This window comes from Erythrolamprus reginae, chromosome 4, assembly GCF_031021105.1.
Source record: "Erythrolamprus reginae isolate rEryReg1 chromosome 4, rEryReg1.hap1, whole genome shotgun sequence".
In the NCBI taxonomy this organism is placed as follows: Eukaryota; Metazoa; Chordata; class Lepidosauria; order Squamata; family Dipsadidae; genus Erythrolamprus; species Erythrolamprus reginae.
The window spans coordinates 91,892,678-92,129,484 of record NC_091953.1 but is presented as its reverse complement, the minus strand read 5'-3'; the positions used below and the strand labels follow the sequence as shown (position 1 = coordinate 92,129,484).

The window sequence follows — 236,807 nt, the reverse complement described above, 5'->3', positions numbered from 1 at the left end:
TGTAAATCACATAAGGAAGAAGGAAAGATTAAGAAGAAAAAGGAAACTACTGACATGCAAGACCAATGTGAGTTATTTGGTAAATGAGGGGCTTTATGAAGATATACTGTAGTATTTTAATAAGATACTTCAACATAAAAAAGAGTAATGATTCCTTGACTTTATTATATTGATCAGGTAATCATTAAGTGATTTCTTCTATTAGTGAAAACCTGATCACCAGGATTCCTCTTGATCAGGATTACCTCAGTGGTGCAGTGTTTACAGTGCAGTACTGCAAGCTACTTCTGCTGGTCACTGGCTGCCAGCAGTTTGGCAGATCTCACCAGGCTCAAGGTTGACTCAGTCTTCCATCCTTCCAAGGCTGATAAAATGAGGACACAGATTGTTGGGGGCAATATGCTTACTCTCTGTAAACTGCTTAGAGAGGGCTGTAGAGGGCTGTGAAGCGGTATATGTCTAAATGCTATTGTTAAATGCTAATTGTAATTAAACTTCTATTTATGTTTAGGTAAACACAAGTATTCCGCATAGGGAAGTTAACAAAGTTAGAGACAGAATGTAAGGATGCTGAAAATGGAGTTTCATAACATAACTAGTTATAACTAGTTATGTTATGAGTTGCCTCGAGAAGGGCGGCATAGAAATCAAATAAATAAATAAATAGGTAGGTAGGTAGGTAGATTCTGGCAGGAAGGAAATATATCAGTTACAATTAAGGCATCTATTTACATTTGCATTTGCTGCTTAGAGCATAAACCAGGCATTAACTTTCAAACAAGGTTGTAACATTGTCTAAAAACTGTTTGCAAATCCCACTCTCTTCTTGCACTGAAGATGTTACTGAATTGGGTAATGAAACATCTGCAAAAAAACAAAAATCAGAGAGCATCAAAGATCCCACAGTTCAGCTTTGAACTAACAATATTCTGTTTTATTAGAATCCTTCAAATCAAGATATCAAGGCCTCTGTTTTCTTTTTCAGTAATTACTGGAGCTTCTGATGACAGGAAATAATTTTGCTTATCTTTTGAGAAAAATAGTATCTTTACCTGGGTATGAGCCTTGGTGACACAGTTATACTGGAGTCTACTTCTGTTGACTGCCGGCTGTCAGCAGTTTGGCAGTTCAAATCTCACCAGGCTCAAGATTGACTTAGCCTTCCATCCTTCAGAGCAGATCTGGGCAAGGGGCGGCCCATGGGCCGCATCTGGCCCACCCAATGTCTGAGACCGGCCCACCATAGCGGGCCCTCCCGCCTTCACCTCTCACACACCCACACACCGCTTTTTGAGGCAGGAAATGGCTTGGCCCAAAGGGTAACAGCTTCCTCCCTTCACCTAGCCCATCTTTTCTGGGGATTTTTTTTATTTTTGGCCATCGAGAGGTGTTGAGAAGGGAGCCACAATGCTGCGCTGAGGCATCTTCAGTCGGAGGGGGAGATTCAAAGATTTCAGTGGCGTTTGCGGCCCCCTAGCAGCGGGGCAAAGATGAGATAATGCCGGCTGCCATCCAGAAAGTGAGCTGTCAGGCCTAGCCCGGGTGTATAAGTGGGGGGGAAAGGGACCAGATGCTTCGCCCCATGTAGAAGTGAGAGAGTTGGGATTCTGCAGAGGAGGGAGGGAGGAAGTAAGGAAGCGGGTAGCCAATAAGAGAATTGGGTTCGGAATTTCTTTCATTTTTTAAAAATACCCCCTGTCATCTTCCCAGCCAGGATGGATGAGTCCATTTTTACTTTGGGTGGGGGGAAAGAATGGAAGTGCCCTGAGGGATTTTGTGGGGCTTTTACGTGGCTGATCTGAGAAGGCGGATGGGGGGGGAATTTCCAGGAGGAGGGAGGCCTGGAGTGCAGAGTTACAAAGCAGAGCCGGTGGAGCCCTGAGTTCATCCCGATTCTCCCTCCCTGCCGGGTGGGGTGGGAGAAATGGTCTCATCCGGCCCTGGAGTGTTCAAGCTTGGCCGCCTTTAAGACTGGTGGACTTCAACTCTCAGGATTCCCCAGCCGGCCAGGAATGATAGACTTGGAAGAGGCCAGAAAGGTCACCTTAAGTCAGGAGTCAGCTATGCTGGCTGGAGAATTCTGGGAGTTGAAGTCTTACAAGTGGCCAAGCTTGGACAGCCTTGGATTATGTCAGAAGTCCACTTTTAAGACTTGTGTACTTCAACTCCCAGGATTCCCCAGCCAGCCACGAATTGTAGAGTTGGAAGAGGCCAGAAAGGTCAGCTTAAATCAGGAGAACTCTGGGAATTGAAGTCTTATAAATGGTCAAGATTGGACAGTCTTGGCCTAGATCAGGAATTCTCAAACCTGGACAGTTTAAGACTTCAACTCCCAGGATTTCCCAGCCAGCCACGAATGATAAAGTTGGAAGAGGCCAGAAAGGTCATCTTAAGTCAGGAGTCAGCTATGCTATCTGCTTGGTCTAACGCAGGGGTCCCCAAACTTGGAAACTTTAAGACTTGTGGACTTCAACTCCCAGAATTCACCAACTAGCTATGCTGGCTGGAGAATTCTGGGAGTTGAAGTCCACAAGTCTTAAAATTGCTAAGTTTGAAGACCTCTGGTCTAACGTATATACAGTATTGGGTAGAACTGAGGTAATTATATTAGTCCGGCCCTCTAAATCCATCCCAATTTATCATGCGGCCCCATGGCAAAATTAATTGCCACCCCTGCTTTAGAGGTTGGTGGACCCAAATAGTTGGGGGCAATTTGCTGACTCTGTAAACCACTTAGAGAGGGCTGTAAAGCATTGTGAAGCGGTATATAAATCTAAGTCTTATTGTTATGACATAGAAGAATTTTATTTTACTGCAGTTCAAGTTTTTTATTTCAAACAAGAAACTACTTTCAAATTGCAAGGAGGAATTCCCACATTTGATTCCATTCAATTTAACTTACTTTGCTCCAGACTGAGATGAGAAGCAAAGTAACTTCAAATCAGTGCTTAACTATAAAGCCCACTAGTGTGAAGTTTTATCCACTTCACTAAAGGCACCTATACAACACTCCTGGGCCAATTTAATCTCTGCAGTCCCTTAACATTGACTGTGCTCAGTAACTCTGCCAATTTATTTCCAAATCTCTTTAAAATATAATAGTGATACTTCTTTTTGCAATGGTGAAATTCTAGAGAGCTTGAAAGGATTCTCTTCTTTTTCAGTAATCTTCAGTTTCCTTTTACCTAAACTACCTTTGTCCTGGAAAATCCAAAGTTTCTTTTAAGGGGGAAGGAGAGTAATTTTAATTCTGTGTTTTTCCCAGTTTTGGGGTTTGCTTCTCTGTGAGTTTTGCTTACTGTTAAATTGATCAAAGTTTTCAACATATCACAAAGAAAAAGGGCATAAATGTGTATAAAGGGCAGAATCTGTGTATATGTGACAAATAATATATTTTAAGGGCCGGTGCTACATTCACAGCAAATGTATAATAGTTCCTTGGCCAAATTAATTATATCATCAGTCTGGTATCTAATCCCTCACTGAAACAAAGCACAGACTTCTAATAGTTCTAAGTAATCATTCAAGGTTCACATAACAAAAGAAGTAATGTTAAATTCATAAAGATTAAATGTACTTCACAGAGTGAATAGTTATGGAATTTACAACCCAAAGTATATATGCATGGATGAGAGCTTCAATGATTACTCATCAAGATAGCTATTTATAATAGCTAGCTATAGCAGCAATATGAATATAATTTTTGAGGAAATATGGGCGCATCATTATATCTTGTGTGAGAGTCATTCTAAAAACATAATATTTGATTAGATAAGGCTTTGGATCATCCAGCATAGCTCTTATGTTTTCATGTGTTAAATGTTTATTTGGTATAACTCATAAGATAATATTCTAAGATTAAATTCATATAAACAAATTTCATATTACAGTTCTTATAATAGCAATCCAACATAGTTGACTCAGAATACTAGCACTTCAAAAATATTGGTTTGCAGTATATAAGCTCAAATTATCTGAATTTAATTAAATCAATCTTAAATTAAGTTCTTTTGTACTCTATTAATGGCCCCTTGAGGCTTATGAAGTTTTTCTTTTATTTTCTCTTGCTCATTGTATTTTTTTATTTCTTCCTTCTGTACCTAGATAAGATCTGTTCTGCGATGAACCACCGCCATTCATCAGATCTAGCAGTCACAAATAATTAGTTCCTTTTATGAATTGTCCAAGGTTAATTTTAGCCTCCTAAACTGTCTACTGTCAAATCTGATAAGATTCCCCCTTCCACTCTGACTGGTCCCTGATGGGATTTGGGAACAAGGATGGCATTATCAGTGCATTAACCATCACTAGAAGTGGCACCTGTGAGGCTGATTAATATTGATCCCTGGCCCCATTGAGTTATCAGCTGATGCTGAATAAAGTCGATGGCTGATTTGTTCCAATGGAGCTTGTTTTTTAAAGACTGAAAGTATTTTGCTTATGGACAGCCAGAAATTATTAGGTCATTAATGTATTTGCTTGGTCAGGAAGAATATATATAAGATTTCAGTATGTCTCATCCAGAATTCAAAACTGATTAAAACAGCAAACTTGATGTTCCTCTGGGCCTTCCTTCACATTAAATATTAGGATGCAAAGTATGTGACAGAGGTTAAGGGATTGCCTGGGAACACTGACGCTTGAATTTAAGGCAATTTAAAGATGTGGTTATGTTGAAATGAGGTTTAAACATACATTCTTGATTTCCTTGCACAGATGTCACTTATACTTGTAATATGTTCAAGCATGTTAGGCATGAATTCACATGACTCAAATGGTCCTTAAATAAGTCAAACTTGACAATGCTGCAGAATAGCAAGTTGATATATTTTTGCCTGAACATATGAATAAGGCCTAGAGATCATTCTTCCTTGTTCAATCTTACTGCTCAGTCAACAACCTTTATGTCCTCATATGAGTGCTTACACAGCATTTATGTCCATTTTTAAGGCTTTTCATAAAAGTTTTTTTTCTCCACAACAACAAACATACATAACATTACATATACCTTCAATACAAAGCAATGTACATATATTATCACTTAACAACAATAATACAATAACCTAAGTTACATTCCAATTTTAATTTTTATTATTTAATCTATCTCAACCATCCTTCTTTCCACTAGCCTTTTTTATTATAGTATCCTGAAAAACCTTAAGGGATACAACAGCTGGGAAGAACTTTATTAGTCTCATAAACAACAAACCACCTAGTACTGTAACAAAATTATGTAAAAACACCATACTTTTCTGCAACGTCAGCATTTTAGTTTTGTTTACATTTAATTTAATCTTTTTCACCAAAATCCAGCCACTATAGAACCTACAGTATTCAATACCTTAAAATGTTAATTCTTTCATTGAAATGGTGTGGCAAAGCTTTGCAGCATCAGTAGATTGGTAATCTATCATTCCAATTTTCCTAACAATTTAAAATTGCACTTCTTAGATGATTAGACAAATATTTGTCCTCAGATATCTGGCAGCCTTGGTGGATCAGCATGTGGCATGTTGATCGATCTTGTGCCAGGGTTTCCCAGGTGGTGGTTGTTATGTCCAGAAGTTTCTACTAAATTCTGTAACTAGGTAAAGTTTAAAACATGAGTTGTTAAGCAAGATTCACTATGTACAAGAAGGATTGCTTACCTGCCTCTCATTGGCTGCTGCGGTTTGGCGCCAATCTTGGAGAGCTGTCAGGCATTGCTTGTTGCCGGGCGAGAATGTATAAATAGAAGTGCCTCCGGTCTTACGCGGCTTCTGTCAGGCACGCGCCAGAGTGAAAGTGTTTCTGCGGCTTGTTAGTCTCCTATTGAGAATAAACCATTGAAGTTAGAAACCGTGTTTCTCGGTCATTTCAGTGGTGTTGATATTGAGGGACTTCAAGGAGGCTTTCAATGTGTCTTTGTATCGCTTCCTTTGTCTCCTGTGCAATTGCTTTCCTTTAGACAGCTCACCATAGAGGAGCTGTTTAGAGATGTGATGGTCAGGCATCCTAGCAACATGGCCTGCCCAGTGTGTCTGGGCATTCATCAACTGGGTAGGAATTGATGGCAGGCCTGCTCTAGATAGGACTTCTGTGTCAGGCACCTTAGCCAAGGTGGCGCAGCAGGTAGAGTGCAGTATTGCAGGCCACTAAAGTTGACTGTAGATCTGTAGGTCAGTGGTTCAAATCTCATCACCAGTTCAAGGTTGGCTCAGCCTTCCATCCTTCCAAGGTGGGTAAAATGAGGACCCGGATTGTGGGGGCAATATGCTGGCTCTATTAAAAAGTGCTATTGCTAACATGTTGTAAGCCGCCCTGAGTCTAAGGAGGAGGGCGGCATTAAAAAATCAAATAAATAAATCCTGCCAGTGGATCCTCAGAATTCTATGGAGGCAGGTCATGTGGAAGTGCTTCAAATGCCTAGCATGTTTCCTTCATGTATATACCTTGACAAGAAGAACCAAAGTTACTGCAATACATTGCCCTCGAAACCTAGTCCCAATAGGCAGTTTAAAAGGACACGATACATAATGGCATCAAGAGTCTAATAGTCTAAAAGGACTACGTTCCTCTCCATGTTCCTCCATTTCTTCATATAAGTCATGTAATAATAACAACAATGACAATAACAACAAGAGCAACAAAATGGATGTTCTGAAGCTATTTGGAAAAAAATACCATATTTGAAGCATTGCTCTACACTGTCCATTTATGTAGCCAGGATATTACTATGGAATTTGGACTGGACAAATGTGTCATGCTTTCCATCAAATGGGGGAAAATAAAAAAAAAACCCGAAGGACGAGCATGCCCTATGAAAATAACATCAAGAGTCTGGATGAAGGTGATAACTACAAATGATCACCTTCAAGCTGGCAACATCAAGTACATGAAGTCAAGGAAAAAAGGTTACAAATGAATACATCAAGAGAGTGAAAATATCTTAAAGGCCAAACTCAGTGGAGGAAATACTATAAAGGCAATTAATACCTGGGCAGTTCCAGTCATTAGATACTGAGATGAAATAGTGGACTAGACTCCAGCAGAGTCTAGGATAGCAAGACTAGAAAAAAACATCATAATGAATTATGGCCTTCATCCGCAAAGCAACATTAACAGACTCTTACCAAGAAAAATGGTGGTGGTGGTGGTGGTATGTTGCAACTATATAAGATGATTGAAAAACAATATACATATATCTATATATATAAATCTGAAGGACAGTGAAGATGATGCATTGAAAGTAGTCTACCAGGAAGGCTTACTGAATCCTAGAGAGACCAAAATAACCTACAAGAAGGACAGAAGAACAGAAAAGTGGCACAGGAAGATAAAAGTATTACACAGTCAATATAAGAGCCGGGTTGGCGCAGCAGGTAGAGTGCTGTACTGCAGGCCACTGAAGGTGACTTGTAGATCTGAAGGTCAGCGGTTCAAATCTCATCATCGGCTCAAGGTTGACTCAGCCTTCCATCCTTCCGAGGTGGGTAAAATGAGGACCCGGATTGTGGGGGCAATATGCTGGCTCTGTTAAAAAGTGCTATTGCTAACATGTTGTAAGCCACCCTGAGTCTAAGGAGAAGGGCAGCATAAAAATCAAATAAATAGATAGATAGATGATAGATAGATAGATAGATAGATAGATAGATAGATAAATAAATATTTAAAAAATTAACAGGTAAAGCAAATAGCAAGACCTGGTGAGGGCTAAGAACAGGATATAGCAGTAGAAATAACACTTAGACTTATATCCTGCTCCATAATGCTTTATAGCACCCTCTAGTCTAAGCAGTTTACAAAGTCAACATGTTGCCCCCAACAATCTGGGTGTTCATTTTACTGATATTGGAAGGATATAAGGCTGAATAAACCTCCAGTCAATCAGGATCGAATTCCAGACTGTGGGCAGAATTAGTTTGCAATACTGCCTTCTAACTTCCTGCGCCATCAGGAAAATGAAAGAAAAAGGCAGAGGAGATAATTCTGGCTGCACAAGGCCAAGAACAAATGCATACAAATTCAGAATTGAAAAGTCAGCAACTAATAGCAAGTTTCACCTCTGCGAAGAAGAAACCATAGGCATCTAGTTGGCCCTGCAAGAAGATTGCACAGACCAACTGCAAACAACGGCATGACAAAATGACAAGACTGGATGTTGTGTCCTTTTAAAAATAATGCAAGAAATTCAGTGATTGGTTAAGACGCGGCTATTTGGAAAATAGCCACGAAAGTTAAATGACTGTATGTTGGGAAAAGCCCGCCGTTTTTAAGAGTATAAATAGGGCAATGGATTAGCCGTTGCCCTCAGTTCGGAAGATACTTGTTGGTGATTGTTTCCTGTCTTACTGTTACAATAAATGCTTACTGTTTGATCAACCTCCGGAGTCGTGATTTAACAGTGGCAACGAGGAGGTCGAACTCCCGCAAACGTAGCCATGAACTCGGCCATGGCCCCGCCGCCGCCTCTCTTCAATTCCGAGTCAGAATCGTGGACTTCATATATGTCCAAATTCAGACTTTTCCTCAAAGCGAGCAACCTCCACGACGCAGAAGACGAAAGGAAGAAAGCCATATTTTTGAGCTACTGTGGTCCAGATATCTACAGCTTGGCTTCCACTCTCGTCGACCCAGACACGTTGGAAACCGTTGCATGGTCAACCCTCCAAACCAAACTCGCTGCACATTATCAACCCACGACTCCCGTTTGTGTACATCGTTACCAATTCATTCAGATACGGCAAGCGGACAGGGAATCAACCAACGATTTCATCACCCGCCTCCGAGCCCTTCTTCCGAAATGCAGGTATAAGGATCCTGAGGAACAACTGGTTGACCGCCTTATCTTCGGGTTAACCAACGTCACGCTACAGAAAAAATATCTAGTGGACGAAGACGCTTCACTCCAAGACATTCTTAAAGCTGCAAAAGCTTCCGAGATCTCTGAAACTTCTGTAGCTGAAATAAAACGCACAACGCCAACCGTTCATCACATTCCAGATGACTCCGAATGGCACAACTGCCCAAACGAAGACAAACATCTGGAATCCAGCACAGCGGACGACGCCTGTCTCCAAATCCGCAGGCCATCTGACCGCGACACCAAAGAGGCACCCCGCCAGGACAAGTGCGCCGGCTGCAATGGGAATCATCCACGCTACCGCTGCCATTTCAAAGATGCCTACTGTCGCCGTTGCCAGCGTCGTGGCCACATCGCAGAGGTCTGCCGAGCCGTAACTCCCATTCCAGCTAACCCACAAAACCCAAGATTTTTCTCCGCACCGAGAAATAGACGACCACCGTTTTCTCGCAATGTTTCCTGACCAGCCGACGACTCGCACTCTTTCCACCAAAGAGGTAATTGCCCCTCTTCCGTAAACTTCAATTCTCCCGCCGCGGAGAACAAACTAATTGTCTCTCTTTTCCTAAATGGCTTTCCCTGTGAGATGGAGTTGGACACGGGCTCGAGACATTCCATAATGCCTTGGCAAAAACATAAATTGTATTTACCCCGTGTGGAAAGAACCGATTTAGAACCTTGGGATGCGGGTTTGAGTGACTTTCAAGGTCGGAAAATTCCAGTGCTAGGAAGCCTAAATGTACCAATTATGTTTAAAAAATTTCGAGGTCTTTTACCTCTTATTGTGGTCGATGGTCCTAGACACACATTATTGGGACTTAAATGGTTACAACCTTTGGACATCGTAATTTCAGGAGTTAACAATGTATGTGATTCTTTTGACCCAAATGACTTATTAAAAGAATTTCCTGAAGTTTTTTCTAGCGAATTAGGTAGATATACCGGCAGCCCTATTTCTTTTAATTTGGATCCAAACGTTTCGCCTATTCGATTAAAGCCCCGCCGAATTCCCATTCCACTTTTGCCTAAAGTAGATGAACAATTAGATAAATTGATAGCTCAGGGGATTTTGATCCCAATGGATCACGCCAAATGGGAAACACCTATAGTTACCCCTATTAAACCAGACGGCTCGATTAGAATTTGCGCAGACTATAAAGCCACAATCAACAAAGCATTACAACACAATGCTTATCCAATACCAGTTGTGCAACAACTCCTGCACACTTTGGGTAACGGGTCAATCTTTGCGAAGTTGGACCTTGCTCAGGCATACCAGCAACTCCCCGTCGATCAGAACACCGCAGAAGCCCAAACAATTGTTACTCACAGGGGTGCCTTTAAATGCTCCAGACTCCAGTTCGGAGTTTCTACTGCCCCTGGCATCTTCCAAGGCCTCATGGAACGAATTTTAAATAACATTCCTGGGGTCGTCCCATATTTCGATGACGTAGTAATTTCGGCCACATCAAAACCAGAACTTTGGGACAGAATTAGAAGGGTTTTAACGAAATTTAAAGAGACAGGGCTCCATTTGAAGGCAGACAAATGCTCCTGGGCAGTCCCCAATGTTCAATTTTTAGGTTTTAATATAGACAGATTTGTAATCCACCCCACTAACGATAAAGTTGAGGCCATTAAAAATGCCCCAACCCCCTCCAATAGAACGGACTTGCAGGCTTTCCTTGGACTCCTTAACTTTTATTCTGTCTTTCTTAAACAGAAAGCGACGGTGGCAGAACCGCTCCATAATCTCCTAAAGAAGGACTCTGCCTGGACGTGGGGACCGAAAGAACATGCCGCTTTTCTTGAAGTAAAAAATTTACTTTCATCAAACAGTGTCTTGGTTCAATATAATATCGCTATGCCCTTAACATTAACATGCGATGCGTCACCCTTCGGCATAGGAGCCGTTCTTAGTCATAATTTCCCAGACGGCACTGAAGCCCCGATCACCTATTATTCTAAAACCCTTTCTTCAGCAGAGAGAAATTATTCCCAACTTGATAAGGAGGCGTTGGCAGCTGTGGCAGGAGTCAAACGGTTCCATTATTACCTCTGTGGTCGTTCTTTTACTTTAATTACAGACCACAAGCCTCTCCTTGGCATTTTGGCGGGAAACAAACAAACTCCCGCCTTTCTTTCCCCTCGTATGACTAGATGGGCTATTTTTTTAGCCGGCTATAATTATACCTTAATCCACAGGGGGGGGGAGGACATAGGAAACGCTAATGCACTGAGTAGGTGCCCACAAAAAGAATTAGTCATTGACCCTGCTCCAGCCTCTAGTATTTTGTTAATTGAGACAAATAAGCAAGCCCTATTGAGAGCATCAGAGATAGCTGAACAAACACAAATAGACCCAATTTTAAAAAACATTAAACAATGGTTATTGAAAGGTTGGCCAAATGAACAACAAACAGAACAATTTCAGCCATTTAAAAATAGACAACTTGAACTCAATGTATTAAAGGATTGTATATTATGGGGGGACAGAGTGGTAATTCCAAAAGCATTGCAGAAGCAAGCCTTGCAACCCAGGAATAGTCAAAATGAAAACAATAGCCAGAAGTCATCTCTGGTGGCCTGGATTGGACAAGGACATAGAGTTGTGGGTGGGTGGTCGTGTGCCCTGCCAAAAATCAAGACCCAATCCACCAAAAGTCACACCATCAGAGTGGCCAACACCAAGAGGGCCCTGGTCCAGGATACATATTGACTTTGCAGGACCAATCAGGGGCCAATCCTTTTTATTAGTCATAGATGCATATTCTAAATGGTTGGAAATTGAACTCATGGCATCTACTACTACCAGTGCAACTATAAAAGCCTTAAGGAAAATGTTTGCCACACATGGCATTCCGGATATTGTGGTTTCTGATAATGGGCCTCAACTGACAGCCCGACAAATGGAGTTATTTTTTGCAGACCAAGGCATAAAACATGTGCTCACTCCCCCTCATTTTCCTCAAGCTAATGGACAAGTAGAACGAATGGTTAGATCCACAAAGGAAGCATTAAACAAGGCACCACTAGGAGATTGGCAACAACAACTTGATGAATTTCTAACCATTCAACACATCACACCATCAGCTTCAACACACAAGAGCCCAGCGGAATTGTTAATGGGCAGGAACCTTCATTCTAAACTAGACCGAATTCATCCAAATTACCAAAATGAACAAAAAGAACTTAAAATACAAACTGATAGACAATTTAATAACGGGGACTTAATTTACGCTAAAGACTATGATTCAACTGATAAGTGGAAAGAAGGAACAGTAGTAGAAAAAACAGGTTTAAAAACGTATTTAATTTTGTTAACAGATGAGCGTAGTTGACACCGTCATATTGACCAACTACGCAAGCGGATTAAAGCTAACACAAACATTTTACCCACTATAGAAAAATCAACAGAGGACTTACCAGAACCAGTTCAGGACTCCAGCGATGGCTGCCTGTTGCCCCTGGAGGCCGGCGGAGACCCAATTGCAACATCGCAACCAGGCCCATCAGAAACTAGCCTTAGCGGAGCAATACCAGCGCCGGCCATCCAGGCAGCCAGCTCCCAAGAGAATGAACTGCGCAGGTCTCAGAGAGCTGTGAAACCACCAATCCGCTTGCAGGACTACGTGACGTGGATTAACACGTAGTCACAGTCTCTTCTAAAAAGGGAGGGGTGTTGTGTCCTTTTAAAAATAATGCAAGAAATTCAGTGATTGGTTAAGACGCGGCTATTTGGAAAATAGCCGCGAAAGTTAAATGACTGTCTGTTGGGAAAAGCCCGCCGTTTTTAAGAGTATAAATAGGGCAATGGATTAGCCGTTGCCCTCAGTTCGGAAGATACTTGTTGGTGATTGTTTCCTGTCTTACTGTTACAATAAATGCTTACTGTTTGACCAACCTCCGGAGTCGTGATTTAACACTGGAAGATTTCCAAAACTTACCATTTGCCTGCAAACAAGAGCCCGTGGGACCACAAAAGTAATAGAAAATCAAGAATATAAAGTTATCTGGGCCTTTAGAATTTATACAGACAGGCATCTGCTGCAGAGCCCCCAGATTCAGCAATTGTCAATAAGAATGACAAAAAAGTCTGGATAGTGGACATGGTAGTATCTGAAGATATCAGAATAGAAGAGAAAGAACTGGAAAAGATAACTAGTCTACCAGGAGGGCTTACTGAATCCCACTATGACCAAATTAGCCTACAAGAAGGACAGAAGGACAGAAAAGTGGTATGGGAAGATAAAAGTACTACATGGTCAGCAGTGTTCCCTCTAATTTTTTTGGGGGGGGGGTGGGCAGAAAAGTATAGTGTCTGAGCGGCAGTCCCTTCGGGACTGGGCGGCACAGAAATAATGAATGAATGAATGAATGAATGAATGAACGAACGAACGAACGAACAAACAAACAAACAAACAAACAAAGAAACAAACAAACAAACAAATAAAAACCCCACCCTGTTTTGCCTCAGAGAATTTCAAAATAAAATACTGTACTGTGTGTCTATAACAGTGAGCTCATAATAGGGCAACTCTATCAATATCAAAATGCCACTTAAATAGTTGAGCTAGTTTCAAACTAGATTTTGATTTTCTTTCTCTCTTCCTTACTCCCATTCTTTTTCTTTCTCTTTTCCTTCCTCTCTTTTTTCTATCTGTTTCTCTCTCTTCCTCTCTTCCTCTCTCTCTCCTTCCCTCTCACTCTTTCCCTCTTGGCTTCTGGGCAGCTTTGGAAAACTCTGAGTTGATGATGATTTTTAAGTGAGCGATTGCTCACTGCTCAGCTTAGAGGGAACTATGATGGTCAATTCATTAAAAAAAGGTAAAGCCAATAACAAGACCTGGCAAACAAAAATAGAATGATCATGGCAAAAGAAAGGAAAAGTAGTACCAATAGTAATAAGTGCCTTAGATGTAGAAACAACAACTGGAGCACCATTTGAACACAATCAGCATTGACAATCTCACCATCAGTTAATTGCAAAGCAGCTTTACTCGGAATGGCTTACATCTCACTGTTTCTTTATTTGAAGAGACCACCTCGGAATCTGAGGTGATTCCATCTCTTTGTGGAGGCCATCCTGTGACAATGACATTCCCCTGCTTTAGGGTCCTTGCCCAATTCCCTGGACAAATGGAACTTTAATGTGGCTGCGGATTTGGCACAACATCTCCCAGTGTTTCCAGTGGATGCCCTGGTGTTGGCATTATACTCTTCAAACCACATGCTGCATGAATCTGGTGAACTGCTGTGACCAGGCAGCCACCTGGGCAGTGAGGGTGTCTTCCACATACTCCTTTTTCTCTCACACATTGCTGCAATGGCTACGGAAGCTCCAAGAACATCTCCCTGTTTCAGACTTAAGGGTCCATCAAGGCCTCAATAAGTTGCTAGCTGCAGCTTATTAAGTTTTCTGCTGATGTCGCTCTCCAGTCTGCCTGCTTCGCTGCCAGAGTGATGGGGGGCTTCCCTAGTGGCATGGAGGATGCACTGTCTGCGCAGCTGGCCCACAGACACATGCCATAATTGTGCCTAACATCAGAAAACATCAACTTCTGCCTAAGATAGGCAGACAAAAATACCAAACACAGTCTGAACATCTGGCTGTGTGATGAACCATAATAGTAATAACTGGAGAAAATCACAAAATACAAAGACCAGAAAATGGAAGAGACAGAAGAAAGAAATTATAGTATAAGTGGTAATAGGCATTTTGAGGGCCATCCCAAAAACATCTGAAGCACAACATGAACATTATCAGGAATGAAAAAAATAATTACCATCAGTCAATTGCAAAAGGCACTTTTATTAGAAAAGTTTACCTCCTATAACAGTGGCATCTGCCTATCCCAAGTCTTCAGAAGGACTTGGCAGGTGGGCAAAAATGCAAAATCCTATCTAAACCTCTGGCTAACTTTGCAATTAACAGTAATATTTTAAATTTATATGCCACCTGGCTCAGTGAGTGGGTAATCATTTGTCAAAGGGATGCATTTTCAAAATATTAAGACCTCACAGCTGGCCTCTTGAAATATCTGTAATATGTAACTTGTTGAGTCATATTCCTTAACTAAAGGATGAAAAGTAGCCTACAGTCTGATTTTACTTCATAGAGTACTAAAAATATATATTTCTTGGGGCATGACATAGTCTTAATAAGTTTTTGCAGCAGCAAAGATAAAGTCATTGGTTTTTATTCATTCAACCTTTCTGATGGCCCAGCTTTCATGCCCTGATGTTACAAATGGGAAGGCTATGGTTTTTGAAAACATGTACCTTTTGTCAATGTGAATCTCTGTACTTTAATATTTGTTTGTTTGTTTGTTTATTATTTTCCCTAGGTCTGTCATAGTTATTTTCCAAAGAATCAAAAATATATTTATTCATGGTTACAGTATAGTCATCATGAAACCATGGTTTAGCATGATACACAAATTTTGTTAAACATTTATGTTAACTACAAGTCTACGGAGAGGGGCGGCATACAAATCTAATAAATGAATGAATGAATGAATGAATGAATAAATAAATAAATAAATAAACAAACAAACTATTAAACGTTGAGGCTAAAAGATACTATTTTATCAACTCTGGATTATATTCTTTTAATTGACGCTGGAAATAATTTGTAAGGTGACCAGCCAAATGATGAAAATGTAAGAGAACTACCACTTCTGCCAGACATAAAGCTGTTAAGTTTTAAAATTGGGACAGTTTTTTTTTTAATGTTTTCACTTAAATGTCTTATTTCTTATCCCAAGTACTACTATTGTGATTCAATTTAAAAGAAAATTCCTTCTGCATTTTATTCGAATTGTTGATAATAGTTGTGACATTTCTGTGAAATTCTGATTAGGCCAACATTAAATCTGAGCTATTCAAAACACTAGCTGTAGATGTTTTTGAAATCAAATCAGAAAGCCAGATGGAAATGAAAGAAAAGTAAATGTCAAGAAGACGGAGATTTTAGTTTTTTTACACCTAAAATGTAAAAAACCATAGTTAACTGAATTTCTTAATTCCAGGTTTTGTTGTTTTTCCTGAAGTATAACATGTTTTAATTTTGATTATTATAATGTGCAGATTTTAACATATCTCTGAATATATTGGAATATATATATAATTTAACAAAGGTTATATCTGAAACTATTGTTGAGCAAAAATTGTGTTTTTATTGCTGAAAGTTAGAGTAGCTACTTGTAGGAAGCATGTTGGTCTTATATTTCTATAACAGCAGTTAATTTTTTACTTAACTGCTTTTACTGTCTTTATTTAACTCAAATATAGACATCATTTTCTTTTGTGGGTCCTTTATGATTCTCTAAAACTTCTGGTGGACTTTGTAAATTGAGCATAGACAAACTGGCTACATTTTTTTTCCTGTAATTTCAGACCAAAGATACCTTGTCCTGTCTCCCAGCTTCCAAGCATGAATGGATTTGAATTTTTCACTCTTGATCAAAGACACCATGAGATAGATGATAGATAAATGATAGACAGGCAGACATAGGATAATTATACTTTGGAATTTACTATCGTGATATGTGATGCTAGCTAGCAGCTTGGTGACTTCAAGAAATTTTTGACCAGGGTTGGGATTCAGATGGTTTGGACAATTTTGAGTAAACCAAATGCTAACTTTACATCTGGTTCATCAAACCGGTAATTGCGAGGACTGGCTGGCACTGCCCATGCCACCCCTCCCAGGTGTCTCCGTGTGGCCCACTTTGGATGCCAGGTAAGTGCAGGGCCCACGGAGGTTTTGGGAGGGTTAAAAAAGGGCCTCCCAGAAATTCTGTAAGTCTGGAAACAGGCCTTCAAAGACCCCAAGGGAGACTTTTTTTGACTTCCCGGAGGCTCAAAGAAAATTTCCAGAACCTGGGGAGGGTGAAAAACAGGCCTATCGGAAGCTCCAGAAGCCTGGAAATGGGCCCATTTCTAGCCTCCATAAAACTTCCAGAGTCTGTGGGAGGTTGTTTTTGCCCTCCTGGAGGCTCAAACAAAGCCTCTAGAGCCTGGGGAGGGTGAAAATGTCCCCCTGCCAAGGTGCAGGAGGATAAATAGGCCACACCCACCATGGGCACACCCATACAGCAACCATGAAGAGAACCATTTGCTAAAATTTTTGAATCCCACCTCTGGGTTGGACCAACTCATAAAATACCTTAGGATCAATGGTTGTTAGTCTGGATGGCAGTACAGTATACGGCTTCTGAAGGCCATCTGCTGGGAAATTAGCAAGCATCCTTATATGGTTGGTTGACTAGCATGAAAATAAGCTGCTGGAGTAGATGAGCCACAGGTCTATCCAACAGGGCAATGCTTATACTGTATTTGGATAGCTTGGTGCTATTCCTATCTTGTCTTGTGGTTCTATATGAAGTAGCTAATGGTGGAAAACAGTAACTAGCTTCTGTTTAGTGTTCTCACATTGGCCAGGGGCACAAAATACTCATAGAAGGAAAGGTAAAAGAGGAAATAAACAGCAGCACAGACACAAACCTGATGGTGATTGAGGACTCAGTGTTGGCATCTCTATGGAAGGACTCTCAGTGTGCTGTCCCACTCACTCAGACAAACATTATAGTGGTTTAGTGGACTTATTAATACTGCCCAGCAATTCCCATCACAGAAACCTCAGAATTGTCCCAATTAAGTCAAGTCAAAAACAAATTGATGCTAGTCCACAGAGCAATAGCCTATGAGTCTACAAGACACTTGAAAGTTTCCCAAAAGAGATAAACCCACCAGGCAAAGTTAAATCCATAATGCAAGAGGGTTTACAAGGCATGATGCAAGTCGAAGCACAATGTCGATCCAATGACTAGCAAACACACAGCTAGCAAATGAACATGTTCCCAACATCACCCCCATCTGTCTCCTGTGTTAAATAGCCACTTTCTGGTGCAACCCATCAAGGGGGACAGGCTGCCTCCTTGAGAGTAATTGGGCTAACCTTCACTGCTCCTTCTTTTGCCTGCCCTACATATTGTAGGATCTGGTTCAGAAGACAGTTCCTCTTTCTCGTTGCTGACAAGCTGCAGTTGCATACTTCCCCCCCCCCCACCTGAAACCTCAGGGATGTCATGCTGCAGCTGTGCTTGAAGCCATTGACCAATTCCTCTCCTGAAGTCCTTGGGGCTAGTTCATCCTCCTCTAAGCTGACATCTGGAGTGGTATCTGGAGAAACATCTGGGGGAGTCGTCACAGTTAGGGATCTCTGGCTTGTACAACTATAGTTAGTTAAATATCTATTATGCGTAACCACAATTTTATTCTTGATTTAATATCACTAGATAATCTTTATGTTTGAAGATGGCTGAAGTTTAAGGGAAATTCCTACAAATAATATTTTAAGTCATGAGTTTAAAACGCATGAAAGGTGTCTGCAGTTGCTTGTCAAATTTTATTGTCTCCTTTTCTAATCAGAAAGGCTTTGAGATTATTGGGGGGGGGGGGGTTGTCCTTTTCCTTATATATACATGCATCAATTACAGCCTGTGTCTGCCAGCTCCAAAGCTCAAGATTTCTGTACTTTGACAAGTTGACTTGTTTGTAATTCTTTGAAACTCACAAAGCAGCAAATGCTTTTCACAGCAGAAGAACTGCAAAGCTTAGCAGCAATTTAGTGTTCTGTTAGTGCACAATGAAGCTGATATTTATATTGTGGCTGTTAAAAGTTTCTCTTCACTTCTCTCTCTGCTTAACTTTTCCAAAGATTTGTCAATCTAGTTCTAGAACTTCTGACTTTAATAAAACAAGATCTGTTAATGAATTCATGGAGTAGTGATTAAGAATTCCAATCTGGACAGTAATTATTTGAGAGGACCTTAGTCCTCTTTGCTCAAGTTATCATACAGAAGAATATTCCAAGAACAAAGAGAGAGAATAGAAAGAGAATATTCCAAAAATATTCCAAGAGTTCCTAAAAGAAATGACATAGTCTAACAGACTGTTGTAATCACAGTCACATAAAGACAAATGGTTTTATCCATATGTGGTTGGGTATTTTAATAAAGTCCAAAGTCTACATTTTCAGAAGGCTATATATAGACCACTATGTGCATAGAAATTCTTATATTCTGACCTTAACCTTGTGACTTTACAAGGTTGCATGCACCACAATTTTGAGAGCAGGAAAATTAAGAATTGGGACATTGACTGGCAACCAGTAAGTATATCTCTAGGTTGCCTTCATACTTGGGTTTAAGAGATGTGGTGGTTCTGGGATAGATTCTGTCTCTGTTAATTTTCACCATTTCAGTCAGCTGTGGAAGCCATACAGTTCTGCATTCCTCAATTAGCATGTCATGACAAATATTCCAGAGGAGAGGTATTATTAGTAATATGATATTAACAAATGAAGTAATAATGGAAAATAGTATGTTTGTAGATAGTTTTTGTGTGTGCGCGCACACACAAGCACGCTCATGCACAAATGTTTGTATCTATATACCTATATTTCTGTCTATCTATCTATCTATCTATCTATCTATCTATCTATCTAACTATCTATCTATCTACCTACCTACCTACCTATTTATCTATCAGACAGACAGATGATAGATAGATAGATAGATAGATAGATAGATAGATAGATAGATAGATAGGGAGGGAGGGGGAGGGAGGGAGGGAGGCAGAAAGATAGAGAAAGAGAATAGAGAGTTAGGTCTGCTGATCTCTTCTGATCATTATTGCTCTGGATGGTAGATTATTATAGTGGTGATGTAACACAGCACACACAGTGTAAAACATAGCTGAATCTTGTGTCTTTTATATTCTCACATTTATTTTAACTCGCTGAAAATGCTTTCATGTGCTTGCTCCATAACATCCAATATGCTACATTCACATTCCAGTTATAAAGCATAACTGATCAATTATTTGAAAAAATGATTATGATTTGCCTCCATGCTAGAGAAATAAGTTAGAAGCCATGAATCTTTAACAGAAAGCCATAAAATAAATCAGAATATTTTTCAATGAGTGTCAATAATAAGATTTGTTCTTGGCATATAATGGTCATAGAAGAAAAAATATTCATAGCTGTTCTCAGAGGATGATATGCTGGTGAAGAGCCAGTGCTATCAGAAAAAGCATCTCCTGAAACCACCATAGGAGGGAAGAGAAAAAATAAACAGCAACACAATTTTAACCCCTGCATTGTATGGGATTAAACATTGTATGGAGTTTGTATGGGTTTAAACATTGATACATGTTTGAATGACAGAAATTATACAAACATTTGGCCATTTGGCACAGAGAGAGGGGGGAGAGGGAGAGGAAGGGAGGGTGTGGGGAGAGACACACAGAGAGAGAGAGACAGAGTGAGAGAGAGACACACACACACACATACACACACAGAGAGAGAGAGAGAGAGAGAGAGGTGCTGATCAACCATAAAGCAGTATCAAAAATCAACAACTGCTTTCAGTACATGCTACAAGGTGCTAACAGTATGGAAAATTTTGTTCTTGCAACTATTACAGCTATTGTGGACAAATAGGTCATTCCAGGGAATTAATATAGTTTAATAACAAGTACTATTTCTCCATCAAAATATCACAGTGTTCATGAAGAATAATTCAAGGAATGGTCGGTGTCTAGAAACCTTATGAATTTTTTGTGTGCAGAATGTTATTATTTTTCTTTAAATTCTTTAAATTTCTCTTTGGTTCTTTCATTATGAAATTGTAATATGTATCTCTAACCTAATTGTAGGTCCCAATTGCATATATACAGTGATCCCTCGATTATCGCGAGGGTTCCGTTCCAAGACCCCTCGCGATAATCGATTTTTCGCGATGTAGGGTTGCGGAAGTAAAAACACCATCTGCGCATGCGCGCCCCTTTTTTCAATGGCCGCGCATGCGCAGATGGTGGAGGTGGGGAGCGACGAAAGTGCGGAAGCCGACAGATTGCTTTGAATGTCGGCTGCCCCCGCCCCCCAGCACCCGCTCGCCCGCCCTTCGCCGCTCGCCCGCCCTTCGCCGCTCGCCCGCCCTTCGCCCTGCCACCCGCCATTCGCTCGCTGCTCGCCCGGCCACCCGGGTTCGGGGGGGTGCTGGGAAGCCCCCCAGGCTGGCTGCGACCTTTTAAAACAGCCGCGCCGCTTCCCAGCTGAGTCCTGAAGCCAAACGCGGAAGTTCGCCTTTGGCGTTTGGCTTCAGGACTCAGCTGGGAAGCGGCGCGGCTGTTTTAAAGGGTCGCAGCCGGCCTGGGGGGCTTCCCAGCACCCCCCAAACCCAGGTTGGGGGTTTGGGGGGTGCTGGGAAGCCCCCAGGCCAGCTGCGACCTTTTAAAACAGCCGCGCCGCTTCCCAGCTGACTCCCGAAGCCAAACGCGGAAGTGGTTTTTTTTTTAATTAATATTTTTTTAAAAATTGCGATATATTTATTTATTTATTTATTTATTACTTAGATTTGTATGCCGCCCCTCTCCGAAGACTCGGGGCGGCTCACAACATGTAAAAAACAAATCATAAGCAATCAGACAATTTAAAATATTTAAATATTTAAAAAACCCCATATGCTAACAGTCACACACACAGACATACCATGCATAAATTAAACGTGCCCAGGGGAGATGTTTCAGTTCCCCCATGCCTGACGGCAAAGGTGGGTTTTAAGGAGTTTACGGAAGGCAGGAAGAGTAGGGGCAGTTCTAATCTCCGGGGGGAGTTGGTTCCAGAGAGTCGGTGCCGCCACAGAGAAGGCTCTTCCCCTGGGGCCCGCCAACCGACATTGTTTAGTTGACGGGACCCGGAGAAGGCCCACTCTGTGGGACCTAATCGGTCGCTGGGATTCGTGCGGCAGGAGACGGTCTCGGAGATATAGCGTTTTGCGAAGATCGAGATCGCGAAACTCGAGGGATCACTGTATACCCAAACAACCTAGATGACTGTGATACGTATTTTCTTAAATTAGCTTATCCATTCATAGAAACATAAAAGATTGACAGCAGAAAAAGACCTCATGGTCCATCTCGTCTACCCTTATACTATTTCCTGTATTTTATCTTAGGATGGATATATGGTATGTTTAAATTCAGTTACTTTTGATTTACCAACCATGTCTGCTGGAAGTTTGTTCCAAGGATCTACTACTCTTTCAGTAAAATAATATTTTCTCATGTTGCTTTTGATCTTTCCCCCAACTAATTTCAAATTGTGTCCCCTTATTCTTGTGTTCACTTTCCTATTAAAAACACTTCCCTCCTGAACCTTATTTAACCCTTTAACATATTTAAATGTTTTGATCATGTCCCCCCCTTCCCTTCAGTCCTCCAGAGTATACAGATTGAGTTCATTAAGTCTTTCCTGATACGTTTTATGCTTAAGACCTTCCACCATTCTTGTAGCCCATCTTTGGACTCGTTCAATTTTGTCAATATCTTTTTGTAGGTGAGGTCTCCAGAACTGAACACAGTATTCCAAATGTGGTCTCACCAGCGCTCTATATAGCGGGATCACAATCTCCCTCTTCCTGCTTGTTATACCTCTAGCTATGCAGCCAAGCATCCTACTTGCTTTTCCTACCGTCCGACCACACTGCTCACCCATTTTGAGACTGTCAGAAATCACTACTCCCTAAATCCTTCACTTCTGAAGTTTTTGCTAACACAGAACTGCCAATACAATATTCAGATTGAGGATTCCTTTTTCCCAAGTGCATTATTTTATATTTGGAAACATTAAACTGCATTCATAAATCAAATCTACATTTTCACCTCCTTGCATGTATTCATTAATTCCTACACAGTATCACACAACATTTATTTAAAATTAGGAATGTCCACAGGGGATGTTCACAATTTTGGGGACCAGGACACACTAAGTGAAAATGGTGGTGATATCCATGTCATTTAAGCTTTGCCTTGGTTAATGCACACCATGTTACATGTAAAAATGTACTTTTTTGGCTATACCACTCAGCTATCTTGCATCCTTTCCCTTTCTCTTAGTTTAAGGATATCCTGTTTTCCTTTCCTTTCCTTCATTAATTCACATTTTTACCATATTTCATGTTAATGACTATGACTCATTTCAATATGTGCCATGTATGCAATAGGTGCAATCTGGTTTAGAAATTGTATTGGCCATTATAAAATGAAAAAGAGAGCACAAAGAAACACTTTAGGGTAATTAGGCTGTTACAAAAAAAATCTATTAGTTCTGTTGATATTTGTCTTATTCCCAGAGGTCTGCTTTTATCAAAAGGAAAAAAATTAGCCTTTAAGCATCAAAGGCTATAAAACTAACAGATCTTTCATGGAGAACAATTTTGTTTCACATATAATATGTGGAGGAGGCTTTCCACAAAAAATATTGCTCCATTTGGCTAAAGCAGCATTTTCAATATATCAAAATTAATTGTTGAAGTTGTGGAACTCAAAATACATCCCTGGTTGATATCATGTAGACATGTGCAGCAATGAGTCCCATGTGAACAACTTTTACTTATTGTTCCTGGAAGACTCACTAGTTTCTATAGAAGTTCTCTTAAATCCTATATCAGTATTTGAAAATGTACAGAAGGACAAAATAAATGGATATTACATAATTTAATGGTTGCCAAATACGTTCTTCTAACACAGCAAAGATAGAAAGACAAATACACAATGGCCTGAAGATTGTCAGTCTTTTTCTATGTTTCAACTAACATTTGACTGATTGGTGGAGTATTGGCCCTTATTGGTGGAATAATTTGAAATGTAGACTGCTTGTACCAATTTATAGTTGATTATTTTTTCTATTATTAAGCAAATTGATTTAAATGGCTGTAATTAGTGGTATAAGAGTACTAAATATACAGTATATGTAACCAGTATAATTAGTATGCCATAAATTATACTTCATAAATATATAGTTTTTCTTTCTACTTTCTTTTTTCTTGTTCATATCTATAAAAATGGGGGAAAATATGCCTATCTTTCCATTCACACATATTCACTAAAAACAACAGTTTTTCATTGTGATATAATCAGAAAAACAGCACTAATCTCAGGGAAAGGAAAGAAACTTCAGTATTTTATAGGAATTCTAAAGTCCAAAAGGACTCTTCAAAAGAAATATCTTTGAAGAACAAAGCTGTTTTGTTGGAATCGCTTTCCCCAAAGCAATCCCAAGAGAACTAAACACAATCAGTGGGTGCAGAAAGCTGAGCTACTTTGGGGCATGAGAATATAAGAGGGAGAGGAACCGAGAGAGCGAAATCCCAGCCTATGGTAGACTGCACATTCTGTTCCAGGTCTCCTTGGAGCTGATTAATAATACCCATTTGGGAGCCATCAGGTTTAGAATCAACCCAGTGCATATGTTCACTTACTAGGAAATTCTACAGCACATTGAAATAAAATAAAATTTGGAAAATAGAATAAAATAGTATTCTTTTTTGGCCAAGTATGATTGGACACAGAAGGAATTTGTGATTGGTGCATATGCTCTCAGTGTACATAAAAGAAAAGATACATTTGACAAGAATCATGAGGTACAAAAACACAAGGTAAAACTATTAACAGATTGGTTGCTAATGTTTTTTCTCTGGCTACAGATCTTTTTCTACTTTGGCATACATTTTTGTTGAAAACAAAAAGCACATTTACAGGTCAACTGTGTGCTGATGTTTTCTATACCAATATTCTAAAAGGAAAAGAGCAAGTGGTTCTTTTCACATGAGTGAAAGAAGATTTCATCTTTCAACCCCTGCAGTCTGTTTGCCTGTCTTATATATGCGGAATCTCTACCCCAACTTTCCCTGATTCCCTGAATGCATCATTCTCATCAGCAGAGCTCCAAGTAGTTTCCTGCATTGGGGAAGATGGGTAGCAGAGCTGCTGTAGCAGTAAAAAGGAATGAGACTGAAATACAAACACTACGGTATTTGTGCAGCAGGCATTTACTTGTTTTGCTAGCAAAGGATCGCCATGTGTTTTACGAGCTCCCTAAACACCTTGGCAAAAATAACTGAGGTGAAATCCCCCACAGGCTTGAAGAACACACAGAAGTAAAAGGAGAAAGATGAAAAGAAAGAAAAAAATTGCACAGTTTCTCAAAAGGCTCAGCTGCCATTATTCTATGCTTGGCCCATTTCAAGAAGACCTGTCCCTTTCATAAGTCCATTGTTGCTAGGTGAGAATGGCTGCCTTGTGGGATGAATTTTATCTCACAGCAGTTTTTATGTCTGCTCTGCTGTTGAATTCATTTAATGAGATACACTAGAGGTGCAAGCATCTTTAAAAGGACAATTGAAAGAGAGAAAAGGGTTGCATTATTACACTGAGGCTCTGACAGAATAAGAAATACCAAGGGCTCTTCTGATCACTGAGACCAGTGGGCAGCCTTCTCTTTCAAGAGCTGGCAGAATAAAAGGACAGCAGTAGCCATCTTCCAAATGACTGGCCGACTATTCACATCTTTAATCTAAAATTAGAAAGGGTATTAAAAACTATCCAGGTTTATTTCTTTGATGACTGTATTATCCTCTTGTTTTTCTTCTATTCAGCCCTGCCATGAAAAATTCATTTGTCTTCTATTCAACAATAGTAATATGATGCATAGTAATGCTGTACAATATAGTACCCATTTGGAGATCATGCAAATGATATGAACAGTCTTGCTTTCCCAGTAATTTGAAGCCATAGCTAACATTTTCCAGTGTTTGGTAGAAGTGAATGGATTTCTTCATTGCATAGATGCTATACTTTTTAACTGAGTTATGACATAGTAGTGGGATGGAGACATGTCAGTTTAGCCTCTCTTCCAAAAGAACATTGAGCTATGTGAAATGAAATTACAAAGCCATATTACAATCAACTGCCCAATTGAATTTGAAGATACTTTTCATAATGGACTTCAATACTGTTGATAAGTGAGTGGATATATGAAATAGAAGAAACTACTATATATATGGAAAATAAAATCTTTCTTCTTTTAAATTGGAACATTTGTTGGATGCCAGTTTTATGTATCTATATTTCAATTCTATAGACAAGGAAAAGTTCCAGAGGTTTTAACAGCAATAACATTCGTAGGGCAATAGATTAACTTCTGTCTGCTAGAGCAGTGGTCCCCAACGTTTTTTCCACCAGGGACCAGTTTCAGCAAGGCAATTTTTCTATGGCCCGGTGGGGGCGGAAAGGGGTGTGGTTGGGGGCGGGATTAAGCATGGGGGTGCTGGTCCTTCCCGCCCCTCTTTCCCGCCATCGCCCTGTGGCCGGCAGAACCTGCCTCCCAAACCCTCTTGCCCGGCGGCAGGTGAAGCGCTGGAGGGAGGGGGTCAGGCCGGCCCTCCTGCCTCCCCCCCCCAGCCAAAAACGCAAAGGCGTGCCACGGCAGAAGCCAAAAGAGGCTTGAGCCTCCCGCCCCTTCCCGCCCCTCTGTCCCGTCTATCGCCCTGTGGCCGGCAGAACCTGCCTCCCGAGGCCTCTTTCCCAGCGGGAGATGAAGCACTGGAGGGAGGGGGCGGCGGCAGGAGGACTGGCAGCTGCTGACTCCACGGACCGGTGCAACATGCCCCGCGGCCCGGTACTGGTCCACGGCCCGGTGGTTGGGGACCCCTGTGCTAGAGAACTTGGCAAAAATACCAAGAAGGGGAGTAATACAGGGGTTAGATGCCTGGGCAACAAATATGTAGATTATGGGGAACAAACAGGAAAATCCAGAAGTTCCTGTGGGGAATGGGGAGAAATATAACTTGGTATTACTGACATCCAGTGGAATGGAATTCATGAAGATAAATTTGTAGATTACAAGGGAGATGACTTCAATGAATCAAGGTGAAAAGTTGGAAGGAAATCCTGAAAGAACATTTTTTTAATCTATATAAAAAGCATTCTAGCAGAAGACAAATATAGGTAAAAAGCATAAGAAATGGGCAGGAGACTATTTAGCTACTTTGAATGCATTTTTTCTGGAGGTTGACTTATCTATCTATCTATCTATCTATTTGATTGATTGATTGATTGATTGATTGATTGATTTCTATGCCGCCATTTTCGAGGCGACTCTGGGCGGCGTACAACATTATAAATGCAACAATATGTAAAGAAATCGAAATTACTATAAAAGAATTATACAAATTACTAAAAAGTATTGAAAACCCCATATACAGTCATCCAATTGTATTCATTCAATTAAATCATACATAGTATCGGCTGCATAAAATCTCATCACTCACAACCTCCATGCCTGCCAGCCGAGGTAAGTCTTAAGAGCTTTATGAAAGACCATGAGGGAGGGGGCAGTACATATCTCCAGAGGCAGTTCATTCCAGAGGGCCTGGGTCACCACAGAGAAGGCTCTTGCCCTAGGCCCGTCAGCTGACATTGTCTGGCTGATGAGACCTGGAGAAGCTGACTCTGTGGTATCTAACCAGCCACTGGGATATATGAGGCAGAAGACAGTTCTGTATATATACTGTATACAGAATGCAAAATAGACTGGCAGATGTTTATTTACTTATTTATCTATTAAGGTTATATTTATTTTTATTTTATTTATCTACTTATTTATTTTGTCCAATACACAATACATATAGAAGAAATTAGACATGTAGTAATATATATAAAGAAAAGGATAGAAGAAAATATATAAAAATAGAGGCGAAGATACATGAAAGGAAGAAAATATATATGATATATGAGATAAAGGAGAGACAATTGGACAGGGGATGAAAGGCAAACTAGTGCACTTATGTACACCCCTTACTGACCTCTTAGGAACCTGGAGTGGTCAATCGTGGATAGTCTAAGGGAGAAATGTTGGTGGTTAGGGGTTGACACTATGAGTCCGATAATGAGTTCCACGCTTTGACAACTCGATTGCTAAAGTCATATTTTTTACAGTCAAGTTTGGAGCAGTTAATATTAAGTTTGAATCTGTTGCATGCTCTGTGTTGTTGCAGTTGAGGTTGAAGTAGTTATTGACAGGCAGGACGTTGCAGCATATGATCTTGTAAGCAATACTTAAATCGTGTTTTAGGCGTCGTAGTTCTAAGCTTTCTAGACCCAGGATTGTTAGTCTATTTTTGTAGGGTATTCTGTTTCAAGTGGAGGAGTGAAGGGCTCTTCTGTTGAAGTATCTTTGGATGTTTTCAAGGGTGCTGATGTCCGAGATGTGGTTGGGGTTCCAGACAGATGAGCTGTATTCGAGGATGGGTCTGGCAAAAGTTTTGTAGGATCTTGTGAGTAGTGTGAGATTGCCAGAGCAGAAGCTACGTAGGATCAGGTTAACAGCTCTAGAAGCCTTTTTGGCGATATTGTTGCAGTGGGCTTTAGCACTTAGGTCATTTGATATTAGTATTCCAAGGTCTTTTACTGAGTGGGGGTTGGGTGTGAGAATTTGTTTATTCAGTTTATATATGAGGTTTGGATTCTTTTTGCAGATGTGGAGGGTAGAGCATTTGTTGGTTGATATTTGAAGTTGCCAGGTGTTAGACCAATCTGAGACAAAGTCAAGGTCTGTTTGGAGAGTAGATGTGTTGTCCATGGTGTTGAAAAGTTTTACATTGTTGGCAAAAAGAACACAGTTGCTTGTGATATGATCGCAGAGGTCGTTGATGTAGAGAATGAAAAGAGTAGGACCTAGCACGCTGCCCTGGGGAACACCCCTTTTGACAGGGACGGGAGTGGAAATGGCGCTTCCAATTTTGACAACTTGTTGCCTATTTGACAGGAATGCAGTAATCCAGCTGTGGAGGAATCCTGAGATGCCATAGGATTTGGGTTTTAGGAGTAGTTTGTCATGGACCACTGAGTCGAAGGCTTTGCAAAAGTCAATATAAATTGCATCAATGGATTTTCCTTGATCTAGGTAGGTAGTCCAAATGTTTTTGCAGTGAAGTAGTTGTAGGTTGCAGGATAATTTCTTTCTGAATCCAAATTGTTTGTTAGAGAGTAGGTTATTAGATTCTAAGTAAAGGGTGATTGATTGATTTATAATTGATTCCATGATTTTACATGAGATGCAGCATAGTGATATTGGTCTGTAGTTGTCAACGAGAGAAGAGTCTCCTTTTTTGAAGATGGCTATGACTATTGCTTTTGACCATAGCTTGGGGAGTGTGTTGGTCCTGAAGGATATTTGGAAGATAATGCTTAGAGGTTCAGCTATAGCAGAAGAAAGCTTTTTTAGGAAGTATGCACAAAGATCGTCTGGTCCGACTGATAGGGAAGGTTTGAGGTCACGGATTGCTTTTTAAATGCGGTCTACAGTGAAGTCGATTTGGGTTAGGTTCTTGAGAGAGTTTAAGGTGAGATTGGCAAAGATGGGGGATGAGCCATTACTGTTAACAAAGACAGAACCAAAGAAAGAGTTGAAGAGGTTGGCTTTGGATGGATCATCGTGGTATTTTTTGTTGTTGGGTCCTACGAGAGGTGAAATAGGTCTAGATTCATTGAGTTTGTTGTTGACGAAGTTGTAGAAGGCTCGGTTAGATTTGGTGCGAAGGAGGTTTTCCTCTTGTTTGCTGTGATAGTTGAGACATTCTGCTTTTATTTGCTGGCATATGCTTTTGTAACAGCTTTTGAAGTTGGTTACTTGGCCTTTTTTGCTTTTATGCCAGAGAGATCTTTTTTGGGTTTGTAGTTTCTTTATCAAGACAGGTAAGTTACTTTTTCTTTTACCTCTGGATGAAGTGAGTGATACATGTAGTCCGATAAGTCTTTTAATTTGGAGTAAGAACATGTTGTAGAGATCATCAATGGTGTTGCAGTTAGAGAACAAAGATTGCCAGTTAAGATTTGAGAGATTGGCATCAATGAGTTCATAGTTGGCTTTCCTAATATATGGTCACACAACTCACCAAAGAGAATTCTGGTTGAAAATATGGTGTCAAAAGTACTGACATTAATCTTTGAGAGTTCTGGAATTACAGAAAAATACTAGAAGATTGGATGAAAGCTAACAGTCTTTAAACAGTGGGAAGAGATAACCAGCAAACTATAGACCAATCAAGTTGATATAATTTCTTGTGAAAATCCTTAAAATGATAATCAAATAGTGGCTTTGCAATCACTGAGAAAGGAACAAGATGAAGTCTGCATGGAGCCATGATGGTGCAGTGATTAGAATGTATTACCGGCTAATTCACAGATCACTCCAGGAGTTTGATTCTGAGTGACTCAAGGTTGACTCAGATCTCCAACCTTCTGAAGTCAGTAAAATGAAGACCCAGATTGTTGAAGGCAATACAGTATGCTGATTCTTTAAACAACTTATAGGAGGCTGTAAAGTACTACAAAGTGATTTATAAGTCTAAGCATTATTGCTATTGTTAAACGTAGATTATGCCAAACATTTCTTTCTTTTTTTGACTACATGGCTAAGTTAGTGATCAAAGGAAATATGTGGATATAGAGCCCTAGATTTCAGTAAGGTATCTAATAAAATTAACCGTACCTCCTTTCTTGATAAAATGTGTGTGTGTCGGGGGGACGGGGGACTGAAATGAAAGATCAGAATTGATTTACGGTGGCTGAACAACTATATCCAGTCCTTAATGGTTCTACTGTAGATCAGTAAAGATGGATCAGTGCTGTGGGGTAACAAGCCCAGTGCTTTTCAACATAATACCCAAAATACCCCCCCGCGCACCCTTTTCCAGGGGCACATGCTCCCCATCCCCCTGACAGTCCGCGGGGGGCAGGGGCGGGGAGGCCAGCAGTAGAAAGAAAAAAAGGGAGCCGCGGCTGCCCCTGCCTCCCCACGGTGCCTCCGGCCCCCTCTCGGTCCTGCCCCCCGCCCGCCCGATCGGTCCCCTTTCCTCCTCTGCTCTCTCTCTCTCTCTTTGTCACTTACTTTCTTGCCTTGCCTCCTGCCTTGGGGTGCGACTTCTCTCGCGGCCGTGGCTGCGGATTCTCCTCCTCTTCTCTCCGCGTGCTTTGGGAATGCCCGCCCCGCCCCTCCGCAGCCCCTTTGTTGAGAGCGCTTTCGTCCCGGACTTTCAGCAAGGGGGCTGCAGTAGAGGCAGGGCAAGCGTTCCTGAAGTGCTTGGAGAAAGCGCTCTCACAGCCCCCTCGCTGACACAGAGAGAGAGAAAGGGGGGAAAGAGATAGCAAGAGAGAGAAGAGAAAGAAAGTAATAGAGAGAGAGAAAGAAAACAAAAGAGAGAGAGAGAAAGGGGGAAAGAGCTATCAAGAGAGAGGATAAAGAAAGCAAGAGATAGAAAGAAAGAGTGAGAGAGAAAGAAAGAAAGCAATAGAGAGAGAGAAAGAAAACAAGAGAGAGAGAGAGAGAGAGCAAGAGGGGGAGAGAGATAGAAAGAGAGGGACAGAGAAAGTGAGAAAAAGAGAGAGAGAGAGCAAGAGGGGGAGAGAGAAAGAGAGAGAAATGACTCTTGATTTAAAGCATATGGTAAAAAGCACCCAAATAATAACATTAAAAAAACCCCAGCCGTTTGTGTGTGTGGGTGAACTCTTGAACCATTTCCAATAGCTCACCTGTTATTGGAAATGGTTCAAGAGTTCACACACACACACACACACACACACACACAAGGGGGGAGGAGACAGGGATGGAAAAAGAGAAGATAGTAATAATAGTAATAGATTTTGGTTTTGTTTTATTATTAATTTCTTTTAATAAAAAAGAAGGGAATTATTTATTTATTTATTTATTTATTTATTTATTTATTTATTTATTTATTTATTTATTTATTTATTTATTTATTTATACTTCTATGCCGCCCAGTCCCAAAAGGACTGCCGCTCAGACACTATACTTTTCCGCCCACACCGGAAAAAAAATTAGAGGGAACATTGCTTATATTGGTGATATATTGCCTCAGAAGTAGTACTTGTCAAAGATATCTCAGTGTCCTAAGGAGCCACAGATTAAACACAATCTAGTGCATTTGCCAGAATAATAGAAAAGTATATAGCCAATGCAATATAGGGCTGCATCAACAAAAGTATAATGTCAGAATAATAGAAAAGTAAACTTTTATCTATTCCGTTTTGTGCTGGTTGGGCTGATCCTGGAATACTGTGTCTACCTCTGGTTTCCATAATATAAAACAATCAAGAACCAAAAAGAGTGCACAGAGGAAAAAACAAAGATTATGAGGAATTTGCTCCACATCTTATGAAGGTTAAAGGAAGTTGACATATTTAGTCTAAAGATGAGAAGTTTCAGAAAAGACATAATAGCATTATTTCAATATTTAAAAAACTTAAAATAAGGAGGAATTGTCAGCCTCAGTAGGTAGACAAGACAAAAAGTACAGGTAGATTAACTACTTTTACCAAGATGGTATATATCCATATTCTATCTCATCTTCTTCATATTCTCCAGTGAATCAGGGAGACATCTGCCCAAGCCATTTCTGAATGGTATCTTGTTTCTCAGGACTTAGGCAAGGTAATGATTCTGGCATGTCTCCATCCAGGTCATCTTCATTTTTCTCTATAGGAATAGCTTGTTTATGACAGCTATTGAACAATGGAACAATCTGTCTCAAGTGGTTGTAGGTCTTGCACTATTATAGATTTTCAAAGATTGAATAGCCATCTATCTGGGATATTATGAGGATTCCTGCCATGGGCAAGAAGTTAAACTAGAATACATTCAAAAAGACTTCCAGTCATATAATTATATAATAAAGAATTCAAATACTTTTTTACATTTTACCACCTAAAAAAATCGCAATATCAGAAAATGGTTGAAAAATGACATACTTATCATTAATATACACATTCCAGGATTATGTGCATTTATGAGAAAGGTTGCATAGAAACAGTCCCACATGGGTATAGCATTCAGTAAGCTGCTTTGTAATTCTTTGTTAATATTCTAAGATGGTAATATTCTAAGAACATTTTTTTAAAAAATGTTTCCAGCAATCAAAAAAAATTAAAAGAGAGACATTCATTACTCACACTGTATAGCTCAGATATGTGCATGAAAAGAAACCAGGATGCTTGTGGAATCAATGATGAAATCTTTCCTCCCAGGATAAAGAACGATTATATTCTTCAATGCTTTTAAGTTCTCAAAATGGTAAACCCAGGTGGTATGATAAAGATTTATACAATGATTTATTTATATAAAATAAAAGAACAGAGCAAAACTTTCTTCCATCTTCCCTAACATTAAAATTTGATAATTCCCGATAAATTGAATGGAGAGAAAATCAGAACAAATGTGTGACACTATTTTGTATGGTCTTGTATTGTCAACATGTTATTTTTGTACCCTTCCTTTTTTACTTTGAATCCAAAGCAGTAACATCCATACTTCTTAATATGATAAGCCAGCCATGCTGCTTTGGGTTCTCTCTAATGTAAATCAAGAGTGAGTGATGGAAGTAAAGTTCTACAATTATAGTGTGGTTGCACATAAAATTATTGGAAAACATAATAGACTGAATAGTTTGGTGGCAACATAGAGATCATTAAAAGATAAATATTTAGTTCTCATGTGCGGCTCTTCAGCCGCACATGAGAACTAAATATTGTTTAGTTCTCATGTGCGGCTTAGTTCTCATGTTCTTCTGAAATTGTGATGTTTCACATTTTCAGAAGAACTGGTTATACAAATTTGCAGAGGAAAAATATTTCAGTGTCCTCTAGTGTGGCTCCTCTTTCCTTAATTTAGGGGAAAAATTGAGATTATTACCTGAAGAGCCGCACACGAGAACTAAATATTTATCTTTTAATGATCTCTATGTTGCCACCAAACTATTCAGTCTATTATGTTTTCCAATAATTTTATGTGCAACCACACTATAATTGTAGAACTTTACTTCCATCACTCACTCTTGATTCACATTAGAGAGAACCCAAAGCAGCATGGCTGGCTTATCATATTAAGAAGTATGGATGTTACTGCTTTGGATTCAAAGTAAAAAAGGAAGGGTACAAAAATAACATGTTGACAATTCCTTAAACCAGAACCATATTTCATGGGATTGTAGATCAATTACAGGCGGGAGGAAATGCAAACAGGTACTATAGCAGACCTGGGCAAGATGTAGGCCAAGGGCCGGATGGGACCGGCCTGCAGAGATCAGTCCAACTTTTCTAGATAAGAGCTGGTTGTTCAAGATGTAATATATAACTATATATATATTATATATTATAAAGCCCTTCATGGCATTGGACCAGAATATCTCCGGGACCGCCTTCTACCCCACGAATCCGAGCAACCAATTAAGTCCCACAGAGTTGGCCTTCTCCAGGTCCCGTCGACTAAACAATGTCGTTTGGAGGGTCCCAGGGGAAGAAGAGCCTTCTCTGTGGTGGCCCCAACCCTCTGGAACCAGTTCCCCCCTGAGATTAGAACTACCCCCACCCTCCTTGCCTTTCGTAAACTCCTTAAAATCCACCTCTGCCGTCAGGCATGGGGGAACTGAGATAACTTTCCCAGGCCTATATTGTTTATGTATGGTATTTTGTGTGCATGTTTTTTTAAATTATGGGTTTTTAGTTTTAATTATTAGATTTGTATTGTACATTGTTTTTTCTATTACTGTTGTGAGCCGCCCCAAGTCTACGGAGAGGAGCGGCATACAAATTTAATAAATAAAAATAATATACAATATACAATATACAATGTACAATGTACAATGTACAATATACAATATACAATATACAATATACAATATACAATATACAATATACAATATACAATATACAATATACAATATACAATATACAATATACAATATACAATATACAATATACAATATACAATATACAATATACAATATACAATATACAATATACAATATACAATATACAATATACAATATACAATATACAATATACAATAATAATATACAATAATAATATAAAATAATAATATATAATATATAATTTTAATTTCTAATTATGATATAATTAACTCAGTGCTACCCAATAATATACAGTATTGGATAAAACTGAGTTAATTATATTAGTCTGGCCCTCTAAAACCATCCCAATTTCTCATGCAGCCCTATGGCAAAATTAATTGCCCACCCCTGTACTATAGGAACAGCAGAGCCTTATGATAAACCCAGATAATAAAAAGAGAGATTTCCCCTGTCCTGTTGTGTAAGACTTTAGGGGGTGGCAAGCTATTTAACAGAATCATTCATTAACTACAATTTTTCCTCATGACATAGGTTATAAATGGAAAACTCTAACCAGCAGCAGAAGGCTGTAATGTAGAACAAAAAGATTTGAAACCAGCAGTGGTGTTGCCTAGTGGAACCCCGCACTCAAGTCTTTCAATCCAAGGATTTTCCTATGGGATGCAAATAATTGGCTGGGAACTGCAATCCCGCAAAATTGGTGAGGCAAGGCAAGTAAATGAGCAGGATGAAGGGAGAATTATATTTTGCTGAAAAAAATATTACATGTACTTAAACATAGTTAATTCATTCTTCCTGTGCAATTCATTGTTTTCTTTCTGCCAGATCAAAATATAAGAATGGGGCTGCATTCTTAATAAGAGTTCTGGGAGCCCAGCCAAGTCTTTGGGCCTCAGATTGTGGACCTTTGTTTTCCATGTTTATCCTTTCTCAAATCACACACACACAAAGGCATGGGAAGATGATTCAGCTGGGCCTGTGATAGAATGAAGCATTAAAGACTCTTTCTTCCACTGTGGTACATCCTTTCCTGATATGTCACTGATTTATTTAGTTGACATATTTGGCTTGACTCTCACTGTTAGAGTGATGCAAGAGTCATGCATGGTGAATTATCTTACAGTCTTCTGGCACTGAGTGGGTGGTAACAGAAAACAGCAGTTAAAGACCAAGCATTACAGAGGGCGGATCTCTAAGGCTACATTTTGCCTCTGCATGCTTCTTTTAAAATAACCATTTACAGCAGGGTTTAAAGAAAATGAATTCTATTAAAAAACAGGTTTTGCACAAAGTCATTTTCTGAAGCACACATCTCACTGCAGCCAAGCATCATTTGGAATAAATAACATTTGGAGGTGGGGGTGTGGGGAGGAGAAATCCGGAAGAACTATATTTGTTTCTCTGTTGCACAGCCATCCTCCTCTTCTCTACCATATGGTTTTTCCAAATAGTTTTCAAGAAAACTTTTCCATTAGCATAAAGTAATCATAAACTTTTAAAATGTTCTTCATGTGTTGCCAGGCCTTTTTCATTTTCTTTCCATGATTTCTGAGAAGCAGGCACTAATGCAAATGACAAACACTTTCCTCTGCCTACAGAGCCCATATTTTCCTCTGCCAAGCTTTCTAATCACAGTTGTGATCTCACACTCTCTGGTAACCTTTTTTGGCAGCCCTTGACTTTGTTAGCAGGCTGCTATTCTTTTCATTTACAAGCATTATCCACAGAGTAATGGCTGCTTGAAGGCAGGAAGATAATAAATGCTGGATAAAATGAAGAGTTCTTGGGGAGGGGATGATGTCAGAAACAGCTCCTCTAGTATGGCAGTCCCAAGTGAAAAACCACTTTCTTTCTCTGTTGATGATGAACACATTACGACAGAACAGGGGCATCTGTAGAAAAGGGTTCAACAGTGTTAGTATGTCTCAGAGCAGCTAGGCTGCGAGTCCTTTGACATACGCAGAGCAGAGTTTTTTGGTAAGAGTGTGGATGTGTGTAACGACACAGACTTAGTATGCTAAACAAGTATTATTTACATATATGCATATTTACAAGCACAAAGCAGAAATAAACAACAAACCGCACATAGCAGCACGGAGCAGAATATACTCTCCCCACAAGAAAAGGCAAAGAATGAATGAGCTATCCAGCATCATCAACAGGAGAGTGTTGGCACCCTCTTATGGCGAACCAGCCAAAGTCATTAAATGTATATTGCATCTATAAAGGTACAATCTACAATTGGTAGTTTACATACATGGCAACCCCAAATACTGGTGAGTACCATGTACTAACAAACAGCATCAAAATGGCAACATTTGGGCAACAAAAAACCATTAAAAAATGTTCATTGGATGTATCTTATGCAGATGTTTAAAAAGGGGAGGCTTCAGTTGTTCCGGTTGATGCTGTTGAACCCTGCGGATCCTCTGCTGTGAAGTTCCTCCATGCCATTCATTCAAACACTGCAACAGCATTCAACAGAAAGACAGAAACATTCAATCATGTTAGGCACCAATGTTTGCTTATACAGATTTCCAGGACCTGCCACAGTTGCAACCCATTGTGAAAGGCGTATCATTCAACCTTTTTTTTTTTTAAATATAATTTTTTATTGATTTTTAAAAAATTTAACAAAAAACAAAACAGAAAACATAAGTGTACCATCACCATACAGAAAAAAAACCCTTCACCAGGGAGGAATCAATTTTATATCCTTCATATGCTTTGTCTCTGGGTTACATTGTTCATTCTTTATAGAGTGATTGAATTTTATTTCTTACATTTGCATCGCTTACTGATGTTGTTAATATATAATTTTTTAACCTTCTCCCACCGCCTCATTGTTGCTGCTAATTTCCCTTCATTATAATTATGTAGTCTAATTTCCATAATTTCATAGTGAATGTGATCCACCATATATTTGCACCAATTTTTTATCGTCCATTTATTGTCATTTTTCCACCCAAGCACTATAGTTGCTTGGGCACTTTCTATCGCTGCAATTTTAATTTCTTCATATTCTTTTACCTCACTATTTTTTATCAATAATGCTGCTTCCTTAGTTATTTTCCAATTACCATTCGTAATTTTGTTCACTTCCACTTGTATTTGTTTCCAAAATTTTTGAACTTTATTACATTCCCAAAACATATGCATAAATACTCCTTTTTCCTTGCACCCATGCCAACAATTTCCTTTCTTCGTTATTTGAAAACGTGCTAATTGTACTGGTGTATAATACCATTTATGTAATATTTTTCTTCTCATCTCTCTTATTCTTGTATTTTTAATTTTTTTAATATTTTCAATTATACCCTCCATATCCCATTCATCAATTTCTAATTCATCCTGCCAATATCTCGTCAATCCTTTTACTACTTGTTCTTCCACTTGTAATAATTCTCTATATATATTACCTGTTTGTGCTTTTATGTTCTTGCACTTATCCCTTAGTATCTTTTCTAAATTTGTTTCTTGTCTCATAAATATTTCTTTGTTTTCCCTTTTACTTAAATATGTACTTATCGCATTAATTTGTAACCAGTTTTGTTGTCCCAGGCACCTCTCTATTTCATTTTTATTGATTCTTCCGTCCCTTTCATATAACTGTTCTATTCTCTGTAACCCTTTCCTCCTTAATTCCCATATTATCTTTGTGAGGTTACTTTCTTTCTTTGTATTTATCACATGCAGCGTTGCTAATTTAGAGTTTGTCATTTTCAATTTATCTTGCCATTTCATCCAACTCTCTATTATCGCTTTAGTAGGATCTAATAGTCTGTTTATTTCTACCTTATTCCATTTCCTAAATATTAATTCCTGATTCTTAATATCATTAATTTCTTTCTCTAATTCTACCCATGGTTTTTCCTCTAATAATTGTAATTCCATTAGCCTATCAATATGATATGCGTCCCTATAATACTCCAAGTTTGGATTTCCCCAACCACCCTCATCCTCCGTTGCTATCAGCCATTTTTTTTTAATTCTTGGTCTTTTATTACCTTCTATCCACACGTTCAATTTAGTGTCCCATTCTCTTATCTTTCTTATTGGGAAGGTTCCATGCATTACTTGTAAAATATATAGCATTTTTGGGATAATCATCATCTTTAAAGCTCTTACTTTAGCCAATCTTCTCAAATTTTTATTTTCCCAGTTCTTAATTTGTTTCTGAATTTTTTTCCATATTAAATTATAATTAAATTCCACCATTTGTCCCAGGTTCTTTAATAACCATACTCCTAAATATTTCATTTTCTTGCTACCCAGTTTTAAACCCGATACCTTCCGTATTTCAATTTGTTCTTTAGGCCCTGTATTTAAACAAATGATTTCTGATTTTTCCATATTCACTCTTAACCCTGATTGGTTTTTAAACTCCTGAAGTATTATAATTATTCTTTTAATCATATCTATTGGTGTTTCTGTGACTATAATAGCATCATCTGCAAATAAATTTAATTTTAATTCCGTACTTCCTATTTGATATCCCTTCCATTGTGTATCTTTTCTAATTTTGTTTGCCAATGTTTCAATTGCCATTGCAAAAAGCATCGGGGATAGGGGGCATCCCTGCTTAGTCCCATTATTTATTTCTATTTTCTCAGTTCTATTTCCATTCACTCTAACATAGGCTATGTTGTCCTTGTATATTTCTTTTATTATTTGACAAAATCCTTTCCCCATATTCAAACTATTGCATAATTGGAACAAATACTCATGGTTTATTTTATCAAAGGCTTTGTAAACATCTAACTTTAATAATCCCATTTTCCTTTTAATTTTGGTGGCATGGTGGAGCACATTCACTATATTTCTAATTGGTTCATATATTCTTCTTCCTTTTATAAAACCATACTGGTCTTTCCCAATTATCCTTGGCAATATATTTTCCAGCCTATTTGCTAAAATTTTCATGAAAATTTTATAATCTTGATTTAGCAGACTAATTGGGCGGTAGGAACCTGGTTCTTTTAAGTCTCGACCTGGTTTAGGAATTGTTACGATTTCAGACACCTTCCACGTTTGTGGAACATCTAGTGTTATGAGCATATTATTATACAGTTTCTCCAAATGCGGTAATAGAATTTCTATATACGTTTTATAATATTCACCTGTAAATCCATCGGGGCCTGGTGCTTTACCGGGTTTTAGCCCTTTTACCACTGTAATTATTTCATCCCTTGTTATATTTGCATTTAACCTTTGTCTTTCTTCCTCATTCAGCCTTTCTTTAACCTCTATTTCTTGTAACATAACATGTTCTTTTTCATATAATTTTGCATAAAATTCTCTTATTACATTTTCCACTTCTCTGTTACCATATTTCATTACCCCATCCTTATCCTTCAAACCATTTATTATTAATTTTTCTTTTCTTTTTTTAAGGTATTTCGCCATTTGTAATGCTGATTTCTTCCCCCATATTTCAATTCTCTGTTTCATTGCTATTCTCATATTATTCCAATTTTCTTCCTCTATGTCCTTTAATTGTCTTTGTTTAAGTTTTAACAAGTCATTCCATTCTTTATTTCTGGTTATTCTCAAATTTTCTCTTATTGATTCTATTTCCCTTATTCTTTTTTTCCTTTCCATCCCCCAACTTTTTCTAATATAAGACTCCATAGTAATTAGATTGCCCCTAATAACTGCCTTCTTCGTGTCCCAGATAACTGATTGTCTCATTCCATCATTTTGATTTATTTCATAAAATTCCTGAATATCTTTCTGAATTTTTTCCTTATTTTCTTCACTTGCTGAGACAATTGTGTTATATCTCCAAATTCTTTCTCTACCAGTAGGGTCAATCTTTATAACTGCCGTTATAGCTGCATGATCAGATATCCAATTACTTTTGATTTCTGCCTTTTTAACTTGGATATTTCCTGTTTTGTTCATGAATATATAATCAATACAGCTAAACTTATTGTGTCTTGCTGAATAATATGTCCCCCTATTTGAGTTATCAGCGTGTAAATCTATCATATTCAACTTATTCAAATTTAATTGCTTCTTTTCTTTGTTATTAGCTGTTATTTCTACATTGAAATCCCCAGCGAATATCACCATCCCCTCTGAAAATAAATCCAATTTACGTTTTGCATTCATAATAAATTGTTTAGCATTTACATTTGGAGCATATATTACCGCTAACGTTATCATCTTTTGATTCATTTTTCCTTTTACAAATAATAATCTTCCTTCTTTATCCCCTTTTGTTTGTATCACCTGAAAAACATTTCTTTGATTTATTAATATAGCCACTCCTTTACAGTTTGTTTTTCCTCTACTCTCAAAAATATATTTCCATTCTTTACTCTCAATCAATTTGTCCGTTTTTTTCCTTCCCTTATGAGTTTCAGTAAGAAATAAGAAATCCACATAGTTTTCTTTCGCTAATTTCAGTAGTCTATATCTTTTCACTGGCGATGCTAAACCATTTATATTCAGTAACATAATTAGAAACATAGAAACATAGAAACATAGAAGTCTGACGGCAGAAAAAGACCCCATGGTCCATCTAGTCTGCCCTTATACTATTTTCTGTATTTTATCTTAGGATGGATATATGTTTATCCCAGGCATGTTTAAATTCAGTTACTGTGGATTTATCTACCATGTCTGCTGGAAGTTTGTTCCAAGGATCTACTACTCTTTCAGTAAAATAATATTTTCTCATGTTGCTTTTGATCTTTCCCCCAACTAACCTCAGATTGTGTCCCCTTGTTCTTGTGTTCACTTTCCTATTAAAAACACTTCCCTCCTGGACCTTATTTAACCCTTTAATATATTTAAATGTTTCGATCATGTCCCCCCTTTTCCTTCTGTCCTCCAGACTATACAGATTGAGTTCATTAAGTCTTTCCTGATACGTTTTATACTTAAGACCTTCCACCATTCTTGTAGCCCGTCTTTGGACCCGTTCAATTTTGTCAATATCTTTTTGTAGGTGAGGTCTCCAGAACTGAACACAGTATTCCAAATGTGGTCTCACCAGCATTCTATATAGTGGGATCATAATCTCCCTCTTCCTGCTTGTTATACCTCTAGCTATGCAGCCAAGCATCCTACTTGCTTTCCCTACTGCCTGACTGCACTGTTCACCCATTTTGAGACTGTCAGAAATCACTACGCCTAAATCCTTTTCTTTTGAAGTATTTGCTAACACAGAACTGCCAATACAATAGTCAGATTGAGGATTCCTTTTCCCCAAGTGCATTATTTTACATTTGGAAACATTAAACTGCAGTTTCCATTGCTTTGACCATTTATCTAGTAACGCTAAATCATTTACCATATTGCCGACGCCTCCAGGAATATCAACCCTATTGCACACTTTAGAGTCATCGGCAAATTGTTCGATCACCCATAATATTTCCATTTAACCTTTTTCCCTCTTGCAACCCAGAGTTCTATTAATTTTTTCATTTTTATTAAAGATTCCCCCACCCAGGTGCCTCCCCCCAAGAATCTCTCACAAGGAGAGAAGAGCGGAAAAAACATCCGCTGTTTTGGCTAGGCACCTTAAGGGGCATCGTTCTACCGAAGCTAGTGCCCCCCCAAACACCCTTTTAAAGTTGGAAATAAAACCCTACCCTCCCCTCCCCAAGTCTCCCTTAATTTGATTAAAGTTAAAGCGGATATTAAATTGGAACAGACCTCAACTTTTTCCCCTTAATATATAAAACCTTTTAAACAGTTAAAACTGAGATTTTTACAAACATTTCATTTCTTTTTTTGCCTGGTGACTCTTGCTTCCATCTTGGGATCCGGTGCATCTTTTTCCTTCCCCAAAAGAGCTTGCTTGCCAAGGAGTGTTGATTGTAAAAGTTCCATAAAATCTGTACTTCCTCCTCCTCCTACTGCTCCCCCTTCTTCCAGCACCTCTGTTGCTCTTCCTGCCTGTTGCTGTAAATCTGGATTCAAGCCGAGTTTCGCCAGCATTTCTTTTCTCTCTTGGAATGTTTTTGCTCGATACATCCTGCCTTCCTGAAACACGACAATAATGGCGGGATACTGCCAACTGAAACGCATATTTGCCTTGAACAGGGCCTCCGTTATCGGGCGCATTTGACTTCTTGCATGTAGAGTTGACACTGACAGATCTTTTAACACCCGAATCGGAGCTCCTTTAGAAGTAAGGTTGGTGATTTTTCTTAATTCTTTATAAACCTTTTCAGCCGTTTATATATTTTCCCTATCATTTTTGTTGAGTTAGTGGTTATTAAAGTAGTTAAAGGATTCTTACTTTTATTAAAAATGTAAAGAGTTTTATCCTTCTGATATCTAGATCGGATCTGGGCGTAGTGCCACCAATCTATTATTATCCCTTCTTCTTGTAGTTCAATTCTAGATTTAAGCTTCATCTGATCATTTAATAGTTCTTTATATCTATAGGTCATTTTCTTGTCCTTTATAGACTTTGGATGCGTTATTGCTTCTAAAGGAGCTAACCAATCTGGGATGCTTAAGAAATGATTCTTCTTTATGTCTTTCCATACTTCTAATAAGTATTTCCTTAATGTATGCCTTTTAAAATATGAATGGTTTTTGTCCTTATCATACCATAAAAATGCGTGCCATCCAAGCATTAAATCATGTCCTTCTAGGTCAAGTGTTCTTTTATTATCTAAGATTATCCAATCTCTAAGCCATGTTAATGCAGCGGCCTGATAATATAGTTTCCAATTTGGAAGGCCAAATCCTCCTCTTTCTTTTATATCTTCTAAACAATTCATTTTTATCCTTGCTTTTTTACCTTGCCATATAAATTTTTTAACTAAATTTGTTAAAGTTTTTAAAAAGATACCCCCTGGGTTTATTGGTATTGCCTGAAAAAGAAATAAGACCTTGGGTAAAATGTTCATCTTAATTGTTGCAATTCTTCCTAAGAAAGATATTTTCAAATTATTCCACATTGCTAAGTCTTTTTTAATTTCTGCTAGTAATTTCATATAATTATCATTTTTTAATGTTATTGTTTTCGCTGTTAAATTTATTCCTAGATATTTTACCTTTTTTACAGTCTTTATTCCAGAAATACTTTCTAATTTAGTTTCTAGTGTTTTATTCATATTTTTAGTCAAGTAATGTGTTTTGCTTTTGTTTATCTTTAAACATGCTACGTTTCCATATTGTTCAATGGTTTGTAGTAAGGTAGGAACTGTTGTAGTCGGTTCTTCAATTATAAACATTAGATCGTCTGCAAAGGCCTGGAGTTTGTAGGTTTCATCTCCTACGGTTAAACCTTTTATTTTGGGGTCCGCTCTTATTTTAATTAATAGGGTTTCAAGGGTCATAATAAATAACAATGGTGATATAGGGCATCCTTGGCGAACTCCCTTGTTTATGTCAAGTATTGGTAATTGACTGTTATTCAATATTATATTCGTTGTTTGTTTTGAATATATGGTATCTATTAGGTTAACAAATTTTGGGCCAAATCTCATTTTATTTAATTGCATTTTTATAAATATCCAATTAACGTTGTCGAAGGCCTTTTGAGCGTCCAGAAACATTAGAGATGCCGTCTTGTCTGGGTGTTGTTCATAGTACTCTAGTATATTTATTACAGTTCTAATATTATTTTTAATTTGTCTCCCTGGAAGAAACCCATTTTGGTCTTGGTGTATTATTCCATTTATAACTCTTTTGAGTCTCTCTGCGTAAATGGCAATAAAAATCTTATAGTCTACATTTAATAATGATATAGGCCTATAGTTTTTAATTTTTTCTGGTTCTGTACCCTGTTTATGTATTAAAGTTGTCAGTGATTCTGACCAAGATTTGGGGATTTTTCCCTCAAGTCTACATAAATTAAAAGTTTCTAACATATGGTTTCTTATTGTTTCGTTGTCTATCTTGTACCATTCTGCAGGTATGGCATCCGGGCCTGTGGCCTTGTTGCTTTTCTGTTTTTTAATTGTTATTAGGAGTTCCTCCATTGTTATTGGTCCATCCATGGTGGCCTGTTGATCTTCTGTTATTTGTGGTAAATTTGAAGCCTCTAAATAGTTAAAAACTTCATCTTCAATAACATGATCTTTAGCATATAATTCTTTATAAAAATTATACACAATGTCTGCCTTACCTTCTGTATCATATTTTATTTTACCATCTTTATCTTCTAATTTTTGGATTAATTTTGATTGACTCTGTTTTCTAAGTTTATACGCTAGCCATCTGCCAGGTTTGTTTGCATGTTCAAAATATTGTTGCTTTGCTCTTTTGATCTTTTCAGTTAATTGGTTTTGTTCTATAACTCTAATTTTATGTTTAATTACATTTATTTCTGTCTTTAGATCTCTGTTCTTAATGTGTTGCTGCGATAAGGATTCTAATTGTTTTAGTTCGTTTGTTAATTGTAAGTACTCTAATTTCTTTTCCTTATTGTGTTTTGCTGTATAGGATATTGTTAAACCTCTTATATACGCTTTAACTGTATCCCATAAGTTCTGTGGAGTAGTGTCTGATGTTTTATTAATTTCAAAAAATATTTTTAATTCCTTTTCAATCCAATCCTTATATTTCTTATCATTTAATATATACCTATTCATCCGCCAGTTGTTCTGTTTATTATTCATCGTCATATAGACCACTATTGGGTTGTGATCAGCCCATGTATTAACGTCTATCTCGACCTCTCTTATTTGTTCTGCCACCGTTTTTGGTGCCCATAACATGTCAATTCTCGTCCAAATTTTGTGAGGATTGGAATAAAAGGTAAATTGCCTTTTATGAGGGTGTCTTTCCCTCCAAATGTCGCTTAGTAATAATTCCGCTTTCATTTTTTGAAAAGTGCTAGGTAGCAAATTTCTTCTTGTTTTTTTACCTTTTCCCCTTTTTTTATTACCTCCCCCTCCTGAGTGGTCTAATTGTCTATTCGCGATAGCATTGAAGTCACCTATTATCAATACATTATCAATAGCTAAATCTATTATTATTTGGTGTAAATTTTTATAAAATGTCATTTGGTCTTCATTGGGAGCATAAATAGAAACAACCACTAGAGGTCTAGGTTCAATATCTACTTGTACAATCAATATCCTACCCTCTTTATCCTTATATATTTGTTTGGAATTTATAGAATTCTTAACATACATCACTACACCTCTTTTTTTTTGGTCTGCTAATGCAGCATACATTTTTCCAATTTTGGGATTCAACAGTAATTTTTGGTTATCCTTTTTAATATGAACTTCTTGTAGTATTGCAATCTGAACATTTTGGTTTCTAATTTTAGAGAAAATTTGCTTCCTTTTTCTTGGTTCGTTAAGTCCATTAACATTTACGGAAAAGATTTTTAAGTCTTTATTCGTTGTCATTTAATGGGTTTTTTGGTTTCTCGCTGAGGTTGAACTCTTCTAGCACCTTGGTCCTGCTCTATTACTTGAGCAGTTGCCCCCAAGTTTTCTTCTTGCTGAGTTGGTAATTTTTCCCCTGGTTGCTGTTGAGCTAATTGTAGTTGGACCACTTGTTGCTTACTTGCGTAGTCGGAGTGGCCAATACCACTCTGTTCGAGAAAATACATGGCTTGTTCTACGTTTTCCAGTTTGTACCTTGTAGAACGCCATGTCAGAGAAAGTCCTTGTGGAATAAGCCAACGGTAAGTAATGTTTTCTTTGATCAAAATTTTAGTTAGAAAGTGATAATCTCTTCTGTTTTCTCTGACACTTCTTGGAACTTGCTTTAGTATCTTTATTTCTACTCCCTGACGTTGGGGCGGGGAGTTTCTTGAATGATGAAGTATCTCATCTCGCAACGCCTTTCTTGTAAACTTAATATGTATCTCTCTTGGGAGGTTGTGCCGACGGATATAGCTATTCGAGATTCTGTATACTTCATCGATTTCTCTCTGTAAAGCTATGGGGTCCTCTTGGAGTATAGCTCCAATAATTTCCGCCATAGTCGCTTTTAAGTCTTCATCTTTTTCCTCTTTTATATTCTGAAATCGAAGTCCGTACGAAGCTCGTTGCATCTCCAGCTGGATAATAGATTCATCATATCTTCTGTATCTCTCATCGGCTCTCCCTTCAAGATAATCCATTCTTTTCTCATTTTTATCAGATTGTTCTTCAACTTTTTTAACTCGGTCGTCACTTTCTTGAAGTGTTTGTTGGATCTGCTTTATCTGGTCTTTCATCTCGCCCATGTCAGCTTTCATTTGGGCCATCTCCACTTTAAATTCTGCCAAGTCAGCTTTTATGGCTTCTCTTTGTTGTGTTGCCTCCTCCTTTATGGCTTCTCTTTGTTGTGTTGCCTCCTCCTTTATGGCCTCTCTTTGTTGAGTGGCGTCTTCTTGTGATTTGACCATGAAGTCCTTCAAAGTGTTCAAAGTCTCATGTATAGTTGCAAGATTGGACTGCATTATTTTGTCTTTGTCTTTGTCTTTGGTAGACATGGTTAACACTTGATGCGAGGGAGAAGAATGCGGTGACACTTGTGGAGATAGGGTAGTTGGTGTAGTTTGTTTTTTTGTTGTTTTAACAAGGGTTGAAGTATGGGACATTATCAAATTAGAATCCACTATTTCAAATTTTAAGATTAGTTTCAATTTTATATGTAGTGAAAAGGAAAAAAAATTACTATAAATTCCAAATCTGTTCAATATATTTTGTTTCCCTTATAATATAACTATACCAATTCAGTAGCAATTCAATTAATAACAGAATTCAAAAAAAAAGAAGGAAGAAGAAAGAAAAGAAAAAAGAAATATTATTATTTAGTGCCACAGAAAAAAAGAACAGGTATTAGCCTTTCCAAGTAAAAGGAAAACAAAAAATAAAAGAAAGGAAGGAATATCAACTATATGTAGAAAACAAAAGAAAAAGAGTTGGAGGAGAAACTTTAGGAGGAGGGAAGAAAAAGGAGAAGGGAAAAAAATAAAGTAAAAAGAGTTGTTCAAAAAGGAAAAGAAGGAGGGTAATATTTTAGTTCAACTATTTAGAATAGAGCAGGAACCCAAGGTTTATTAACAATGCATATAGTTCAAACCAAACTTCTTCTAGTAATAGAAATGTCCAAGAATAGGGAAGAAAGTCAAAGAAGAATCAGGAAAAAAGACAAATAATTATTCAAAGACACAATAACAGTATTATATACTTAAGTTCTTCTTATAAATCCTGTAGTTTTGCTAGGAAGTAGAGATGAAAATCCAAATCTCAAAGGGTAAAGTTATATTTGATTTCAATTCAAAATTCAAAGAGTAAAACAAATCCAAGGCTTGCTTGTGTTCAAAATGAAGTCAGTTTATTTTCCAAATTCAAGACAGGAACAAAGAAACAGATCCCAAGATGGAGTCAGGTTAATTTCCGTGCAGCAGGCAGATGTTAAACCAAAGAATTCTCAGCAAATAATCCAAAAGGTGTCAGCAAATAATCCAAAAGGCTCAGGAAGTATTCCAAATAGGTTAATCCAACAATAAGTAATCCAAAAAAGAAGTAATTTCAATCTCTTCTAGATTCCATTTAGTTCATAATTATTAAGTTATTTCATGTTGTGAAAAGGAGCAGCAGAAAAAAAAAAAAAAGGCAGCAAGACTGTGTTCCTCCGCTTCAAAAATTAAGTCCAGAACATTATGATTTTAAAAGTCTATTAACAACAAATTCTGATCATCACTAGGAATTTCCTTTAGCAGTTTAAATTTTCTAAATAGTCATGTCAAATTTAAACTATTTTGTTAAACCATAAAGTCAGAAAATTATTTTATAGGTTCCAAAGTTCACGTTCAAGATGGAAAAGTAAAAGTGAAAAAAAGAATTAGGTCCGGCTGTTATTTGCGGATGAGTTTAAACAAGAAAAAACTTTCACTTTCGCCCTGGAGAAAAAAAAAACTTTTACTTAGAACTTTTACGATCTTCTGGCTTTAAACACGAAACACAATGGAATTTTTTACCTTAGGTCCTTTCTCTGCTATATTCTTTTTCAATGTAGATGTAGATATTTATACTTTCACTTCTTTGATTTTTGTTCTTCCCGCTGAGTGAGGGGAGAAAGCGCTGGCCGGTCCTCTTAGACAAAGAGGAGCGGTTCTCCCGTCTCCGAAGCTGCGGGGCGAACCGCTGCCTCCGGAGTCCTGGCGATGGGTCCTCGGGCAGAGGAGAGCCCCCTGTTCATGGATCGGGCCATCCGGGCCCAATCCGATCGCAAATGCGACCTTCGGAGGGGGTAGAAGGGATTCGCCTGGCAGAGCCCTGCCAGACATGTCCCGCCGCGATCTCCACCAAACCGGAAGTTTTTCGATTTGGATCTCTTCTTGCTCCCAAAACCCAATGCGCTCTCTCTATTTCATGATCCAAGACTTCAATTTTATTCTCCTTAAACCATTGCTGAATATTTTGGATCATGTTTCTGCTATCAGCAAAATCAGCTTTAAATCCCCTCAGGCGTAGGTTTGCTCTCCTCAATCTGTCTTCTAACATACTTATGCGTTGACGATCCTGTTCTCTTTCTTCTTCCAATTTGGATACCCTGTTACCTTGGGCTTTTTGCTCTGTTTCACTGTTTGTAAATCAGTTGCGGTCTTAGCAACCACATCTTGCATTTCTTTTAATTGCTGCCCGACCACAACAAAAGTTTTTAGCAAAGCATCCATTCTCTCTGTGAGCTCCTCCCCCACTTTCTCCGCCATCTCTCTTCTTAACTTTATTGCTTTATTGCTTACTCACAGTTCCGAGAGGAAAGCAGATTGTTTCCAAGTTGTTTCTCTCTCCTTCAATAAGCTCAAGGTATCTCCGGGTTCCAAATTTATTGCTTTATTGCTTAGTTCAATTTATTTGAGACTTAGGGTGGTTTGGCAGGGTTTAAATTCCAATGTTTATTTTCTCATTTGAAGAGCGTTCAGCAGAGCGTCTTCAAGCTATGGACGCATGCGTAAACCTCATTCATTCAACCTTGATGTCTTCATCTGCACCTGGTATTTTGTATAGTTTATATTTCATATGGACTTTACCTTCTCAATTTGCTGAATATACTAGTTCATGCAAGCTAGGATAATGGAACTAGTAGTCCAGATGCTAGAAGGAAGGGGAAGGGTGACTCAAAAAACTGAAGCCATCAAATATTGTTTCAAATAGGGAATACTGCAGATGGAGACAGTGATGGGCTGCCAAAATTTTTACTGCCACATTGTGAAAATAAGAACATAAGAAGAGCCATGCTGAATCAATCCAAAGCCCATCAAGTCCAGCATTCTGTGTCACACAGTGGCCCACCAATTGTCCATGGGGATCTTGAGCAGAAAGAGAAGGCAAGACCCTCCCTTTCCCCTAACCCCCCAAAAAAGGTACTCAAGGGAATCCTGCCTGCCTCAACCAACATAGAGGTGGCACATGGACATCCATTTCAATAACCACCGATACACTTGGCATCCATGCATCTGTCTAATCCTGCCTTGAAGCTATCAAGGCTGACAGCTGTCACGACCTCTTCTGGAAGTGAATTCCATAAACCAACGACCCTCTGGGTGAAGAAATATTTCCCTTTATTTGTCCTCACTTTCTTACCTATGAGCTTAGGGAGTGCCCCCTTGTCCTAGTATTGTGTGATAGAGAAAATATTTTTTCTCTATCCACCTTTTCTATCTCATGCATGATTTTATACACTTCGATCAAGTCACCCCTTAAATGCCATTTCTCAAGGCTGAAGAGACCAAGGCGTTGCAACCTGGTATCATAAGGAAGGTGCTCCATTTCCTGTGGGTGTGGCTTATTTTATGGGTATGGATTGATGGTCATGTGACAGGGTAGGAGTGGCTTGACAATCATGTGACCAGTGTGGCATAAAGGTCATGTGACTGGATGGGAGTGGCTTGCCGACCAAGGTAAGTTTTCAAATAGATGCTTGGACTCAGTTGATTAAGTCACATTATTTGAATAGCCGCAAAAAGGACAAATGATAGATAGCATTATTTGTTGAGGAGCACAGTTTTAAGGTTTTGTACTGAACCCACAAGGTTCAGTATGATAACAGATTAGGCATGTAGCTCAATTTTCTTTAATTGCTATAAAAGTTCAGTTCTAGATAATGATTAAAATGATTAAAGCATGTATGGGTAAAAACATACTATTTAATTATTTCCTATTTTAAAATTAATTAAGGATTACACTAAGGTACTAGATAAGGAAGGACAATTAAAAAAACTATTAAGTATTCAACAAATAGTGCATAAATCTACTATCTCCACTGCGTCGTCCCCCCGCCCCTTGTGGGGGCAGCAGCCCATTACTGGATGGAGAAGAGGATTACAAACTCTATGTGGCCTGTCTTTGAAGACTAATTGGAACCTGCAATTGATTCAGAATGAGGCAGCATGAGCAATGGTGGGAAAGCCTTGCTAATGCTATGTAACATCCTGATACACGAGCACCATTGGTTTCCAGTTGGTTTCTGCATGCAGTTCACGATGTTGGTTGTTAATTATAAAGCTAGACATGGCATTGTAGCTAATTATTTGAAGGACCACCTATTTTCTGTAGTATCAGCCTGTCCTTTGCATTTCAACATGTCTAGCTTTGGATAGCATTGATTAAAGTATGTCACCTAACAGCCAGAGGAATCAGGGCATTTCCGTTTCAGTAACTACCTGTTACAGCAATATCTCTCCAGAATTTACATTATTTTCATTTTTCCCAACATTGAGACATTCTTAAAATCTTGTCTTATCCCAGACATATGGTTGGGAGGTTTAGCAGGTCAGTCAGTTGGAAGTGATGTGATTGGAGGTTATGTTGTTCTTTGGACAATGTTTTTTTTTAAATTATATTTCCTTTCACTTGTAAAACCGCCCAGAGTTGTTTTGACATTTGATGGCCTAAAAAAGTAATTAATAACCAACCAAGTATGAAACATGAGATGACTGTATTAATGGGATTTTAAACTGTTTTTATATTTATTTTTATTGTTGTAAGACACCCAGAGTCCTTCAGGAATGGGTGGCATAGAAATTTCATAAATAAAAACAAATTTCATTAATAAGTATTTCCATATTTGATCAGTTCTGGAAATCAACTTGGAGATATCTCTGCCTTTTACAAAACTGCTTCAAATCATTAATGTTTTAGGCTACTTTAAAAAACTTCTATAGAGAATTGGGAACATAATTTGGAGGTAAATAGACAAGAACAATTATGTAAGGAAACATTCCTGAACTCCTGGGAAACATGATAACATAAGGAAGAGCCTCAGGTAGGCCGTCCCTGATTCACTAGGACAGTGTTTCCCAACCTTGGCAACTTGGAGATATTTGGACTTCAACTCCCAGAATCCCCCAGTCAGCGAATTCTGGCTGGGGAATTCTGGGAGTTGAAGTCCAAATATCTTCAATTTGCCAAGGTTGGGAAACCCTGCACTAGGATATAAAAGAAAAGTGAGATAAAGCATAATCAGGCTGCGTCTCTTACAATATATCCTAATAATGGATAATTTGCTGCTGGAGTCTTTTTCCTGATCTACACTATGCCAAAAGGCTCACTAGTCCTTACTTCAAATTCAATGAGCTGTGGTGGCAAAGTGGTTAGAATGCAGTACTGCAGTTTCCTTCTGCTGGCTGCAATTAGCAGTTCAGCAGTTTGATTCTCACCAGCTCAAGATGGACTCTGCCTTCCATCCTTCCAAAATTGGTAAAATGAAGAGCCATTTTGGGGGGGGGGCAATATGCTGACTCTGTATACCATTTAGACAGAACTGAAAAGCACTGTGAAGCTATATATAATTCTAAGTGCTATTGCTGTTATGGCAGAACATTTCAATTGGGTTAATGTCAGGGCCATGATTGGATGATTTCAAAACACATCATTTTAGGTATTCTTTTGCAGAATAAATCAGATGCTTTCCCCCGCCATAATATTATCCTTAGATTCAAGAATGTTGCATCCCTTTTACCCATAGCTCCCTTAACTGGCTATTAGACTGTCATATTATTTCTATGGGGCTGTGGTCTGGCTTTTGACTTGTCCATTACAAAACACTGAACTTAAATTTATGTTTAGATCATTTTCTGGCTTCATGACTCATTTTCATTTCAACTGACAATCTAACATTCTTCTGCAGAGCTTGTAGCAAGAGAAACCACATTTCCTTCAAAGATGATTTGTCAGCCGTAGAAGCCCCCAAAGTCAGCTTGAATTCCTTCTTGTAGAACACAATAAATGTTTGGTTTCAAAGAGTAATACCCATGTAACCAAAATGTTCTACTTGTGATTGCATACAGTATAATATACTCTAGAAATCTAGATGGCAACCCAGGTAATTTTTGGTAAATTTGAGATAAGAATCAAAGTTAATGAGCCATGTCTCTTGTCTTGCTATTGTCCAATGAATAGTATTTCATCTAATGCTTTTTATGGATTCATAATTCAGCCACAGCAATAAAAGACCTCCAGTTTCCTAGATGTTGTTCTCGAATTTTGAACTTTATGAATAATATTACAATGAAAGGAGACAAAATTTGTAAGATGTATTTAGGGCATGGCTTATCTAAATCCATCATCGCTACTTAATGTGGTACTACTGACCCTTTAATTGGATTTATTAAGCAAGAGGATGGGATGATTACATTTTAAAAACTGGTTTATCAATTCTTGGATAATTTAGTTTATGATAAAAAGAATGATGCTATATGTTGAGACACATGAATTTGGACCACATGAAGTAATAATAACATTAGTAAGGCAAATATGAAAACATTAAAAAGGGATTTGTAAAAAAAATAGAATTGTGCACTATTTTGTAGAAAAAATAGTTTTACACAAAGGTAGTCCTTCTTCTCTCACCTTGTATACTTATGGAATCAAACCCCATACCCATTGAGCAAATTTAATGTTTGAATTAAATTTTTATATAATTTCAGTATCAGCATTATTTACAGATTACTTAACACCATTTTTTTTAAAGTATATATATTTACATATAAGTAGACCAAAATAAAGGCTGGATAAAAAAAAGCAATGACTATTTGTGTAGTAAAGTCAGAAACTCTATGGATGTGTTTGTGTGAATCAAGCAATGCTAAATATTAGCTACATTTGTTTTGCTTGCAAAGATTCTGGATAGGAGAAAAATGTGCACTGTAAAAATTGGAACATCCTAAGGAATAATTTCTCATCCTGTTTCTTTAAGAATTAAGCTTTCTTCGCATGTTTCAGGCCTGCAGGGACAGCAGTCAATCACATGAATTTCATCCCTCTTGATTTCAAAGGACTTGCTGTACTTTAGTTTTATTTAAAAGAAAAAAAAGGAAGTAAAAAAAAAAAAGATTTCCAGACTTCAACTTTTGAGGTTGAAAATTCAACAATAGCATAGAAAATATCCAGCTGAAGTCATCCCTCAAGACTGTATTAATTGACTGAAGGGGAGAATGGTAGGATCAGTGATGGGCTCCTACGGAACGGTCAGGAACGCAGTTCTGGTAGCAAAATTTGGAGCTCCACCCCAGAGCAACGAACAAAATGCATAAGCCACGCCCACAGTGTGGTAGTAAAAATTTTGGTAGCCCATCACTGGGTAGGATGCTTCAAAATCTTTGTCTTAAAAAACTCCTATCAATATAATGATAAGAGAATGGTATAGATTCTTTTTATATTTTCATAATCTACAAAATGCATACACACACACATATACACCCCTGCTTTACTCCCCAGGGAGTGAAAGAGGCAATACACAATGGGGAAAGATGCAACAGAAATCACATCGCCATCTGTAAGCATGACTAAGGCAAAAACAATAAAGCCAATTACAAGAGTGAGGAAAGGGTGTGGGCCTATTACACGTGCAATGGCTAAATCCATCAGCATTACATGAAAACAAACATCTCTTCAACGGGGATTTTACACTCTGATGATGTCAGCAGAGGCTGACGAAAGCTTAGTATATTAAAAAAATTTAAACGTTACGGAGATTGTGCTGTCTGTTAATAAAACAATTATTAATATTGATTGTTTCTTCATTGCTTATTTGACCCCATGACAATAATTAAGTGTTGTACCACATGATTCTTGACAAATGTATCTTTTTCTTTTATGTACGCTGAGAGCATATGCACCAAGACAAATTCCTTGTGTGTCCAATCATACTTGGCCAATAAAATTCTATTCTATTCTATTCTATTCTACAGTTTCTTCATCTATAACTATACCTGTAACTTGCATTTTTAGGTCAATTTGTAGTGTTTGTGTGTGTGTCTATTTACATAATGTGGGAAGATGGAACAAGTCATGACTATTTTCATTCTTTTCATTCATTAATACAAGAAGATAAATCCTTAGATACATGTATCTTGCTTGGGTGAAATATTTAGCCTTTGTCCTAAATTTCATTTGTTGAGAGATTGCTGTCCTATGTGGCAGAGATGGACATTGTGGCAAGAAAATACTGTACTTTGTTCCTCACTTACTGTACAAAGTATAATTGAGTTTGAAATATTTTGTAAAATATAGTTCAGTGATGGCATACCTTTTTTGGGTCAGGTGCCAAAAAGGTGTGTATGCATGCAATGGAATGCACGTGGGTTCCCACACCCATAATACAATATCCTCCCCCCCATGCATGTGCACAACCCCTGCACTCCCCCCCCCCCACACACATGTGCACAGGCCTCACTGAAGCCATGGAGCTGCCCTACTAGTTACCTTCAGATACCTTCCATACTGCTGCTCTTTTTCACAGTCTTGAGAAGACCCTGTTCTTTAGGGCTACTATCTACTCTTTTACAAAGCAAATTCTTCTCTGCATGTTTATACAGGGTGCATAGAGTGGAAAAACCTCCTGCGCTGGGCTTTCTTACTGTTTCTGCAAACAGCAGAATGGCCAGGATGCATGGTACATTAAATTCACTGTCTGCCTATGTCAGTAGACCTTCAAATGAGGTACATATCTTTTATTCTGTAGATTAAAGTTAAGAAGCTGAGAAAAAGGAAAGGAAAATATACAGTAATAAATCTCACAGGCTCCAATTCACAGATGTTGTTACTGGCAGACATGAAGAGAGAATAGATTGAACCAACTAAGAATTCAAAAATTATTTTGTAATATAAATAAAAGAAAAAGGATATCAATCAACCTCTTACATGGTCGTTTTCTTCTGACGCTCTAACCTCCTTTCTGATTGGGACATTTTCTACTTTTGAGAAGTCAAACTTAAAAAGTGGTGGCATTTTTTCCTGGGATGAAGAACCAAAGACTCACACCAAAATAAAGTTGTACCTTCTTTATAATACCCCCCCCCCCAAAATGGACATCTTCTGGGTCTTGATTGATCACTCAGAGTTTGAATTTCCCAGGCTCTGCTGGTTTCTGCCCACTATCTGACATATAAGCTTTGATTGATAACTGTTTTTCCTCTGAATCTTTATTATTTTTCTCTTTCTTTCCAAAGAAACAGTATAGAAGACTCAGAGAAAAACAAGGAAAGTCACTGCTAAGAATAGGAGTGGGAATGGAACCAAGTGAACATTATATGAAATTAACAGCCTACATCAGAAATAGAAAAGTTCTAGAAAATTATCTTGCTTGAATACTTGCTAGGATATTGATTACTGTGAAAAATAATGTTGGATAAGAAAAGGGCAAGCAATAACAGGAAATTCATGTTGTTTTTTCTTTTTATAGAATGCATTGCGGGCTTCTTACTAATACAGTACAATACTGCTAGAATATAATTAGAAGTGATATTGAATATGTATTGTACAAAGGATTGTCAAGCAACAATAACACATAAGTATACTGTATACCCTTTTCTAGTAATGCCTGTTATTTTCATTCACAGAGCAACATTTCCTTTAAATTCAGTTTCTTCCACTGTGCAATTTGCTGCCCAAAGCAACAGTCTTTAAAAGTAATGGCTTCTTTATTAACTTGTGCCCAAAGCTGACAAACTCACTACAAATTAGCAAAATACAAGTGAGCATAGACAGAAGTCCAGCAATTTGTGTCTGAACTGTCCTGTCAAATCTCACATATTGAGAGGTAATTATAAATTAGTATCCAGAAAGGTGATGTATAGCATAGAAAAAAAAGATATGAACTAATGACTATCCTAACCATGGTAGTACCATTTTAGAGAGTCATGGTGGTGCAATGGTTAGAATGCAGAATTGCAGGCTAATTGTGCCAATTACCAGCAGTTTGATTGTCCTTGGCTCAAGGCTGACTCAGCTTTCCATCCTTCCGAGGTCAGTAAAATGAGGAGCCAGATTGTTGGGGGGGAAATGTTGACTCTGTAAACAGCATATAGAGGGCTATAAAGCACTATACAAGTCTTAAGTGCTATTGCTAGTACAACTGCACTGTCATATAAGCAAATTAAAATCCAAGTGAAGGGAAGAATTAGTTTGGAAAGGCTGCCCCACTCATACACCCTGAAGCCACACACACATTTGTTCACAATTAGTCTTTATTTGATCAAAAATCCTTTGAATTAGATTTGCAGCTTAGGCACTATTAAACTTCTTTTCTGGTTTGGATGATCTGAGTCCCATAAAATTCTGGACAATTGCCTGCATCAGCTGTTCTGAACAAATACTAAGCAACCAGTTTTCAACTGCATTTAGTAATTAAAAAAAGAGAGAGATTCAATTCACACTATTTTTCCAACTCCGGAACAAATGCTTTGGAATGTGCAAAGAGAAACTGTGTTCAGTAGTTGAAGAATGAGTGGGAGCTGTCAGTGATCCCAGAATAAGATATGTTGCAAAACACAGATCTGCCAAGAGCTCCTGCTTATGAATAGCTGAAAGCAGAATACATATTTTTTTTAACAAACTTTAATCCCAGCAGCTATTTTTTGCCAGACTGGAAAATAAACATATTGTGCTCACAACTTCTCTGAATATTATTATTTCATTTAAAAAATAGCAATAATCACATTTTCCCAAAGAAACGGTGCTAACTTTAAAAAAAAAAAGCTGAAATATGCTTAAATTGTCTACATTTCAATCAAATATTGACTGTTCTTTGATTACTGTTTTGCCATTTCACTCGGTCATTTTTATTTTGGGGAGTCTTAGAAACACTATTAAATGAAAGCATTAAGTACTTAAATCAAGAGGGAACATAAGAATAGCTAGCATTCATTCATTACACATATTCAGCAATTCTTCCATCCTAGTAGGCACTTTACTTTAAATATTCATAAACTGAACTGCTTCTAAAGCAATCATGAAGGTGAGAAATTAGTGCAAGTTTGCTTTTGTACATCATTTCCAGAGATTTGAAGAATTCTCCTGCCACTTTCATATTTATTTGCCAGAAGGTCAACCATCAGTGAATTGCTTTTGTTCACATCTCTACTGCCTTTATGTCCCTATACTGAGTAGACACATGAGAGTTGGGAAAGACCCATTCGCCAAAGCACAAGAGGGCAGGACAAAAAACAATGGGTGGAAGATTGTAAGAGAAAGTTCCAACCTGGAACTAAGGAATTTCTGTATATGTTTCTCTAAGGAGAAATCTCCCGACACTAGAACAATTTATCAATTGAACAGATTACCTCCTGGAGTTATGGGTATTCCATTGCTGGTGGTTTACTATAGAATAGATTGGACAACCATTAGTCTAAAATGAATACTGACTCCTGCCTTGGGCAGTGAGATGGACGAGAAGACTTCCAAGGTCCCTTCAAGCCTTATAATTCTATGATTCTATGTACAGTGTGTTGAACATATTACATTTTGTAGAGTGCTCCAGATTTTATGAAAGTCTTGGTGTAGAAATGTGTCCAGCTATCCTCAGAACACTGATTTTGAGATTCATATTGCATATTTTGGTCTCTGGAAGCTGCTTACAATTTTTTTTCTTTCAGCTTCTGCAAATCGTAAGAACAAGCAGGGGAGAAAAAGCATTATCATATCTAGGAACAGGCAGATAAGTTGTCAGCACAAAATAGAAAAGCTGCAAAAAAGGCATCTTTGGTCTCCAAAGAAACAATGGACCTAGAGATAATATTTTATAATGAGAAACAATTGCTTCAAGGGTAGATGTACTTTAAAAACTCTCTTAAATATTGGTAGAACGTAGACATGTTTTTAAAGGGACTGTGCTCATATTATTATTTTACTGTTGTTGCCAATTTATGAACAATGCTTTCTGTAATTATATGAAATGTATTACAGAACTTGTAAACTAATCAAATTGCAATAAATTAAATTGTATACTTCTTTTCAGGATTTACACTCTGTTTACAGAACAACCAGAAGACCATGAGGACCAAAATGGTAGATAAATTGCTGAAATCAAATAAATCAACAACATAATGTCCAGTTATTCTGCAAATTTAACCCCCCCCCCCCCAATAATACAAAAGATTTCAAAAAATTGCCGACAGTACAAACTTGTGATTATGATAATTTAAGTTTGTAAACTGGCTGCACGATGAATTTAACATTATAACTAAAAGAGATTCTCAGCACTATCAAGCAGACTTCAGTTTACTAGGTTCTTTGAACTGTGAGCAAAATTTGTTGACATCAAACTGGAGTGAATCACTGGAACTGTGATTTCTTAACCACCAATATATAATATTAAAATATAGCTTTGGCAATGTACTAGACAGGTGCCAGTTCTAGCTTCTGTTTTACACATTACAACCTCTACTAATATAGTTGCCTTGCAAATCTCATAAGCATTCACAAACAACTGTAACAATTTGGAAATGAATTGGGATATGCAGACAACAGTAGCAATTAACATGATCATCTTTATAAAAACATTTAGAAATCCCAAACCATCTAGAAAGTCAACTTCAGCCCAGCACAGTTGAAAGAGAATTATATCATCTGACTTAGATTACATTGCAAATGGACACATCTAAAATTTAAAATGTGTTAAAATATGGAATTGTATCTATATAATAAAAAATCTTATAGTGCAGTTTGTAAAAAGCAGTCTAATGTCCAAATCTATGGGAGAGGACTCCAAAGTTAAGTCATATTTTTTCCTATTTGTCTATCCTCGTTTCAAAATGTTTGAAATAAGCAAGGATATTTTAAGATGGGGTAAAGATTTGAGGAAATTATTTAATGTGGAATAAAATCAAATTATTTATATATAAGAAAGTCAAATTAAAGACTCTGGAATTGTGCTTTCATATTTGGATGGCAAGTGCAAAATATTCTATAGGAAAAGCAGATTATTTTTTGGTACATATCAAAACCAATAAAATAAGCTGTAGCACTTTTTGAAGGTTAAATAAATTGTCCCTGCTATCACATTACAATTATAATTTTGTCCTATGTTGAAGAGTTGATAGACATTTGAAATACATCACAGTATAGCATTTTAAGTATGAAAAAAGTTATGTTTATGATCTTTGGCATACTGGTTTTAAGGTGTGTGAAAAAATTAACATCGGATTAGTTTTATATTTTTTGGGAAGAAGCAAAATAGTACTAAAATTAAGGAGTAAAGAAAGCACTCCAGTTTTTTTTAAGTTGCTGAAATTAAATTATCAAATCCTTGGATTTTTTAAGAATGGAGACCACATCATTTTAACCTCTTTGTTTTTATGAAAGAAAACTCTTAATTCTACATAATGTTAAATAATTTGCTTTTAATCACAGACAGAAACATTATGATTACAAAATGGATGGTTAAATTTAAAACCACCACACAGACAATTCTAGTTGGGAATTTTTTTGCCCACAATCATCAATGCCACTACTGCTGGCAGACTGGTAGCTCAACAATGTCCATATTTGGTCATGTGACTGAACAGTGAATTCCTGAAGTATGAGTGATGTTGCACAGCTTGGGTCAGTGAGACAGGTTGAATTCCCATAGCAAACCCATCATTTTCTCCCCATGATGTCTAGGACATTACATCAGGAATCCCAACAAGTCTGCAGCTTTCTGTCCAGAGTCTTTTCTGCAACTCATCATCATAAGAGACATCAGCAGATTTTGTCCTTTTCTCATTGTAAAGGTAGCATCTGCCAACTCCTTCCAATTCTGGTGAAACTGCTGCATAGGTTGATGTAGATGCGCCTTCTTCTGGTGTCTGTGGATTGGAGAAGTTAAACACAATTAAAGATTGAAAACATAAAGAATGTGAAAATTTCAAATGAAAACAGGGACTTCTTTTACATTTTCTGCATATGTAAATAAGTACAGTATTCTTTTTTATATGCCATTCCCTAGCAGCTGAGAGAGAAAATAAATCTGAAGAATGATACTGATCACACCACTTATTTCTAAAGTGAGTAAAAAAGAAGAAGAAACCATAACAAACAATAAGAATTTCAAATGTGTGATTAAAGTGGCATGATCGAAAAAGTTACAAGATTACAGGGCCATTCAAAAACAAGGATGAACAATTCGGATATCATTAATTCCTTCATTTTGAATGCTTTTCTATTTATTAGAAAAGCTTGCAATAACAGCAGGACCTTAAAATTGATTTGCAGTCACTGTAGAACAATATATTTTCAGGTATGATTTTACATGTTTTGAAAATCTAAAACCTTTGCAAATGTCAGCCTCCGCTTTTTGCTTAAATATGCAAGTGGAAATTATTGGAGATCATTGCACATCTGAAGATATACTGAAAAGACAGGCCTCTTTACAACAATGGATTTGGTCCAAGATTTTTCAATCTCTATGAGCAACATTATACACTACTGCAAATCATCCCTTCTTTAGAAACAGAATTAATGCATTTCTGAAAGCAAGCAATGATACTGCAGTCGGTAGTCTAATTAGTCCAAGATGACAGGTTCTGTAATCAGCCATAAACAGATGAAAGTGTAAGTTATATGTATAATGCATTTTGTCTAGTTACAGAGAACATTAAAACAAGAATGCCAGCTAATTGTGGCATTTAATCCAGAGCAGCAAGGTAAAATCAGAGGATTTCATTTTAGTCAAAGAATTAGCACCATATTAGTATGTGTCAGAAGAAAAATCAAATCAGAAGCAATTTTTTTTTAATTGGTATGATATTATTTGCTTCATATTTAAGTTAGTTATTAAAATATTCCTAGTTTATTTTCTTTTTATATCTATTATTGCACTTCTAACTGATGCCAATGGACTGTCATTCATAATTAGACCAAAGCAGGAGTTTTAATTTGCTGACATTAAGAATATAATGGAAACTTATTCTACAAAGTTTACCGAAATGTATAACCTGTAAAGTCCATCCTCTCCTCCAAGAAAGTAAAAACACTTGAAACTTGGCATTTCAAAATGAACTTTTTATTGAACTGGAGCGATAGCAAGATTAAAAAAAAGGGCTCTGGAGTCCCTCAGACAATATACTGTAGTTAGGGTAAAGGAATTTGAAACCCTTCCCAACAGTCCAATGCAGATTGAGAAAATTCACAGGTGTAAAGATGTTATTGTATTGGCCTCTCTGAAAACCCAATAAGGGAATTTTCTCACAGTCCTTCTCTGCTGGCTTTTGAATGATTCAGCTCACATGGTCCTTCCTCCCTTTACATTCCACAAAAGATGTGAAAATCCCAGGGTGCCTAGGCACCAAGCTAAAGGTTATAAATCAATAGGAGACAGGATATAGGATACATAAGGAAAAAAGAAATGAAGGAAATGATGTAACCAAGGGACCCTCCCTTCTCCTGAAGAATTGCAGAATCAGGGATCTGACATAACCATCTGAAACAGTAAGCAAAAACAAAGTTGACTTTTTAAAATGAAAACATCAACAAAATCAGACAGTACATTTAAAATTTGTGGCTTAAAAGACAGAAGTGGAAAAATAAAACCATAGTCTTCAAAAAGCAGTTGTAATAATGAATTTAGCAACACATTTCAGTACCAAAACTATTCAGATATACTTTCTCCAAGACTTTGGGAGAATTTTACACAAAAATCTGCTTCTTCCATTCCATTCTGATTTTCATATATGAGATTTTAAGCAGGCATTTGGCTACTGATGTTAACTAAAGTGATATGTTTTGTAAACTCAGCAAGTACACAATTTTGACAATTTGGTCAATCTGAGTAATGGACCTGGAAGAATTCATATCCCCTACCTATTCTCACAGAGCAATAGATGCCTCATGAACAACAGACCATTCTTCAATATTCTTTCTCTGAATATAGTTTATTCTGTTGTTTCCACCCAATCAAATCCACATCGTAACTAGTAGTCCCACATTTCATGTTTATTTAGAACAAACTGTGGAGAGCCTGGAGATGGCTTTGAAGAAGAAAGCTGTTATGCAAGCAAATAAGGAAACAAGAAGAAACAAACTCTGGAAAAGGACACAGCATTCGCAAGAGGCTTAGGTTGATTCCTCTCTGACTCAATGGGGTATAAGAAAGAGGGAGAAAACACAAAAAAATTGTAAGGTTCTATTCAATATTTCCCATCTCAATAGAATATAATTATTGTATTTCTGTGAAGCTGGTTTCTTGATCTGATCTATCTTAGAATAGAATAGAATAGAATAGAATTTTATTGGCCAAATGTGATTGGACACACAAGGAATTTGTCTTGGTGCATATGCTCTCAGCGTACATAAAATAAAATATACATTTGCCAAGAATCATGTGGTACAACACTTAATGATTGTCATAGGGGTCAAATAAGCAATGAAGAAGCAATATTAATAAAAATCTTAGGATATACGCAACAAGTTACAGTCATACAGTCAACATGGGAGGAAATGGGTGATAGGAATGATGAGAAAAACTAGTAGAATAGAAGTACAGATTTAGTAGAAAGTCTGACAGTGTTGAGGGAATTATTTGTTTAGTAGAGTGATGGCGTTCGGGGAAAAACTGTTCTTGTGTCTAGTTGTCTTGGTGTGCAGTGCTCTGTAGCGACGTTTTGAGGGTAGGAGTTGAAACAATTTGTGTCCAGGATGTGAGGGGTCAGTAAATATTTTACCCGCCCTCTTTTTGACTCGTGCAGTATACAGGTCCTCAATGGAAGGCAGATTGGCAGAGATCTAGAGCACTATGACAAATTTCCTTTCCACAATGGATAGGCACAACTTTAGATAACACTGAATATTGTATATTGTACATTGTATAGCAATTCCTAATAAAGATGTTTGCCTAAGGCTATATGGTGCTTCTCAGGAGTGAGATCACATAGCAAGCAAATAAAGGCAAGCAGAATTTGGTAGAGAAATCATGAGAACCTAAAACAAGAATTCATGACTAGAGAATAATACATTGTGAGGGATTATTGTGTCTTCAAATTGTTTAGCTGAAGATATTATATCTTGAATAATTGCAAGTTGTATGTTCTGAAAAAGGCTGGTTGACAGTGGGATTGCTTCTTGCTGAACAAGCCAAGGCTGTAGAAATTTTTAGAGGAATATAAGACAAATAATTTTCAAAGTGGAAAGTAGGGAAAACGCTTGGATTCAACATGTGAACGTTCACCAATATGGTAAATACCTGAAGTTTAGGATGATGGAAGATATAGCCCTAAGAACCAGCAAATCATTTAGAACAAAAGTACTTATTATCAAAGTCTTGTCCCTATGCAAATTAGTTTCCACCACCACATATCTACCATAATCATCAGCCAATATCATTTCTGGTTATCATTGGGGTTTAAATTCAATTTTCTAAATGCTTACAGAAATAAATTCTGTACGCAAATATTTGCAGATCAAATATTGCATAGACTTTTTCCAAAAAGGCTTTTCTTGAAGTTAGACTATACCTTGATTCATTTAAAAAAATAATGAAACCTTTATCTTCTTTGTTGCGGAGTGTTTGCTCCATTTAGATTTCACTTTAGGCATTTAAAATCCATTTTATGTCACCAATTTAACCTAGTGTGATGGGCTCTTCATAAGCTTCTTGTAGTTGTGTAGAGTCTAGATTGTCAGGCCCCTTTATACAGCCATCTGCATATCTTCCAGTTTCTCTTTAAAATGTTCTAGAAATTAGGTTGCTTTTTGGATTGAATTCAGTATGAACATCTGTTGTTTAAAAGAGAAAATCATTCCTTCCAATTTATCCCATTAAAAGGTATCTTTTTCTGTTTAAGCTTGTCAATCAAAAAGAAGTGCTCTTTTTGTTTGTGCAGAATTCTAATCTAAATATTTTTAAGTACAATCATATTTGTGTTATTAATTTAAGTCTAGGCAAAAAAAAATACCTATTATTTCTGACACAGTATATAACCACCCCAAATAAAATGTTACTCATAATAAAGGCTCATAGAAAAACAAGGAAAAATCAAGCTGCTAACAAAGAACCTGCCTAAAACTCATTCCACATTCCTGCCCAATAGAGATAATGAGATAATTGCTGTATAAAAAGTGGAAGCCTGATGTTTGGCTCCATTCAAACAAACAGATCCCTAGAAAGCCCATTCAAGACAGGATATTTTGTAATTTCCCATGGCGAGATTTGGCAACTAACAAAACACAGTAGAAGAATCAAATAAGCAGTCCCACACTCAGTACCTGACACAGGACGAAAGTCATTTAGCCACAACCTAAAACTTCAAAAACATAGAACCATATAAGAATCCTTCCTTTTATCCGCTGCTGAATGTCACTTCACTTCTGCAATTAAAAATCTCCTTCTCAGCAGTTTCTGAAGGCTTTTCAGTTTAAAGCAGGAGTCTCCAAAGTTTGCAACATTAAGACTTGTAGACTTAAAACCCTTGTGTTCTGTTCGATAAAACTGCCTAATATTATGTTCCCGGGTCTATTTGACCCGGACTGCAAATTGATCATTTTAGGTACTTATATTTGGTCTTTTTGAAAGCTTTTTTCACCTGGAAACATGTTTGAACATTTCTGCACACAATGGAATGAAAATTGAACTGAAAAAAATAATCGTTATTGGTTTATTTTGCACATAAATGTGCCTCCCCCCCCCCGTTTTTGTGAAAGTTTTTTCAATTTATGGATAGTTTTGCTTGCAAAATCCATTCTATTTTACTAAAGTTGGTGTGGGATTGGTAGCTTGAACATTTCTGCACACAATGATATGAAAATTGAACTGAGAAAATTAATCCTTATTGGTTTATTTTGCACATAAATGTGCCTCCCCCCCGTTTCTGTGACATAGTCTTCACTTTATGGATAGTTTTGCTAGCAGAATACATTCAATTTTGCTAAAGTTGGTGTGGGATTTATAGCTTGAACATTTCTGAACATAATGATATGAAAATTGAAGTGGAAAAATTGATGCATATTGGTTTATTTTGCATATAAAGTTATTTCAATTTATATAAAAATTATGCTGTTAATTTCAAACTTACATACTTTTTTTTAGTAAAATGGATTTCTTTCATAAAATTAGTTATCTGGCTACAATGTGGTTGATTTTCAAAAGGATATTCCAAATATTTCTAAACAAATATGTATAAACAGTGACAATAATGGCACACAGCAAGGCCGGGGGGGGGTGTCCCTTTTGTGGCAAAAATAAACCAATAAGAACCATTTTTTTCAGTTCATTCATATTTTTCTTATATTCAGAAATGTTCAATTTAGTATATCAAACCTTTTGGGGGAACATTCCTTAGGGATTTGTAGCCTTAAAAAATAGAAATTGACACGAAATTCAGAAAGGATGGGGGGAGGGGCTTTTTGATCACAATAAAAATATAAGTCTCAATTTTTCCAGTTCAATTTTCATATCATTATGTTCATAAATGTTCAAACTAGTTTTCCAGTTGAAAAAGTTTTCAAAAAGATCAAATTCAAGTACCTAAAAAAAATATTTTTGGTCCGGTCATATACGAACAGAAACAGATTCGAAGTTATGATTTTTTTTTGCCCAGAAAACAATTAGCCACCACCCCAAAAATATTTTTTGATGATCAGCATTGTTAAATTGAGTAAATAGATGCCTAAGATTTTAAAGAATATTTCGGATTTGGAGCATAAAAAAATAAAAAGTGAAAATGATTGCAAGCAGCCGAGGGGGGGGGGGAGCCTTATTTCTGATGTTAAAAAACCAGTAAGAATCATTTTTTTCAGTTCCTTTATATTTTTCTTATATTCAGAAATGTTCAAGCTACCAATTCCACACCAACTCCAGTAAAATAGAATGCATTTTGCAAGCAAAACTATCCATAAATTGAAAAAAACTTTCACAAAAACGGGGGGGAGGCACATTTATGTGCAAAATAAACCAATAAGGATTAATTTTTTCAGTTCAATTTTCATTCCATTGTGTGCAGAAATGTTCAAACATGTTTCCAGGTGAAAAAAGCTTTCAAAAAGACCACATATAAGTACCTAAACTGGTCAGTTTGCAGTCCGGGTCAAATAGACCCGGGAACATAACATTAGGGAGTTTTTTTGCCCAGCAAAAACTAAGCCCCCCACCCCCCCAAAAAAAATTCTCATAGAGAGAACCCCTGAAATGATGAAAAGTCGTGAAATTTCAAGTTTCAGATATGCAGGGAAAATTTTTTACAGAGTCTTAAACTTTGATTTCGGGTCTCACAGACCCGAACAGAACAGCAGGGTTTTTAAACTCCCAGAATTTCTTCTTTGCCAAGTGATCTCCCAGCTGGAAAGCGAGTCCTGATTTTTTCCCCTTCTTTTCCTTTTTCCCAGCTGCAAAGTGAGTCCTCCTTTTTTTCCTTAACATCTTTCTTTCTTTCTTTCTTTTGTATATCAGCTCTGGTTCTGCTTTCGTCCAGGGCTACTCAGTAAGCGCTGGCAATCCAGAATAGATGTATTCATGCTAATAAAATTATGTTGTATCTTAAAAATGATTTGGCTGCTTCTGGTTAGCCACAACAATATGCTCCAAATATAACAAATGTCATATTTAAAGTCAACGGAAAATGGAAGTGGGGAAAAAGACAGCACATAGTTCTCCCCTTTTCTTTTTGTGAATTATGTATTTGGCAAAATATCAATTTTATCAATATACAGTATATGAATTTATTATTCCTTTCTATCTTTCTGAGCTTCTGTCACCTATTTTATTTTCTTTTAAAATTGCCCTGTAAGCCCAGCCCCAAATACCCAGCAAAATCTGATAAATTATGTCTTTTTTTCAAAAAAAAGGAAATAATATTCATGTTGGCCTATGATTATCCAATGTTTTTTGACTTTGGTTTTCATTAAAGAATAACCTTCAAAAAAGGCTACAAGAATGGTGGAAGGTCTGAAGTATAAAACGTATCAGGAAAGACTTAATGAACTCAATCTGTATAGTCTGGAAGACAGAAGGAAAAGGGGGGACATGATCGAAACATTTAAATATGTTAAAGGGTTAAATAGGGTTCAGGAGGGAAGTGTTTTTAACAGGAAAGTGAACACAAGAACAAGGGGACACAATCTGAAGTTAGTTGGGGGAAAGATCAAAGGCAACATGAGAAAGTATTATTTTACTGAAAGAGTAGTAGATCCTTGGAACAAACTTCCAGCAGACGTGGTTGGTAAATCCACAGTAACCGAATTTAAACATGCCTGGGATAAACATATATCCATTGTAAGATAAAATACAGGAAATAGTAAAAGGGCAGACTAGATGGACCATGGGGTCTTTTTCTGCCGTCAGTCTTCTATGTTTCTATGTTTAATAAAATAACAGAAAATAAAAACAGTTAAAATACTTCTCTGCAAATTTTATGACAATACTAATAATGAATACTTCTAAAAATGTAAAAATCTTTGCTAGTCTTTTGCTTAGCCATGCTTCCAATATAGAAAAATGTATAGACTATGTGGTTGGCATGATATACAGAATATATAGACTATACAGACTATAAGTGTGTAATTCAAATACTTATAAAGTCTGTATCTTAACTACTTGTACTCATTGTCTATGTATTGCCCACATTGTTGTATTTTGTAAAATTTAAATTTATTCAGGCAATCTTATATCTGTCTTTAAACTTCACTGGTTATTATATCACCGGTAGCATTATATTAGTAATTAAACTAAAAACAGTTTCAAAAAGTTTCTAGCTGGCCCCCGGCATAACAATGCTGATGGAAGGGCAAAAAGCAAATAAAATAAAACTTTAAAGATATGGACTTATTATGTAACATGTTGATTAGTTTTTCTAGATTTTTATGTCAGTTGGTGACAGTTAATTCTTCCTATACCATTGTCATTCTGGCCCATATATAATATCTTAAAAACTCTTTAGTGAAATGCTAACTAGCTTTAGAATTATGTGTAAATCTTGAAAGGGAATAATAATGGAGAAAGATTAATATCTCCATGTTTTCTTACTATTTTTTCACTCTAGATATTTTCCTTTTCTAAAAAAAAAAAACACCAAAAACCAACACTTTGGATAATGCTCAGTGGAATTTTATATATGTGGAAGTTGGCCCAGAAATCAGTAAACGTGCTGGCAGCCTCTCGTTTATTGCTACTCCAGGCTTCTAAAGGGAGAAGTTGTATTGTCAAACTAAAACAAAATTAAATGCTTAACTAAAGATTTAGACCAATAAATTTACAAAAATCCTAAAAGCATCCAGTGTTAACTGTATAATATAAGATTCCCAACAATCCATGCAAACACCAAACTTTTTGGCTAAAATCTAGAAGACTTATATTTACTGCAGAACTAATAAATAATGCGGAACTATTTCCTCTTCCTTTCCATCTCTAGTAGAGTGTTAAAAATCATACTAATAAGGCAGCACAGCAGGCTATAAAGTACTGCATATTAAAAATGTATTTCAGTTATCTCTTAAAATAAAGGCCTTTGAAGGAAGGACCTGCAACATAATCTTCTGGGAAGAAAGATAAAATTAATTGGGTTTGCATTGCAGTGCAAACATATACTTCTTATAAACTGAGGAGCAGTCAAAGGTTTACCATCAACTTCCAAACTCAAAATACATATACAAAGCAGGGTAAAATGAGAAAAGCATATTTAAAACTGCATATAGTCATGCTAAGGAAAGGTGCAAAACTTGAGATTTCCAACCTCTTTTCTTTGGCCAGGAGGATTCCCTATGTTCTTTCCAGCCCACACATAACACAATCTATCACTGAGGGCTTCCCCTGCTAGTTTCTTTTTTGAGTCTGGGCTAAGAAAATGAGCATTTTCTTTTATCGATGGAGGAGAATATATAATGTCCATTTCATTGATGTGCTGGTAAATGTTTAAGAAACTGGCTCTACTGTCTCCTTTGCTGCCAAAATTGCAGCGCCGGACTTACCCGGCAGCAGGCTTTGCTGGAGGGACCGGGAGACACCGGACCCTCATGGCGGCCGCCATCTTGAATCCCGAGCGAAGTCTCGTGAGATGAGACTGCGCTCGGGAGTTCGGGCCTGTCTGGCCCGGCTGCTGATTGGTCCGGGCGGGGCCTGCTTGCCCTATATAAGGGCGAGCAGGCCCGGGGCTCTTCCTTTTCGCCCGGACAGCAAGCCACGAGCAGACACTTGTCAGTTCTGCTCGCAGCAGCCATTTTGGAGGAGCCTCGTGTGGCGGCCGCCATTTTGTGCAGCCTGTGGTGGGCGAGAAGGCCTCCTTTTGCCTTCAGGCGAAGAGGATTTATTGCGGAGCCAGCAGCAGCTGTGCTCCGCCCTGGTTTGCCCCCCAGTTTCCTGGGTTCGGGGTGTGGGGATGCTCTCCTCCGGGGCCTCCTGGGGTGTACAGGGTCCCTGGGGGGGGTGAGGCCTTGGGAATAAAGGCCCCTATAAAGCGGTGCAGCGAGGCCTTCCTGCAACCGCTGGGGAGGGGGGAGGTTTTCACCTCCAGGGGGTGCATTGGGAGGCCTGCAGCATAAGCAGGCCTTGCCTCGTGGGTGCAGCCTCCTTGGGGGTAGTTCTCTCCCACCCCCTTCTTTATTCTATTTAACATAAAAATAGTTTGAGGCAGGCCCATGGCCCCTAAAAAGAGGCAAGCCCAGGCCCTTCCGGCCCAACCTGTGGTTCGGCCTAGGAGGGCGGCGAGGCCTTCTGCTCGGGCTCGTGCCAGTGCGGAAGGGCCCCCGGGGGTGGTCCCGGCGGCAGGGGGGGTGGGGTTCATGCCCACGGTCCCTCAAACCGAGGTTTCTCCTTCTCTCTCTTGGGCCAGGGTCCTGGAGAGGCTCGATGAGCTGGAGCGGTCTGGGGCAGGCCCGGAGGGGCTTCCCATGACTGCATCCGCAGCATGGGGTAACGACCCCGAAGAGGAACCAGCCCAGGAGGGACAGACGACCCAGACCGGGCAGACGGCCCAGACCGGGCAGATGGCCAAGTCGGGGCAGTGGTCATCGTTCCAGGGCCCGGCGAGGATGGACCCCCCGTGGATGGCTTCCACCCCTTACGGGGCAGGTGAGGTTGCACCACACGCAGGCACTACACCGCTCCTTCCCGTGCAGGGTCCCGGGTTTATCCCGCCTGCATTGGGGAGTGGCAATAGCTTCCTGGGGGCCACTGCGGGCACATGTGGGCAGGTTTGGTCCCCGCCGGCTCCGCCGGTAGGGGCGCCAGGGGTATCTTTTCCACCTGGGACAGGGGTGGGGGGTTGGATCCCTCCTCCGTCGGCCATTATGCCACCGCCCCCTTTGGTGTATCCACCGGGGCTTGGTGTGCTGGGGATGGGGGCCACCACGGTGTGGGACCCGTTCGCCAGCATCAAGCCTGGGGCCATCCCTTGTGGGTTGTCCGCGACACCATTGGGCTATCATCTCCACCCGTCTGTGAAGGAAGCAATCTGGCGGGGGGAATATGTCGACCTTTTCTCCCTTTTAAATAGGGAGGTCCCCAAGCAGGACAAGGAGGTGGTGCATGGGGAGAAGGTTAAAAAAACGAAGGTCACAAAGTGTTTCAGCTCTTGGCTGTACGCTTTTTTGACCTTCGCTTCGGTAGTAATTCAGAGGCAGCCGGTTAGGGCCGCTGCACTGCTGAAATACATAGACCTAATAGCGAGAGCCCACTTTGAGTACGCAGGTACGATCTGGAGGCACTACGATAAGGGGTTTAGGATGCGTATCGCCCATGATCCCTACTTGCCCTGGGATATGGTGGTCCCGGACCTTTGGTTCCAGGCCACGCATATGTCCGGGAAGGAAGGATGTGATAGGACCGACAGCGGTCACTTTATGGAAGAGGAGCCCGTGACGCCCGCACCGGCCAAGGCCGCGGCGGGTGGAGTGGGAAAAGGGGCCTCTCTGGTGTGCCACGAGTTCGCCGCAAAAGGGGCGTGTTTTCGTCCCTTTTGCAGGTTTCGTCATGCATGCGGGACTTGTGGGGGGAACCATTCCGCAGCCGTGTGTCCCCGCCCCAAGAAGGGGGCGGAAAAGAAGGGCGGGGGTCCCCCAAAGCCTCCCCCACCTGTTGGGGTAAAGGGGCCCAGTCCAATCAATTTGCAAGTGCTTGAGGGTTGGTTGGGCGACTACCACCCTCGCTCGAGAGCGGCCGCTCTCTTGCTAGGATTTTCGGAGGGATTTAGGATCCCTTACATGGGTGTTAGGAGGGCCTTCATGTCTGACAACCTTAGGTCGGTTGTTGGTCATGAAGACATTGTTAGGGAGAAGATTCGGAAGGAGGTGGCCGAGGGCAGGGTCCTCGGGCCCTTCCCGGAACCGCCCTTCCCGAATCTTCGTGTGTCTCCCTTGGGTGTGGTCCCCAAAAAGGCGAGTGGTGAATTTAGGTTGATTCACCATTTGTCTTTTCCAAAAGGGGAGTCAGTGAATGACTTCATTCCTGACGAGCTTTGTTCGGTCCGGTATGCATCCTTTGATGCGGCCGTGACTATGGTTAGGAAGTGTGGGACAGGAGCCCTTATGGGTAAATGCGACATTAAGTCGGCATTTCGGCTCCTCCCCATACACCCCGACGACTTTGAGCTGTTGGGCTTCCATTTCGAGGGTGGTTATTACGTGGACAGGGCTTTACCTATGGGTTGCTCTGTCTCGTGCTCTCTGTTCGAGAGTTTTAGCACCTTTTTGGAATGGGCGCTCAGGAGGCAAAGTGGTCTGGGTACTGTCGTTCACTACCTTGATGATTTCTTGTTGGCGGGGCCTGCGCATTCGGAGCAATGCTTTGCTCTAATGCGGGACTTCGAAGCCCTTTGTGCTCACTTGGGGGTGCCTTTAGCCTCTGAGAAGACCGAAGGCCCCGCCACCAGGATTACTTTTCTGGGTATTGAATTGGACTCAGAGGAGCAATCTTCCAGATTGCCCCTAGAGAAGTTGCTCAAAATCCGAAGGAAGCTTGATGAGGTGCTGGACTGCCAGAAGGTTACCCTACGGCAGCTTCAGGAATTGGCGGGCATTCTTAATTTTGCCTGTCGGGTAGTTGTTCCTGGTAGGGCTTTTTCCAGGAGGTTATACGACGCGATGAAGGGGCTCCGCTTGCCCCATCATCGTACCCGCCTCTGCGCTGGGGTCAGGGCTGACCTCGGCGTGTGGCGGGATTTCTTGGTCAGGTTTAATGGTTTGTCTTTCTGGAGGCACGAGCTTCTTTTGGAAGCTGAGTTGCAGCTCTGCTCTGATGCCGTGGGGACTTGTGGTTTCGGGGTAGTGTTAGGTGACCAGTGGTGCTGGTCGGCATGGCCTCCGGAATGGAGTGCCTCTTCGTTGGTTAAGGACCTTACGTTCTTAGAGCTCTTCCCCTTAATAGTGGCCTTAGAGCTTTGGGGGGAGCAGTTTAGGGACAAGACTGTGCACTTTTGGTGTGACAACCTAGCGGTTGTCCATGTGGTGAATGCCCTGTCCTCTAAAAGCGACAGGGTCATGCGGCTTGTCCGCCATTTTGTGCACTGGTCCTTGTCCCTAAACGCATTGTTTTTGGCTAGGCATGTCCCCGGGTTGGATAACGGGGTCGCTGATGCCTTGTCCCGTGGTCAGTTGTCCAGGTTTCGGACCCTGGCCCCGTGGGCCCGAGAGTTGCCAGAAGTGTTCCCCGGCCACCTCTGGAGTCTGGGGGGGATCCAGAGTGGTGGAGAGACGAGGCATCCCGGGCAATCTCCTTGTCTGTAGCGCCCGGCACCCTCAGGGCATACCAGCGTGCAGGTAAGGAGTTTGGGGATTTCAGGCAGGGCAGAGGTTACCAGCTTTGTTGGCCTGTCCCTGTAGAGCACCTGGCCGAGTTTTGCGTCCAGCTTAGGCAGCGTGGCCTGTCAGTTAGGACGATCCGGTCCAGGTTAGCCGGCCTCGCCTTTCTGTCCAAGGCGGGGGGGTTTGTGGATTTTTCGGGTGACTTTCGCATCCGGAAGATGCTGGAAGGCTGGCTGAGGGAGCAAGCGGGGGCCCCTGGTGACACTCGTCGGGCTCTGACGGTGGAGCAGCTGTCTTTAATTAACGGGGTTTTTGACAGTCTGTGTGCCTCATTGTACGAGGCCCGTCTTTTTAGGGCAGCGACTTGTGTCATGTTTTTTGGGGCCCTCAGGGTCAGCGAGGCCATGGCTTCGTCTCAGGCTGACACTTCGCTCCGAGCCTTCCAGAACGCTGATCTGGCCTTTAGACAAGGGGGGGTGTCCCTTGTAGTAAGGCAGTCTAAGACGGATCAGCTACACAGAGGGGTTACCATCCAGCTTAGTGCGGCCGCCGACCAGTCGGTGTGTCCGGTGGCCGCCCTACAGCTTTATTGTAGCTTGCGGGGGTCGGGGCAAGGGTACCTGTTTAGACATTGGGACGGTACCCCTCTGACCCGTTACCAATTTTGGGTACTGGTGTCCAGGGCAATGGCCCGGGTAGGCATGGATCCCGCCGGTTATGGAACGCATTCGTTCCGTATCGGCGCTGCCACTAGCGTGGCACTTTCTGGTTTCCCGAGCCATCGGATTCGGAAGATCGGCCGTTGGCGGTCAGCGGCATATTTGGGTTATGTTAGGCCCACTGAGGATCCTAGGCAGGGCTTAGGCTAGGTAACCTCTCTGTGTGTGTCCTCTTGCAGGTCCCCAGGCTAACATGAAACCGACGGCGCTGCTGTGTGGCCACAGCATGATATTTTGGGCCGGCCGCTCAGCAGCCAGGAGCGCCATCGGGACCCAGCTGTCCCTGGGGCAGTGGGTCAAGGTTGCCTGGATGGGCCGGAGAGGTATGCGGTGGGAGGGTCTCCTACCGGCGTTGCTGGGCGGTCAGCATTCTGTGGCTGCGCCCGGCAGTATGGTGGGGGCGGCTCCTCGGGGTCATGCCCAGGTGGGTTTGGGTGGGCAGCGTCCTGTGGCCGCACCCAGGTGGCTGGTATTGCACTTAGGAGGCAATGACCTGTGCATGCTGGGAGGCCTGGCGCTGATCATCCAGGCACGCGAAGACCTGCGAAGGCTTCGTGAGGTGTGGCCCACCACGCAAGTGGTGTGGTCAGAGATCCTACCTAGGATCGTGTGGAGGGACGCCTCTTCCCTTAGGGCCATTCACCGGGCGAGACGTAGAGTGAATAGGGCCCTGGGCAAAACAGTTAGGGAACTAGGTGGGGTTGTAGTGGCCCATCCCCTCATCACAATAGACCGGCCATGGCTTTACCGGGCCGACAGCGTTCACCTGTCAGAACAGGGGAACGCCATTTTCTTACAGGACCTGCAGCGGTCTTTGCGTGAGCTGGCGCAGCTAGAGGGGGGAGTTGGGGGGCCAAGATAGAGATCTGATCCCCGCTCCGTGGCAGGTTAGGGGCGGAAAACTGGGGTGGTTTAGCAACCGCGCGTTCTCCCTTGGGCATCTTTGGGGATGATTGACAGGTTCTCCGCAAGCTCATGGAGGGAGTGCCTGCCTGAGCAGCTGGGGGGAACCTGTCTTTGGGTCCTGCACCTTTAATTCCCGGATTCGGGGTAGCCGGTGGGACCCCCCTCATGCAAAGCATGGCAGGGTCGCAGGTGATGGACTCGTCCCTCACCTGGACTTGCATCGAGATACGCCCATGAGTTGCCCAGGAAGTTTTTTGTCATAACGTCATTTCTGCCCCGGAAGTATTTGTTTGACCCTGCAGGTCCATTTCCGGGTCATAGTTGATTATGCTAATTTATGCAAATTTAATGAATAAATTATGCAAATTTATGTTAATAAAAATGACCCAGTTTAAATCCAGCTCTTGTGTCCGTGTCGTTACTCCGTCTCTCCAGCAATGTTGCACCCTTAGATCCAGAGCAGCTGATTGGTACTATAGGAGTTGTGACAGTCTGCTCTCAACGGACTCTCAAAATTGACTCTCAAAATACATATATATACACATATAATTCATGCAATACATATACTTACATGCACAAATACACAAATACACACATGTATATATATATATGATGGGTTACTGCCGGTAGTGGGAATTTTCCTCTGCTTGCCAAACCAGCAGCGATGGCCGGCTGGACATGCCCCTGTACCAGTCCTCTGGCTTGAAATCCCTCCATCGGCACCAAATGTAAGCAAAAATAGCCCTTTGCACACGTGTAAAGCCTCCTGTGTATACGCAGATGAGTTTAACCCGTGAGCAACGGGGGCAAAGTGAGCACTTCCAGTGCAACCCTGAACCGGATTTTGTTGTAGCAGAAAGAGATGAGTTGAGGTTGCTTTCCTGGGTGGGCTGCCAGTGAGTAGAGGATATAGTTGTCATCACCACCCTAAATTAACAGTCAGTTGTATGTACTCACACTGGGGCAACCTGGTTGTGTACATCAGCTGTATTATTTCATTGCACATTAGAATCAAGTTAAAGATAGCAGATCTCTTGTGCTTTTATTCACTTCCTGAAGGAAAATATTTTCAGCAAGGCAAAGTCAGCAAGTTGAAGGAGGAATAGAGGAAAACATGGCTGACATCAAGCAAATAGTATTTGACTTGGACCTATGGAATAAGTCAGCCAAATAATCACATCGCTGTTACATTGCTTTCACTGCTATTCCCAACTCACTGCCTAGGAGTGCCTCAACATAGAAAGATGAGTTTTGACATATTATCTTCATAGTAATAGATGGGAGATGTAAGAACATCTGTTTTCAAGAACATCATGGCACTGGTTTGGATTTTTTGCACATATCCTTCTGACCTACTCAGTCATATATGACTATGTCTTAATCTGGTAATTAATCTTAATCTCGAAACTGTTTATTCTGAAGTTCTGCTATTACTGAGAAATCAGTCCAATGCAGAAGTAGGCAAGATTGACTCTTCTATGATTTTTTGCATTTCAACTCCCAGAATTCCTGAGCCAATCATGCTAGATCAGGAATTCTGGGAGTTAAAGTCCACATGTTATAGAAGAGACAACTTTGCTTACCCCTGGTCTAATGCAATCAACCCAAAAGCTAAAAAATCCTCATTATTACAATGACAATAGCAAATGATGTAAATGATTTTTATCCAGTGTTAGTTAATCTGTGTCCATCAGATCCATGTTGCATTCCTATACTATATGTATTTATGTTTACACATTGCCCCTTTGCATGTCTTCCTTAGTCTTTTAATTCATCAATAGTAGCTTTTTTGTGATTCATCATCACATATAAAGTAAAATTTATCTTTATTTATTTTATTTTATTGGATTTCTAGGCCATCCTTCTCCAACAGACTCAGGGAGGCTTACATGATAAAATCAATACAAGATGCAAAATATAATGTAAAACCAATGTAAAATGTAATCTATTATTATTATTATTATTATTATTATTAATATTATTATTATTATTATTTTATTTATTTGTTTTTAATTTATTTATTAGATTTGTATGCCACCCCTCTCCGAATACTCGGGGTGGCTCACAACAACAACAATACAATATACAGAGTACAAATCCAATAAAAATTAAAAATGAAATTTAAAACCCATAGATATTAAAAACAATCATTACTGCACAATCACACCATTCTCATGTATTACAGTCAGGAAAAAAGGTAGTGGTGGTGGGAAGAGATATTCCCCCCATGCCTGGCGACATACATAGGTCCTCAACATCTTGCGGAAGGCGGGAAAAGTAGGGGCAATTCGAATCTAAACCCCCCTAAATAATTAAAACCATTTAACTAAAATCCAATCATAATCATTCACTCATACTGTCAGCCAGAACAAGAAGGCATTGCTTACCAGCCCCAAGTCTGCTGGCAAATATGTGTTTTTAGAGCCTTACGAAAGGCCAGGAGGATTGAGGAGGCACCAATCTCTGGAGTCACTTGATGCCAAAGCTGCCACAGAGAAGACCGTTTCCCTGGGACCTGCCAAGTGACATTGCTTGGCTGACGGGACCCGGAGAAGGCTGACTTTGTGGGTTCTAACCGGCAGCTGGGATACATGAGGCAGTCCCGTAAGTAGTGTGATCCTAAGCCATGTAGGGCTTTATGGGACTTTTTAATAAATGGAATCTCCTTATCACTACAACTTGAAAACATTGAAAATATCTGAAATTTACTTTTAGAATAATCTACTTCTCGAGTCGATGGGTGATATTAAACAATAGATTTGTTCTTAATTCGTCTCTTCAATTATTTTAACCAGAGGGTCTTTACAGAATTGCTAAAATAACTCATTTGGATATCTGAGCAGACGTGGCTATTTTCAACATCTCCTCTGCATTTCTGTGGCTTCTATTCTTTTTGAAAGAATTGTATTGTTCAGTAGCTACATGTAATGAGTCATCCCTCCAGGTGTCCATAACTCTTATTAAATCACATCTCCTTTCTACTACAAGGTGTTCAAGCTGATTTTGTTTATTTCTCATACTCTGAGAATTACTGTAATGACCCAAAGGCACAATATAAGAAGAAAAAAGTTGAGACAAACAGTTGAAGAATATAATATAAGATTCAATAGATTCAATAGGATTCACCATAAAAGCAAGCTGGGTATTGCTTCAGTATGGTTGCAGAGAGGTCAGGGAAAGAATCTGTTGTAACTTCAGGCACAGGTCATAACTCTCTTAGATCAACACCACCATAATTTTGAATGGTTGTTAAATGAACAATTGTTAAGTGATGACAGCCTGTAACAATAATTTATCCAAAGACAAGATCAATTTGTGCCCTTAAGTTAATTTTATATTTAATCCTTTGGCTTAATTTAGTAAGAGTTCAGTACAAATCTTAAGAGCTATCTGTCCCTTTCCGACCCAACTGCTTGGAAATAATTACAGGAATAGAAAGAAAATCATGGAAAAAGAGATTGTCGGAGAAAGAGAAACTAAGTGTCTCTCATGAATATTTGTTACTGATGTCATCCGCTACTGGCTTCAACATCATTTGCTATATTACCACTGATGGAAAAAATAGCTGCGTGTTCTGATTTACAATATGGTGATAGGTTACACAGGGAGATAAGAAACAGCATGACAGAAAGCAATCATGCATCTAAAAAGTGTTGGCAGCCAATCTCCAGCATTTCTGACAGAATCTTTCCCAATTCTACCTACAACCTCTTCTACGCACACCAAACATATCCTCAGTCTCTAATAAAAATGTGATTAGAATTGCATTAAAGTGGAGAAAAATACTTGAGAGCCAGCTATGAAGTAGCCTTGACCTTTTGCTGAATGAGAACAAAATGCATGCGAGCGTACTTTCAGGAAATGGTCAGAAGAAATGAAATAAAATGAAAACATAGAAGGCCTAGCACTCTGGTAATCTCTACTGTGAGTCTTTGTGATGGGTAAGATAAAGGAATACAACGGTAAAAACCAACTGAAGTATTGTCATGTATATGAACAAATGCTGAACCTCATCCTCACCAATATCTACTTCACTGTTATGAAAGAAGCCAATGATATACTGTATATTTTTTTCATCCAACAGAATAAACATTATTACTATTATTATTATTATTTATTAGATTTGTATGCCGCCCCTCTCCAAAGGCTCGTGATATAACATCTATCTTTATTATCCTTTTTATGTTCCACTGCAAGGCGCAATAAAGGTTTTAAGAAAGCTGAGATAGAATCAGTAGACTACAATTTAAAAATAACTAATATCCTTAATGAATTGATTGTTTTAAATCTTAATATCTTAAACTGTGTTCATTTAAAGGATTAGTCATTAGTAAATTTTGCAAAAGCCTTAGTTCTGGAACATAGATGGAGAAGAAAGCAAAGTTAATTTTTATTCAAACAAACCATCTCACGTCATTCTGCATGATAAATTACTTTAATTACTTTCATTTTGCTAAACTTATGTTCCTATAATTTTAATAATAAATTGTCTGTTATTTTAAACAGTTTATACAGCTTTGAGAACAAAGTATAACAAGGAAACAAATATTTAAAATGGGATGTGAATGATATATTTCTGCAACACTTTTGAAACACACAGCACTGCAGGCTAATAATTAGGGTGTTTTTTTATCTCTGATTTTGTAGATAATTAAATTAGCTGTATGTATTTATTTCAATGTCAGGATATTTTTACATTGTTCTAATGGATTACTTGAGCTTAATCAAAAGAGAAATATCAGGCTGTTATAAAATTGGAACAAACAGATTTTGCTTTGCAAGACATATTCAAGCAGACGGCTCTTGGCATGGCAGTGTAATCTGGAAAGTAACTTTGCAGGTTAATTATCACACACATTTTCCTAGGCTTTTTAACTGGACAGCAATATCAATATTTCATTTTTAAAAATTTGCTATTTGAGGGACATAATGGCTCAGCGGCTAAAGATGCTGAACTTGTCAGTTGGTGAGCTAACAGCAGAGGTTCAAGACCTACTGTATTTTTTGGTGTATAAGACGTACCGGTGAATAAGACACATCTAGATTTTAGAGGAGGAAAACAAGGAAAAAAGTATTCTGAACCAAATGGTTCATGACTGGTGGAGGAATTCTGGGAATTGAAGTCCGCAAGTCTTGAAGCTGTCAAGTTTGAAGTTTGTAAAAAGTGTACAGTGGTACCTCATCTTACGAACGCCTCCTCTAACGAACTTCTCGAGATACGAACCCGGTGGGTTTTTTTGCCTCTTCTTCTGAACTATTTTCACCTTACGAACCCAAGCTGCTGCTGCTGGGATGAAGGAGTTTCTTTTTTCCCGCTTTTTTGAAGAAAGAAAAGGGAGGAGCGGCTTGGAGGGGGAAAGAGTTTGCATTTAAAAAAGTAGGAGAACAGCGTGCTTGCACAGGCACTGAAAGGGTGTCCTTTCTTCCTTCCCACTCACCCTTTAGCCTAGCCTTGCTTCTTCCACCCGCCACCTTTAGCTGCTCCTCCCTGCCCTCTGTTCGCCTCCCTTCTAAAGTTTGGGATTTTCCTGAAGGATTTGCACGCATTATTTGCTTTTACATTGATTCCTATGGGAAACATTGTTTCGTCTTACGAACTTTTCACCTTACGAACCTCCTCCTGGAACCAATTAAGTTCGTATCATGAGGTGCCACTGTACATGGTTTTAAAAAGTATACATGGTTGTAAAAAGTATTCTGCTACACTGGTATTTTATTAAACAATATAATACTACTGCCAGGCCCAAAGTCATTGTGTGAAGTTAGAAGTTGTGCCTGACACAGTTATATTGTTTAATAAAATACTAGTGTAGCAGAATACTTTTTACAACCATGTACACTTTTTACAAACTTCAAACTTGACAGACCCTTGCACCCCTAATCCGTAACCCAGGGGTCTTCAAACTTGACAGATTCAAGACTTGTGGACTTCAATTCCCAGAAATCCTCTTCAACTCACAATGAGAGTTGAAGTCCACAAGCCTTAAACTTCCCAGGTTTGAAGAGCCTTGCATTCCTAACCTCTAACCCACAGGTCTTCAAAGGGTTGTGGACTTCAACTCCCATTCCAATGCCCATTCCTATTCAGCCTGTTCTAAACCTAAGCAACTTTAAGATGTGTGGACCAGTGTTCCCTCTAATTTTTTTTTGGGGGGGGCGGGCGGAAAAGTATAGTGTCTGAGCGGCAGTCCCTTTGGGACTGGGCGGCACAGAAATAATAAATAAATAAACAAACAAACAAACAAACAAATAAAAAATCCACCCTGTTTTGCCTCAGAGAATTTCAAAATAAAATACTGTACTGTGTGTCTATAACAGTGAGCTCGTAATAGGGCAACTCTATCAATATCAAAATGCCACTTAAATAGTTGAGCTAGTTTCAAACTAGATTTTTATTTTCTTTCTCTCTTCCTTACTCCCATTCTTTTTCTTTCTCTTTTCCTTCCTCTCTTTTTTCTATCTGTTTCTCTCTCTTCCTCTCTTCCTCTCTCTCTCCTTCCCTCTCACTCTTTCCCTCTCGGCTTCTGGGCAGGTTTGGAAAACTCTGAGTTGATGATGATTTTTAAGTGAGCGATTGCTCACTGCTCAGCTTAGAGGGAACTATGGTGTGGACTTCAACTTCCAGAATTTCTCAGTCACCATCTACTCTGGGGAATTCTGGGAGTTGAAGTCCACAAGCCTTAAAGTTGCCAAGGTTGTGAGATCCCTGTTCTAAATCTAAGCAACTTTAAGATGTATGGACTTCAACTCCCAAAATTCCTCAGCCACCGTCCAGTCTGGGGAATTCTGGCAGTTGATGGCCATAGGTCTTTAAAATAATACTTCTTTTCAAGTCCCTAAGTTCCCTGAAAGGAAGGGAAAAACTATCTTGACTTTCCCCACTTGACTTTTCCTTCTGACATGTCTGACTACAATTTCATCATCAGCACCCACCCACAAAACAAGCCGGAGGTGGTTCAACCACCACTTGTAACTGCTGACCCTTCTGGGGGTAGAGAACAGGCTCTGCCGCTCTTTTCCTTTGGATGGCAGGGGAAGCAGGATCCCATCCTCCCACATTTCACAAAAGCATCTCTTTCTCTCTCGATCTCCCCTCCCCCCAAAAAACCTTTCCTCAAATTCTCTCAGCTTAAGCTATCAGATTCCCTCCTAGCCAGAGCAAATGTTTATTTTGTTAAACCTGGAGGAGGAAATCTTTCTTTTTGATGGAGAAGGGCAAGGAATCACAAGCCCAGTTGGGAGATCCCTTCAGGATTTAGAATTATTTTTAAGAGTTGGAAGGGACCTTGAAGGTTGCAAGCGTTGGGGGTTCTCACAAGCTCTATTGGCAAGCTGTTGCACTGGTTGATTGCTCTCACACATACACCTGATCTCCCCCCATCTGAAACTCTGGAGATCACACGACAGAAAGACCACCTGTTTTTTTCAATCTGCAGCAGAGGGAAGGGAGATCTGGGTGAATCCGAGCAGGAAAAAAGAGAGATGGGGAGGGGGGGGTGCCCGGTGTCCCCTCTTTGGCTTCCCCCCACCCCACGATTCTTCTGCTTCTGCCTTCCCAAACGTTAAGGAAGATCGCCAAGGGAAAAAAAGGGGGGGAAAGAAGAATCATCAAAAGCCACAAGATGCAATGTGACGCCACCCTGCGAAGGAAAAAAAAGCCTGTCATTCCCCTTCGGCTTGAAAAGCAGAAGCCCCGTCTGTTTTTTGCCTAACAACTCCTCTGCCTCAGTTTGTGCTTGGACCTAACAAGCGGTGGCAGCGGCAAAAAAGGTGACTCTAGTTAGGGCGAGGAGGTGGTGGCGGCGGCAGATGCCTGAGAATCTCCCCTCCTCGTCTTTTGCCTGGGCGATGAATGCTGGAGGCACCTGTGGCCACCCTGTGCGGAGCTTGAAGGCAGCGCTTGTGGCTCTGTTCTCCCTGACACAGTGGCTTTTAAGCAAAGGATGGAGGGAATTCCGCTATCCCCCCTTGCACCCGGGGCTGGTATGTATGTACAGCGGCAGGATGGCCTCGGATGGCAGCGGCAGTTGGCAAAGGGTGGTCCAAGCGAAGCTGCCTCAGCCGGGGAGAAGAGGCACCTGCCACAGCATCTTGCTCAAGCTGCTTTTCGGCCTGCCAGGAGAGCTCCTCAGGCAACGCCTGCCGGTCCCCCGTGGGAAGGGAAGCAGCCTAGGGCTGCCGGGTGGCCTGGGGACAGCTGCCACCGATGCAGGGGAGTTGCTGACCACCACCCAACTCCTCCCCATGTAACATTTGATTTATAAGACTTGCCCAGTTTTTGAGGCACTTTTTTGAAGTAAAAAGGTGCATCTTATACACCAGAAAATACGGTAGGTTGCTGCAGTACTGCTCCCAGTACTTGCCCCAGTATCTACCAACCTCGCAGTTTGAAATCATGCAAATGGGAATAAATAAGTACAAATACAGTCATAAGGTAACAATGTTCTGTTTGCCTTGGTGAATAGTCACGTTGGCCACATGACCATGACAGTGTGTTCAAACAATGCAGGCTCCCTTGGCTAAGAAAAAAAGATGAACACCAGCCCTTAGAGCTGGACAGGGCTGGACAAGGGAAACCTTTACCTTTTAGCTTATTTGGTTTTAGTTATAGTGATCCCTCATTTAATGTGGGTGTTCCGTTCCAGGACCACCCATGATAAACGAAAATCCACAAAGTAGGTATGCTATATTTGCAACATAAATATAACATTAAAAAATGCCACCCGCCCCTCGCCCAGTGCTCCTTTTTACCTGTGTCTTAAACCAGGAGAGAAGGGGAGGAGACAGGTGTTGGTGGTGATAGAGAGACATGCCAGAGGGAGGGGTCCACTTCAGAGCAGGTGAGGGGAGCGCAAAACATGCAAGGAAAGCAGGGCAGCCCAGCAAAGGAGGAAGGAGGGAAGAAGGCTCAGTGCAATTGCTGTCTTACCAGGGCCTCCCACCATGCCCCGCCCATCTGCTGCGACCAGAATGGCAACGGAACGGCTCTGACAAAGCTTCACCTCCAAGCGGAGTCAGGGAAAAAAGAGGTGGGGAGCCTGTCTGAGGAAAACTGCTATTGTATTTTTAAAAAATATTTTATAAAACTCGCATTGCACTGAAGCCGTGAAAGATGAACCATGAAGTGGTGAGGGATCACTGTATGTGTATCTATTTTACTGGTCAGCAGCTGAAATAAGATGTTTTTTCCTCTAAATTAGGAGTTACACTTAATTGTCTAAATCAGCAATTCTCAAAATGGATCATACTCTTCCCCAGGAGGCCCTGCCATATTTCTAGGGGGTTCTGAGTGGCACACCCAATCTTAACTGCCAAAGGCATGGTCAATTTGCTACATTCCTCACATCTCTGATAATTTTAGCACTATTAAATTAATAAACAGTGGAAATCGTGTATTTATAGTACCTTTTCCCCAGCTAACAACGGAGGGAGGGTCACAGAGGTAAATATAGCTCAGAATGGGGTCATGAGTAAATAAATGTTGAGAACCATTAGTCTACATGACCTCTTCCAACTTTAAGATTTTAATAGTTTGTGTATATATGCCATACAAAGAATCAACATAGATTATAAAGAACATTTCTTATTTAGAAAATAATCCCCTGTTTGGAGGTTCCATTTCCATTTCAGTTTAGAGGTCTAACATTTCCTTATTGGAGGCAATATTGAGGAAATTTGCTAACTCTGTAAACTGCTTAGTGAGAACTGAAAAGCACTGTGAAGTGCTATGTAAGTCTTATTGCTCTTGCTATATTTTGTGCTACCGATTTTACACTTGCTCAAATGAAACAAGTAAATGCTCTGGGTGTCATTTGATCTTAAGAAATAAGCATACGAGAGAACAAAATACAGTGATCTCTCGATTATCGCGAGGGTTCCGTTCCAAGACCCCTCGCGATAATCGATTTTTCGTGATATAGCGGTGCGGAAGTAAAAACACCATCTGCGCATGCACGCCCTTTTTTTTCCATGGCTGCGCATGCGCAGATGGTGGAGCCGGGGAGCGATGAAAGTTCGGAAGCCGACAGGTTGCTTTCAATGTCGGCTGCCCCCGCCCCCCCCAGCACCCGCTCACCCGCCGTTCGCAGCTCGCCCGCCTGCCCATCCGGCCGCTCACTCACTTGCCGCTCTCCCGTTCGCTCGGCCGGCCGCTGCCCGGCTGGGGAGCTGGATTCGCCGCCCCCACCAGCCCGATCTCTCTCCGGTGGCTGGGGAGGTGGATTCACCACCCCCACCAGCCCGATCTCTCTCCGGTGGCTGGGGAGGTGGATTCGCCGCCCCCACCAGCCCGATCTCTCTCCGGTGGCTGGGGAGGTGGATTCGCCGCCCCCCACCAGCCCAATCTCTCTCCGATGGCTGGGGAGGTGGATTCACCATCCCCACCAGCCCGATATCTCTCCGGTGGCTGGGGAGGTGGATTTGCCGCCCCCACCAGCCCTATCTCCCTCCGGTGGCTGCCGCCCCCACCAGCCCGATCTGGGGAGGTGGATTCGCCGCTCCTCGCCACCTTCGCCTCGCTTTGCCTCAGGTGCTGCCCGCTGCCTTCATCTTCTCCCCAAACTCCTCCTTCCCTGCCAAAGCAGCCACCGCAGTCGAGCGCGTGAGTGATGCAGGGCAGCCCAATGCCGCCGGGAGGGGAATCCAAGCCGGTGGCTGGGGACGCGTATCCACTGCCCTCGCAGCCCGATCTCCCTCTGTGTGTGGGGGGGGCGACGAACCGACGATCGGGGGCTGTCCGTCCCTGTTGGGTGGTGCAGGGCAGGCACAGGGAGGGAGGGAGAGAAAGGAAAGAGAGAGAAAGGGAGGGAGAGAAAATTGAATGAAGAAGGGAGAGAAAGAAAGAGTAAGAGGTAGAAAGGATAGATAAAAAGGAAGAGAAAGGGAGAGAGAAGTGACTCTTGGTGATGACGTATGACATCATCAGATGGGGGAAACCGTGGAGCATTTTTTAATTATTATTTTTGAAAAATCGCGATATAGCGTTTCGCGAAGATCGAGATCGCGAAGATCGAGGGATCACTGTATACAGAAACGGAAAGAGAGAAGATAAGCCAAACAAATTTCAAGGGTTTGAATTGGAATTTATTTTGGCTGTAAACAGAGAAATAAATATATTAGAAAAAGGTGACAGCCGGGCGGCGGCGCCCAGCGGAGCGCCATTTTGCGATCTGCGGTGGGTTCGTAAGCCGAAAAAAGTTCGTAAGAAGAGGCAAAAAATTTCCGAACCCCGCGTTCGTATCACGAGGGGTTCGTATCACAAAGGGTTTGTATCACGAGGTACCACTGTATATGTTTTAAAAAGTTAGTGGACTTAATCCTATTAATAGTGCTGGCTACCAGCTTTAAAAAATTACAATGGGCATGACAAAATAGCAATGTAAGACAAAATATTAAATGTAAAAGAACACAGACTAGCTGATTTCCAGTATAAAATTATTCTTTATATATTGGATATGTAATTTTCAGCGAACAAAAAACCAGAAACACTCCACCTGCATAAAAATTCTATCTAGTGCAATTACCCATATTCCATTCAAGTTCTCCAGACTTCTAATATTATCAAAATAAAGACCCATAATGTTTGTCTATAAAATATGCTTAAAATCTGATGCAATTCCATTAATTGTCCTTGTCTTTCACTCAAATCCTAATCATTTAACAAATAAGAAATTATCTATCAGCATTGTCACTATCAGTCAATTGCAAAAAGGCAGCTTAAAACAGCTTACATCCTGTGACAATACTTTTAATACTATCAAATAGCGGAGAAGAGTGGCACAAAAATCCAAACAAACAAACAAATAAACAAACAAATGCTATCTCAGATCCTTGGGAAGATTCAATAGATGAATAACAATGCCAATCCAGTTTAAACATCTGGCTGATTGCAACAAACCATAACAGCACCAAAATTTCAAGCCCATCTCTAAAGTAATCATTCATACTTTTTTGCCTATTTGAAGACATCCTTCTGCTAAACAGTGGCTACAAGTATACAAGTAGCAACTGTAATATATGTTTGATGGCAAGTACACTGAACTGAAAAATTGGAATATATCTTCATATATATATATATATAAAGGTTGCAACTTCAAGTCCCAGTGGGTATGGCTAGCTGATGAGGCCAAAATAAGGCCGAAATAGATCTATCCTAGTCTCCCTTAATTTTCAAATTCAGCTTAAACATGTGACATATATATATACATATATATATATATATATATGTATTAATATGTTAAGAAAATCATATGTTAATGATTCCTAACTATGATGAATGCCAAAACCAGAATATTGAATAGCACAACAAAGAACTGTGGTGAATCAGACCAAAATTCTATCTAGTTCAAGGAGATGCCAAGAAAAAAATCCCCAAGGACAACAGCAGCCTTTCATTTGTATTCTCCTGCAATTGATACCACTGTTCCACCACATGTGGCATTTCTGCCAATTCAGGACTGGAATTACACCTGTGTTCTCATAAAGTCACAGATTTTTAGCAATTCAGCTAATTCATTTCTGGCTTCACTCCAACACAGAGGAAATGCTGCAAACATTACATTGCTGCATTAATGAAGGAGCCACAAGCCCACTGAAGCAACGTCTGGCCTGTTTTCCAGGCCCTGGCTCCTCAGCTACCCCACAGCATTTTTGAAGTTAAGGCACTACAACAATTCATAAATTTTGCCTTCTAAAGAACATCATGATAATGTTGATCTTCTGAAATAGGTTGTTCTCTGAACACCTTTGTTGCCTGGCATTCCTTCCTGACTTCCCGAAGCTTGTATCAGATGCTATGGGATTTGAAGGAAGGCTCTGGAAATGTTTGCAATTATAAATTACATTAACGAGTCAAAATATCAATGATGTTCAATATTTTCCAAGCTAAACTCTAAGTCACTGCACAAGCTAAGCTAAGGGTTGCAAAACAACATCTGCACTCATTATAGCAAACATAACTTCATTGATAGAATCTGCTAAACACATCTGTATATGAATCTGCTAAACACATCTGTATATTAAATACTTTAGTTGTAAACTACCCAATGTCGCTTTGAAAAGTGAGGAAGGAAATGTAAGTTCAATCAATCAATCAATCAATCAATCAATCAATCAATACTGTATAAAGTCTTGTGGTATTATTACATTATGGACCCACAGGTTAGGATTAGTTATGCTAATTGTTCAAGCTATTCTGGAATGTTGAAAATGATAAAAGCTTGGACTGAGTGTTAAAAACAATTTAATTGTATTTGGAGTGTGTGTGTGGGGGGCAATTGAAGATAAGCATATGAAAAGAGAAACAAAACAAATTAATAAATAAAAGTGATAAAGTTAACTGAAGAGGCAGGAAATATAATTAAATTCACTTGTTTTTTTAAAATAAATTAAGTTTGAGGTAACCTAATCAATATTTATATTTCAACCTCAGATATAACTCAATTCTTGCAATAAATTAACACAACATAAACAGAGTAACATATATTTGTAATCTGACAAGGGCCCACATTAAAACATGGATATACAACAGCCTCAATAGAGATGCTATCTTGTTTGTTTGTTTGTTTGTTTGTTTGTTTACTTACTTACTTACTTACTTACTTACTTACTTACTTACTTACTTACTTACTTACTTACTTACTTACTTACTTACTTACTTATTCGATTTTTATGCCGCCCTTCTCCCTAGACTCAGGGCGGCTTACAACATGTTAGCAATAGCACTTTTTAACAGAGCTAGGCTATTGTCCCAACATCCAATTTCAGAGCCATTTAAGAGACTTATGTTCCTGACCAGCAATATATTTATTTCATGTAAGTTGAAATGTGTACTAGCATCCAATATACTTGTCACCTTTACATATCAGCTTAAATGTATACAAAAGAGCAAATGTGCAATTATAACTGTGACAGATATTTTGTCATTAATTCTTAGTATTAATAGAGTAATATAGTGTAGTAGTTTAAAGTACCAGGCTGGAAACCAGAAGATTGCAAATTCTAGTCCCACATTAGGTGTGAAACCAGCTGGGTGAACTTGGGTCAGTCCCTTTCTTTCAGTCCTAGGAAGTAGGCAGGGGGAAAACGCTTCCAAAAATATTGTGAAGAACATTGCATGGATTTTTCAAGTGGCTTAAAGGCAAAAACAACAATAATGCAGATCTAATCTATACAATGCTTTTCAGAGAGAATAAATAAGAAGAGAAGCTGCTGACTTAAAAAACATATACTATGTGTTGAAAAATGCATTGTTTGCCAATCTGAAAGGAAAGTGTTAAATCTGGAAATATCATGCACAAACATGGTTACAAGAATTTAGGTTTGATATCTGTAAATGTGAGACAAAAACTCTTTGTAAAAGTAAGTTCTGAAGAGATAGTAGAAGAACTGTATGATTGAATAGACAGTGTTTGAATATATTAATAGAGATGCAACAGTGTGAATTTCAAAATATTCAATATACTTCAAAGATTATACTAATTTTTTAATAAGATATTTTACTGTTAGATAATAACTCCAGCAAACATGTTTTTTTTAAAAAAAAATACATGATAGCAGTGTTGCAAAAACCAGAAAATGATGTTATCCAGAATATAACAAATTCTTCAATCTAATTGCAACCCACAGTATTCATACTAAATTTTATTAACCCATGTATCCTTTCAAACTATATTAACTTATCATTATATATGTTAATGATTTCAAGTATTTTGTATGGCTTTTATTGGAAATGATTTCTGATTTCCTCTACGGAAGAACAGCAAACCAAATCTGGGAGAATACCTTGATGTCTATAAACATGTATTGAAGAAGTAAAATTGACATATAATTTAATCTAGTTAATAACCTCAACTAGGTTATCAACTAGAATTAAATTCTTGGACTACAATCTTATGCATGGAATCGTGCCATGTCCAAAATTTGGGTTATGCAGTTTCATATTGGTATAATATATTATTTACTCACTAGTTTTTCAATGACTTCAGTTGTGTTATCTAAGTGGGGTCATTGATCAGAAAATGTATATGAAACATCTTATAATATCACAAACTTCCAATGGTTTATCTCAGCATCTACTGTTGTCCTACTATCGCAGCACCATTGAGAGTGCCCTGACATACGACCAGGGCCGCCGATAGGCCGGTACTACTGGGACCCGGCCAAATTGAAAAATGGGGGGGGGGCGCCCGCCAAAAACTCTCCAACCCCAATTGCGATGGGGAAAAGCGAGCCAAGGCGAGTGAAAGGACCAGAGACACCTCGCCAAACTCCGCCTCTGCGGAGCTTCTCCAACTGCGGCCCGCACCTTCATCCCATCCCCGCGAGGAAAGAAGGCAGGGAGGCCGGCAGACAGGCAGGGAGCCCAGATGGCAGCAGCGGAAGGAGGAGTCACCGCGGGGGTGGCTCGGCCCTCTGGAAGCCAAGCCGTGCTGCTGGGGAAGCGCCAGCCTCGTGTCCCCCCGAGGATTGCGAGGAAAGAGAGAGCCACGCCTTTCGGCCTTTGGAGGTGCTGGGCGGGCGGTTCGGGGGGGCCGTGAACACCGCCCGCCGCCCAGAGCCAATGGCTTCTTTTTGGCATGTGCCGGCTTACTCGCTCGCCTTCCTGCTGCTGGCGCTGGGAACAGGTAAGCGCGCCGGCGGCTGGGTGGGAAGGGCGAGGCGCGAGGGGGAGGCAAGTGGAGATCCCGGTCCCTCTTTTCATGTATCCGCTCAGTGAGCCTTTCTTTGGAGTTGCCTTTCTTTCTTTCTTTCTTTCCTTCTTTCTTTCTCTCTTTCTTTCTTTCTCTTTCTTCCTCTCCTTCCTTCCTTCCCTCCTTCAATTTCTTTCATTCCCCCCCTCTCTTTTTATTTCTCTTTCATTCTCCTTCTTTCTTTCTTTCTTGCTCTTTTTCTTTCTCTCTTTTATCTTCCCTTCCTCTATTTCTTCTTTTCTTTCTCCTTCCTACCTTCTTCCCTCCCTCCCTTCCTTCAGTCCTTCCTCTCTTACTCTCCCCTTTCATAAGTTTCCTTGCTTCCTTCCTCTGTTCCTGTCCCTTCCCCCTTTCTTTCTTTCTTTCTTTCCTTCCCTCCCTCCATTTCTTGCTTTCCTTCTCCTCCTCCCTTCTTTCCTCCCTCACTCCCTTCTTTCACTCCTTCCTCTCTTACTCTCCCCTTTCACACCTTTCCTTGCTTCCTTTGCACCCTTCCCCTGTTCCTGTCCCTTCCCTCTTTCCTTCCTTCCTTCCTTCCCACCCTCCGTCCATTCATTCACCCATTCCTCTCTTGATTGCCCCTTTTACAATTCCTTCCTTCCTTCTGATCCGGGCCCGTGCCGGCAGAGTAGTTTGCTTTTGCACCCCGTCTCGAGCTCTGTTGGTGCCAACCCGGCCGTCCCCACTTCAGAGAGAGGGGGGGAGAAAGAGAGAGAGAGAAAGAGAGAGATAAAAAGAGAAAGAGAGAGGGAGGAAGAGAAAGAGATAGAAAGAGACAGAGAGGGGGAGAGAAAGAGAGAGAGAAAAAGAGAGAAAGGGAGATAAAAAGAGAAAAGAGAGAAAGAGAGATAAAAAGAGGGAGAGAAAGAGAGAGGGGGAGGGAGAGAAAGAGAGAGAAAGAGAGAAGGGGAGAGAGGGAGAGAAAGAGATAGAGAAAGTGAAAGAGAGGGAGGGAGAGAAAGAGAGAAAGAGATATAAAGAGAAAGAGAGAGAGAAAGGGAGACAAAAAGAGAAAGAGAGGGAGAGAAAGAGAAAAAGAGAAAGAGAGAGAAAGGGAGAGAAAGGGAGAGAAAAAGAGAAAAAGAAAGAGAAAAGGAGAGAGAGAGAAAGAGAGATAAAAAGAGAAAGAGAGAGAGAGAGAAAGAGAGAGAGAGATAGAAAAGCAGGTGGGGGGGCACACCTTTTTTGCCAGCCCTCGGATGGGCCATAGGGATCCGGTGTATGTGGAGGGAGGGGTCCCCAGCTTCTGTTCTACAGAGGGGAAGCCAAAGGCCCCGCATGGGTTATGCAGAGTGCAGTGTTTGGGGCAAGGTGGGGGGGTGGGGGTCTTCCTTAACCCCCATTTCTTTGGCGGGGCTAAGCGGCCTGCCCACCAGGGCTGATTTGTTGCTGAAGGTCTTGTCGAGGGAGACCAGTGGAGCCCCCCCCCCCGCTCCCATCCCCAGGGAAGGGGATTCTGGCATCACTGCCACTGGCTTTGGAAAGAAGCCCCCGGCCTCTTCAGGGGGTGGAGGGAGGGGTCCGTAGTGCAGGGCTGGACAATGGCTGAAGACAGTTGACTGCAGCTTTCAGAATTCCTCAGCCAGGAATATGGAGAAGACAGTTTGAAAATTTAAAAGGGAGGGACGGAAGGAAGGAAGGAAGGAGGGAGGAAAAGAAAAAGAAGAGAAAAAAGGAAAAAAAGAAAGAGAAAGAAAGAGAAAGAAAGAAAGAGGAAGGAAGGAAGGGGATGGGGAGGGAGGGAGGAAAGAAGGAAGGAAAAGAAAAACAAAAAGAGAAAAAAGAAAGAAAAAGGGAAGGAAGGAAGGGGGGGGCAGACACTTAGGCCCCAAAATTCCTGATGGCGGCCCTGCATACGGCATTCTAGCTTGGTATGGGAGCAGTTCTATAGCGAACAAAAAAGCTCTACAGAGAATTATTAAAACTGCCCAGAACATTATTGGGCTCCAGCTACCCGCCCTGGATGACATCTTCACATCTCGCTGTTCTAGGAAGGTGCATACCATTCTCAAAGACTCTTCTCATCCTGCTTACAATCTTTTTGAACTGTTGCCTTCTGGCAGAAGATACAGAACAACTAGAACTCGGACCACACGTTTCCTGAATAGTTTTTATCCCAGAGCTATACTCGCACTTAACAACGAACTAAAGGGTCACCATCAGTGAACTGTTGGACAATATTACTCAGTTTGTCATGTAGATGGTTGAGTGGTTCAGGGTAGGGAATTTGTAGTGGGTGGGCCATTTTATTCTATTTTTTATTCTATTTTTTATTTTATTTTTAAATTTACCTATTCTGATTTTATGTATGGTGAGACTGGTCTCTGGGTGTCACACGACTTTTGTTACCAATGACAATTCATTGTTTTGACAATGACAATAAATTTATTATTATGATTATTAATTTTATGATATTTCATATTTGTGGCTCATTGTCCTGTATTTCAGGTCTGGAAAGCTATCATAATATTTTAAAAATGTGAAATTGCTAATGATTCAAAACTAGGAGAACAAACCTGGTGAATGTTCAGCAATGGGAAAAGTGACAGTATATACTGTAGATAATTTGATATATAATTTAAGCAGGAATTGACATATTATATATGTCAGGCAGATTCTACATCTGGGACATAGCTTCTAGGAAAAGAATCAAGAGATGAATTAAAAACAATAAATGGAATGACTTAAACAGATACAGTATAAGCAATAAACACCAATGTTTACTATTAAATATAAAAGGTAGCATAAATATTTAAGTAGTGGTTAATGGCTGGGGGGAAAGAAGGAAATGAAGGCAGGATTGTGTCACCAAAATTCCATTCACAATGTTTTCAACTAATGTTTTATTTTACAGTTTAAAAAAAATGCATTTTGTATCTTTATTCTTTGGTACTTTTTAATTTTAAAAAAAATTCTCCACATGAAAAACATACATAATATCACATATACCTTCAATGTGCACATATTATAACTTAAAAACAATAATATAATAACCCAAGTTACATTCCAATTTTAATTTTTATTATTCAATCTATCTCAATCTTTCCTCTCATCACTCCCCTCTTTCCATCTCAGATGGCTATTCCACCTCTAATACCTACTTTCTTACACCTTCTCTCCCCTTTCCTATTATCATCTCCTCCTCCTACCCCCTTCTCTACCTCCCCTGCTACTCTCTCTCCTTCCTACATCCTCTTACACCTTCTCTCCCCTTTCCTACTACCATTTCCTCCTGCTTCCTTCCTGTTTCTCTACCTCTTCTTCTACTCTCTCTGTTTTCTCTCCTTCCTTCCTACTTTTGCTTACACCCTCGAAGTCCTTCCCTGAGTGGATAATTCTAATTACAATTTGTTTTATTATTTTCCCCCCCACTAAAACATACATAGACTATCATAAACTTCAATACAATTTAATAAACATGCATCATCTACCAAATATAATCATGTATACTTCTTAATTTCATATCCATTACTCTTGGTATATATCATTAATCTCATGCTACCTCCTTTATCTAATTTCGTCACCCGGATTACACCAATTATTTCATTTTCCAATTAAATTTTAAAGCTATAGCTTACTTCTCTGCTGGTTATTCCGTCTTGCTTAATAAATCTAAGCCATTGTACTTCATTCATTTCCTTACTTCTTTAGTCATCATTCATTCTTCTTAACCTCTATTTTCTTATAACTAAATGCCCGTAAAAGATCCCATATTTACTTATTTTCAAAAATGAAATATCAATTCATATTATATATTTTATATTTTATATCTGATTAATATCCTTTACAATACAGGTGAAAGCAAGTATCATTCAAATTGAAAACTCAAACACATTAACTTTTTTCATTCATCTTTCATTATACTGTGTCTTCCCTTCTAATGTTACAAGTACCTGTATATTATTTTAAATTTATTTCAACAAATCCAATTTGTACCAATCTATAATATAATTGTAAATTACCAGAAGTATCACTTAATTTTATAATTAACTACTTTTAAATAATTGTATTAGGTTTAAATTTTTAAATAAAAACTTATTCACTAACAATATCAATATTAATTATCATCATCAACTATATTTTCAAATAGATACTAATCATTCAAAACCCCAAATTTCCAAAGATTCATTATGTATAGAAAAGAAAAAAGTAATCAATATAAAATAATAAAATAGTAATCCAATAATCAAATAACAATCAACCATGTTCTTTAAATTTTCATCCTTTAGGTCCCTACTTCCCCTTCTTTTTCTTTCTTGTAACAGTATACCCTCAACTTCTTCCCCTCTCTATTTTTTCTTTTTTGTATTTAATGGTTGTATCAGTTTTCCTTCAGCTTTCCTTAGTCCCTTCCCCCTGCTAGTTCGCCATGTCCAATACCTCTATCCTCACCCTATTCTTATTCTTTTACTGCTAATCCCAGTATAATAATCACATAATTCAGTGTAATCATTGGTCTGTCCATTCTCAAAGTTCTCCTCCCTTTTGTCTTTATCATTCTCTATATATTCTTCTTCTTCCACCTGTTCTTTCTCTTCTTGTTTCATCTCCTCTTTACCATCTTGTTTTTTATTCCTTGTGATTATGTTTTCAAATTACTTGCTGCGCTCAATAGCTTTCTCTATACTTTTTCCAATCAAATAAATAAGTAAATAAATAAATAAAACCAAAATTACCATTCACAAATCTGTAATGTTAGTCCAGCTATCTAGAAATATCTATCCCATAGCCTGATGTGATCATCTTCTTTTGTTGTTAACCAAAGTATATATTTGAGCTTTAAGATTTAGTCTTTAAGCATCAAGTACATAGGAGTCTACGGAGAGGGGCGGCATATAAATCTAATAAATAATAATAATAGGAGTTCATTCAGAGTTCAGTTTTAACAGATAAAACTATCCAGTGTAAATCCAAGTTCAAGCTCAACAGCCGCATAAGCATCCACAAAAATCTTCCACAGTAATAGTTCCTCCAACCAGCAGGTAGCACTCCTCACTGATTCCACAAGTCTCTTTTTCCTCTTAATTAATACACTGATATATATTTAAATCAACTCTGTTAGAACAAATATTTAAATCCAAGTTAATTCCATGCTCAATTTTAAAAGTTTTCAGACATTGGGCTTTAGTTACAACCTTCTTTAAAGTTTTTCCAGTAATAACTTTCAGTGCTAAATAGCTGCTTCGTCTTTGTTCTTTCAATCCTTTTGTTTCCAATTTAAAATTTTTTTAAAGACCCCAAATTTAACTTCAGAAAAATAACTCACTGGCTCAACTTTTGTTCTTCCTCCTCTCTTTTCTTGTGCTTTTCTTTAATTTCCTCTTTCCAGATGACTTCCAACCTTCTAAAAAACAAATCAGTCTGTCCGTTCATGACCATCAAGGCTTGGTCGGCTTTTATAAGCCTTTCTCATGCCACCAATAGAGAGCTCTTTGTTGGGTCTCTGGGGGATTTGCAATCCCCTCCCAGTTGCGTGATGGTGTCTCTCTTCTTCCCCACCCTATAGGGTGGTTCTGACCCAGATCTGATTGAACCGGGTCCCCAGGTGACATGGGTATCGGGATTCCCCAGCGGAGCATGGGCAACTCCATGTCACCACAACACTTGGCCCCTTCCCACCTTATTCTTTGGTACTTCTTAATCTTATGCAGATGATCTGTGTATCGCTTATCTATGCATCAATATAAAAGTGTTTCATGATCTATGTCAGGCCCAAGCCATCATTTTCAGTTATAGACTTTTGCCTGCCACATGTAGAATAGTACTGTGGGAATTGGGAAGGGGTAGTTGCATGAGAAGGAAAGATACTAGTCACAAAAAATTCTTTCCAGAAGATTCAAGATAATTCTTTGTTCAGCACAAGCTGGAAATACATGGGAGGATCCTGGACATTGAGGGAACTGGAGTGGTCCATGTGATGAACTTGTCAGTGTGGTGCCAAGGGGTAAAACTTAACCTGGGTGGAGAACTGTAGGGCAAGTTATTACTGGGATGGCTACAGTTGGTAACCAAAATGGCTCTGTTAATAAATTGGAATTTGGATGAAGGCCAAAGGTTGTATTCCAGTTTATTTCTTAGATGCTTTTTGGAACACTGACATTCTGCATTTTATTTGTTCCATCTGTATTTCACATTTGTTTAAAAATATATAACAACATAGACAGATGAGGAAAAGAAAGAAAAAGAGAAGATTTTCTGACATGAAGAAAACACAGGGTGAGTAGAACTGGTTAACTCAACAGGTGATTTATAAAGTACCTTAATTAAGAAAAAGTTGGAAGAATCCCATAACTGTATTGCCTCTCACCAAAGTACTTCCATTCCAAGACAGCAGCATATTTCCTAAAGTTTTTTCTCTAAAACTTGTGGGACAGATTTCCTACAGCTCCCATTTTCTCAACACAGCACTCATCACAATACGAACATTTATTTCTCGGCACAGACTCTTTTCAATTGATGTGCCTACATGATAAATTATGTCTCTCGTCATGGATTTTTCTGATGGAAGTTCAAGACAGTTCTCAGGGAGTTAAATCAAAGGTTATAAAATTTACTACTGTATTTATGTTTTGTCTCACAGAAGCAATTTTCATGGCAACATGAGCATTTATCTTGCGCCTAGTTATTACATGGAGGACACAGTGCTTAAAATGAACCTGTATGGCAGATTTAATTTAGTTTACTTGCATCCCTATGTTTTATTCTGTCAATATAGCTGGTACTTCACTGGAAATATGAAGAAAGAAAGAGTATAGAAAATAGCATAAACAGCAGCAACTACAGTTTTTAATAAATCGTTTCATCTCCTTTGATGAAATCAATTGCTTATTCTGGCACATAGGTAAAGCAGAATGGCACAAAGAACACTTGAAGCACAATTGCAATCGCTTGATAGGACGTACCAAATCTTTTATATTTCAGAAGAAAAGGAATGTCAGCAGGTAAGGCAAGCTATTTTTTTAAGATTTCCAAATGCAAAATACAGAAAGCAACAGGATTTGGTTTTTTTAAAGAAGATTTCACACACACACACACACACACACACACACAAAATCCATTTCTATTGTATTACTTTTTAAAAACATACAAGCACACACCTGAGAAACAGAGTGATTAGGTGATATTATTAAGCTCTCTGTGTGCTGTTATTTAAATACAGTTCTATTAAAAGGAAAAATATTTATTCTCAAATTTACAGCATTTCCAAGAAGATATATCCTTTATTTGTCAAAATATACCTTATGGACAACTACAGAAGGTGCAACTGACTTATGATTACAACTTCAAAAGGGCCATATTGCAGCTACCCTTTCATTGGTCAAGACAGAAAAGCCATGTTTTTTATTTAAAGAAAGGAGGGGAAAATTATTTGGTCAACTTTGCTATTCATTTTTTACCATGATGAGAAATATTTCATTAAGCTTATTAAATATTATTAGTATTGCATTATATTAAATAATAATAATACAATATAAGATATTATTGCAACTAAACTCTTCACATTAATTATTTAAAGAAAATGATGTACCAATATAAACAGAAAGATTTTATTTATGGATCTACTGATTTTAGACTTCTATTTTAGATTTTACAAAGGATATACTTCTATGCCCTCCCTCCACCACAAGCAACCCTGTGTAGTAGATTAAACAGAGGGTGAATGAGCAGCCCAAAATCATCCAGTGAGTTTTTGATGGTGAGAATGGATTAGAACCTAGGATCTCCTTGAGTTCACCAATAGCTAGCACAGATTTTCTAGGTCATCTCAGTCATCCCACTTGTCTGCCACTCACATGGCAAGGTTGTCCATGTGGGGAAGTATTTTGAAATCCCCTGATATTTCCCTGACATATCCCTGTAACTTGCAATCTAGTTAAGTCACAGCCGTAGATGAAGTCATATCAAATGGCTAAGCCGTGGAGAAATATCGGTAGCTGGGGAAGCAAGTTGTTGCCACAGTTATGTTCATTTTTGCTTGACTCTGCCAGGCAATGCAATCTGTTTTTTAAAAATGATTTTTCCAACTTTTAAACATTTTAATACAATTTGTTTCCCCCCCCTGATTTATTCCTTTTTTTCCCACGAATTCCCTGATAATTCCTGAACTGCTGATTTCCCTGATGATTCCCTGATTTCCCTGTTTTCCAGGTTGGACACCCTTATGACTAAGATGCAGGTCTAATTACAAAAGTTCCTGAAGTTTTTCCTAATTTGAATGAGGGATAGAATATATAATCAAAGGTGAGAGGCAAATGTTAATTGATAGCTACTAGTGTACCAGACAGCCTTTCTAGCACTGAGCCAAAGAAACTGTCTTACTCAGGTATAATGACGTTGACAATCTGTGCTGAGTTTTAGTCACACTTAATTGAAAATCTAAGTAGTCTTTTATAAAAATTTCCTCCGTTAAAGAGAAAGATGCTATAGGAATGTCAGAGTTTCAAAAGGGAAGAGAAAACTAGCTAGCCAAACTCTGTAAGACAAGCCAGGCTGTGCGCAATAACAGAGGCGACACCATGTTATGAGCTAACACATAATGTTTATTAACAACTCAGAACTTAGCAGGCATATTGAAGGGTGTGAAAGTATGTTGAGTCGACATTCCTATCAGCAAGGAATGGTCAGTGGAGACTTTAGCTAGCAATGTCTCAGCACTAATGACCACTCTAATAGTGACCAGCTCTCAATTAGTGACTCATTTCTTTGCCTCAGTTCTAATCTCACCTTTATCGCCACTGCTCTGTAAAATGAGCCAGGCTGGGCACAATAACTGAGGTCACACCATGTTATGAGCTAACACATAATGTTTATTAACAACTTAGAATTTATTGAGGTAACAAGTAAAACTCTCTGAGATAACTGCCAATCAACAGGTCTCTTTTATAGTCAGCTGCCAAACAGAACAGCCAATCATGGTCCTTTTTTGTTCCCACTCCTAGAGCGGCCCCTTGAGGAACACTGGAACAATGCAAACCATGTTAAAACTGCCTTGCATAGTTTGAGCTACTACAGCAGTATGTCAGGAATACCTCTGAGCTGCTGGAGGATGAATGCAATTAATTGGAGACTTGCTGTTATCTGTGCGTCCCTAATAGAGCCTCATTGTTTTGGATTCAACTTCATGCTTGGAACTCACTGCCACTCTGTAGTATCATCACCTATCCCCCCCAAACTTTACTCTAAAACTATCCACTGTTGACCTCTCCCAATTCCTAAGAGATCATTAAGGGGTGGGCATAACTTACAGTGTGCCTTTCGTCCCCTGTCCTTTTACTAGTATTATCTATATAAATATTATTATATCTTTGTATACTACCAATATGTACTTGACAAAACAAACAAATAAACAAACAAACAAACAGATAAATAAAAATGTTCTCACACTGACAGCACAGGAAAACTCCAAGAAAAATAGAGGACTAGTGTAAATAGTACACTAAATTCTAGAGATCAGAGAAAACATACTTAACAATGTACAAAAAGATCAGATTTCAAAGTACCTTGAAGAGGAGCCAGCTTGTCATCCACTTGACCATTTTTGCTGCCCCACAGACATGTTGATAGAGGTCTGTATTCACTACTCCAGGATCTACAACATTAACCGTCACATGGCTCCTTTCTAACGTCAGGAGATGTTGCAGTTGATAGCTGAATAATACGAGGGCAAGTTTGCTTTGAGCATAAGCTCCGTGAGGTGAATACAAGCAACTGCAGGGGGGAAAAGAATCATATAAATAAAATTTCAGAACAAAGCATGGCACAGTTTTCAGATACTTGCTGGTGATAACTTATGAAAGGGAATTATTAATTATGAAAAGGAAATTATGAAAAGCCATACTCAGCAGGAATTCTCTATAATTACTTATTATCTTGCAGAAATCAATGTAGCCTATACTGAGTGATTTATGGAAAATGTTTTAGATAATATAAACCAGAGATGGGCAATTTATGACAGCTAGGGACCTTACCACTGCCTTTTGAGGAGGAGATGGGGTGTTCAAGTGGATTGAACTTTCCTTGGTTTCAAGAAAAGGTCTTTGAAGCCTATTATGACAGTTTTAATTTTTCTTCTGCATGAAAATAGTAAAAAATTATGCTCCATTTTTCACAGTTGTTGTCAAAGGAAAACTCTAGAAGCCGCAGAGAATGATCACATGAACATCTATAATCAAATTGTCTCAAACTAACATTTTAAAAAGGCATTAACTTTTGGGAGTTTATGTCTTTTAATGAAATGTGTTAATATTTAAAGATACATTTTTCTGATTTGTAACTAATATACTGTAGACAATCAAATTTTTCTTCCTATAATATAGATTATAACATCAAAAAACTATTCTTCCTTAGAATATTACAATCAAAATTTCAGAATACCATATATGATTCTGTTTCCTCTGGTTTCCAAAATTCTTTTCTTGCTTCAAATAAAGGCAGTCACATGCTATAGGATTCACAGTCCAGATATGTAGTAATTATCTACTATACGTTAAATAATTTTGTGTGCTTTGAATGAGAACAATTTGGTATGTTTATTTTATTTCTTTATTTTATTAGATTTATAAGCCGCCCAACTACTGACAGACTCTGGGCAGTGTACATAAATAAAACAATTTACTACAATTAAAATCCCAGTTCAAAACATTCATCCTCAAGGCCTGAGCAGAATTCTATGGCTCCATATTTTTAGGATTACAGATACTAGACTAGAAACTAAATACTAGAGAAGAAACAGGAGACTGTGTATTCTAAGTACAAAGCAAGCTGAGTGATGTTGGTCCAGTCATTCCCAAATCTACAGTAGGAAGAAAGCTATGGCAAGCCACTTTGGAACATATTTGTCAAGAAAACAGCAGGAATCTATCTAGGCAATTGTGGAGAGCTAATGCTAACTTGAAGGCACACATTTTAACATGTATTTAAAGCACAGAGCTTTAAAGGCAAGAGAGATCAAAGTAAATATGAGTATAGGATAAAAAGAATTTTCCATAGTGACATAATTTATCTTAAAGAATAAAGGCTATGTAATGTAGAAACAATAAAGTCTATTTTTTTTACATATTCATTTCAAATCACTTTCCTAGAAATGTATAGATTCTGTTCAAAACACTATTGAACAAGCCAGTGTCAAAACCTAAAAGTTTCAATAGGACCATGAAGATCTCCAATCTTCAGCTACAACAAACAAATGTTAATATGAAACTTAATTAAATGTAGTTTTTATTGTACAGGCACATGATTGCTAGTTAGGTCTTATCAATTAGTACATATTAGCTTTGGCTTTTTCCATACAGATTTAATACATGGTTATTGAGCTGGTATAGACACCGGGGGTAAAATGGTCCCAGTTCACTTGAGTCCATCGATCATCAGAGAGCCATTCGTGAAGGCAGAGCGATGCTCCGCCACCCACCCAGATGTTACCATTTGAGTTATTTTACCCTCCGTGCATACGCAAAACATTCTGTGCATGCCAGAGGGTAAAAGAACCCAAATGGCAGCATCCAGGCGGGTGGATAGAGCCTTGCACTACCTCCGCTATTGGCCCTCCAACGACTGTCAGGCACAAGCGAACCGGAAGCATTTCACCCCGTCAAACACACTGTGGTCAGATACACAAATGTCCACACTGAATGCTTCTGATTATGATGTCACAGAAGTGCTGTAACGTTAAGAATTTCTTGAATTTTAACATTGAATATAATTGGCAAATGTTAGTATAAGCCCTCGGAGAAGGGCGGAATACAAGTCTAAATAATAATAATAATAATAATAATAATAATAATAATAATAATAATAATAATAATCATCTTTGTGGTTAGAAAAGCATTCAGGAGATCACAATCAGAGATAAAAATAAAAAATAAAAAATCTCGTATTTAGATTTAATAAACTGTTACCTTTACTACTATGCTTATTTAGTATGAAAATGAATATTTCATATAATTATCTGGAGATGTTGGCCCTTATCTTTTTGCTATTAATAATAGAAGATGGGGAAGCCTAGCAGTCACAACAGACAGACAAATATGCACGGATAGAAGTTGTGGCATTATTGTTGTTGATGTTACTATTTTATTTAAGACAAACCTGGGCATTTTACGGCACCAGGCCACATCTGGCTCTTGGCTGTCCCTGTCTGGACTGTGTAAGGTCAATTGAAAGTTAGAAAATAAAATGTAAATACAGTAAATGCACTTCAGAGGGCGAAAGAGGAAACTGTGTGCACTCTTTTAACTGACTGGTGGGAGAAAGAGCTTTTTCCACCTATGGCAGAAGAGCAGCAACTTAGCTCAGGTGAGGCGAAGCTCTGCGCTCCCTCCCTCTATGCTCCCTTCTCACTCAACACATGTTGGCAGCAGAAGTTCAGCCTATTGATTCAGCCCTCTACAATAGTCCCACTTTATCATGTGGCTCTTTGGGAAAATTAATTGCCACCCAATTTAACGAATATAAATTAACCACACAAATATATTTTTCTCCTGTTTTATTTATTGAATTCATTTTTTATTTTTGCTATTTTGGTTTACTTTTATTTAAACATTTTTCCCATTAACCGCCCTCAGTTACAACATTTGTCAGAAAGAAATAGATGTAACTGCACCATATATCTGATAGAGGATATGAATTAGACACACTTACTTAATTTCAATTTGGATATACAGTACTGATTATAAAATGCAAGATGCTGCGAGATTAAGAATGACTATTTTAATTTTATGCTTAGCTAACTTATTTTTATACTATTTGATATAAATTAATCAACCAAGATGTATCATTATTAGACCTTACTCTTTTATAACAGCAAGGAATACAACCGGCATATTGTATCATTGATATGAATAGCAATAGTACTTAGAGAGGGATTTACAGTCTTCTCTAAGCGGTTTACAGAATCAGCATATTGTCCCCAACAAACACAATAGGGTTTTTGGCATCAAACTTCTAGAAAATCCCAAAAATGCCTTAATTGGGGGTCTGTAGTAAATAGTTAAAAAGAAAAGATGGAGGCCACAATGATGTGACTGAAAGTCTTCCTTATTTTTAGGTGTATCAAAAACACATGAAAACTGAAAAGAAGATATATTACAGATACGCCTTACACTTCTTTTACATCAATTCAGAATCCCTAAAATGCATCAATTTAACAATACACAGTATATCCCAGTGATAGCAAACCTATGACATGTATGGTGGCACATGGAGCCATATCTGAAGGCACGCAAAATTTTGCCCTATTTTAACTCCAGTGCACATGTGCGTGCTGGCCAGCTGATTTTCGGCCTTCTCTTCAGCTATTTTTGCTCTCCCCAGTCTTCAGGAAAGCCCAACGCGAAAAACAGCCCAACAGGCCAACCGGAAGTTCAGCAGTGAAACGGAAGTGGAGCTTCCCTACTACTTACTTCACCGAAGTCTGTGCACATGTGCAGGACGGCAGCGCAGGGAGGTTGCGCATGTGCAGGGGGGAGAGTGTGGGGGTTGTGCATATGCATGGATGGAGGGCATTGCATTATGAGTGTGGGCATGTGCCAACATGAGCCAAAAAAGGTTCGCCATCACTGGCATATCCATTAAATACGTAATGATCACTGGTATATCCATTAAATACATACTGATAAGGACACATTTAAATGACATTTCCTTCTCCCTTTAGGATACATAAAGATGCTGTGACAAAGCATGTGTTCAGATTAATAATGGATATAATTAACATGGTACATACACAAATATTTTAGATCAGTAGTGATTTTCACTTAACATTGCTACCGGTATGGAAATGGGATTACGCAGGTGTGTGCACAATGCTTGCACAGAGCTTTGCAGAAGAGACGGAGTAACGACACGGACACAAGAGCTGGATTTAAACTGGGTCATTTTTATTAACATAAATTAGCATAATTTATTCAACTAAATTAGCATAAATTAACATACCTAACTATGACCCCACAATGGACCTGCAGGGTCAAACAATTGCTTCCGGGGCGGAAAATGACGTCAGATAAACTTCCTGGGCAACTTATGGGCGTAGCTCCATGCTAGTCCAGGTGATGGACCCCTCCCTCACCTGAGACCCTGCCATGCACTTGCATGAGGGGGGTCCCGCCGGCTAACCCCTAACAGGGGACTTAAAGGTGCGGGACCCAAAGACAGGTTCCCCCCAACTGCTCAGGTCGCTTCCACCACAAGCTTGGAGAGAACCTGTCAATCATCCCCAAAGATGCCCAACGGAGAACATGCAGTTGCTAAACCACCACCCAGTTTTCCGCCCCTAACCTGCCACGGAGCGGGGGTCAGATCTCTATCTTGGCCCCCCGACTCCCCCCTCTAACTGCGCCAGCTCCCGCGGAGACCCCTGCAGGTCCTGTAAGAAAAATGGTGTTCCTCTGTTCTGACAGAGGAAGACCAGCAGCCAGGTAAAGCCACAGCTGATCTATGGTGATGAGGGGATGGGCCACTACCACCCCACCCAACTCTCTGACTACCATACCCAGGGCCTTAATGACTCCACATCTAACCCGGTGAAGGGCCCTAAGGGAAATGGCGTCCCACCAGGTGATCCTCGGGAGGATACAGACCACACCACTTGCGTGGTGGGCCCCACAGTGCGAAGCCACCGCAGGTCTTCGCGAGCCTGACGGATCCAAAGGACACCCCCAGGCCCACACAGGTCCTTGCCACCGAGGTGCAAGACCCACGACCTGGGCGCAGCAAAGGGATGCCGCCCTCCCAGGACCATCTGGGCGCAGCAATGGGATGCCGCCCTCCCAGCACCGACTGGGCGCAGCAATGGAATGCTGCCCTCCCAGCACCATCTGGGCGCAGCAATGGGATGCCGCCCTCCCAGTACCATCTGGGCGCAGCAAGGGATGCCGCCCTCCCAGCACTATCTGGGTGCAGCAATGGGATGCCGCCCTCCCAGCACACATCTGGGCGCAGCAATGGGATGCCGCCCCCAACACCCACTGGGTGCAGCAATGGGATACCGCCCCCAGCACCAACTGGGCGCAGCAATGGGATGCCGCCCTCCCAGCACCAACTGGGCGCAGCAATGGGATACCGCCCTCCCAGCACCCACTGGGCGCAGCAATGGAATGCCGCCCTCCCAGCACCATCTGGGCGCAGCAATGGGATGCCGCCCTCCCAGCACTATCTGGGCGCAGCAATGGGATGCCGCCCACCCAGCACCAACTGGGCGCAGCAATGGGATGCCGCCCTCCCAGCACACATCTGGGCGCAGCAATGGGATGCCGCCACCCAACACCAACTGGGCGCAGCAATGGGATGCCGCCCTCCCAGCACCAACTGGGCGCAGCAATGAAATGCCGCCCTCCCAGCCATAGCGGCAGAAACACCTTTCCCACCGCACACCCCTTCTCCCCCAGCCAGACGACAACGACCCATCTGCCGCCGACAGTTGGGTCCCCCCCGGCGGTACTGGTTGCTAAGTGGCCATCCCAAAAACACTCCATGACCCCAGAGCAACACCGTCGGTCTCGTCCTGACCGGGTTGCATAGAAGAGGGCTAAAAGGTAAACCTGGCCTAACACTCACCCCAGACCCTCAGCCGGCCGTTCGTACCCTAAAAACAGGCCGCTGACTGCCAACGGACGGCTTCCCCGAATCCTCTGTATCGAGAAACCATAATTCCGTGCTAGTGGCAGCGCCGATACGGAACGAGCGTTCCATAGCCGGCGGGATCGATTCCGGACTGTCCAAAAAAAACCTGGAAACTAGAACCCAGCTAGACTAAAGGGATGAAATGAAAGGCACGGAGTGACTCGTCAGCCTGCGATACGGCCCTGGCCTTGCTAACCCATAGGGCCCCACCAAACTCGACACAAGCCACTGCCCTAAAAGGACGGGCCTCGTACAGAGAGACACACAGACCGTCCAAAGCCTGATTAATCAGCGACAGCTGCTGCACCATCAGGGCCCGACGGACATCGGAGGAGACTCCTCTCCCAGCCCGCCCACATCTTCCGAATGCGGAAGACACCAGAAAAATTCAGTAAACCCCCCCGCCTTGGACCGAAAGGTGAGGCCGGCTAACCTGGACCTAATAGTCCTAACTGAAAGGCCACGCTGCCTAAGCTGGACGCAGAATATGGCCAGGTATACAACTGGGGCAGGCCAACCATAGGGGTAACCCTTATCCCGCCTGAAATCCCCAAACTCTTTACCTGCCAGCTGCTAAGCCCCCAGAGTGCCAGGCACCCCAGAGAGGGCCATAGCCCAGCAGGCTTCTACTCTCCCAGGAGCCCACCCAGGCTCCAAGGGGGTCGGGAAAAGCCTCAGGCGATGCACGTGCCCCCGGGGCCAGGGTCCAAAACCTGGACAACTGACCACGGTACAGGCAACAGCAATCCCGTTATCCAACCCAGGGACATGTCTAGCCAAAAACAAAGCGTTCAGAGACAAGGCCCTGTGCACAAAATGGCAGACAAGCCGCATGACCCCGTCGCTCTTAGAGGACAGGGCATTCACAACATGGACCACTGCCAAGTTGCCGCACCAAAAGTGCACAGTCTTGTCCCTGAACTGCTCCACCCAAGGCTCTAAGGCCACTACCAAGGGAAAGAGCTCTAAAAGGTCAAGTCCTTACCAGGGGGGAGGCCCTCCGTTCCGGAGGCCAGACAGACCAGCACCACTGGTCACCTAACACAACCCCAAAGCCACAAGTCCCCGCAGCATCCGAACACAACTGCAACTCAGCTTCCAAAACAAGCTCGTGCCTCCAAAATGACAACCCATTAAAACGCTCTAAAAAGTCCCACCAAACGCAGAGGTCAGCCCTGACCCCGGCGCATAAGCGGGTACGATGACGGGGCAAACGTAGCCCCTACATTGCACTATACAACCTCAGGGAAAAAACCCGTCCAGGCACCACGACCCGACAGGCAAAATTCAAAATCCCCGCTAATTCCTGCAGCTGCCTAAGAGTGACCTTCCTGCAGCCCAACACAAGATCAAACGTAGCCCGGATCTTGACTAACTTATCTAGGGGCAATCTAGAAGATTGCTCCTCTAAGTCCAATTCAATACCAAGGGAGGTAATCTTGGTGGCTGGGCCCTCGGCCTTCTCAGGGGCTAGAGGCATCCCCAACTGAGCACAAAGGGCTTTGAAGTCCTGCATCTGAGCAAAACATCGCTCTGAATGCGCAGGCCCCGCCATCAAGACCTCATCACGGTAGTGAACGACCGAACCAAGACCACTGCTCCTCCTGAGCGCCCACTCCAAGAAGGTGCTAAAGCTCTCAAAAGAGAACATGAGACAGAGCAACCCATAGGTAAAGCCCTGTCTACATAGAAACCACCCTCAAAGTGGAAGCCCAAGAGCTCGAAGCCGGAATGCAGACTTAATGTCGCATTTACCCACAAGGGCTCCGACCCCACACTTCCTAACTATGGCCGCGGCCACATCAAAGGATGCGTACCGGACTGAACAAGTTCGTCAGGAATGAAATCATTCACTGACTCCCCTTTGGAAAAGACAAGTGGTGAATCCACAACATTCACCACTCGCCTGTTCGGGTCTCCTTCTTTATTTTACCCCTAACAATGTCTTCATGCCCCACAACCGGCCTAAGGTTGTCAAACACGAAGGCCTTCCTAACCCCCCTGTAAGGGATCCTAAAACCCCTCAGGAAACCTAGCAGAAGAGCGTCCGCTCTCTCGCGAGGGTGGTAGTTTTTTAAACCAACCCTTAAGAACAACAAGATTAATTGTACTGGGGCCCAGTACGCCCAGCAGGCGGGGGCTGCTTCGCCTGACCCCCACCCTTCTTGTCCTTCCCTGTCTTAGGCCTAGGACAAACGAGAGCGGCATGGGAGCCCCAAACTGGGGACGGCCCAAACCGTAAAGGCTCCTAAACTAAACACCCCAGGCCCCGACGGGTAAGCCATCACTGGGGCCAGAGCCATAGCAGCCGAAGCTGGTAGGGTCCAACATCCTGCCCTAGATACCCCGGGCCTCAACGAAAAAGCCGTCGCAGGAGCCCGAGGGAGGGCAGCCGTAGCCGGTGGGGACTACACCTGATTACAGGTGCCCGCCGGAGACCCTAAACCATATCACTCACCCCCGAACCCGGCGGGACAAAGGCCTGCCCGGGCCAAGAAAGGAGTGCAATGGAGGTCGAATGTGTTGCGACCTCAACTGCCCCGAAAGGTGTATAAGGCACCCAGGGTATGCCCAGTCCCACGGGGCCTGGCAAGGCTGCCACCTGCCCGGGCTGGACAACCACTAGGATAGACCTATTTCGACCTTATTTTGGCCTTATCAACTGGCCATACCCGCACTGGGACTTGAACCTGCAACCTCTGCCTTGCAAGGCAGAGAATTAACCTCCAGGCTACAGTATCCAATCCCGATTTGGGGGGGGGGTTGTTTTGTTTTTTATTATTTATGTATGTATGTATGTATGTATGTATGTATGTATGTATGTATGTATGTATGAATGAATTTATTTATTTAATTTCATTTCAGGTGTGTGTCTTTTCTATTTTTGAACCAGGAGCCAAAGCCAAAAAGGCCCCGGCCCCAAAAGAAAATGAAGACCGCTGCCCAGGAAAGCAGGGGAGTAGTAGTAGGGCTGCTACTTATCGAAAAGGAGCCCAAACTGACCCCTGCCGCCCTCCTCGCTCCCCCAAGGGGAAAAAACGATCGCTCCCCCACCGGGAGCCCTAGCCAGGTCCCACAAGGCCGCCGCGCCATGAGGCCGCCCAAAATGGCGACCGCAAGCCGACGTTACGGGCTTATTTGAGCCAAGTCGCCAAGGGGGGAAGCGCGCGACCGATTACCCCACACACACACACACACAAAGCGCCCTCCGCAGCACCTAGCGATCCCCCCGACCCGAGGGGATAAGTTAATAGGGGGGGCCTCACGCCGGACACCAGCTGAAGCACGGTTGCTGCCTGCGAGCTTCGTATGGAACAGAGGCAGACCGCAGGCCTCGGATGGGTGAAGAGGGCTTTCACCAGGTGCTCACAACGAGCCGCTGACCCCCAAGCCTCCGACGAGGCTTCTAAATTGACGGCCGTCACCACGTGGCCGCCGTAAAAGGCTCCAAGAGCAGACAGCCGAGTGTCTGCTCTCCTGACGAAGTCCGGGCGACAGGCTTAGCCCCGGGCCTGCGCGCCCTTAAATAGGGCCGGCAAGCCCCGGCCGGACACGTCAGCAGTCAGGCCACGATTGGCCTGACTCTCGGCCGAAGTCTCGCCTTGCGAGACTTCAGCCGAGATCCAAGATGGCGGCCGCCAGGAGTCCGGTGTCTCTCTGACCCTCCTGCAAACGCCGCCAGCGGGGTGAGTCCGCTGGCGCTATTCTGTGTATGAGCAGAGCATTTTGGATGATGTCTGGGCAGGTGGGCGGATCCTCCCGCCACTGCCACTACTGATTCACCCAATCTGAGGCAAGCCGGTGGCAGCCCACCACTTTTTTCAAACTTGCCAATTTTAAAATATATGGACTTCAGCTCCTAGAATTCCACCATCAACTAAATGAAGAAGCACTGTGCCAAAGAAAGCATTTGAATATTTCATTTCTTAGAAGTTACTGACAATCTATTGAAGCCCTAAAAGACAGCTGTTATCAGAAGTCAGAGGTTCAATGACCTTATCTCCCAAATGGATGAGAGTGACTATTTTAGTATATCTTTGTGTGGTTTTACAATGACTTTACCAGTAGAAGGCACTGAATCACTTGTTTTCTACCTACTGGGATCAGGCAAAACAAAAAAAACCCACAAAATCATTTACATACACAGAATGTATGTATTTTAAAGTAAATATAAAAGAAATCAATTATAAACATGGACTATAATTAGAAAATGATCCTTTGTTGGACAAAGTATAGGGGGATTATGTTAAAGTCTGTATAGTTCCATTAATATTATCTTGTCGACCATGAAAAGCAAGTAGAAGGAATGATGTACTACAACTGTACAGCCAGCATATAACGAGAATAGAGTTTTATTGGAATATGTGGGGACCAATTATCTTAATTTTTAAGTCTGTGGATTGCAATTTATGACAGCAAAGCAAACAAACATTTTAAAAATTGTATTAAAATTATATGCTCCTTAAAATGGGATTACAATCTTACATAGAAAAAAGAATGGATAATAATAGTATTAAGGAAGATGAGTTTGTATCAATGTACAAGGTTATTTTGACCAATGCACTATATGTTATCTTAGAATGGAACTTATTTTGTCTGGTTCAATATCTTGTACTTCAGGCGTTTCTTTTCATATTACACTGAACACAAGATGCAGGATATGATATGAAAAATAATGTAACATACAATCCTAATCTAAATTAGGATTCAATTACTGTTACTTTTGTGCTATGTTCTTTCATTCATTTACCTACTTCTACTTAATATTGCTCATTATTAAGAGGAAACGAATGGATATTGATTGATACAAGTTGGAATAATACATCAAGGACTACTTCATGTCAGTTCTAACTTTCTGGATACTTTTTACCTATCAAGAGTTTTGTTTGAGTTTTCTCTTTAGAGATACTGTTCATAATTGGGCAGAGCTTACAATTAGAGAGCTATAATTAAATTACTGCTGCCAGAAGTCAGGATTTTCTGGCACATTAAAAAATTGGTATATATTTTTATATCAAGGCTCTAAACGTCTGAGTTGCTATTTGGAAAGTAAGAAGGTCACAATTATTTCCAGGTCCATAATGAGTTTTGAGAAAACTCTGTTCTGCCTATGGAAGACTGATAATTTATTTAAATATAAAGCTGGAACAATTGAATATTTAGTACAGGTTATTCGGGTAAGGTAAAAAGCAAAGCATAAGTGACTGTCTATATTATTACCTTTTTATCACTGCACAAAGTATAGAAAAAGTTTTGAGAGTGTTTCCACTTCATTGAGTAGAAGTAAACCGGTATTTAATTTCCTAGAGGTATTTGTCAATGGTCACAGTTTTTGCCACCGTTGCAATTTATGTAATTCTATTTTTGTTGTCAAGAAAACTTCCTATAAATCTACTTGCATATTATACTTGCAGCCATTTTGGAATAGAGTAGCATAATACTAAAATGATTGCTGACAATAGGTATGAAATTCATTTGTCATTTTCTGCACATTACTCATACCTGAATATTTAAATCTATAGCTTTGAAGTGACACAAAAATTTGAAAATTAGTAATTCAAAAGGAGGAATGTTGATCTCTTATTTTTAGTTATTTGAGAATAACATGAAAGACTCATGGCAACTGCGTAAAATTAATTGTTCTTTTAATTAAATGGATGGAGAAAGATCTTCAAGAAAGACCATGGATTTCAGAGACATTCAGAGACATTCATGGACATACACTGGGATGGTAGGCGCATAGGTACATTTATGCACACCCCTAAAGACCTCTTAGAAATGGGGTGAGGTTGACAGTAGACGATCTAAGGGTAAAGTTTTGGGGGTTTGAGGAAGAAAATACAGAATCTGGTAGAGCATTCTAGGAATTTACAACTTTGTTACTGAAGCTGTATTTTCTGCAATCAAATTTCGTGCAGTTTGTATCTATTATGTACTTGAGTATTTTTTGTGGTTGAAGCTGAAGTAGTCATTGACATGTAGGACATTGTAACAGATGTTTATTTATAAATAAGTTTTATAATATGTTTATTTATAAATAAATTCCAGACAGTAAACAAAAGTAAGTATCCATGGGTGTATTTACTGTATGAACATAATGAAAGTACTTCTGCAACAATCCCCAAGCACAGCCAGGTCTTTTCTATTTATCAAGCTGTCTACATACTTCCTTTTAACCAATAAAGCAGAGATGGCTGCTTTTTATGACTTGTAGACTTCAACTCCATAATTCCTGAGCTCGCTTGGCTCAAGAATTCTGGGAGTTGAAGTCCACAAGTCATAAAAGAGTCATAGTTCCCCACTCCTGCAGTAAAGTAAAAATAGCTAAAAAGAGATTTGTTTTCTTTGGAATGAATCCTTCCTAACTTCATACGATATTGAGCCTTCAGGCTATACTGAATTAATTTGACAGAGACCTTCTTGAAAAACAGCATAATCAGGAAAGTACAGTGGTATCTCTACTTAAGAATGCCTCTATTTACGAACTTTCCTAGATAAGAACCGGTGTTCAAGATTTGTTTGTCTCTTCTCAAGAACCATTTTCCACTTACAAACCTGAGCCTCCAAAACTGTAACTGGAAAAGGCAGGGAGAAGCCTCCGTGGGGCCTCTCTAGGAATCCCCTGGGAGGAAACAGGGCCGGAAAAGGCAGGGAGAAGCCTCCGTAGGCGCTTTCTAGGAATCTCCTGGGAGGAAACAGTGCCTCCACCCTCCCTGTGGATTCCCCAATCACACACATTATTTGCTTTTACATTGATTCCTATGGGAAAAATTGCTTCTTCTTACAACATTTCTACTTAAGAACCTGGTCAAGGAATGAATTAAGTTCGTAAGTAGAGGTACCATTGTATGTATATAATTGTGAGTGCTGCTGATTTCTCTAAGATGGGGTGTAGAACTTTGACTTGTGGACTTCTACTCCCAGCATGCTGGCTCAGGAATTCTGGGAGTTCAAGTTAACAAGTCATAAATATCATGGTTTCCCACCTTGTTCTAAGATATTGCTTGTACTCATTTATCAATATTACTTCAGTTACTAAAGAATTGTTTCCTTAAATCACAAGACAGATTATACTGTACGTATGGTTGTTTTTAGTAAATAAACCAGTCACATAATACAGTCGTACCTCGTGATACGAACAACTCGTGATACGAACCCGGGGTTCGTAAATTTTTTGCCTCTTCTTACGAACTTTTTTCGGCTTACGAAACCCACAAAATGGCGCTCCGCTGGCCGCCGCCGCCCGGCTGTCACCTTGTGAAACAGCCGGGGGGCTTCTCGGCGTTCTCCCGAACCCGGAAGTTCGGGTTTGGGTTCCGAAGGCCACCGAGAAGCGCCCGGCTGTTTTAGAAGGTTACAGCCGGGCGGTGCCGCTCGGCGGAGCGCCGTTTTTGCGATCGGCGTCGTCGTTTTCGGCCGATCTAGAGGCTGGAAAGGAGGTGGGGAATCCCAATAGGGAATTCCATGGGCGGAGCTTTGACGTCATGAAGATGTCCGGACGTGCCAAAATGAAAGTGAAACTAAAGTTGCACGGTGACAAATTGCTAGAGGGATCAGACTGTGCTGAAACTGGCTGCAAGGAGGTAAGTCAATAACTACACATGCCTATAGAATATTCAAATTATTAGATTTATTTTTAAAATTATTTTAACTTTATTATTAACTTAACAAAATGAGAATTTTTTAAAACAAATAAATGCTTGATTTGAAAAGGCCCAGTGCTATTGTATCTTCTTTTAAATAGCAGAAAATAGTTCCAGGAAGCCACATGAAGTTTAAAGCCATATTAATTTGTTTGGCAAATTGCTGGGAGGGAGAGGCCTTTTTTTTCTTGTTTTCCTCCCCCAAAACTAAGGTGCATCTTATACTACGGTGTGTCTTATGCTCTGAAAAATATAGTAGATTTTCCCCCCTCATCCTTTGCCTTTACTCCCTCCCTATTTGTCTTTGATCTTGCCTCTAATCCTATTTAAATCCCCATCTTCTACATAAGCTATTTTAAACCCTGCATATTATTTTTCACACTATCATTAACTTCTACAGCTTTGTATTCTTAAAGCTCTATGCATCATTCTCTGTTCTGCTTTCCACTGCTAAGTGCAAACAAACAAAGTTGGCTATTTGTTCTTCCATTTTATTTTCCTTCTTTCTTAACACAACTGCACGTTCTTGCCAGTATGTTTACATAAGTCAATCCTGAACACAGTCTTTTTCAGGTTCATTCTTTAATCTTATCTGAATCATGGTATTTTTAAAGGTACAGGATTATGATAAGCCTATTTGTTTGATGAGTTTTGAAAAATGACTGGATTAAAATCCATCAAATTATAAAAATGAAAAATTGGTCTTGTTTTTCCCCCCAGCTGAAAATTGTTAATCTATGACTCCATATAGCTTCATCAAGGTCATGATGGAAAAAGAGAGATATATAGCAAGAAGCTGCACCGGACCACTTGAGGGTATGGCCAGGCTGATGATTGATACCTCCAGCCTTGGTATTCATCTCTAAACCAGGTCACTAAGACGTTCACCAGACCTGGGCTATGCTATTGAATGCCAGCGTCATAAACAGTAAGACTGTCATCATCCATTATTTGATTGTGGATGAGAAAACAGTCACATGTAACTGAGATCTGGATAAGATGCAGGAAATGGGCCTGGCAGTAGAATAGTATCTCTTTAAAGATCTGTACATCCCCCACAGTGACCTTATTTAAATGTAATTATTTGAATTCAATTGACTTGGGTTTTTTGCCCAATTCTATCCTTAATTTTTGGAGTCTGAGTTCAGAATTATGCATTAATATCAGTAAACACTTCTAAAATGTGTGATTCACATACATTTATTGTGTGGAAGCTACTGGTCTCAATCCAGAGGCACTTAGCAAGAAGCTAGTGGTAGTGTGAAAGTTTGTATTTTGCTTTTTCTGGGTAACAAGCACAGTATACTTTCCCCTTCAGATAAATATTTGGTACTTGAGTTTTCAAAGATTTAAAACTATTAACATTTCAAAGACATAAAAAAAGCTTTTAAAGGCTAAAGAATTTCTGCAGAGACACACTCAGGACATAAATCTTTTTGATGCAAAATCTCCTGTTTCAGAATTTATCATGTTCTTATAGTGAGAGTGCTATAACAAATACTAAGGCACAAGATAGTTTCAGGATATAATTACTAATTAGACCTCAAATCCCTTATGTATGTGGGCAGGAATCATCCTACTATTTGGCAAAATGTAATTTAATCTATGGACAGCATGTTTGGTGCAGTGGTTAAGACAACAGGCTAGAAGCTAGGAGAATGTGAATTCTAGTGCTTCCCTAGACATAAAGTTAAATGGCTGTCCCTGGAATAGTTTTCTCTCAGTGGTAGGAAAGAGACAATGGCAAATCATTTCTGAAATCTTGCCGAGAAATCTGCAGAGATTTGTCCAGCCAGTCTTGAAGAATCAGACACAACTGGGGCAGGGGGGGGGGGGGGATCTCTATCACAGTAAAATGCAAAATTGGAAACAGGTGAGATCAATAATAATTATTTGTATAATAATTTACTGAAATTAAGGATTGTTCTTAGTAAGTGCAGATGCAATGTTTTATTATGTAGTCATAGTGTAAACCATGAGCATGAAATTCAACAGATTTTGCTTTTACAAAAGGAGCTACCTAATTGCTTGCCCATCCTAAAGAATCTGGAGTCAGATTCTAATGAGGCATAATGTTTCTTGTTTTCCTTCTTGAAAGAAAGCACATATTGTAATTTCAAACATACAAAGGATCTGAATGCAAATTACAGTACATCTTTTGAAGTAAATGATGGACTTTTGTAACAGGGCAAAAAGAGCTATCCATTAGAAGAATTTTTACTTTGAAATGAATGAATATAAAAGTACATTATTCCTTTTTATATGCACATGCAGTTTCAAAGATATGCAGTAAAGAAAAAGCTGCACACCTAAATTACATATTAATTTAACTACCATTAAGTTTTGTGCTTACAAAATGAACTGAGGAAACTTTTGAAAGCAAGGAAATATATATTTGCATGAGTTGAAGATTTACAACACAGTACAAAAACTACTCCCACATTCAGGAACAAAATACTTAAAATTGTATGTTTCTTCCATTATTTTTTTGTAAGTCAAGAAAACTAAAATGATAGATACAGAGGAAGAGAAGAAGAATGATTCAGTTCCTCCATTCTGAACAGCAACCCAAAATGAAATCAATTTATTTTGCAATTAAAGGACACTATGTCTAATCTGAGTGTTTTCTGAGTGCTGATTTTAACTTCCAGGATGCTGAGCCATTGCTGCAAAATACAAGAACTGAACTGCATACATTAGGAAAATACCGACTGCAGGATCCTCAGTGAAGCATGCTTGTACACAGCTACTGAAGTTTCAGATGAACTGTGAAGTACCTATTATCAAAACTGGGCTTAGAATAATACTTCCTAGAAAGCCTGAGCTTCTGTAGAGTCGGGTGGGTTTATTCCCACCTGAGTCTACAGAATAAACCTCTTCTGCTGGATCTACAGAAACATTTTAAAGCAGAATGTGATTTTATTGTGATTCAAAGAAAAAAGCAAAAGACCGCTGGAGATGAAGGTGCCCTTGGGTGTGATCTAAAAACAATCTCTATACTTCAGCCAACAGATGGTGTTGACCCTGTCTGAGGACTTTTTGTCCTACAGAAAGAAAAGACATATACTGTAGTTTGAATTGTTGTAGAAGACCCGTTGTACCTACCTGAACGGTCTTCTCGATGCACTGGAAGGAGAGTCCAACATGGGTAATAAACCAATCCTATTGGTAGAGACTGAGTTATAATTAGCATAAAATTAGCTACCGCCCCCTTACTGCTCCCATGAGCCCCAGTTTTAAAAACGAGGAAAAGGTGTAAGAGGATAACCAAATTTTATTAATACAATTAACTGTAACTTCCCATCTCCGACGTCTCTGAACTTCAACTAGTCGGGTGGGTTTGGACTCTCCTTCCAGTGCATCGAGAAGACCGTTCAGGTAGGTACAACGGGTCTTCTCCACTGCATCTGGAAGGAGAGTCCAACATGGGATATACCAAAGATTTACTGCCCATGGGAGGGAGAAGGTCTGGACTGGGACGTTGGAGATGCACACACTTTCTGTAGCACCCGTCTACCAAACGCTGCCTCAGCAGACGCAAATGAGTCCAACTTGTAGTGCTTAATAAATGTCGTAGGTGCCGCCCAGGTAGCAGCTCTGCAAATGTCCTCTATAGAGGCCTGTGTCGTCCAGGCCGCCGATGTGGCTGCACTTCTGGTTGAATGAGCTGTTAAGCCCTGCGGAGGGTCGTGTCCTCCCGCTCTGTAGGCTTCCAGGATGCATTCCTTTAGCCAACGGCTTATCGATTTGGAAGATAGTCCAAGTCCCATCCTGTGTTGAGCAAAGGAAACAAACAAGGTTTCCGACTTCCTGAATTCTGCAGTTCTCCTGATATAAATCTTTATAGCTCGCCGTACATCGACCTTATGCCATCTTAATTCGGATGGATGGTCTCCATGTGCGCAGAAGTCCGGTAATATAAGTTCCTGTTTCCTGTGAAATAGAGTATTCACCTTGGGAACAAACGACGGATCCAAACGGAGCACCACTCTGTCCGGGTAAAATATACATAAGTCCGGTCTCACTGAGAGTGCTGAAATCTCTGACACCCTGCGTGCCGATGTGACCGCTACTAAGAAGGCTGTCTTCAAGGAAAGGAGCCTAAGTGGGATTGATCTCAAAGGCTCAAAAGGTGGTTTTGTCAAGGCCTTGAGTACGAGTGATAGGTCCCAAGAGGGAAATCTTCGTACCGGTGGTGTATGTGAGTTTGAGGCTCCCCGTATAAAGTCTCTTACCCACGCATGGTGAGCTAGCGAACGAGCCTCTGGTATTTGAACCATGGTAGAAAGTGCTGCCACCTGTCTCCTCAACGTGTTAGGGGCTAGACCCCGGTCTATTCCTGCTTGCAGGAATTCCAGCACCGTAATTACCGATGCTCCCGTGGGATTCTTGCCCTCCTTGTCGCAAAAGGTGCAGAAGGCCGCCCATGTGGCCTGGTATATCCTGGAGGTCGAGGGACGTCGAGCAGCCTGAATGGTATCGATGACCTTCTCCGGCAGGTCTTGATGTCTCAACCTGTGCCTTTCAAGTGCCAGACGGTTAGTTGTAGCCACTGAGGATCCGGGTGTAACAGGTTCCCCTGGCTGAGAGTGACGATGTTGTCTGGCATCCTCCACGGTGGTTCTAATGACAGAGCCATCAGGTCGGCAAACCACGGCCGACGTGGCCAGTGTGGCGCCACCATCAGGACCTCTGCCCTTTCCTGGAGAATCTTTTCTATGACCCTTGGTATCAGGTTCACTGGGGGAAATGCGTATAGTAGTCCTGTCGGCCAAGCTGACCGTAGGGCATTGACCCCTTCTGATCTCGGTTCCGGGAAACGTGAATATAACCTTGGGGTCTGCGCATTTCGGTGAGTGGCGAACAGGTCCACAGATGGAGTCCCAAACCTGTGCGATATCTGTTGAAAAAGGGCCGGATCCAGCCTCCACTCCGATGGGTCTAGTGTAGCCCTGCTGAGCCAGTCCGCCTGGGTGTTGGTGGTCCCGGCTATGTGCTCTGCGGACAAGGACGCTAGGTGAAGTTCAGCCCAATTGAAAAGTTTCGCCGTCTCGTCCATGAGGCGGCGCGACCTGGTACCCCCTTGATGGTTCAAGTGGGCTCTGGTCGCCACATTGTCCGTAAGCACTAGTATGTGTTTGTCCTGGACAATAGCTTGGAAGGCTTGGAGCGCCAGGAAGACCGCTCTGAGTTCGAGGAAGTTGATGTTTATAGGTGTCAATTCCTCTACCGACCACTTGCCCTGCGCCATGTGGGGGCCGATGTGAGCTCCCCAACCGTAAAGGCTGGCATCTGTAGTGAGGATCATCTTGTCTTGTGTTTGAAAGGAGGAACCTCTGAGTATTGCGGTTGATGTCCACCATCTCAGGGAAACCCTGACTTGCTGTGGGATACGTGTCTGCCGATGTGAGTGACTCACCTTGGCCCTTTGCGCCGGTAGTAGAAACCACTGTAGGTCTCGGATATGGTGTCTGGCCCAAGGCACAATCCCTATAGTCGAGACTAGGGTTCCCAACACCTTTGACAACAGTGACATGGGAACCCGTCTGCTTTGGTTGAGTTCGGCCATCAACCGTCGTATATTTGCGATTCTTTCTGGGGAGAGTGAGACTGAGCTCGCCAAAGTGTCTATGACCGCTCCCAGATGTAAAAGATTGGTATTGGGGACCAATTGGCTCTTTTCCAGATTGATGGTAAAGCCATGATCCTCCAAAGTCCGTATGGTCCGGTTTAGGTCCTTGGTTGCCTGCGCTGGCGACCTGGACAGTATGATGATATCGTCCAGGTACGCCATCAGTCTGATGGATTGAGATCGCAGGTGTGCCGTCAGGGCGTCCAGGAGCTTGGTAAAAGTCCGTGGGGCTGACGAAAGGCCAAATGGCATGGCTTTGTATTGGAAGTGCATCCCCTCTGAACAAAACCGTAGGTACTTCCGGTGTGCTGTGTGTATGGGGACGTGAAGGTACGCTTCCTTTAAGTCGATAGACGTTAGCAGGTCGTGTGATCTGATGGAGGTCAAAATAGTTTGCAGCGAATGCATGCGAAAACGCCGGTACTTTATGAAGAGGTTGAGTTGTTTTAGGTTGAGAATCAACCTGCAGCCTCCCGAGGCTCTGGGGACAATGAAGATTCTTGAGTAAAATCCTTTCCCCTGCTCTTGTTGTGGAACCGGTTCTATTGCTTGAATCTCCAGCAAATGAGCGATCTCGTTTTGTAGTCGCTGCTTGTCTTGCAGTTTCCTGATTTGTGGGCAGTGTATAAACCGGCTGGGGGGTAAGCCCACAAATTCCAGGCATAGTCCCCCTGCCACCGTGGCCCTGACCCATTGGTCTGTGGTGGTGGCGTACCAAGAGGCGTGGAAGTGCTGGAGCTTCCCGCCGAGAGGAAACTGGGTGGCAGAGTCACTTTGAGCGGCGGAAGCCCCTCTGGTTATTCCCTCGAAAGGGCCTTCTCGAACCTTGGTAGCCTCTGGATCGATCTTGGAATGACCCCCGGTCGCTTCTGAAGGTTTGGTTGGAGTACTGACCCTGTGTGTACGGTCTCTGACTCTGGCCTGCTCCTGCAGTGTTGTCCCAGCGGGGTGTTTGGCGCCTTGAATATGGCGCCGACCTCCGGTCTTGCCGCCTGCCTGCTCTGGGTAGGACCTTCCTCTTGTCCTTGTCCTCAATGAGGACCTTGTCCAGAATATCTCCAAAGAGCATAGATCCCTGAAATGGGGCTGATGCCAGTCTCCATTTGGACTTCAAATCGGCAGGCCAATGACGGAGCCACAGGAGACGGCGGGCCGCAAGTGTGGTGGCCATGCCCCTGCTGGAAAACTTAGCAGCGTGCAACGTGGCATCTGCGGAGAATTCCGCCGCGGCTCGCAGTTTAGCTAGATCCTGGCGTAGTCTGCCGTCCTCTGGTCCCATGCGAGATTGCATCTCTTGTATCCACCGGAGGGAAGCCCTGTTGATAAACGAAGCGGCCGCTGCTGCCCTGAATCCCCATCCCGCCATCTGGTGTCCCTTTTTCAGGAGTATCTCTGCCTTCCGGTCCTCCGGTTTTAGGCTCTCTCCTGTTTCGGAGGGTACCAGGGCGCTGGAGACCAAAGTCACTACCGGTTGGTCGATGGGTGGGAACTCCAGGAGTTTCTCCACTTCCTCGTCGAACGTGTAAAATCGATGTTCCAGATTGGATGGGCCTTGAGCCGCCGCTGGATATTGCCAAGGGCGCTTGGCTCCTTGCAGGAAAATATTTGATGCCGGGAAATGCTCAGACTCAGGCTGGGATTCCTGTAGCAAGGCATCCGGGGTTTTTTCTGAATCCTCCGGTGTCTTGGTTGTACCTGGTAGGTTCATTACCTGTTTAGCCTTAAACAACAGAGTCCTGAACAAGGCTGGCTTAAACAGGCCTACCGGTTGGGGTTGCTCGGGAGTTGTTTCATCCTCAGAGAGCTCATACTCCCTATCACTGTCCTCTCCCATAAGTGGTTCCTCAGATAAGGACCCCAAGCCTGAGGGGGGCGGTGCTGACCAGACCTGTCCTGGTTGAGATGGTTGCTGAGCATATCTGTTGGCCCCGGCTGTTATGCCCTGTGAATAGACGTTTGCAATAAGGTCCTGCAAGTCTGGTGGCATGTCCTGCCAGGTGCTTGCCTGTGCCCTCAGTCCCGCCGCTGTGGGGGTGAATGTGGCTGTTGGGCCCATGGAACTCCTTCCAGTCTGGCTAGCTGACCCTGGTCTGTTCCATGAGGGGCCTGGGGAAGACATGGTGTGAGGCAATCTGGTGACCAGTCCCCTTCAGGTAGGCCAAAGCTGAGCGTGGTGGCTTGTTCTGGTGTTGCCTGCCTCTGGCCCAGTGGTACTGTAGATGGGGAGGCCTGTAAGGCTGCCTCCAGCTTCTTCTCAAGGGCCTTAATGCGTTTTTCGGCCTCCCTTATGGATGAGGCCGAAGCTGAGGCCTGTGAAGTTTTAGACTTCTCTTTAGCCTTCCCCTTGGGCTTTTCTTTGGCCATAGTAGGGGAGGTAGCCCTCTCGGTTCCCACTTGTTCTTCCATGTACTCACAGTAGTAGTAACTGAAGAATCCTTTGGGCCTGCAAGCTCGTGGCACAGTAATTTTGCTGGCTCAGAGTCAAGAAGAAAAATGGCCACCGTCTTTCTGGCCAATTGCTCATGCGCACTGGGCATATAGCCTCTTCGCGCCCACCAGCTGTCGGAGGACTTCCGGTTACCGCTCTTTGGGTTGCGCAAGTAGCAACCAAGATGGCGGCCCCCATGCCTTTCGCGGCTTTTTCTCCCTTCCGGGTGGGCGTGGGGGGGAGCGCTGCGGCTTCCAGCCCCCATTGTGGCCATAGCAGCCGTCCGCTGCTTCTCCGGCGATCTTGGCACCGATCCCGGCCGTCCGAGCGCGCTCTGCTCGCCCTGCGGCTTCCTAGCCGCCGGCGGCGGCTTGTTCGGCGGCCGCCGAACAGCTGAGAGGCGCAGCTCCGCTCTCTGCTGGGAGCCTCGCTACAGCGCCTTCAGGCTACCCAGTGGAGGGGGCGGACCCCTCCACCTTCAGCCGACAGCCCTGGTCTGACCACGGAGGTCAGGGACCCCAGGCTGGGTGCTCCTCTACGGGGTGTTCCCACGGAGGGAATACAAGACCCCTAAGGAGGATCGTTGGGGGTGCTGCCCGCGGAGGGCAGAGACCCCTTCTCCTGTTCATCTGTCTTCTGTGTTCCTTCTTCCTGAAAGACAAAGCACAAGATTAAACAGGTCAACTTCTATCAATTTATTACAATTTCAATGTTACATATATGTAAGAAAATTAATAAAAATAATAAAACTCCTCAGGAGTAAAACTCAGTATGTCTCTACTCTTAGACTGAGTTTTTAAAACTGGGGCTCATGGGAGCAGTAAGGGGGCGGTAGCTAATTTTATGCTAATTATAACTCAGTCTCTACCAATAGGATTGGTTTATTACCCATGTTGGACTCTCCTTCCAGATGCAGTGGAGAATTGAGTGTTGTAAATCATGAAACAAATGTACACACCCCAAGTGTATATTGATATATATCTATACCAAATTGTAAAGCATTCTCATTTCACACTAACACTAGATGTAATCTTTATTACTATTATTATAAGTCTTCTGACATATATGTGAAGAATGATGAAAATATTCTTGCACAGCTAAGGAGTAAAGAACTAAGAGTATATGTAGGATATTTTATAGTCATGCAAAACACATTTAATACACCAATAGCAATAAAGAAGGAATAGCACTTTTTATGCAGAAAATACTATTTTACTTAATTTCCTGCAAATTGATGTGATTTTATATTTGTTTGTTTGTTTGTTTGTTTATTCGTTCATTCATTCAAACAAGTATAGGATTGTAGTTTGTATAAGCATAACATAAGTAGTAAGTAATGATAAAAGAAGATAATAGGACAGTAGGACAGGGACGGTAGGCCCAATGGTTCACTTATGCATTTCCCTTAATAAAAAAAAGTTCAGATAATTGTTGTTATTTGTTTTTGAAATAACAAATTATAGAAATTGGTCAGTTTATGTTTCAAGAGTTGAGATGTGGTGTTATTACCAAATTTAAAGAGGACTTTCTTTCTCCCCACACAATTTTTTTTAAATACTGCACATTTTTCATGTGTACAAATGCAACTAGTCCACATAAGAAGAATGCCAATGAAGATTATTAATCTAATAATTCAAACTCAAAAAAGAAACATAGAGGTATGGAAATGGGAAAATGTCTGGGGATTTCAAAGTTTGGGTAAAAACCTCTGAATTTTACATTTAATACAATTACTATAATTTTATGTACAGAAAAATATTAATTTTTATTTATAAATAGTGATGTTTGCATTCAATTGGCCATATTTTTGTCTGTAATGACTAATATGTTTTATTAAATCACCAATCAATAATTTTAACCCACAGATGTTATGGTGTCTTCTTTTACAGCAATAATATTAACAAGAGCAAGCAAAGATGTAGTAAGATGACAGATGCAAGAGAGAGAGAGAGAACAAATTAACTCCATAATCAAAATGTCGCAAAATGTTGAGCTCTGGGCAGACAGATGAATAGAGAGGTTTATGTGGAACAAATTAAAATTAATACTTGCCAGAATTACTGTCAAATGGCAAATATGTTCAAGAAATCTGGTCTAATGCAAAACATAACTGATGAGAAAATGTTGAGAAGAGGAGAAGTGAAAAATGACATTTCAAAGCTTCTCTCATCCAAATTTTTTTAAAGTCCTATAGGTACACACTGCATGCCTGCAAACAAACATAAAATAAATAAATCTGGACTATTTACCTTATATATAACATTCTAAATATTTTATTTTTTCAGAAACTGGCTTATGTAATCTTTCTTTGATCCTCTTTGCAGCCATCCTCATACAAATCTTCTCTATGCACACTCCAATTTCTTTTTAATATATTTTAATCTGAAGGTAGTTATAGAATGAAAGGACAACTGGCCCACTTAATAAATACTTTACAGTGGGTGGGAGAAATTAATAATATTAGGACAAAAAATTACATACCTGCTTTGTAAATCATGAAGATGTAGTTCACCTACATAATGTGTGGCTGATGAGAGAGTGATAATCCGAGCATTGTGGCTATGTGTTCCTGATTGCTTCAGTGTATCCAAGAGGAGATTTGTCAACAAGAAATGTCCCAAGTAATTAACACCAAGGTGCTGTTCAAACCCATCTTCTGTCTTCTTTTCAGGTACCAGCATCACTGCAGCTGAAGATTTGAACCAAAAAGTGAACTTTGGTGAGTACATCCGATAGCCAAATAAAATGTAAGAAAACCCCTGAATTATTTCCCTATGGCATCCAATATATCTCACAGAAAGTCCATAAACAGTTCATCCATAAAGCAGCAACATCTCCTTTTCAACTATCTCAGTATCAGAATTAAAATAAGGCATATTATGTGACACAAAATTTAAAATATAAAGTAGAAGATTAAAGTATGTACAAATTAAACAGATCTTGCCCAGAAACTAGCAACCATTAATATTTTGTTTATTTGTTTATTTATTTGTTTGTTTATTAGATTTCTATGCCACCCTTCTCGAGGTGACTCAGGGCGGCATGCAACATTAAATATAATAATATATGAGAAATCTAAATAACTATAAAATTATGAAAATTTACTAAAAAATATTTTAAAAGACCCCATGTACACTCACACACATTCATCCAATCCAATCATATCTAGTATCGGCCAGAGACAATCTCATAACTCACAGCCCCCATGCCCACCGGCAGAGGTAGGTTTTTAAGGCTTTACGAAATTGTGTTCTGTCATGCTGCCATTAACTCAAGTTTACACTGATCAGGGCACAAAGAGCAGATATACATATGTCTGCATGTCACCACCATCACAAAGAGCAGAAACAACTAGATAGCTCCAATTGTTCATCTGGATATTGTTGTATTCTGTGCAGTCTATTCAATGATTTCCATACTTTCCCCCTTTTTTCCAGTATAGATTCATCAGGGGTACAAAAAAATAAATTTCTACACCTAGAAAATAACTGACCAAGTCTATCTCCATAGAAAAAAAAAAAAAAAGCAAAAGGAGGAAGGCAATTAAGAATATTTGTCTAAAAAATCATGACTGAATTTGCAGGAGTTTTATTCTTATATGTATATACAGTAATACCTCATAATACGAACTTAATTGGTGCAAGGAGGAGGTTCGTAAGACAAAAGGTTCGTAAGATGAAACATTGTTTCCCATAGGAAACAATGTAAAGTCAATTAATCCGTGCAACCAAAAAAACCCACGCAAAAAAACGGCTTTCGACGACTGCTGGGAAGCCGCGCAGCTGTTTTAAAAGGTGACAGCCAGCCTGGGGGGCTTGCCAGCACCCCCCCGAACCCAGGTTCGGGGTTCGGGGGTGCTGGCAAGGCCCCCAGGCCGGCTGCGACCTTTTAAAACACCCGCGCCGCTTCCCAGGTGTCTCCTGAAGCCGAACGCTAAAGCCGAACTTCCGCGTTCGGCTTCGGGAGACAGCTGGGAAGCGGCGCGGGTGTTTTAAAAGGTCGCAGCCGGCCTGGGAGGCTTGCCAGCACCCCCCCAGAACCCGGGTTTGGGGTTCGGGGGGGTGCTGGCAAGCCCCCCAGGCCGGCTGCGACCTTTTAAAACACCCGCGCCGCTTCCCAGCTGTCTCCCGAAGCCGAACGCGTTCGGCTTCGGGAGACAGCTGGGAAGCGGTGCGGGTGTTTTAAAAGGTCGCAGCCAGCCTGGGGGGCTTCCCAGCAACCTCCCAAACCGAACCCGGGGTTCAGCAAAATTTTGCCTCTTCTTACGAACTTTGTTCGAATTACGAACCGGCGTTCGGGAGGGTTCTGGGAAGCCCCGCCGCCCGGCTGTCACCTTTTAAAACAGCCGCACGGCTTCCCAGCAGTCTCCGAATGCTGGTTCGTAACTCGAAAAAAGTTCGTAAGAAGAGGCAAAAATTTTCTGAACCCCGGGTTTGTATCACGAGTTGTTCGTAAGACGAGGGGTTTGTATCTTGAGGTACCACTGTATTTATTTGTGGTGAGAGAACTGTCAAGATTAGAACTCTAAGGTGACCTAATTATTCTGTTGTGGAAGTAACTCAAATGCTAACACCGAGTACATTTATAAATGAAGCAATTAAAGATTCAAGTGCCAAATATGGAAATTAATTAAAAGATCTAGCAGAAATATTCATTATTTTTATTCTTTGAAAACACAGAAAATTTAGAGAAAGAAACTTAATCGCTACAATGGAATGTGTGGGTGAATGAGAAGAAGACATGCTAGGGCAAGGGTCACCAATCTTTCAGACCTCAAGGATCATTAAATTCATAATTTTAAATTCTGTGGACCACTAATATGACCTGCTTAATGACCAGCTGGGTGGGCATGTCTAGGTAAGCATGTGATTGGGTGGGCATGGCCAACTCAATGTCACTCATGTTGAGAGGCACCTTGCCAGCCTCTACTCGTCCCTCCCATCCCAAACACTCCTCCCCTGACTGCCTGGGCTTCTTAGAGCCCCAAGAGGAAGTAGCTGTTAGAGCTAAGCAGCCACCATGAGAAAGAGTTGGCAAAACAGCTGCCTCAGTTCAAATTGGATCTGGCCAAGAAGTACTTCACTGAGGACTACGAGCATAGGCTTTTCAAGTAGAGGGAAGACCAGAGGGAGTGCAAGGCCAGGTACCAGTGCCTGGAGGCTCAGAGGGCTGAGATGGTCAGTCAGTTCCAGGCCATGAGTCAGTCCCACTGGAACAAGGCCCTCTGGCTCTTTGCCAACAGTGGAGCTTCCCTCCAATCTTCAGCCAAAGCCCCACATTGGGAGGCTGAAGCAGATCCCAATTCGGAATTTCTGCTTCCCTCCAACCCACACAAAAAGACCCCAAAGGGGGATATCTCTGCAGCAATATAAAAGTTCATTGCACATATCCGGCCCAGGGGCCATAGTTTATCCCTTTCTTTCTTTGTTTGTTTGTTTGTTTGATGTTTATGCCACCCAACTCCCTGGGGATTTAGTACAATATAAAAAATTCAAATAATTTTTCTGCAAACCACCAAAATTTTCTTGTGGACCACCAGTAGTCCATAGACCAGCAGCTGGTGACCTCTAGTCTAATGGGACTGCCTCATGTCCAATTAGACCAGAGGCAGCGAATGGGTGACGGCATGTGCACACACCCATAGAATTTTATATCAGTGATTTCTCCCCTCCCCCCTGAACTGCATTGTGCCTTGATAAAAGTGCTTAATAAAGAAATATTATGAGTGTTTTTGTTTTGATTTTTTTTCTGCCAAAGTTTTTCCATAGCAGCTTGGAAAGAGATGCCAAGAACTAAATTTCGGTAATAGCACAAGAAAGCATGTTGCCAGTAAGTGTCAGAACTATGAAACCTGAGGTTGATCAGCCAAAAAAATGCATTGCAGATAATGAAACAAGCATAGTTATTAAGCTTGATGATTCAAAAATAATCGGCTCAGATAAAGTTGTTTATTTATTGTAGTAAAGTTCTATAGCTGAAGATATTTGATCATGTCCTTTAGATCATCAACAACCTGGAGCCAGCTATATAGCATTTTCTCAGGTCTTTAAGGTCTCAGTTCAAAATATTTGGGTTCTTTTAACTATCTTTTTATATGTTTTTACAAGAGAGGGAGTATAAACATTATCTGAAGGTGATTTGGTGCCATTCCTTATCTCTGGTCTGGTCACAATACAGATAGTTGACCTACTGCCAGAGGTATTTTTAAGACATTATCTTGTGTTACAACACATAACCTCCAAAACTATCTTATAACTTTATCTTTTACATAACAAGAAAACCCAGGCAATTGACCCTCTGTCAAAGATAAGCTTACATGGCACATTATTTCCATCATATCCCTATTTTCTTCCCTTCTACAAGTGTCAAATTAGGAAACTGATGTTTTTCTCATTATGTTAATTATTACGAACTAAATATACATAAAAGGCTCAAATTGAAAGTGATTACATATGAATTACAGCAGTTTGTTAATTAACTCTTCTAACTATTTGTATGAGCTCGGGAGGAATTTACAATATAATGCTGCAATTTGCACAGTTTTCTATGTAAAGTCTTAGTATACAGGAATTTTAGTCCAAATTTTTCAAATGAGAACACTATATTGCTTCATCAATTCCTATGCAATGATACTACTGCATAGGGGGGAAATTGTGATTTTTAGTACCACTATTTGATATGACCTGTACAATGTAATTAGAGTGTTGTTTTGTTTCTTGCAACTGCTTTTGTTTTTGTTTTCCAGCATGTTGGTTTAACCTAGGTGAGATAACCTTTTTGAGAAAAAAGCAGATATTAATGATCCCATAAAGCACTGAGAGTTGCTCCACATTTTACAGCGACAAAATAATTACAAACATTTTTATTTATTGAGGGGCACCTGCTGTTTTTAGAGCTGGTAACTGTGTCTGATTGTCTTGGAGGCGACAACCCATGCTGAATTGATTTTAAAAACAGAATTAATGGAGTGAGGGGGAAGATAGAAAAAGTGAATTTCAAAGCTTTTATCTTTTCAAATTCATTTGAATTTAACTGAAAATTTCTCTGACCAAACAACTTGGGTATTTCCACAAGGTTAAAAAGAAAAAAGAATATGTGTAAAAAATGGGGAAATGCCAGGTCAAATTCCATGCAATCTAACACCCGATATGTTAAGATGTTTCAACTGGTGACTTTTTGTTTTATTAACATTGCAAGGAAGTCTGCCGCTTACCCCCTCAGTGCCTTGAACTGGAGATTCTTGGTTAAGACAATTTCTGTAATTAAATGATTCTTCTTTTGTTTAACCTCTTAATCAGCAAGATAACTATGCTAGATCATGTTCTCCATAGGCCTCTTTATCAGACAAAACCCTAAACAAATTCTAGGAATACAGTGATCCCTCGATTTTCGCAATCTCGATCTTCGCGAAACGCTATATCGCGATTTTTCAAAAAATATTAATTAAAAATATTTTCCCACCCGATGACGTCACTCTCTTCCTTTCTCATCTTTCTCTCTCTCTTTCTCTCTCTTGCTTCTTCCTCTCTCACACTCTCTTCCTCCCTCTCTCATCTCTTTCTTTCCTTCTCTCTCTTTCTCTGTCTCTCCCCCTCTTGCTCTTGAGTGGCGCGTGGGCGGCGGGGAAGACCCAGGGAAGGTTCCTTCGGCCGCCCAGCAGCTGATCTGCTCGGCAGCGCCGCAGCAGCGAGGAGCCGAAGATCTGGGTTTCCCCTTTGCGTGGGCGGCGGGGAAACCCCGATCTTCGGCTCCTCGCTGCTGCGGCGCTGCCGAGCAGATCAGCTGCTGGGCGGCCGAAGGAACCTTCCCTAGGTCTTCCCCGCCGCCCACGCAAAGGGGAAACCCCGATCTTCGGCTCCTCGCTGCTGCGGTGCTGCCGAGCAGATCAGCTGCTGGGCGGCGGAAGGAACCTTCCCTGGGTCTTCCCAGGTGCGGAAGTAAAAACACCATCTGCGCATGCGCGGCCATGGAAAAAAGGGCGCGCATGCGCAGATGGTGTTTTTACTTCCGCACCACTATATCGCGAAAAATCGATTATCGTGAGGGGTCTTGGAACGGAACCCTCGCGATAATCGAGGGATCACTGTAGATGGATTTTGAACACAGCAAAGCTTTGACAACCTGACATAATACTGAAATCTTACGTTAAAATATTTTTACCACAGAATCAGTATTCAATCTCACTAGGCTGCATTATAGTTAAAGCGAACCATCATCACAGAGATATTTGTTGGCTCAATTAGAAGTACAGAATGCTTTATTTTGCAACTCAGACACTTCAGATGTAGATTTTTTAAAAACTTCTCTACTTTTTCCAGTTTGATTTAGTGGTATGTTTTGTATTTTTATTTATTTGTCAAGAAAAAATAATTCTTTATCTCTGCCTTTTGCCTTTTTCCCCTTCCTCCACTGTACAAGTCTTAGCTTTAGTATCCAAAGTGAATGTTCAGGATAGCACTATAGCAAGCTAGTTTTTTCCCACCACCTTTGCCATTGTCAGAGCTACTACAGGCAAAGTTGCCTTCAATAAGATGGGGTATATACCTGCATGTATACATACATGTATAAAGCTCCTATATACATGCATATATAAATACATTCCATGTCATATTACAAATGCTGGAAGACAAGAACAGCTTTTCCAAAAGCACCTGAATAGTAGAGGCAGGGTGCCTTTAAAAATGTTTCCCAGATTAACCACCAAGGAAATGTTCTTTCAATTAATTCACCTCATTAAGACACAGCAATTTGCCACACTTCCATCACTCGCAGGTCCTAAAAGAATGAACTTCTACCACAAAAGCTGTTTTTAAAGTAACAATTGTGAAATATTTGTTACCAAATCCAACATTATTATTTTTTCTTGGCAACCGCTAGGTTAGGAATACCACTGCAATAACACTACAGTGGTCCCTCGATCATCGCGAGGGTTCCGTTCCAGGACCCCTTGCGATGATCGATTTTTCGCGAAGTAGCGGTGCGGAAGTAAAAACACCATCTGCGCATGCGCAGATGGTGCTTTTACTTCCACCGCCGCCCGCCCTTCGCCTGCCCACCCCGTTGCTCGTGCCTGGGGTTTCCCCGCGCACGTGCCGCCCGCCCGCCCACGCTGTTGCTGGGGCCGCTTCCCAGCTGGGAAGCGGAGCTGGGGTTTCCCCAAGCGCGCGCGCATCGCCCACCCGCCCACGCCGTTGCTGGGGCCGCTTCCCAGCTGGGAAGCGGAGCTGGGATGTCCCCAAGCGCGCGCGCGTTGCTGGGGCGGCTTCCCAGCTGGGAAGCGGAGCTGGGGTTTCCCCAAGCGCGCGCGCACCACCCGCCGGCCCACGCCATTGCTGGGGCCGCTTCCCAGCTGGGAAGCGGAGCTGGGGTTTCCCCAAGCGCGCGCGCACCGCCCGCCGGCCCACACCGTTGCTGGGGCCGCTTCCCAGCTGGGAAGCGGAGCTGGGGTGTCCCCGCGCGTGCCGCCCGCCCGCCCACGCCGTTGCTCGCGCCGCCGCTGGGGTCTTACTGGGGCAAGAGGGGGAAGACCCAGGGAAGCCGCCCAGCAGCTTATCTGCCCGGCGGGAAACTCCACCATCTACGCATGCGTGGCCATAGAAAAAAAGGCACGCATGCGCAGATGGTGTTGTTTACTTCCGGGTTGAAAACTCACGATATAGCGTTTCGCGAAACTCGAGATCGCGAAACTCGAGGGATCACTGTATTGCTATTTATAAAAAGGATAATTAGAGATAATTAGAATTTTAAATTTTCTAAAGCACAGGTGTCAAACTTACATCATTATGGTGGTGTTATATGACTTAACAGGACTTTTTACCCCTTCACTATACCAGGCATGGGTGTAGCCAATACATGATGCATCTGGCATGTGGGTCGTGAATTTGACAGTTCTATTCTAAAGATGGGCATGTTCTCAGTTTCAAAACGTCTGTTCATTTTTTTTCCTCTAAATAATAGGACAGTATTCAGAAACCATGTTCTTGAAACAAGCACAAACAAGTAAAATTCCAATAGTTTTTGATCCTTCTCTCATCTGGCATACAGTTAAGTGGAGGGGAATTGTGTAGGTTATAGGCCGAAACACTTTGAAGGTGCCATGTTTGAAAATTCAGTTATTCCATTAACAGATTGATTTAGAAGCAGGAATGGCATCATGCAGTATGTGGGTTTTACTTTTGTGTGCGTGTGTGTGTGTCAGTTGTTTTTTTTAATGGGTTTTACTTTTAAAATCCTTATTTTGATAGAACTGCCATTTATGTGCAATTTGCTAATTTAGTTCAGCTAGTTTGATTTCAAAAGACTTTGATTAATCTGACATTAACAGAGAAAGTAAGGCAGCAGCAAGTGTTTATGAATAATATGTATAGTTTACATCAAGACAGAATTTATTTCGACATTATTCTTCTGCCATTAGAGAAGGGGTTGTTTCCCCCCAGTTTAGACGGGTTCATCTGAACTGGTAGCAACTCGCTGGTGATGTCACCGAACTGGAGTGGTTGGCGCCAATCTGTGGACACCATCTTTTTTTTCTTTTCTTTTTTAAAATCTTTTTAAAAGTTTTGAATGGGAATGTTTTCAGTTTCAAAACATCTGTTTGGTTTTTCCCCCCTGCTTCCAAAGACCTTCTGGGTTCTTTACAGGAATGGAAAAAGAGGGAGGGAGGTAGAAAGAGAAAAGATACGATAAAGAGAGAGAGAGAGAGAGAGGAAGAGGAAGAAAAAGGAAGGAAAGGAGCGAGGGATGAGAAAGAGAGAGAGGAAGGGAGGGAGGGAGAAGAGGAAGGAAGCACCATAAACCTTGCCATTAAAAGTGGCTTCAGAAGACAGTTTGAAACAGCACAGCTGTTTAGGGCTGGAAGATATTTCAAAGGTCATCTAGTCCAACCCAGTGCTGCAGCAGGAAAATTTATATTGTCTAGATTATTTTGGTGCTTCTAACAAAGAGCAAAATTGCCAGAAAAGAGAAGGAGTTTACTAGGACAAGGCTGCCATGTAGAAGAATGCAGAGATAGTCCTTGATTTATGAACACACTTGAGCCCAAAATTTTGATTGCTAAGCAAGAGCATTGTTAAGTGAATTTCACCCATTTTACTCAATCCATGACATTCTCTGGCTCTAACAGTCATGTGCAAGCTAGGAAAGTACATATGAAAGCATGTGTAATGTGCTAATGTATAGAAGGTATGGTTAAATGTGTGGCAGACAGTGAAATCTGGGTGTGTTTTTCCACATGCAGTGAGGTTGAATGTGCAGTATTAGAAGAGGTGTGTGTGTGTGTGTACATAGATATACAGTATATATAGTAGATAATGTATGTTTTTGTGTGCCTGTGCAATGTGTATGGACTCATATGGCATATATAGATAGGATTAAATAGTATATATTGGATGTTCAGTAGTAGTAAATAGATGGGGAAATTGTATTTCGTTGAGACCTTTGAGGCGAATCGAGGCCAGGCACCCTAACCCTAATCCTTGAGGTGAGAGGTGTCAAGTTAGCCATGCCCACCTCTCACATGACCAGCCAGCAACATCCCGACCACTCAGTCACATGTCCGCAAAGCTACTCCTACCCAGTCACATGACTGCCAAACCACTCACACCCAGTCACATAATCATAAAGCCATGCCTCCCACCACATGATCATCAACCCACACCTACAAAATAAGCCACGCCCACAGAGTGGTAGTAAAAAAAAATTGGAACCCACCCCTGCATTAGAGTATATTAGAGCTGAAATCAAGTTTCAGAAGCAAATGATATAATTATATGTTTAATTCTAGCAGCCTATAGACTATTGATTAAATTTCTGTATTTTAAATGATTGGTTTATTTATTACATATGTTCTGTAGCATTCAGTCATAATTACCCTAATCGCTGTAGCATATCCTGTAGAAAATAAAATAAATTATAATACTTTGTTTATTTAAATACAGTTAATTCAAATTAAATAGTTTTAAATTAGTTATAATAACAACAGAAGCTATAACACTAAGATTTAGGACATCCCACACTTTTATTTCTGGGGGTTTTTATTTATTTTTATTTATTTATTTATTAATAGAGTTGAAAGGGACCGTTAGGTCATCGAGTCCAACCCCCTGCCTGAGCAGGAAACCCTACAGCACCCCAGCCAAATGGAAGTCCAATCTCCTCTTGAAGGTGTCCAGAGTTGGGGAGTTCACCACCTCCCCTGGCAGGCAGTTCCATTGGTTGATCGCTCTGACCGTCAGGAAGTTCTTCCTTATTTCCAGGTTGAATCTCTCCTTGGTCAGCTTCCAACCATTGTTCCTCGTCCGGCCCTCTGGTGCCCTGGGGAATAAAGAGACCCCCTCCTCACCGTGGCAACCCCTCAAGTATCTGTAAACTGCTATCATGTCCCCTCTAGACCTTCTTTTTTCTAGGCTGTCCATGCCCAGTTCTCTCAATCTCTCTTCGTAAGTCTTGGTTTCGAGTCCCCTAATCATTTTGGTTGCTCTTTTTTGCACCTTCTCCAGAGTTTCGATGTCTTTTTTGTAGTGAGGTGACCAGAATTGGATGCAGTACTCCAGGTGGGGTCTGACCAGGGCATAGTAGAGTGGTATTAGTACTTCCCTGGTCTTGGAGCGTATTCCTCTGTTGATGCAGCTTAGGATTGAGTTGGCTTTTTTGGCTGCTGCTGCACATTGCTGACTCATGTTTAGTTGATTGTCCACCAAGACTCCAAGATCTCTTTCGCAGTCACTACTGCTGAGTGGGGTATCTCCCAGGCTGTATGTATGTCTAGGGTTCTTTTTGCCGAGGTGGAGGACTCTGCATTTGTCGGTGTTGAACCTCATTTTGTTGGTATGGGCCCACTGTGATAGTCTGTCTAGGTCTTCTTGTACTCTGAGCCTGTCCTCAAGGGTGTTGGCTACCCCCGCCAGCTTGGTGTCATCTGCAAATTTTATTAGTTCCCCTTTTATTCCCTCATCCAGGTCGTTGATGAAGATGTTAAAGAGTACAGGACCCAGGACAGAGCCCTGTGGTACTCCACTGTCTAATTTTTTCCATGTGGATTTGGTGCCGTTGAGGACAACTCGTTGGGTGCGGTTGGTCAGCCAACTGTTTATCCATCTACATGTGTAGTAATCTACTCCATTTTTTTCTAGTTTGTGGATTAGGAGATTGTGGTCGACTTTATCGAAAGCCTTACTGAAGTCCAAGTATATGAGGTCCACTAAGTTGCGTTGGTCAACTGACTTGGTTATGGTGTTGAAAAATGATATGAGATTGGTTTGGCATGAATTGGGTTCAGTGAATATTTTTGAAACCACATTGTTGAAAACTTTGTAAGTACTTGGAAGAAAGTGCAGTTCTTCTCTTTGATGAAAAGGCATTCAAAGGGTGGGAGAAGCTGCCTATAGTGCCCATTTTGGAGTCCTCTCTCATTGTACTTTATACATGATAGGGACCCTCAGCAGACATTCTTCTCAAGTACTTCTTGGTAGGCAGATTCTATTTGACTTGACCAGGTATGTCAAACTCACAGTCTGGGGCCAAATGCATCACGTGCTGGCCCCACCCCCTGCCCTGTTTAGAGAAGGAAAGTCCTGATACGTCACGTGACAATGCTATGATGGTGCGCGTTTGACTCCTCTGGACTAGGCAGTCTTGAAGATAATCTAGCCAAAATGCTAGAGGACTTCCCCTAGTGACTTTGTGGAGGTATTTAATAAAATGAGGATGTGCTGAGACTTCTCTTCATACACACTATCTGGACCCACCTAATGTATTTAGGAAAGAATAATCTAAAAAGGGTAACCCAATTCCCAATCCTCATATGTGGTCTAGAAGGATACATGGTTGATCGAACCATAGACTGTTGTAAGATCTAGCACGCCTAGCTATTCTCCCACTGAAGTCCAAAGCAGATAAGGCATTATGGATTTAAGATGCATCTTTAGAGAAAGCAGAGCAAAAAGAAACCTACACTAAATACAGTATCAATAACAGTAAATAATATCCCATTGCCAATGTGTCAAATATTCAGCAATATGTTATCTTAAATCATATAAAAATACGATAGTGCTTTTTTAGAGAAAATAAATTATTGCCTGGCAGAACAGGGGGAAAAAAATCAATTCTCCAAAGGAAAGAGAAATCATATACTGTTCACTAAAAATGCCTAGTTTAAGAATATAGTAGTCAATCCTTATAAAATAGTTATCCTGTAGATATTCTATGAAACTTTCCTGTAATTCTCAGACAATGGGGATTATGAAAGTGAACTAAAGCATTTATTCCTTCTCTCCCCTCACCCTATACACACAAGGAATTACTCTTTATCTCAGAAAAAACACTCCTCCATCTCTTCACAGTCTTAGAAGCAAACTAGATAGATCTTTAAATCTCAAAAACAAGAGATAGAAATTACAATCAATGCATAAGCTAATTCGAAACTAAAAATAGCACTCTACTTAAGTGCTTCTCTAGCTAATATAATTACTGAAGCCAATATAAACCAGGAAGAATACGCTTTTTAATTTGATATTGTGGCTGTATGACTTTAAATCAATTCTATATTCATTTAACTGTATTCAGTTTTACAAACAATACAATAAAGGAACAAAGCAGAGAAACAAAGCTTATTTTTAATAATATAATAATTTCATTAGATTATATAAGTACAAAGACAAGACTAATATAAACTAAGGAAAATATAAAAAGTAAAGAAAAAGAGAAGTGCATAAAGGTACAAAAAAAGAAAGAAAGGCAAGAAAAAAGATCTATAAAAGATGACTTCTCCTTCAAGACAAGTATAAACAATTTCAGTAACTTAACTAGTAATTCAATTTTAAATAAACTTATTTCCAGATCTAATTCCTTATTAATAATGAAATTGTAAAAACTTGTCATTCAAACTCATCAGCAAAAGGCTACTAAAAGTTACCAGAAATAGTAATATGTATTAATCTATCACTTTCACTAAGAAAGAAAGCAAAACAAAAAAAACTTTTCCCCACTTGTAAACAGATCTTTAATGCCTTATAAATTTCTCTTTATCTCCTTTCATGATCAACTTCACTAGTTTTATATATCCATTTTGTATAACCCCTTCATTTTTATATTAGCTGGTCTCAAATGCAAATTCATTGTTACATCATTTTCCACACCACTCTTGTAATCTGGTATTTTTTAAAATCTGTTTTCAAATTCCCACTTAAATCAACCTGAGTCTCTGTTTCATCCAGTAAGATCTATTCTTTTCTATATTGTATGTTAGATTCATTTTTATTTTATTTTTCATTTTGAATCAAACAAAATTTTCAAACAGCCTTAATTTGTTCTATTGTCAAATGAGATATGTCCATTGTATTAATGGGTCTCTTCTCCTTTAATTGTACTCTTTAATTCTTTCTGTTTCCCTCTAGTCATCCTTCAAGGGTCTTTTGTCATATATTTATTTTCCAGTTATCAAAACTTTCCCATGGATGTTTTTGTACAGTTAATTTCAGAATTTCATATATTCTTCCATAAAGGTTTCAGTGCCCTACAGGAAATATTTTTTCAAATCCACCCTTAACATTCTAGAAACAACATTCTAATCCCCCCTTTGCTGTTTTCCAAAAAATAAAGACTACTTTTTTAATCCTTGAAGTCACGTAAAGCTTCTTTCCCCCAAGCCAGAAGGACCTTTTTATGGTAGGATGGAACTTGACTTAATATCCAGAAAATCATTAATAAGCAACTTCAAAATATAATTAAGAGAGGAAGTGGGAGAACCCTGTGCTCAGAGAACAGACCTGTTAATCTGCTCCTTTTCTTGTTGCAATCATTAGCTCTCTATCTTCAGTCCATTGAAATGTGTTGAAACCAAGCTTATTATTTTATGTAATACTTCATAAAAAATAGCCAGTACCATAAATTATAGTAGTATTTGTGATTAAACATAGGAAATTGAATGAATAGATTTAAAGTTAAAAATTTTATTCTTATTCATGGTTTTCTAATATTCATAAATAATTGATAAATTGGTCCAGGTTTTTCCAAGAAGCATAGATCTAAAGCACAACTTACTATCAGAACTAAAACCATGAAATTCATTTGAACAAACTAAAAGCTTAAGTATTAATGTATGTAGATGCAACAAAAGAAGAAAAAATGAAGAAAACAAGTTTTACTGGCAGAAAAGTTGCTTCCAATCAGAACGAATTATATTTCATTCTAGATTAATTATTTACATTATTAGAAAACAAATACTGTATAAAGCAATTAATCTGAGAACTTCAATCAGAGAAAGGGCTATTTTATGACTGATTACATGGCAGATTCAATCTGGGTCGGTCACTGTGACCAGAGGTTGAGTCTTCCAAGCTTTGGGATTTATGTTGGATGGAATGTATCCTCAGCCCATCCTCATTGATGATATGATATAAACATATATTTGTGTCAAAAATTTAATAAACAGAAGAGTAATAATCACTAGCAGCATTAAGAACACACATGAAAGTATATAAATCTAGAAACTTAAATTATGCAGACATAGCAGAGGCCTCATTTACAAGTGTTTGCAGGGTCTTACTTTCACGTGATCCTGATTTTTGCCAGAAACAAGTGTTTAGATCCAGTTTCCAACAAAAAATACACATTAAGCACAATGGATTTGCTTAATAACTGCTATGGTCATTTAGCAACTTGAGGAAAAAAATTAATTCAGGTTCAAATTACAGTTGTTAACTTGAAGGCTACTGTATTGAGGCCAGTCATATTTTGTTAGAATGAATTATTTTTCATGCTACAGTACTAAATATCCATATGCTGAGTAAATCAGAAACAAAAAGATATGGCAATGTAGTCTGAAATATAATCTATATGATATATTCAAATCACCTGCATTATGCTTCCAAAACATTTGATGATTTTAATATTTTATCGCTCTGATGTTTATTTACATGGCCAAACTTGATTTACTACAATTAAATCAATGAATCATGAACTTTTGTCTGGGAGATTCCATAATGCATAATTTAGAATACAAGTTTGAATAAACTGTATGAAATATCTGTGGAGCACACTGCATGAAAAGTAAATGAACTGCAGCGGAAGTGATGTGCCGGTGTCTGGAGGCTGTTGGGGCCTGGATGGGTGTCAACAAATTCAAACTCAACCCAGACAAGACAGAGTGGCTGTGGGTTTTGCCTCCCAAGGACAATTCTTTCTGTCCGTCCATTACCCTGGGGGGGGGGGGGAATTATTGACCCCCTCAGAGAGGGTCCGCAACTTGGGCGTCCTCCTCGATCCACAGCTCACATTAGAGAAACACCTTTCAGCTGTGGCGAAGGGGGCATTTGCCCAGGTTCGCCTGGTGCACTAGTTGCAGCCCTATTTGGACCGGGAGTCATTACTCACAGTCACTCATGCCCTCATCAAGCCGAGGCTCGACTACTGTAACGCTCTCTACATGGGGCTACCTTTGAAAAGTGTTCGGAAACTTCAGATCGTGCAGAATGCAGCTGCAAGAGCAATTATGGGCTTCTCTAAGTATGCCCATATTACTCCAACACTCCGCAGTCTGCATTGGTTGCCGATCAGTTTCCGGTCACAATTTAAAGTGTTGGTTATGACCTATAAAGCCCTTCATGGCACCAGACCAGAATATCTTCGGGACCGCCTTCTGCCACACAAATCCCAGCGACCGGTTAGGTCCCACAGAGTCGGCCTTCTTCAGGTCCCATCGACTAAACAATGTCGTCTGGTGGAACCCAGGGGAAGAGCCTTCTCTGTGGTGGCTCCGACCTTCTGGAACCAGCTCCCCCCGAGATTAGGATTGCCCCCACCCTCCCTGCCTTTCGTAAACTCCTAAAAACCACCTCTGCCGTCAGGCATGGGGGAACTAAAACATCTCCCCCTTGCCCATGTTGTTTTGCCATTTGATTGATTGTGTGCTTGTTTTTTATATATATTGGGATTGTTTTATGAATTTCTTAACTTAAAATTGTAATTGGATTAGTGGGCATTGGATTTTGTAGCTATGTACTGTTTTTTACTATTGTTGTGAGCCGCCCCAAGTCTGCAGAGAGGGGCGGCATATAAATCCAATAAATCTAATCTAATCTAATCTAAATAAATGATTGGAGTTACTATAATACTAATCAATCATAGAGGCCATATTCCAATAATTATACTTTTATGGTTTGGACTGGTAGTTTCTCCCAAGGTAATTTTAGGAGCCATCTGATCATCTTTTTGATTAACCCATTTCAGTAAAAAGCAACAGCTCTTATGATCTGCAGTTCACTTTATCAGAAAACCCTCTCTTCCCAAAATGCTAAGATAATTTTCATGTTCCATTTTGAAATAAATTTAAATTTTCACTTTAGCTTACATTATAGTTACTGGTATTTAGATATCTCAAAAAATAAACAAGCAAACAAACAAAAAAGATTTGCAAAAGCAGTACTGTATATATATATATATTTAAATACAATTGTGAATTTTAGGAAAAACATGAAAGATGTTAATTATATGAAATAACTGATAAACATAACTGATATAATTATGCAAAGATGTTAATTATATGAAATAACTGATATAAGATAACTGATACAATTATTCTTATGTGGGGTTTTTTAAATCTAAAATTTAGAACTCACTTTACGAGGAAATCTAAGAAATGTCAAAAAATAGTGTGGGGAAAGTACCTAATTGTGTAAGAAGGTTCAAAAAAAATAATTATGTTGCTTAGTAGTGACATCATTTTGCAGCTAGGGCTGTAAATGATTTTCATTCAAGATACATTGTGGATTTGAACAGATGAACATCGATGAATGAATGAATGAATGAATGAATGAACGAACAAACAAACAAACAAATAAATAATCATAGTAATAAAAACTCACCATTATTGATCAGGATATGAAGTGGGCAATTCTTTGCCTTAAACTCTTTAACAAATTGATATATGGACTTCATGGAAGCCAACTCACAGTATAAAAATTCCACTGAAGGAGAGAGGAAAACAATTACAGATCATTGACCAGCAAAACAAATTTAGATGTATATATACAATTTATAAAATTATAAATTTTACAATTATAGAATTACAGTGATCCCTCGATTTTCGCGATCTCGAGCTTCGCGAAACGCTATATCGCGATTTTTCCCACCCGATGACGTCACTCTCTTCCTTCCTTTCTCATCTTTCTTTCTCTCTCTCTTTCTCTATCTTGCTTCTTCCTCTCTCACACTCTCTTCCTCCCTCTCTCATCTCTTTCCTTCTCTCTCTTTCTCTATCTCTCCCCCTCTTGCTGGCGGGCGGCGGGCGGGCGAGCGGGGGCATCAGCGAGGAGCCGGGGTTTCCCCTTTGCGTGGGCGGCGGGGAAACCCCGATCTTCGTCTGCTCGCTGCTGCTGCAGCAGCAGCGAGCAGACGAAGATCGGGGTTTCCCCGCCACCCACGCAAAGGGGAAAGCCCGATTCGGCTCCTCGCTGCTGCCGCCGAGCAGATCAGCTGCTGGGCGGCCACAGCAGCAGCGAGCAGACGAAGATCCGTGTTTCCCCGCCGCCCACGCAAACTCCACCATCTGCGCATGCGCGGCCATGGAAAAAGGGCGTGCATGCGCAGGTGGTGTTTTTACTTCCGCAACCCTACATCGCGAAAAATCGATTATCGCGAGGGGTCTTGGAACGGAACCCTCGCGATAATCGAGGGATCACTGTATACAATTTTCAAATTTATTTGTAACCTTCCAATATTTCTGCAGCACGAAATAACCATGATGGTGCAGTGGTTAGAATGCAGTACTGCAGATTACTTCTGTTGACTGTCAGTTCAAGGTTGACTCAGCCTTTCAGTTCCTCCTTCAGTGAGGTCAGAAGCCAGGACCATGGGCAGCTCCAAACACTTCATACCTGAAGGTCTGAATTTGGACCTAACCCGCCCACCCCCATAGAGGGGGCAAAGAGAAGGGGAACCCCAAGGACGATAGAGGGGAATCACATCTCCCTTCCCCAAGTGGCAAATCCCTAGCCGACAGTGAGAAGCTGCGGCAGCAAACCTGGCCGCCCTGAATCTTAGGAGAAGGGCGGCATAGAAATCTAATTAATAATAAACTAATAAATGGCTGCCAGAAAGCTGAAGGAGGACCAAAATTAACAAGACTGAGCAAGAGGAAAAGTGAGTGATTTGTGATCTGGGACAAAAAAGACGAAAAATGAGCGGAAGAAATGAGGAAGCTAAGGATTAGTGGTGGGTCAAGCAAAATCTTTTTAAATAACTTTTTATGGAGTTTTAGTTTAGATAATGTTTTAGTTTTAGATAATGTTTGATTTCTTTTTATTGCTTTTTATCTATTTATATTGTATTTATTGTTGTTGTAAGCCACCCTGAGTCCTTCGGGATTGGGTGGCATAGAAGTCAAATAAATAAATAAATAAATAAATGTTAACACGGGGGGGGGGCAGGGACAGATTACTTTTACATGGTGCTACCAGAGTGCTGCGCACACAGCATGAGGAGCCTTGTGTGTGCGTGCGCATGCAACGCACATGTGCACCCCAGTATGATTTTGCTTCCATGCATGCTCAAGAAGCAAAACATGCCAGAAATATTTTTGGGAACGAAATAAAAATTTAAAGTCATGGGTCATATAGAAATGAAACTGGAAAATGTAATGCAAAAATATCAAATTCAGTTCAGACAAATAAGGAAAAGATGCAGAATTTTGGAAAAGTGAAAAACAGGACAACCAAGAAATAAGCAACAACAGAGAAAATACAGAAAAGAGATAATTGTAATACAGAAGTTGAAAAAGGCAGCAAAGCAGAAGGGGAAGATTTCTGGTATGGAAAGCAATATTAGGCAACAAAAAGGGAAAAAGAGGAGAAAGATAGAGACCATTATAAAAAAAGAGTTAAAGATAGAAGGGGAGGCAAGCAAAATAAGAAAAGAAAAGAGGATTAGAACTTTGGAGCAGGGCAAAGGAGAACGGATAAAGGAAAATTAAAAAGGTATAAATTATTAGTAATATTTTTGAATATAAGTCTGATAATAGAAAAGAAGCTTGAAAATAGGTAACTTTAAAATAAGTTTTGTATGGGGGGAAAAATAAAAGTAATATTTTTGAATATAACTTTCATGATAGATGAGGTTTGATTAATTTAGTGTTACCTAAGTATGATAAATTGTTTATTGAGATAAGGATAAAATATAATTATGAATAATGCAGAAATGGTTATAAAATAATATAAGAAAAGATTGAAAAATAGAAAAATATAAAGATTGAAATATGCAATGTATTTTGAATAAGAAAAGATGAAGATAGAAAAAATAGAAGAAAATATGAAGATTGAAATAAGTAATTTTGATTTATATAAGGAATTAAGCAAAGTAAAAGATATTAATACTAAGTTGGGAAATGACCACATCTTTGTTTATTGGAATTAAAATAGCAAGAAAAACCATAAGAGGGAAAAAGATTAAAGACAGATATTAAGAGGAAAAGAAATGTGAGAGATGCATTGAAAATGAAATGATAATGGATTATAATTTTGTTAAAAAACAAGAAATATTGTTAAAAAATATTTTATGAATATATGAAATGCTCACGATATGAGACATTGAAAGGACAAAAACATAAAATGTAATTTTTAAAAAAGACTGACTCAGCCTTCCATCCTTCCAAGATCAATAAAATGAGGACCCAGATTGTTAGGACAATATGCTGACTTTGTAAACTATTTAGAGAAGGCTGTATAGCGAAGCAGTAAAGTTAAGGGTGAAGGGCTGTAAACTGAAGCGATATACCTGTAAGTCTAAATCTTATTGCTATTGGTTCAGAATGTGTTTCTGTTTTTTCTTTATATTTCATATTTTACATAAATTGTCCAGAATTGTCATGGAATTAGTCGTTCTGAAATCCAATGAAATACATCAATAGTTCCTAAGGTCAAATTTTAAAGATTCAGGGATATGTCTTCCCTTATATGTAGCTTTAAAAGAAATATTTGTCAGTTTGATTACCACAGTAATCAAAATTATATATGTTTTGCTAATCTTGATCCTACTGAAAGAAAAAAATGTGTTTTGGGGAAATCAACACTATAGAAATTGTCTGCTACCGTGTTCTCCCAGGGTGTGTTTTTGACTTTCTTGTCTAACCAATTATATGACCCCGCTAAACTTTTCAAAATCAGCAAAAATCACCTTTGCAAAAACTGTTTTGGGCCTTTTGTAATGTCACAACTTATATTTATTTCAAAATAATATATCCAGATACAAACCTCTCTTGTAGATAACTACAGACCAATTTCACTATGCTGCGTCCCATGCAAAGTCATGGAATCAATTATAAACAAATCAATTACTCTCCATCTAGAAACTAATAATTTGCTCTCTAACAAACAATTTGGTTTCAGAAAAAAACTATCCTGCAACCTGCAGCTCCTTCACTGCAAAAATATATGGACAACTCATCTAGATCAAGGGAAATCTACAGATGCAATTTATATTGATTTCTGCAAAGCCTTTGATTCAGTGGTCCACAACAAACTACTCCTAAAACTCAAATCCTATGGCATCTCAGGATCCCTCCATAGCTGGATTACAGCATTCCTGTCAAACAGACAACAAGTGGTCAAAATAGGAAGCACCATATCCACACCCATCCCAGTTAAAAGCGGGGTTCCCCAAGGTAGTGTACTGGGACCAACGCTCTTCATTCTCTACATCAATGACCTTTGCGATTACATCACAAGCAACTGTGTCCTCTTCGCCGACGATGTAAAACTCTTCAACACCACCGATAACACAACTACTCTCCAAAAAGACCTTGACGCTGTTTCTGAGTGGTCTAACACATGGCAACTCCAAATCTCAACTAGCAAATGCTCTGTCCTACACATTGGGAAGAAGAATCTGAACTCCAAATACGAACTGAATAATCAAATTATCACAGATAATCCCCACTTGGTTAAAGACCTTGGTATACTAATAACAAAAGATTTAAGTGCCAAAGCCCATTGCAACAATATAGGCAAGAAGGCTTCAAGAGTTGTAAACCTAATCCTACCTAGCTTCTGCTCTGGCAATCTCACACTACTTACCAGAGTTTACAAAACTTTTGCCAGACCCATCCTCGAATACAGCTCATCTGTTTGGAACCCATATCGCATCTCAGACATTAACACCCTTGAAAATGTCCAAAGATACTTCACCAGAAGAGCCCTTCACTCCTCCACTCGAAATAGAATGCCCTATGAGACTAGACTTTCAATCCTGGGCCTAGAAAGTTTAGAACTAAGACGCCTTAAACAAGATCTAAGTATTGCCCACAAGATCATATGCTGCAACGTCCTGCCTGTCGGTGACTACTTCAGCTTCAACCACAACAACACAAGAGCACACAACAGATTTAAACTTAATATTAACTGCTCCAAACTTGACTATTAAAAATATGACTTCAGTAACCGAGTTGTTGAAGCGTGGAACTCATTACCGGACTCCATAGTGTCATCCCCAAACCCCCAACACTTTACCCTTAGATTATCTACGGTTGACCTATCCAGATTCCTAAGAGGTCAGTAAGGGGCGAGTACAAGTGTACTAGAGTGCCTTCCGTCCCCTGTCCTATTGCTCTCCTATACCTTTCTTCTATTCCTATATCTCTTCTTCTATTCTTTCATTGATATGTTCTATTACTATATCTTCTTTTCTATTATTTCTTAGATATATTTTACTATGAGTATCTCCTCTATAACCTTCATCATGTATTTTACTATGTGTATATAGATAAAACCCACTAAAACCCTTATTGTGTATTAGACAAATAAAATAAATAAAAAATAAAATAAAACTAGAGATAACAAATGACCATGCCAGCTTTAAAAAAACTGAGGAATACAATACATTACTGCTGGTGTACAATGAATAATTTGGAAACACAAAGCATATAAAAATAAGTTATGTGCATTTTTTTTTATTATAGGAATTTTTTTAATTGTCTATTGGCATATCACTGTCTTTATTTGAAACCTACAAGTTGGGATGCCAATTTGGATAGAACATGAGCAAGCCTGCTGATTTTGATCTATAAATCAATGGTGGGATTCAATTTTTTTAGACTGTGAGTGTGGCTTGGGGGACATGACTTGGCGGATATAGCAGGGAAGGATACTGTTGTGTCTGTGCTACCTGTTGATTGGTTGAGGGTTCTAGTTATCTTAATGGTTGTTCACTGTTAAAGGTTCTTTGAATTCTATTGGCTGTTCCTAGTTAACCTGCTCTATATAAGAAGCTGGCAGTTGTTCTGTTGCTATTTCTGACTTTAACAGATACTATAAAATCTCAATTTCCACCCTACTCCAGGGAAAGGATACTGCAAAATCTCAATTCCCTCACCACTTCAGGAGAAGGTTACTCTCAATCAGCTGCGACTTGGGAGGCAAAGAATATATGTGTGGGGGGCCAGTCAGAGGTGGTATTTACCAGTTTTCTGAACTACTCAAAATTCCTGCTACCAGTTCTCCAAAACTGGTCAGAACCTGCTGAAAACCATCTCTGCTATAAATCCTTGTGCAATTTATCTACTGGATTCTTTAAGAATAAATCTATTGTTTCAGTGCAAGCAAACGTGCTCATCATTCTTACTCTTAAAAGAAATGGTTCCATATAAAGAGCTGATAGATAAATTAGTGAAGATTGGACTTAATCCCTGGATAGTTCAGTGGATTTGCAGCTGGCTGAAGTGTAGATATCAGAGGGTTGCTGTTAATGGCGAGTATTCTGAGCAGAGCCTGGTTGCAAGCGGTGTGCCACAAGGGTCTGTTCTAGGTCCTATTCTTTTTAATATCTTCGTGAGTGACATAGGGGAAGGTTTGGTAGGGAAGGTTTGCCTATTTGCCAATGACTTTAAAGTGTGCAATACAGTTGATATTCCTGGAGTCGTTTGTAATATGGCAAATGATTTAGCTTTACTAGATAAGTGGTCAAAGCAATGCAAACTGCAGTTTAATGTTTCCAAATGTAAAATAATGCACTTGGGCAAAAGGAATCCTCGATCTGAGTATTGTATTGGCAGTTCGGTGCTCTCAAAAACTTCAGAAGAGAAGGATTTAGGGATAGTGATTTCTGACAGTCTCAAAATGGGTGAACAGTTCAGTCAGGCGGTAGGAAAAGCAAGTAGAATGCTTGGCTGCATAGCTAGAGGTACAATAAACAGGAAGAGGGAGATTGTGATCCCGCTGTATAGAGCGCTGGTGAGACCACATTTGGAATACTGTGTTCAGTTCTGGAGACCTCATCTACAAAAAGATATTGATAAAATTGAACGGGTTCAAAGACGGGCTACAAAACTGGTGGAGGTCTTAAGCATAAAACTTATCAGGAAAGACTTAATGAACTCAATCTGTATAGTCTGGAGGACAGAAGGGAAAGGGGGGACATGATCGAAACCTTTAAATATGTTAAAGGGTTAAATAAGTTTCAGGAGAGAAGTGTTTTTAATAGGAAAGCGAACACAAGAACAAGGCAGCACAATCTGAGGTTAGTTGGGGGAAAGATTAGAAGTAACGTGAGAAAATATCATTTTACTGAAAGAGTAGTAGATGCTGGGAACAAACTTCCAGCAGACGTGGTTGGTAAATCCACAGTAACTGAATTTAAACATGCCTGGGATAAACATATATCCATATATCCATCCTAAGATAAAATACAGGAAATAGTGTAAGGGCAGACGGGGGAGAACACTATATAACCAAAGAGACATAAGCAACAAGTCAGTCCTTTGACAGTCCTTTGTCCCTTGGGAGCAGACCGCTATATAAATTCATGTATATAAAATAAATAAATACCATAAGTTCATAGTTTCAAAAGACAATCCATCTACCTTGGCCTAATATACTTCACATTTACTGCTATGATCAAAATGTGCAAATCAGTCAAAACTCCTTTGAAGTAAGACAGCATGCAAAGCAAATAATTAATAAACCTCTTACTTCTTTGTTCCAGCTACCCTCTGTGGGCGAAATTGAACGTCTAGTGATATATCATCATAAATTGCACATTAGAATTAGATTGTAAATCAGCACCTACATTCAGCCAAATCTGAAAATTCTATTCTTCAAAGTAAAGAACAATTGCGACTTTCAGAAGTATCCTATTTATAATTTGTAAAATGCCTACAGTATTATGAAATGCTTTATCAGTTAAAAACAATTCTAAGCAAGATTATTAAGGGAGGTTTTTTGCTAAAGATTGTGGTGGTATGTAATTGCACTCTGCACTTATCCTGTCACTAAAAATCCCAGACAAGCTGTTCTTCTTAACGATAACATGGACTTGGGAGAGAACTGGCAACACACTTTTCTACAAAACAGACGTTCTTTAAGGACAAAGGATGCTATTAGTATGAGTAGAAAAAAAGGAAGACTTTCACCAGACTTTAAAAAGAAAGTTTGAGGAAGAAAAAGCATATAGCTGGTGAGCCAGGATGGATTCTAGGCAGTGTTAGGGCTGATTATTTATTTTTTCTGGGTTGAGATTGAGTAAGACCATGGAGAAAGCATGATCGCTGGTGGCAGAGAGGTCATTCTCAGGGCAGATGTTCTTTCTCAGACAATGGCGGAAGAGCAAACCAAGTCAGCCTGAGAAAGAATGTCAGCCAGAGTAATTAACATTCTTGCTTGGCTCTAATAAGCTAAGGGGTGGTTGAGATGCCATATAAAAATAAATAGTCACAAGATTAAGCTAAAGACTTTGCACACAAACATCAGACTTAAATTTATTGCTGCAAATATCAATAAATAAATGCCACATTCCTACTGCTTTATCACTGAGGAAAAGGGATGAGGAGGAGGAGCAGGGGGAAGAAATCATGCTTAATGGATTATTGCAGGGATGAAATTCAAAATTTTCCTCTACCAGTTCTGTGGGCGTGGCTTGGTGGGCATGTCAGAGGAACAATACTGCAAAATCTCCATTCCTACCCAACTCCAAGGAAAGGATACTGCAAAATTCTCATTCCCTCCCCACTCCTGGAGGAAGGATATTGCAAAATCTCAATTTACACCCCACTCTGGGGCCAGCCAGAGGTAATATTTGCCAGTTCTCCGAAGTACTACTCAAAATTTCTGCTACCGGTTCTCCAAAAAAGCCAGTACCATAAATTATAGTAGAGGCTGCAAACAATCTATTTCCCAAGTTCTGGTGGACCAGTAGGCTCATGTTTTGTTTTGTTTTGTTTTGTTTTGTTTTGTTTTTTAGATTTCTATGCCGCCCCTCTCTGAGGACTCGGAGCGGCTCACAACAAGAAACAGTACAAATCCAATACTTAAAACAAATGAAAACCGTTAATATAAAAACAATCATACATCTCATACAGACCATACATAAAGCGGAAATGGCCCAGGGGAATCAATTTCCCCATGACTGACGACAGAGGTGGTTTTTGAGGAGTTTGAGAAAGGTAAGGAGGGTGGGGGCAGTCCTAATCTCCGGGGGGAGTTGATTCCAGAGGGTCAGGGCCGCCACAGAGAAGGCTCTTCCCCTGGATCCCGCCAGATGACATTGTTTCGTTGACGGGACACAGAGAACACCAACTCTGTGGGACCTAACCAGTCGCTGGGATTCGTGCGGCAGAAGGCGGTCCCAGGGACCACCCTCCCCAGGCTCCAAAGGATTCCTTGTAGCAGGGGGAGAGTAAAAATGCCTTCCCCCATCTTCCGAGAGTCTCTCTGGAAGCCAAAAAAATGCCCTCCAGAGCCTGTGTGTGGGTGAAAAATCTGCTGTCCGGCACACACATGCACGATGGGGCTGAGATAGGCTTGTGTGTCAGCAGATATGGCTCTGGGTGCCATTTGTGACACCCGTGCCATAGGTTTGCCATCACTATCCTATACCTTCTGTTTTATGATGCCGGTCCTGATATCTCCCCACAGACTCCCACTTTGATGATGAGGAACAATTAATGTCCTGGTTATTCTCACCTTCGGGGAGTGAAAAAAATTCAACTCATGTTAGATTTGGATATTTTTTATTTATATGTTTCTACTCATGATGCCTTTGATTTTCAACTGTTAGTTAGGTGGCCTAAAAATTGTATAAACAAACATCAAATAAAAGTTCATTTGTAAAACTTAAATCTCCTCCAGTCATTGATGATATATACAAGATAGTCCTTGAGTTATGGTAGTTATGGTGATTTCCATCACCAAGTAAACCAAGTCATAAAGCTTGATGTCACATGCGTTATATTGCTTAGTGATAGCAATTCTAGAAAATCCTATTATGGTCATTAACTGAATTTCATCTGTTGCTAGTCCAGGACGCACCCCAAATCAAGCTATTCTTTCAGACTGAAGCCTTCCTCCCTCAATCTCCCATGGTAAGAGGCTGCCTCCCTTCATTTCCCCTCAACTATTTCCTTCCATCTCTGTCCTTTGGCAGCTCCCTTGCAGGGCAGCAAGCAGCCCCAGAATGCAAGGCTTTTCAGCTACTTGTCACACTCTAGCTCAGGGTTTCTTGGTATACTGTGGCTTTGGTATTGAAAGAAGCCCCTAAGTAACAGCACAAAATCATAGCCATTTCTGGAAGTCATCCCAACAGCATAGCACAAAATAGCATCTCAGTGTGAAACTTCAGCTACCCAAAAGTAGTCCTAGTCCCTTCGCTACCCTGTGCTCTGAAGACTCTGCTGCCCATGTGCAACCTGGGAAGAAAGCCTCATGCAATCAGCAGCTACCTATCAAAAGCCAGGCCAGGAATGCTTGGTCAGCAGCAGGAGCAAAGGTCAGCTATGTGGAAGGTATGGGGGGAGACTATATAAATGGGGGAGTTGAAGCACCCTGACATTGTAAGTAAGGGTGGGCTGCCAAGTGCTGGAATTTTTATGTCATTGTGGATGCACTGCAATGGTCATATGTTTGGGGTTCAGTCTTAAGTCCCTTCAGCATTTTCATAACTTCAACTAGTATAGGATGAGAATGCTCCATAAATCTATAAAAAGAAAGGAAGCTAGAAAAAGATGGGAAATGCACTCATTCGGGATTCATCCTAATTAAAGCTAAATGTGATACAAGCATTTACACCTGTGTGTAGACACAACAAAAAGTGCTTGTGGTCTAGCATAGATTTTTCCTATTGTTGGGTTTTTGTTGTTGTTGTTATAAAACACTCAAATCTAAAAATGGAAATTCCAGCAATTACATCATGACAATTTATCTTCTGGTCTTCTATAAATTAGTTATTTCGGAATATCATTTTTATCACAGGCACAAATGTTTACTGATATTATTTTTTTTGCTGGTGTATTTTTATATAATCTTTTATGATTATTTTTTGTCATCATTCTACCTAGGACCTGCTTTCATAAAAAGAAGTAGAATTACATCATTGCCAGGTGCCAAGGGTGAGCAAACAAAACGTAGCTTGACAAAAATATTCCCATTCTACCATGCTATGAATATTGCAGCCAACCCATATAGATAAACACAGGGATAGGATTCATTCTTGAGAATGAATTTAGAAGTGTGTTGGATTTTTTTCTGGCTTTTGTTGCCAAAATGTATATTAAGAGAAGGGTCACAGATCATTCTTTTCATGCCAGTGACAACAATTTGGCAAAGAATCAACTACTGGAATATGCTTTTTGCAAGATAACTTTGAGTGGAGACTGCTATATCCCAGTAGTGTCTTGTAGATTATAAAATATAGTCATAACATTTTATACATGCATCAAAGTTAGAGGTAGCCAGATTCACTTAATGACAAGAGGCCCTCAGTTGCAGTGATTAATTTAAAAACTTCGGCAAAAAGTTTATAAAATTGGACATGACTTACGTAATGACTGGATTATTTAGAAACAGAAAGCTAAAGTTTTCTTTGAGGAGAAACACAGAACAGTTGAGATTCAGCTTATTTTCCCACTTCACCTAATGTATTATAATATACACTGATCTTATGTTCTTATCCTGCTTTTTATTCCATGCACACATACATACATTTTATTTGTACTTGGTCAAATCATGTCTCCAAACACATTTAATATTCCCGCCTTCTATTTTTTCAACAACAACTAACATTGTTGGACTGAGAGGTTGTGAGTGGTCCATAGTACCCATATCGCCCTCATGCCTTAGGGAATTCAGTTTCCTGATATTTCTTTAAAAATGGAGAAGGGGAAAGAAACCATATTTTCCATTCATCCTTGCTAATATAGGTCTCTCTAATAAACAAGATCTCATCTAAACAACACTGCTACAGATAGTCCTCAACTTTCAACCACAATTCAGCCAAAAATGTCTATTGCCAAGCAAGACAATTGTTAAATGAGTTGAGCTCTATTGTAAGTGAATTATGCAGTTGTTAAGCAAATCTGGCTTCTCCCTTTGATTTTGCTGGTAAGAAGCCAGCTGGGAAGGTTAAAAATAGTGATCACATGACTCCAGGGCAGTGCAACTGTCATAAATACATGTCAGTTCTCAAGCCAAGTGTCTTAATTTTGATCACATGACCATGAGGATGCTGCAAGGGTCATAAGTATGAAAAACAGTCATGTGTCACCTTTTCAGGGCCGTTGAAACTTCAAATGATCATTAAGCAACTGGCTGTAAGTCAATGACTACCTGTAGTAATGCCATTAAACCAATACATTGTAAGAATACTTGCAACGATTACTGTTATGATGACTTACTGAAGCAAAAAAATAAATAAATACAGAAGATATCCTCAATACAGAACTGATTCAGTTATGGTTTTATTTCTATCCGAAAATCTGTAGGCATTACCACAGTCCATATCACACTATGAAATATAATAAAGAAATAAATAAAGAATATGTGATCTAAATAGTCAACACGTGCATAACTACTTATGAAAATTATACACAAAACACAAAATCATAGTCTCTCCTAATTAATTTGGTTTTATCCAAACAGTATTCACATGAGGTCCTTCAAGAAATTGCTAATTTTCTAACAAAATTAGACACCATTAAAATTGGCATCAGAGAATAGATAAAAACTTTACAGGAAATTACAGGACACTTTAGTATCTGTAAATTGAAACAATATTAACAACAACAAAAACGAAGCTTATAGCATATTTATTTATTTATTTATTTATTTTATGTATTCAAAAAAATTTTATGCCGCACTTCTCTTTAGACTTACAACATGTTAGCAATACCCCTTTTTAATATTCATCAAAGGTATTTCTACTGAGTGAAATTACTATTGGACAGTGCGTATAATACAATAAATTGATGTTTGGGGTTGATATGAAAACGAATTTGGCAACAAATGTCACCGCCTTACAGTATCTACTGCTTGAATTCAACAATAGCTTCAACCACTCATTAGTCACTCTATAGACTCTTGTTTCACAAATTTATACATTTTCTGAGGCAATCTAGTCACATGTTGATAATATTTAGTAATATACAGTATTTTTCAGACTATAAGACACACTTTGCCAGCAAATTTGGAAAACTCAGCAGTGGCCACAGGATTGGAAAAGGTCAGTTTACATTCCAAACTATAGACCAATATCTTTATTGAATGTAGATTATAAAATTTTTATAGCAATATACGCAGATAGATTGAAAAATGTGATAAACAGCAAAATTCACTCAGACCAAAATGGTTTCCTTCCAGGTAGACAAATTAAAAATAATCTTAGGACAATCATTAATGTATTAGAGTATTATGAGCAACATTCAGATAAAACATTATCTTTAATGTTCTTAGACGCGCAAAAAGCTTTTGATAACGTGAATTGGACATTTATAAAGATGCAATTAAATAAAATGAGATTCGGCCCCAAATTTGTTAATTTAATAGACGCTATTTATTCAGAACAAACGACAAAAATTATATTAAACAATGAACAATTAGAAGCGTTTAAAATAAATAAAGGAGTGCGGCAAGGATGTCCCATATCACCTCTTCTTTTCATTATGACTTTAGAAGCACTCTTAATAAAAATAAGATCAGATCCAAAGATAAAAGGTTTAACAGTTAGAAAAGAGATATACAAAGTCCAGGCCTTTGCAGATGATTTGACTTTTATAATGGAAGATCCGTTAGTCACAGCACCAAGATTAATCCAAACAATAGAACAATATGGCAAGGTGGCAGGTTTGAAAATAAATAAAAATAAAACAAAAATTATAACTAAAAACATGAGTAAAATACAAGAAAGCAATTTAGAATGTATTACTGGAATGCAAATAGTTAAAAAAGTAAAATATTTGGGAATATGGCTAACAGCCAAAACAATAACATTAAAAAATGATAATTATATAAAATTAATTAATGAAATTAAAAAGGATCTAGAAATATGGAACAATCTAAAAATATCATTTTTGGGAAGAATTGCTACGATTAAGATGAATATCTTACCTAAGGTATTATTTTTATTTCAAGTGATCCCAATCAATCCAGGGGCTAACTTTTTTAAAAACTTAACAAATGTGGTTAAAAAATTTCTATGGCAAGGGAAAAAGGCAAGAATTAAGATAAATATGTTAGAAGACATAAAAGAGAGGGGGGGTTTTGCGCTCCCAAATTGGAAACTATATTATCAGGCAGCCGCCTTAACATGGATTAAAAACTGGATAACTTTAGAGGACATGAGAACATCAATATTAGAAGGACATGACCTCATGCTTGGTTGGCATGCTTTTGTGTGGTACGATAAAGATAAAAACCATTCTTACTTTAAAAGACACACGCTGAGAAAATATTTATTTGATGTCTGGAAAGACATAAAGAAAAACCACTTTTTAACAATTCCAGATTGGGTTACCCCCCTGGACGCAATAATACATCCAAATTCTATTAATGACTCAAGAAATATAAGATATAAAGATTTGTTAGACAATCAAATGAAATTAAAATCTAGAATTAAACTACAAGATGAAGGGATACAAATTGATTGGTGGCATTACGCACAGATTAGATCCAGATACCAGAAAGATAGTACACTCTATATATTTAACAAAAGTAAAAACCTGTTAAGTGAGTTAATCACTAAAAACCACAACAGAGTAATTGGAAAAATATATAAATATTTGATTACCCACAAGAATATTGAATTAACATTAAAAGATAGTATGATACATTGGTGTAGAAACATAGGTAAAGAAATTGATTTAGATACATGGGAGAAAGTTTGGATGTGCAATTGGAGAATGACTAAATCAGTTTCTTTGAAAGAGAACCAAATAAAAATGTTTTATAGATGGCATCTCCCACCAAGTAGATTAGCAAAAATGTTCCCAAAGACATCACCTTTGTGCTGGAAATGTAAGAAAGAAATAGGATCCTATTATCATCAATGGTGGACATGTAATAAAGCTAAAATGTATTGGAAAATGATAGAAAAAATGACAAAAGAAATTACAAAGCAGAAAATAGATTTCACCCCGGAGTTTTGTTTGCTAGGAATTACTAACCAAAATTATAAAAAAGAAATTTTGTACTTGATTATACATATTTTTACAGCGGCAAGGATTATATACGCGCAAAATTGGAAAGGGGAAGATATCCCCAAAGAAGAGGGAGTTATTGCAAAAATATTAGACTGCGCGGAAATGGACATGATGACAAGACGCTTGAATGAACAGGAAGAAACCAAATTTTACGCAACATGGAACAATGTTTATGAATGGATAGATAAGAATAAAAAAATAAAGAAAGAAGAGTAGTAACAAGTATAGATATTTTAGATGATCTTTTCTTATTAAGATTTATCTTAGATTTAGTTTACATAGATAGAATAGAAATTTGTTTTTTCTAAAGATTTTTTGACTTGAAATTAATTAGAAACTTTTATATGACAGTTAATTTTTTTTTTTTACTAGATATTTTTTGTATTAGTAGCATTGAATTAGATATTCAATTGTGTATTCCTTTTTCTGTATCTGCAATTATACTTTTGAGAAGAGCAGGGATGATACATCCCTACAATGTATGTTAAATGTTTGTAAGTTTGTTTGTCATTTTAAAGAAAATTAATAAAAAGATTTGGAAAAAAAAAAAAAAAAATAGTGATCACATGACTCTAGGGCAGTGCAACTGTCATAAATACATGTCAGTTCTCAAGCCAAGTGTCTTAATTTTGATCACATGACCATGAGGATGCTGCAAGGGTCATAAGTATGAAAAACAGTCATGTGTCACCTTTTCAGGGCCGTTGAAACTTCAAATGATCATTAAGCAACTGGCTGTAAGTCAATGACTACCTGTAGTAATGCCATTAAACCAATACATTGTAAGAATACTTGCAACGATTACTGTTATGATGACTTACTGAAGCAAAAAAATAAATAAATACAGAAGATATCCTCAATACAGAACTGATTCAGTTATGGTTTTATTTCTATCCGAAAATCTGTAGGCATTACCACAGTCCATATCACACTATGAAATATAATAAAGAAATAAATAAAGAATATGTGATCTAAATAGTCAACACGTGCATAACTACTTATGAAAATTATACACAAAACACAAAATCATAGTCTCTCCTAATTAATTTGGTTTTATCCAAACAGTATTCACATGAGGTCCTTCAAGAAATTGCTAATTTTCTAACAAAATTAGACACCATTAAAATTGGCATCAGAGAATAGATAAAAACTTTACAGGAAATTACAGGACACTTTAGTATCTGTAAATTGAAACAATATTAACAACAACAAAAACGAAGCTTATAGCATATTTATTTATTTATTTATTTATTTTATGTATTCAAAAAAATTTTATGCCGCACTTCTCTTTAGACTTACAACATGTTAGCAATACCCCTTTTTAATATTCATCAAAGGTATTTCTACTGAGTGAAATTACTATTGGACAGTGCGTATAATACAATAAATTGATGTTTGGGGTTGATATGAAAACGAATTTGGCAACAAATGTCACCGCCTTACAGTATCTACTGCTTGAATTCAACAATAGCTTCAACCACTCATTAGTCACTCTATAGACTCTTGTTTCACAAATTTATACATTTTCTGAGGCAATCTAGTCACATGTTGATAATATTTAGTAATATACAGTATTTTTCAGACTATAAGACACACTTTGCCAGCAAATTTGGAAAACTCAGCAGTGGCCACAGGATTGGAAAAGGTCAGTTTACATTCCAATTCCAAAGAAGGACAATGCCAAAGAATGTTCAAACTACTTCACTTCACATGCTAGTAAAGGTATGCTACAAACCCTACAAGCTAGGCTCCAGCAGAACGTGGGTCAAGAACTATCAGAAGTACAGGCAGGATTTCAAAAGTCTACTTCTATTCATTGATTATGCTAAAGCCTTTGATTGTGTGGATCACAATAAATTGGGGCAAGTTCTTAAAGAGATGGGAGTGCCAGACCATCTTATTTGTCTCTTGACAAACCTACATGTGGGTCAAGTAGCAATAGTGAGAACTAGATACAGAACCACTGAGTGGTTCAAAATTGGGAGATTTTGGCAAGGCTGTATACTGTTGCCCTGCCTTTTTAACTTATAGGCAGAGCACATCATGAGAAAGGTAGGCTAGATGAATCACAAATTAGAATTAAGATTGCTTGGAGGAATATCAACACCCTCAAATATGCAGATGATAACATTCTAATGGCAGAAAGTGAAGAGAAACTTAAAAGGCTCTTGATGCGGGTAAAGAAGGAGAGTGCAAAAGTTGGCTTGAAACTCAACATTATGAAAATTAAGATCATGGCATCCATCTCTCTCAATTCATGGCAAACAGATGGGGAAGAAATGGAGATAGTGCCAGATTTTATTTTCCTGGGCTCCAAGATCACCGCAGATGGGGACCAGAGCCAAGAAATTAAAAGACGTTTGCTCCTGGGGAGGAAAGGTATGGCAAATCTAGACAGCATACCAAAAAGCAGAGACATCACCCCGCCAACAAAAGAGAATATAGTCATGGCTATGGCTTTCCATATTACAATGAGTGGCTGTGAAAGTTAGACTATAAGAAAGGCTGAGCGCCAAAAAATTGAGGCCTTTGAACTATGGTGCTGGAGAAGACTCCTGCAAGTCCCTTGGACTGCAAAGCAATAAAATCAGTCAGTCCTAGAGGAGATCAACCCTGACTGGTTTTTAAAACTCTTTTACTCTGAAATAATTTGGCTATCTAATGAGAAGGAAGGACTCACTGGAGAAGAACCTAATGCTGGGAAAAATTGAGAGCAAAGAAAGAAGGGGATGCCAAAGAATGAGGTGGCTGGATGGAGTCACTGAAGCAGTCAGCATGAGTTTAAATAGACTCCAGGAGATTGTAGAAGACAAGGTCTGGTGGAACATTATCCATGGGGTTGCAATGGGTCAGACACAACTTTGTAACTAACAACAAGCTTTTGCAGAGGAAAACAAGAAAACAAATCTGCCTCTGTCTCTACCTCTCTGCAATTTGCCTCCTTGCAGCAAACAGCCTATTAGGCTTCAACACAGCCTGATTGGTGATGGATCTACCTCCTGGAATACCGCCTATCATCTGTTCCGGGCAGCGGGGATTGACGCTGTTACCGCCCATCGCCACCGCCTCAGCATGTCCAGTTTTTGGCCTCTGCACGCCCCATTTTTGGCCTCCCTGTGCCTGATTTTTTTTGTCTCCATGTACCCCATTTTATCCCATTCCAGGCAGTAGGGATAGGCTGCAGCAATCCCCACCCTCTGGAACAGGATGAAAATGGGACATGCAGAGGCAAAAAATGGAGCGCATGGAGGCAGTGATGGTGGCAGTGGTGATCTCCACAGCGTGGAACAGCTGGTAAGTGGTATTTCAGGAAGCAGATCCAACTGCCAATCAGCTGCTTGTGCTAAGTCAGGCTGTGCTGAAGCTGACTAGACTGTTTGCAACATTTGCTCTATAAGATTCACAGACATTTCCACCCACTTTTGGGAGAGGGGGCGTCTCATACACCAAAAAATACAGTAATAACAAGATAGCTCTAAAAGTGCCATTGTGGCACGGTGATTAGATTGCAGAATTGCGAGCTAATTCTTCTGACTGCCAGTATTCGATCCTGAAGGGCTCAAGGTTGACTCAGCTTTTTATCCTTTTAAGTCGTAAAATTGGGGACCCAGATTGTTGGGGCAATATGCTGACTCTGTAAACTGCTTAGACAGGGCTGAAAAGCACTATGAAGCGGAATACTGTATAAATCTAACTGCTATTGCCACTGCTATTGTTAATCAATAAGTAGATGGTACCGTCAATATATTTAACTGGAGAACTTTCCAATTTTGCAGCGTATTTTAGTTTGAAAATATAGATGACATTCAGAGTTTTATATTAGAAAAATAGTGCTGGATCACAATACTTTCAGTATTCTTTTCTTTCTTTTATACTATAATTATTATACTCCAGCTACAAAACTGGCTCTGTCTTGATCAAATATTTCAGTACTTTCAAAGACAGCTCAACTGGGACATGAAAATATTTTACAAAAGACACACTGAATACATCCTTTTTATGATGAACATGGTCCCTGTAAACAATATATAACAATTATAGTTCTGAAAGGAAGAATTAATCTATAATGCAGCAGCCTATCTACAAATATAGAGAGAAATCAAAACAAAACATCAAAACAAAATAACTTGATGCATCAGAGAACATTTAAATTCTTGACTCCCACACTGCTTCAGCTTCCACTGAATGGAGCCGTGCTTGGCTCCAACTGACTGCTGCTAAGGGAAATAACAGGTTGTGCAAATCCCCTGAAAAAGAAAAATGTGGGAGTGTGTACAAAGCATTGTTTAGAATCCATTTAGCAACCATTTCCAGGCTCCACAGCTGCTTTGAAAGTTGTTCCTGGCTCTCTGTGCATGTTCTTTCAAAGGATTTGCTAGAAAAAATGGATTAGATAAACTGCTACTGCTGTGCAGCAGTGGACTTCGTTAGTCTAAACACTAGAAGGCTAACAGTACCCCAATAGTTTGTTTCAATTTTAACTATGAAAACAAATTTTCTTTTTCATTTAGATTGTAGTCATATATTCCCATTTAGATAGAAAGATGACTCAAAAATGTCTCAAAAAAGAATTATAATATATAGAAGTAATCTCAAAGCTAATAATAGCTTTCAAGATAAAGAAGTACAGTGGTACCTCTGCTTACGAACTTAATTTGTTCTGTTCTTAAGTAGAAAAGTTTGTAAGCAGCAATTTTTCCCATAGGAATCAATGTAAAAGCAAATAATGCATGCGATTGGGGAAAACACAGGGAGGGTGGAAGCCTTGTTTCCTCCCAGAAGATTCCTAGAGAGGCCCCACTGAGGCTTCTCCCTGCCTTTTCCGGTTACAGTTTTGGAGGCTCAGGTTTGTAAGTGGAAAATGGTTCTTGAGAAGAGGCAAAAAAAATATTGAACACCGGGTTCTTATCTAGAAAAGTTCATAAATGGAGGCGTTTGTAGGTAGTGGCACCACTGTATTAGAGGTAATTAATAAAGATGATTCTTGGGTAGGGAGGTATGATTTAGCTTTAAAATACTTATTTTATATTTAAAAATGATCCATTCACTTGCCCAGAGCGTAATACAAAAAATGGAAGCAGATACAAATTACATTTGGGGAAATTCAACCATCTGGGAACAAAATGAGGAACTTAGTTTTTTATTGCCTTTTTTATTCTTTTTATTTTTTTATTTTTAAGTTTTTTATGAGACCTGTTATAATTTGAATACTTGAAATCTAAAGTAGGAGGTTGTGAGTTCGATCCTAGGTAGAGGAAGATGTAGGGTCTACTGCTTGGGAAGGTGGTTATTACAGATTAACAGAGTTGGATGGGATCTTACAAGTCATCTAGTCCAATCCCCTGCCCAGACAGGAAACCCTACATCGCCCTCTATCTAGGATTGAACTCACAACATTGTGAGGCAAGAGCTCTACCACTAGGCCACAACAGCTTCATATGTATATATATTCATATTTATAAATGTATTTATATATTTATTTATATTCATAGTTGGACTAGATGATTTGCAAGGTCCCTTCCAACTCTGTTTATCTATTATCTTAAGAAGGTGATTACACAAATGTCTAGATCAGTACATTTAGTATCAATCATTTTTGTTCTCTGAAAGTTTGGGCTTTGAATTTACCTTAAAAAGGCACATCCTTGAAAGTGGAATGGAATATGATGGATCCCATGGAGAAAAAATCTGAAGCAATAACTTCTCGATATTCTCACTTTTAAATAGCTTTTGTATAAATCTGTCTCCTAGAATTATGAGTTGAGATGGTTTTCTTCTTCAACCATCTTTTTAATCCAAAGGAAGAGTGTGATTTGAATGGGAAGCCATCCAAATGGCTTTAAAGCTTTCATAATACAAGATAGCAGGCCAAAATTTGTCTTTTGAAAGAATATTTAAATGCTTACCTAATATTAGGTAAGCATTATATAAACTATATAGAAAATCTTTAACACAGATGGCAGAATATTACTTTTATTAGTTTGCCACAGCCTTCTCCTGATTCATTTAACTTGGAAACTAAAATAATATTATTTAACTTATTTAAACATATTTCTATCACATCATTTATTACTGGTACTTTAAGAAAATATGCATTTTCAAAAAAATGATAACAGGTATTAAAATAACATAGCACAAAAACAATATCCTGTTAAAGCTGAAGAAGCTTCTTGAATGAGAATTTAATTTAATTTATTGCATTTATAAGCCGCCCAACTCCTGTCGGACTCTGGGCGGTATACAACAAAATTAGAAGTGAAACATCTTCAAAAGAAAAGGCAAGAAAGTCCAGCTGCCTGCTGAAAAAGCACCTTTAGGATAACCGTGATCTGGATGACTGAGAGTCTCTACAGACGTTTAGCTGTACAATTTGTGACGAACACCCTTTGAATGTTGTGGGAGTAGGAATGCATTATACAAACTTACGAATCAACCCAATCGACCTAACACACATATCTATACAATCAATACAATTTGGCCGTGAAAGATGATAGCATTCATGACTCCCAAGCCTGCCAGCAAAGCCAGGTCTTCCCAGCCCTTCGAAAGGCCAGTAGGGTGGGAGCAGTACAAACATCGGGGGGGATTTGGTTACATAGAGCTGGGGCTGCTACAGAGAAGGCCCTCCCCTGTGGTCCCGCCAACCACATTGTTTAGTCGACGGGACCCGGAGAAGGCCAACTCTGTGCAATCTTATTGGTCTCTGGGAGATATGCGTCAGGAGTCGGTCCCGAAGATAGTCAATTTTGCCCATCATTTAATCGTCTTCAAGCTAGTTGGCTCTTACTGCATTGATTTGGCAGTTTCTCAGTTCTGGTGACAGAGGAGGAAGAAAGGTGCTTTACTGGCTGATAGTGGATTCTTACTGTCTCTGCTGAAATTGTGAATTGTGCTGGGCTCTGCTCCCCCTTTCTGCTCTTGTTTTCCTGAAGTCGAAGCCAGCTCCTGGAACCTCCTCCACCCCTTGTTCACCTCCCTCAGCTGCAAATTTTTCCTCTCTGCTCTCCCATCTAAGAAAAAACATACCAATATATTCAAACTCTGGGGCTACTAGAGTTTTTCCTTTGTATTTAAAAACTAGGGGTAATCTAATGCTCTTCTAACTGCCTTAAAATCTCAGGGGAACAAAAAGAAAGAAAAAGGGGGGGGGGGAGAAGAGTGCCTGCTGGCCCCTGCAAGATTTTCGTTCCATAAAAGACTTGGCAGAATTGTGATTAAAAGAAAATGAGAGATAAGAAGAAACACAATTTGAATAGTAATGCATTGCTTTATGTCAAGCAAAAGATGTACAGACTTTATTTTTTGCTCTTAATCAGGTCATGTACCTGAGAGAGTATATTGCTCATTTGTTTGATTTTAAGAAAGCATATGATGAGCATATATTGGAATTATGGACTACTACAATTCTTCACATCAACACAGAGTTTTTCAAATGCAATGGGAATGGTATACGATGAAAATAAATAGTTAAAATGATTGATGACGAGGTTCAAAGTGGAGCAGAGTATAAAACATGTAATGTGTCCTTGGATGTTTAATATCTTTATGGGTACATGCACAGAGTATGTTGAGCTGAACAGACTATAGTAATCTATTGTCTATTACAATTTATGTCTACACCTTATTTATTATGACAATTGAAGACTATAGGCTCTGTCAGTACCCTGGGAGCTAAAAGGTTCTATTTTCAAAGACTGAATAGAATAGGTTGGAGCTGGGTAGCCATTGAACAGAGGAAGAAAATTAAAATGCAAACATAATTGAAAAAGGAAACAACGAACCATTTCTACACTGCTGACAACAAAATTACATCCCCCTATCCATGAAATCCACAGGAGATTCGAGAGTGTCCATACCATTTTAATTTTCTTATTCTATATTAGCTTCATTTGATCACATAATCATGATCAAAATATCTGATCATTTGAAAAATTATACAACATTGATGGTATGAATAAATTACACAATTTAGGAGGCTAATACGTTCACCAATAACAATGCCAAATAATAGATGCAAACTTTTTGCCATCATTATTTTCTTCCTCTTAAAAATTAGTTCTACCCACACCAATTTTGTCTCCTATATCAGAGGTCACCAACCAGTGGTCCATGGGCCACTGGTGGTCCGTGAGAAAATTTTGATTGTCAACAGAATAAATATTTTGAGACCTTCAGGACAGCCTTCTGCCGCACAAATCCCAGCAACCAATTAGGTCCCACAGAGTTGGCCTTCTCCAGGTCCCAAACAATGCTGTCTGGCTGGACCCAGGGGAAGAGCCTTCTCGGTGACGGCCCCGACCCTCTGGAATCAACTCCCCCCAGAGATTAGGACTGCCCCGACCCTCCTTGCCTTTTGCAAACTTCTAAAAACCCACCTTTGCCGCCGGGCATGGGGAAATTGATTCCCCTCGCCCGCTCCATTTTATGTATGGTTTGTTTGGGTTGTATGACTGTTTTTAAATCAAGGGTTTTTAACTATTTTGCTTTTTAATCATTGGATTTGTATTTTGTATTGCTGTTGTGAGCCACTCTGAGTCTTCGGAGAGGGGGGCATGCAAATCTAATAAATTATTATTATTATTATTATTATTATTATTATTATTATTATTATATTTGCATTTTTATATTGCATTAAATACTATTTATCTTTTTTAAAAAATTCATATTAGTGGTCTGCGGAATTTAAAATTATAAATTTAGTGGTCCCTTCGGTCCGAAAGTTTGGTGATTCTGTTTTATATGAATTGTTCTGTTAGCTTGAAAAATGGCACCTGACTTTTGCTGAAATGCAGACTATGAGAATAACTTTCTACATATACTGTACATGAATACAATTTATTTTGTTTCTTAATCTGTAAAGTAACAGTGTGACACAAATAAATATAACATTAAAAGCTATATGAAAAGTGGGGGCACTGGTCTGATTCTCAGAAATTGCCTGGACTGTGGTTTTCTCAGCAAGTTTTCCAGAAGCTTCCTTCCTAAAGCTAATAAAAAGTGACTGACCCAGAGTCACCCAGCTAGCTTTGTGCCTAAGGTGGGACTAGAACTCACAAACCCCTGGTTTTGAGTCTGATGTCTTAACTAGAACCAAACTGGCTCTCAAATGAAATCAAAATCATCTTGCCTCTGGGCTGATAGCATACTGAGGTGTTTTCACTTGAGAAAACATATTAAAATGAGGCCCACATTGAAAGATTAAGACAAATTATCATTACCAAAAAGTCAGTGACATTTGTAAGTCTAACATGGTTTGAAGCTCCAAGATGACTGTACAATGGTACAATTAACACTGGTAGATGGTTCATAACACTTATTGGATGCTAAGCAGTAGTTTTGGACTCTCGTTTATGCAATTGATAGCCAGTTTGTCTATTCCCTTATCTTGTTTTATTTTACTTTTGGAATCAGTATAGAAAAAAGCACTGTTGTCCTTATCTGTTCAATTTCAATTCAATTCCATTCAAAACAAGCACAAATCAGCTAAGTAATACAATTTCAGCATGGCTAAATCTAATATTTCTGGGCACTTGATTCATATAGCTTCTTACAGCAATAGAAGATAAACAAATTAAGATTACATTTATCATGCCTCTTTATCAATGTAAGTCAATATTCATCATGTTGCTATATAAAATTTTAGGCTATATTGGAAGATTCAAATAAACTCTGAAAAATTAGGTGATCTAGGCCTATCTATCTTGTTTAAGATTCTCCTTACAGGTATCATTTCAATGCTAAGATTGTTTTTTTTGGGAGGGAGGAGGAGGAGGGATATTTTTGATTGGCTTTTTGAAAAAATGTCTGGCTTAAATCTCTTAATGGTGTGTGTCTTATCAACAAGGATTAATCCAATAAAATAGATTCCAGAGTCCAAAAACCGTATAATTTGGATGCACTGTGCAAATGGATATCAAATTTGGCATGAAGAACTCCATATGACCACTTGATGGCAGTAGAGATCTTTATAAGTTTAAAGATATCCATTCTATAACATGCAGAAATGATTATACAATGGTACCTCTACTTACAAACTTAATTCATTCCATGACCAGGTTCTTAAGTAGAAAAGTTTGTAGGAAGCAGCAATTTTTCCCATAGGAATCAATGTAAAAGCAAATCATGCATGTGATTGGGAAAAACCCAGGGAGGGTGGAGGCCCTGTTTCCTCCCAGGAGATTTCTAGAGAGGCCCCACAGAGGTTTCTCCCTGCCTTTTCCAGTTACAATTTCGGAGGCTCGGGTTTGTAGGTAGAAAATGGTTCTTTAGAAGAGGCAAAAAATTCTTGAACACCTGTTTCTTATCTAGAAAAGTTAGGTAGAGGTAGTACTGTACATATGTCTATAACAAATATGATGACAGAGTGAAAGTAATTGATGTCACAATAAAGCTTTCAAGGACTTTGAGCCTGGATTATCAATACATTGTCAATAAATTACATTATCAATTACATTATCAATAAAACAGTTTATGGTGCGAATAGCTGAGGGAGTGCAGCTCTAAGTCAGCCTGGCATGTTTTGATTTGGAACAAATGTCTATGATATGAAGATAAGCTTTTCCCCAAACTGAAGTAATTATAGATAAACACAAAATAAAGGGATTATCCTCTCAATTAACAATTTGAAAACCAAATATTTGGGCACATACTCTTCTCCCGAGTGGACATTTCCTCCTCAAAAGTTCTGATTGTGTGGATTGGTGCTGTTTCCCAAATTAGAGCTATAGCGATAGCTATAACTAGGAACAAAGAGGCACCTTACATTGGAAACCTATTTTCTTTCCCTCTTACCATTAGCCTCCTTGTCAGAGCAATGAAACTGAAAAAGTGGAGTGGAGGTTGCCTAAAATACTGGTAATGCTTCTATAATCGCAGTTGTGAACATGCTGCAGAGGCATTAAATTTTGAGTCAAAGTCCACCTCCAGGCACTGTTTTCTGTAAGCTGCGCACGCGCGTGCCCCAAAATACCCCCCGCGCACCCTTTTCGCTTGCCGCTTGCCCGTTCACCCGCCCGCCCGGCTGCTCGCTTGCCGCTTGCCGCTTGCCCGTTCACCCGCCCGCCCGGCGGCTCACTTGCCACTTGCCGCTTGCCCGTTCACCCGCCCGCCCGGCTGCTCGCTTGCCGCTTGCCACTTGCCCGTTCACCCACTCGCCCGGCTGCTCGCTTGCCGCTTGCCCGTTCACCCGCCCGCCCGGCTGCTCGCTTGCCGCTTGCCACTTGCCACTTGCCCGTTCACCCACCCGCCCGGCTGCTCGCTTGCCGCTTGCCACTTTCCGCTTGCCCGTTCACCCGCCCGCCCGGCTGCTCGCTTGCCGCTTGCCGCTTGCCCGTTCACCCGCCCGCCCGACAGCTCGCTTGCCGCTTGCCCGTTCACCCGCCCACCCGGCTGCTCGCTTGCCGCTCGAGAGCAAGAGGGGGAGAGATAGAGAAAGAGAGAGAAGGAAAGAAAGAGATGAGAGAGGGAGGAAGAGAGTGTGAGAGAGGAAGAAGCAAGATAGAGAAAGAGAGAGAGAAAGAAAGATGAGAAAGGAAAGGAGTGACGTCATCGGGTGGAAAAATCGCGATATAGCGTTTCGCGAAGATTGAGATCGCGAAAATCGAGGGATCGCTGTATTATTAATTTATTTTAATAAAACAGAAGGGAATTTTTATTTATTTATTTATTTATTTATTTATACATACATACATACATACATACATACATACATACATACATACTTCTATGCCGCCCAGTCCCAAAGGGACTGCCATTCAGACACTATACTTTTCCGCCCACACCGAAAAAAAGTTAGAGGGAACATTGCCTCCAGGTCTCCTTTCCTCTCTTAAAAGGACTTCATACACTCCTAACAATGTTTGTTTTTCTGTGTTTGTGTGAAATCCTTTGTCCTATAACATTGATGGCGAACCTCTGGCACGGGTGCCACAGGTGGCACGCGAAGCCATATCTGCTGGCATGCGAGCTGTTGGCTCACATGCATTTGTGTGCCACATGCATTTGTGTGCCAGCTAGCTGATTTTTGGCTCACACAGAGTCTCTGAGAGGGCAGTTTTGGCTTCCAGAGAGCCTCCGGGAGGATGACGGAGGATGTTTTTCCCCTCCCTCGGCTCCAGGGAAGTCTTTGGAGCCTGGGGAGGGCAAAACAGAAGCTTACTGGGCTCACCATAATTTGGGAAATGTGCTGTTTCCGGCCTCCAGGGGGTGCGACAAGCTGTTTTCACCCTCTCCAGGCATTGAATTATGGGCATGGGCACTTGTGCAGCGTGATAGCGCGGACGCACGCTCTTTCAGCAACCAAGGAAAAAAAGGTTCGCCATCACTATCCTATAACCTCAAGGGGAAAAAACCCTTCCACTTAAGATGAAGATGCAGGGCAAGTGCCTGTGTAAGCATCAGCTTCTGTTGCAAACTTTGGGTGGTTCTGTTTAAACTGAAAAATATTTTTTTTAATTGACAAGGGAAAAAGAAAGAAAGAAAACCAAATATACTGCTCAAAAAAATAAAGGGAACACTCAAATAACACATTCTAGATCTGAATGAATGAAATATTCTCATTAAATACTTTGTTCTGTACAAAGTTGAATGTGCACAACAGCATGCAAAATTGATTGTCAGTGTGGCTTCCTAAGTGGACAGTTGATTTCACAGAAGTTTGATTTACTTGGGGCTATATTGTGTTGCTTAAGTGTTCCCTTTTTGATTTGCTTATTTGATTTATGATGATAAACAAAGTGGGAGGAAGGGGGAAAAGAAAAAGGAGGAGAACTATAATAACAGGAGTAGAATTAATATGGGATAATAACTAGCACTAATTATGTTAGGTATCATAAGGAAAGACAGATGAAACAATGAAGAGTTAAAATGAATAGATTAGGGAAGATTATCACAGAGTTTGATAGTGGAAGATATTTAGAATTAGGGATAATATATAGATTAGGGAAATATATAGATTAGGAAAGATTATGGCACTGCATTTAGCAGTGAAAATAATTAGAATAGGGAAGATTATTGCACTGATATGATACAGATTAGGGAAGATAATTACGCTGGGATTGGTAGTGGGGTTTATAGATTAGGGAAGATTATCACACTAAAAACGGCAGTGGAAAATATCTAGATTAGGGAAGAATATTAATACTTTGGTCTTTTTTAATGGAAGATACTTTTCGCACAAAATAATGGAATAATAATGATTTATATTTATTTTGATCTGTTAAAGTAGAAACGATATACTGATATAATAAAAGAAGTGAAATAAATGAATTGAGTAGGAAATGTATTTTAAAATTTCTAACAACAACCATTCCTCCTATGTATAGATTAAGATACAATGTGAATAGTGTTTCTTTTTTCCTTTTTCTTTTCCTTTCTTCTTTTTTCTTTCCTTTTTTCTTTTTTTTTTCTTTCCTTCCTGGGCTTTTAAAGAGACGTAAATTTGGATATTTTCTATTGTTAAGGGCAGCTACGATAAAATGAGGGTTTTTTCAAATGAAAGTAGGAATGTGTTTTCTAAGAACGCTAGAAAGGGACTGAAGCACGATGGCACAGTTAGGAAAAATAGCAAATAGCCAAGAGAAATTTAGATAGCTATAGCACTTTAAATATAAATGAAAGCGAAGAACATTATCTAAAATCCAGATGATAGCATTTGGAAAGAAGGTAGACAGGATGAATGATATATGCCAGAAATAATTGGATAAATGATTAGAGAAATTTGATTAAGAATTTGGCATTTGACATTGTATTGTATTATATTTTAATTTGAGGTATGTAAATTGGAATCTCTGTAAGGTGTGAAAAACAATAAAAAATTTATCCCCCCCCCAAAAAAAATAATGTGTTCCCTTTATTTTTTTGAGCAGTGTATTTAAGCCCCATTCAAATTCACATTTTGGTAATGCAGGTCGATTTATTTTCTCACAGAGTGCGTTCAGTAGATTATTTCCAACAAAAGTATTTCGGTTGAGTATCAGTATAACTTCAGCAATCAGTTCTTAAACAGAGCTGAAGATTGAATGTCCTGTGATCAGTGTGAGTTCACACAGGAAGAGACCAATTTAATAACTGGAAGGTTTGCTGCAATATTTTCAGTATATATGAAAGATACAGCCTCCTTTTAAATTTGAAGACTTGTCAACTTGGCAGCAGGATCCACCATGGTGAATCAACAAAAGCTTTAGTCATGTCTTTAGATGGCCACCATGTGCTTATGAGCACTTCAGAACACAACCTTTGTTAAGGTTCACTTCACATACTGAAAGGTTTTGTAATTGTCTTCTTCCATTGTTTTTTTTTTCAACTTCATAGCTTAGTCTATAGCTGTAGGATTTCCCGGATATGTCAAGTATAAATTCAGTCTCTGTTCAGCTTTTTCAAAATCAACTACAATCAGCTGGATATTGTCATATGCAGCTATTACATAATTTTTCTGATGGCTGAGCATTGCCTTTAACATTTTGGGGGACCTGAAACCAATATGTGAGGAAGGGTTTTATTTGCAGGAATTTGGTGAGTTTCTTTATGTTAACTGTGAATGCCTATTTTAGGATTTAAGATTTTTATAATTTTACAATTCATGATGACAGGAAATTCTGCTGTCAGTTTCCAGAAAATCTGAAGGGACAGCCTGTGGTCTCAGGTGGTCCTAAAATTAGTGCTTGTCAATTCCTGCATTACAAACTTAACATCTGACATTTTTTCTCTAATGTGAGAAGCAGTTTCAAACCATAAGAACATGGCTTCTCAGTTTAAAAATACATTATGTATAGAATGCATGGAGATCTTTTAAGAAACTAAGACTAAAACTATTGCCTGTCTCATGAAGCATTAGTTATCTGCACTCCCAGTTACTTACTAGAGCTGCATCCTTGATACTGAGGGGAATATGACTATGCCGGTTTTCTACAATCTACAATGATCTCCTTTTTTTATTAACATTAGAAGCTGCAGTTTAATGTTTCCAAATGTAAAATAATGCACTTGGGGAAAAGGAATCCTCAATCGGAGTATTGTATTGGAAGTTCTGTGTTAGCAAAAACTTCAGAAGAAAAGGATTTAGGGGTAGTGATTTCTGACAGTCTCAAAATGGGTGAGCAGTGTGGTCAGGTGGTAGGAAAAGCAAGTAGGATGCTTGGCTGCATAGCTAGAGGTATAACAAGCAGGAAGAAGGAGATTTTGATCCCGCTATATAGAGCGCTGGTGAGACCATATTTGGAATATTGTGTTCAGTTCTGGAGACCTCACCTACAAAAAGATATTGACAAAATTGAACGGGTCCAAAGACGGGCTACAAGAATGGTGGAAGGTCTTAAGCATAAAACGTATCAGGAAAGACTTAATGAACTCAATCTGTATAGTCTGGAGGACAGAAGTAAAAGGGGGGACATGATCAAAACATTTAAATATGTTAAAGGGTTAAATAAGGTCCAGGAGGGAAGTGTTTTTAATAGGAAAGTGAACACAAGAACAAGGGGACACAATCTGAAGTTAGTTGGGGGAAAGATCAAAAGCAACATGAGAAAATATTATTTTACTAAAAGAGTAGTAGATCCTTGGAGCAAACTTCCAGCAGACGTGGTTGATAAATCCACAGTAACTGAATTTAAACAAGCCTGGGATAAACATATATCCATCCTAAAATAAAATACAGAAAATAGTATAAGGGCAGAGTAGATGGATCATGAGGTCTTTTTCTGCCGTCAGTCTTCTATGTTTCTATGTTTCTAAAACCAGGTTACTTTTATTGCACAAGTCCACCAGAGCCTTCACCTCTTCCCTATAAGCATCTTCATTATCATCCCAGATAAGACCCACCACTGCTGTGTCATCCGCATATGCTTTGTAGTAGACTTGGCTCATCAGTCATAGGTCATGAAGGTGAACAATAAAGGGTTCAAAACACAGCCCTTTGGGCAACCCGTACTCAAGGAGATGGGAGTTAGAAACTTTTCTTTCACCTCACTTTCAACTCACACAAACTGGAGCCTATTCAATAAGGAAATCAAGTATCTACTAATCCAATTTGTACACCAAATGCTGAAGAATGATTGTGTTGAATGCCGAACTAAAAACAGCATTTGCACATGAGGTTTTTTTTCCAGGTGTGCCAAGCTAAGATGAAGCACACAAGAAAGTGAATCATCTATAGATTTTTTGACAGTACAAGAAATGAGCTATTATTGTACTTATCCTTTTATAAATTAAGTTGTATATGGGTGTAAATTAATTTTTATAGAATACTGCACATTCATGAAATAGATTTTCACTTGCAAACAAATCAACATTAATCTGCCTTATTCAATTATGTTTGTACACCCTGTCCCTTTTCTCCATTCCTTGGATTAAAAGGTATGAATGAAGTAATATAATAAAGTAAAATTTGGGATCTATATCACTGTGCTTTTGCCTGATCTTTACTGCAACCTAAGGAAGCAAGGAACACTTTTTGCTTTTGACTATTAAAGGCCCACCAAGTGTTTAATCACATCAACCAACAACACATCCGCAATGCCACTGCAGCTTTCATTTGTTTCCGTTTGCTGTGGACTTTAATCCTTGCCCCATTCTCCAAATGCCAACACCTTACTGCCACGAGCAGGATGTCTCAACTCTGAGAAAACAAAATGAATTGTTTCCGCTACACATTATTGGTTCACTGTCTCTGATTTGAAGCCAGTATTATCTTTTCTTTTTGTACTGAAACAGCCTGATCCAGGCATGGCTGCTGAAACACATTTTGCCAGCACTTCTTGCCAGACAGTAGCAAGCGACAATTTGCCTGGAGCTCTTCCAAGAACAAACAGACCTAGAGGGAGTTCTTCCGATGAGTGGAAAAACCAACCCCAAAGCATCTCTGACTGCAGGTATATGCAAAAGAAAACATGATTCCTGGGAAGCCTGACAGAATGATCCCTACCAACAAAAATATACCTTCTTTTGCAATTAGTGAGTGAAATGCACCGGGGAACATGACTATATTACAAGTTACAGTCTAATTTAGAATAAAAAAAATATTGCAAACACATCTTCAAAATACCCAGTTTGAAGGAGTGTTTATTGGGGGAACGTGGTGGCCTAGTGGTTAAGTGCTGGGCTTATCAACTGGGTGGTTGCAAGTTCAAGACCCAAGCTGCACATAATAGGGTGAGCTCCCTAGCTCCTATCAACCTAGCAGTTCAAAAGTATGTAAAATCATTTTGGTAGGAAAGTAACAGCATTCCATGTTTGTTCCAATACCATTTTTGGACAACGCTGCGTCCCTCCCCTAGGAAATAGAGATAAGAACTACCCCTAGAGTTGGACAAGACTGGTCAAGATAAGCCTTTACCTTTACTTCAGTTTAAGGTTTAAACCTAGAAAAGTAAGTCAGTCTGCAGTCATTATCAAACACCTTAAAATAGACTAAGTTTACATCATTATATATTTTGTAAATTTTGTACTCATGTGGTTGAATAATAGCTTAGAATAAACGTGAGGTTAAGTCTAGAATTGCCTAACATAATAGGCTGTTTCCAATTATCCAAAATATTTTATTAATATTAATAATACTATTCTATTCTATTCATTAAATATTCATGGTTGGAATTTTTAACATATTCAGGAGGTCCAAAATTTAACTAAACTAACTTAAATTAAATTGATTTTAAGAAAGAAAAACAGTCTTTCTATAACAGCTTGATTGAAATACAATCATATAAATGTTATGCAATTGCCACTTACTTAAATTTATATTAGGTTTATATATGTGATGGCTTGAAAACATGCTGTTGATTTATATTACAGTAAATTAATAGAATTTCAGATACATAGTCCATAATTAAAATTGTAATAATTTATGGACAACAAGTATGAACAACAGTTTGAAGATGATTAATCTCATTACAAACAGATTACTAAGGATCAGATTTACATGACATTTCTTCCGTTGATTTTTAATTAAATATTAGAAAAGTTTGCATATTTTTCCTGGTGACCATTCATATGGATGTAAATCAATTCAATGTTGCTTAAATTCATTAATAGTCAGTCCAGACCTATGCATTACTGTATAGACTTGACATCTCAGCCTATACTATACCTTGTGCTGGAATGTTTTTTTTAATACGCATGATTGCAGCTGAACTATAAAAAGCTAAAGAGATATTCAAACCCCACTGAGAAAAGTAATGTAAGAAAACAAAAATAAACACAAAAAAGACTTTTATGACAAGATGATTTAGAACAGGGGTATCAAATTGGTGCCCCCCCCCCAGGCTGGATGAGTCATGTACAGACCACAACCACTCCAGCTCCCTAAAGGCAAAAAATATCATGATACGTTGCCACATCACGTGACACAATTGAGTTTGATACTCGTAATTTTGTAATACTTGTAATATCACTGGCTGCCAGCAGTTTGGCAGATCGAATCTCACCAGGCTCAAGGTTGACTCAGCCTTCCATCCGTCCAAGGTCGGTAAAATAAGGGCCCAGATTGTTGGGGGCAATATGCTTATTCTCTGTAAACCGCTTAGAGAGGGCTGTAAAGCACTGTGAAGGTGTATATAAGTCTAAATGCTATTGCTATTGCTAATTTAGAAAGAGGTACTATAATATTAATCTATGATCCCTCAATATAATATAGCTAATTTCAAACAGCCCCATAGCCCAAACTGATAACAAATATCAGTTATCACTGATAACAACAAATTAGCATTCCTGAATGGATGACAATCTTAAAAAAATAAAATTGAAGCAATGTATAAAAATGGTTCTTTGTGTTGTTTGTTTGTTTGTTTGTTTATTTGTTTGTTTGTTTATTTATTTGTTTGTTTGTTTATTTATTTTTTATTAGATTTGTATGCTGCCCCTCTCCGTAGACTCGGGGCGGCTCACAGCATACAATGAAACAATTCATAACAAATCTAATAAATTTAAAAAACTTTTTAAAACCCCATTATTAAAACAGACATACACACAAACATACCATACATAAAACTACATAGGCAAGGGGAGATATCTCAATTCACCCATGCCTGACGGCAGAGGTGGGTTTTAAGGAGTTTACGAAAGACAAGGAGGGTAGGGGCAGTTCTAATCTCTGGAGGGAGCTGGTTCCAGAGAGTTGGGGCCGCCACAGAGAAGGCTCTTCCCCTGGGACCCGCCAGACGACATTGTTTAGTCGACGGGACCCAGAGAAGGCCAACTCTGTGGGACCCAATCGGTCACTGGGATTTGTGCGGCAGAAGGCAGTCCCAGAGATATTCTGGTCCGATGCCATGAAGGGCTTTATAGGTCTAAATCTTATAGAACCTTAGTTCTGAAAGGTTTCAAAAGCCACAATGATCCATTTCAATATACTGCCAAGCATTTTGAAACAGCGAAAACTATCATTATTATTATTCAGATATCTGTACTAATTTGAACTAATACATATTGGAGAATCGGACCTCTAGGGACATATGCATTAACCAGGTCAAAAGCAAACATTATGTTTCCATATAGAACAGTTTCACTTGTAGGTCAACTCAACAGCATGAGCAATTGCCCATTCAGTTACTCTGTTAAAAAAAACACATCACCCTTCTAATCACAATGTGTGGCATGTGTTTTTCTTAATCATGGGTCCCACACCAGAAGCCTGGGAGTTTGAGTGTGATGTTCCTAGCACAACACTCTTCCAGACAGAAAGCTCTGAGCCATTTTCCCAGCTTAGAAGATACAACCCAAATGTTCTTATCATCACTGGAACCACCTTAGCCTTTACTTTCCACATTCTCTCCAGTTCCTCCTACAAGTCCTGGTACTTGTCCAGTCTCTCATACTAATTCTTCCTAATGTTACTATCACTTGATACTGTATATCTAACATCACTGTTGGTTCTCTTCTGGTACAACAATATTTGGTTGATTAACTAGTACCTGTCTGTCCATCTGGATTTGGTTCTTAGCCCTGGTATTCTCTATCACCTTCTGTGGAATCATTCATTTAGACTTGGGAGAATCTAGCTAGGCAGAGTTCCTGTACTCAATGCCAGCTATTTGATTGTGTCATTCAGTATATGCTGTTCCTGCCCACATACTACATCCTACCAGTGTTGGACTGTTTCTAGGGCTTCTTTGCATCTCAGGTGCTGTCTAGCGTGATATACCTTTGCTTCAATAGATCTGATTATTAGTGCCTGTTCTTGTGTTGCTATAATCAGTACTTCAATGTTGTCCTTTAGTCCAACTCTTTCCAGCCACTGATAAGATTTCCCAATATCAGCCAATATCAGTGGTATATGTCCATGGTGGTGAACCTATGGCACGCAGAGCCATCTCTCCAGGCACACAGAGCCATCGTCCATTGCTCTTCTTGGTCCCAGGACCGGCACGCCGGCCAGCTGGGCCACACGTATGTGGGAGTGCCAGAAACGAAAAGAGCAGCTGTCCAGTGCGCTTGCATGCACCGGGAAAATGATATTCCAGTTTCCAGCATGTGCATGGGTGCCGGTCCCTTGGTTTTCCAATTTCTAGCATACACACGTGCATGAAGACTATGTGGCATGCTGGAAACCAGAAGACATGCCCGGCGCATACCCGGCGCAGCTGCTCTTTCAGTTTCTGGCACTCCCATGCACGTGAATACCAGTTGGCTAGTGCACCGGAAACCAGAAGAACAAGAGGACCTGCCAGCCAGGACTGGTGGGCCATGACTTCCCTCCCTCCCCACCCACGCGGGCTTCTTGAATGGCTCCAGAGCATCTGGCCAGCTTGCGTGCATAGGGCTGCAGGGCAGGATTTGCTGGCTTGGTGGCTGACTGCCCTGCCCGCTGCTCCTGCTGCTGTGAGGAGGTGATGGTGGTTTGTGTGCTGCCACTTTTGTCCGGGATGCTGGAGAAAAGGAGGAGCTGCCATGTGGGAGGTGAGCTGCCCCAGGAGTGCCGGAGGAGAACACAGCATAGAGATGCCACCTAGGGATAAGAGTTGCGATGGATGGGAAGTGACCAGGAAGGGGTGTGCTTGTTCTCTGTGGTGGGCTAGGGGGAGAGTCACTTCATCCTGCTATTCTGCATGGATGCAGAAATATCCTCATTTAAGAATTATTCAAAACAATCCTAACAAGAGAAATGTAAACTGGGTATATATATAGTTGGATGAATCTAAAGTGTTATTGTTTTAATGTTTTAGATTTTAAATAGTTGTGTTTTATGTTACTTAAAATGTTTTATATGTATTTTATTTGTCTTTTAATTTTTGTTTGGGAACTGTCCAAAGCTTGTGAAAGATGGCTAGCTATATGAATATTTTAACTAAATAAATATATAGAAATTGTGGTTAATAAAACCTTATTTGCTTTTACAAGCACTGTACAATTGCTGGTGTTCTTCCTGCTTCTATAGCAAAAGGCAGAAAAGCAGGTATGAACCAACTATTTTTTTTTTTGTAATGGAAAGCTGTGAGCTGTGCAAACATCCCAAATGAGCCATGCAATTCACCTATTACCACATTATTTCTCTTATTTGCTGCTATATACATTTCTTTTACATCTGTACTATCACTGCCTTGGGCTTCAGGGAACATGCAGATTCACTCCTTCTCAATTTAAAGAGGTACCGAACTATAAAATTCAGAGGTAGAGGAAGGAGAGAATATTCTGTTGCAATTATCCAATTGTGAACAGCTGTAACTGCTATAGTAGCAGTAATAAATATAGCAGGAAGGGGCTGTGCAGAACACAGCAAGAGTGAGTTCCTTCAGCAACAAAGATTGAGTGAAAAATAAGACTCATGCAAACAAAACGGTATAAACAAAGCCCTCAGAATTGTTTTGGAAAAGACACCTTCTCCAAAGGTGCACTTTGTTTCAACTGGTTTAGTCAAGCTCAATTTTATGTCACTTAGAAAAGAATTACTTCTGGTTTGTTTGTTTGTTTGTTTGTTTGTTTGTTTGTTTGTTTGTTTGTTTGTTTGTTTGAACTACAATTCTTATACTGTACAGCAAGTCAATAGTGAGAAATGATGGCTGCTATAATTGTTGTGCTTTACAGCACACTTTGTCATACTGTCAAAAAGCCTAACATCACACAATTAATATTAAGTGGTGTTAGTTCTTTAATTAAACTCTCTCCTATGAGGATATGTTGTAAAGAATTTAATAAGCCTAATAGTAAGTTTAGTATACAGCCACAGATATGGGTTTCCTTTCTACAAATTTCGCAGAAATGACTAGGCTAAGCCTTGTAGGACTGCTAGCATCATAGTTCCCTCTAAGCTGAGCAGTGAGCAATGGCTCACTTAAAAATCATCATCAACTCAGATTTTTTCAAACCTGCCCAGAAGCCGAGAGGGAAAGAGTGAGAGGGAAAGAGTGCCGCCCAGTCCCAAAGGAACTGCCGCTCAGACACTATACTTTTCCGCCCACCCCCCCAAAAAATTAGAGGGAACACTGGCTAGCATGTTAATAAACTATATTAGAAAAAATGAAAATGAAATCCCATTTCATATGTGATGTCCACCCATCATATGTTGCTTAATGTTACAAAAGTCTAAACTTTTACTTTGCTTTAGAAAATTATCAGTATCATTTAATCTAGCACTGGCTTGTTTTTACTGACAAAATACTTTGGTAGTAGTTTCTTTTGCAATCCAAAATGGACAAAGCCTTTAGAAACATAATCAATTGCAGCAAAAGGAAAAGAATCAGGTGCAGTGTTTTAAGCAATGTATATTTTAAAAAATACATAAAAGGTAGACTGCACTTAAAAGAAAAATAAATTGAGAAACGTGTAACATCTATAATCCAGTAGAAAAGGACATATAAATTACCTTTCGCGTTCAGAATTTCTTCTTTGAGTTTCATCACAGATCTTTGGCCTTTCTTTTCATTATTTCCAGCTGTTAGAAAATTCAAAATAGAGAATAATGAATGACTGGCAACTTATTATAAAAACAAACATAATTCAATATAAAATACAGAAAAATTACTTTGTATTAAATGTTTAGGTAAAGAAAACGGAACAATGAACAGTGAAACAGTGCTGGGTTGTTGTTTTTACAGTAAATATAGTGATATATGTAATATTTTCATAATGAAAATGGTCCTATGTCTTCTTTAATTGCCTTATTATTTACTTGCAAATATATACTGCTCAAACAAATAAAGGGAACACTCAAATAACACCTCCTAGATCTGAATGAATGAAATATTCTCATTGAATACTTTGTGCTGACAACATGTGAAATTGATTGTCAATCAGTGTTGCTTCTTAAGTGGATTTACTTGAAGTTATATTCTGTTTTTTAAGTGTTCCCTTTATTTTTTTGAGCAGTGTAGAATCTGATCAGATCACTGTGATCCTTGACAATGACAAAGACACAATTATAATGAATTGAAATATTAATTCAATCTTTATGTGAGTTTTCAAAGAAAGGATGTAGTAACAATTGAAAACAATTTTGCAAAAAAAATGACACAAAAAAGAATGAGTTTTAAATTAAGATAAATTATATAATTATATCAATATAACCTATGAACCACTTTCTATAATAAATAAGTGTACCATAATAAAGTATAACTCAGTTATTGCTGGCCCCATGCCTGGAAGAGGAAAAGAAAAGAAGAACGTTGGGTTTCAGGTTGACAATCTGAGTTGTAAAAAAAAAAAATTGCACCACTACTAAAACAACAGATGCAATTCAATGAGACCTGATCAAAACTGTTGGAGACTAATTGCTGCCCATGGCGTTGTACAAGAGCGAGCCAAAGCATAAGTATTGTGATGTATTATTTGCATAAAAATTAAGGTGCCTAAATAAACATTAGCATAAATATACACAAAATAGACAACATATATTAAAATACTTGCTCAATCTGTATATATATTTTTCAGGAACAGCAGAAAAAAAAACTGACAAAGAAATAGTAATAAAAGTGGGACATCTCCCTGCAAAATTGAAATCTGAAGGCAAAAAATATATATACTTCATGTTCAATGTTTTTCAAAAATGCAAAGGTTTATACTCAGGCAAACAAGCCATTTCAAAAGAGAACTCTAGCTTAACCAGAACCACTTACAGTAAAGGAGAATGTAGAAAGAAATGAATAATAACAATAGCAATTTTTAAAGATATGAAGAACAATACATAATATTCAAAGTAAAAATTTTAACTTAATTTAATCTGCAGGTTTGTCCATTATTTGCAATAGTAATTATAATTAATGATTTATCATTTTAATTCAATTAATTTTATTCCTCCTGTACTTCCTTTGGAAAGAAGACCAATTAAATGATCAGAAATCAATGCAATAATTTATATTACACATATATGGTGCTATTAATATCTACTTGTGTCATAATTAGAATACAGAATACCAATTGGGACAGGATGTAATCATAGCTTTTTTCTATGCAAATATATACTATCCAGAATTCCAGGCCCCCGATGTTGCATAAAAAGTATTTGTCATATATAGCATGAATAAGATATGGTCATGAGTCTGATTTTGTCCAAGAAATTTGCAAGAATCCCTGTTTCCATTTTGTTAGCTACTCATAATAGTCTTATTTTAGCACATATACTTAAGAAGTATCTTTTTCATCCTTACATGTATCCATTTTCAATTAAAACTATTTACTGGTAGATCTCCACTTACACTGCAAATGAACAAAAACAGATATATGGTGCTTTTTTACAACGTTCAATTTGTTTGTTTGTTGTACAGAACAAGAATCCAGTATACTCATAATTAACAGATGCAGATCAAACAAGTCAGCCAGCAAATTGACATTCCCATTCAGTTCTGTTTAAAAAGAGTCATGGATATGAACCAAATCTTTTCAAATAGTATGGTGGATACATGAAAGGAAGGAACATCAATGCAAGATTTTTATCTGATCTTTCTCCTTTTTTATCAGTTGCTATAGAGTGAGTTATTTATTAACGTCCTCTTTAATAAATAAACTGAAATAGTCATTTCAGACTACATAGTGTACATTAATAATTATTACTGATGATTAAAAACTCTTGTGCATTTAATTTCATACTGGTATAGTTTAACTAAATTACTAAAATCACTAGGCTAGAAAGCAGGAGACCATGAAAGCCAGCTGGGTGATCTTGAGGCAGTTACTCTCTCTCTCAATTCAACTCACCTCACATAGTTGTAAATTAAGTATAATATACCTTATTTATTTTCAGGATATTATCCTGCAGATGATGAAGACAACTCACTATTTTGGATTTATTATCACTCCTTTATAGTAATTTCACTTCTTGCCTTGTATGAATATGATTTTTAAAATATATTTTAATTATACATACACAAATATACAATTGGAACATTTCTTTCAATATGTGCTATTTCAACAAAGGTGTTTATGATTTTATCATTACTTACACAAATGTTTGCAAAATGCAAACTATGTTGTTTTTATTTTAAAAACTGAAGGCAGTCTACTAGACATTAGCCCATTACCAGAAAAACTTACATTTTCCCAGCAATTATTTTTCTTTGCTTACTAATAGAACTTTGCACCAGCAAAGCAAGCTGTATGTAACAATTATTTTGTATTTATATTTGTTCTCCGACTGCAATCTTCTTAAACCTGTTCAGTGTCTATAACTTAAATATTTTCCTAATTGTATCAAATATTCTTCTTCAAGTCTCTATGTTACAAAGCAATCTTCTTCTGAGGGAAATTACTAGATTTAAAATGCTATTCAGATATTTCTGGTGGGATTTAATAAACAGGATAAAACATGCAATTAACAGACATTAATACAACATTAATACCTATTATAACGTGCATTCCAAGTCTTGCCAAATTCTTCACAGTATGGTAACCAATTCCTTTAATTCCTCCAGTTACTATGGCAACATTACCATTTTGAAGAGGAAAAACTGCCCAAAAAGACAAAATAAAATAGTTACGAACTATTTTGCAACAAAAAATTGCTCATCAAAACAGAAATATCACTGACCAACATTTCACATGTTAATTACAACTATGCTTGTAGTTGCAACTGTTTCTAAGGGAGATATAAACATACATATACATACACATACATAGTAGATGCTTGGAACAAACTTCTAGCAGACGTGATTGGTAAATCCACAGTAACTGAATTTAAACATGCCTGGGATAAACATATATCCATCCTAAGATAAAATACAGAAAATAGCATAAGGGAAGACTAGATGGACCATGAGGTCTTTTTCTGCCGTCAATCTTCTGTTTCTATGTTTCTATACACATACTCATGTACATATACATATACATGTATAATCAGTACAATGATAAGAAAAATGGTTTTTTTAGTCAATATTATCATTTTTTTTGTTTTTTGAAATGTTTCCCAATCACATTTTAATAAATGCCCCAAAAACTGACTGTAAATAATAATGGAAGCTGTAAATAATAATGGAATATAAATAAATAATAATAAATAAAGCTGTAAATAACAATGGAATAATATAATGTACTATTTAATTCGGTGATTTTAATATACAATGCCACATTAAATAAAACCATTTAACTACACTGAAATGGTATATACTAGGCATCGGTCACTTTCATGAATAAAGGCAAATATACATGTCCCAGGATGATGTCTCAAGATCAAATGTGAGTTGGTCACTGGGACCAGAGGTTTAGTCTTCTAAGATTTCAGATTCATGCTGGAGCTCATCTTGAAGGAACTTCTCTTTGGGCTATTCTGTGAGTTGTATTGATATCTTGGGTCGCTTTGGAGCTTATATTTGAATATGAACTTTGGTAGTCTTTATACAGTGAAAAATTAGTGGAATGTCTAAATACATGGAATTGGGCATTCAGAAGCTTGGATTAGGAAGCATCTTGAGGGACTATAGTGCAATAGCTATAGATCATATGCAGATTACTACCTTAGTTATGAAACAGTCACTTCAACAAATATGTTATATCAATTATTGCAAGTCAAGTGAAGGACAGTGCTTAACATTGAACTTGCAGGATAATATCTCAATTGTCCATATCACAATATCAGGCTTGTAATAAAATTCTTTAGTATTTAAATAATATTTATGTAATGTTGTCAATTCCAAGAGTGGAAAAGAAACCTCTTAAGAATATATTAGTTTCTCAGTTAATGGTAAGTTCAAAACTCATATAGCAAAAATGCAAGAATCCCAATGGATTACTTCATATTCAATGGGGAAGTGGAAAGAATGGTGGCATTGTCCGTACTGAGACACAGGTGTATGGTAAGTACTCCCTTCTTGATAGTCTATTAAAGAATTCAGAAGTTGAATGAACATTGGGCCAGGTTCAGAAGTTTTCCCTTTTGGAAGGATATTGGGTACAGATTATTAGACTAGTATGTTTTCATGCATCTTCTCAATAAACATGAAAATATGCTGGTCAACAAAGGCAGCCAGTTTGTCTCCCATATTGTTTAGAGTTTACCACATGGATTCACAATGGGTTTCAGTGAAATGCTGGAGGACTAGATTAGATTGTGGCATGTTCCTTATTTTGGAATTTTCCTATTGGAAGAATCAGCTTACCAATTTCTCATTTGGGGTTTTGATGATTAGCTGATTTATGATAGTCAACAGATTGGTTAGATGATAATTTGGAGTCATGTTATCTTCAACAAAACAATGATATACTTACTCTGCTGTGTTAGAATCTGAGCCATATTATCAGTGAAGGGCTACCAAAAATTTCACTACCACACTGTGTGTGTGGCTTATGCATTTTCTTTCAACATCTTTCAGTGCAAATTGGGTGCTCTGGAGTGGAGCTCCATTTTCACTACCCCACCCCGTCCGGGCAGTAGCCCACCCCTGCATATGATCTGTATGGGTCAACAGATTTGCTGAGTCTTTATTGTTTCAATTCCCCTTTTTAACTAATTAATTAACTCCACCCAACCATTATATTCTTGGTGCTCACCTTCATCTTCCAATCCACTAATTCTCTGTCCCTTCTCCTACATGTGGAACACTCAATTTCACATGCAGAATCAATCTCTTAGAAACAGTCATTTTGTTTCTTGAAACAAAAATGTCCACAGTATCCCTTGCAACAGACTTATTACTCATTTTCCTACTTTAATTTGAATATTAAATTTTCTGGCAATAATATAGCATATATAATAATATGCAAATATTCATATCTCCACTCAACAGATTTTTGATATTGCCAAATAATTCTCTATGCATTTATTTTTAAATTCATTAAACAACAAAGAAGAAATACTTATCTTACTCCCTAATATTGAATGACTAAACAGTCCACTGATTTTTCATATATGCTTTATTTCTAAAATATACCATATTCATCACACTCACCTTTCTACACTCTAGTTGCATAAAATGTTCCATAATGTATGTCAATGTTCTTTAACATATATTTTTTAAAGAATGACTATAAACTTTCTCCCAGTCATATGTGTCACAATGACTTACTAAAGAGAAAAAGTTTATCTGACACACTCCTTTGCCAGGTTTAAGCTATTAAGAATACATTGTGGAGGCATAAGAAAGGCAGAATTACAGTATCTATTGATGTCATTTAATGCATAATACCTGTTTATTTAAGTAAGTCCTTCACATAAAAATATAGTTACCGGTAAATTAAAAAAGAAAAACATTTTTACATTTATAAATTACAGTATTTAATAAATATCTTTCATGATTAGCTTGGGATTTGCAGAAAATTTATTGATACAAAATATTGATAAATAGGTAAATATACAATTAACATACAAGCAATAGCAGAAAATATGTATAGCTCAGGGTTGATCTATGGAGTGAATATTTGGCAGTTCTATTTAATTTGATAGTGTCACTATGTCACTATGAAAAACAACAAAATGATTACTATAATCACAAGTCACGTAAATTTGCTTCTTTCAATGTGTTTTTTCATTATACCGTGTTTCCCCAAAAATAAGACCGTCTTATATTTTTTGAACCCTGAAATAAGCGCTTGCCCTTATTGCCATGCACTCAAAAGCCCAACTGGCCTTATTATCAAAGGATGGGGGGGGGTTTGAGGGGGAAGGGGGGGAGACAGGGTATGAAGAGAAATAGGTTATAATTTGAAATTAATTTTATAAATTCATAAATGTCCAATATTACCAAGGAGTGGAAATGTTTAATGGATAAACTAAAGAACATACATTGTAGACTGTGAGTGTTGTGACAATCAGGAAAAAATTATTCTTACCCCCTACCGTTATATTATAATTTATTTATTTATTTATTAGATTTGTATGCCACCCCTCTCCGAGGACTCGGAGCGGCTCACAACAAGAAAAAACAGTACAAATCCAATATTTAAAAAACAATTTAAAACCCTTAATATAAAAACAATCATATATCTCATATAGACCATAAAGTGGAAACGGCCCAGGGGAATCAATTTCCCCATGCCTGACGGCAGAGGTGGGTTTTGAAGAGTTTGCGAAAGGCAAGGAAGGTGGAAGCAGTCCTAATCTCCGGGGGGAGTCCAGAGGGTCGGGGCCGCCACAGAGAAGGCTCTTCCCCTGGGTCCCGCCAGATGACATTGTTTCCGGAGAAGCCCAACTCTGCGGGACCTAACCGGTCACTGGGATTCGTGCGGCAGAAGGCAGTCCCGGAGATATTTTGGTCCAATGCCATGAAGGGCTTTATAGGTCATAACCAATACTTTGAGTTGTGACCGGAAACTGATCAGCAACCAATGCAGACTGCGGAGTTGGTGTAACATGGGAAGCCCATGATTGATCTCGCAGCTGCATTCTGCACAATCTGAAGTTTCCAAACACCCTTCAGAGGTACCTCCATGTAGAGAGCATTACAGTAGTCAAACCTCGAGGTGATGAGGGCATGAGTGACTGTGAGTAGTGAGTCCCGGTCCAGATAGGGCCACAACTGATGCACCAGGCGAACCTGGGCAAATGCCCCCCTCGCCACAGCTGAAAGATGGTTCTCTAATGTAAGTTATGGATCGAGGAGGACGCCCAAATTGCGGACCCTTTCTGAGGGGGTCAATAATTTTCCCCCAGGATAGTGGAGGGATAGATGGAGTTGTCCCTGGGAGGCAAAACCCACAGCCACTCCATCTTATCAGGGTTGAGTCTGAGTCTGTTGACACTCATCCAGACCCTAACAGCCTCCAGGCACCGGCACATCACTTCCACTGCTTCGTTGACTGGACATGGGGTGGAGATGTACAGCTGGGTATCATCAGCGTACTGATGATACCTCACCCCATGCCCCACTTAATCGTGGTTGTCATATATAACTGAATGGCTATGTTAGAGAGCAAATTTCTGTGTTTTGCTACCTTTTCTGGGATGGTCCCAGTACTTATTTCCATACATTATTATAATCTCTGTCACTTTTAACTATGTCCGATGTTATAAGAAAAGCATATAATTTATAACTCCAACTTTTTAAACTGCTCAGATATATATATATGTGTGTGTGTGTATGTATGTATTTGCTTAGTTCACAAACCATATTAATTGCCCAATTGATTCCAGGCAAAGTTCAATGTATATCAGAAAAGAAAACTGCAAAACAAATTAACCAATTAAGTGATTGAAATTTTGGAAATTTTGAAAGCATATTTAACCCAAGATTAGAAAGAAAGAAAGAAAGAAAGAAAGAAAGAAAGAAAGAAAGAAAGAAAGAAAGAAAGAACAAATAAATAAGCAGTCCTCACAAGACTGCCTCATATCAATAATAAATGACACTAATTTCATTTTAGAAAGTAAAGAATCTCTTGAGCCCAGTTGATGATTACATGTATAGATGTCATTGGTAATTTCCTTCTTCCTTCATTTTGTTCTTTATTTATCTTTATGTCTAGCATAAAATCCTGAAATTCCCTTCTGGTTTCCCATTCAGAAGCTGCAGAGATAACATAGAACAGATACTGCCACTTTCAGCAGGATAATGATAAGCAGCTTCATACTGTAAACTTCTCCGAGTTGTCTCAAACCATATAGGATGGATGGATGGGTTGGTGGATGGATGAAAAATAGATAGATAAATATCCGTTATTTGTATTCTACTGAGCATTGGAATTGCTCTGATAAAAAAATGTTTCTGAAAGTACATGGAAAAAAATACTAACCCTACTTCAAAAAGTTTTTCTAACAATAGTGCAGATAACAAGGTACATGTGCACTTTTTGTTTAAAAAGAATCTACCCGTACATACAGAAAAAAAGATTATTCAAACTGACATAGCTATTTGTCTTAAAATTATGAACAGTATTGAACACTTGAGAAAAAAATCTGATTTTGCTGAAGAATCAGATGAATTTTACAAAAATCTTTGAAAAGAAGGATGAAACAAGACTAAAAAAACCAAACAGAAGGGAAAGATATTTTTAATATGGAACGAGAGCAACCTCTTCTGTGTTAAAAAAGCAGATGAAATGTACTGTATTACATTGGACGAAAGCAGAAAGGATCTAAAGATCAAGTTACAAGATTGCCAGCATTTTTTACATACAAGGAAAACAAATGAACAAAACACCACAAAGCCTCCCTATAAAGTGCCTTGATGAAAACATTTTAAAAAGCCTAAATTATTGTAGCAATAAGAAAGTCATCTGAATTTTTTAATAGATTGAGTTTGTATATGTGAAACTTCAAATCCCATTTGTGTGAAAATGTTTTGCGTGTGTTTTTGAACATAATAGATCAAGTGATATATTACCATACACCCTTACTTTGAAAATTAATCCCATTTCGCTTATTGTTAAAAGATGAAACACATCAATTCAGTGTGGTCTTAGACAGAATAGAGGCTGTTGAGCCATCTAAAGTCTAATAAATCAGGCAGCATGCAAACATAAATACTGCTGCATTAATGGACTTAGTAAAAATCAAGCTCTATATTCCTGTCTATCTGTTCCAGTGGATAGATGTGCACATGTTGCAGGCAAAAAAGGAAAAATTTGCAAATAACATATTCTCTCCGGTCCTTAACAGCAAGGATATAATCAATACAGAAGTTATCTAAGCAACATATGCCTCTGCAACAATCAGCATAAAATGTATTTGTATACAAGACATGCAGGATTGCTCTGCAGGATTGCAGAGGGTACTCTGAGGTTGAAATGATATTGTATCTACGTATATATGAGAATGCTAAAGAAAGGTGAGGTGAGATGAGGGAAGGGAGGGAAGGAGGGTAAAATGCAGTCTTACCATCCATTTATTTTTCCATATTTGTGGCACAAATCTAAAGATTGTATTTGCCAATATAAAGATCAGCTAGGCAAGGGATAGCCAAAGTTGGTTCTTCTATGAGTTGTGGACTTCAACTCCCAGAATTCCTGAGCCAATAATGCTAGCTCAGGAATTTTGGGAGTTGAAGTCCATATGTCATAGAAGAGCCAACTTTGCCTACCCCTGGGCTAGGCTCACAGATGCAGGTACAGTACAGGCCAGTGTTGTAAAGACATACAAGAGAGATTTCTCGTAATTAAGAACATGTGGCCTAATTTTTAGCCAGTAATCATGGAGTGACATGTTTCTGTAGTTTCATTTCTTATCTGTCAGAGATGATCTAGATCAGTATATAATTTCCAATGTAGATTTTATCACTGCCGATACCAAGTCTAACTCTGAAATACACAATGCAGGAAGGTCCACCAAATATTTGTGCAAGCCTTATTTTACTCTGAGACAAAAAAAAGATGTGATTTTAAGTGGGTAATGTCCACGACCAAGTGAGTACCTCTTAAAATTCCTTTTAAATAACTGAAAAACCAAAAAGCAACGAGCCTTTCAGGTCCATAGATTCATTACGGTTTAAGATTTCATGTACTCAGAACTATCACATATACCATATTTCCCCAAAAAGAAGACCGGGTCTTATTTTCTTTTGACCTCCAAAAAAAGAGTTAGGGCTTCTTTTCGGCGAGGTCTTTTTTTTTTTAGGTACAGGAGGGAACAAGCACAATCACCTCATGGCTGCTGGGCGCATTAAGCGCAGGCCACAAATCAATTGAGCTAGTGAGGGTCGGGAGTGCTGTCTCTCCGGATACCTGGACAGGTTTCCATCAAACTCTTACCAACCCTAGCCCAGCCCATGGCACCAGGCCAGGGTTGGCAACTTTAAACACTCAAAGAGCCATTTGGACCCATTTCCCACAGAAAATAAAACACTGGGAGCAAAAAAAAAACCCTTCCTGTGCCTGAGTATTTCCTGAGGGGCCATAGAACTAAAATATGTTGAATTGAATTAAACATTGTTTTCTTCTGAAACTTTTCTTTGCTTAGATGTATCCATGGTTGGCATACGGGGCTCAAAAAGCTCAATAAATTGCTTGTCAGCAGGTATCATACATTGGCAGTTGTGGCACGTATTTTGAAAGATAGTAGAGGAATGAAAGAGCCACATGTGGCTCCAGAGCTGGGGGTTTCTGACTCTTGCACCAGACAATCTTGCAGCTGAGGGCCCTTCTGTTCCACATCTCACCTTGTGGCTATGGAGCAGGCAGCAATCACAGTTTGCACTGTGCCAGGCCTGGAACTAGGGTGTTGCTCACTTGCTGCTAAAATGAGGCAAAAAGCCATGTAGCCCATCTGAATCGGCTCTCTTTCACTGCCTCTACCTGGCTGCTGCTGCTTGAGAAAGTGAGGGACATGAAGCGCTGTCATGTCCAGTGAAGGGGAGAAGAGATAACAAGAGGAGCCCCATCTTGCTCCACCCACCCCAATGAAAGGCAATATCAGCCTGGGTGTTTCCCTTCCACAACCTCTTTGGCGCAGGAAGTCAACTGAGAGGCACACACCCAGTTTTTCATTCATCCCCCCCCCCCCTTTCGCTGACTGAGATCAGGCCAGAATTTGAGCCAGTTACACTGCCACTGCCCGGAATGGGAAGAACCTGAGAACTGAGCTCCCTCATAGCATCTCTTCTCCTTTTTCTCTTCCTAGGCAGCGGTGTATCTGGATTACCGATTATGGCCTGCTGATCTTGGCCAGCGGCAGCAGCGGCTCTAACCTGATCCCGGGCAGCAACATTGCACGCAAGAACCGGCTACGCCGATCCTGCTTCATAGCCGTGCTGGAGGCCCTGGTAGGCTGGCAGGACTCAAGAGGATTTCACAGGTTTTAAATCTAGGATGATTCAACCAGGTCAGGCAGGAGCAGTCCCGCAGCTCTGATAGGAGGGCAAAGGAGCCAGCAGCAGCATGGACAGCTTCTTGGGCATTTAAAAATTTGCGGATTTTAAATCCCAGAACTTCCCACAGTCCCATCCCCTCCTGCTCCTTTCTGGGTTGGGGTAGCTAGCACACATCAGGTCTGTTGTGGTTGGAAGTTCAATCACACCCCACAAGGGATTCTCCACCTTAGTATACAGTTTTCTGGAAAAGCTGAAGTGTCTAGCCAGATGAAGGGAGGGGAAAGAATTAGAAAGCACGGACCTTTCTCAGCACAAAAAATTACAGAAAGAATCAAACTGTGATGAGGGGGAATTTTCCTGTGAGTACGGTGTTAAAACTGTGTTAAAACTTAACATTTCAGAAATGTTACCTGTGGAGGTCTTCTGGTGCAATGATCTGCTGCAGCTTTAGAGCATACCACCGCCATCCCTACATCCTTGAGGAGCTCTGCACAGAGGCATATCCCAAAAATGGTCTGAAGCCTTCAGCCTTTCAATCCTGTGCAGGGGACGTGGAGGTTTGCTCTGAAGCTGTGGCAGAGTATTGCACTGGGAGGCCTAGGCAGAAAGCCCTTGTTTTGACCAAGGGTCAGACTCCAGGATTGGCCCATGTTCCTCCCCAGCCCCATCACTGTCCAACTCTGCTATCAGCTCCGCAGGCTGCTGGCAGATCATGAAAAATACAATGAAAAGAAGCTCCTGTCCTTTGCTAGCTCAGCTGATCCAAGGGCCGTGATTAAGGCCTCCATAAGGTAACCAGGGAAATGAAGGGCTGCCTCTTGTGTTGGCCACGCCCCCTTCACTGGGGCTTATTTTAGGGGTAGGTCATATTTTCGGCAAAACACAGTATTAAATTTTATCTTGTATTACAAGTTTATAAACTAATCACATCTGTAAACCTTTTCCTGCTTTTTTTGCCTCTTTTCCCTTTAACTGGTAGAAGGAACAGAGTCATCTGAACAGAGGAGGAAAATAAGGAAAAAATATCCAGTATCCAGCATCCATTGGTGTTCTGGTATAAGCTCAACTTTTCCCAGTCAGCTAACTCATCACAGTAAGGTATCATAGATCATTTTATTACAGGCATTCTCACAATAACTCACAGTTATGATGCAATTCTTCTGCAGTATAATCTTTCCCATTGTGCAGGTAAAAAGAGGTTGAATTGACCCCAGCTCTGGGTGTAGCATCTACATGCTGGCTGGCTTAGTGAGTGAAGACAAAAGACCTGCTGGAATGTTCTCTCCAATTACCCCTCATCCCGAGTCAGAGCCAATAGGAATACACAAATGTGGTCACATGTAAAACTACATTACCCAGAGTGCAATTTCACTACATTTCCATTGGAAAGTTGAGGGGTATTTTGAAACTCAAACAGTATTTGCTGTATGAGCAAGGAGATAGAAAGGAGTATGTGCGTGGCTTAGCTCAACTGTTATGTAGTAAAGCTACTTGCTGCTGTGAACGCAAAAGTGAAACTGAAACTCCTCTGCTTCTGTTTTGCATTTGGATCAGATTTCTTTTCAGGTTGGGATGGAGAAGTAGAAATCTTTAGCACCAGAACTTGTTAATAATAATATAAGAAATACTCATGCTCTGGTGGTCATTTTGAAAAATCCTTTCTTATTGATCTTCTAGAAGCCAAGAGCAACATACATGGCATATTTCAAGTTTTTAGGCTTTACAGTTCTGGAGATTTTGTGATTAATGTGTGAGTGGTTTTCACTTTTATATATATAGATATATTCTCTTTCTATTCCTTCTATTAATTGTGAATATAAAGTAATAAGTGTTTTTGTTAAAGAAAAAAAATTAAAATCCTATAGCATTTCCTTAAAAATCCAATGTTAAAATATTTTGTAACTGACTATGAAGGTACAACGACTTTTTGAATCCAGAGATCTGAGTCCCTTCCTGGTCAGGCAGCTATAACACATTCTTAAGAAAACATTTCATGATTTTTACTTCAAAATGTTTATTAAAAATGAAGTATGGTTAAAAAATTACATAATAGAAAGGGAAAGACAGGAATAATAAATATACTTTAGTGCAATTTACTAAATATTACAATTTATATCACAATTAACTAGAAATATAAAGGCTCATAAAATTCAAAAAATACATTTTGTATTGTGACAATTTTTCTTTCATTTTTTTCCAATTCCAATTTTTGAAATGCCATAAACTTTTAAAGACTAGATTTATGAAGAAAATATTGTAATAAAAATCCACATGTAGATTTTAGAATAACCAATTATTGAACAATTGAAAGTTATTTTATTATTTATTTATTATTTATATTTATATGCCGCCCTTCTCCGAGGGCATTACACATTTCATCTGATATGCTACTAGCTACTAATCCTGTGGTTGTATAACTCAAAGATTAAATTCTATTTTATATTATAAAATTTATGAAACACTGAATACAATCTTACATTCTAGAAATGTAGAATGCAAGATAACAAAAATATACTGCAAAGCAATCAGTCATCAGCAACAGCAACAACTAAACAACTTTACGGAAGGTAAAAATTGAACAATTGGTAGAATTAAAACACTGAAGATTTAGCAACTAAAAAACCTGTAACCCAGAAGGTACAGAATGTCATAGTTTCTCAGGAGGCTGTGGCTTTGACAACCATCCCTGATACTGTCCAGGACTATACAAGCTTATAATATTGAATAGGTAATGCTTGTCTGACAACCACATTAGAGTCTAGAATTTCTGTTGCTACACAAGGTGTTGTTAAAGTGAGTCATGGAAGATCTCACAACCTTTTTTTGCCACAATTGTTAATTGAATCAGTGCAACTGTTAAGTGACTATATCTTGCTTGTCAGAAGCAAGCTAGGAAAGTTGCAAGTCGTAAGCAAAGAAACCGGGAATACTACAGCCATTGCAAATAGATGCAGGTTGCCAAGTCACATGACCTAGGGCCGGGGTAGGCAAAGGTGGCTCTTCTATACCATGTGGACTTCAACTCCCAGAATTCCTAAACTAGCATGATTGGCTCAGGAATTCTGGGAGTTGAAGTCCACACATCATAGAAGAGCCAACTTTGCCTATCTCTGACTTAGGGGATGCTGCTATCATTGTAAATGCAAGGAAAGATCATCAGTCACTTTTTTCAGTACGTGTGTAACTTTGAAGAGGTGAGAAATGAAATACCGTATATACTCGAGTATAAGCCGAGTTTTTTAGCCCCAAAAATGGGCTGAAAAACACAGCCTCGGCTTATATTCGGGTCATTGACAAAGTCACCACACGAGGGCGCCATTGCTTGAGCCAGAGCGAGGAGGCACCAGCTTTTGTCCCCTCTGGCACGCCGTAGTTCCTCTCCCTAGCTCAAGCAAAGAAGGCAGCCATTTGCAATGGTGAGTCGGATTAAAAAGGCCCCCTGCTGTCAGATTCTCCTCCCCCTCCTTTGAAAGGATTTAAACTGTTTAAAAAATGGTATTTTGTGGTAGTTGCTGTCCTTGCTTGGATAGGATCTAATAATGTGTTATGAGGCAGAGCTAGACAGGAATTCTTTTTCTATCTGTCTATCTTTCTATCTATCTATTTTTCTATCTATCTATTTTTCTATCTATCTATCTATCTGTATCTATTTCTTTCTATCTATCTATCTATCTATCTATTTTTCTATCTGTCTGTCTATCTTTATATCTATCTATCTATCTATCTATCTATCTATCATCTATCTATCTGTATCTATTTCTATCTATCTATTTTTCTATCTAACTATTTTTCTTTCTATCTATCTATCTATCTATCTATCTGTATCTATTTCTATCTATCTATCTATCTATCTATTTTTCTATCTGTCTGTCTGTCTGTCTATCTATCTTTCTATCTATATCTATCTATCTATCTATCTATTTTTCTATCTGTCTGTCTGTCTATCTTTCTATCTATATCTATCTATCTATCTATTTCTATCTATCTATCTATCTATTTTTCTGTCTGTCTGTCTATCTATCTTTCTATCTATATCTATCTATCTATCTATCTATTTCTATCTATCTATCTATCTATTTTTCTGTCTGTCTGTCTGTCTGTCTATCTTTCTATCTATATCTATCTATCTATCTATCTATCTATCTATCTATCTATCTATTTGGTTTTCTATGCTGATAACCTCACAGCAGCTAATGCTGAAGCTCTTCTTTGGATACACTTATTTGTTTGTTTGTTTGTTTGTTTGTTTGTTTGTTTATTTAATTGGATTTGTATGCAATCCCTCTCCAAGGACTCAGGGTGGCTCACAGCATATATAAAAACAGAACAATAATGTAAATCCAATTAATGATGAGAAGGAATCCAGTTTTGAAGGATTTTAACTCTTAGGTTTTAGCTTTGTTCCTGATCGAGCTACTTTTTTTACTTTTTAATTTATTGTTAATATTGTTAATTTGTTTACCCTCTTTTAAATTTACAGAGCTAGTTTACTGGTTTTCTTTAAAATAAATATTCTAAAACATGTCTCAATTAATGTAATTTTATTGTTTTCCATTTTTATAAGTTACCAGTAGCCACTGCATTTTCTAACCTCGGCTTATACTCGGGTCAATACGTTTTCCCAGTTTTTGTGGCAAAAATTGGTGCCTCGGCTTATACTCGGGTCGGCTTATACTCGAGTATATACGGTAAGTCAAGCACTACATATAACAGGTATATACTTCACTTCAGATCTAAAACTCCAAAGGTGTTCCAGAATAGCCATAGCTATGCAGGTTGCACCTGTCAACACCTCCTTAAAGAAGTTATGTGATGTCCATAGTTGCTGTTGATCCCAAGCAAATAGGTATTTGAGATGAGCCAAACCTATTCAGTGAACTCATGCCCCCTTTGAGCAGGCTGACAAGGCTCCTATATAAAATTGAGCATTCTCCCAATTGTCTGTATGGATAGGTCCCGGAAAACCTGTGTCTTCTTTAAAGAGGCACTGAAAGCACTGAGAAGCAGCCATACATGTCTTCTCCTGTTCCCAAGCATCTTTGTAGCTTCAGATCTATTAGAATATTCATGACTGGGAGAGCTACGTTAACAAGGCTAGCCAATGAATAGGCATAACAACTAAGTCAGCCAATGGGAGCTTGAACACTTCTGAGTCTGTGCAGAGAATCGAAATTGAAACCTAACCTTAAGGCTAGGTGTGGCTACAGTCCTCTCTGCACTCTCTGCCCACTCTGTGCGTGCTCTCTCTAAAGTCTGCTGAAATGAAACTAACTGTTCTTTGTCTGTAACTGCTTGAAGAAGAATTCTGCTAATTGTATTGTAAATTTATCTGTTACTATGTTTATAAAGAAGTTAATGAATCCAACTCAATCAGTTATCTGAGTGTGCTTCTGGTTTTGATTTTGCAACAAACTTTAATAAAATCCAAAGAGGAACAATGCCTGATTACACTGTGTTGAAGTTTCAATCTGATGTTGCATAGACTTAAGACACACCATACTGTTATTTATAATAACTAAATTAATATAAATGTTTCATCATACAGTAATTTTGCATCCTTATTAATTACTTAAAATTGTACCAGCCAAAAGTACAAAAATTTAAAATCAGCTCAGATAAGGTGGTGAAAGTGCTTTATCATACCGTGATCATCTTATAGAAACCAAAGCTCAAAGTGGGCTCCATCGGCTATATCTGAATAAAACAGCAGAAGACTTTTGTCATACATTTCTTACTTATCTAACAACTATTTAGAATAGGAAATTTCACAATTATATCCATGCCTGTTTTTATAGGTTGGGTTTTAATAGGTTGAGTAATTATTGGATCTTTATAAGAGTACAGTATATTCCAGGGCAGAGTTTCTTATATTGGTGACATAAACTGATACACACAAATCTATGTGTCATAACTCAAAACTCTTCTATGCTGATTTTCTAAATAAAGTAGTTAATCATTTATGGAAAAGAGGATAAACATGATAAGCATTCAAGAACTGTTTATGTTGGAAGAATTTTTAACGATAAACGATACCTCAAAAAAAGGGAGGGCGGAAGCATTGGGTTAAAACTAAAAAAAAAAGATTATGGACTAAATACCAAACAAAGAAATTCCAACATCAAAACAGTTATTTTTAAAAAAAATTCTAAGTCTATCCTTCCAAAGCCTGGTAATTCTCAATAATAAAGACTATCACTTCAGCAACACAACCATTGCTGAGAATTTTTGAAGCACTCTACAAATGGCTAAAACATTAATTTTAACCCTTATAAGCAAAAAAATATACTCTGTTTGAGTAACATGAGATGCCATGATGTTGAACAAAAATTTAGTAGTAGGTAAATTTCATGTCAGGTATGACATAATGAGAACTCTTACCATTTGGCACAGGTATTTCCATGCAACAGAAGTTTAAAATTTATGGAATAAATTAGCAAAGCATATATATCAATGTGATACATCAGGTATGGTGCCTAGAAGCATGATGTCACTTTATATAGAGAAGTTTTCTTGAATGTAACAAATGAAAAAAGCACTCTTAAGCTTTGCAAATGATTGCTTGGCAATAGTACAGGATACACAACTAATGACTTGTAACAATATGGTGATATAATTCAACATTATATTCATTTCAACCTCATATTCATTTGCTGATAGAACAACCTTAATATTTTTGCCATTATATTAATTTTGGAAAGGTTACATTTAGTTTATAGAACAGATGACAACATTGCTCTATCATTATTCGTTACCACAAACACGATATAGAGTTCCTGAACAGAATATTAAAATTCAACTATATCTGAAAGTCTATAGGTTCCTAAGGCTGCATTGTAGCATATGCCCAATATATGTGCAAAGATTTCACTATAATATAACCAGATAAAAATAAAAATCCTAACACTTCTATTTTAGGACACTTAACAACAAGGAAATAACAATAACACTTAACAACAAAGACTTGTGTTATTTCTGGTTGTCAGAAATAACATGAGTCTATTAAATATTAGATCGTTTACATAATTAATCTCTGATAATTTGACCTTTTAAAAGCTTTAAATATTTAAATGTGTGAATACTTAAATCAAAACTTTTAAAAATTAAAAACTTTTGCATATTGACCTTAAGTGATGTTTTGCTGAAAATACTGTTTAAAGAGGTTTTATAGCAGGTGACTAACCAATTATTTATAAATTAATATTTCAACATCCTATTTCTAAATCCATAACTGTAGCTTTTCCTGACTTTATACTTATAACTTTTATGCTGGTTTGACTTCTTGAATCACAAATCACAACCATGATCCAGACTCATTCACATATTCTACATACAAAACCTATGTTGAAATTGTCCACTATGTACATTTTTAAAATAGTTTTTTTTGTTTAGTAATTTAAGACCATTAGTTTTTGCCTGAAAGTCTATTGCTTCTACATGAAGCCATTATCACACATATTTAAAAAACCGCTGCTCCCATTTCCTGTGTTACTTGAATTAATCATGTGGTCCTGTTCCAATCCCCACTCTCCTTCATCCTCTTCATCAGGTTCAGCTTCAGATCCACTATGAGTGTTCTCGTACAGAAAAACCTGCTCATCTACATGAGCTGGGGCTAGCCGATTTCTTTTAGCACTAATAACATTGGCTGAAGAACTAAAAAGACGTTCTGGAAAGATCCTTGTAGCTACAGTGCACCAGTATTTCTGAAGCACCTTTGGCAAAACAGGAAACAAAGCAAGTCTATCAGACCACCACTTGAGTGGATCTTCACTAAGCCCAAGTACTTTTTGGGACTTGAAATTACTCAGTTCCTCAATAATCTGAGCATGCCACTCCTCTTGATCTTCAACACTCCCCGTCTGGCAAAAGATTTCTGCAAGCATATTATTGATAGCACTAGTAGGAGGCGGTGTGGAAGCAATTGCCGCTTTTTTCACTGGTGGCTCTTCTGACACTGCAAACAATTTTTCTTCAGGCCTTAAAGTATTGTCTTTTATATTTTCCAGGATATTTTTTGCTTCCTCCAGCACTCTGTTCTCAACCTGTTGTTTTTCAAAAGTTGAAAGAAAGGGCAATTTCTTGTATCTCGGATCTAAGAAAGTTGCAACATTGAGAAACATGTCTATCTCGGGATTATGCTGGTATGTTGCTGATAGTTCCTTGGCAATCACCTCCTTTGCCATGCTTATTTCTTTTAAGTCATTTTCTTTTGTACTTAATGTTGTATTTAACAGCATGTGGATAAGAGGTTTCACCATGCTTATTCTTGGGTACTTGGAAGCAGATATCATCTCAGCTACCTGCTTGAATGGCTGAAGCAAATCCACCAGCCCTTCAATTGTATTCCATTCATTAGTTTCCAGCATCAGGTGGTGATTATTGCTGTCTTCCACAAGTACTGCAGCAATGGCAAACTGTTGTTCTTTAAGACGTTGCAACATGGCAAGTGTGCTGCCCCACCAGGAAACACGATCACTCATAAGCATGCAATGCAAACTATTCTGCTGTTGCTGCTTCTCACTCAACATATACATGGCTACTGCAGACTGCTGAAAATATTCCACCAGTTTTCGACATCTAGATAGGACACTGCTCAATTTAGGAAGCTGAAAAATTTGTTGTATACCCTTATTGAAAGTCTGACCTAAGCATGGCATCTGTACTGAGATGTCCAAAAGAGAGCAAGCTTTCACTACATCTTTCCCATTGTCTGTAGTAGCCCCAAAAACTTTGGTATTAATTTCCCATTCAATGAATATCTCATACAGGACTCTCGTAATTGTCTCTGCAGTATTTTCTTCTGGCACTTCAAATGTTTTTAGGCAACGAGAATTAATAGCCAAGCTGCCAGAAGAACCAGTACTAAGAAAATGAACAGACAATGTTACATAGGATCTATTCTGACTATGACTTTTCCATATATCAGTTGATATGCTACACCATGGAATGTCTGTCAATTCTTTTAACACAATCTCTCTAACAGCCACATATTTTTCAGGAATTCCTTTTGTGCAAAAGTACTTTCTGCAAGGAAGTTCGTATCTGGGGTCAGCCGTTCTTAAGAGACTCTTAAATGTGGGTTCATCAACAATAGATGGAGGATGTAACCCTTCACAGATTAAACTAATCACTGCTGAGGTCAGCTCCTGATGCTTTTTATTCTCGTAATTGTGACTTGGTTTCATAATTAAGTTGTCCTGACCAACCTGCTGAGATGATTCAGGCTTCAGTTTTGAAAACGCAGTTGCAAAAGCCTCTCTCATTTGCTCGGTGTTGCTTTTCACAAATTCACAAAATTCATCTGGGTGATTCTTTTCAAGATGGTAAGAGAGGTTGGATGTGTTTCCTGAATAAGCAATCTGTGCCATGCAAATGCGGCAGTAGATCTTCTTCCATTGTAATATACATCCCTCTGCATTGGTATCAAAGCCAAAGTACTTCCATACTTTACTCTTTGCTCTTGGGTGGGCCACTAACTTTAGGTCTGATGGGGAAGTTTCCAAAGTTTTATTCTCCATTGCTTCTTAGCTACTGTCCCAACCCCTTTTGATTCTTCACTCATTAATGAGCACCTGATAAAGGCAGCAGATAAACATAACATGAGCAAGGACTGGTTTGTTCAACTGTACAAAATTAATGCTTCAATAAATATACTAAACCTACCTTATTAATAACAATATTGGAATGTTCCTCTTTAGAAACTCCTATAAATGCAATACTATTTCTACATATTTTGCAGATTGCATGACAAAACATTGGATCAAACTTAATTGCCCTCTGAACAAGTATATGGGATATAACTTGCTAACAATTTTTTTAAAAAATTATTTATAAAATTTATTGTTGCCCATCTTACCTCAAGTTAATTTTGAGTGGTTTACATGTATAGGTATTGTAAATAGAGTAAATGCAATAGCCTCCATTGTATGTTTAATTTAAATATGCAAAGAGGTCATTACAATACTCTGATGCATGCAAGGGTACAACAAAATATTATCCAATCCCTTTCAACACTAAATAAATGCTCATCTCTGAGCAATCTCTGCATACCAGGAATCCAAGACTGCTCTCCAGGTTTACGTGTCAGAAAGCTTCTATAGATGATAACTTCAGAAATAACTGCCTTTTCCCCTGTACCATGAATAAGAGTGTATTAGGGATTGATCACTGAGATGGGTAACTGCGATGGGTCAACCAGTGATAAGGGATCTCAAAAAATCTAAAAGTAGACTGAATCTGGTTACAGTCAGATGGGGGGAGTACCACAAAATTTAAGAGCTGAAGAGCTACAAGCTAGATTTAATAGTTGAAAAACAAGTTGACGATTATAATTACAAATCGCTTTTATTATTTTCATGAGAACTGCGAGGCATATCCTAAGAAATTGCTAAAAAGTCAAGTTTAGCCTTTTAAATTTAAATTTTAAATTGTACTAAATTAATCTGAAATAAATTGTACACAGGTAGTCCTCAACTTACAACCACAATTGAACCCAGGATTTATGTTGCTAAAGTGAGAAATTTGTTAAATGAATTTCACTCCCATTTTATGACTTTTCTTGTCACTTTTGTTAAATGAACCGTTGTTCATTGAATATGGCTTCCCCATTGACTTTGCTTCTCAGAGAGTCAGAAAAGATGATCGCATAACTCCAGGATATTGCAACTGTCATAAACATGAACCAGTTTTCAAGCATCTGAATGTAAATCACATGACCACAGGAATGTTGCAATAGTCATACATGTGAAAAATAGTCATGTCCCTTTCTTTCTGTGCTTGTTGTAACTTTGGACAATCACAAAATGAACTGTTATAAGTCAAGGACTACCTACAATGCAATGTGCTTAGTTTACAGTGTGGATGTGGTGATCTCATTCCCTAATTAGTTTTGGGTAGCTTATTATCATTTACAAAAACTAGTAACTGTGCATTTGCCATAAATGTTTATATCTCTATCAATAAATAACATACAAAAGCATACACCACAAAAAGGGCAGAGGTGATGCAGTGGTTAGAATGCAGTACTACAGGCTAACTCACTGCTCACTCAGGAGTTTGATTCTAAACGGCTCAGGTTACTGCTCTGAGGTCGGTAAAATGAGGACCCAGATTGTTGGAAGCAACATGCTGACTCTGTAAACCACTTACAGAGGGCTGAAGCGGTATATTCATCTAAGTGCTATTGCTATTCAGTTAAAATCAGTGGGTTGTAGAATTTAAAGTATATGTGTTAGGCAATAAATATGTACGGTATATGTGTAAAGATTGTTTTGTACTCAATCTTTTTTACTAAACATGGAAAATCATTTTGCACAAATACCCAGACTTCTAAAGAATGTAAGTTATTTTATCACTCATTTATCATTGTCCAAAAATATAACTTAAGAGACAGGAAAAACTGCACTACTTAGTCTTTTTACCTCAAGAGATTCACTTTCACTGTCAAGGTATCTTTAAAGACTTCTCTTAAATGACACATTTACAGCTAATAATGAGGCCATTACTATTATCAACATTCCTCCTGGGCACTTGTAATTACTCTGCCCTGATATATGAATCAAAAGAGAAAAACAGATGTTTTAGGGGGGGGGTTTAGAAGTTATAACCAGCATCAGAGCTGCCACTTCATAAACTACTTGATAAATGAACTGATACAGCATTTCCAAACAGTAGCATTTCGTTTGATCAAATTTACCTGACAGGTAACTAATTATTAGAGAAATAATAAATGAGTAGAAGATGCTACTCTTAATAAATGGATATTGTAAAGCTTAAGGACATTAAGGGCACAAATAATCTCCCATTAGATCCTTTGTGACCTACAACATATTCCCTACTGGTTCAATAAGAAAATGAAGGTTGAATGTACAGTATTTTTTACTTTTAAATTAAATTAAAATTATCTCATCTTCCCTAATAAAACCAAAAACCCAAAGTCTTGAAATAATCTTATTTTCAAAGTTGGAAGCTAAGCATTTCCATAAATGCAATAGAGCCATTTTCCTAAATGTAAAAGAGTGATATTATATTTTCTCATAACTTTTAAGCAAGATATAAGAATGGGATGTTGTAAAATAGTTAAGTGTTCTGTAATACAGAATACCTAGCAGGGTTTTCTCTTGGAACAGAGTCCTAAAAGCAAGAAAAAGGAAACAATAAAATACCTGGCAAAATCTGAATTTTGAAGGCAGAATTTAGAGTAAGGTGAGGAACAAATATGTTGAAACTTATATTTATAATTTTAATTCTATCAAATTATAGTCTTTCATCTGTGAAGTTTCAGAAAATAATACTGCACCTTCAGGAAGAAGGGTGAAAGCTGAACATTATCATTTGATTGATTAGTTACCTAAGCAATAAGGGACAATAAGGCACTGTTGGTAGAACTACTGAAAAGGGGCATTTTTATTTGCTATTTTCCCACATCAGGTAAGTCTCTGCCTTCCTCACCTAGGAGACAGGTGCTACTGTTGGTTTTTCCCCCTCAATTGTAAAAGTTCTAGTCCTTTATTAGTAAATCCTTTACTGTTGTCAACAATTTGGAATCAAGAGGAATAATGTTGCCCATCTTAATCCCCAACTTTGAAAAATGGAAAAGCACAAAGTAGTAGAGGTTTCAAAAATTTCTTGGTAAAGAGTAATTAAGCCAGTGTAACCACTTAATACACTGGTGCTTGTCTTTAACAAAATTCTATAGCCTGAATGGATACAATTTTTGCTTTTAGTTTTCAAATCCAGTTAAGAGACATTCAATAATTTCATACACCAGTCCCAGGGATAACAAAACAACCGTATCATAATTTGTTCTCCGTTTATCTTCTCTATGTAAACTAAGATAATTATTATGCATTCTAGATAAAATAAAGATAGATCTTATAAAGATTTTGAAGTTAAATGTTGAAATTAAAATGTTAGACATTACATATTTACAGAATAATATATAAATATTATGTTGCATTTAATACAACATAAATATATTACCAAAATACTTTTTAATAAAAGTTAAATAATATTCAGGTATGGCCTAGAATCCAGAGGTGGCAAAAGTGGCTGCCCGCAGGACGGATAAATCACATGCAAGCCACACCCACTTTGGCTCCACAAAGGCAAAAATCCATCACGATACATCATGTGATATATCACGATCAGGTTTGATACCCATGGTCTAGACCAGTGATGGTGAACGTTTTTTTTGTTGCGTGCCAAAAATGGAAGCACGCGCGTGCCGTTACCCATAATGCAACATGCCACCTGTTCTGGATTCTGGTTAGAACTTTGGTTAAATTGGAAATAACGCTTACTGCATGCAGGATTTTATAAACAAAAACTCCATCTTTATTTCTCCTCTCCTCCGTATTCAAAATGAATTACAGGCAGTCACATTCCTTCCTCTTATCTTTAGCAATTAGAGCACACAAAAACATCCCTCCAGGCCTCCTCCCTTATCTTAAGATTTATGTCTATCCAGCGTAGTTCAAAGCACTAAGAACAGCTGTTAAGTAGCAAAGAATGAACTAACTTACTTCGTAGCCATACCAGCACACGTCCATAATGGATTTACAACATTGAAAACTCCGCCCTTCTTCCCCGCTGACACCCAGACGTGACGAATAAATCACTTCAGTAATTAACCCGTTCCTCCCCTTAATATCTCTTCCCTAACACTTGTTCCCTGCACCTTTGAACCCTTCTGAAATGAGGATTTACCAGCGATTATCTGTCTCTTCTTCACTGGAGTCTGGACTCATAGCAACATCTTGTGGCTGGCCTCCCACCTGTTCCGATATCTGTAACACAGGACCTGCCACTAATTCATAAACACTATCTGTATCAGAGTCATCAAGCTCTTCACCATCCTCCAACTGACCTGGAGTATATACAACACCACCCACATGCTCATGCAACCCCACTGCTGCTGCACATATGCAAACTTTTAGAATTTGCTTGATAAAAATTGTGGAGGTGCAAAGTAAGCTGCAGCCAGCGTGACGCCCCACGCATAACCCCCACCATGCCTGCTGCCAGATGATCTGAGCCAGGGAAGGAGCAGAGGGTGGGGCAGGTGGCCACCCAGTCAGCAAATGCATCCCCCTGCACCTGAGCTGGCTCCCAGTGTTCTTTGTGTGCAGCCCCGTCATCCCAGAAAAGCACCGGCAGCTGCAGGGGGAAGGGCAAGAGCTACCAGCCACCTCATGTGCATCTCACCCTCATCTTATCAGCCTTTGACGCTACTGTTGCTTCTACAAGCACATACGCCTGACTCGTTTTTAAAAGAAAAAAACAAAGCACAAGAGCAGGGGTGGGCAAAGTTGGCTCTTCTATGACTTGTGGACTTCAAGTCCCAGAATTCCTGAGCCAATCATGGTAGCTCAGGAATTCTGGGACTTGAAGTCCAGATGTCATAGAAGAGCCAACTTTGCCCACCCCTGCACAAGAGGGAGGGGGCAATCAAAACTTGAGGCAGACGAGTGGGCAGGCCAGCCACTCTCCTCACTTTAGTGGCTATGGTGGGCTTTGGCAGCATGCTTCCCCACCTTGGGAGGGAACCTGACTAGTGAACTCAGATTCCTCCTACTGGGCGCAAGCGGCACTGGGGGAAGGAAGAAGGCATTAGAGTGGTGCAGTCTGGCTCCGTTTTCAGGCCAGCCGCCACCTCCTCTTCCCTGTCAGACTTCCAAGCCATCAAAAAGGAAAGATCAGAATCTGGGCTGCCAAGCACTGCCTATGCTTTCTTTCACTTCTTTCTTTCACCTTCTTCCTGGTTGCTTCGCCCTTAGCCAGGGTCAGGGTTGCCACAAAGATGTTCCAAAATCCAAGCAGGAAAAGGGAGAAAAGAAGCCGAATCTCCCAGCAAGGAGAGTGAGAACAGAAAGGCAGGCAGGCCGGGCCGTAACCTTTCCTTCCTCTATTGACAGACACCAGGTGCTCACCAGAGCCTTGCAAATCTCACTCTCCTTGCAAAAACTGTGGTGCAGACAGACAGTCAGGTGAGCTGCTCAGTGACTCTATATGGAAAGATCTCATACCAAAGGCAGCAGAGCCTGGGAAGAGCTGCCGCTCAGGAGCAATCAAAGGGGCAATGGGACCAGGCAGTTTGGTGGGAGGGGGAAACCAGCTGGGAACAGGATGTGCATGGCAGAAGACTTTTGGAGGAGGCTCTTCTGAAGCCTGGGGAGAGCAAAACTGGTCTCCACCTCCAGAAGGCCGAAAATCAATTGGCCAGCATGCACAGGTGCACTGGAGCTGATATAAGACAACACCTTGCGTGCCTTCGGATATGGCTCTGTGTGCCACCTATGGCATGCGTGCAATAGGTTCGCCATCATGGGCCTAGACCAGTGAGGGTGAATCTTTTTTCCCTCGGGTGCCAAAAGAGCGTGGGCATGTGTGAGTGCCCACACCCATAATTCAATGCCTGGGGAGGGCAAAAACAGCTTCCTCCACCCCCCAGAAGCCCTCTGGAGGCTGGAAATGGCCAGTTTCCCAACTTCTGATGGGCCCAGTAGTCTCGTGTTTCTCCCTTCCCAGACTCCAAAGGCTTCCCTAGAGCTGGGAGAGGGTAAAAATGCCCTCCAACATTATCCAGAAGGCTCCCTGGAAGCCAAAAACGGCCTTTTAGAGCTTCTGGGCAAATCAAAAATCACATGCCCATTGCAGCTGAGCTAGGGCAACAGCTTGAGTGCCAGCAGATATGGCTCTGTGTGCCACTTGTGGCACCTGTGCCTTAGGTTCGCCATCACTGGCCTAGACCATTAGTTATATACTACACCAAAATCAACACATTTCACTCAACCTGTAAATCTGGATTCTACATATTAAATTATATGAAATCTAAAAAATCAGTCTAGATCTAAGGGTAGTGTCTATTCACATAACATAATACAGTGATCCCTCGTTTTTCGCGGGGGATGTGTTCCAAGATCACCCATGAAAAATGAATTTCCGTGAAGTAGAGGAAAGATTTTTTTTATGTATTTAACGAGTATTTGGATTTTTAAAAGCCACCCTTTGCATTAAACAGTCATTCTACAATGTTTCTCAGCTGGAACTACATGTGATAGCCTACCAGTTTCTTTAATAAGAGTACAGTAGTACTGTAGAAGAATTTTATGTATTTTAATGGATTTAAAATTTTCAATGGATTTAATGAAAACCCGTGAAGTAGCGAATCCGCGAAAGATGAACCACGAAGTAGCGAGGGATTACTGTAAATGAAAATGTCTGGCTTATCTGGGTGTCCAGTATACAATTTCCTGTGTGTCCAATATACAAGTAAGGAAGATACTATCATTTACCTACAGATTTTTTTGAGATCTTGAAACTCTAAGGTGCAAAAGAAGTTAAAGCAAAAAAGCTTACACTGAATCGATTATGACAATCTAGAAACAACAGAAGCTTGATCATTCAGTAGATAGTGATCAGGTATATTCACAGGTAAACCAGTTTAAGCTATGTTGTGGATAGATAAAGTTAATGATTTCAACCATATAACACTGCAGGTCTAAACAAAGACAATTACATCAATTAATTAAACTTGTACAGATCAAGGGCAGTTCAGGTGTGCCTTATTTGGACTACTGTAAGTGGCGTTTACTTGCAAAGTTTTAGTGCAAAATCTAAGTATCGTTTCACTGCAAAATATTGCTATCAAAATAAAACCATGGGTTCAACTCTATCTGCACTAGCAAGGAAGTTATCTTCTGACTTAAATCTCTTCTATTACAGCATTTGCATTTAGAATAGAATATAATAGAATTTTATTGGCCAAGTGTGATTGGACACACAAGGAATTTGTCTTGGTGCATATGCTCTCAGTGTACATAAAAGAAAAAGATACATTTGTCAAGAATAAGCAATGAAGAAACAATCAATATTAATAAAAACCTTAGGATACAAGCAACAAGTTACAATCATACAGTCCTAAGTGGGAGGAAAATGATGATAGCAATGATGAGAAAAACTAGTAGAATAGAAGTGCAGATTTAGTAGAAAGTCTGACAGTGTTGAGGGAATTATTTGTTTAGTAGAGTGATGGCGTTCGGAAAAAAAACTGTTCTTGTGTCTAGTTGTCTTGGTGTGCAGTGCTCTGTAGCGACGTTTTGAGGGTAGGAGTTGAAACAGTTTGTGTCCAGGATGCGAGGGGTCAGTAAATATTTTCCCCGCCCTCTTTTCTAGTTTTCTTTGCATTTTCTAGTTTGCTAGGGATTTATCCTGAGAGAGAACAACTTCTAACTATCTTAACGTGCGCGCCCATCTCCCAACTCTTCCAGCACGGAAACTAAGAAATGGGAAGCTTCAAACTGCCATTTCTTGTTTATGAATCCTTGTTCCCTTGCATTTTTCTTCACCCAATGCAGAGCCCAACTCATGCAGGTACGCAAAGGGATGGCTTTGAGAAGAAAAAACATCAGCTCTCGCCCTAGCACCGCGTGCAAATCTACTAACCTGCTTTGGAAACGGAGCGGGGACGGAGGCGTCGAAGCAGCTGCTCCAGAACTACGCGGAAACCGATAAAATAGACCCATAAGGCCGGAATGAGCAGGGACAATAGCGACATGGCTGCAAGGCCCTGCTGAAGACCGGCCGCCGCCTTGGATCCCTTTCCCTATTTTAGTCGGTGAACAGCCAGTCTCCAGCTCACCGGGGCAGCCGCGGAATCGGCACAACTCAGCCAGAAGCCTCAGCCACGCCCCGCGGAAGAGGATTCCGCACGCACGCCTTCAAAAATTGGACGATCGGGTCCCTTCTGAGCATGCGCGCTGGCGAAAGATATTCTCATCCTTTCGTGTCTGTACGGTTTCTCTTTGCTCCTCCCTATCGCCCGCTTGTCGCGGCGGATTGAGAGGCGCTGCGTCCTTTTCTTCTTGGAATTGTTAGGCAGAGTATTTTTTTTATACGGCATCCTCCAATTCCAGCTGTCGTACCAATAATCAACGGTCTCTAATCCTGTCCAGTGCAAAATTGGAATTATATATAGCAGTAGTGGATCGTAGTACGTTGAAAGATACCTGGGATCGAGAGTCTTTGAATTAAAGGTGACATAAATTTAATTGAATTAAAGACGTGCATAAGTGCACCTTTGTGCCTACCGTTCCTGTCCTAATGTCTTTTTTATCTTTTCTATCTCTACTTTGTACTTATGTTAAACATACTACAATACAATACTATATTTGTATGATAAGATAAATAAATAAAGGTTCAAAAATTAAGTTTTAATTGCAAATGCAAAAGTAGGTGGGCAATTCGATCCATTATGAAATGGAAAAGTAAATATTGGCTTAATTTCGTGGAAGGTTGCAGACATGAAGAGGTGAAATGATTCATCTCAAGAGTTATTTTTAAGCTTTAATAAGTGTTGTCTGCCTCGAATGTGTCAAGATTCTTGTTAATTTATTTCTCAGGTTCCTTCACAAGCCATGTACACTATTTACCATTCTTCATAATGGAAATTATTAGGGGACCATTATTTTGCTATTCTTGCCCTTAGGAGACAGTGCAGGTAATCTTCAACTTATGACCAAAACCGAGCCCAAAATTTATGTTGCTAAGCAACATAAGTGAATTTTGCCCATTTTCTGACCGTTCTTGCCACAATTGTAAAATAATGGCTGTAGTCGTAAAACTCTTCAATATCACCGATAACACAACTGCTCTCCAAAAAGTCCTAGACTCTGTTTCTGATTGGTCTAACACATGGCAACTCCAAATCTCAACCAGCAAATGCTCTGTCCTGCACATCGGCAAAAAGAATCAGAACTCCAAATACCAACTGAATAAACAAATTATCACAGATAATCCTCACTCGGTCAAGGACCTTGGAGTACTAATAACTAAAGACTTTAAATGCCAAAGCCCATTGCAACAACATCGCCAAGAAGGCTTTAAGAGTTGTTAATCTAATCCTACATAGCTTCCGCTCTGGCAATCTCACACTACTTACCAGATCTTATAAAACTTTCGCCAGACCCATCCTAGAATATAGCTCATCTGTTTGGAACCCATACCGCATTTCTGACATTAATACACTCGAAAATGTCCAGAGATACTTCACCAGAAGACCTCTTCACTCCTCTACCCATAACAGAACATCCTACAAAACTAGACTTACAATCCTGGGTCCAGAAAGCTTGGAACTAAGACTCCTCAAACATGATCTAAGTATTTTCCACGATCATATGCTGCAATGTTCTGCCTGTCAAAGACTACTTCAGCTTCAACCACAACAACACAGGAGCCCACAACAGATTCAAGCTTAATATTAACCGCTCCAAACTTGACTGTAAAAAATACGACTTTAGTAATCAAGTTGTCGAAGCGTGGAATTCACTACCGGACTCTGTAGGATCATCCCCTAACCCCCAACACTTTACCCTTAGACTATCCATCGTTGACCTCACCAAGTTCCTAAGAGGTCAGTAAGGGGTGTACATAAGTGCACCAGAGTGCCTACTGTCCCCTGTCCTATAGTCTCTCCTTTATCTCATATATCTTCTCTTCTATCCCTATATCTTTTTCTGCTATCCTCTCATAGTTCTATTTTACTCCTTTATTTTTCCCTCTATTCTCCCTTTAATACATTATACCTGATTCTATTCTCTATAACCCTCATTGAGTATTATTGTGTATTGGACAAAACAAACAAACAAATAAATAAATAAATCGCTGTTAAGTGAATATGGCTTCCCCATTGACTTTGCTTGTCAGAAGGTCACAATTGTTTCAAATACTAAAATTTGATTGGAGAAGTTGTATATCTCTCATTTATGGACCAATTATATACAGTAGTAGCATATATGTTTTACTCATGTGGACTGGTCTATCCTGAATTTTATTTATTCTTGAAGTACGATTTTATGTATTTGATTTTAATCATATTTTGATTTGGCTAGACTGACATACTAAAAAAAAACCTGGAAAAATAAGCAATATGGCATTAGTGAAAATTGCAATAGGAAGTAGAAGGGACATTTTCCATGCAGTAAGATTGGCAGAGGAACTAAAAAAAGGATAGCAACAGATTTCTTTGAAACACAGAATTTTTATTGCAGGGATTTGTCTTTTAAAGTATAATTCAGAAATATCAAATAACACCATAGAAATCTGTTCCATAACATGACTAACTACAGGAATACCGTATGACTTCTATAATATCTTGTTCTGTCTCTTTGCACTTCTAATTCTAAAAACTTTAAAATTAAGTAATGTTCTATAATGTCTTATAAATCTTAAAAATTAATATATTATATAGTAATATTTCTTAATAACGGCAGTTGCATCTTTTCACAGCCATACACTTTTATCTAAAATATTCTTATTGACTGATATCAGTATAAAGATAAAGGTGTCCGACTCTAGGAGATGGTGCTCATCTTCATTTCTTAACCGAGGGAGCCAGCACTTCTTTGGTAATGTGACCAGCATATCTGTACACTGAAGCACGTGGACCATTGTTACTTTTCTATCAAAGTAGTATCTATTTATCTATTCACATTTGCATGCTTTCAAACTGCTAGGTGGGCAGGAGCTCAGGCAAGTAACAGGAAGTCACCGCATCGTATGGCAGTGTCTTGAACTTGAGCTGTCAGCTTTCCAGCTGACAAGCAGTATCTTTAACACTGAGCCATACACTTCTGATTTCAGTATATCGGAGTAAAATTAAAATTTCAGCCTAATGAGGACTATCCATGACAAAACTGTAAATGTGCTCACTCTCTGTTCCTATGGTAAACAATTGATTTATATGTAAGTAAAGTGGAAGAAATAGATGTGGAAAATATAATAAGAGACTCAATTCTTTAAAGATAGATTTGGATAAATATTAACGAACATTGAAATAGAAATAAGACTATTGTAATTTAGAAATAGACTTGGAAATACAGTACTTTGAAAAAGCTGTAAGAATGATTAGATATTTCTGTGTTTTTTGTTTTTTTTGTTTTGGGTATGTCTGTTGTATATGTTGTTTTTAACTAGAAAACCTAAGAAATATTATTTTTTTAAAAAATCAGCCTAATCTCTTTATAAAACTCTAACATTGCTGTTTGCAAATCACTTATTCAAGACTCACTAATAATAAGTATAGGTATTGCTAAATTTAGATAAATGAATTTTGTGTCTATTAATCTCCTTCAAACTTTCTCTATTTGCTGCTGGACTATATCTCCATGGCTTGGGTAGTTCTCCATCTATTGATCAATTGATCCCCTTACTGTGCAGTGCTAACCCAAAATTGAAAGCCACATTTGCGCTTAATACAATGTGTTAACCCAGCTAACCACCTCAAACAGATAATTTATTAATTGATATACTGAATCATTAACTGCTGTACTGAATTGATGTACTGAATCATTAACTGCTAATCAAGGAGCAAGTAGATATACCGGTATTTACTAAAAGATGTTCCATAGTGGCAATAAAAAGAGATAAATACAATAATAGTTATTAATAGAGAATCAAAATAAAGCACTGGTGGTATCAGAAAAATACATGTTTCCTCTTCTTCAAATATTGCATACAAATGTATTAGTATTGGAAAGGCCAGTCACCAATAGCAGATCTTTTGTGGGTGTCAAGTCACAGCTGATGTAAATAATGTGTTCTAGAATAGGTAGGCCCTCTGGACTATATGTACCAGCTAGCAGGAAGTCTGTTATTTTAGATGAGCAGGCTGAGCTGGAGGACAGGATTAAATGCATTATCAGTTTGGAATCATTGCACCGTCACAAGAGACCAAGTCCAGCTGCCCATAAATTCTGTTGACCTTTATCTAGCACCAATTTAACTTGGACCATTTAATTGATCAGATTCTTCTGTATAGTGGCAAGAATAAACATTTATTTACTTACTTACTTACTTACTTACTTACTTACTTACTTACTTACTTACTTACTTACTTACTTATTAGATTTGTATGCCGCCCCTCTCCGTAGACTCAGGGCAGCTAACAACAATAATGAACAGCATATAACAAATCTAAAATTTAAAATAATTAAAAATCCTTATTTAAAAATCAAACATACACACAAACATACCGTGCATAAATTGTATAGGCCTGGGGGGAAAGGAATAGTTCAATTCCCCCATGCCTGACGACAGAGGTGGGTTTTAAGGAGCTTCCCAAAGGCAAGGAGGGTGGGGGCAATTCTGATTTCTGGGGGGAGCTGGTTCCAGAGGGTCGAGGCCACCACAGAGAAGGCTCTTCCCCTGGGTCCCACTAGATGCCATTGTTTAGTCGATGGGACCTGGAGAAGGCCAACTCTATGGGACCTAACCGGTCGCTGGGATTCGTGCAGCAGAAGGTGGTCCCAGAGATATTCTGATCCGATGCCATGAAGGGCTTTATAAGTCATAACCAATACTTTGAATTGTGACCGGAAACTGATCGGCAACCAATGCAGACTGCGGAGTGTTGGTGTGACATGGGCATACTTAGGGAAACCCATGATTGCTCTCGCAGCTGCATTCTGCACGATCGGAAGTTTCTGAACACTTTTCAAAGGCAGCCCCATGTACAGAGCGTTACAGTAGTCAAGCCTCAAGGTGATTAGGGCATGAGTGACTGTGAGTAGTGAGTCCCAGTCCAAATAGGGCCGCAACTGGTGCACCAGGCGAACCTGGGCAAACGCCCCCCTCGCCACAGCTGAAAGATGCTTCTCTAATGTGAGCTGTGGATCGAGGAGAACGCCCAAGTTGCAAACTCACTCTGAGGGGATCAATGATTCCCCCCGCAGGGTAATGGACGGACAGATGGAATTGTCCTTGGGAGGCAAAACCCACAGCCACTCCGTCTTATTAGGGTATTTAGTGCTTTTCTTTCCTGGTTATTTGTGCCTGACTGATATTTTGAGAATTGTGAAATCTCTCATCATATTATACAAATTTTAAATATTTCTGAGAGAGATTCTACTATTAATATGCATAAAGCAAAGAGATTAGGTTCCTGGGTTCTTGATCATAGCAAATAGAGCTACAGATGTTTCATTAGGCCAGAATAAGACCATTCTATTTTTATTCTATTTGTTTAAGTAAATGAGAAACCACTTAAAGTGTTAATAGTTTTCTTCAGTGTGTGACTCATCCCTGCAGCATGAGCTACATAGCCAGGCTTCCACTTCCAACAACACAAATAAATAAATAGCAGTTCTTATGTCCACAGAGTACCTAACTCCCTCCTTTGATACTTCTGCATTTTGGATATCATCTTCTGCCAAGTAGCCTGTTCTGTCTGGGTTCCCCCAGACCTCAACACCAACTGGAAAAAACAGCCAGACACTCTGGTAAAAGCCAAAAGTATTTTATAACTGGAAAAAATAAGCACAGAGGAAAACCTGTTCTTCCCAACAGACAGGATATAATACGGTACAGCAGGGTCCTGATGTCCAGACAATACAGCAAGCTTCTTGCTGGCACCCCCCCCCCCAAGGTTTCAATAGTCAAAGGCACAAACCAGGATTCCAAGACGCCAAAGTTCACAGTCAGGTCCCACGACTCTCAAAGATAAAACTCCACAAGCCAGGAAGGGTGGGTCTGCCTTTTAGCCTTTCCCAAGAGCACCACACCCAAACCCAGCTGTTGCCACTTTAATACTGAAAGTATTTAGCCAATTGATTCCGTCTCTGAGTAGCTCTTCGTTGTCGCAGATCAATTATGGCTTGTGCACTTTCCTCTAAGGAATCCAGACTGCTTGCTGGGGAGAGCTCCCCCTGGTGGGACTCTGGCTGTCCTCCCTCTTCTTCAGCCTGGGATTCCTCCTCCTCGTCTGTCTGCACCTCCTGTTCCTCAGCCTCTCCCTCTGAGCTGGAAACCGACAGAAGGTCAGCCGTTCCCGGAGGGGCCTCAGACGGAACCACAACATAGCCTATTCTCAGTTTTCTAAGATGGCCAAAGGCATTCTGGTCATCTTAGAAAACATCTTTTCAGACTTTAACATATTGTATTCAAAGGAATACTAAAAGTTTAAAAGAAATAAGTTTTCTTCTGCTACAGCTCACTTCATCAGAGGCATAGTGACTAAACTGCATAGGATCTAATTGAGATAATTTGATTATGGGGATGTAGGTACAAGTGTGACAGACTTTAAGTACCTTGTTTATTAAAATGTGGTTGTTGAGAGCTTTTGAGAATTGGCAATGCCTTGCTGGATTGTATTGTTAAAATTTGTTTTTTGTCCAAAATGGATGCTTTGAGCTAAGCAATTGATTGGAAGGTTAGAATACTCTAATTTTACTTTGTGCTTGTTTTAGGTCATTGTGTAAAATATATGTCCATTAATTTTGTGACACAAAATTTGTCCTTTTCATCCTTGGATAAATCCATACTGGCAGATGTTAGCAAATATTAAATTAGAGGACCAGCAGATGAAGGCATCTATAATCTTGTGGTTGAAATTGGGGAAGCTGTAATTGTACTGTTGATATAAATATGGACACAAATAATATCACATGGCTGTATACCTCTCGTGTTAGCACTATTGTCCTGTTGATTTTTGTTCCTTGTTGCTGAGTACTTTGTTACTTGTGGCATCAGTTGCTGAGTATTCTATAGGCCTGTTCTGTTGCTTATTTTTTGTGTCTTGTCTTTAAATGAAATTAAGCAGGGCAATTAGGAAACCAATGAAAACAAGGTGGTTTATAAATCAACTCAGTTTAAATCATAATTTTTAAAGAGCAACTGTCATATCTCTCCCGCAGCAGCTCTTCCTCTGATCTGCTGTTGACACATCAACAGTCCCATTCACTTTAATGGGACGCCTGGTGATATGACAGTGACACAACAAGGTGAGGGATGTGACAGGCAGCAGGTGAGTGGATGCCTGCTAATAGGCACTACCATGATGGATCTGAAATGACAGCTGCTCTTTAATATTATATTTATAAGCTGCTTAAAAGGTTTCACTTTCATTTTTACTGCTTGCCCTTCCTCCATATGTTTAGAGTCTGGTGGTACAGATGCATTTCTCTTTGAACAATCATAGTTGATTGATTGATTGATAGATAGATTTGCAAAACAATGGGATAAAGGAATATTCCTGAACTTTGTTTTATGATTTATCTCTTGGTTACTGTGAAATTGAATACATCAATGCAGTGCATGTTATCTCAGCTCGCAGAGCTTGGATTCATTGAATGATTTTATCAAAAAGGTAAATATTGCAGAATATATAGCCTTGGGCTATATAACTAAGCTCCATTTCATGCTGAATAAACTAAACTATAAATGTATCTTAAATAGGAAGCTATCTTTAGATAGATTTTTACTCCAAAAGCATTTTATTCAAATAAATTTGTTAAATTAAAAAAAATCATATTTAAATTAAAACAAAACTTTTTTTAAAAAAATCATTGATTTTTATCCACCCTGAATGAAATCTACAGAAAATTCAATGGAGCAGATCAGTTCCCAGGGGGCACCTATTAAAAAACAAATCCAAAGGCAGAACAACAGAACACTACAAGGGGCTACCTCCAATTCAAATCAGTCAAATAATCTATTAGACAGTACTTATCAAGTAATGGACAACAAGCCCACAGTTGCCAAAAAAAGCCAATCAGCCTGAAGCAGAGTCTCAAAACCAAATTTCAGTTACTGGCTGAGTTAATACACAATAACATATATTTTGATTTAATGATTATTTATTAAATAAAATACATAAGCTGTGTTCATATTTTGTATTAAATTTAAACCAATTTGCAGTTTAGCGATATGTTTCAAAATTCTGTCATGTTTTCTGGAATCTAGTGTTAGAACATTCTATACAACAACTATGGCACAAGTTACAGGTAAACTTATTATAAACATTCACTGTCTGAAATTCAGACTAACATTCTGATTAAAAATAAAATTAAAAATAATCATTAAAGCATCCATCTAATATCCAGTCAATAAATGAATCTGATTTTGAAAGAAAATAGCAATGATAATATGTATAAGATGTTCCTTCCCATCAGAAGCAGGTCCATGCTTATAAATCAAAACAAGTTATTATGAAACCCTCAAAAGCAGGGGTCCCCAAACTTTTTACACAGGGGGCCAGTTCACTGTCCCTCAGACTGTTGGAGGGACGGACTATAAAAAAAACGTATGAACAAATCCCTATGCACACTGTACATACCTTATTTAAACTAAAAAACAATGGGAACAAAAACAATATTTAATATTTATTCTCCCTCTTTCTCTCTCTTTCTGTCCTTCTCTCTTTCTCTGTCCTCTCTCTTTCTCTCTCTCTCTTGCTTTCTTTCTCTCTCTTCTCTCTTTCACTCACTCTTTGTATCTCTCCCTCTTTCTCTCTCTCTGTCTCCTCCTTTCTCTCTCCCTCTCTATCTCTCCCTCTTTCTCTCCCTCTCCCCCCTCTCTTTCTTTCTCTCTCTTTTCTTCCTCTCTCTTCTCTTTCTCTCACTCACTCTCTTTCTATCTCTCCCACTTTCTACCTTTCTTTCTCTTTCTCTCTCTCCCTTTCTCTCTCCCTTTCTCTCTGTCTCTCTTTCTTTCTCTCTGTCCTTCTCTTTCTTTCTTAAAGAAACATAGAAACATAGAAGTCTGACGGCAGAAAAAGACCTCATGGTCCATCTAGTCTGCCCTTATACTATTTTCTGTATTTTATCTTAGGATGGATATATGTTTATCCCAGGCATGTTTAAATTCAGTTACTGTGGATTTATCTACCACGTCTGCTGGAAGTTTGTTCCAAGGATCTACTACTCTTTCAGTAAAATAATATTTTCTCATGTTGCTTTTGATCTTTCCCCCAACTAACTTCAGATTGTGTCCCCTTGTTCTTGTGTTCACTTTCCTATTAAAAACACTTCCCTCCTGGACCTTATTTAACCCTTTAATATATTTAAATGTTATCTCTCCTTCTCTCACTCACTCTTTCTCTCTCTCTTTGTACATCTCTCTTTCTCTCCTCTCTCTATCTCTTCCTCTTTCTCTCTCCCCCTTTCTATCTCTCCTCTTCCTTTCTCTCTCTCTCTCTCTCTCTTTCTCTCTCATACACCTTTTACTTTCATCAGACCTTTTACTTTTGATAGAAAGATTACTGTTGAGGATGATGCATGTGCAAACAGAGAGAGAAAGTGAGAGGTAGAGGTCGGGCATGTTACCGGGAGGTGGAGGCGGCGTGGGGCCGGACACTGGGTGCCGGGGATGCCGGGGAGGGCGAAGGGGTGGACGTGGCTGCTGCCTCTCAGCTGCAGAGCCAAACGGGGGTGGAGGCAACGGCGGAGTCCGGCGCTGGGGCCATGCGGGGCCACTCATCCAGGGGGGCGTGGACCGGCAAGCTGCCCTCCGTTCTCTCTCTTTCTCTCTTTGTTGCCGGCATGGTGTATGAGAGAGAAAGAGAGAGCGGAGGGCAGCTTGCCGGTCCACGCCCCCCTGGATGAGCGGCCCCACATGGCCCCAGCGCTGGACTCCGCCGTTGCCTCCGCCCCCGTTCGGCTCTGCAGCTGGGAGGCATGTCCACTCCTTTGCCCTCCCCAGCATCCTCGGCACCCAGCGTCCGGCCCCACGCCGCCTCCACCACCCGGTAATGCGCCCGATCTCTACCTGCAGGAACGGGTGGTGGGGTGCTGCGAAGGGCCGCGCTTGAAGTCCCAGATTGCTCACTTCTCCAGCCAGCAAAGCCGGCTGCCCGGGAAAGTGGCGTGCTTTTTAAATGCATGCTTTTCAAATGCGACGCTTTCCTGCATCAGCCAGCAAAGCCGGGCAGTCGGCTTTACTGGCTGGAGAAGCGAGCGATCCGGGACTGTGTAGCTTTGCGCAGGGGGGACAAGGGGACAGGCCGGTCCCCGCCGCCTGTGTCAGCGGCGAGGTGTGCTCACCTTGTGCCATGGGGGGGAGGCGATGGAGGTCAGGGGTTTTCAAGCAGCCACCTCTCCCCCCCACACACACTTAGCCATGGTGCACTTAGCTGTGACTTTCAGTGGTCAGTTTTTCAATTGCCAATCGCCTTTTCCTGAATTTCGCGTCCACTCACCGCGGAGGAGGAGGTGGGGAAGAGAAGAGGCAAGGAGGCGGAGAGGAAAGCGGGCCTGCAATTGGCCAATTTCTTTCTCGCCTTTAGGGAGAGGAACTGTTGCTGCTCTGCCATAGGGCAGCAACAGTTTCTCTCCCTAAAGGCGGCAAAGGAAGGAGCCAACTGCAGGCCCACTTTCCTCCCCACCCCCTTGCCTCTCCACCTTCTCCTCGCTCAGCAGCCGACCGCGGTGAGTGGACAGGAGATTCGGGAGCTTATTATATCGACCAGTAAAATCTCGGGAGCTGCCGCGGGCCGGTTAAAAGAACTCATTGGGCCGCATCCGGCCCACGGGCGGTAGTTTGGGGACCGCTGCTCAAAAGACTCTGAAAATCCTGGATAGCAGCAGAACATAATTAACGGGTAAAGGCATCAGAAATTAATTGCATAGCTTTTTTCTTCAAGTGTCAAAAATAAATAAATTAAAATAGGGAGTGAAAGAATACATGGAAAATATGATGATGAATTCAGTGGGTGAAAGTGGCATGTGGTCCCATGATATTTAGAAAATTTCTAAGACCTCATTTCCAGTGCATGTTTTCCAAACAATTGTAACATAAAATAAAGCATTAACTCACTTCCATATTAACATTAACCTGTCATTCTAGAAAATAGAAATGACCTATGTAATTTCCCCCCCCACAGTGGGGAATTCAAAAAATCATTACATTAAAATCATTACCACTAGTCAAAGATTAGATAGTTGTATTTATTTGGTATTTCTTTAGTTTAAGTGTTTTTAACAATATGACCTAACAAATAGTGTTGCAGAACTGAACATTTCTCTTGAACTTTTAGCTTAGGTAATAAGGGCCAGAATTCTAATAATTATCTGGATTTTTGAAAATCCAAATAATTTTCCTAATTTAAAGAGTGAAACATAAATCTATTCTCAGCACATAAATCTATTCTCTATTTTCAATCAATTAAAAATCATTAACATCATTAATCTCCCCAACAATTCTAAATTCAATTCCATTTATGCATTAATCCAAATCAGTACCACCTACTTCATATCTTATTATAATCAATACTTCTAACTTTATTAAAACAGATCAGCAATTCCTAAATTCATACTGTATATCTAAATAGAAAAAATAATTAAAGTTAAAAAAAGAGCAAACAAAACAATACTCCAAGCTTAATCAACCCTTCTCAAACTCCAATTTCTTTAATCTGAGCAGAGTTTTGAACCGAAACCTTTTCTTTTTTAATTTTTTTTAATCCCCTTTTAATCCCCTTTTCCATTTTATTTTTTCTATTCTTCCTTCTAGGAAGGAAGGACTTTGTTAGAAAAATAAAGGGGTTATTGGATCAAACTTTGGACACTTGACAACGTAGCTATGATGGAGGCAATGTCCCAGGGTTATGTGAACATCTTTTGGGATCTGACAAGCAACTGCAGGGATTCACTTAATGACTGTGGCAAGAAAGGTGGTAAAGTGAGGCAGAACTCACTTAATAACCGTCTTCAGGGCCGCCGATAGACCGGTATTACTGGGAGTGGCGTCACGGGCCCGGCCAAATTGGAAAATGGGGGAGGGGGGCGGCGCCCGCCAAAAACTTTCCAACCCCGATTGAGACAAACTCTGCCTCTGCGGAGCTTCTCTGACCGCGGCCCGCACCTTCTTCCCACCCCCGCGAGGAAAGAAGGCAGGGAGGCCGGCAGATAGGCAGGGAGCCCCGATGGCAGCTGCGGAAGGAGCTCGGCCCTCCGGAAGTCAAACTCCCCATCGCTATGGGAAGCCGTCCGCTTCTCCTGCTGAGCCCAGTCCTCTCCCAGTGGCTTTCGGCTCCTCCCGCCAAGGAGCTGCAAGGCTGGCCCCGGAGCCCCGCGCGGCCAGTGTTCCCTCGTGCCCGGCGGGCTCCCCTTTTCTAAACCCCCGCCAGCCCCCTCCTTCCCTTCCCACCCTGCCCTCCTTCCCCGAGCCGGGCAATGGGGCAGCGGGACTGCTAGATGGGCAGCTCTTCCGGCGAGGGTGGGCAAGGTGCGCCCTTCTCAGCTCTCGGCCTCCATGGCTTCATAATGGCCTTCGCCCGCACAGAAAGCATCCTTCCTCGCACCCAGCGCCAGCAATGGGGGCTTCTGCTGCCGACTTCCGCAAGGCCCCCCGAGGAGCCGCGTGGGTCTCCAGCCTTCTCCTGGTGAGTCACCGCGGCAAGGATGCGGGCGAGGGAGAAAGGGAAGAACCCGGCGCCTCGGGTGCTTCCCTCTTGCGGTAGAGGGGTAGGTGGTTTGTGGGGAGCGGGGGAGGGAAGGAGCTGGCATAGTCAAAATCACAATTTCTTTCGTTTCTTTTTCTTTTTCTCTATTTCTCTCTTGCTCTTTCATTCTTTTTTCTTTATCTTGCTTTCTTTCTTTCTCTTTCTTTATCTCCTTCCTTCCCTCTTTCCATTTCTTTCATTCCCCCTCTCTTTTTATTTCTCTTTCATTCTCTTTCATTCTCTTTCTTTCCTTTTCTTTCTTTCTTTCATTTCTTTTTCTTTCTTTCTCTCTCTCTCTTGCTCTTTCATTCTTTTTTCTTTCTCTTACTTTCTTCTTCTTCTTTCTTTCTCTCCTTCCTTCCCTCCTTCCATTTCTTTCATTCCCCCTCTCTCTTTTTATTACTCTTTCATTCTCTTTCTTTCTTTCTTTCTTTCTTTCTCTTTCTTGCTCTTTTTATTTCTCTCTTTTACCTTCCCTTCCTCTATTTCTTCTTTTCTTTCTCCTTCCTACCTTCTTCCCTCCCTCCCTTTCTTCAGTCCTTCCTCTCTTACTCTCCCCTTTCATAAGTTTCCTTCCTTCCTTCCTTCCTTCCTCTATTCCTGTCCCTTCCCCCTTTCTTTCTTTCTTTCTTTCTTACTTTCTTTCCTTCCCTCCCTCCGTTTCTTGCTTTCCTTCTCCTTCCTCCCTTCTTTCCTCCCTCACTCCCTTCTTTCACTCCTTCCTCTCTTACTCTCCCCTTTCACACCTTTCCTTGCTTACTTTGCACCCTTCCTCTGTTCCTGTCCCTTCCCTCTTTCCTTCCTTCCTTCCCACCCTCCGTCCATTCATTCACCCATTCCTCTCTTGATCACCCCTTTTACCATTCCTTCCTTCCTTCCTTCCTTCATAGCTCGCCCTCGCCTTTCTTCCCTTCCTTCCAGATGGGAGTGCCCCCTCAAGACACCCGCCCGACTGCTGGTACCCTGCTTTTTCTCTCCCCTCGTCCTTACCAACTCCTCGCCGGTGGCTGCCAGGTGTGGGATCCCCCTCCCCTCTCCCCTCACTAGAAAGCACATGGTTTTGTCAACAAGGCCTCTTCCAAGAAGGGAGAAGTGCCAAGGAGCCGTAAATAAGCCTCACTCCGCCTGACCGATGTCAGGAGGATCTTTCTTTCCCTCGCCGCTCCCGCTTCTTTCTTTCTCCTGGACGAGTCCACACAATCGGCTTAACCCAGTTCCTGAAATAGCCTATGGCAGTGTTTCCCAACCTTGACAACTTGAAGATATCTGGACTTCAACTCCCAGAATTCCCCAGCCAGCAAATGCTGGCTGGGGAATTCTGGGAGTTGAAGTCCAGATATCTTCAAGTTGCCAAGGTTGGGAAACACTGGCCTATGGGACCGCTTCGCTTGGCGTGAAGCGGGAAATGATCCCCGGGGGATGGAGTGGCTTGGCGACTTAAAATAGTTTTAAAATGGCGGGGGGGGGCAGACACTTAGGCTGTATGGGGCCCCAAAATTCCTGATGGTGGCCCTGACCGTCTTACTCAGGAGATAGAAACGTTGGACTCCATTGGGGTCAGAACAGAAGTCAAGGATTATCTGCCTGACCAGTGCACTGTTTTAGAAGCAGATCAGGAGTCCATTTTGAAGCTCCACAGAAAACATCTAGGGGAGAAGGCAGGTTGTCCTCGACTTACAATGGTTCATTTACTGACTGTTCAAAGTTGCAACTGCCCTGAAAAAAGTGACTTGTGCCCCATGATCGTGTGATCAAAACTTGGCCGCCGTTTCATATTTATGACCGTTGCTGTGCCTTGAGGTCATGGGAACCCTTTTGTGACCGTCTCACAAGCAAAGACAATGGGGGAGGGGGGCGGAGAAGCCAGATTCATTTAACGACCGGGTTTCTAACCGATCCACGCTCAGGCATGAAAATGTGTCGCTCAGACATTATACTTTTACGCCCACACCGGAAAAAAATTAGAAGAAACATTGCTCATGGCTTGCATGTGGGACAGGTTGCAGACTCCAAACATTCTTCAAGAATAGCCCCAAGTTGAGCGCATTGCAGTAATCGAGCCTCAAGGTGATGATGGCATGAGTGACTGTGAGGAGAGACTCCCTATCAAGTCACTTTTTCCAGTTATAATTTTGAATGGTCACTAAATGAACTGTTTTAAGTCAAGGACTGTTGTAAGTCGAGGGCTGTCAAACACCGGCCCACAGGCCGGATAAATCACACACTGGCCATGCTCACGCCCCAGTTTAGCGAAGAGGGGAAAAGCCCCAATATGTCATCTGACAATGTGGGTTTCACATCCCTGCTGTATGTCATTGAAATAATTTATATCAACCCCATGGTAACATCATTGCACAAATTAGTTTGCAGCATTTTACATTATTACACAAATGAGGCAAAATGATGCTATTATGAAAAATAAATTGATACAAAAGGAACAATTTGCATGAGAACAAACCAATATGTACAATATAGCATTAATACTGTTTGATAATGACATCATTGGGCTCATTACATAAATCATTTGGAAATCTCTTCACTACGTATGAAATCATTTGAACTGAGGCCAATATCTACATTTTAAAATACTATACAGTGATACCTCGTCTTATGAACCCCTCGTCATACGAACTTCTCAAGATACGAACCCAGGGTTTAAGATTTCTTTGCCTCGTCTTAAAAACCCTTTCTGTCTTACAAACCTGAGCCTGGGTCTGTGGGCTCTTTTACTGCGCCTGCGCTATCCTACTACGCATGAGCTATCTGACTGCCGAAGGGATTCCCCTGCCTTGTGACTGTCACCGCCAGGATTTTCCATTTGCTTGCATGGGAATTCCCTGCTGGAATTCCCCGCCCCCTTTTGCTTGCACCTGAGGCAGGAATATTAACTTGTTACTAGTTAGCTATCTTTGGGGTAAGTCAATCTTTGTAATGAGGTGCACAAGAAATTTGCTATAAGAATAAACACAAGCTGACCAAGAGGGGAAGGCTTCTGAACACAGAGAGATTTCTTTCTGAACTCCAACCTCTTCAAATAAAACCCTCTGATGAATAAGAATTGCTGTACCTCTACTATTTTGCGTTCCTCAAGATTCATATACCCATTTATTATTTCTATCATTAATTTATCCCTTCCTCCCCGTCTTTTATGTGTTTCTGTCAAAATCATAATATCCACCTTATTTTGCTTAGCCATTCTTAATATCCTATAATGTTTTAAATCAGATCCCAAACCATTTACATTTAAAACCATTATATTACACTCATCCATAATATACAATAATATCCCTTTCCCCCTCTTGTTTCACTCTTGGTTTGCTTGATTTCTCCTTCCTTACCCCAGTTACCACCCCCCCCAAAAAAAGTTTCTCCCCCTATGCTCCCCCCACCAAAAGTGGCTAGTTTAGAAATTATCTCAGAAGTAGAGTAATGGAAACCTGATGTCTAGTGCTCATTTGATAACCCTGTTTGTTAATTAGCAGTCAATGCTAATTTTGCTTTGCCTTCTCCAAATAAAACTAAATAGGACTTCAATGATACCATGAAAATCTCAAAAAAACATAATCAATGTAACATTATATACATTTTCCTTCCACAAGACATGATTTCTCTTTCCTATTTATTTTTTTCTTAGTAGTTTTTGTTTAAAAAATTCTCCACATCAACATCATCCATAACATACATCACATATACTGTACCTTCAATGGAAATCAATATACTGTACATATCTTATCACTTAAAGACAATAGAACAACAACCTAAATTACATTCCAGTTTTAATTTTATTATTTACTCCATCTCAATTTTCCCTCTCTCCATTCCCCTCTTTCTATCTCAGGTGGCTATTCCACCTCTAATACCTACTTCCTTACACTTTCTCTCCCCTTTCCTAGTATCATCTCCTCCTCCTTCCTTCTTCCTTTTCTACCTCACCTTCTATTCTCTTTCATTTCTCCTCTTTGCTTCCTCCTTCTCTACCTCCCCTTATACTTTCTCTACTTTCTCTCCTTCTCTCCTACTTCCTCTTATACCCTCTAAATCAGTGTTTTTCAACCTTTTTTCTTCAGGGGAACCCTTTGGTGTCATCAGATTTCTGATGGAACCCTGGTTGAAAAACACTGCATTAAGCTGTACATCCTGAAGATGAAATATAATTCTTTCATTGGCCAAGTGTGATTGGACACACAAGGGATTTGTCTTTGGTACATATACTCTCAGTGTACTTAAAAAAAGATACATTTGTCAAGATGATTAATGATTGTCATAGGGGTCAAATAAGCAATCAAGAAACAATCAATATAAATAATAAGGATACAGTCAACAAGTTACAGTCATAGTCATGTGAGAGATTAGTGATAGGAATGATGAGAAGACTAATAGTAATAGTAATGCAGCCTTAGGGGATGGAGGCAGAATCAGCAAGTGCTGCTACCATGTGCAGGTCTGTGGCTGTGGAGTAGCAGAGAGAGGGTGGAAGAGAGAGAGAGAAAGAGGCTGCGCCACATACCCTCACTGGGAGTGCTGGGCCTGAGCGGGGCAATAAGCAGAGGCCATTCACTCCATTCCACCTGCTTTCCCCACCCATTTTTGGGTGGCTGCAGGGATGCCTTCCGCTCCTCCTGCCCTCTCAGGCCCCCAGTGTGAGGGGAGTAGTAGGGCACGCTCTCTTACAGTGCCCTGCATAGGGAAAAGGGAGATAGCGAGTTAGCCGCTTGACTGAGCACGGCGGCGTGTATGCAGGCGTGGGAATGAGGTGTGAGAAGGAATGGGAGAGAACCTTGAGCCGCCTGGCACGCCTCAGCCCTGGACTGGAAAGCTCCATGTTGGAAGTGCTAGAGAGGCAACTGCTCCTACCTCCTCTTCTTCCTTCTCCTCCTCCTGCTGCTGCAGCTCACGCTTTGGCCCTGCTGCTGCAGTGAGGGCCTATAGGGGCACTGCTGCTGCTGTCAGCGCCAATGCTGCCGCCACTGCCACTCTTCCTGCTGCCTGGCGGCTGTTGCTGCTAAGCATCATTGATCTGCCGGACACAAGACGGAGGAAGAGGCTGTCCCACTGCAGAAGCGTGCAGGATTGAAGGGGGGACCTGCCTTGCCTTGCTTTCTTATTAAGTTGTGGAAACCTTGGCTGGCCCTTGTGGAACCCTTGGGTTCCACGGAACCCTGGTTGAAAAACACTGCTCTAAATCATGCCCTGAGTGGATGATTCTAATTACAAAAAAAATTCTGATTATTTTTTATCCCCTCTAAAAAAACATTCATCGTATACATCAATATAACTTAGTAAACATATATCAACTAGTAAATATCATTAATACTACTTAATTTCATATCTATTACTCTCGGTACCTGTCATTAATCTCATGCTACCTCCTTTATCTAATTTTGTCACCCGGTTTAAACAAATTATTTCCTTCTCCAATTAACTTTTAATGCTATTGTTTACTTCCTCTGCTAATTATTCTCTCTTGCTTAATAAATCAACGCCATTCTGCTTCACTCATTTCCTTACTTCCTTACTCATCTTTCATTTTTCTAAAGCCCTATTTTCTCATAACTAAATGCACTAAAGGTTCCACGATTACTTTTCAATAGTGATCAAGTCATAGTAAATATTTTATATCATACACATAACTAATATATTTTGCAGTAAAGGAAAAGGCAGATATTCTTCAAATTCTAAACTTAAACAGATTAGTTATTCATATACTATATTTTCCCCTATAATGTTTCAAATATATCATTTTAAATTTATTTCCACAAATCCAATTTATAATGAACTATAATATAATCATATCCCAAGTTATCACTTCATTATATAATTAATTACTTTTAAATGATTGTGATGAATTTAAATGAAATTAATATCAACATTAATCCATCAAATCAAAATATTAATTATAAGCATCCAATATGTTCATAAATATATTCCGTTATATATTAAAAACAAAATAAAGTCATTGCATAGTAGTTAGATAATAATCAAATAGTCAAAAAACAATCAACCATTTTCTTTAAATTTCCATCCTCTTAATCTTAACTTCCCTTTCTTTTTTTTCCTTGGAGCCTTGTATCCCAACTTCTTCCCCTCTCTATTTTTCTCTTTTTCTTCTTTTCTTTCCTTTTCCTTTAGATTCCCTGCTTCTTATTCTCTCTCTTTTTCTTCTCTTTCTAATTATTATCAATATCACTTTTCTTTCATTTCCTTTTAATTCCTTCTCCCTATTTTCCCCTTCATTTTTAGATTGGGTTATCCAATATTTGTATCCTTGCCCTTTTCTCTTTTTATCACTGTTAAAGTCAATGTGATCATCATAATTACCATGCATTTTATACATAATTATCATATATTTTATCACTGTTATAGTCAATGTGATCATCATAATTTTCAACTTTCAGTTACGAGCCGGGGTGGCGCAGCAGGTACAGTGCTGTACTGCAGGCCACTAAAGCTGACTGTAGATCTCTAGGTCAGCGGTTCAAATCTCATCACTGGCTCAAGGTTGACTCAGCTTTCCATCCTTCAGAGGTGGGTAAAATTAGGACCCTGATTGTGGGGGAAATATGCCGGCTCTGTTAAAAAGTGCTATTTCTAACATGTTGTAAGCCGCCCTGAATCTAAGGAGAAGGGCGGCATAAAAATCAAATAAATAAATAAATACATTTCGGTAAAATCATTAATCTGTCCATTTCTAATATCTTCTTTAGTCTCGTTATGAAACTTGCTGTAATTCTGCTTCTGCTTCTTTCTCTTGTCTGCTGGACTCTTGTTCCACCTCCGTTCCGGTTCCATTCCTTGTTATTGTACTTTCAAAGTCTTTATTGTCCTTTAATACTTTCTCTATTTCTTTTATCACTCCATCTGCAAACTCAATGAAGCATCTTTGTAAATCCATACAGCAATCAAGGGACTTTAATTTAAAGTCCCTTGCCTCCATGCTGTTAGAATCACAGTACCACAGTTCTCAAGTTTTTTTTCAATCAATCCAGCTGTCAACAGATTTCTGTCTTGCAGCCCATTACATTTACTCACATCTTGCTTTAAGTGTAATATCCATTTTAAACCTTTAAATTCATCCTAGGTTAATTTCAGTTCCAACAGATAGAAACAATTTTTTCTTTAAAAGCCAAAACAAGTCATCCACAATTTTGTATATTCTCAGGTAGTTCCAAAACAATTCTCAATTGAAGGTCAGCAGCTATTCCAATAGCCTCGAAAATCTTCCATACTTGAAGCAGTTATAACAATTCCAGCCAGCAGATGTCCTTCTTTAGTATTCTGAAAGTTTTGGATTTCCTGTTCAGCAATATATTTTAAAATACTTTATTCTTTCAGCCAAGTCCAACTAAATAAAAATTGAACAATTTAAGAAAGTTTCAATAAATTCTCTGAGTTGGGATTTAGTTGTCACTCCTTTAACATATTTCCTCAATAATCTTCTATTAATGTTCTATATGCTGAGTAGTGGCCTAGCCTACCTTCTTTTGTTCTTCTTTATTTTTACTTGGTAGAAAAAAATCCCAAAGCTTCATCTTGGTAATATAACTCACCAACTTTAATTTCAGTTATTCCCTCCAGCATTTAATTTTCAATCTTCTTTCCAGGTGACATCCAATTTTTAAAGTAACAATCCTGCCAGTTGTAGCCACTTTGGCTAGGACAATGAGTTGTTTCCTAGAGCCGCTGGTCGGGCTCTTTGTCATCTCCCAGGGGGAGCCTGCCACAGTAGATTAGTATTACGGGAATTGGGAGGAGTGGTTGTATGAGAGGGAAAGTTACTAGCCACAACAAATTCCTTTCTTAGAGTCCGAGGTCATCTTTTGTTCTGCATCAATAAATATAAGGAGGTGGTCGCTGAAATCCTTGCACTCGGACTGGTCCTTGTGATGAACTTGGGGGTGTGGGGATGGGGGATGAACCTTAACCTGGATGGGAACTGAAGGGGAGTTAGTATCAGGATTGCAATGGCGTGACCAACATGGCTCTGTTAATAAATTAAACCTTGAAAGAGAATTAGATTGGAATCTGATTTGTTTCCCAGATGCTATTTGGGGCACTGATAGTTGCCACCCCTCCCAGGAAACCTGACCATGTCCCCCTTCTTCACCATCCCTCCAGGGTGGTTCTGACTGAACCAGGACCCCCAAGCTGCGTGGGTATCAGAATTTCTCACGGAATGCAGGAAATTCCATGTTACCATGACAATGGGCCATGCCCTCCCCCCTTTCCCATTTCAAAGAAAGGAAAATTAAATCATGAAAACTTGCACTTAATATATTATCTGTGACTGACATTATCTTCTATAAGTTAAGCTATTGGCAGGGCTACTAAAGTATATCTTGATCACATCAGACAAGGAATGAGCTAGAGCAAATACAAATACATGTCAGGCTGCTTACCAAAATACTTTCAAATTGATTTTAATATTTTTATACTGTTTTCAGAAACGGACACTTTTCTTTCTGAAACATTGTCGGGATTATTTTGAAAGTATACATAAACTGCAACATATATAAAGACTTATCCTTAGCCAATTCAATTCAGTTCAGTTTATTATAGAAATAGACAAAAGACCAGAACTAATAAAAACACCCAGTGAATATCCAATTAAAACTTCTAGAATAAAATAATAAATAATTTATAAAATCTATGTTAAAATCCAGTATGTCACAATTACTGGATTTTATACTTAGCCAATGTTTTATGTTAATAATAGTCAGATTAGGTTTAGGTCCCTACGTCAACTTTAAATATCTTGTTTAGTTTAGTTTTATTAGATTTGTATGCCGCCCCTCTCCGAAACCTCGGGGCGGCTCACAACAACAGAATGCAAGTTAGTACTTCTTTTGCTTCTTATCACAATGTTTCCTACTTTGGAATATCTCAGCAGTACTAAGACATCATTTAGTGCACATTTATCTAGACACAGGGGGAGGTCATGAATGAAGCCTCCCTGAGGCCTCCATTACTTCTGGCAATCGGGCGTGCCCTGAGCAACGGTGTTGTCACCTGCAACTTTTCAATCTAAAGCACTCTTTGATTAGCTTTGTAGGTGATTCTGACACAAATATAGACAGACATTGTCATCAAGAACAACTGTATTTTTTAAAAAGTGGAAACAAGTTTATTTTATCTCAAGAACCATTAAGAATCTTTCAGGATTATGAATATAAAATCTGATCAATTAATCAATAAATAAACTTTTTTTTCTTTTCAGGAATGTAGCTGATAGTATATAATTTACTTTACCAATGAATGGCTAAATGCACATTCCTTAACACTTCAGTAGCTTTAATGTTAAGCCTGTGAGAGCCTTTTTGTGTCCATATTTTATCTTCACTGATACCATGTTTCCATTAACCTCCCACTTAGCTAAAATCCCCACTAGGCTGAACAGAATGGTATTGCTGTATGAAGTAAAAACAAGTCATTAAAATAGAGTCTGATTATCAACAGAGCTTTATTCCTTGTTCAATATACATATCTCATAAGAATGGCAGTGATAACTTATCTTTCTAAATGCATTAAATTAAAAGGGGCTTTCAAATAAAACTATTCTGCATGTTGCTAATTGTGTCAATTTATTTTCCCTAAAGACTATTATAATGAAACTTTTATTACTGTAGTTTAAATAAAAAAAATTGTCAGATACATTTGTCAAATGTTTATTAATAAGAACTTATTAAGGGTACAATTTATATAATAATAAATGGCATATTACATAAATCTTTTATGTATATGAATTTTATACACATGAAACCTTACACATTACTGGAAATACCTCATCTTTTTCTATACAGTTCCTAAAAACAATGCATAAAAATATTGCAAGAATTATTCCTTATGCATCTCTTAGATTAATTTTGCTATTTATTTCACTGATTATTGTATTGTTCCTTTCATATTCTGTATGCAAGACTCCAATTCTAGGGCCCACAATCTACAACTTTCTCATGATCAAAGCAGTGTAATATGTAATATATTATACTCAAATATTAACAAACCAGACTTCAATAATTTCCAGTGAGGAAACTTGCTACGTCAGGAGCTTCAGAACAGTATTATCTACATTCACACATGCTATACACAATGCTCTTTGTTTGAGTTTGACTTAGCATCTATAAATCTGTCCTCTGTGGTTTGTAAGTTATATATATAACTTTAAAGTTGTGGCTTAATCAACAAATTGTGGTTTCAAACATTGTCATCATGAACATAATGGTTTATTGAACTAAAATTACATCACTTACAGGACAACTGTAACAGCATGTTAAGAACCAGGGACAGATTTAAATTCTAACAAATTCTGGACATTCGTCAGTATCATTTAAGAAAATAGTATCATCATCAATTCACATAGGAACTATAGTAAACATATGTTTACTTCTGGTATATTTTCATTGTATGCTAAATAATAAATAATAATAAAATAGGAATCATGAGTAAAAGATTAAAAAGTCTCCATTTTAGGAACCCTGGGAGAGAAAAAGAGGAAAACGATTTGGGCAACCTTCAAGTAATATCAGGATTTTTTAATTTATTTTTTTGCACTTCCATGACTTTTATGCATCACGATTTGTAAACCTGGTGGAAGGCATGCCTGATGTCAATCAAATGAGAAATTGGATTTTACAAATCTGTTAAAGTTTGTCCATTACGTACAAAATCTGCTCTAAGGCAAGGTCTGGCAAATCAAGAGTTCAGACCCTTGCACAAATAGTAACATCATTTCTGTGAATACTAGGAATGCCTAAGGCTTAAGACAAAGTGATAACATTTATCTACTTTAATAAATCTGACAACTTATTTACTGAACGTAACAGCTAATTTGCATACTTTGGGAAATCTGTATTCTAGGTAAGTTGCAACTTAATATGAGGTGGTAGCTTTGAAAGTTTTCAAAATGCTGCTAATATAATTATAAATCCAAAGTCTTACTTCAAAGACTAATTCATAGGACTACAGTACTACAAACTGAGCTACAAAAGATCAGATCCTGATAATTCAAGCTCTATTTTATTCACAGAGGCCTGAATCACTATATAGAAACATAGAAACATAGAAGATTGATGGCAGAAAAAAACCTCATGGTCCATCTAGTCTGCCCTTATAGTATTTCCTGTATTTTATCTTAGGATGGATATATGTTTATCCCAGGCATGTTTAAATTCAGTTACTGTGGATTTACCAATCACTGGAGCTGACTTAGGGCAATGCCTCATATGCCTGTAGAAGTTTGTTCCAAGCATCTACTACTCTTTCAGTAAAATAATATTTTCTTACGTCGTTTCTGATCTTCCCCCCAACTAACCTCAGATTGTGCCCCTTGTTCTTGTGTTCACTTTCCTATTAAAATGCTTCCCTCCTTAATCTTATTAACATATTTAACATATCCCGTAGAGCTCCATGGTTCAACGAAGAGCTCCGAGAGTTGAAACGCCAGAAGAGACGTCTAGAGAAACGATGGAGGAAGAGTAGGTCTGAATCTGATCGAATACTTGTAAGAGCTTTTATTAAGACTTACAAAGTGGCGCTCAAGGTGGCAAGATGCGCGTATCATGCCGCCTTGATTGCATCAGCGGAATCCCGACCGGCCGCTCTGTTTAGGGTGACCCGCTCCCTTCTTAATCAGGGGGGAGTTGGGAGCCCTTACAGAGCAGTGACGAGGATTTTAACACGTTTTTCGCTGATAAAATCGCTCAGATCCGGGCCGACCTCGACTCCAATTGGAAAACAGAGTTGACTGACAATGAGTCAGTCGAGGTGACTGGGGCCCGTACTTGTCCAGCTGTCTGGGAAGAGTTTGATCTGGTGACACCTGATGAAGTGGACAAGGCCATTGGAGCTGTGAGTTCCGCCACCTGTTTACTGGATCCGTGTCCCTCCTAGTTGGTCTCGGCCAACAGGGAGGTGACACGGAGCTGGGTCCAGGAGATTGTCAATGCTTCCTTGGGGAGGGGATTCTTTCCAACACCCTATAAAGAGGCGCTCGTGCGCCCCCTCCTCAAGAAGCCTTCCCTGGACCCAGCCGTACTTAATAACTATCGTCCAGTCTCCAATATTCCCTTTATGGGGAAGGTTGTTGATAAGGTGGTGGCACTCCAGCTCCAACGGTCCTTGGAAGAAGCCAATTATCTAGGTCCCCAGTAGTTGGGTTTCAGGCCCGGTTACAGCATGGAAACTGCTTTGGTCGCGTTGATGGATGATCTCTGGCGGGCCCGGGACAGGGGTTTATCCTCTGTCCTGGTGCTTTTTGACCTCTCAGCGGCTTTCGATACCATCGATCATGGTATCCTTCTGCACCGGCTGGAGGGTTTGGGGGTAGGAGGCACTGTTCTCCAGTGTTTCTCCTCCTACCTCTCCGGTCGGTCGCAGCCGGTGTTAGTGGGGGGTCAGAGGTCGACCCCGAGGTCTCTCCCTTGTAGGGTGCCTCAGGGGTCGGTCCTCTCCCCCCTGCTATTTAATATCTACATGAAACCGCTGGATGAGATCATCCAAGGGCATGGGGTGAGGTATCATCAGTAAGCTGATGATACCCAGCTTTACATCCCCACCCCATGTCCAGTCAACGAAGCAGTGGAAGTGATGTGCCAGTGTCTGGAGGCTGTTGGGGCCTGGATGGGTGTCAACAGACTCAAACTCAACCCAGATAAGACGGAGTGGCTGTGGGTTTTGCCTCCAGAGGACAATCCCATCTGTCCGTCCATCACCCTGGGGGGGGAATTATTGACCCTCTCGGAGAGGGTCCGCAAATTGGGCGTCCTCCTCGATCCACAGCTCTCATTAGAGAACCATCTTTCAGCTGTGGCAAGGGGGGCGTTTGCCCAGGTTCGCCTGGTGCACCAGTTGTGGCCCTATCTGGACCGGGACTCGCTGCTCACAGTCACTCATGCCCTCATCACTTCGAGGTTCGACTACTGTAATGCTCTCTACATGGGGCTACCTTTGAAAAGTGTTCGGAAACTTCAGATCGTGCAGAATGCAGCTGTGAGAGCAGTCATGGGCTTACCTAGGTATGCCCATGTTTCACCAACACTCCACAGTCTGCATTGGTTGCCGATCAATTTCCGGTCACAATTCAAAGTGTTGCTTATGACCTTTAAAGACCTTCATGGCACTGGACCAGAATATCTCCGAGACCGCCTTCTGCCGCATGAATCCCAGCGACCGATTAGGTCCCACAGAGTGGGCCTTCTCCGGGTCCCGTCAACTAAACAATGTCGGTTGGCGGGCCCCAGGGGAAGAGCCTTCTCTGTGGCGGCCCCGACTCTCTGGAACCAACTCCCGCCAGAGATTAGAACTGCCCCTACTCTCCTTGCCTTTCGTAAGCTCCTTAAAACCCACCTTTGTCGTCAGGCATGGAGGAACTGAGACATCTCCCCCGGGCATATACAATTTATGCATGGTATGTTTGTATGTATGTTTGCTTAGTAAATGGTTTTTTTTAAATATTTTAAACTATAATTTAGATTTGTCATGAATTGTTGTATTCTGTTGTGAGCCGCCCCGAGTCTGTGGAGAGGGGCGGCATACAAATCTAAATAATAAATAAATAATAAATAAATAAATATTTAAATGTTCGATCATGTCCCCCCTTTCCCTTCTGTCCTTCAGACTGTACAGGGTGAGTTCATTAAGTCTTTCTTGATAAGTTTTATGCTTAAATAAATATCAAATATTTATTATTTTATAATATACTCCATGACAAATACTGAAAAAAAATACATGTATTAAATTTTTTTTTAATGTTTGTTTTCAATTAAAAAAATTTAAATTTAGTTAAAAGCTCACTAGGATGCTCTAAATGAGTGATGGTGAACCTTTTTTTGCTCAGGTGCCAAAAGCATGCACATGAATGCCCACACTCATAATGCAATGCCTCCCTCCGCGCATAGATGCACAACCTCCCTGTGCTATCACCCCCCACCTCCCGCACATGCTTTCCTGAAGCCTGGGGAGGGTTAAAAGCAGCCCAGTGGCCCCACTGGAAGTTCATTTCCATACTTCTGGTAGGCCCATTGGGTCTGTTTTTCGCCATCTACAGGCTCCAGAGGTGTTCCTGAAGCCCTGGGAGAGCTACAATGGCCTCCCCCCATCCTATGGAAGGCTGAAAATCAGGTGGCCAGTGCACACATGTGTGCTGGAGCTGACTTGGGGCAATGCCTCATGTGCCTTCAGATATGGCTCTGAGTGTCACCTATGGCGCACGTGCCATAGTTTCCCCATCATGGCTCTAAACTCTTTAAAAATTCCTGGCAAACAATATATCAGCATTTGCTAACTTTGTTTCTATATTCTATATCATAAATAAGAAAAAGAGAATGACAGGAAACATTCCAAAAATTAATTTCACATGAGCTTTAGAACCCTATACTACCTATTCAATTATTTTTCATTATTTAAAACCAGGTACGACCCACCTTAGTAAAAAAATAAATAATAATCTCTGTAATAAGTTCTAGTGAACTAGATGGAACACACTCTCCAAAGCATATTGAATACTTAAAGAGTATTCAAGTACTAACTATGCAAGTATTTTAGAGCAAACTAATAAAAGCACAATGATGATTTGAGAACTTTTATTACTGATATGTTGTACTGTAGTTGGTAAAAATTGCTATTAGTCCAATTGGTGATGGCATAAGTAGAATTATTTACTTTCTGCAAATCATTCATTAGCTGTCATCATAGGAAAAGATCATTAAATAACTTTTAGCTTTGTGGTACCCAATATGGCATTCTGAGGCGCCCATAAATCCAAAACTACACTGCTCAAAAAAATAAAGGGAACACTTAAAAAACAGAATATAACTTCAAGTAAATCAAACTGTCCACTTGGGAAGCAACACTGATTGACAGTCAATTTCACATGCTGTTGTGCACTTCAACTTTGTACAGAACAAAGTGTTCAATGAGAATATTTCATTTATTCAGATCTAGGATGTGTTATTTGAGTGTTCCCTTTATTTTTTTGAGCAGTATACAGTATATCACTTGCTATGTTATCAGATTCCCAATTCCAATCAATTTAACATTAAAAAGTAATAATAATGCTGAAAAGCAAAGCAACATGTTCCTATATCACTTGTTTTTCCAGCAGTTTATGTACCTAAATTTTTGGTAACTGATAATATACTCATAGTAATTCTGTTTTTGACTATCTAGCTTTGCAACAAATTACTTTGCAAGAGTATTCTAATATACCGGTAAGTGGGTGATGGAGCTGCAAATCAGAAGAGGACAACTTTGGGAAACTTTTTCTAAATTATATTTTAACAGGAGAAAGAACTAGAAGTGGGAGTTTGGGGAAGTGTCAGTAGAAGGTAGAGTATCAAGAACCCTCTGAGCTGAAATCTGAGAATAACTGCCCTTTCAGGGAGCCAGAGTAGACTTATTTTTATTGCTGCCATAGGGAAATAGTGACAGATAGCGATAACTTATGGACCTTAAGGAATGTATTAAAAACCAACTTTATAGTCTCTACTTCCTCAGATTCTCTACTTCCCCAGATTCCAATCAATTAGATTACACTTTAGACTTAGAGAAATTCAGATCCCTCAATTGTGGGAAAATAAAAGTTTACTAAAGGAAAAGATAATCACAACAAGGATTTTCATGGCAGAGCAATAATTTGAACATTATACTAAAGATTAGTCAGCAGGAAGAATAGATAAGTGGAAGGACAGGATAACAACTTCTAAGTATTCTTTTTAGTGCAATTTGTTAAGTAAAATCTGTCAAAGTATGCAGCTAGTAACTAGAATTGAAAAAGTGAGGGATACGAAATACCGTAGTCCACTTTTATAAATTAGCGATATCCTATTAATGCTATACTATACTAGCACTAAATATTTCTCACCTGTTTCTATTACTGAATCGTCACATACCCAAAACTGTTTACTAATTCAAAATGGGTGATTTCATTTGTTTCAAATGCTAACAACTTTGTTTTTATTTAAGCATTTTAATCATTCTTAAAGGCATGTTTCATAGAAGGTATATAAGATCTGATCATACAATTGCATATTATCAAAACAAAAAGGTTATTTAATGGTTTCCTTTACATTTTACACAGTTTAAAAATTTTAAGTGTTTTCTATGTACTGGTAATTCCAATATATACTGTAAAATATATCTTCGTCCAACAACACCTACTTATCCAATAAGATCAAGTAAGCAGCTATTTGAATATTTTTGCTCAGTGATTGCATTGTCTTCTCTGTAGTCCTTCCCTTTTGGCACTAGAAATTCTATTAAGATCTGGATGTTTAACCAGGCCTGAAGTTTGATTGAATTAGCAAATTAGTAGATAAGTTAGAAAGTATGTTAATAAAGTTGACTCTAGGAAAATAAATTTCTAGTTCCGCATATATAACAGCTTTATAGCAAGATGGAATTCAACTTGATTTTTCCTGTCTCTGTGGCATCATGTAGGGGAGGAAAGGAAAATCCAAGAACTATATGCAGCTCTTAAAGTCATAATAGAACCTGTCAAGAGATAAATTACAATGTCCCTTAAAAAAAATCATAATTATAGGTAATGGCTGATAGTCTAGGACTGGAAAAGAACATCACTAATATTCTTTTATATATCACTTTTCCTCAAAAACTCAAAGAAGAATCATAAATAACATGATTTTATTTCCTTTTTTTCAGTACAGCTCTGAAAATAAGATTAGACCAGCTCTCCACAACTATATCTGAACAATGTATGTGTTGAACTTTAACTTCTTGTCAAATGCATTAGGAAAAAATCAGGATGTAGAAATTTGATCACGGTAGATTGATAAATGTCTACGTATATTTAATAAACTACACAAATTACTTTATTGCTTCATTTTTCCATTTCCTATCCTATAGTCCTATATTTATGACATTGCTAGAAAAAAATCAGGATCTAGAAAGATTCAGATATCATCTTACGTTGTTTCTGGCATAAGATACTTTACTAAATTCCTGTTGCAAAATTATGTAACTACTTGATAGATACCTATTCCTATTAACCGTGCTTTGTCTTCAGAGAGGGGCGGCATACAAATCTAATAAATAAATAAAAATAAATAAATAATGGAAATGAAAAAGAGAATATTCTAAACAACATGCTTTTCTCACGCTGGTGCTTTTCTATATTAAAGGTAAAAATTGGGTTTACAACTTAAGTTCATAACT

At 39.5% G+C, this 236,807-nt stretch overlaps 1 protein-coding gene across 2 annotated transcripts; it reads right to left on the bottom strand.

Moving 5' to 3' along the window:
• Positions 1-59,945: 59,945 nt before the first annotated feature.
• Positions 59,946-207,172, bottom strand: LOC139166800 (E3 SUMO-protein ligase ZBED1-like). Of its 2 annotated transcripts, XM_070750885.1 has the most exons (7): positions 196,992-198,960; positions 181,100-181,207; positions 178,132-178,200; positions 140,758-140,859; positions 124,379-124,586; positions 100,080-100,287; positions 59,946-60,412 (listed from the first exon to the last, which is right to left on the bottom strand). In XM_070750885.1, exons 1-7 carry the CDS (start codon positions 198,943-198,945, stop codon positions 60,224-60,226), a joined length of 2,838 nt encoding a protein of 945 aa, XP_070606986.1. In that variant the 5' UTR covers positions 198,946-198,960; the 3' UTR covers positions 59,946-60,223. The 2 variants fall into 2 exon arrangements, with proteins under 2 accessions (XP_070606986.1, XP_070606985.1); XM_070750884.1 differs by lacking the exons at positions 59,946-60,412; positions 100,080-100,287; positions 124,379-124,586; ... (1 more) ...; positions 178,132-178,200; positions 181,100-181,207 and adding an exon at positions 206,873-207,172 and having other exon boundaries at positions 193,214-198,999.
• Positions 207,173-236,807: the final 29,635 nt, after the last annotated feature.

Excerpts from the sequence above, each read along its gene's own strand:
- LOC139166800 (XM_070750885.1), bottom strand. The coding sequence starts at position 198,945 with ATGGAGAATAAAACTTTGGAAACTTCCCCATCAGACCTAAAGTTAGTG. Across the intron at positions 181,208-196,991 it reads TCTGTACGAGAACACTCATA|TTTTTCCTCTTCAAAATGGT; the intron begins GTGGATCTGAAG and ends CTTTTTGGGCAG. Across the intron at positions 60,413-100,079 it reads CAAGCTGGCTCCTCTTCAAG|ACACCAGAAGAAGGCGCATC; the intron begins GTACTTTGAAAT and ends TCCAATCCACAG.